The sequence below is a fragment of the Coregonus clupeaformis genome, chromosome 17 (assembly GCF_020615455.1).
Source record: "Coregonus clupeaformis isolate EN_2021a chromosome 17, ASM2061545v1, whole genome shotgun sequence".
In the NCBI taxonomy this organism is placed as follows: domain Eukaryota; kingdom Metazoa; phylum Chordata; class Actinopteri; order Salmoniformes; family Salmonidae; genus Coregonus; species Coregonus clupeaformis.
The window spans coordinates 39337433-39580949 of NC_059208.1; the positions used below are offsets into that span (position 1 = coordinate 39337433).

General features: G+C 43.9%; 5 protein-coding genes and 2 non-coding genes across 8 annotated transcripts; 2 read left to right on the plus strand and 5 right to left on the minus strand.

Moving 5' to 3' along the window:
• Positions 1-31209: 31209 nt before the first annotated feature.
• Positions 31210-139970, plus strand: ext1b (exostosin glycosyltransferase 1b). Its single transcript, XM_041902991.2, has 11 exons — positions 31210-33021; positions 92957-93050; positions 96782-96889; positions 97370-97489; positions 105425-105557; positions 108636-108754; positions 114633-114728; positions 123480-123569; positions 129311-129471; positions 130229-130400; positions 135637-139970. Exons 1-11 carry the CDS (start codon positions 32078-32080, stop codon positions 135820-135822), a joined length of 2223 nt encoding a protein of 740 aa, XP_041758925.1. The 5' UTR covers positions 31210-32077; the 3' UTR covers positions 135823-139970.
• A 2542-nt stretch (positions 139971-142512) lies between these two features.
• Positions 142513-142585, minus strand: trnaf-gaa. The gene has a single exon. It is a non-coding gene; the product is annotated as a tRNA-Phe (tRNA).
• A 67-nt stretch (positions 142586-142652) lies between these two features.
• Positions 142653-142726, minus strand: trnai-aau. Its single transcript has one exon. It is a non-coding gene; the product is annotated as a tRNA-Ile (tRNA).
• Positions 142727-144224: 1498 nt separating this feature from the next.
• med30 (mediator complex subunit 30) lies at positions 144225-176854 on the minus strand. Its single transcript, XM_041902990.2, has 5 exons — positions 176750-176854; positions 167859-168080; positions 166323-166481; positions 162687-162794; positions 144225-144750 (listed from the first exon to the last, which is right to left on the minus strand). Exons 2-5 carry the CDS (start codon positions 168009-168011, stop codon positions 144655-144657), a joined length of 516 nt encoding a protein of 171 aa, XP_041758924.1. The 5' UTR covers positions 168012-168080; positions 176750-176854; the 3' UTR covers positions 144225-144654.
• Positions 176855-180553: 3699 nt separating this feature from the next.
• On the minus strand, positions 180554-201858 carry LOC121585560 (zinc transporter 8-like). The gene is made up of 8 exons (XM_041901881.2): positions 201535-201858; positions 194751-194917; positions 194428-194574; positions 186327-186480; positions 185161-185518; positions 182643-182748; positions 182246-182380; positions 180554-181980 (listed from the first exon to the last, which is right to left on the minus strand). The coding sequence occupies exons 1-8, from the start codon at positions 201606-201608 to the stop codon at positions 181835-181837; spliced, it is 1287 nt and encodes a 428-aa protein (XP_041757815.2). The 5' UTR covers positions 201609-201858; the 3' UTR covers positions 180554-181834.
• Positions 201859-213035: 11177 nt separating this feature from the next.
• Positions 213036-223484, plus strand: LOC121586364 (double-strand-break repair protein rad21 homolog A-like). Of its 2 annotated transcripts, none has more exons than XM_041902987.2 (14): positions 213036-213142; positions 214103-214290; positions 214586-214715; positions 215022-215121; positions 215312-215418; positions 215755-215967; positions 216540-216659; positions 219394-219522; positions 219798-220021; positions 220320-220467; positions 220789-220934; positions 221166-221330; positions 221663-221746; positions 221878-223484. In XM_041902987.2, the coding sequence occupies exons 2-14, from the start codon at positions 214147-214149 to the stop codon at positions 222067-222069; spliced, it is 1902 nt and encodes a 633-aa protein (XP_041758921.1). In that variant the 5' UTR covers positions 213036-213142; positions 214103-214146; the 3' UTR covers positions 222070-223484. The 2 variants fall into 2 exon arrangements, with proteins under 2 accessions (XP_041758921.1, XP_041758922.1); XM_041902988.2 differs by having other exon boundaries at positions 213046-213131.
• Positions 223485-223776: 292 nt separating this feature from the next.
• On the minus strand, positions 223777-226038 carry LOC121586365 (rRNA-processing protein UTP23 homolog). The gene is made up of 3 exons (XM_041902989.2): positions 225517-226038; positions 225239-225410; positions 223777-224435 (listed from the first exon to the last, which is right to left on the minus strand). The coding sequence occupies exons 1-3, from the start codon at positions 225702-225704 to the stop codon at positions 224043-224045; spliced, it is 753 nt and encodes a 250-aa protein (XP_041758923.1). The 5' UTR covers positions 225705-226038; the 3' UTR covers positions 223777-224042.
• Between the last annotated feature and the right edge of the window lie 17479 nt (positions 226039-243517).

Consider the following 243517-nt stretch of genomic DNA (forward strand, 5'->3'; position numbering starts at 1 on the left):
TCCCCAAAAAATAAATGGCCGCCAAGAAACGAAAGTAGGGGAATTCCAGCCCTGGAGAACCGTTGGTTTACCTGAATTGAATTGCAACATTGGGTCTTGTGTTACGAGTGTCCATTGTTTGGATTGGAGCTTGCCTTATGCTGTGTAGTGGGTGGTTGGCCCAGTAGTAGCAAATGGAATAGTATTAATTAAACCTTCAGGACTGTGTAGCCCTCCAGGCCTGGAATAGCCCATCCCTGACATTGGAGAGGTAAGGAATGCTGATACTTTCAGTCACATGGGATGAAGTTGTTCATAGCAAAACACAAGTGGGTATTTCATGCTTCGGTGTAGACCTGGTGTCAGTGTCTCTCTTGGCCAGTGGGGGCTGCCTGCCCTGCCTGCTTTCAGTTGGGATGGCTGGCACCTTCTTTTCACATCATCTGGATGTCGATATCCGAACTGGGAGGAGTAGTCTACAGTGTTAACTCAAGGCAGTGTTTTGTTGAATCCAGTATTGTTGAGAGCAGTATTGAATTCAGTGTTTGGATAAAGAAAAACCCTCCTGGAAGACGGTGCAGCCCAACTATAACTTGTCTGTAACTGTGTTATAGGAAAGGAGGTATGATGACTTTCTATACTGTAGCCCACCATATGACTTTCAGGGTGTTTCGAAACTGGGTCGTGTTCATTAGGGCACACCGTAACCAAACGTTTTGCAATGGAAAACAAGACAGATTGTTTCTTATTGGACAAGTCCAGGTAGTCCCTCCCTGTTTCAGTCCATTTTCTCCCATTTGGTGCCTAATGAACATGACCCTGCCAGCTCTGCCTAGGTGCCCCAAGGACTTGCCTGAACTGGCTCTTTACACAATCCCCTGATTTATTTTTTTGATTTACACAGTCAGACATTACATTCACAGGTGTGTACAGTGGGGGAAAAAAGTATTTAGTCAGCCACCAATTGTGCAAGTTCTCCCACTTAAAAAGATGAGAGAGGCCTGTAATTTTCATCATAGGTACACGTCAACTATGACAGACAAAATGAGAAAAAAAATTCCAGAAAATCACATTGTAGGATTTTTAATGAATTTATTTGCAAATTATGGTGGAAAATAAGTATTTGGTCAATAACAAAAGTTTCTCAATACTTTGTTATATACCCTTTGTTGGCAATGACACAGGTCAAACGTTTTCTGTAAGTCTTCACAAGGTTTTCACACACTGTTGCTGGTATTTTGGCCCATTCCTCCATGCAGATCTCCTCTAGAGCAGTGATATTTTGGGGCTGTCGCTGGGCAACACGGACTTTCAACTCCCCTCCAAAGATTTTCTATGGGGTTGAGATCTGGAGACTGGCTAGGCCACTCCAGGACCTTGAAATGCTTCTTACGAAGCCACTCCTTCGTTGCCCGGGCGGTGTGTTTGGGATCATTGTCATGCTGAAAGACCCAGCCACGTTTCATCTTCAATGCCCTTGCTGATGGAAGGAGGTTTTCACTCAAAATCTCACGATACATGGCCCCATTCATTCTTTCCTTTACACGGATCAGTCGTCCTGGTCCCTTTGCAGAAAAAACAGCCCCAAAGCATGATGTTTCCACCCCCATGCTTCACAGTAGGTATGGTGTTCTTTGGATGCAACTCAGCATTCTTTGTCCTCCAAACACAACGAGTTGAGTTTTTACCAAAAAGTTATATTTTGGTTTCATCTGACCATATGACATTCTCCCAATCCTCTTCTGGATCATCCAAATGCACTCTAGCAAACTTCAGACGGGCCTGGACATGTACTGGCTTAAGCAGGGGGGACACGTCTGGCACTGCAGGATTTGAGTCCCTGGCGGCGTAGTGTGTTACTGATGGTAGGCTTTGTTACTTTGGTCCCAGCTCTCTGCAGGTCATTCACTAGGTCCCCCGTGTGGTTCTGGGATTTTTGCTCACCGTTCTTGTGATCATTTTGACCCCACGGGGTGAGATTTTGCGTGGAGCCCCAGATCGAGGGAGATTATCAGTGGTCTTGTATGTCTTCCATTTCCTAATAATTGCTCCCACAGTTGATTTCTTCAAACCAAGCTGCTTACCTATTGCAGATTCAGTCTTCCCAGCCTGGTGCAGGTCTACAATTTTGTTTCTGGTGTCCTTTGACAGCTCTTTGGTCTTGGCCATAGTGGAGTTTGGAGTGTGACTGTTTGAGGTTGTGGACAGGTGTCTTTTATACTGATAACAAGTTCAAACAGGTGCCATTAATACAGGTAACAAGTGGAGGACAGAGGAGCCTCTTAAAGAAGAAGTTACAGGTCTGTGAGAGCCAGAAATCTTGCTTGTTTGTAGGTGACCAAATACTTATTTTCCACCATAATTTGCAAATAAATTCATTAAAAATCCTACAATGTGACTTTCTGGAGAGAAAAAAATCTCAATTTGTCTGTCATAGTTGATGTATACCTATGATGAAAATTACAGGCCTCTCTCATCTTTTTAAGTGGGAGAACTTGCACAATTGGTGGCTGACTAAATACTTTTTTTTCCCACTGTATATACATACATATGCCTATATTACACGCATGTATGCAAGCGCACACAAACACACATAGGACACACACATTAACATGCTTAAACTAATACAAATGTTAAAGGGATAATTTGGGATTATGTTTCCGAGTCCAGTATAAAGGAAGTTAGAGGTAGTTTCGCGAGCCTCTGCTAACTAGTTTAGGGCAAAGATTACAACTATCCCTTTACAGTTTTTCTCAATCGCGTACAAGCAGTATCTGTGTTGGAACATCTATAGCAGAAAACCGCAATGATCAAATGCTCAAATACATTTACAGAACTTCTGGTCATTTTCTTGCCTTAGTACCTGACTTGCATATCTAGACCACCTTTTGCAAAACTTTAAATATAAATGTCATCAGTGAATACAAAATGTACTGTTAAGTGTTCTGTTTACATAATATAACACAATTACGGCCCTGCTACACTATAGCCATCACCAGTCAGCTGTTTAGGAGATGCTTCCTTTGAAATCGATGAAAGCCGCTTCACTGCCCATGTTGCGCTCTCGTTGCGTCACGTCCAACGGCAGCGTCCAAGCTCACGAATCACCCAGGTTAAATTGTTGATGGCTGATGCGCGCGTTCATTCTATCTTTTGAATTGAAATAACGAGAAATTAAGTTGATTTTGGTTGCATATGGCTTTGACTATACACCACTGGTTATTTTACTAAGATGTATTAAGTTAAGAAGCTACTACTACTACCTAGGTACATTGACTAGCTAGGTTCACAATGTAAACAAACGCAACTTGTGTAATTAGAGAATAGAGGATCATTTAGAACAACCACTAGCAACAATTTAATGAGTACTTCTGAAAGACTTGACCAAAGCTATTGTACTTACGCATAATTGATGAATATGGTAGAGTAGGGGGAAATAGAATAAAGAAGCTCTTCCCCTCTGCTCCTCTCCGCTTTCAAAACAACGCGCTCTTGACACGACGCTGATGATGGCATAGCAACGCAAAGCTTATAGTGGAGCAGAAGTGTTATTGTTTTTATCAGAAGATGTGTACAATTGTGTTCACTGTTTCCGGCAATCCGTATACTGCACACAATTCTAAAGCACCCCATCAGTGTAATACCATGTAGCACTAAAATATATGGAAAGATCTAATTGTTATGATTTTTTTGATTTTTTTTACAATATTGCGGACATTCAGAGGCTCAGAGAATGAAGTCATCATCTTCGACATTGTGACCTTCCATGATAGAGCTTTGCTTTGGTGTGGAATGAGGCCTATACATTCATATCAGTTGTGTTCCTCCATTGTATTCACCTTTATTAATTTATTATTACCTTATTTCTATTGTGTATAGTTTATCTGTGAACCAATGGAAACTCTCCAAAACAATGAACAAACCAGCCTTTGTATTGAATACATGGAATTGGATATTGATGATACCGATGAATGGATCCTGCACACAATGTGCTTATTTTTACTTTTTTATCAGGAATATTTGATTTAATGTGTATGAAATTGTTTGGTGAAATATGCATAAAAGGACAGTCATTTCCCATAACTCTGCACCTTTGGATAGTTGAACTTCCAATTTTGATCATCATGATTTTGTGACTGTAAAGAAAATGTATTGATCTACTGGGATTTGTAAAAGCCAGACTAACTTTCTGTTTTGTCTGCTTGGACTCAAAAGATAAGTATGGTTGCATTAAACTTTCTGCAGGCAGTAGTGTTTTTCTATTATCAATTTTGACGGTAGGCTATAATATAGTTTTGATGAATGTATTTATGTTTTGAGAAGGCAACTACATTTTGAAAATGCATTTACTGTTTTGCAAAAGTCCACAGAGTTCTGTGTCTTGTGAACTCTGTTTTGAAAATCGACAACTATGTTCCAAAAAATGCTTGTACGTGAATGAGAAACTAATGTATGATTTTTGGCCAGTATGACAGCATGTTTTTTTTTACTTTCTGGTGTTTTTTGTATCAAACAGGCATGCAGACCAAGTCTTCAGCCCCCATATGTCCCCCCCACACACACATATAGGGTGCCTAATCATGGATATCAATGAAATATTATGAATATCTTAATAAATCAATTAACCGATCAGGTTTGTTGTCTTATTATTTTTTATAACTGTTAGTGTTTAAATATACTTGCTCATTGAGTAATGTTTACTGTAGTGTACATTATTGAGCATACCCCACTGCATGTTCTTACATATACCACATTTTCTTTACACACTGTATTGTGATATGTGTAGCCTAATACAGCAGGCAGGGACTGAATACCTTTCCTCAGTGCTGAATACAGAGTGAATACACAGATCCTGAAGATAGATGCTGTATCAGTGGTACTGTGGTTATACAATACTATAGCATGTAAACAATCTCTCCTGGTTATCACGCTCCAGCCTCTTTACTCCCTCTGGGTCCTCAAGGAATGTAAATCACAGTTGGAAATGACTGAGAACAGCTCTGCTCCACGCGCACACACACACGCCGGTGGTGAAAGCAGCGCCGTGGAGCAGCACGCCGGTGTCAATGCTAAAACCCACTTACCCTGGGCCATGCAGCGGAAAGGAAAGGGGGAGGGGTGAGAGATGACAGTAAATCACTAGGGCCCACAAGACATGCAGGAGACACTCTGCACTTTAGGCTGTTTAGATGAAATCTGCCCTGTTTTCTGTCTCTCACTATCTGTCTCTTTTCCTGTCTCCCTCTCCTCTCAATTCTTCCCTTTGACTCTCTTGAACCCTGTTCTCTCGTTACTGTACCTCTTTTCCCCTCCAACCTATCTCCTCTCTCTCTGCATCCCCTCTTTCCGGCGTGTTGAACACACACAGGCTATGAATTAAACATGTTGGACACTACGCTGCTCAGCCCCTTTGGTGTGTCAAACTGAACATTAGAACACAGGGGTGCTCTGGCCACAGTGGAGAGCGAAAGTGAATATATATATATATCTCGAGAGAAAGTGTGTTGTGTGTATCTGTGTCCGTGTGTGTTGGAGGAAGTCAGCAGTGTTCTTCCCCATGTTTTCACTCTCTGTGAGACACTATCTGATTCATCAGGGAGGGCAGCATCTGTTTCTGTTGTAGTTTTATTGTTAGAGGGAACCGTAATCACTAGCAGCTCACTTCTTTAATAGCATATGGTTTCCACAGAGTGGAAATGTTCTCTCTTGCTCTCTTATCTGTCGTCTCTTTGTTTTTAACTGTTTTATTCATGATGTCGCAAGTAAGTGTTTTTGCTTTCTCTTTCTTGTTGTACTCACTCAATTCTCCCCTCTCCCTGTTATTTTTTTAGTATTGAAATGTGGGGGCTTTCTCTCATTTTCCTACTATCTCTCTTTCCCCTCTCTTTCTCTCTCGCTCTATCTCTCTCCATATCAGTTCAATTCAAAAGGCTTTATTGGCATGGGAAACATGTTTACATTGCCAAAGCAAGTGGAATAGATAAACAAAAGTTAAATAAACAAAAATGAACAGTAAACATGACACTCACAAAATCTATCTTGCTCTTTCCCTCCTCCCTCTCTCCAGTATAAGGCTTTGGGTGTAAATGAGTTTAACAATATCTATCCTGTCCATGGTTGCTAGTCTCAGTCCCATCATCACTCCAGGTGGTGTGTCAGATGACCCACTTCAGCAGCCAAGGGTTAAGCCTCTTCCCACGGTCAGTTATTACAGCAGGATCTAGATCAAATTTGCACCCATCCACTCATGCGCACACACCCTTCACCTGGTTGAGCTCACTCTAAACCACTTCTCATGTGTTTATCTCCTCCGCTCAGGGCCTGTGTGAGCACTTCAGAGGAACCACAACATTGCGCCTAATTAATCATTACTGACTGTGTCGGGCCTCTCTCTCTCTTCTCGCTCTCCCTTTATCACTCTGACTCGCTTCCCTGTGCCTTGGGAATTACAAGTAACTTTTCTGATTGGAAGCCCTTGACTGACTTGATGAATTCCGCACTGATGGATTCCAACAGAGCGTGGCCCTTTTTCAATGTCTGCGGCAGCGGGAAAGGTTTTTCTGGTCGGCTTCCCGTTGCAGCGGGAAAGGTTTTTCTGGTCGGCTTCCGGTTGCAGCGGGCGTTCTGAAAGCTGAACGGTTGACGGGTGTAACCGTAAAGGCCAGCGAATTTACCATGGTCTCTCGCAGCTGCGTCCTGCCACCTCTCGACATCAAGGGAAAAGTCGGGGTTATTACCGCTGCGTTTGTGTGTCAGGGAGAGTCAATTATGTCACTGAAGGGAGGGAGAAAAAAAGAGAGAGCAGCACCGTAAAGCTTTCTTTCTTCCCAGAGGCTGTGTTTGTGTGTTCATGTGATCCCGAGAGCGGGTGAATGTTTGTGCCCCGCGCCACTGTGTTAATGTGTTGGAGCTCCACAGTTATACAGAAACAATAATGCCCCCTACCAACAACACCTCTCTCCTCCCCCCACCTTCAATAGCTAGTGGAACAGGCCAAAGCCGGCACAGTGGGGAACTGGAACCTGGGGGCATCCAGCCTGCAGGCGCCACTGAGGACGAAGAGGTGCTATGAGCATGCTTAGCCCTAATGATATCCGCCGGCGCTTTCTGTCCCCCCCATCCCTCGGTGAAGAGTCCTGGACCCCGGAGTCTCTCTCACTGCCTCCTAATGAGGAACAGAGCTCGGCACGACCGAACTGGCTCTGTGTGGCACAAAATGGCTTCTAACTTTGGGTCGAGTTCAGGGAACTAGGGGACTGGCGGCAATACTTACTCCATGATGATGTGTAAAGGCAGGGGGTTGTGAGATGATGTAACGTGTAGCCTTTGGTGGGAAATCCTCAATCCTCTCATTTCATTTCCCTGGGAAAGTACAGGACCCTGAGGGGGCAAAACATTGCGCTTTGATGACCCCTTTCATCCACTATGTATGAGTCAATACTAATTTAAACTGCATTTGAGTCCCATTTTCCACCTGGATGAGTGTTTATTTGATGTCGGTGTTTTTCCACATTAATAATTTACCTTCGGTGTCCTCTTCCAGTGATAAAATTCCCCCAATATTTAATTGGTCCAGGAAAATCATGTTAATTATTTGTTCTTCCAGGTCCAAGCCCAATAGAGGACACCAACAAAACTTCCCACTAAGCAACTGGGGAATATGAAACCATAATCGTCTTGTTGCACAACATGTTGAGTTTTGGTAATTTTGTACAATTGGGCAAGCTTGCTTTTCCTTTTATTTTATTTTTTAAACTCCAAATACAACCTTATACATACGAACAACAACTTACAGACACACAAACAATGATGACATCTCATTTGCCCAGACCCGCATGCTCACACCCCCATCCCTAGTGCCTGCATTGTTTGCCACTTGGCCTTAAATTGTACCAATTTGTTTATCTCGGTTGCCCATGCTATTTCAATATTTGAATAATAAATCATTCGATTTTTCCATTGTGTTAATGATGGCGGATTCATTGATTTCCAAGTTTTTAGTATGAGTTTTTTCAAGATGAGTGATCAAATCAAATCAAGCTTTATTTTAAAGTACATTTCAGACATGGAATAATTTAGCTGTTTGAAAACCAATTTTTCCAGAATTTTGCTTAAGAATGGAAGGTTGGAGATTGGCCAAAAATTGCTAAGAGCTAAAGAATCTAGATTACTTTTCTTCAGAAGGGGTTTCACCATAGCAGTTTTTAGTGCAGTGGGGAAAGTGCCTGTGAACAGGGAGTGATTTACAATAGCTTGCCCTTCTTCAGATATGCAATAAAAAACTGTTTTGAAGAAGGTGGTGGGGATAGGATCGAGAAGGCAGGTAGAAGAAGGCTTAAGTTGTGATATCACTGTGACGATCCCGGCTGTCTGAGTCGGGTCCTGTCTGGTGACTAGTGCTCCTGCTCGTATTCTCCAGTTTCCCGAGGGTTCGGGAACGCTCCGGGGAGCGCTCTGGTTTTCCGCACCTGCATCCCATCAGCAATCTGCACACCTGGTCCTGATCATCACCCTTCTTAGGCTCTGGCCCAACATCCAGTTCCTGCCGGATCGTTAGCCATGAACAGTATGTTTGTCAGCGTATCAGCCTTTGAGTTCTAGCGTTAGTTTTGTTGTTTTGCACCTTGTTGATTTGCTGTGTACTCACCTCCATTTTGTTCTGTCTGCAGTCTCTCACCCGGAACCTTCACCCCACCTCTGCCTGATGGTCGGCGGCTGCCGAGCCAGTACCGGACCAACCACTGCACCCTCAACAACCCATCCACGCCACCCGCTCTGTTCCCTGGATTATTCAGCTTCACTCGGACTCTATAAATAAACACTCACCTTTGTCTCACGTACCGTGTCCTGGTCTGCTTCTGGGTTCTGGCTTAGTTAACCGTGACAGAACGATCCGGCCAGTAATGAACCCAGCGGACCTGGACTCTGTTCGCCATGCTATTACCCAGCAGGAGAAGATGTTGGGCTATCATAGCACGGTACTACAGGAGATCGCGTTGTCCGTTCGGAACCTTTCTACCGGTCTGACGGAGGTCCAGAACCAACGCAAGTGGCCGGTGGAGGATCCACTACCGGTTTCACCCATCTCGCCTGCCGCTTCTGAAGCTGTGTCCATCCGTGAGCCCAAGGTTCCGACGCCGGATAAGTATGAGGGAGAGCTGGGGAAGATGCCGTTCCTTCCTTATGCAGTGTGGACTAGTGTTCGATCTACAGCCCTACTCTTATGCCACAGACAACGCTAGGATAGCCTTTGTGATTGAGTTGCTGCGTGGTCGAGCGCTGGAGTGGGCTTCAGCCGTTTGGGAACGACAGGATCCCTGCATGGCTTCATACCAGGGGTTCACGGCCGAGATGAGGAAGCTCTTCGACCATTCCGTCCGAGGGAGGGACGCAGCTAGGCGCCTGTTTTCGCTTCGCCAAGGAACTCGCAGCGTGGCCGACTTCGTGATCGAGTTCAAGACGTTGGCTGTGGAGAGTGGGTGGAACGAGGAGTCTCTGCAAGCGGCCTTTTACCAGGGTCTGTCGGAGCAGCTCAAGGATGAGTTGATCTCCTATCCGGAGCCTAGTGACCTGGACAGCTTGGTAGCTTTGTCTATTCGGGTGGATAATCGAGTCCGAGAGCGAAGGAGGGAGAAGCAAGGGGGTCCGTCCAATCGATCAGCTTCTCAGTTCCCAGTCGGGTCGGGTGGTGGACCAGAACACGTCGATCATTCTCCACCACAATGGATTAGTGGAGAGGTCCTCTCTCCGATGCTGAACCCATGCAAGTGGGGGCGGCACGGGTTAACCAAGGAGGAGCGTCAACATAGACGTCAGACCAACTGCTGCCTCTACTGTGGTAGCTCGGGACATTACATCTCCACCTGTTCCCGGCGGTCGTCAAACTGCCCGGCTCGCTAAAGTTGGGAGGACTTTTAGCGAGCCAGTTTCGATCCTCTCAATACCTCTGTCAGACCCCCGTTTCCCGGCTACCCTTATGAACAGGAATCAGAGCTTAGCGATTAACGCTTTTGATCGATTCAGGTGCCGATGGAAGTTTTCTAGATGCCGAGTTGGTGGAACAGCTGGGGCTTTCCAAGGAGCAATTGCCGGAAGCCATTGAAGCTACCACTCTGAACGGCAGTAGTCTGGCACGTATCACGATGAGGACTGAACCGGTTAAGATGCGGTTGTCGGGGAATCATTCTGAGATGATTTCATTCTTCATTCTGCCGTCTTCCCATGTTCCTCTGGTCCTTGGATACCCCTGGCTGAAGGAACACAATCCCACGTTCGATTGGGTGACGGGCAAGGTAACGAGTTGGAGCCTTGATTGTCATGCTAACTGTCTCAAGACTGCCTGCCCCCATTCGGTTCCCAGTCAGGTGATTGAGGCTAAACCCCCAGATTTGTCCCTGGTTCCCGAGACATATCACGATTTGGGGGAAGTTTTCAGTAAGCAGAAGGCTCTGTCACTCCCTCCCCACCGACCATATGATTGTGCCATCAACCTGGTCCCTGGAGCTGTCTACCCCAAAGGGAAGGTTATACAGTATCTCCCGACCTGAACGTGAGGCGTTGGAGACCTACATCAAGGAGTCCCTAGCTGCTGGTCTCGTTCGTCCCTCGTCATCACCCCTGGGGGCAGGATTCTTCTTTGTGGGTAAGAAGGATGGCTCTCTTCGACCGTGTATTGATTATCGGGGGTTGAATGACATCACGGTCAAGAACAAGTATCCCCTGCCCTTGATGAGTTCTGCCTTCGACTCCTTACAGGGTGCTACGGTGTTCACCAAGCTAGACCTACGCAATGCGTATCACCTGGTCCGGATCAGAGAGGGGGACGAGTGGTTGACGGGTTTCAATACACCGATGGGTCGCCGAGTATCAGGTGATGCCGTTTGGACTGACCAATGCTCCAGCGGTATTCCAGAGTATGGTGAACGACGTCCTGAGAGATATGATCGGTCTCTTTGTGTTTGTTTACCTGGATGACATTCTGATCTTCTCGAAGGAACCTTCCGACCACGCTCCAGCATGTCCGGCAGGTTCTGCAGCGATTGTTGGAGAATCGCCTGTTTGTGAAGGCCGAGAAGTGCGAGTTTCACGCCCACACGACATCCTTTCTCGGGTACATCATCTCCAGGGGAGAGATTAGGATGGACCAGGAGAAGGTTAGAGCGGTTCTGGAATGGGCCCAGCCCGGTACGAGATTGCAGCTCCAGAGATTTTTGGGGTTTGCGAATTTCTACCGCAGATTCATCCGGGATTACAGCCGTGTGGCCGCTCCGTTAACTGCCTTGACTTCCAGCATCAGGACCTTCAAGTGGAATCCGGAGGCGGATCGAGCGTTTCTGGATTTGAAGAGGCGATTCACCAACGCACCGATTCTCTCTCAACCGGACACGGCCCCGTCAGTTCGTGCGTTGAAGTGGACGCGTCTGATGTGGGAGTTGGCGCCATCCTGTCGCAGCGATGCTCCACGGACAGTAAACTCCATCCCTGCGCCTACTACTCTCGTCGCCTTTCGCCGGCGGAGAGGAATTACGATGTGGGTAACCGGGAGCTTCTCGCGGTGAAACTTGCCTTGGAGGAGTGGCGCCACTGGTTGGAGGGGGCGGAGCAACCGCTTTATGGTCTGGACGGACCACAAGAATCTTGCTTACGTGCAATCGGCTAAACGTCTCAACTCCCGTCCAGGCCAGGTGGGCGTTGTTTTTCGGACGATTCAAGTTTGCCCTGACGTTCCGACCTGGATCTAAGAACGGCAAGGCGGACGCCTTGTCCCGGATGTTCTCCAAGACGGAGGAGAGTGGGTCCAAGACCGAGACAATCCTCCCCGGAACTGCGTCGTGGGAGCAGTTATGTGGAAGATTGAGGAGGAGGTGCTGGCGGCCCTTCGGACTCAGCCCGGTCCCGGTAACGGTCCACCCGGGTCGGTTGTTTGTGCCTGAGTCGGGTTCGTCCTGCTGTCCTCAAATGGTCCCACGCCAGCAAGATGGCTTGTCACCCTGGCGTGGCTCGGACTATGGCGTTTCTTCGCAGACGTTTTTGGTGGCCTGCCATGGCCGAGGATACTCGGGGTTTTGTTGCTGCCTGTCCAGTGTGTGCGCAGAATAAGAGTACCAATCGGCCCAGCTCTGGACTACTTCACCCCCTTCCTATTCCCGGCGACCATGGTCGCATCTGGCCCTGGACTTCGTCACGGGGTTGCCCGCTTCTGAGGGGAACACGGTCGTTCTGACTATCGTGGACAGATTCAGCAAGTTCGCCCACTTTGTGCCAATTGCCAAGCTTCCCTCTGCCTCGGAGACGTCCGAGATCCTGGTTAGGGAGGTTTTCAGGGTCCACGGTTTGCCCAGTGATATCGTTTCCGACCGTGGCCCTCAGTTTACCTCTGCTGTCTGGAAGTCCTTCTGTTTGGCCATTGGAGCTACGGTCAGTCTCACATCCGGTTTTCACCCCCAATCCAATGGTCAGGCGGAGAGAGCCAACCAGAAGATGGAATCAACGCTACGCTGTCTGGTCTCTTCCAACCCCACCTCCTGGGCCTCTCAGTTGCCTTGGGTTGAGTATGCCCACAATACTCTTCCTACATCTGCCACTGGGATGTCTCCCTTCCAGTGCCTGTATGGCTATCAACCTCCCCTGTTTCCTTCTCAGGAGAAGGGAGCTCTCAGTGCCTTCTGTGCAGGCCCATATTCGGCGTTGCCACCGGACCTGGCATCGGGCCAGAAAGGCACTCCTTAGAGTTTCGGACCGGTATCAGCTCCAGGCGAATCGTCGCCGGATTCCCGCTCCCACCTATACCATCGGAGATAGGGTTTGGTTGGCCACACGGGATCTTCCGTTACGGACTGAGTCTAGGAAGTTGTTGCCGAGTTCATTGGTCCGTTTGTGGTGGAGAAGGTGATCAATCCAGTGGCAGTTCGACTCAAACTACCGAGGACGCTCAGAGTCCATCCCACCTTTCATGTCTCCTGCCTCAAGCCTGTCTTCCTCAGTCCTCTGTTGCCTCCTCCGCCTCCTCCTCCTCCTCCTCGGATGATCGGAGGTGGTCCTGCCTACACGGTGCGTCGCATCATGGATTCCAGACGGCGGGGCCGGGGTTTCCAGTATCTCGTGGACTGGGAGGGGTATGGCCCTGAAGAGAGGAGTTGGATTCCGCGGCGACAGGTCCTAGACGCAGACCTCATCAGTGACTTCTACCGCCTCCATCCTGGCGCTCCGGGAAGTCCGCCCGGTGGCGTCTGGTCGGAGGGGGGTACTGTGACGATCCCGGCTGTCTGAGTCGGGTCCTGTCTGGTGACTAGTGCTCCTGCTCGTATTCTCCAGTTTCCCGAGGGTTCGGGAACGCTCCGGGGAGCGCTCTGGTTTTCCGCACCTGCATCCCATCAGCAATCTGCACACCTGGTCCTGATCATCACCCTTCTTAGGCTCTGGCCCAACATCCAGTTCCTGCCGGATCGTTAGCCATGAACAGTATGTTTGTCAGCGTATCAGCCTTTGAGTTCTAGCGTTAGTTTTGTTGTTTTGCACCTTGTTGATTTGCTGTGTACTCACCTCCGTTTTGTTCTGTCTGCAGTCTCTCACCCCGGAACCTTCACCCCACCTCTGCCTGATGGTCGGCGGCTGCCGAGCCAGTACCGGACCAACCACTGCACCCTCAACAACCCATCCACGCCACCCGCTCTGTTCCCTGGATTATTCAGCTTCACTCGGACTCTATAAATAAACACTCACCTTTGTCTCACGTACCGTGTCCTGGTCTGCTTCTGGGTTCTGGCTTAGTTAACCGTGACAATCACTTTCCTGAGCATGTCTGTGTCAACCAAGGAAAATAAATCCATAGTGCCTTTGAGTGGTAGGCTAGGGCACATATCATCAAACTTCTCATCAGGTCTTGCTTGACTGATACCCAGCCTAATGTTGGTTATCTTATCTCTTAAATATGCCGCAAACTCATCACATTTAGATGTGGAGGAAAGTTCACATAGGTTTGCGGGGGTAGGATTTATCAATGGTTCTGATTAATAGTGATCAAGTTAGAAAAATGAGCCCGTCTGGCATTTCTAATTGCCTTGTTATGTTTGCCAAGTTGCTCTCTCAGAATATCATAATGGATTTGCAACTTCGACTTTCTCCACTTCCGCTCTGCCTTTCTGCAATTTCTCTTTAATTGATTAGTTTCCTCACTCATCCAAAGGGCTCTCCGTTTGGATGTGGCCTTTTTCAACTTTACTGGAACTATAGTATCAATGGTTGCCCTTAATTTACAATTAGTTATCAACTAAATCATCACAAGAGGAAGGCAGAATAGTTGGAGTATTTTTCATACACTCAATAAAATCTGGAGCGACGTAAGAGATAAGATAGCATTTCTTAATAATGCGTTCAGTATTAACCTGTGCTATGGGCAACAAGGTAGTAAAAAATACACAGTGGTGATCAGATAAAGCAACATCAACAATAGAAGATATGACAATAGAAAGCCTCTTGGTAATAACCAGGTCCAGAGTATGGCCGCGGTTATGGGTGGGCCCAGTAACATGTTGGATAAACTCCATAGAACTCAAAAGATGAATACATTCAATGGCCTTGGAGTCAATCTCTTTTTCAACATGAATATTAAATTAGCCCAACACAATGATTTTATCATAGTTCTCAAGGACAATAGACAGTAGTTCAGATAAATCAGGAAAGAAAGTGGGACAGTGCTTTGGTGGCCTATACAGGGTTATGGCCAACACTGGTGGCTGACATTTAAACAGTATAGCATGATGCTCAAAATACCCAAAGTCGCCAAACAAAATGTCATTAGTAAAAATAGAGGCTGTCCCTTTTTCCATTTTCTGATAGAGTATGAAAAGCTGTAGTCCGGGGGGAGGCTTCAATAAGAGCGGCACTACACTCTGATGACAGCCATGTTTCCGTGAGAAACATGCAATCAACTTCGCACTCTGTAATGAGGTCATTCACGAGAAAGGTTTTACTTGTGATTGCTCTAACATTTAAAAGCGCCATATTCAATATTAACGGTACAACCACGTTTTCCGACAGTCTCAAATCTATCAGAATGGTAGGTGATGACAGTTTGTATAAATTCGCTAGACGCAGAGTTAAAGGAACATAAATTAGGTTACTCACAATAACCATAGTGCCATTCCTACAGGAGTTGATATGAGAAGAGAATCATCCAGCCCATTGGGTATCTCACTACACCCCCATATGCGATGTCTTGAAATATGCAGACAGATGGATTAAAGGTAAATTTACATTGTAATACTTCTGACAGCCAACTTTCTAGCTCCATCCATAACTTAGGGACTTTATAGCATTCCCAGAAAGCATGGATTATTGAGTCATTATTAGCTTTACACTTAAGACATGACTGCCAATGTGCTGTAGAATTTATGAATTTTGTCTCTTGCATAATAGATTCTATACATTAGTTTATACTGGATTAAGTGTACATTTTCATTAATTGTAATGTCGTTAGTTATGCCCCAACATTCCCTGCATCTTGTGACAACATCAGTTCTTTTTAAATCTTGGTTCCAATAGTTAAACATTTTTCTAAGAGATTGTCAGTTGGATATGCTCTCTGCAAGGTTTTGTATATCTTCCCTATCATCTAAACATCATTTTCTGACTCAAATAAGGTTCCCTCAAGGTTACTCTGATGTCAGAAAGATTTCAAATCGAAATTTCATGATATGTAACTTTTAAATTGCATGTATTTGAAAATATCTACATTGGTCAGTCCAAAATTACTTTTAAATTCTGTCACGGAAATAAATGTATTTCCTGTTACCAAGTCATTTACAGTTTCTATGCCTTTAATTTTCCAAACCTGCTTTTCCATTAACTGCTGTGCAACCTTTCCAGTGTACCAATGATCAAAACATTGTGCAGTCTGGTTTTTCCCCTGTACTAAAAGTCATATTAGTGGTCTGATGTGATGATGTCATTTACAGGAAGTGGTGTGAATCATCGTTTTCTCTTGTATTGTAGTTTACTTTAAAGGGTGTGGAGTGTAGGTGTGTCCTACCACAGGGATCAGGTGAGTTACTTTTGTTTCTGTCTCTCTCTCTCTCTGTGTGTGTGTGTGTGTGTGTGTAAATGGCACACACCACTTTCTCACAGCCTCTGAACAATGGAGAGGGCACAGTTCACTGTCTACTCTCTCTACACCTCAGAAAACTCAGAGGATGTGCTATATCCCAGACATCTCAACAATGACTTGTTTGTCAATGTTTGTTATGTCATTGATCTGTTGTTGCACTCTTGGGATGGATAGTTTGTGACTATTGTGTATCTCTATCAAATCAGCCAAATGTCCTAGTTCTTAAATTGTCTATGCATTTAAATTGTCACGAATTAAGGATTACTTAACTTCCCCCCCCCGGCGCAATTAATCGTGACCCCTCCCCGGCTTAAGACATTACATTGAATAAGAGGTTTGATTTATTGATCAAACTAGACCCGAGGGATAAGGATTATGTCGCAGCCGTGTGATGTTGTTGACACTCCTGTTGCCAGTGACAGCTCCTCTGCTCCAATATGTGAGGACTTGGGAGCGTGCCCATCGACTGTGTATCTGTGTGGAGGGAGGAGAGGGGAGGGTGGAGGTTAGTTGGGGTTGGGGTACTCAGCCTGGAAGGCCAGCTGGCAGCGAGGGCAGCCTCTGGCTCGGCTGGGCCCCGTGGGCATCTGGCTTGGCACAGCCACGCCTTGCGACATCTGGGACCAGGGTGCCAACCAGGACAGCGGCACAGGTCTCCCCCATGCCAACTCAAAGAGTCAGTGGTGAAGCAGTGGGGAAGAGGGGCAGTGAAAGTCGACTAGAGCCAATAGTATGGCGGCATAAGTGTAGTTGGGGGTGAATGAGAACCAATAGGAGAGCAGGAAGGGGGAAGGAAGGGTTAATGAGGGCCAATAGCAGAAGTGCAGAGGTACAGGTACAGTAGAAACTGTGGTTTCCCTCTGTTTGCCTGTTCAACTCCAATGACGACGGCAGAAAGTGTTTCAAAAATAGAATTGACTACGGATACAGCATACCTCTCCACGCCATTAACTCTCTAGATCCCCACCTATTATTGTAACACTTGCAATTCCTCCACACCCCCTCCTTATCAACTGAATGTGTTGCATGCTATTCACTGAACTGTTCACCATGAAAAATGCCACAAGTTAGGGGTGAATCCTAACTTTCACTTAAGTCGAAATTTCACATAGTCATTCATTGATGTCAAAATTCAACTTAAGTCGAGTTAGGATTTGCCCCATACTGCACTGAGATCAATTTCATTATGCACTCTCTTTTATAGACCATTCCCGGATATGAGCAAATCTATGCATGAAAGTGGATATCTTCACTATCACTGAGTTATGTGTCTCATAAAGTGGGTTGAATATCCCACCCAGCTAGCCAAGCTATATGCATTATCACTCTGATGTGCTTTGACAGTTCCAACTGCCTCAATATTAAACCCTTTTGAATATGGAAGGAAACGCTAGGTCAGATAAACATCACAGTCAGCTCCAAGTGTGTGCTCCAAGTGTATGAAGAGAAGACAGACTAGCATATACACTACCGTTTAAAAGTTTGGGGTCATTTAGAAATGTCCTTGTTTTCGAAAGAAAAGCCATTTTTTGGTCCATTAAAATAACATCAAATTGATCAGAAATACAGTGTAGACATTGTTAATGTTGTAAATGGCTATTGTAGCTGGAAATGTCTGATTTTTAATGTAATATCTACATAGGTGTACAGAGGCCCATTATCAGCAACCATCAGTCCTGTGTTCCAATGGCACGTTGTGTTTGCTAATCCAAGTTTATCATTTTAAAAGGATAATTGATCATTAGAAAACCCTTTTGCAATTATGTTAGCACAGCTGAAAACTGTTGTGCTGATTAAAGAAGCAATAAAACTGGCCTTCTTGAGACTAGTTGAGTATCTGGAGCATCAGCAATTGTGGGTTCGATTACAGGCTCAAAATGGCCAGAAGCAAATAACTTTCTTCTGAAACTCGTCAGTCTATTCTTGTTCTGAGAAATGAAGGCTATTCCATGCGAGAAATTGCCAAGAAACTGAAGATCTCGTACAACGATGTGCACTACTCCCTTCACAGAACAGCGCAAACTGGCTCTAACCAGAGTGGGAGGCCCCGGTGCACAACTGAGCAAGAGGACAATACATTAGAGTGTCTAGTTTGAGAAACAGACACCTCACAGGTCCTCAACTGGCAGCTTCATTAAATAGTACCCGCAAAACACCAGTCTCAACGTCAATAGTGAAGAGGCGACTCCGGGATGCTGACCTTCTAGGCAGAGTTGCAAAGAAAAAGTCCAGTGTTCTTTTGCCAATCTTAATCTTTTCTTTTTATTGGCCAGTCTGAGATATGGCTTTTTCTTTGCAACTCTGCCTCGAAGGTCAGCATCCCGGAGTCGCCTCTTCACTGTTGACATTGAGACTGGTGTTTTGTGGGTACTGTTTATTAAAATGGACAAAATAATCGCTTTTCTTTCGAAAACAAGGACATTTCTAAGTGACCCCAAACTTTTGAACAGTAGTGTATATGTCATGGCATTCACTCCCACACACCGACTCACGTAAAATCCCCATTCACACATTCACAGAGATAAAATACACAATCACATGGCTTTAGCGATTGCACTGCCACAGACATACATGCACACATAGGTTGTTAGCTAGCTACCCATGAAGAATTGACATCTATCTTGCATAATATTAGTTTTAGGTCATTTTGCCTGTTAAACTATCTGGTTAGCTACATTATTACGATTCACATATAGCTAGCTGATAGTTCTGAGGTAAAACGGTTGCTTTGTGTATATCTTGTTTGGTCTCTATTGCCATTGTCCTGGCTGGAAGACAGTTCAGTGAATGGGGAGGTGAGGTAATACAGTAGGGGGAGTGCGAGTGCTTCTCAAATGTAATGTTTTATGCATTCTCCACACTCTCATCCTCACAACAACGTACTCAAGAGAACGTTGACCGAGAATGCACTCAAATACACACACAAATACACACACACACAAATACACACACAACACACACACACACTCACATAATAATATTCACACACACACACACGTCCGTCTGTGAATTCATTACACACACACAAACACCTCTGTCTGTGAATTAATTACTGGTCTCTCATAATAAGCCTTTTCAATCCGGTGGACCTGGCGCTTATGATCTGGCCCACAGGAGGGGCCCAGACACTCAAAGCCTCTTTATCTTCCCACTGTGTGCTGATGCATTGAGAAGGGAGCGGGACGCAGCCCCCCCCACCTCCTGTCATAATTGCCCTTGCCTCCCCCCACTAACTATCTGGGATGGCAGCACTTTGTAAGGTCTCATAGTGATTAATTGCCTGAGTAACGTTGCTGGAGCGGTCTATTTCTTGCATGTGGGTCAGGTTGTACTGTGTGTTGACGATGAACCTTGATCTGCCCAAAATTAAAGCAAAAACCTTGGCTAAAACGTTTATAAGTGATTTATATAGGTGGCTGGGGGAAGGGGTGATTCAATAGTCATACCAAGGGTCAAATATTGAATCTACTTTAGACATTCCCCTTGATTTTGGCAGTTTGGGTTTCATTTATTCAGTTTCACTTTGATGTGTTTTTGTTAGTAGTGCTTTGAATATATTCACAGTTTAAAACTAGTTTCCTTTCTGTGCAACAGTATCAACCCCAGGTTGTCTATGCATCTCAAGCCCACATTATCCCTCTGAGCTAAAGCCATTATCTCTTGTTCCCAACACAAGCCTTCAAGTCTCAGTCATAGTTACTCCCCACTGGGCACAGATGTCAATTCAACGTCTATTCCACATTGGTTCAACGTAATTTCATTGAAATGTGTGCCCAGTGGGTCATCACGCAAGTCTAGTTCACTGAACCACCTCCACTACACATGATAAACCCACCTACCCCCCATCCACCCCTAGTGAAATAGTAGAATTTCATGCATAGTCTACTAGCAGATACAGTTACAGCCCAGACTGTCTTGGGACACAGTAACCCTAATTTATCTCAGTTCACCTGTAGGCTCTGTTTTACCTTAAGCAGTTTTACAGTATGCTCTCTCTCTGCAGAGATAAAGAATTTGTTCCACATTTTATACTTATGTATGAGTCCTCTAGGTTTTTAGCTCTAGTGCAGTGAATGGAATGTCTGATAGTGACACTCTCCAAGCTCTACAGGCAATCCCAATCCCAGACGAGAGAGTGAACTGTAAAATACAGTAGACAACCATTAACTAATCTTAAAGACAGATGAGAGGCAGAGAGAGACACACGGAGAGAAAAACAGGGTGCAGCGCCAGAGAAACGGAGCGTGAGAGTGAAACAAACAGAGAGAGCACCTTTCCAAGAGCCGGCCCTGACACAGTCTTGACACTTGAACTATATTTCTCAGAAATGGCCGAACGTTGAACTGTGTCTTCTCAAGCTCCAAACCAGCTGTCGGTGTGTACTCAGTGCGTACTCAGTGCGTACTCAGTGTGTAGCGGCAGCTGTACAAACCTGCCAACCCCTGTCTGAACACACTATGGCCCTATATTATCACAACCTCCAAGGCCCGCTGGTTCTCTCATGTCTCGCCATTCTCTGCCTGGGTAGCCTCCTCTGTTTACACCCAAGCCCAACCTGTCCGGTGCCGGTTGAGGCCTGACTTACAGGAGATAAATCTTTGTCTTCGGTGTACACTCTCCCTCTGCTCTGCTCCCCTCCCACCGTCTTACACAAGGCGAAGCCAAAAGTTCAGGTTTAGAAATTCCCCAATTTCACAGGGTTTAGGGCGGATACAGGAGAGATGATTTATATCTAGGAGAGGTGATTTATGACAAAGACCCCCTCTGGTAGAGGGGTGGAAGAAGCAGTTGGAGGTGGAGATGCTCGTTTCGACACTGCTCATTTTAGGGCCTTTTCATGAGAGCGCAATGGCATGAGAGAGAGAGAGTTCGGGTCTCTCCTGTGGTCTTTTTTTGTGTAAATACTGTGTTACTGTAATGACACACATCTGCAGCTGTGTTACTAATGATAGACAGCCTGACTGGTCTTTGTCAATGAAAGGGTTTTTGTGTGTGCGTGTTCGTGCACGCATGTGTGCTTGGTTATGCATGCACATGTAGTGTACATGTGCATGCATAACCAAGCACACATGCGTGCACGCGCTTGCACACACACGCAAAACATTAGGTTTACAAAACATTAGGAAGACCTGCTCTTTCCATGACATAGACTGACCAGGTGAATCCAGGTGAAAGCTATGATCCCTTATTGATGTCACTTGTTAAATCCACAATCAGTGTAGATGAAGGGGAGGAGACAGGTTAAAGAAGGATTTTTAAGCCTTGAGACAATTGAGACATGGATTGTGTATGTGTGCCATTCAGATGGTGAATGGGCAAGACAAAATATTTAAGTGCCTTTGAACGGGGTATGGTAGTAGGTGCCAGGCGCACTGGTTTGAGAGTGTCAAGAACTGCAACGCTGCTAGGTTTTTCACGCTCAACAGTTTCCCGTGTATATCAAGAATGGTCCACCACCCAAAGGACATCCAGCCAACTTGACCAAACTGTGGGAAGCTTTGTAGTCAACATGGGCCAACATCCCTGTGGAACTCTTTCGACACCTTGTAGAGTCCATGCCCCAACGAATTGAGGCTGTTCTGAGGGCAAAAGTGGGTGCAAATCAATATTAGGAAGCTGTTCCTGTTTTGTACATGCAGTGTATGTGTGTTGTGATGTCACGAGAGGCTACACAGCTTTCAGCGGGATTGCTCAAGTAGTGCAAGGAGACCAGGTTCAACCAAAACAAGGATTTTATTAAAGGTCTTGGGAAACTAACGAAAGTATAACACAATACTGTTCTCTGGTGGCTCTTAAGGGTTAACAGTTCAGGGATGTCTCTTCCACATCCAAAATCATAACTCTCCCTCGCTCAAATAACTTTTCCCCAGTCTTACTGTCTTCCACGTTGCAGCTAGTGGCCAACCCAGCAAAACGTCCTTCCAAATGTCCCACACGTATTTCCACAGGTGCATATATCCAAAGGTGAGTATTTCCCAAAGGTAAGTATCTCCAAATCCTTATATTCCTCATGGAAGTGGACGTGCAGCACTCTTGTCCTCCCGAGAGCCCAGCTTGGAGACTGTGTCTCTTCCCTTCAACAAACCTTCAGCTCATCAGCTCCTCATTTGTTTCAGCTGCGTGGGAAGATTGGCCATAGAGGGGTTGGAGTTCCCGACCATACCAGCAGATGGAGCCATAGCTGTCTGGGTTTGCAGCCATCTCAGGGGATGTAACGTCCCTCCAGGACACAGCCTCTCGTGGACATCACACATCCCCCTCCTCGGGACCGACGTCTCGTCGGGGTAAAGGCAGCGAAGAAGGCATCACGCCGGGAGAGGGCGTCCGCATTGCCGTGGTGCTTGCCAGACTGCTCTCTCTTCAACTCCTCCAACTCTAGGGACCAGGGACTCAGCCTCCTGTTGTCTCTCCTTGAGTTTCTTACTGAACGATCAGCCTTGGTTTTAGCAGAGTTTAGCTTCTGTTGAGCAGCTTTCAGTTCCTTCTCTCTCTCTCTGCCTCCGCATTCTTCATCTTGTTCTCCAACACCTTGTACTTCTCCTCTGCCTTCTTCTGGACCTCCTTACTACTGCGCCGGGTCTCCTCACACTCCTCGATGGTCCTGCGCAGCCTCTCCAGCTCCTCCTGTTGCTTAGGGAAGGAGCTCTGTTGGAGTTTAGCCTGGAGGATATCTAACTCTTCTGTCTTCATGTCTAACTGTTGCTTTACCAAACGATACCTCTCAGCGGTCCCCTTCAGACCAGACAGTTCTTTGTCCAGATTCTGTAGCTCCGTCTCTGTGTCGGTCTGGGCACCTGCCATCCCTATCAGAGCCCGGGCGGGAGTGAGTAACTCGGAGGATTGCACGGGAGCCTTCCCAGGATGAGTCTTGCCTCTCCGTTTCCGAGGTACTCGGGTTATCCTCTCCTGAGACTCTCTCCAGAGTGGGTAAAAGGCTGGGCAGTCTCGTCCAATTAGGACAGGGACGGGGAGGGAATCAACCACCCCGCCGTCGTGTGTATGGTTCCCCCGTGTGCTGGTCATTGTAAGTTCAGTAATGGGGTATTCTCTGGTGTCCCCATGGACACAGGAAACTGGGAGGACTTTCCCCCGGGGTCAGACACGTTGGGCCCACCAAATCCTTACGCACCAGGGTGGCCCGCTACCAGAATCCAGTAAGGCCTCCACATCATGGTGATTCACAGTTACCGGGCAGGTGGGGGGTCGATCTGGGCCGCCATCTACGACTCCCAAGAGCGAGGCAAAACGATGTGTGGGTGCTGAGCTGGAGGACTCCGCGAGTGGGCATAGGTTCATCGGCTGGTTTCCCACACTGCCAGGAGATATGTCCCATCTCCCCACACCGGTAACACTGTCGAGTTCCCCCTCCTGGTGTACTCTTCTTGGACCCGCCTGGTTTCTGGCTCCCCCTGGAGCCGGGATAAGTCCTGACGTGGCTGGGTTCGAGACCTTGGGGTCCTTTGGACGGGTTCTTCCCCTTTGTGGTGGGGCCGCACTCCTGGGGTCTTTTCGGGAAGCATTCAGCATCTCCGCTGTGGCCTGGTACTTTTCCACAGCTTCCACGGTCAGATCCGCCGTGGTCAAGGCCTGTTGACTGATGAACCGTTTTGCCTCATAAGGCAGGGCGCGTAGGTAACGATCCACCACAACGGCCTCCACCACCGCCGCTGCTGTATTCCTCTGCGGATCCAGCCATTTCCTTGCGATTCGGACAAGTTCATGCATCTGCGCCCGAGGAGGTTGGTCTGGTTGGAAGGTCCAACTGTGAAAGCGCTGGGCCATACCAAACTTTGTGAGTCCATATCTGCTGAGGATCTCAGACTTCAGGGCATCATAGTCAGTAACCTGGTCAGGGCCCAGGTCCCGGACAGCATTCAGCGCTTTCCCCGGTTAGAAAGGGGCTAACAGACCAACCCACTGTTGCTTGGGCCAGGCTTCCCTAGTGGCCGTGGGCCTCAAATGCATGCAGGTATGCCTCAATGTCATCGGTAGCTCCCATCTTAGATATAAAGTCACTTGCCTTTATTGGGCGGGTATTTTGGACCACCCTCTGTCTCTGCAACTGCAATTCCTCTGCCTTCAGAAGGTTGGCTTTCTTTTGCTCCTCCAAGAGAGCCACGTTTGCTTGCATCTGGGCTTGCTGGCCAGCAACAAGGGCTTTCAATATGTCCTCCATTTCAGTCGGCGGGGAGCCTACGGCCAACTTGGGAAAACTGGGTGATCAAACCTTCGGTATCCTCCTCTGACATGCACTATTAACGCTGAGCGTGCCTGTATTCTCCACCATCTGTGATGTCACGAGAGGCTACACAGCTTTCAGCGGGATTGCTCAAGTAGTGCAAGGAGACCAGGTTCAACCAAAACAAGGATTTTATTAAAGGTCTTGGGAAACTAACTAAAGTATAACACAATACTGTTCTCTGGTGGCTCTTAAGGGTTAACAGTTCAGGGATGTCTCTTCCACATCCAAAATCATAACTCTCCCTCGCTCAAATAACTTTTCCCCAGTCTTACTGTCTTCCACGTTGCAGCTAGTGGCCAACCCAGCAAAACGTCCTTCCAAATGTCCCACACGTATTTCCACAGGTGCATATATCCAAAGGTGAGTATTTCCCAAAGGTAAGTATCTCCAAATCCTTATATTCCTCATGGAAGTGGACGTGCAGCACTCTTGTCCTCCCGAGAGCCCAGCTTGGAGACTGTGTCTCTTCCCTTCAACAAACCTTCAGCTCATCAGCTCCTCATTTGTTTCAGCTGCGTGGGAAGATTGGCCATAGAGGGGTTGGAGTTCCCGACCATACCAGCAGATGGAGCCATAGCTGTCTGGGTTTGCAGCCATCTCAGGGGGATGTAACGTCCCTCCAGGACACAGCCTCTCGTGACATCACAGTGTGTATGCATGCTTTCGTGTGAGAGACTTGGGGGTATAAATGTGTTAATGTGCTGATGACGTGTGTACTATGTTTGGGGAGACATATATGTTGTAGGGGTACAATAACAAACAGATTCAATGTGGCCCATTTGGCAGAAGCACTAGAGTCATATAAACCTAATGGTTTCCACATATTTCGTTTGGTGTACATATCACCAGTCATAATGTAAAGAGCAGATACACTGAAGTCCATTGTCTGTCATCCAAGCTCACTCTATCCTGTTGACTTTACTCATTTCCAGAGGCATAGATATTGCTTGAGACTGTGTTTCTATTGATCCTAAAACAAACTGAAACAAACAAGCTGTCTGAAATTACTGAAACTCTTGTGGGAACTTTGTCTGAAATCAGTTATTTGCCATTCTAGTAAATCTTTGATTAAGGGACTTTGCTTTATCATACAGAATAGCAAATGTTGTCCTATAATCTTCATGTTCGCCTCAGGCATTCTGTCCCTGCCTCAGTCACCACACCCACTTCAACATTAAAACAAATAAAGAAACTCCTCATAACTGACAAACGTATTTAAAACAAACCTGATTTTCAAGAATAAATACCCGGCCTACCTCCTCATCCCCACCCACACTCTACTTCCCTTCCTTCTTGGCACCCACGCATAACTGACTTAAATTTTTCGTCCGGACTAAACAAATTAGGAAGCAAATAAGGAGGGAGGAGAGATGGGTGATGAGGCATAACAGAGGGAAGGGGAGGAAAAGGGGAGGAAGGGAGAGGGAGAGCCAACAGATGGCAAGCAGAAAAGGAGAGAGAGATTAGGCCTATAAGTGGTCAAGAAAAAAGTCTCAGAAAACAAGGGCTGAAAATAAAACAGGAATGTGTTGGCCTTTTTTCATCCTAGGTAAAGCCAGGAGTTTTTCCTGACCACATGACCTGACCAGAAAATACACTGGGCCATAATCATATGTCATGATGTTCCAAATGACCAGGCAAACAATGAAGTACATTAATATTTACGGTCTTCATATATCTACACGTCACGACTGTATTGATGGGAGATTTCTGCTTTGGTTCATCAGTCTTCAGTCTACATTCCAATCCATACTTCTAAACAGTGTTTCTTCTAAAGACATCCTCCAGCATTGTTTGCCTGAGCATCCAGGCAATCAAAAGCACATGAATCAGCAGCAACAACAACATGCGAGAGCAGCAAGACACAGAATGTTCTGTGGTAAATACAGGACAGCAAAGAAAGACCGCTTGGAGAATGAGACATCCAAGAGGAACAAGTGAAGTCAATACAATACAAGCTATGTCAGTGGATAGTAAATGTCAGCTCAAGGACTTCAATCAATAGTTAATATACACTGTGGCAAAAGGAATGGTAAACATGGAATATTGACCATACAAGGTAGATAGACGAGTACTTTTGTTGACTAATCTATTATATTTGGGGGAACAGCAGTCAGTGGATTGAGTTTCTAGTGTCATTTTAACACTAGAAGTGTTTTCTACTTCATGGAATATGGAGAGAAATTTGTGTTTTTACCATACAAGGTAGATCGATGATATCATGTTGACCAATTCATTATATTTCTGTCACGATATAAAACGTATCAGTGGTTAGATTGGTTTGTTGCGAATGGTGGAACAAAGTGTTTATTTTTTTAATTTTTTTATTTTTCACTAGAAATGTTTTCTACTTCAACACATCATATAACTGTAAATCCCTACATGGTATAACTCCTGCTGCCCAGTAAAATGCCTGGTAGTAACACTGGATAATAATGCATTAGTGCTCTATATTGCACAGTGTAGTCCCCTGTAGCTCAGTTGGTAGAGCATGGCGCTTGCAACGCCAGGGTTGTGGGTTCGTTTCCCACGGGGGGCCAGTATGAAAAAATGTATGCATTCACTAACTGTAAGTCGCTCTGGATAAGAGTGTCTGCTAAATGACTAAAATGTAAAAAATGCTAAGAGGCTCCCAGTCCTCAGTAGTCCGTCCTACTTTGTGTAGCGATAAGACTAACACAATAGGACGTTCATAATTAACCCACTGCTGTCAAGTCATGTGAATGGTCTGACATGTCCTCACTTGTCATTTTGACCTTTTGTGTATGTCATTTTCTCCTCCACCAAGCCAGCTGCCTGCATCCCTCGTTCCCCTATGAGGGGTGGGTCTTTGATCTATCCCCGCAGTTTCACAAAGTCTCAAAGACTTGGTTCTCTTAGAAAATGGTTATCTTACTCCGTTTCTGAAATTTATTTATTTATATGATTTCTGATTAATTTAATCATTTTACATCAGTGGTGAGAAATTGAGCCATGTCTATTTGACTGTGGGTAATCGAAGGTATCTGCTATATACTGATAGCATCAAAGCACATACTGTAAGTTCTCTCTTTCTCACTGACTCCCTCCATCTCTCTCACTTCTCTTTAACACTATACTTTGTTCTCTCTGAAGCTAAGTCTAAAATTAGAACAAGGAGTAATTAAAATGGGTAAAACAAGGAAAAGGGTGAGAGACAGAGAAAGAAGGACTTTTTCCTCACAATGTTCGGAGCATCTCTCCAGCAAAGAATCATGGTAAGGACTGCATCCAGCCCTCTGCTCCCATCCAAGCAGATTGGAAGAGGGAAATGGAAGATCGGGCAAGAGGGAGTTCAGAGGGGCGAGGAAAGCCACTCGGATCTTTGGCAGTGGAGTTAATGCATTAACATTCACACTGCAATGGGGGGCTTTGCCCCTGCATCTCTTCAAAGAAAAAGAGAGGTAGAGATTGTGTGTATATGGACGGCATATCAAGTGTGTATGTGCTTGTGTGTGTGTGCGTGTCATCGCTTTCACTATGAATAGTGTGCAGACATAATCTGTGTTCTATATGATTTACTTCCAGTATCAGTGGGATTACAAAGGTCCCTTTATTATTCTATACGAGTGTGGTTTGCATGGATAATTGTACATTAAGTGGATTAGCATGCAGTGGGAATCCCTAATGGGAATTAGCTACTTTGCGTTGAATGCATGTAAATCAAATCATCATAGTACCCATCCACTTCTGCAACATCAGCATTTTTTAAATTGTTGAAATCAGTGCTGTTGTTCATGTTAATTAATAGTATAGAGAGTTTTAATGACACTGACACTTGTTATGTTTCGGTTCTGCAGTTACTTGTGTGATAGTCATATTTAATGTGGTAAGTCTACATTAGGTTGTTATTTGACACTCTTCATCATCTAAGGATCTCCAAACTCTTTGAGTTTCTGTTGTTTCTACTTTGCCGAGCAACACTCAACTGAAAATAAGAGATTATTTCTTTAATCATGGAGTTTAAAACAATGACATATGTAAAGTACCTCCTGCAGGCTTTTTGACGAGAAACTCTGCGAGAATTTGTATTTGTTTTCTCCCAGCTTCAATATCATCAAAATCCCAAATCAAAATCCACCTCGGATAAATTGCAGTGGTATACAGATGAGTGGTTCAGGAGTCAGCGGCAGGGATTTTTAATGAGGACAAAAACCTATCACCACATCTAACCTGCTCCGGTTTATTTGCTTCCTTGGCGTCCCAATAGAATTTCCGATGAAAATTCAGAGTTTTGGCTCTAGCTCGCTTTGAGTCCTGCAAACGATGGCTGCCCTCCTCCCACATCCCAGAACATTTAAACCCTCACTTTGCCTAAAGCAATCCCTGCTCCTGCAGTCTAAAGGTCATTTTAAATAAATAAATAAAGGGAGGAAGATCGCAATAGCTTCCCACACACCAAGCTCAGAGTAGCACTTGAAAAGGCTAGGAACCACAACTTAACATTCATTCGCCTGGAGGTATTCTGTGAGAGTGAGAGTAGAAGAACAGAACTTCCAAGACCACACTAACTCCCACTTAGTAGCCATAGCTACATTAGTCACATTGTGACTGTACAATACTACTGTACTGTGTGAGTTAAATACCTCTGGCCTTTTAGTCGTTGTTGTGAGATTTATTTTGTCTTTGGGAAAGTCTACCACAAATGTTTATTGCATTGGGATGTTGAGCTCTCAAGGATTTGAATTCCCAGGATTCTATTAGATTAATTTTATATTTATCCTCCAAACTTTTCACCTCTCAGAGTTTGCAGATATCATCCTTGAGAATTTATAAGAACACGTCTGTGACAAGACAATGGATGTGGAGTGAATATTTGAATAGGTGTAATGTATCCTAAACCTATCACAACAATGTCACAGATAAAAGTTGTGTACAGTAGAACACACTCCCAAGGAGACCATGAACAGGAGATTACATCAATGTAACTCAGTTCCATGTTTTTATGAGCCTCTCCATCTTCCTGTCTGTACAAAGTGACCTCTATTAGGTTTGCAAACCCTTTATTATCACCCCACAACAAATCCTGGCCTGCTGTGTTTTGGTTTCCCATGAGGGTGTCTTGGGGCTTTGCGGTTGGGTTACACGGCCCTGTTGTGTGTGTCTGTTTGACACTCCATGCTCACACACACACTCCATACTAACACACACTCCGTGCTCACACACACTCCGTACTCATACACACTCCGTGCTCACACACACTCCGTGCTCCCACCACACACACACACACATCCTTTAGCTAGGCCTAGCTGCTTCTCCAGCCTCCAGGAGGGCTCAAGCTCATTACATCATCCTAAGGGGAGTTATCTGTGCCCCATCTGCAGCGGCTAGAGGACTCTCAAAGGCTGTTTTGTCTTCCGTCTGCCTAGAACTCCCTAAACCCTGGGATTACCTTCCCAGCCGTGGGTATTTGCTTACCACCGCCCGAATTTACTGTGGCCTTTATCACGGTTGCCTGCCGACACAGGGAGGAAGTGCTGCCTCACACACAGCTTATCTGTATACCAGGGAAACAATATCAATCCTTCAGGTAATCCAGTTATTCTCAACCAACAAGAGGTGCCCTGTTTGGAGTTGGTTCGTCTAGCTCATGTAACACCATGCAGGAAAAGTGGGTCTAATTAGGAATAAATTATAACAGCAATTAATTGGTGATTAAATGAAACTGAATTTCTGCCATTGCCAGCGAACGATTGTCCACGAACAGCACTGTAGGTATCTCCTGTGTCTTAGATATGCACATATCTGAATGAGGGGCACAATTACTTTCAAAAGTGAATGAAGGGGTGCCTGTGGCCCTAAACGTGGCTGGTGTTGGGGGCCTAAAGGAGGCCTTGTCTAAACAGCACACTAATACCCTATTCACACTACTGAGCTGGGTCGAACCAAGCTGAGCTGTACTGAGCTGGCCTGGGTACAGATCCACACTTCCAAGCTAGAAAGGACCATGAGATTAAGAAATATCCAAGCCAGCACAGTATGGTTCAGGTTGGCCCGATAGTGTGACTCAGGCAAATGATAAAATAAAATATCAGAGCCAGCACGGTATGGTTCAGGTCAGACTCGGCACGATAGTGTGACAACGATAATAGTGAGGCTGGCTAACCCCCAGGATTCTGGCCCAGCTCCCAGTCGGTCCCTCTCGGTGGGGAGATCTATAATTACCCCCCACCTCCCTATACTAATTGGTCGATAGAAAACGAGGATGTCCCCTTCACCCAGCCTGAGTGTTGTGCCACAAAATGGCAGCTGTGTGGATTATATGAGGCATGGTGGGACTTCTCGAGCAATTTGGTGCTATTTATCTCTGTCATTAGTCATACAGTGCACTTCACTTTGGTTTGTGTGAAAGACTCAATAACATTTTCAGCTCTCCACCTTTATAGTTTTAAATAAATTATTTTCATATTTGTGAAAATCTTAATTTAATAGATGTAGTAACACACTTATGTATGAACAGCCTATAGGCCTAAACTTTCACTCACTCCTGATGAATCAATTTGTGCTGTGTAAATGTTACCGTAGGGCACTCACCTATGGTTACTGTGATTTGATTTTGTTTGCACGCTAGAGAGCAACTCAGTGTCACCCCTACTATAAAGGAAATAATATCAAACTAGTTATTTCAAGACAGTGGTGACAGTTTATAATCATTACGTGCAATACAATATGTAAAAAATACTTATTACGCATAGATATTCTACATTTTTCGATATTTTACTCGTGCTTTAAATTCTTCGCAGAGAGGGCTCCGGTTGTGGATGGGTGCATTTGAAGCACCGCCTTTTCCGGTCCCAATGATAGACCAATGAGAAAAGCATATATACACTGATGGGACGTTACGTCAGCTGCCATAGTGTCGGGATTGGAATGTTACAGAGTAACAATCGGAACAATTGAGCATTTGGACACTAGGATCAAGGAATCCCGTTTTTGTAACAATTTCAATGTATTTGCGAAGTCACATTGTATCTGTAAATACTGTTTGAGGTCGTTGCGTCAGTTTCTTCGCTTGTATCAGGCCCTATTCTCCGATTAGATTATTTTTGCGTGTATGAGGTCTGTCGGGAGATTAAAACATAAAAGAAATGCAGGGATTCGTGAGGCTACAGTTGCACGGATGATCTGCTCTTGTTCTACGACGGTTTCCTCGGAACCATGGAGTGAAATATCGCCGGAGAAAGCGCGAGGAGCCAGCCGAATTCAACTCCGAGACATTTGGATCTAAACGCCGACCTCACCGAAGGCTTTAAACAACAGCCAGCGTGTTAACGAATCTTAACCGTGGGATACATTTTCGGTGTTGGCCAAGGCAGGAAACCACATGAACCCCTGCCGCTACTCTACAGGGGAAGAGTTGGTAAAAAGCTTCGGGCACCTCTAACCCGGCGCAGTTTTACATTTGAATACAGCCTGGCTGAATGAAGGAGAGGGGGGCAAAGAGAGTATGTTAATGTTTTTACTTGGTCGAGGGAGATTTTTTGTTGCCCAGAGCCACTATATTGTGAAATGGTAAAACTAGATAGAAGAGGGAGAGAACGCATTTAAAATCGCCCACATGCGCTGGATCAATCGCTGGATTGGGGAACGGAATACGAAGAAGGGGGAAGACGCGAATTTTAAATCTTTGCAGGCTGGAAGATGGCGGAGCGGTGTAGTTGGAGGTGGTGAGAGCCTAACTTCGGGCCACTTCAATTTTATTTGTAAAAAACTTGCCCCTATTCGTAGGACACATGCAGGCCAAAAAACGATATTTATTCCTGCTCTCCGCCGGTGCATGTCTAGTTCTACTGTTCTACTTTGGAGGGGTACAACTTCCAGCGTCAGGCAGAAACCGGCATGACCGTAGCCACAATGGATATCGCCCCGAACAGCCGTGGCCACACTTCTCTGACCCTTTACAACAGTTCCTACCCTGGGATCAACTGGACACCGAGGAATACAACATTCACATATCGCCGAGGCAGAAGAGGGACGTTAATACAAGTGTGTACAAAGGCAAAAGATGTCGCATGGATTCGTGCTTTGATTTCTCTGCGTGTAAAAAGAACGATTTCAAAGTGTATGTCTACCCCCAGCAGAAGGGGGAGAAAATCTCAGAAAGTTACCAGAATATTTTATCGACCATTGAGGGATCCAGGTTCTACACCACTGACCCCGGACAAGCTTGTTTATTCGTCCTGAGCTTGGACACCCTGGACCGGGACTCGCTCTCTCCACAGTACGTGCACAACCTCAAAACCAAGGTCCAGAACCTTCATCTCTGGAACAACGGCAGAAACCACCTCATATTTAACTTGTACTCTGGGACATGGCCGGACTACACGGAAGACCTAGGTTTCGACATAGGCCAGGCCATGTTGGCCAAGGCCAGCATCAGTACCGAGAACTTCAGGCCCAACTTTGACGTGTCCATCCCGCTGTTCTCCAAGGAGCACCCTAGGACCGGAGGGGACAGGGGGTACCTAAAGTACAACTCCATTCCACCTTTCAGGAAATACATGCTTGTGTTTAAGGGGAAGCGATACCTTACAGGTATAGGGTCAGACACGAGGAATGCCTTATATCATGTCCATAACCAGGAGGATGTGGTGCTCCTCACCACCTGCAAACACGGCAAGGATTGGCAGAAACATAAGGACGCACGCTGCGACAAGGACAACGCAGAATATGACAAGTAAGTTATGACGTGTTGACAGAATAAAAAGGACTGTACATGAAAGCTGTTAGAAATGTGTTATGTGGGTCATATTACCACTGTGTAAACGAAAAGTGGTCACCTTTGGTCTACTCTACCATTCCAAAACGTGCACTATAGCGCGCATCCCTAAGGGTCTCCGTGGCGCGCGGCCTGGTGCAGTGTTGTTAACTCCTCAGTAAGGAAAGTAGCTATTGGCTGTCCTAAAGGTAGCTAAATGACGTCATCACATAATTTGCATAATTGGCCATGTGCATGTAATTGTGATGGACGCTGTAGGAGAGAGGAATAATGTCGTGGGAGAGACAAAAAGTGAGTAAAAAACACCCTAAATGTTTAGAACTACAAATGAACTTTCTTCTGTCGATTCTTGTTTTTTAAAAATGTTTTACATTTACATCCCGCCCTGAATGTAAGCCAGGGCGGGATCAGCCAGCGGCGGCTTCCCACATGCGCGATTCATTTGCAGTCTGGACGCGGAGGGGTGAACATCTCCTGCTCTGACTGCAGCTGGGAGGGACTGCTGCGTGAGGACTGGGCTGCCTGTGAGTGCTTTGGGACGGGGGTGGGGCCCATGGCAGGACCCGCTGCTCGTTGAGAAGAGTAAGAACGATACGTGCTTTCACGTCAGAGTCTCCAATAACACCAGAAGTAGTCGCTAGATTTGTCGCTAGTCGCTTTTTTGAAAATGTGTTGCTAGAGGGGTCTGAATACTCGCTAAATATAGCAAATGGCACCCTATTTCCTATATAGTGCACTACTTTGTTTTGAACCGGGCCAAAAGTAATGCACTATATAGGGAATAGGGTGCCATTTGGGACAAACTCTAGCTCTATAGGCTTATTTTGGTCAAAGGGAAGTCTAACTTAAACAGAACTTTTCATTAACTGAAACTCACTGAGACAAGAACGCATTGCCCTATGACACAGACAGCGCCAATTGCAAAAATGCTGCAACAACATCCCCACAAGTAAGTGCTTGTCCATTTGTCATCTATCTCCCCTTGCGATCTGCTCTTCTCCCAGAGAGATGTCTTTGGCTCGTGTCACCTGGAGAAATGTGTCATCCGTTATCTGAATTCCAGGCATCCCTCCCTCGACTGCTCACCTTTCCTTTGCTCAGGTTAGCACTGACATGGCTTGGCCCGGGCCAGTGCGTACTCTATGTACTGCATTCACAGCCAGAGAGTCTCTCACGGTCAGAAACGATGGTGAGAATGCAGGAATGCACACACGTGTTGGAACAGCTGTTTGGGTTAATGAGGGAATGGTGCCAAGGTGAAAATACTGCAGCATACCTGGATGCATTTCACCGCATTTTGGCTTTGGGATGGCAACCGTATCAACTGAGACCCTCTCCTTGGTCCTGTGTGGCTCAGTTGGTAAGAGCGTGGTGCTAGCAACGCCAGGGTTGTGGGTTCGATTCCCCTATGGGGTCACACATACTAAAATGTAGCCTATGCACTCATTATAATTTAAGTCGCTTTGGATAAAAGCGCCTGGTAAATGGCATATATTATATATATTCTCAACTCTGTCCATGGAGCAGTAGCACCATGGAACTGTGTCCACCTGGCGCCTCCCCCCCTTTCCCATCTTGACCTTTCAGCCTCTAAGAGGAATGTGGCAGGAGCAGCGGATATTGGAAGGCCGTTAAACACACAGGCAGTGCCTGGTAGCCCTGGACACTAAAGCTTATACACACACACAATACATTATCTCAGAGTTGCAATCACTTCCATTCGGAATCACTGGTTCCACTTCTATCCATGGGCAAATATCAATAATAGACGCGATTCATTGATACATTATCCAATGAGCTTTATGAGCTGCTGACTGTAGAGTCTGGGACAGTCAGTGGGGGGAAGCAATTCAATTACAAATTACAAGGCATTCAATACTTTGTGGTTCATCACAATCCTATCTGATGCCTATGTGTATATATGCTGTTAGTTACAGCACGGCATGGGCTATATCAGATTACTCTGTCATAAACTATTAAATCTGTCCCAACTTTCCAACACATCTCCGCTCTGTGTGTTTTGGCGATGTCTGTGTATTGCTTGTTTGCTCCTCCTCCATGAGTTACCCAGCAGACTGCTGGATCATGATTCCCCCCATTTAATAGTTAACCGGGTCTGTCGGCCGGTATTGACTTTGTACTTTAGCCACTTCACTAGCAGGCCGCCACGTCTCAAGGTCACTCTAGATTGTAGCTTCTATCAATGTAATTGTCTGCATCTTTTCCAATCCCCCATATACTTTTTTATATATATAAAATATATTTTATTATATGTTTTCCTTTATTATTTTGCCCTAACCCTACCACCCCTCCCCTAATGGGAGTAAACTAATGGACAACATTACTTAGGCTTCTACTTCCACCTTATACATACTATATACATTTTACAGACACAGTATATTTTACATTAGTTATCTTTTTTGTTTGTTTTTAGTCCCATCCTTCAGCTACCCTCAACCCCTCCCATCTATCTCTGAAGACAATCCAGTTTTGATTCCTAATTGCCACATTTTTCCAGTGCTGTGAGGTTTCACAAAAATTCTGAACCTTTCTATTGTCATATAGTGAACAAAAATATAAACACAACATGCAGCAATTTCAAAGATTTTACGAAGTTACAGTTCATATAAGGAAATCAGTCAATTGAAATAAATTCATTAGGCCCTAATCTATGGATTTCACATGACTGGGAATACAGATATGCATCTGTTGGTCACAGATACCTAAAAAAAAAAAAATGGGCCTGACAATGGGCCTCAGGATCTCGTCACGGTATCTCTGTGCATTCAAGTTGCCATCGATAAAATGCAATTGTGTTGTCTGTAGCTTATGCTTGCCCATACCATAACCCTAACACCACCATGGGGCACTCTGTTCACAACGTTGACATCAGCAAACCGCTCGCCCACACGACACCATACACGTGGCCTGTAGTTGTGAGGCCGATTTGGATGTACTTCCAAATTCTCTAAAACGATGTTGAAGGCGGCTTATTATCTGGTAACAGCTCTGGTGGACATTCCTGCAGTCAGCATGCAAATTGCACGCTCCCTCAAAACTTCAGATATCTGTGGGATTGTGTTATGACCAAACTGCACATTTGAGAGTGGCCTTTTATTGTCCCCAGCACAAGGTGCACCTGTGTAATGATCATGCTGTTTAATCAGCTTCTTGATATGCCACACCTGTCAGGTGGATGGATTATCTTGGCAAAGAAGAAATGCTCACTAACAGGGATGTAAACACATTTGTGCTACATTCTATAGACAAAATAAGCTTTTTGGTCTTTGATGTAGGGCCGACAGAGTTCCTTACCTCCTCCCTCTTCCACTTGCCGCCTCCATTTTTGCAGTAATGCTGCAATCAGTTGGTTGTAATTTTGCATAGAGCAGACATTTCCATATATTTTTGTTAACTGCATGTGTGACAACTCCACCAGTCCTAATATATCATTTACAAAGAATATACAGTTTATTTATTTTTAAAAAGTTTTTAAAAAATCAGTTAGTATATTTTGAGTTTAACCATAATATTTGTTGTAATATTTGTTCTGTCTTTTCTGGTGGATTAAACTGAAATTGCAACCAGCTATCTATGACTTGTTTTAAAAATAGCTATATTTTGGAGATGATTTCATTGTATTTTGTATCTGTTCTTTCCAATATGAAGGCCAAGGCTGCAATATCGGGCTGATGGATAGGAGGGATGGTGCCTTTTCATTACTGACAGCATGAATTTTCCCGCTGGACTAAATCCGCTTGAAAGCGAGATGAGTAGAGGAGGAGTTCCACGTTATCAGAATTATATGGAAACACAGAAGTGATTTGGGGCGAAGATGCCATATATTGGTTTCCTCCTTTACGATGTGGAGCTTGGCATTTTGTTGACACAGTGCCACAGATTGACTAGAAACCTGGCAAAGCAAAGACAACATCCCTGTCTTATCATGTTAAAACAGAATTATGAATTCCATTTTCATAAATGTCAATGGCGGTTATTCTCTGGGCAGATAGTGGCATGATATTAGATTGGATGTGACACTAGAGGTTAACACAGACGTGTAATTTGCTGTGTGCTGCAGCCCCGATACTCAGGGGGGTGTCATGCTCCCTGGGTCGCCGTTGTTTGTTTTCTTTTGTCAGATTAATACATCATGAATATTTCATCGTCCTCCTCTCACTGAAATAAAGCGATGGGCCATGATCGCAACCACAATATGCTAATGATCTGAAGGAAATGAGCGGGGAATGCTAGTTTGCCTTAATTAGTGCGGTTTGATTATTTCTGGGAACGATATAGTCTAGCCTACACTGGCAAGGTTCTTTTTATCTTATCTTATCTTATCTTGCTGTGTTTATTATGTACCTTTTTTATCCGTGAAATGATGTTCTAGTTATTCACACCTCATGCAGAGTGCTTGTCTTGTCGGATACTAGTGAGACAGTTGTGACCTTTTGAGACAAGCAGACATGGTGTAGCATTAGTGCCTCTTTCTGATTGTGAGGGCAACATGGCCTTCTCTTCCCTCCTAGCAATCCCAGATGTCGAGGCTATGTGTATTCTATGTCATTGGTCATAACTGTTTCAGTGTGGTACCAGCTCCTGATCATGCTGATAGGTCTGTGTGCGTGTGTATTTTTAGCTATCTCCTGTTGGTGTGTCTGCACATCTCTCTGTGTGTGCGCACGGCGCGAGGATGGGTCATGACCTCTCTGTCTGTGCCTGGCTGAGTGACAAAGGCGAGGCTCTTCTTAGTGACCCACAGTCACCAGAGGGATTGCCATGATGACGTAGCCCCTGGTCTGCGGCAGCTGAGAGACACCAAGCTGGATGAGACTTTACTGGCTCAGTCCCAGTCCAGCCAGCTCCGCTTGGCTAGTGGTGGAGAGGGATTGATCAGTTGGGAGTGTTTCACCCAGAATGAAACTCGATCGCTGCAAGGTGAAAAACAAAAGTATTTTCATCCCCGGACGGTCACGGAATGCTTGAGGCATGAATTAATAAGTAGGAGGGGTACGGTCGGTAAAGCCTCTCGTCGCTGTCTCTCGCTCTCTTAAAGTGATGAGTTAGGCAGGTAAGTTAACAGGCTCAGTTTAGAAGGTACTAAGGAAGCAAGCGAGACAGCTGGTTGGCTCTTTGTGAAGTCAATTGAGTGAGACAGGTAGCTGACTGGTTCCATGTAAAAAATGAGTGAGACAGGCGTGTGATTGGTTGGCCATTAAATTTTTGCTCAGAGGTGGTAAGAAGACATTGAGTCTACATTATGGAAGCAGAATACTTTTTTTAGTTCTGACATCTGTCTCGTTTAGTGGATGAAAGCCTTACGTCTCGGCATTCTCTACTATGTGGCACGGACATGCCGAGGCAGGGATAGAACAGCGCGATTTGCCTATTTACTTTTAATTCTCATTCTTCTGGGGTCATATTTTCCTCAACTCATTCACCACCTCGGGCTGTTAATCTTGGTTTGTGTAGCCTATGTGTCCAACATTCTAAAAGACAGCCCACTTTTTTTGTTTGTATTTCTCTGGGTATCTGTTGACTGTAATTGCATGGAATTAGATTTAGCCTACTTTACGAATCCATCCACAACCGATGAATCCCTGGCTGAGAAGCCTGTGGGTCACTGCTGTAAATGATATTCCATAAGGCACTTCCTGTAATCTAATGTTGTTTATTGTCTCCTGGGGAGCTCCTACTGTTAGGCTGCTCAAAGTAGCCCAGTTGGCACAGGCTTTACGGTCGGTGTGAATATGCTGTGGTTGCATGCTTGTTATCCTGTTCCCACCCCTACTACAGTGCCTTCAGAAAGTATTCAAACCCCTTGACCTTTTTCTAATTTTGTTTTTACAACCTGAATTTAAAATGGATTAAAGAAGCTGATTCATTTGGCTGTCTAGAAGTTAGCTTGCCATATGGGCTGTCATTCACTTCACTACTCTTTAACACTCAAGCTTTCTTTATATGGTAGTAGGGGTTTATAAAGTTATGCTGATATAGCTAGCACCTTGACAAAACTGTCCTGAGGTGGGTCATGGAGGAAGGGGATGGTCATCTCAGGGATTTGTCTCTCTTCCTGAATGACTGCCACAGCTTTTGAAAACCCTGACAGACCAATCTTGGCAGTGGGCAGAAACTATGGCTTACTTCTGACCTGGACACTGTGGCCAAAAACATGTGAAGTGGGGCCTAGCGTAAACTAGCTTCCTGTTCCCTGACTGTCCTCCCTCAGGGCGTTACAGCACCTGGGGGCGGTTTACGGCAGAAAGGGCAGATTTTATGGCCCCAGGAGCAATTTAACTACACCTCAGGCCTGTACTTCAATGGAATGGCAGATTATTTACATCACTGGCTGTCCTCAATGCACTGACCCCATTCACTTTTCACCACCACGAGAGCAAAAACAAACACTTCTCTCCACCGTATTGATATTCAAATAGTAATTTGCAACAGGGCGAAAGGGGGGTTGCTTAAAAAAGCATTGTCAGTCACTGAAGAATGTCTGTGTTTGGGAGAAAATAGGGGCCTGGCCATCAGACAGTGTTTTATTGAAGTGTTGGCAGAGGATCGTATGGCTTGCTCCCCTCGTTCGTGCTTTATGGGTTAGTTGTACTTCCCCTCCGTGGGTGGAAAGGCTCTGCTGCCCTAGGCACTTAGAGGGGCACTTTTGTGTGAAAGTGTGCTCTGGCTCTTTAGGCACCACCTGTGCCTTGACACCACAGCCCCATACAACCTCTCCTCAAGGCTCTGAACTGTGAAAGCCCCCCCCCGATCTCTCCTCTTAGCCAATCATTACCCAAGGCTGCTCTCTAGTCTCTTTTTTTGTTGTTGCTTTTGAACCCTAGATGCTGGCAAAAATGGCTGCTCAGACACTCCAGCGACCCCTAATTTGGTGGATTCCATGACACTTCACGGATCACCGGCCAAACCAACACTGAAGGGGTGGAGGTAGGGGGCGGCATCTGGTCCTAGTGAGGAGACTGTATGCCAAGCATGGAGAATATTGAATTAATTTGGTTATCAGGGCAGTTTTTTAATTTGCAGTTTGTTTTCTGGTGTCTCTCGTCTATTTATTAATGAGTTCCTACAGGGCCTCCTAAACAGATAAGGGAAAGGGGAATATGGTTGGTTGTGGAGAATGTAGGACATGGTGTAGCTGGTGGTACTGTTGGACTCAACAAACGCTCTCACCCCCGGAAATGAAATGAGAATAGATTCAAAAACAGGCATTTTAAAGCTCTGCAAGCTAAATATGCTATACAAATGGAATGGGTGAAAAGCATGATGAAAATGCTATGAAACCTTTGCCTGCAAAGTTAATGAGTCTGGCTTGGCCGTTTACCAGTGAGTGCAAACACAGTATTAAGCTATAGGCCTACATGGGTAAGGAATGAAGACATTTCTTCCATTAGGATTCTTTGTGAAAGTCATTTGAGGTTGCATTTCTGATACGTGAGTCAGAGGTGGCCACAGCCTGAGAGGACAGTTTCCCACAAGCTAAGCTCTGTTTGTGACAAGGGATTTTGTGGTTTGTCATCTGTCATGAGGCAGAAGGCCATGATACTTTTTTGCAGTCGCTGTGCAGTATTTTGAACCTGCATCCTGGTTTGCGGTGTCTAGCCAACCGCATCCTCGGCATCAAAGCAACTTGAAAGCGCTGAGGAGAGCCCTGTGCTGGGAAATTGGAGCTTGTGGGTCTTACTCCCGTTAGCTTCTCGACAGGAGTTGAGGTTGAAATGTTTATTTCCCCAGAAAGTTCTTACACGACAGCACTTTGTTTTCAAAGCGTCTGCTTTCTTGTCTTGCAGCTCGCTTGCTAGACATTACGTTCCCTCTCAAGGTGAGTGCAGGAGGGAGGTCGGTCGGTGAAGCGATGTTGTAGAGCCATTGGAGCAGTGACTCCGGAATGTGACGAGCTGTCTTTTTAATTCGGTTGTAAGGTTTTGAAAAAGCTGCAAGTTTATCTGGGGGTTGCCAGGGCTGGGGATTAGAGAAGCTTTTTAATGCAGCAGCGCACCTTTATGCCATTAGACTGCTAGCAAAACGGTGACTTACCTCCCGCCTTTCACATAGCGTTCATTCCCTGAGTCAGTGTCTCGCTTCTTTGATGCCATTTGAATGAAATCCCAAAGTTTTTCATGCATGTTTGCCACCCCTCCACTTGCTTTCTATGTTCATGGGTGTGTGTTAGTATTTGAAACACAATCACTCATAGGAGATTGTGGAGTGTTTGTATATCTCAATGAGTTTTCACTGACGTTTGTGATGTATCATATGTTGGTTTGGCTCTTGACCTATGGTTGTGTTTAATGTATATTTTTCAAGGTATATTTAATGTCAATGTGTTATTGAGGTGGGAGTTCAAATTCTCCTGCCTCCTTGGAGTAGGTATGTGTGCAGAGAAGGAAGCTTATTTTTTCCAGCAGGCAGGTCTGTAGTTCTTGGGGTATCTGGTGACCAGGCCGTCTCTACATAACATCTATAAACACACACTGAGACGAGAATACAGCTTAGGCTAGCCTAAATGAGCTGTAGTCTGAATATGTGTGCTATTTTTGTACGGTAGTCTGAGACTGTGTGCTGATTGGTGTGTGTTGTAGTCAGAAAGTATGTGCTGTTAGTGTTTGTTTCATTTAGACAGTTGGGTTTGCACTTCCCGTTTGAGTCTGTCCATTGTGTTTGTACTGCAGTTAGAGGGAGAGGGTATGCTGTGTTGACAGCCTAAGCAAGTATGTACTAGGTTTGCACTATAGTCTGGGCAGTATGTGTACAGTACAGTGTGTATCCTCTAGTCTAAGTTGTACCGAATCAGTAGTGCGTTCCAGACTCCTCTTCCCCCTGTGGATGTTCTTTAGTCCTCTGGCACTTTGCTTCCCCGGTGCATCTTGTTTGGATGAGTGCTGGAGCTGCTTTAACTGTGACCACTCATGTGGAACCCCAGAAGCTACACAAATGAATAATTTATCAGCAGGATTTTTATTCATGTGTTTTTACTCTCCGTTTTTGTAGCATGTCTACACATACAGTGCTACTGCTCATCCCTTTTGCAGGTAGCCTCAGGTTTTCGTTTTATTCAGCACCATGAATGCTGTGGGGCCTTGTATTATCTCAGACTTAAGAGACTTCATTAGAATTTCATCTTGGATAAGAAACTAACCTTAAAGCCCTGTTTTGTGGAGAGTATATTTGCTGAGTTTAACGGTCTAAAAATCCAGGAATACATTATTCGATTGCAGTTCAAGTTGAATATGGACTGTGGCTGGATTGCCTCTAAGCCACTGGCATCTTGGGATGCCGATAACCTTTCAAAAGAAGTCACAAAATTTCAGACTACGGAATACATCTAAATAATATGCTTTGTTCTGTATTTCCTATAGCCTACCTATTGGTTGGTGGTGGACTCAAGGATGGTACCTTATGCATTCTTTACACAGGCACGTTGGCTTGATTGCATATAGATAAAGATAACTTTCTTACTTTATTTTCTTAAATGCTTGAAATCCTGCTACATATCCAATAGATGTGCCTTGCCATATTCACTGAATATCGCCCAGGTGAGGCCCTCCTATCCTATGTAAGAGTTGTTGAGGTCGCATTGCCCTTTGTGGGAGCAGGGGTGCGTTCAGCAAGTCGCAATGTTTTGGAACATTTAGATAGAAATCTACTATGTTGAACAAATATGCGTCTCTGACATGTAGAATAAGGAATCACGTCTGCTCTTTTCATGGCATTTCTATCTGCAACGTTTGGCTACTAAACGTGGCCGTGGTGAACTCCTCTTGTTATATAAGGAGGCTAGTTAAGGTCTCTTGAGGAAGCTTATGCTGGTCACTTATTCTGCGATAAAGCCAGTTATAAAGGTCCCTTGTCCTTTCAGCATCAGCAGCGCTACACCTTCCCTCCTAATCCCAGTGTAAGAGGAGGATTAGGATCAGCAGTGCCTCTTGTTAACTAATCACTTCAATGTTGCCCAGCTCTCCTGTCTGGATTAAGGGAGCACTTTCTCTCTCACTGGATTGCCAAATGTCCCTACTGGCGGGGGCAACGTCCAACCTATATATTGTTGGATTATGTTCATTCATAGATGCGATAGTCATGAATGTAGGCCTAGCCGACATGCAGGTGTTGCTCTTGTAGCTGCGGGCCGCCAGTTGCCCATCCCTGTTGTAGAATATAGTTATGACGTGCCGTCTGGATGTGTAGTGGTGGTGAATAGCGTGTGTGTGGAAAAATACGTCTTGAAGTGAATGAGTTCTGCTCTGGGGCAGATTGCCACCGTCACCCTGCTGGTTAATGATTGACAGGGACCTACATTTCCTTATCATAGCTATCCCTGTTCCGCTGTCACTCCAGCGCCTTGTAGAGGCCGACTACACACAGCTCCGACACTTTTATGATGTGACTAGTCCTCATTGCAAATGAATAGGTACTGTATGTCTATTCCTGGATCGTAGTGTTCTAGCATTGTACCGCTTTTGAAATAAGGAGATGGAAATATATTGGGGCTATTGTCTCCCCATTGGCAGGCTGTATTCACTCTCCTCTCAGATAGTGATTCACGCATGCACACAGCAGGAAGCGCTTTGTCTTAATCAGGGTGGCAGGCTCTCATTGCGCTGTGGTAATTCATGCTATTACATACAGCGTTGACACTGTGCAGGTCTTTGATTGTGAAATGCGGTTTCATTCAGCCTTGGGGCCACAGGCTCCCTCAGTGTTGTGTGGTGCTGTGAATGTGAATAAGCCTTTTGACTGTTTGTCTTACCCCCTCTAGGCGTGGTCTGGGATTGGGCTAGGGATCAAATTACATTCAGGTCAATGTCCACTGTACTGTGAAAGACCTTTTGGACAGACCTAGTCCTGGGAGATCGGTTTGTGTGTGCCTGCGTGTGTGTTTCTGTTATAACAGTCTTTTTTAGGACCAAGCTTTGGTAGTGCCTTGACTTGCGGAAGTTGAATCACTCAGGAAGGGAAAGTCTCCTCCCTACAGGTCACATTCCATTGAGTTCACACAGACCGAGCCAGGGAAACTAACTAGTCTCTACCAGTCTCCATGTCTGGCTTTTACGTTTCCAGCAGAGGAACTTAATCATGTGCCTCAGTGTAAGACAGTCAGTGTACACACAGCGACTTGCAGAACTTCATTATGGGAAACGCAAGAGTAGCGGTCAGGTTCACCACCCTCTCCTCTAATGACATTGTCAGCGCAGCACCTGTTCCACAATGATGAGCCTCTTTTTCTTTTCTTCTCCACACGTCCTCAATTTCCAACCTAGACCTACGTTGAGGCGGCTGGGCAAGCCGAGTGCAATTATGTGGTGGAAAAAGAAGACTGGTGGTGCTAGAGAGGGCTGAATGGCCTGGATGAGACTGCCGGGGCCTGAAGGAGAACATTTGTGGCAGTAATTTAGCACATGGGTGCCTCCGCTGCGGGGGTTATTGTAGCCGTCGCAGTCTGCTTAGTCCATGCAGATGCTGCCTGTGTTTTCAGTCTGACTGGCCACAAAATTCGCAACAATAGATGGCCAAATAGACCACATCAGACTACACCTCTGCACCTGACCCTAACAAAGACATACCCAAACAATTACCAAACAGAGCATGGGGAAAGCCTGACCCGAACACAAACAGACCACACGTGTTTCGGACCCAAGTCAAAACACACCACAGCCCAGAGACTGTGCATGTGTTCTCCTCGTAAACTCAGACCGACTACATGAGGACTTAACCAGAACATAAACAGGGACAGTGTCTTAACAGACCACACGGACTGTCTGAACTGCATTCAACTTTTACAACAGAGAATAGGCAGACAGCTGCCCTCGGTTACTGTGGTGAGCGGTGACCCCTGCCCCTGCTTCTGCGGTCTGTCATCTCTTACTGCGGTCTGTCAGCTCTGCTGTCTGTTAGTTCTTACTGCTGTTTGTCTTGACACTCTTCACATCCTGCAAAGAGCAGAATGGAAAGACGCCTGCTTGTGCCAGGAAAATTAGTCATTGTTTCAGGGAAATAACGAAGTGAAAACTTGATTGCTAAGCATTTAAAAGGATGTCCTTATACTGAGGGCAATTTAAAGGGTGTGGAGGAGGATTGTGCCAAAGAGCAAGGGTTGAACAGAAGCTATGCGACAGACATGAAACTGCCTATCACAGCCTGACCCTGTTCAAAAGTCAGAGCAACTCGTATCGATTAGCCACACCATGTCACTGCCATTGTCCTCTGCTTGTCCGGAACCTTTTCTCCTTGGCGAAGTCCACTCAAAAAGCACAGTCTCCAAAGACTTCAGTCAGGTTTCTTCTTAGCTGCCTCCTCTATCCCTTCTGTGTTGTATTGTGTTGAAAAGCTTTCGGCTGGCTGTTGGCGAGAAAATAGTGACTCCAGGGAAGGAAAAAAAGGAGATTGTGTTTTTTCTCCCCCTCAACCTTCCCATATTCACTGCCTGCCATTCCAAGCCCTTCCCCGCCTGTCACTCACTGTGCTGGAAAATTTGACTCTGTCAGGGATCAAAGCCCACCGAAAGAATAGGCAACAGCCAGCTGCATTCTGATGCATGGTTTAATGAGCAACAGTGACCACATTCGACTTCAGTGACAAAATGTTGCTGCTTGATATACATTTTGTTTGTTAGTTAAAAGGTCCAACTATCTTTATTTTGGATCATACTGAACTTGGTAAGTCATGACTCACTAAGTTGACTTGACACACCATGGTGGTTTTGAGTGAACCTAACCTTTTTTAAGGTGTTTGTGTAACTCACTCAAAGGGCTATAACTAGCCATAGAAAAAGGATGCAGCTGGGCTGAACTTACCTTGACCTGCGTTTCCTTTCAGTCAACTGTAAAATAAGAAACTAATGGTCTGTAACAGGTGAGTATCTGATCTGGGAGGGCCAGGGTTGATATCATGGAAGGGATGATACATCATCAGGATTTGTTACAGCTTCACAGTGGGAAAGGGAAGAAGACTCTTGCTTTAAATCAAAAGATGGGGAAGCCACTTGATCCCTACAAGAGGAAGAATACATTAATCACATACAGTTGAAGTCGGAAGTTTACATACACCTTAGCCAAATACATTTAAACTCAGTTTTTCACAATTCCTGACATTTAATCCTAGTAAAAAGTCCCTGTCTTAGGTCAGTTAGGATCACCGCTTTATTTTAAGAATGTGAAATGTCAGAATAATAGTAGAGAGAATGATTTATTTCAGCTTTTATTTATTTCATCACATTCCCAGTGGGTCAGAAGTTTACATACACTCAATTAGTATTTGGTAGCATTGCCTTTAAATTGTTTAACTTGGGTCAAACGTTTCGGGTAGCCTTCCACAAGCTTCCCACAATAAGTTGGGTGAATTTTGGCCCATTCCTCCTGACAGAGCTGATGTAACTGAGTCAGGTTTGTAGGCCTCCTTGCTCACACACGCTTTTTCAGTTCTGTCCACAAATGTTCTATAGGATTGAGGTCAGGGCTTTGTGATGGCCACTCCAATACCTGTACTTTGTTGTCCTTAAGCCATTTTGCCATAACTTTGGAAGTATGCTTGGGGTCATTGTCCATTTGGAAGACCCATTTGCGACCAAGCTTTAACTTCCTGACTGATGTCTTGAGATGTTGCTTTAATATATCCACATAATGTTCCTTCCCCATGATGCCATCTATTTTGTGAAGTGCACCAGTCCCACCTGCAGCAAAGCACCCCCACAGCATGATTCTGCCACCCCCGTGCTTCACGGTTGGGATGGTGTTCTTCGGCTTGCAAGCACCCCCTTTTTCCTCCAAACATAATGATGGTCATTATGGCCAAACAGTTCTGTTTTTGTTTCATCAGACCAGAGGACATTTCTCCAAAAAGTAAGATCTTTGTCCCCATGTGCAGTTGCAAACCGTAGTCTGGCTTTTTTATGGCGGTTTTGGAGCAGTGGCTTCTTCCTTGCCGAGCGGCCTTTCAGGTTATGTCGATATAGGACTCGTTCTACTGTGAATATAGATACTTTTGTACCTGTTTCATCCAGCATCTTCACAAGGTCCTTTGCTGTTGTTCTGGGATTGATTTGCACCAAAGTACGTTCACCTTTAGGAGACCGAACGCGTCTCCTTTCTGAGCAGTATGACGGCTGCGTGGTCCCATGGTGTTTATACTTGCGTACTATTGTTTGTACAGATGAACGTGGTACCTTCAGACGTTTGGAAATTGCTCCCAAGGATGAACCAGACTTGTGGAGGTCTACAATGTCTTTTCTAAGGTCTTGGCTGATTTCTTTTGATTTTCCCATGATGTCAACCAAAGAGGCACTGAGTTTGAAGGTAGGCCTTGAAATACATCCACAGGTACACCTCCAATTGACTCTAATTATGTCAATTAGCCTATCAGAAGCTTCTAAAGCCATGACATCATTTTCTGGAATTTTCCAAGCTGTTTAAAGGCACAGTCAACTTAGTGTATGTAAATGTATGACCCACTGGAATTGTGATACAGTGAATTATAAGTGAAATAATCTGTCTGTAAACGATTGTTGGAAAAACTACTTGTGTCATGCACAAAGTAGATGTCCTAACAGGCTTGCCAAAACTATAGTTTGTTAACAAGAAATTTGTGGAGTGGTTGAAAAACGAGTTTTAATGACTCCAACCTAAGTGTATGTAAACTTCCAACTTCAACTGTAATGACTTTTTACTGAGGTTAAAAACTATGCAGGGAGAGGACTTGGTGTAGTATCAGATGATACCCATGGCTCTGTGCTTAGAGCTACATGTAAAGCCACCTGCTGTGTTTCATTTTCAAATGGCAGCATGTTTGCATCTGACAAGAGAAGGGATCCAGTTTCAGTATCTATTTGTTAAATCGTCAAGTTCAGGTTCAGTTATTGATCGTGATGTAGGAAACTGCCATGGCCTTCTATAATGGAGTGGTTACCCAGCTGCTTTGTTCAGGAGATAAAGGATGCTTACTGTGTTTTAAACACAATTCATTCAAAAATGTTGCGTGTGTGTGTGTCTCCATGACAGGCTGTCCTTTTTACTGAGTATACATTTTTTTATTTAAACGGTTTAGGTTTCCTAGATCCTTAAGCTTGAAGAAAATCAATTTTCTTCTTCTTATTCTTCTCCTCCGCAGTACGGCCTCCAGAAATAGACACGGCAGAAACAGAAAGTCTGTTAGCTAACCGTGTGACTCAGAGAGATAGTCCAAAGAACAAGGCTGACATACCCACCATGGGGCTCTCCCATATCTCCATACACAGACACAGCTTCTTCTTCTCCTCTTTGTCCATCTTACTTAGATGCATAACACTTAGCATGTGACTACATGGGCAATACAAGTGTAATAAGAAATCACTTTCTATCTTTTGCATCAAAAGTAGGATTTTGTACAGTTGGCCCCGCAATGCTGTGCCAGCTATGGTTATCCTGTGCAGAACTGGGCCCTAGTGCTGCAGTATTCCTGGCTGTAGGCTACTGTCCTGTGTGACTGGCATGCCATCTGGTAAGAATGCTATACCAGAGTCTTCATAGCAGGACTTTCCACACTACAGGGAAAGGAAAGCAGTAGCATTCCCTCAGTGCCTCATTAGGCCATGGCAGGGATGAAGAGGACGAAGGAAGAAGAGGGAGGGGGGTTGGGGGGCAGAGCAGGAAGCTCCATAGGTATCGGGAAGGCGGGAATCTCTGGAGACAATCTAGTGATGAGCAGCCGCTTTTTTCATAGCAACTAATTTGGGCAACTGTTAGTCATGGGAAGAGGTAGGCTAAAGGGGATGAACAGACCATTGTTCTCTCTCTTTCTTTCTCCTACACCCACTCTTTTCCTCATTTTATATCACTATTTCTCAATCCCTCCTTCTCTCTCCTCGCGATCAGTGGAGATCTAGATCCATTGTTTTCCCCCCTGTTTGAAGCTATGATCAGATGACTTTTATGGCGCGGTGGGGTATTCCCCGGTGCCTGTCCTTGCCGCTAGATCTCCCTGTGCTTTGCAATCATCAGACTGACACTTCTTTTAAGGGGAGAGGAGATCAAACACATGCCCCAGAACCTGATACGAGCATGAGAAGCTTTACCATCGAGAGAAGCTGGAGGTGCAATGGGGAAGTCTATCTGTGCATTGACACACTTTGTCAGCTCAGGTTGATAAGATCATAAACCAAGCTGTTATAGTATGGGATGCTATATGCTTGTATGATGTGTTTGTGTGAGAATTAGACCGAAATGGTTGAGTCACAGAAATCAGCCTTGCCAATGTTTTTTGGCTGATAATACACATTAAATGCCAGACACGTCACTACGATTCTGAACGCTCCACTGAGATCCTATCAACCTCGCTGCAATTCTTGAAGTCAATCTTCAGTTGGGAGATATGTATTGAATTCAAACCTGGTGACCGCAATAAAGGCTCTCCAGAACAGTCAAACAGCAGTCAAACCCATCCATCTCTGTCAGAGCTTTAGGTTAGAAGCTACATAAAGAGAAGGAAGTGGTAGCTATGTAGGTAGCTGAGAAGGAAAACAAGAGGAGAGATGGGGAAGAGTGGTTCATTGGTAGCGGTCTGAAGGACTGAAAGACTGCCTACAGCCATGCCTCCAGGCCAGAGCAGCATGGAGCCGCCGTATGTCTGCATGTGTCCTGGCTCCTGCCTTAGAAGGCCTCCTATAAGGCATGGCGACAGAATGCCATGCGAGAGTGTGAGTGCTACCCCGTGTGTGAGAGAAAGAGAGAGTGCTACATTTTTGTGTGTGTGTGTGTGTGTGTGTGTGAACCACATTCCCACAGAGCAGAGACTACCTCCCTCCAACCCCTAGAATCCCCAGAGGAAATGACCCTGGCACTGCGGGACATGTGGCAAACATCCTGGCCACCCTACCCTGCCTCTCAGTTTCTGTGGACTGGAAACGGGGCACAGACTTTGAGCCGCACAAAGTGTGTGTGCATAGTCTACATGCATGTTTGTGTGTGTCAGTGTATATTCCCAACACCCAGCGAGGGATTGATACTTTTAAAAAACGTTGATCTCTCTCTGTTCCCGCTTTGAGGGCTCCGTCTCTCCACCCTCCATAAACCCCATGTCCATAGAGATTCTGTCAGATGTTATTTAAAGCGATCTCATCTCCGTGCCCTAGCATTGGTTGTCCCTTTGTGTTGCTATAGATGTTAGATGGTGTCTGCCTATACCGCAGTGACCTAGTGCTGACAGCGCTGGTATGCTCAGATGTGTTCTCATGTCGAGGTGTCTAATGTGATTACTGTTAACCCAGTCACCTGTAGATCCATATAAAAGGGTTTTCCATGAGTCTTCCACCTAGCTCAGTTCTCTCTTTTTACCTGCCTGGTGTCTCTGACTGCCTTGTGTCACTATGACACTCTATGACTCTGCATTGGGTTACTATGACTCTCTCTGACATCACTATGCCCATTGCCCTGCACAATAGAATGAAAGATGTAGTTGTGTAGCACGTGTATAGCTTCAGTCCAGACTGAAATGATGCCATGCCGAGGTTGAAGCAGTTTGTTCTCAGAGCAACAGTACGGTCCAAAGTACTGGGACCACACTGGCATTTTGGGGAATTGCCCTCTGCTGTCATTGGCTTTATATCAGTCACTGAAAATGAGCCCCTTTCTCTCCCCATAAAGTCATTGCGTGAAGCAGTTCACATGCACTTACAGTGCCTTGCAAAAGTATTCATCCCCCTTGGTGTTTTTCCTATTTTGTTGCATTACAACCTGTAATTTAAATTGATTTTTATTTGGATTTCATGAAATGGACAAAATTGGTGAAGTGAAATGAAAAAAATAACTTGTAAAAATAAAATCTCTAAAATAAATAACGGAAAAGTGGTGCGTGCATATGAATTCACCCCCTTTGCTATGAAGCCCCTGAATAAGATCTGGTGCAACCAATTTCCTTCAGAAGTCACATAATTAGTTAGATTGCACACAGGTGGACTTTATTTAAGTGTCACATGATCTGTCACATGATCTATAATATAATAATATAATATGCCATTTAGCAGACGCTTTTATCCAAAGCGACTTACAGTCGTGCGTGCATACATTTTTTGTGTATGGGTGGTCCCGGGGATCGAACCCACTACCTTGGCGTTACAAGCGCCGTGCTCTACCAGCTGAGCTACAGAGGATCTCAGTGTGTGTGTGTGTATGTATGTGTGTATATATATATATATATATATATAACACCTGTTCTGAAAGGCCCCAGAGTCTGCAACACCACTAAGCAAGGGGCACCACCAAGCAAGCGGCACCATGAAGACCATGGAGCTCTCCAAACAGGTCAGGGACAAAGTTGTGGAGAAGTACAGATCAGGGTTGGGTTATAAAAAAAATATCAAACTTTGAACATCCCACGGAGCACCATTAAATCCATTATTTTAAAAATTTAAAGAATATGGCACCACAACAAACCTGCCAAGAGAGGGCCGCCCACCAAAACTCACGGACCAGGCAAGGACGGCATTAATCAAAGAGGCAACAAAGAGACCAAAGATAACCCTGAAGGAGCTGCAATGCTCCACAGCGGAGATTGGAGTATCTGTCCATAGGACCACTTTAAGCCGTACACGCCACAGAGCTGGGCTTTACGGAAGAGTGGCCAGAAAAAAGTCATTGCTTAAAGAAAAAAATAAGCAAACAGGCATGTGGGAGACTCCCCAAATAAATGGAAGAAGGTACTCTGGTCAGATGAGACTAAAATGGAGCTTTTTGGCCATCAAGGAAAATGCGATGTCTAGTGCAAACCCAACACCTCTCATCACCCCGAGAACACCGTCCCCACAGTGAAGCATGGTGGTGGCAGCATCATGCTGTGGGGATGTTTTTCATCGGCAGGGACTGGGAAACTGGTCAGAATACAGGGACATTCTTGAGGGAAACCTGTTTCAGTCTTCCAGAGATTTGAGACTGGGACGGAGGTTCACCTTCCAGCAGGACAATGACCCTAAGCATACTGCTAAAGCAACACTTGAGTGGTTTAAGGGGAAACGTTTAAGTGTCTTGGAATGGCCTAGTCAAAGCCCAGACCTCAATCCAATTGAGAATCTGTGGTATGACTTGCTGTACACCAGCGGAACCCATCCAACTTGAAGGAGCTGGAGCAGTTTTGCCTTGAAGATTGGGCAAAATTCCCAGTGGCTAGATGTGCCAAGCTTATAGAGACATACCCCAAGAGACTTGCAGCTGTAATTGCTGCAAAAGGTGTCTCTACAAAAGTATTGACTTTGGGGGGGTGAATAGTTATGCACGCTCAAGTTTTCTTGTTTGTTTCACCCCCCCCCAAAAAAAAATAATGTGCATCTTCAAAGTGGTAGGCATGTTGTGTAAATCAAATGATACAAACCCCCAAAAAATCAATTTTAATTCCAGGTTGTAAGGCAACAAAATAGGAAAAATGCCAAGGGGGTGAAAACATTCGCAAGCCACTGTAATTCTCCTGTAAAGTCTCCCAGCTCTCTGAACTGGCCACAGTCGGTAACGCTAATGCGGTGACTGTTTTCATGACATTAGCAGACTCGCGAGCGAGATCTGTCATTTTCTCTTTTTTGAGACTTCCTGTTTTGCTTCCATGAACAGAAAATCCAGGGCGATGAGGGAATACACCGTTTTTGTCATTGGATATGGTCTGTTTTTATGTAAGGGGATTGGTTGCAGACGAAATGTTGCTGCTATTCGCTAGGCCCAGCCTCTTCAGTCCCAGGGAACATGTCTGTCGACACATGATCTCTCCATACAGTCTTTCTCCCAGGCTTCCTCTCGCTCTCCCCAATTGAAATGCCAGGGCCTCAGTTTGGAAGAACTACAGTATCACCATCTCACATTCCCTTTTACTGTCTCCACCTCTCTCTTTTAACCCCCACCACTCGTTCCCCTGTCAAACACATCTTTCCCATTTCTTCTCCCGCCCTCCCAATCTCCTCACTCTCTCTTTCGGTCCCTCCTCCTAACCCCCTCACTCTCTCTCTCTGTATATGTTTTCAGACGGGGGGCTGTGTATAAAAGGCCCTTTCTTTCCATTGATTTTGAAACGGTTCATTTGAGCTACATTCCACTGATGTAACCTGTCTTAGATGAGGTAACTTCTATGTATCGCCTCATGAGTCGATCACAGGAAAATGCTCAATAGATACACATCCACACAGTCAAACAATAGAAATACAGAGGTGTCATTAGCTTTTTTTACCCCCTTGGCGTGTTTGTGTGTGCCCATGCTGGAACAGGTCACCTCTTGTGTTGACCTGTTCGATCAGCCCCTTAGCGTGTGTTTATCCGTGGGCACAGTACATGGATATTTGTACATAGACGTGTGCTTGTGTTTGTTTGAGTGTGACTTTGTCCTTGACTCAGACCCACTCTGTGTATGTATATAGATGAGCCCTTGGTCCCCCCCCCCTCTTTCCACCCATCATGTTTGTGTGCTGGCGTGTCGGCCAGTCGTTGGGAGGCGAGGTCACAAGATCAGAGAGAGCAGGTGGTCGCGCCAAGTTTAGCCGAGGTGAACCCAGCCCCCTCCCCCAGTGCAGAGGTCAAAGGGCAGGCCAGGAAAAGGCTGCTGGCGGAGTGCCAGAGACATTCCGGCATTCCTCTGTCTTCTAAATTGGAGCCAAAATGGCGGCCCCTGACGATCAATGCAGCGTTATTTTTACAAGGTGACCACAGGGACAAAACAGGCCTGACTGGGGCACACGGCAGCAGTCTGAAAACGCCACAACTTTAAAAGTGTTGTGTAACATTTTACAAACTATTGTTATCACTGGTTCATTTACTTCACTTTCCTAGTCCTCGTCATCCCTTCTGGCCACACAAGTCCTCTCTTCGTGGCTATATCGTGTCCTATCTCCCTTTTGAAAGCACGAGGAACACTAAAAGATGAACATCTCGTTCCAATAGAAACAAGTTCTCTCATAGTTACGTAAACATAGTAAAGCCCTATTCAAGCACTTGAAGGTAGGGTAAGCTAAGGTATGCGGCTGAGGTTTTTCTGTGTCTGCAGTCTGGAGTGACTGAATGATTTATAAGGCTGATGGTCAGCTGCCTCGGAGCAGGCGTACTTCAGCGTGAGACAATGCGACTCAGTCCTAGACGAATAGCTAGACTCTCAGCTCAGGCAGGACGCCATGCCAGCATTGCCAGGTTAATCCCTGGTTCAAAGGAGACATCATCTGCGCAACCCAACTGACAGAGGGGCCAAAGACATTGACACTAATGTGACTGTTGAATGGATTGAGTAGGATTTTCTGAGGGGAAGAGTTAAGACTCTGAACCTGCAAGGAGGACTATGATTGGTCTAACGGGTTCAAGTACATTTTTTGGGGCAGATGGGGTCACTTTTGTTTGGACGTTGTTATTCCTTTGGTGTGCGGCAGCCGATGCCTATCTGTCTGTTAGTGTGTGGTACTGCAGTAGTGTCTCTCTGTGTGTTGTCCAGGCCGAGCTGCTGATACCTCAGCAGCGCTGTTTTTAAAGGAGGGGTAGTCAGTGTAGCGGGCTAGGAAATGAAGTGCGCAGAACAGCCGTTCCAACGGAGCGTGTAGAATACCTTTTCCATGGTGAGGAGGAAAGGAGAGAGCTGTGATGGAGAAGGGGAGAAGGAGAGAGGGATGGGTGGGATGGGTGGGGGGGGGGCAGAAAGGTCAGACACTTGGGTGTTGCGTGTGTAGTGAGTGAAACCAGACAGACTCTAATTGATCAGCTTTTACACATTGAGGCTGTGCCACACACGGAGTACACACACACACACACACACAGAGTACACACACACTCTCTAGTCTAGCCTATACTCTGGCATCTTGGAAAGTGAAGATGGATGAAGGCAGCATGGCTTAGCAGGGCTAGTAGAGCCAGAGGAAATGGGGTTTGTGCACACACAATTACAGCACCCTACAAACAGTACAGTACAACACACACTGAAAACAATCCCACAAAGCTGTAATATCCTCTGGCAAGTGAAATAGATGTAGCTGTGCACTTGTGTTATGTAGTGATTGGTCCCAACCATTTTTCCTCAGTCCTTGTCACAGGAAGCTTAAGCATTCCATCCTCTGTGTTGTCCATAGGCTACACCAAATGGACAACACACTCTGGTTCCTATTAGATTGGAAATGGACCTGGCTGACACACTGACTGAATCCCTATGAACAGGAAGGGCAAATGCACTGTTCTCATTTTTTAAAGGCGGCGTGTGCTGTTAGGGGGCTGCCTGCCTGGGGAGAGAGGCAGTTATTAATCACAGAGGGGGTTTGTGGGAGGTGAGTGTAGCATTGACAGAACTCCCTCTGCAGAGAGATAGATGCTTCATTAATATCATCCTCAAGGCCCACGAGGTACAGAGGTACACATACACACAGTGAGAGGCCACACGCGCACAGGCATACACGAGCACACACACACTGAGAGATATATTGCATTACATGCATTGCCAGCCATGCATTACAAACATACACATCACAGATATTATGCACATACATACAGACATACAAGTCCGCCCCCATAAACTGCGCCACCATTATTTATTTATCCAGCAGACGGCCATATCCAGGTCATCTTAAACGACTTGGAGTAAAGTCTGTGTCCCAAATGGCACCATTTTACCTATTTAGTGCACTACTTTTGACCAGAGTGCTATGGGCCCTTTAGTAAAAAGTAGTGCACTACATAGGGAAAGGGTGGCCAATGGAAGGGGTGCCATTTGGGACGCAACCATACATTGGCCACCCTCTCTCCCTTCGGTGCCTTGGTGAACTGACAGCCGCACATGGCGGTATGTTTGTCTTCCAGATATCAGAGGTGGCATGTGTAGAGAGGTGTTCAGTGTTACTTTGAGAAGCTTTGATTCTGGGACTCCTACGTTTGAGCTTGAAGTGTTTCTTCTTTCTTTCCCATGACGTTTGTCTGGCTAAGTGGTGTTTGATGTTTTTATAGCCCTCCCTGTGGAACGGTCCAATCTAGCCTACAGGATGCCAGGGAGCACACACTGCAAAGGCCAACGGAAGCGTCTGATTGGGCTGGAGGCAGGAAGTGCAAGTGTGACTTCCTGTCTGGGGCTAGTGTCGCACCCACTGGGACCAGAAAAACACCGCGTTTTGTCAAGCTATGTGCCTTGCACGATAACGATCAGACTCCCCTACCAAGGAGAGAACCATACTGAAACAAGCAAATAAATACATAATTAAGTGTCAGACTTAATTGTAATTCAAAAGGGGCCCAAGGCAATTTGCAATTTAAAACAGATTTCGGATGCCAGCGCAATTCCTGCAGACATTAGCAATGTTTTTTGTAATGTTAATCAGTTGTCCCAACCCTTTTTGTGGCCTAGACGGAGGTTCTGTAAGGACATCCCTAATTCGAACTCAGGGATTTTCTGGGTTGTGTCAGTGTCTTATGCCAGCAGGCATTGCAATGGGCAGTCAACAGGCACCTCTATGCTCCTGTCTCCTAGACCACTTCAACCTACCCATGAAGGGCAGCCTCCACAATATCTAGCCCTCTTCCCGCATGATGACCTCACACTCACACAGTCACATACTGCATACACAGGCCAATATGTCTGCGCTTACTGTTTCAAAGAACACTCTCACTGTTTCCCCGTAAAAGCAATATACTTTGTGTCAAATCGTGCTATCAATTACTGGCAATCTGCGGTTAGCATGCTGAAAATAGCGCTAAAGCAACTAAATGTCCGCTTTCGTTTCATTCCACACGGCTACAGTACTTTATCTGCGGAGAAAGTTTTTGGGTTTCGACACGCCGATTCACCACAATGCAAAACCTAATCGAGAGAGCAGAACATCCACTGCTGCACAGGAGACTGTCAACACACTGAAATTTAGATTGGGAGGCTTTGGTTAAGGGGTGTTAGGGATTCCTCACACCTTTGTCCAGTTATTGTCTTCATCCTCAGTAATAGTTTTCAAAACGATATAGGCTATGACTGTAGTGATTGAGGTGTGTGACAACTATGACTGACTGAAAGTATTTTTTTGCGTGGAAAACCCCTTCTAGGTAGTTTTTTACCTCAAGGAATGCACACATGTGTGTAATACATTTCCTTATGTATCTCTTATGGTATCTTTGCTTCAACCCACGTAGAATTTCCTCTGCAGTTATGACACCTGTGCTCAACCTTTCTTAGACTGAGGTGGGAGGAAGCAACCCAACACACATTCTACCCATTTATGATTTCTGAGAGGAGGACACATGTCAGAGGCTGTTGCTGGTGCCACTGTCGGCATGTAGACTGGCTGGTGTTGTGTTCTGGCGGGTGGATTTCACTTCTAAAATTCACTTAAAATGTCAAAACGCCAGAGGGAGTGGCAGAGACATTCTGGTCGGGTGTCTGTTGCTGTTTGTACGATACTGCCTGTTTCGCATGTCTCCTCCTGTACATTTCAGACGACGCCTGGTCCTGAATATGACTAAAGAAGGGCAACCTTTCTCTACACAACATTACACTCACACTGACATAAACTGTTAATGGACCCTGTAATAAATGGTAACTGACAACCTAGTTAGCATTTCAATGGGTTAAGTTCACTGGCATCCTCAGAACACAATAAAGACCACTGAAGCCTCCAAGGATCAAAATCGTGCACCAAAAACTTTGGCCTTACGAATTGCCCTTTTTACGCCCAATTAAATCAGTAACGATTATTTGAAGATCCTGAATGCTCTCGAATTATCTACCTGCATAGCACATGGTTCAATGGCATTTGAAAAAGCCTTAAAGGAGGGAGACTGGGAGTTGTATCGAGTTTATCGTTCACTGCTCGGCAGTGGCGGCTCCTGAAAAAATTCCCAGGGGGGGCAATTTTTCTGATGATTTAGGTGACCTACACACATTTAAAAAAAGATATGTCCAGCAACAACATGAAGACAGGGGCAGCATATAAGTCAATACTGATATACACATTACTTGCTTCAAAAAGGCCTCATGGTTGAATTGGAAATATGTGCACCTGAGCATAATTCACAACAAGCAAGCAGGAGCTTTTGATAGAGGCTACTGAAAACATTGATGCAAGTTATTGGTAATATGAAATTTTTATAGACTTCCATATTCTGCCCTCTTGTATAGATTTGTGAAAATGAACAGTGATAGACATTTTGCCTGAAAACAGAATTTGAAAATAATTTCTAGAAAAGGTAAACACAGCTATCTGTATGGCTTTGTAAAAATGAACAACCATATTCTGGCCAATTGTATAGATTTGTAAATATGAACAACCATATTCTGGCCAATTGTATAGATTTGTAAAAATGAACATGAACAGATTTTATTTATTTTTTTACTTTTTTTTAAATGAAAAATAACTATTTTAAACAACATCAACTGTGAACTGATTTGGGCGTGTGTGTGTTAAAGAGACAGACAGGGAGGGACAAAGAGAGAGAGAGGCTACATTACTTGTACTGAAACTGTTCTCTTCTCTCTTTCAATGCAGCAAAGCGGTCAATGACTTTCTCATTGAAATCAGGCATGCTGAGGACTAGTTTACTAGTTACTTTTTTGATGCGAGAAGTAGCTTGCTGCATGATCAAATTCAGCTGATGCGCATAGCAATGCACGTAATGGGCATTCTTGAAATGCTCACGCACCTTTTGCTGCACACCAGCCTTCTCTCCCCTCATCACACTGGCTCCATCGTAAGCTTGCGCAATGAGTTTGACTTTCTGCGTCGTCGGCAAAAAGACCGTTCAGTCTCTCCAAAAGCACACTGGCGAGTGAGACTGAGGTTGATTCCGAGATGGGAAGGAACTCAAAAAAGCGCTCCTGCACTTTGTGGTTGCTATTTATGTACCTCAGCACAAGCACCAGCTGTGTCTGTGTAGAAACGTCCGTGGTCTCGTCAGCTTGGATAGCTACGAAGTTCGCCGACTTCACCTCCTCCACAATATGTTCCCTCATGACCGCTAGCATACACTCCAGTAGCTCGTTTTGAATGGTCTTTGATGTGCCCTTGAAAACTTTAGCATTTTTAAGATGGTCATCAAACATCTCATCTAATTGTGCCACAAAGTTGACAAGTCCAAGAAAAATACCAGGGTTGGTGGAGCCCTCAGTTTCATCTTTGCCTCGCAAAGCTAGCCATCTTGACAGTAGTACGTGAATTGATTGAAGCTGCTATCCGCTCTTTTCTTAGTTATGTTCATGGTTACTTATGTTACGTATGACGAAAGCGCGTAAGTGCAAGCCCTCCCGGAACCCATAGAGATTGTATTGAAAGCTCTGATATTTGAAAAAAAAAAAAGATTTTACATGAGTCTATGAGAGACTTCTGGGGCGATTTTCAACCTGGCTGAAATCGCCCCAAAAGGGGCGGGGCCATTTGAAGCACGACTTTAGCCTGATTGGACATTTAGTGGCAGATCAGACGTCTAGATTAGAACACTGATAACTACTGTTGCCGTGATATAATTGATTAGAAAAAAAATCCCTTCCTTTTCCCGTTTGGCAGTGCATCGCCCTAATGAACACACCGCCCCTGCTGCTCGGCACAGCTGCTCCCAGCAGCACAGAGATTTATGGGTAGCCTTATCCAGCAAACCGCTCTTCATAGAGAGCATCGCTCTGGAAATATTCTGCGCTCTGCGATTTTTCCGTGTGTGTGTTGAACTGGATGCTGGGACCAAGGGCTTGGAGTCTTTTTGACTTAGTCCTGTCCCTTTCGCCACACAGCCTCGCTCCGCAGTCTTTGATGGTCAACTGAGACTGTGCCCTAAACCTCAGCCAGTCAGTCCTTCTTTCTTCTTCTCTGACAGAGAGCGGCTCACGGCCTGGTTTCTGGGCTTTCTCCTCTCTGAGAAAATGTCAGACGAGCGTTAGACGTGTGGCTGCCCGCTCACCCACACACACACTTGCACAATAAACCACGCACGTACACACTTCCTCGAAGGAAGACACCAGTGCAGCTAGCCAGAGCACAGTTTCTGCATATTACATACGATCTGATCAGTTGTAGCCTGTATTTTTCTCTCTAGGTTTCTTCCTGTTCTCACACAACAGGGACTTTCCCTTGTCGCAGTCGGCTTGCCTTGAAGAGGGTTTCAGACATTGGGCTTTTGTTAAGTGCCCTTAACTTGTCAAGTGCCCTTAACTTGTCAGGCTTAGGTTTTTTTTTCTTTTAGTGCTCTATGGCAATGTCATATTGCCCCAAGTCATTGAACACAATTGTGTTGCTGGATAAGTAGACTACCATAGAATATCCTACTTCCTTCACATTGTGACGGTGTCCTTTAGACTCAACCTTCTAATCAAACCATATGATGTACACTGTGCACAAATGCAGCTCTCTCGCTCTGCCGTCTGGTACCCCTGTGTTTGACCTTTGGCAGGAGGCAGTTTGATGTACGCCCCCTGGGGGGCGGGATGAGTGGAGTGGCACTGTAAAAAAAAAAAAAAAGCGGGTCGGGGGTACAGAGGGGTCAGCTCTGTCAAGACTGGGCTGTCATGACAAGGCCCACCTGCTGATTTGGTTGGCCTAATTGGGGTCTTTCCCAGCATCCCTCAGGTGGCGTCTGCATGCTGCTCAGACTGTGGAGCGGAAGGAGGAAGGCTGGTTGTGATGTATGGAATGCCACAGCATCTAGCTAGCACAGAGAAGGAGAGAATGTGAATGTTATGCCCCAAAGAGTGTAGTGGATTTGTTACTGAGCTGCTTACTGTGCTTAACGTAGACCTATAAAGGCTGAACAAGAGATGGGATCTAAGCCCAGCTCTTGGAAAGGTTATTCACTGTTGAACTCAACACTAATCAAGCTTTCTCTCTCTGTTTTTTTTCTCCCCCATGCTCCTACCTCCCTGTCTGGTCCACTCAACTCAGGTAAGAAAATGTCTTAATTTCTTAATCATTTGTGTCATTATGTTTCAATGGATGACGTCTGAAAATATTAGCTATGCGGGGCAAATGGGGTTGTGCTATGCTAGGAGAAGATGGTTGTTCTAGATGTGTTTGTGTGTGGTTTGTGTGAGGGGCTTTGGTGGGTGGGGGGCGTGAGAACCGTCCATCTGTGGGGCAGCGAGCATGCCCAGACTGTCAATGGCGCCCCAGCGGACATGTAAACAAGCAGGCTTGGCAGGGCCGCTGTCACAGGCCCGCCGTCACGCTTCTCAAGACACCCTTTCAGCTGCCAAAATAAAAAGCCACTTTCATCCTCTCCACCAAAGAGCGAGGGATGATCTCAGATGGAAGAGAGAAAAAATAGTTAATCTTTTTCTGTGCTAGAGCAGCCTGACCAACAGGCTTTTGCGTAAATGGTCTCTGTAGATGACCGTTGACTAGCAGTACTGAGTTTTCAGGGTCATTTTGAGCTCATGGAGTTAATAATTCAAGGCAGTATTAAAGCATTCCATTGTTTTTCCTTTTCGGGCAGGTTTAAATTGATTGCTTTTGAAAGCTTTTAAGTTGTGCTGGGTAAAGTGATGCTCCTTAGATTTACTGGGGAAATCCCAGACCGAATGTGGCGTGGGATTGCAGCAGGAAAATGTGCGTGTCTGTGTGTTCCTGTAGGCAGATGTAGGCATGTGTGTAGAGAAAATGTGTGGGCAGCGGTATTTCTCCGTTTTCCTGTGGAGGGACTGTCTGGGCCGTGTTATTACAGATTAATGATCTGCACCCAGGGGAAATGAGAGGGGTTGAATTAACATACAAATCTATTTGAAAGCATACAAAATAATAGTAATTGTTGTACATAACACAAATGCATTACTTACCCCACTTGTTTGAAATAACTGATGGCGGTAAAATGGAGTAATGTTCACGTTTACATACTAACTAATCAGAAGGGCATTTTAAATTTCACATCCCAGTGGCGCTGAACACATTTCTGAGGTGAAAAATGGAAATACAGCTGGTTGGAGAGCAACATGTCTCTCCCCTCCCTCTCTCATTTTCTCTGTTTATTTCCACCTCCTGTTGTTTTTGTCTGCTCTTCATGGAAAGTTAAACTGTTTACAGACAAACATGCTTTGAAGGTCTCCTCTGTTTTCACTTCCCGGCCATGGGAATTGTTAGGTCGCTGTGCCCCTGAAAGAGACATCGCACCCTGACCTGGACATAGAGGGGAGTTGCAGATGGGTTATTAACAAAAGCAAATTATCATTGCTATTTTTCTTACACTCATCTCCCCCATGTTCTCTCACACTCCTTCTCCCGCTCCCCCTCTCTTTTTATGCGTCTGTCTGCACATTTTCTCTCACACTGTCGTATTCTCAACCCTCCCCTCTTTCCCTCCTTTCCTATTCTTAATGCATTCTTCCACAGTGTGGAAGCAGGCTGGTTGGCAGGTCTGACGTGCTGTTATATGGGGGTGATGGTTGAATGCAACGCTGTGTGGACACTGGCGGCTTTGTGCTTTTGATTAGGCCTTACGTCTTAGTCGATCGTTGCCCGAGAGTGTTTGACGATGGTGACACACACACACACACACACACACACACACACACACACACACACACACACACACACACAGCCTAATATGCATGTTAAGGACCCAGAACCATGCGTGTTCTCTGTAAACGACACAAAATGGATGTGTGTGAGGGTCAGGAAAGTCAAAACGAGTGGGCCGATTGATTCAGCCGCCCCCCACAGAAATGCAGCAGTGATTTGCCCTGGCAGGTCCGCGTTGAAGCCCGAAGCTTGGCTGCCTGCGCCTCGCGCACTCCGGCTCCAGCCAAAAAGTCCAAAGTAAATATCTCTCCCAGGCTGCTCTCTCTCACTGGCACACAGGCTCACACATGTTCTTTTTCTCTACCCACACATTCACAATGCCTCTCTCCCACACACACGCGCACACACACAGGCTCACAGACACACACACACACACACACACACACACACCCACACAGGCTCACAGACACACACACACACTCAGGCTCACAGACACACACACACACACACACACACACAGGCTCACAGACACACAAACAGACTCACAGATACATCCCTCTTCCCACCTGATTGCTTTCCCATTTTTCTTCGGAATGATTTATGGTTAAGGGTGTGTTAGAGACAGGCTATTACCATGAGCTCGTTGAACTCATCAGTCAGCCAAAGTGGCGAATGTGTAGCGTCGTTCAGAGGCCTGGCTAAGAGCTACACGCTCCCTGCTTTTACTTGTGTTAAGTTCACCCTCAGCAGTAGTCTACAATTATTCCACAGGTTGTGTTTGCCCCTATTAGCTGGGATATACCTGTCTTGTAGATCTAGGTTAGTGTGTATTAGTGTCAAGCTATGGCTGTTTTGCTAGGGAGTGCCGTGAGGTGTTTTTTTCTTTTGTTAAGACTAGAAGGGGGGGATGTGAGAAAGTATGAGTTTCATTTGCTAACACTTTTGTTGAGCACTCGTCGGTCTGTCCCACTACACAGTACTAGGCCACGCTGTCTCGGCGTCAGCCAAATAATCCTCATTGGAAGTGCCTAGGCCCAGTTTGAAAAGTATGGAGATGAGAGGGGCTTCATTGTTACTTGCGCCGTCAACTCTCAAAGGATTGAGGACAGTATTCAAGTAGTAGCAAGATGACATAATGGCTTATACATTTAATGTAGCCTATTTCACATACAATTGTGTTCCTTACTGAGGTTTTATGTAGGGTTGTTGCGGTGACCGTATTACCGCCACACCAGCGGTGATGAAGGCAGTCAAATTCCACGTGACCGCTTAGTCATGGTAATTACGCTTCTCCCAGCTCTGATGCTGCTTATGGTCATTAGTAGCCTCCCAAACTTGCTAACTGCCTGGTACTCAGCACTCTATTATCACTCTGACATCAATGCAAATGTAATCGAAAATATAATCAAACACTTCATGAGAGCCCATGAGCTCATGTTGTGCAACATTTCAATAGGCTATGTAATTGCGCGAGAAAACAGAGTGATGGCCTCTTAAAAAGAGGAGGATCCCATCAGCTTTTTATAAGCTAGGCTTACTATATTTATTTCTCAACTTTCCTAATATTAAGCACATTGCTTTTCTTTACAACAGGAGTATAGCTTACCTGGCTGGCATGAAAATGAACCGCGGGAAAAGCGTCCTCCATTCGCTATTTAAGTGCATAGATGACATGGATTTTTCCCCTGCCCCTGTTTCGAGACCGGTGCATGATAATGGTCCATTCTAAATCAAAACAAATTTCACACATATTATTTAGTATTGTTAGATTAATTTGTATTTTAAGAATAATGACTAAAGGATTTCACCCCAAATACAGTATAAATGTGTCAACTGTGTTAGAATTATCAACCCACTAACAGAGGGGGGGCGGGACTAAACTTTCCAGGGTGAAGGAGAAAGGTGGAAACTGTTTAAGAAAGCCTCCTAAAGGTGGGCGGAGCAAAGTGCCTTTGTGTGTCGAGGTATAAAACAGGAGTGTATGGGTTTTGGCGCCAGAGCTCTCCATGAATAAAAATACAGATCATTCTTGCTGGTTGTGGACCTTGAATCATTTATGATTTAAAACCAGAGCCTTACAACCTCTGGTAATGATTCAAGCTTAGGTGGAATTAGAGAGATACATTTTCTTAACAGTATATGTGAAGACAAGATTAAATCAAGAATAGTCTGATGGGTGACAATATTAGCCTATCACTTGTGAAATATATATTACCACTTGTGAATGATGCCCAGCGTAAGGCAAGAAACAAAGCCTTTTTTCGACTTTTTCGAATCAGTCACACACCTCATGTAGCCTAGCCCATAGGCCTATATGTTTTGATAAGGTTTGTATCACAACTAAAGTGGCCAAATAACTTCTTAAAATTAAGCACATTAATCCGCTTTACAAGGGGTGTAGAGCCTAACTGGCATACATAAGCAGCGCGTGAGTTTCAAGTTTGGAGAAGATAATTTTCACCATAAAGATGCACCTTAATAATAAAAGCATTACATGCATAATCTCATTTGTGATAATGGTGTTTTCTCGCTAATGGAACATTCGTGCTTATAGCCTACTGCTGTGTGTGCATTGCTGTGCTTATTATGTGAAGAAATAGCCTAATAGTTTATCAACATTTTAAGCTAAACATTCTGATCTGTTGCGTCAGCCACATTGCATAAAAAACCAGTCCCCAATGTGTCCGTCTTCACTTGTAGCCTGTGAGAAAGACCCGATCACGTGATGGAGAGCCATGTGAGTGAGAGGTGCTTCGGAACAGGCAGCACTCAGGGAGAAGGGCACAACGCAGCACTCCGGGCCAAGGGCACAACGGCCACTGGCCGCAAAAATATTAGATTTTTCTTAGGGTGCATTACGGCCACACAAAGGGGATGCCGCCGGGAAATTCAAGGCATTAGCCAAGTGCTTGTCAAATTGTGAATGAGAGAAAGACGAAGTGTGTACAGCCTGCACAAAAAACAAAGTAGAGCTCATGCCTTTCAAGCAACCTTTTTCAAATAATCATTAGAGTTCCATCATGCAGCCTTACAATGTATTAAAAATCTAAACATATAGCCCAACATTTGTAGAACAACTAAAGTTACATTAATAACTCTAAATTAAGCATATAGGACTACCTATTTCTTTGTTAACCGCTCAACACAGAATAGCCGCATGTGCGCACTCCCTCAAATCGTTTGGAGAAAATATCCTTTCTATTTTATTCAGCTTTGTTCAATTTTATTCTTCATACTATAAAATATTATAAAGTAATGCCACGGAATTCTAAGCTAATCTTGTCTGCTAAATGAACTAGTGTAGCCCACAGCCATTTGGCATAGCCAGATCATGACCTAACATAAGGACAACTCAGAGTATGCTATTCTGTTCTTCTGAAATAACTAATGGACATGCATAAAATAGTCCAAATTGGTGAAGTGGAAAAAGGTCAAAAACATTTATAACGGAAAGGGTGCTTGCGTATGTATTCACCCCCTTTGCTATGAAGCCCCTAAATAAGATCTGGTGCAACCAATTACCTTCAGAAGTCACATAATTAGTTACATTGCACACAGGTGGCCTTTATTTAAGTGTCACATGATCTGTCACATGATCTCAGTATATATACACCTGTTCTGAAAGGCCCCAGAGTCTGCAACACCACTAAGCAAGGGGCAGCATAAAGACCAAGGAGCTCTCCAAACATGTCAGGGACAAAGTTGTGGAGAAGTACAGATCAGGGTTGGGTTATAAAAAAAAATCAAACTTTGAACATCCCACGGAGCACCATTTAAATCCATTATTAAAAAATGGAAAGAATATGGCACCACAACAAACCTACCAAGAGAGGGCCGCCCACCAAAACTCACGGACCAGGCAAGGATGGCATTAATCAGAGAGGCAACAAAGAGACCAAAGATAACCCTGAAGGAGCTGCAAATCTCCACAGCGGAGATTGGAGTATCTGTCCTTAGGACCACTTTAAGCCGTACACTCGACAGAGCTGGGCTTTACGGAAGAGTGGCCAGAAAAAAAGCCATTGCTTAAAGAAAAGAATAAGCAAGCACGTTTGGTGTTCGCCAAAAGGTATGTGGGAGACTCCCCAAACAAATGGAAGAAGGTACTCTGGTGAGATGAGACTAAAATTGAGCTTTTTGGCCATCAAGGAAAACTCTGTCTGGCGCAAACCCAACACCTCTCATCACCCCAAGAACACCATCCCCACAGTGAAGCATGGTGGTGGCAGCATCATGCTGTGGGGATGTTTTTCATCGGCAGGGACTGGGAAACTGGTCAGAATTGAAGGAATGATGGATGGCGCTAAATACAGGGAAATTCTTGAGGGAAACCTGTTTCAGTTTTCCAGAGATTTGAGACTGGGACGGAGGTTCACCTTCCAGCAGGACAATGGCCCTATAAGCATACTGCTAAAGCAACACTCAAGTGGTTTAAGGGGAAAGATTGAAATGTCTTGGAATGGCCTAGTCAAAGCCCAGACCTCAATCCAATTGAGAATCTGTGGTATGACTTAAAGATTGCTGTACATCAGCGGAACCCATCCAACTTGAAGGAGCTGGAGCAGTTTTGCCTTGAAGAATGGGCAAAAATCCCAGTGGCTAGATGTGCCAAGCTTATAGAGATATACCCCAAGAGACTTGCAGCTGTAATTGCTGCAAAAGGTGGCTCTACAAAATATTGACTTTGGGGGGTGAATAGTTATGCACGCTCAAGTTCTGTTTTTTTTGTCTTATTTCTTGTTTGTTTCACCCAAAAAAATATTTTGCATCTTCAAAGTGGTAGGCATGTTGTGTAAATCAAATGATACAAACCCCCCAAAAATCCATTTTAATTCCAGGTTGTAAGGCAACAAAATAGGAAAAATGCCAAGGGGGTGAATACTTTCGCAAGCAACTGTATATTACATGGATTTATTAGACTTGTTTTTAAATGTAGATGTTCCAAAGGTCTGCATCAGTGGCTTGTAGGCTATGTGTGGAAGCCAGGAGATGCTAGATGTGTTTATGTTAATTAACTGTAAATTACCGTGAGAACGACAGTTATTTGCTTGAAAATCACCAGCTGACAACATTTTGTGACCGCCACAGCCCTAGTTTTATGTAACTTTTTTTTTTTCTGTTCCAAGCTGCATCGTTTTGCTGTATTGTCCACAGTGCAGGACAAGCTACAGGCTTGAATTAGTGCTTTACATGCTGATGATAACCCAGCATCCATTTCAACTCCGCCTCTACAACCAACAAGCCAGAATGTCACTTATCATCTTGAGAAAGAAAATGGACTCAAGGGGACCGTGTCTGCCCTTCACTCTCCAAGCAGAGGTTCACACAAATGTGTGCATTGACGCAGCATTAGCCAGCTGAAGAGGAGTCATCATGTATGTCCTGAGTACATATTAGACCCTTGCAGAGGCTCTCCCCTTTTCAGCCATGCGTGATGGAGTGCTCTTCTGATAGGGGTGTGCGCCCACCGATAAGTAACCTCTCAAGGGACTCATGAATAAAAAGCCAGTGCTTATTCTCTCTCCATAGGGTGTAGCTCTGACTGCGGTGCTCTGGTGTCTCGTATAAAGTAACCAAATCACAGCTAGCGATATATACCGCTGCTTTTTAGTAACCGTAGCAGAGCGCCTTTCTGTCAGGTAGCCACCTTAACAACAACACAGTTGTTTCATGTCTAGGAACCTGAGCATCACTCACCATTACCACCAGCAGCTAGCATTCCTCATTGATAATCAAATCACAGTTGGAGGTTTTCTCTCTCTCTTCAATAATCAATGCGTAGATCGGCTTAGGCCTATTAAGGAATCAAATCGCATCACTCCGTGTGCCCGTATCACCCTTTTCAAAAGTCAATTCAAAATGTGGCAAAAATGTCTATTGGACAATCATCTTAAAGGTCCCCAGACCCAGTATATATCCCCTATGGCACTTGTGTGTGTGCACGCCAGTCTGTGTGTCTATCTTTGGTGTCTAGTTTGTTTATTTCCTCTCTCGCCTCAGTCTCCTTGACTGCCGCCTCCCTGCTGCCCCTCCTCTACAAAAGCCTTCCCGTTCTCCATAGGAGGCTCTGGGTCAAGGGAAGCCTCTCAGACCGGCTTTATTTGGAGCTGTGCCAGCGGTGTGTGGCGAGAGAGAGAGAAAGGACTTTGCTTTAGAATGAGGCCTCTGTAGACTGCCTGTCAAACAGCGAGCCGCTGGGCTGATGGATATCTGAGACGGTACTATAGGGGGGCCCAGGAGCCAAGAGCGTGCACGGCTTCTTCTCTTGCCTCGCCGTCTCGCAAGATGGCAGCCCGACAACGCTGCTTTATGAGCTGTCCATCTTCCCAGGGTTACAGCGGTGGAGAGGTGTGCTGGGCCCGTCAGAGTCTGGTGCTTTGAAGGGAGAGATTTGATATGGCTGTTTGAATTAAGGGTCTTGCAGGGTGTTATCGAGCCATCTTGGAATTTGAATCTGGCGTATTATTTGAACAGCGAGCATTGCTTGCGAATGCCCTGTCAGGTTTGTTCAACCTCATTATTTGCATACAGAACATTCTTGGAATTTATGAGCTTTCCTGATGATTTTGGCTATTACCATCACAGTTAAGCAATTTGTACTTTTCGACAGGCATTACCATGAATGCAGACGAGGGTTATACATGGCTGGCTAACTATGAGTACCCATCACTGGGGTTTGTGGTGGCTAGGGTTAAGCTAGAGTGATGAGCCAATTAAGTTTAGCTTGAGTGGCTGATTATCGAAACTTCAAATGAAAAGGGTAATTTTGCTCGTGAGTGTAGCATTACTCACTTTAAACATCCTTTTAAAGATGAGCTCACATTGTTTACTATTTTGTAGAACTTCGGATTAGACATCTGCCAAGTATTTTTTAAGACCTAAAAGTCATTGTTATTGTCAACACACTGGGAGTCATGAACCAGACAGCTCACCAGGATGTTGAAAGTACGTCTGGAAAAACTGACTGGGATCATTGTTTAAGTCCAGACCACAATTTCTTGCAATGCTCACAGAGGCGAAGAATCAGACATGAACACACACAGAGACACAAAACTAAAGTCTGTGGCCTACATGCACACATGCACACAATAGCACACACTAGCTAAACTCCGTGACCTGCTCACCTGATTTGAACCTTTAGTTCAGCTCGGCCTATTTGCCTACAGGCCGCTCTAAAGTCATTCACTCACAACCTCATCACAACATACGATCCACTCACCTATGCAAATCATATGCTCACAGTCAAGCTCAATTATCGTTGTTAGAGGAATGGAATAAAATGGCTTCTAAACATATTAAAATCATCATATTAGCATTGACCTAGTTCTCATCCAGACCTGTAGCCACAATCCACATACTAGGAAAAACTGTTGAATCATTTAAATAATTTCTCCTCAGACCTCATATTCCCCCACAATGCATGGTTACTGGTGTGCGAAATAATACTTATCTGGGGAAAAAACCTGCATTCCTGTAATGGACAGCAGCCAGATGGTGCTTTGACAGTCAGGCCCGGTCTTGGTCGTTCTGCAGCCCTAGGCAAGACAAAATAATTTTTTGCCCTTCTCAAAACTAGAATTGTGTAGCCTACAGTGTCGACCCGCAATGCAATTTTCTGGATGCCCATCCATGTCATACCTTTGGAAATCAGGCAGTTGCATTGGCTTTATTAGCCTAGTCCTGATTCTTGACCAAGGCTTAAGACCAATCATTTTGGCTATTTAAGATCTACATAGCAGCTACCCAAGTTTATCAGGAGTTATTTTGAGCTTATTTGCAATGAGAGTCAAACAGCAGGAAATGCAGAAGTATTTTCTTCTTCGAAATGATCAGCTCGTCGAATGTATGAATTAGGCCTACAATTGAAATCACTGATTCATGACAATTTAGCCCACGGAGTGAAACTGTTTTATATATTAAAATATTCAACTCGAAGCACATTTCTATTTGATAGGGCGGCATTTAGGCTATATGATCGCAGACACGTGCATGATGAAGAAGAAAAAAAGTGTTTGTCTCATAACATGGTCATACATATGATCTCTAGGGTATAGAAAAAACACATAGGCTACTACTCTTTCTACTATAGACTACATTATTTATGTTAGATGACTGGAGCGCTGCATCTCTCCACAGCACCCTGGAGAGGCGCACTTGGCATGGACAAGACTTTGCACCCCTGACTTTGGGAAAGTGGGCACTGCTTATCATGACGGCGGCATCAGAGCTCACCTAAATAACCCATATGCCACTGGATGAGAGAAGAAATGTAAAATGCCGCCATCGTCAATCCGTCACCCTAATCCTGCCTAATGGGCGGGCCGGCCCTGTTCACAGTGCAGTGCAGCACAGCTAATAGCCGTTGATGGATAGGATATCAGTTGAAACATCCCTCGCCCGGAGCTGAGCGAGATCCACATCCGTTTTGCGTTTTCAAAGGTGAATCAGTACTCCTCATTTGCCAGGTTGAGTTTGACCTCATCGGAATGTGAATGCCGCACAAAAAACGGAGCCCCACTAGAAACGAGCATTAATAATGATCTTATACTGCTTAGTGCCTACTCAAGAGGGAAGCAGAAAATACCTAAAGCGGCATAAAGTGGAAGAGAAAGTAGGCCTAGCAGCTACCCCAAGAGCTTTCTCAGCCTTTAATTAGGCCTGTATTTTCCTGTACGCCTTTGCTTTCTCCTGAGTCTACTTCCTGTGGCGTTATTATTTTTTGTGCCTTTTGGTGCTAGTGATAGGAGGGTGTGATTATTATCTGATCGGGGCTCCGAGTGGAGAATCCATCTTCTTTTTCTTCCCTTCCAAGTCTCACCATGAAACTTTCCTCGGGAGTTAAATTTCCAACGCAAAATATTAATAAAGAGACTAATGAGATGTCTCTGCCGCCTCAGGAAGACAGACCCCAAACCCGGGAACATTAGCGCTTATACTAACATTTGGTTCTGCCTTTTCTGTGCAGTTTTTCACACAACTCCAATGTCAGCTCAGCTGCTCTGTGGAAAGAAAGAAATACCTTTTATTTCCCCAGATGTTGCATTGGAAATTCGATTGCTTCGGTTTTACTGACTGGCTGTTTTTTTCCATTTACTTTTAAATCTCCCTTTTTCATTTTAATGCTTAATGTTTAGTGGTGGTTTGTCTCTACTATGCTGGCTTTTTATCCGGGCACATACAGTGCATTCGGAAAATATTCAGACCCCACATTTTACATTACAGCCTTATTCTAAAATAGATTAAATAAATAAAAATCACCATCAATCTACACACAATACCCCATAATGACAAAGCGAAAATTTGTGCAAATGTATAAAAAAAAAAAAAACAGATACCTTATTTACATAAGTATTCTGACCCTTTGCTATGAGACTCAAAATTGAGCTCAGGTGCATCATGTTTCCATTGATCATCCCTGAGATGTTTCTACAAGTTGATTGGAGTCCACCTGTGGTAAATTCAATTGATTGGACATGATTTATGAAAAATGTATGCACTCACTAACTGTAAGTCGCTCTGGATAAGAGCGTCTGCTAAATGACTAAAATGTAAATTTATAAAAGCACACACCTGTCTATATAAGGTCCCACAGTTGACAGTGCATGTCAGAGCAAAAACCAAGCTATGAGGTCGAAGGAATTGTCCGTAGAGCTCCGAGACAGGATTGTGTCGAGGCACAGATCTGGGGTAGGACCCCAAACAATGTCTGCAGCATTGAAGTTCCCCAAGAACACCGTGGCCTCCATCATTCTTAAATGGAAGAAGTTTGGAACCACCAAGACTCTTCCTAGAGCTGGCCGCCCGGCCAAACTGAGAAATCAGGGGAGAAGGGCTTTGGTCAGGGAGGTGACCAAAAACCCAATGGTCACTGACAGAACTCCAGAGTTCCTCTGTGGAGATGGGAGAACCTTCCAGAAGGACAACCATCTCTGCAGCACTCCACCAAGCAGGCCTTTATGGTAGTGTGGCCAGATGGAAGCCACTCCTCAGTAAAAGACACATGACAGCCCGCTTGGAGTTTGCCAAAAGGCACCTAAAGGACTCTCAGACCATGAGAAACAAGATTATCTGGTCTGATGAAACCAAGATTGAACTCTTTAGCCTGAATGCCAAGCATCATGTCTGGAGGAAACCTGTCACCATCCCTACAGTGAAGCATGGTGGTGGCAGCATCATGCTGTGGGGATGTTTTTCAGCGGCAGGGACTGGGAGACTAGTCAGGATCAAGGGAAAGATGAACGGAGCAAAGTACAGCGACATCCTTGATGAAAACCTGCTCCAGAGTGCTCAGGACCTCAGACTGGGGTGAAGGTTCACCTTCCAACAGGACAACGACCCTAAGCACACAGCCAAGACAACGCAGGAGTGGCTTCGGGAAAAGTCTCTGAATGTCCTTGAGTGGCCCAGCCAGAGCCTGGACTTGAACCCAATCGAACATCTCTGGAGAGACCTGCAAATAGCTGTGCAGCGATGCTCCCCATCCAACCTGACAAAGCTTGAGAGGATCTGCAGAGAAGAATGGGAGAACCTCCCCAAATACAGGTGTGACAAACTTGTAGCGTCATACCCAAGAAGACTCGAGGCTGTAATCGCTGCCAAAGGTGCTTTGTCATGGGGTATTGTGTGTAGATTGATGAGGGGGGAAAAAACAATTTAATCAATTTGAGAAAAAGGCTGTAATGTAACAAAATGCTGAAGAAGTCAAGGGGTCTGAATACTTTCCGATGCACTGTAGCAGGCAATGTGCATAGGCTCTCTTTAGAGAACCTGCAATCATCATGATGTGTAATCGGTAGCCTGTGGTATGTCCAATAGTGATACTCACAGGTACCTCAAAGCTTCTCATGTTTAGATATTTATTTTTATGGCTCAGTGTGTCTTGCTAATCATGGCTGCTGGTTATTCTCAATTTTGGAGTAGCAACATTAAAGAGCACCATATGTGAAATATGTAGCTCTGGCTTACGTGCTGGAAATCTCCAAGATCGAGGTACCTTTTCAAAGCTATGGCTTGCAATGCCCCAGATGTGCTATCTTCTATGAAGAAGTTCTGAGGGAGTGGGATGCAGGAGTGTATCTGTCTTTGTTCACTCCTCTGCACCATGTGCATGTATTGTAGTATGCCAATGTTATGCGTGTGTGTGGGGAACACTTCTTTGGCTCAACCTTAGCCCGTCGATCGAGGCCCTTTTATGTTTGATTGCGAAGCCTGAAGAGAAGAAAGCTTGTGTGGTCTGACAGTTGAAACCTCTGGCTCGCATGTGAGAGACGGCTGTCCAGAGGGCTTTGAGCTCGGAGAGCAGGAGGGGGCTTGCAGATCCTGTGAGCTCTAATTAAATGCGTTTAACCCAAGGTCATTCATAGCAGAGAGAGCGAAAGGGATATAGATAGAAAGAGGGAGAAGAAGCCTTCTCTGCGCTGTAAATGTTTTATTGAGTTCCTTTGAACTTCTTCAGCTGAAGGGGAGTGTGTTAGCATTGCACCAAGGGGCTCCCGGTACTTGAACTGCCTTTTTCGGTAGAAACTCTAGTTAAAATGGAGGGTGCAAGGTCTCGCAGTGTTGTTACTAATACCTGTTAACTTGCCGCTTTCGTTGCCTATCATTACTGTTTTAGCTCAAACTGTTACGATTCTACGGAAACCTGAAAATGCTTAGTGGAAGACTAATTCTAGGAATTATTTCCTTGGCATTCACCCTTCCACCAAAGGTTCAGCTGTCATGGTATCATGTCATCATGACTTGCTGTTCTCTCAGCCATCTGTCCACCTGTGTCAGTTCCATGTCAGTCATTCTCAACGGATTCTCCTCGGACATCAGTGGCTGTGTTTGTTGTGTTGACTTTTTGACTTCAAAGCCAAGGCAGTGAAGGCAGAAAGAGATGGGCCAGATAACCAATGGAATCAACCGAAGGTGGCCGGGCCCCAGTTCATTTCCTTAGCCTAAGTGCCCTACACCGCATCTGGGCACGCTGCGCTATTGTAATGATTAGCATTACCATTAGCCGTTAATGCAATAGTAATTGCAGTCACTGTTGGAGCCGAAGCAGTTAGCCAGGCATATTATCAGAGGCAACGGTTTACTTGCTCTGTTGTTTCTCCATCGTGTTTGAGAGTGGCTTTCGTGGCTTGTGTTAACTTTGTAGATGAAAATTACTGAGCTCTTAGTCGGAGACGGTTAAAGCCTTGGTGAGATTATTATGACTTTCAGAGGTAGATTGTCTTGATTGTCAGAGTGGCTGGCTAACAATGGCAGCTCCTCAAACACCTCATTGGGGGGAATTACATTGTGTATCTGTGTGTGTACCCCACAAAGAGAAATTCATATGTAAAGGCGTCCTTGTTTGTCAAACACATTCTTTGAGCAATTTGAGTGTATGCATGTGCTGCTTGCAAACAGAGATTGTCGCAGTGTAATTGACACTATTAATGCTTCGTTCTCTCCTCCCTCCCTTACTCATCACTCTTTTTTCCCTCTCTTTTCCCGAAAACTCACCTTCATCTCCCTTTGAAATGAAGAGGTTGACGTTTTTAGTGACTGAAGTCATGGCTCTCTGGCAACAATATCCCTCTGTTGTAGATTCTGCTCGATTGCACACTGCGGAAAAAGTCTCTCCAGCATTCTGAATGGGGATAAGGATAGGTGGAACGTCACGCAGCCCTGAAGGAGAATTTAGTACGTACAGTTACTGGGTTTAGGAGCCGTGGTTCCCAAGAGATTCCTTAGCAACACTGCAATGGGAATAGACCCGGCTTCAGTAATTTAAACTACAATACGGTCATTTAGCTGGTGCCTTTATTCAACGCGACTTGCGGTTCAGTCACACACATTCAGTAGTTGTGACCCGTGCAGGAATCAAAGCCACAACTCTGGTGTCGTTGGCATCATGCTCCAAACAACTGTGAGATCAGAACCCCACCTCAGGAGTGTGGATTAATGCTCAATAGATCCCAATCTATTAGTGTGCAGGAATTCCACCTAGCCGATCAGAGTGCAAGGTGGAGTTATTACCAATTTGCTTAGGCCTACCTTTCCGATCCTCTCAGATCTACACAAGAACAAAGGGGCTAGAAGTCAGGGGTCAATTTGGGATGGGGCCGTCTGTATCACACTCCCTCTATCTGTAAGTGAGACAAAGTAAGCCGTTGTTCTCCATCAGAAACAGGTTGCTAGGAGACTACTTAGCCCTCTGCATTATTGACTTATGATTCCCCATCTTTTCTTCTCTTCTATCTTCAGCCTTAACGGGTTCATCGCTGGAAGTCAAGGCTAGCATTAAGAGCGTCTGCTAAATGACTAAAATGTAAACACATTCCTTCTCTACCCACGACCAATTATTGTGCCGATCCTTATTGGGATTTAATTATTTTAAACTACTGTCGGTTCAGTCTGAAATGTGCCCTCTTAATTGTAACTCGGGTATGAACTGAAGCGTGACGAAGTTTTGAGAATGGTCACAGCTACCTTAACTTTTATCTTGTACTTAGTAGGTTTGTCTGACACAAGGTCGGACATACAGTTCTTCGGCTTCTTTAGTCTAGACTCCTGTAAAGAAGTCAAAGGGCTTCTGGCAGACTTTCCGAGCAATTACATCTTTGGTCATTTCTTTGTGGTTTCTATGTGGAAGGTGTTTCTTGTATCTGCCATCTCTCTGTTGTCTTCCCGTGTGTGACCATCTCCCTCTCCTGGCACTGTCTGTAAGTGAACAACCCCTCTCCTCTCTGGGTCCCAGCCACCCTTAGGACACAGCTGCAGCTCGGGCGCCTCTCTCCCTGACCTCGCCGCCGAGAGCTCAGGAACAGCTGTTCCCTGTACAACTCTCGTCCTCTCAGAAGGCTCCACTCACCTCGGGCTTAAAGGGGGGATTACACACACACACACACACACAAGAGACACCCCACAGCCACAAAGCGAAGCCCAACAACAACCCCCTTCAAAGACTACCACCACCCCCTGCCCTTTGTTTGTTGGGGTGGGGACCAGAGTTCCCTTTGACCCCACTGACCCGACCCTAGGTTCCACCCAGGCTTTAGCCCTAAGATGGGTCATATGAGGCCGGACGGCTAACCAGGCTAAGATGTGTCATATGACTAAGATGTATTGGTTGTAGCCAAAGGCCACCTTCTCTAGTGGCATTAGTTACTCCAAAAGACAATAAACAATGTACAGAGACAATGACCCCCTTCCTCTTAGGGTCAAATACTAAGACCTAGCTTGAGGTCTGTGTGAATAACTCAAATTTTCCTATAAATCTCCTCTCTCTGACATCAATGCATGATAAAGTCAGGCCTATGCGAAAGTAAGGGCTACGTGTGCACATTTTCACATCAGGATTACCCATATTTTACAATGGGTAAAATAGTATGTTGATTATGTAGATGTACGATGCAGACCTTTGGAACATCTACATTTTAAAAAGTCGAATAAAAAATAAACAAAAAAGTGGTGCGTGGCTTGCGAAAGTATTCACCCCCTTGGCATTATATACAGTGGCTTGCGAAAGTATTCACCCCCTTGGCATTTTTCCTATTTTGTCACCTTACAACCTGGAATTAAAATTGATTTTTGGGGGGTTTGTGTCATTTGATTTACACAACATGCCTACCACTTTGAAGATGCAACATATTTTTTGTTGTGAAACAAACAAGAAATAAGACAAAAAAACAGAACTTGAGCGTGCATAACTATTCACCCCCCCAAAGTCAATACTTTGTAGAGTCACCTTTTGCAGCAATTACAGCTGCAAGTCTATTGGGGTATGTCTCTATAAGCTTGGCACTAGAAAACTGCTCCAGCTCTTTCAAGTTGGATGGGTTCCGCTGGTGTACAGCAATCTTTGTCATACCACAGATTCTCAATTGGATTGAGGTCTGGGCTTTGACTAGGCCGTTCCAAGACGTTTAAATGTTTCCTCTTAAACCACTCGAGTGTTGCTTTAGCAGTATGCTTAGGGTCATTGTCCTGCTGAAAGGTGAACCTCTGTCCCAGTCTCAAATCTCTGGAAGATTGAAACAGGTTTCCCTCAAGAATTTCCCTGTATTTAGCGCCATCCATCATTCCTTCAATTCTGACCAGTTTCCCAGTCCCTGCCGATGGAAAAACATCCCCACAGCATGATGCTCCACCACCATGCGTCACTATGGGGATGGTGTTCTCGTGGTGATGAGATGTTGGGTTTGCGCCAGACATAGCGTTTTCCTTGATGGCCAAAAAGCTTCTTCCATATGTTTGGGGAGTCTCCCACATGCCTTTTGGCGAACACCAAACGTGTTTGCTTATTTTTTTCTTTAAGCAATGGCTTTTTTCTGGGCACTCTTCCGTAAAGCCCAGCTCTGTCGAGTGTACGGCTTAGTGGTCCTATGGACAGATACTCCAATCTCCGCTGTGGAGCTTTGCAGCTCCTTCAGGGTTATTTTTGGTCTCTTTGTTGCCTCTCTGATTAATGCCGTCCTTGCCTGGTCCGTGAGTTTTGGTGGGCGGCCCTCTCTTGGCAGGTTTGTTGTGGTGCCATATTATTTCCATTTTTTAATAATGGATTTAATGGTGCTCCGTGGGATGTTCAAAGTTGCTGATATTTTTTTATAACCCAACCCTGATCTGTACTTCTCCACACCTTTGTCCTTGACTTGTTTGGAGACCTCCTTGGTCTTCATGGTGCCGCTTGCTTGTTGGTACCCCTTGCTTAGTGGGGCCTTTCAGAACAGGTGTGTGTGTATATATGTATATATATACTGAGATCATGTGACACTTAGATTGCACACTGGTGGACTTTATTTAACTATTTATGTGACTTCTGAAGGTAATTGGTTGCACCATATCTTATTTAGGGGCTTCATAGCAAAGGGGGTGAATACATATGCACGCACCACTTTTTTTTGTATATTTTTTTCATTTCACTTGACCAATTTGGACTATTTTGTGTATGTCCATTACATGAAATCCAAATCCATTTAAATTACAGGTTGTAATGCAACAAAATAGGAAAAACGCCAAGGGGGATGAATACTTTTGCAAGGCACTGTACTCTAAGAAAACCAATGGTCCAAACCTCATGTCTCTATCATCATAGTCTGTTCAAATGTTATTGGAGTTTTTATCCTTGTAAGTTGGCCAAAATTAGGGTGAATAATTCAATGGAGGCCAGAGAAAAAAAATCATTAAAATAGCATTGCGTTAGCTAGGCTGGATGCAGTGCGAGAACTGTGGCTAATTGACAGGCTCACCGTTGAACTCGTCATCTTTCTTCTCGAATCCGGAGGACATAAAACAATTTAGAGTTAAGATGGATATCGATTTTGAGACATGACATGTAGGATTTTTCTATTTTAGTGTACGCTTTCATATTAATGCAAAATTCCTGTTCTCACAAAAACAAGTTTATCTCTGTGAAATGTCAACGGAGCACTGAGCGTACCCAAGCTTTTTATTTTCAAAGCCTTTTACATTTAATTCAGCTTGTGTCATGTTAAATGTAGCTTTTTGCGACCCGCGGAAAGAACTTTGCAGACGACCACCACAACAACATGTAAAATCATCAGAAGTCGCTGCGAGAAAGCGGCACAGCTCTGTCAACAGAGTTCGGTGCTTATTGTCTTTCGTTATGATTTAAAAAAATATATAAAGTTAATGGTATGTTAGAGACCCCGCTGAACGATTCAGAACATGAAGAATCATATTTGTATTTTATGTACACTGCTCAAAAAAATAAAGGGAACACTTAAACAACACATCCTAGATCTGAATGAATGAAATAATCTTATTAAATACTTTTTTCTTTACATAGTTGAATGTGCTGACATCAAAATCACACAAAAATTATCAATGGAAAACAAATTTATCAACCCATGGAGGTCTGGATTTGGAGTCACCCTCAAAATTAAAGTGGAAAACCACACCACAGGCTGATCCAACTTTGATGTAATGTCCTTAAAACAAGTCAAAATGAGGCTCAGTAGTGTGTGTGGCCTCCATGTGCCTGTATGACCTCCCTACAACGCCTGGGCATGCTCCTGATGAGGTGGCGGATGGTCTCCTGAGGGATCTCCTCCCAGACCTGGACTAAAGCATCCGCCAACTCCTGGACAGTCTGTGGTGCAACGTGGCGTTGGTGGATGGAGCGAGACATGATGTCCCAGATGTGCTCAATTGGATTCAGGTCTGGGGAATGGGCGGGCCAGTCCATAGCATCAATGCCTTCCTCTTGCAGGAACTGCTGACACACTCCAGCCACATGAGGTCTAGCATTGTCTTGCATTAGGAGGAACCCAGGGCCAACCGCACCAGCATATGGTCTCACAAGGGGTCTGAGGATCTCATCTCGGTACCTAATGGCAGTCAGGCTACCTCTGGCGAGCACATGGAGGGCTGTGCGGCCCCCCAAAGAAATGCCACCCCACACCATGACTGACCCACCGCCCAACTGGTCATGCTGGAGGATGTTGCAGGCAGCAGAACGTTCTCCACAGCGTCTCCAGACTCTGTCACGTCTGTCACGTGCTCAGTGTGAACCTGCTTTCATCTGTGAAGAGCACAGGGCGCCAGTGGCGAATTTGCCAATCTTGGTGTTCTCTGGCAAATGCCAAACGTCCTGCATGGTGTTGGGCTGTAAGCACAACCCCCACCTGTGGACGTCGGGCCCTCATACCACCCTCACGGAGTCTGTTTCTGACCGTTTGAGCAGACACGTGCACATTTGTGGCCTGCTGGAGGTCATTTTGCAGGGCTCTAGCAGTGCTCCTCCTGCTCCTCCTTGCACAAAGGCGGAGGTAGCGGTCCTGCTGCTGGGTTGTTGCCCTCCTACGGCCTCCTCCACGTCTCCTGATGTTCTGGCCTGTCTCCTGGTAGCGCCTCCATGCTCTGGATACTACGCTGACAGACACAGCAAACCTTCTTGCCACAGCTCGCATTGATGTGCCATCCTGGATGAGCTGCACTACCTGAGCCACTTGTGTGGGTTGTAGACTCCGTCTCATGCTACCACTAGAGTGAAAGCACCGCCAGCATTCAAAAGTGACCAAAACATCAGCCAGGAAGCATAGGAACTGAGAAGTGGTCTGTGGTCACCACCTGCAGAACCACTTCTTTATTGGGGGTGTCTTGCTAATTGCCTATAATTTCCACCTGTTGTCTATTCCATTTGCACAACAGCATGTGAAATGTATTGTCAATCAGTGTTGCTTCCTAAGTGGACAGTTTGATTTTTTTGAGCGGTGTATTTTAGTATTTTTTAAAATATTTTATATGCATTTTATAACATAAGTAAGTGACATTTCATCACCAACTGTCTTTTCACCAACCCTGGGCAGAGTGGGAGGACATCCTACCCTTTATAAAAACAGTGGGAGCATTTTGTATAGAGTTAGATTTTTCTGAATAATTCTTAATTGAACCATAATTGCATTATTGTCGTACTGACATCTTTTCTCCCCCTCTCGTTCTCTGATTCATGCTGCTCCTGTGTCTTGGTACTTTGTAAGCCTCTCAAGTGTACACACACACACACACACACAGAGCACTCCACTCTCATTCACCCTCACTGTAGCTGTTCCATCAAAAGCTCTGTCTGTCTGCCCAGGCATTATCCATGTGCAGCTCTCCTCTGTCATATGATGTGAGGGTTTGCTGCTTCGACTCACGGTGAGCTTGATTGCTAAGGTTGGTGTGTGTGTGAGTGAGAAATGATTTGTGTTGGTTTGTGTGTGTGTTGAAGAGGGAGCAGATTGTCTAAATACTGTACTATGACTGTGTATGCTAGGGAACCATATTGTGATGTGACAGACCTAATAATCCTACTCCCTGAAACCTTTAGCGATCAGCCACCCACCACGTCCCCACTCGAACCAGGATATCTTTATTAATTCACCCATTTATCTTTTTATTTGTGAGTGTGTTTTTTATTGTACTTTATCTCATGCTGTGCTGCGACTTGGGGCCCATATGGCCCTGAGTTTATTGTGGTTTTAGCCTTGAGGGAATAAATTAGAATATGTTTGCAAGTTGTTATTTCAGTTCATTAGGTTTCCAGTCACTTTTTGGAGGAGTGGAGGGCCTGAAGGGCTGAGCTGGGCCTGGGAGGCAGATGGGACCAGGGCCATATGCATTGGGATTTTACTTAGCTACCCATGTTCTGCATGATGTGTGCATGTTGCACACGTTCAGTCAATTCATTTCTCGGCGGCTCAAGTTTTTCCCATATTGGTATGGTTGTTGTTGTGCTGCAGATAAAAGGCCATTGCTCAATGGAAAGTATGGCCACCTCTGCTCTGTGCTATCTATTCCAGCAGCTCTGATGACAAATGTATGAGTTTATAAGGAGGCTGCAGCAAAGCATGTGCTGACATGTCTAAATCCGAGACAGTCTCTCACACACACGTATTATCACACACAGACGGCACACACACACACACACATACACGCACACACACTGCGTCATCGTGAGGGCCATCTGGAAATGAAGTGCACTGCAGTATGAGACACAGCTGGTCTCCAGTGTGTGTGTGTGTGTGTGTGTAGAAGGTATGGACCTCTGATCTGACCCAAGGCACGGAACAGGGAGCCAATCCCACGGACTCTGGAGTGTGTGTGTGTCACTGTTAATGTGAACTGTCTTGGTGCTGTGCTACTGTATTGTGCGTGGCTGTGTGTGTACACAAATATGTCTGGGGGAGTTGAGGGTCCCTCTAAAAGTCCTTATCCTCTGTAGGGAGAGTTACAGTAGGCTTCAGGGACTCCGAATTCTGTGTAGACCCTAAATGTAACAACAACAAAAAAGACTCCATCTGCTTGCTGTGGAAAACAGCGAGAAAGAAATCGTAGAGGACAAATTGAAAAGATTGCATTGGATAAAGCCATCACAGTGAATTAGTATCTCGGCAGATGGGACCCTTGTTATCTGCGTATTTATAAAATATTCAGGCTTACACATGTAACATGGGAATGGTAGGCTAGGAGATAGTGCTGGGGGGTGCTATGAGGTATGACTGGGAAACTGATGAATTTGGCTGTCTAGAATTTAGCATGCCATACGGGCTGTCACACTCACTTCACTACACTTAAACACTCAATCTTTCTTCATGGTAGTTGGGGTTTGCTGATATAGCTAGCACCTTGACAAGACTGTTCTGAGGTAACTGTTTTGGTTTTGAGTCCTTGTTTAGAGTTACTCAGCCTATCCAGTCAAAACAAGCTAATGCTATGCTATCACCTTTTGCTCCTCTTTGACCCTTGAATACTGAGAATAACCCAAACTTTATTACCTTTTCAAAATGGCAACCCAGTATCTCTTTATGCAATCAGAATAACTCAAAACGTGTACTACACCTATTGTCAAGATTTAGGTGCTGTATGAACAATACATTAAGAGTGAACTGCCTTGTCTCAGTTAAAGACGTTTTAGCCTATTTAGAAAGGGAGACCTCTCTGAAAGTCAGTTGGTTTGTAAGTGGAGTGTTGGTCTAATACTGGATTCTGGACAGTAAGTGAGGGTAATCGGATTCCTGCATGTGTAGCCGGACCTCATGGCCGTCATGGGATCCTGCACACAGCCTGTGTGTTTGTTTGGGGAAGCGGACCTCAGGGTTACGTTATGCTAGGATGCTAATTGGAACTAGCATAAGCTAGCCAATGAGGCCTAATTAGGGTAATGAATTAGTTGTGGGGGAGAGCGTGGTGAGCGAGGGGGAGAGAAGACCGGACACACACACACACACACCACAGGGGCAGGGCATCCAGCCGCGTGGATGATGGGTGGGGAGTACATGGGGTGAGGGTTACGGGACCACGTATGCACACACTCACACACACATAAACACTAGTCAGTCACACCTCACTGCCTCTCAGTCCCTCATATTTACAGCCACATGCATGTGCGCACAGATAATCGTTCTCATGCAAACACACACTAACATATGTCCCTGATTTACAGCATACACAAGTACACTGCCTGTGTTAATCAGTCACATACTGTACCATGCAGAACATCTGACTCACTCACAGGCATACACTCACACACTAGGTCTGTGGCAGTCATGTAATTTTGTCAGCAGGTTATTGTCATGCAAAAGACTGCCGGTCTCACGGTAATTGGCCATTAATTAACAAACATGTTTAACATCTCAATGCATACAAGCCGCTGATGTGCGCCTTTGGAACATCACAATAAATCCATTATTTATTTTAGGCAGGTCTAAAGAAACATGATATGAAAAATGTATTTCAGAAGAACAGAATATGAGTTGGCTTACTGTATGTTATCTGGCCATGCGCCATGCCATAGGCTGTAGGCTTGTTCATTTAGCAGACAAGACATGCTTAAGTCCCCATGTCATTATTGTTATTATGATTTTATAGTAAGGAGAATATAATAACTTAGCTGAATAAAATAGAAAGGATATTTTTCCCATTCTGGAGCGAGTGCGCATAAGAAGTTGCTATGCTGAGCTTAAAAGTGATCATTTGAAACAGGTCCTATATGCTAGATTTAGAGTTATTTGGCAACTTTAGTTGTGAATGATACAAACCTTAGAATGACTTAGAAATCAAAACATATATGGACTGCATGATGCGACTACAGGCTATTGATGATTTGAGAAAGTCACAAAAAAAAAAGCTTGCTCTCTGTTCCTTGCCTCAGGCTGCACACCCTGTTCTCTCATCAAGTGATCATATTTTCACCCATCAGACTATTCTCAATTTAATCTAGTCTTTAGTAATATGTAATTTAGAATGGCCCATTATCAGATGGGCAGGGGGGAAAAATACATTTCATCAGTATCAGTATGCACTGGAATAGCGAATGGAGGCTGCTTTCCCGCGGGTTATTGTTCAATGATATGCTGGGTAGGCTACTGCGGTTATTTCACGCCAGGCATCAACCACTGTTTGAGGAGAATGCAGCCTCTCGCTGCGCAACAGGTCCTATTCCGCCCAAACTCTGTATGTCATGGGCTCTCCAACCCTGCTCCTGCAGCTACCCAGTGCTTAATTTGGGAAACCAAGTGAAATCTGTTCAGGAACATTGATAGTAACATGTTTTCACAACAAAACATATTTCATTAAACTGTTGACCGCCCCTCTCTGCGCGCTCGAGAAAGGAATGAAGGAGAGAGAGGAGGAGATGGAAACACGGTGGAGAGAGATTCTATAGCTAAAGGTAATGTGTCAGCCTAATTACTTAGGAAAATATAAAAAATGCCCTATTACTAGGCTATTCAAAATCAAATAAAAAAAATGCACTATAATTGTAAGCTAACTCTGTAAGCCGCCCTGCACAATCAATGAACCAACAGCATCGCCTAGGCCTAAACGTTCTCTCCCAGACTCATGGATAAAAAGTTTGGAGCGAAGCATAAGTTAACCAGTCCATCCAGTATGCATAATAATACAGTCCACACTCAAAGGCAGTTAGTAGTTAGTATAATTTGTTTCATTTTGGAGTAAGGCTAGACCAATTATGTACCAAATACATGTTTTTTATTCTACCGTGCATAATATGCTGTAGGCTATGTATTGTATAACAGCACAATTATTTGAATTCCGTTTTTTTTTCGGGCTTCGGCTTTTATATAGGCCTATGCGTATGCATAAACTCAAATCATGTGTGTTTTGAATTAATCACCACCTTAGAAAGCATTGTCCATTTCATTGTGTTATGCTTTGAAACAACATCCACAACAACCATATTTTCCACTCAGTTTCAACCTGTTGTTGAACTTCTTTCTTTTAAAAGCATGATACAGTTTTGATGATGTGTTTGATGTGATTTTTGATCGCATTTGCATTGATGTCAGAGTGGTTAGAGGGACAATAGAGCCCTGAGTACCAGGCCATTAGCGAGTTGGGTACTACCAACGCATGTCCAGACTACATAAAAGGAGATTTACATGACTCAACGGTCACGTGGAATTTTACTGCGATCATGACTGCCGCTGTGGCGGTAATAGGGTCACCGCAACAGCCCTACTCACACCATATGCTCAGTCTTAATCAGTCCTACACCTATAGGTCTCTATACTAATTAGCGTTCTCTCACAAACACGCACGCACACACGCTTTGACTGCATCACTCATCTAACTTTATTAATTCACTATCACGCCCTCACGCTCCCTCTCTCGCATGCAGGCGCACGCACACGCACACACACACACACACCTCACATGGCCTCCAGTCATGCAGTTCTGACCGAGCATACAGCTAGCTCCCAGGCCTGACACACTATCACAGTGGCCCTAATCCTCCATGGTGCGGTATTACTTCCACCCCCTCTCATTGTTACTGTTAATCCACACAGCTTGTCCTCACCGTCTTTACATCTTCAGACTGGCTAAAGCACATCTTAGCCCTCTTCAGGTAATAACACACACACAGGGTACTTACACACACACACAGTGCGCGCACACACACTGGGAGAGAGACGAGAGATCTCTTGGGCTAATGTGACAACCTCATAAAAGTCCTAACTTTGATCACTTTCTCTGTGTTTTTGGAGAACATCGAGGTTGTTTGCGGTTTTGTGTTTTCATCACTTTAGAACGAGCGGGCCTGGAGGGAGGGTTTGCTCTAGGTAGCGTCTGTCGAATACCCATACTGCATCAGGCCTGACGGCAGTGCACTGCTGGCGCCTTGCCCAGGCAAGCCCTCCCTCCTCCCTTTGAGAAACCTGGCTAAAGGGGGACCAAGGAAAGACCTTCGTTTCTGAAAGAGTTTCTTTAAAAAAATTGAATGTTTTGATGATTTTTTTTGTGTGCATCTGGATGAAGTTCAGAACGCATGTAATTAAGTCACTCTCCTAAGTGGAGGCACTAAACAGGGGTTGCCATGGCGACTATATTGAACATTGTTGCCGGTGGGTCTGGTTGAGAGGGTCACCTAATTGCATCAGACCTGTGAAACACACACACACAGTTTATTTCATTAGGGCTTATTTTCAGTCCATCTCATCTGAATCATATTTCCTCAGCATTATGCTATGTTGACTTCATTTACCAATGTTTTCACCCAAAGCACGACATTCTTTACAATAGCCTACCCCTTTCTCTTTTTTCTCCCTCTCCCGGACTTTCTCTTTATTTATCTATCCCTCACACACAAACACTTTCACACACACTAAAACAACACACACACACACACCGCCTGTGGGCTCCTCGGTTCGCTCTGCAGTTGGTTTCCTCCTCAGCAGCTCAAGGTCAGCAGGATGACAGAGCTCTGCTGTTGTTAGAGGGAAATGAAAATGGAGAGGAGGAGAGAAAAAAAAACGATGGATGGAGGAAGGAGAGTGATCTCTACTGTATCCCTCAGCCGGGGACCAGTGACCCTGCTAAGTGCCCCAGCTAGCCGACTGAAGGGGCAAGCAGTGAACAAGTCAGGGGTCAGGGCCCCTCCTCTCTGGCTCTGACTGAGACATAATAGAAGAGATGGAGGGTAGAACCCTGTATATCCTAGAACTTATTATTTTACCCTGTTCTTGTATTGAAGTCAGAATGGGTCCATGTATACAGATGACACATATATATTATCTATCAAGATGGTACAAGGGTGACAATTTATATATCCAGGCTCTGTCGCAGCCGGCCGCGACTGGGAGACTCATGGGCGGCGCACAATTGGCCCAGCGTCGTCCAGGGAAGGGGAGGGAATGGCTGGCAGGGATGTAGCTCAGTTGATAGAGCATGGCGTTTGCAACGCCAGGGTTGTGGGTTCGATTCCCACGGGGGGCCAGTATAAAAAAATATATATGTATTCACTAACTGTAAGTCGCTCTGGATAAGAGCGTCTGCTAAATGACGTAAATGTAAATTGATAGAGATGAAGCATTTGCTTGTACAGGTCTGTAATCATCTTGTTGAATCGACACCATTATCACCATACATGGACCCATAAGTCATAGTTCATAAGCTGACACTAACTGTCATGACTGTTTAAATTTAATTTTTTTACATTTTAGTCATTTAGCAGACGCTCTTATCCAGAGCGACTTACAGGAGCAATTAGGGTTAAGTGCCTTGCTCAAGGGCACATGGACAGATTTTTCACCTAGTCGGCTGTCTGCTGCAGGTCTATCTAGCTGTGTCTAGTAATTGTATTTTACTAGGATCCCCATTAGCTACAGCCAAATCTGCAGCTACTCTTCCTGGGGTCCACACAAAACATAAAACATGACATAATACATAACATTAAGGCTGTCGACTCTGGCGCCGACGAAGATGGCGGCCTCGCGACTAGCTCTTAAGAAACGCAGTATTTTGTTTTTTTATGTATTATTTTTTACATTATTAGCTCAGAAAGTGTTTTGCATCATTACATACAGCCAGGAAAAACTATTGGATATTACAGCGGCGGTAACTCACCAGCATTACGACCAGGAGTACGACTTTCCAGAAGCAGATCCTTTGTTTGCTCTCCCCAGGGCAACTAAACTGATTCCAGCGGCTGACCCAAAACATCGCCGGCGGAGGAGAGGCACTCGGAGCTGCCTGCTGGTCCGACTTAGGAGGCGCGCACACCACCTATTTATTTTTATTTTTAGGGGGTAGATCAGCTTTAATATTGTAGATTGTAAATTCCATCAATGTAATTGTCTGCATCACTTCCAATCCCCCAAATGTTTTTACTTTTTTTCTCTCGTGTGTATTATATATATATATATATATATATATATATATATATATATATATATATATATATATATATATATATATACACACATGATTTTGTACGTTTGCCCACTGACAAAGAAATGATCAGTCTATAATTTTAATGGTAGGTTTATTTGAACAGTGAGAGACAGAATAACAACAAAAAAAAAGATTGTAGACCTACACAAGGCTGGAATGGGCTACAAGACCATCGCCAAGCAGCTTGGTGAGAAGGTGACAACAGTTGGTGCGATTATTCGCAAATGGAAGAAACACAAAATAACTGTCAATCTCCCTCGGCCTGGGACTCCATGCAAGATCTTACCTCGTGGAGTTGCAATGATCATGAGAACGGAGAGGAATCAGCCCAGAACTGCACGGGAGGATCTTGTCAATGATCTCAAGGCAGCGGGACCATAGTCACCAAGAAAACAATTGGTAACACACTACACCGTGAAGGACTGAAATACTGCAGTGCCTGCAAGGTCCCCCTGCTCAAGAAAGCACATACAGTGGGGGGGAAAAGTATTTAGTCAGCCACCAATTGTGCAAGTTCTCCCACTTAAAAAGATGAGAGGCCTGTAATTTTCATCATAGGTACACGTCAACTATGACAGACAAATTGAGAGAAAAAAATCCAGAAAATCACATTGTAGGATTTTTAATGAATTTATTTGCAAATTATGGTGGAAAATAAGTATTTGGTCACCTACAAACAAGCAAGATTTCTGGCTCTCACAGACCTGTAACTTCTTCTTTAAGAGGCTCCTCTGTCCTCCACTCGTTACCTGTATTAATGGCACCTGTTTGAACTTATCAGTATAAAAGACACCTGTCCACAACCTCAAACAGTCACACTCCAAACTCCACTATGGCCAAGACCAAAGAGCTGTTAAAGGACACCAGAAACAAAATTGTAGACCTGCACCAGGCTGGGAAAACTGAATCTGCAATAGGTAAGCAGCTTGGTTTGAAGAAATCAACTGTGGGAGCAATTATTAGGAAATGGAAGACATACAAGACCACTGATAATCTCCCTCGATCTGGGGCTCCACGCAAGATCTCACCCCGTGGGGTCAAAATGATCACAAGAACGGTGAGCAAAAATCCCAGAACCACACGGGGGGACCTAGTGAATGACCTGCAGAGAGCTGGGACCAAAGAACAAAGCCTACCATCAGTAACACACTACGCCGCCAGGGACTCAAATCCTGCAGTGCCAGACGTGTCCCCCTGCTTAAGCCAGTACATGTCCAGGCCCGTCTGAAGTTTGCTAGAGTACATTTGGATGATCCAGAAGAGGATTGGGAGAATGTCATATGGTCAGATGAAACCAAAATATAACTTTTTGATAAAAACTCAACTCGTCGTGTTTGGAGGACAAAGAATGCTGAGTTGCATCCAAAGAACACCATACCTACTGTGAAGCATGGGGGGTGGAAACATCATGCTTTGGGGCTGTTTTTCTGCAAAGGGACCAGGACGACTGATCCGTGTAAAGGAAAGAATGAATGGGGCCATGTATCGTGAGATTTTGAGTGAAAACCTCCTTCCATCAGCAAGGGCATTGAAGATGAAACGTGGCTGGGTCTTTCAGCATGACAATGATCCCAAACACACCGCCCGGCAACGAAGGAGTGGCTTCGTAAGAAGCATTTCAAGGTCCTGGAGTGGCCTAGCCAGTCTCCAGATCTCAACCCCATAGAAAATCTTTGGAGGGAGTTGAAAGTCCGTGTTGCCCAGCGACAGCCCCAAAACATCACTGCTCTAGAGGAGATCTGCATGGAGGAATGGGCCAAAATACCAGCAACAGTGTGTGAAAACCTTGTGAAGACTTACAGAAAACGTTTGACCTGTGTCATTGCCAACAAAGGGTATATAACAAAGTATTGAGAAACTTTTGTTATTGACCAAATACTTATTTTCCACCATAATTTGCAAATAAATTCATAAAAAATCCTACAATGTGATTTTCTGGATTTTTTTCTCCTCATTTTGTCTGTCATAGTTGACGTGTACCTATGATTAAATTTACAGGCCTCTCTCATCTTTTTAAGTGGGAGAACTTGCACAATTGGTGGCTGACTAAATACTTTTTTCCCCCACTGTATGTGAACGGATGATCTCCGCATATGTGGTTCCCATCGTGAAGCATGGCAGTGTGATGGTGTGGGGGTGCTTTGCTGGTGACACTGTCTGTGATTTATTTAGAATTCAAGGCACACTTAACCAGCATGGCTACCACAGCATTCTGCAGCGATACGCCATCCCATCTGGTTTGGGCTTAGTGGGACTATTGTTTGTTTTTCAACAGGACAATGACCCAACACACCTCCAGGCTGTGAAAGGGCTATTTGATCAAGAAGGAGAGTGATGGAGTGCTGCATCAGATTACCTGGCCTCCACAATCACCCGACCTCAACCCATTTGAGTTGGTTTGGGATGAGTTGGACCGCAAAGTGAAGGAAAAGCAGCCAACAAGTGCTCAGCATATGTGGGAACTCCTTCAAGACTGTTGGAAAAGCATTCCAGGTGAAGCTGGTTGAGAGAATGCCAAGAGTGTGCAAAGCTGTCATCAAGGCAAAGGGTGGCTACTTTGAAGAATCTAAAATATATTTGATTTGTTTAACACTTTTTTGTTTACTTCATAATTGTTTGTGTTATTTAATAGTTTTGATGTCTTCACTATTATTCTACAATGTAGAAAATAGTTAAAATAAGGTAAACCCTTGCATCGCCCGGTGCCGTAGTTATGCCATATATGCTGATATCGTGGCGAGAGTAAATAGCTGCATGTAACTCAGCAGCTAAGAAGAACATGAAATCGCTAGACTGCCTGTTTGTGTCGTGCTTATGTTCGCAATACTGACAAAGTTTGTACGAACATGTCGATAATGTATTTTGTGTAAAACATGTCAATAGCTGCATGTAACCTACTCCTCCTGAAAAAAGAACATGCTTACTGAGGCATGGAATGTGTGCGCTTATGCTTAAAAGCTTTGTAAAAAAAGTTTGTAGGCTACACTAGTGACCAGACAAAGCCGATCAAGGAGGGGGGAGCGGCAGAGGAGCCGCTCCTAAAGTATAGTGGGCGTGGCCTTTGTACTTATTCATAAAATGAATAAAGTCCCCTTGATATGGAGATTCCTCCGGTTCTCATAAACTTGTTTTGCGTTTCCATTTTCATTCCCCGCACCACACTCACTCCCAGCAGCACCCGTCACGCACAAAACAAAGAATACACTTTCATACACGTCAATAAAACTTTGCTCTACTGACTACAATCAGTAAGCTGACCAGACTATCATATGGAGCAGTACGTCCTTACTCTACTGAGGCATTGCTTTCTCTGAGAAGTCCCTGATGCCAAGGGCACACCTTATCTTTAACTTTAACCCAAACACCAGATGTGCTCGGGAGGGAGATGCTACAGCTATATAGGTCAGTCTGTCTCATTGATATTCTATGGCATTAAGGCAGGGAAGGACATGAGGGAGGCAGCGCTGCACAGGGAGACAGCTGGTGCAGAAAAGTGTGTGTGCCCCGTCTGTCTCCATCGGCAGGTGATAGAATGTCAATGTTTGGGTGTGCAGCTGTTGTCTTCTACACCGCTCCTGCAAACCTGGCCACCGAGGTGTGTGTGATGTATGTTTAAGTGCTAACTGTATATTATATACGTGGCTTTCAGAACTGACTAGTGCGGTGCGCTGGCCATTTATTAGTTATTGCCGTGTGCGAAGAGTGAATGTGTGTGAACCTGTTTTGTGCTTTGAATCCTAGCAGTAGACGTGTCCTGGCTGTTGCCCTCTGAATCTCAATTGAGCCTATGTGCAGTGTTAGTACGCAAAAACACACACACACTTCCGTTACTGTCAGTAAACAGCATCATCCCTCTGCATACACCATGGGGTGAGAGCGAGGGAGTAAGGAGGGTAAGAGGGCGAGAGTGAATGAGGGAGAGAAAAGGGAGGAAGTGAATAGAGAGGAGAGTTGAAAAGCACTTTGACAACTAAAGATGTAAAAAGAGCTTTATAAATGTGATTTAGAGAGAATTGGACAGAAAGGCAATGGAAGGCTCGATTGCATTTCCTTGATCCCATGAGTCCTCTCTCTCAGCCTCCTTCTCAAAACCAATTGGAAGAGAAGGTCAGAGTGGAGGGGAGAAAAGAGGAAATGCAGTTGAGATTCTCCCAATGACAGGAGAGGAGGAGCGAGAGAAAGATGGGCAGGAAGTCTTTCTCCTGGGCCTAGTAGAGGTTAATGCCCTAGTAAGCGGCTGTCTGTGTGAAATGGAAAACATCTTCATGTTCTCCTCTCATCCCATCTGTGTACCTACTCTCTGCCACCCTGAGTGTGACTTCACCTGAGTGAAGCGCACACAAACACAAACACCCCCCCGATTTAAGCAGACAGACGCGCACCCACCACAGCAGGAGCTTGCCTCTTGGTAGCAGGTGTCACTCACAGCTCATTACCCCTGGCAGGGTTGATCATTCTGTTTGGATAGCAATATGGCACACCTCACTGGAGAGATGGAGGGAAGGAGAGAGTAGTGGGATGGAAGGAGCACGCAGGAGAGGGAGATGAGGAATTGCGCTGCAGTAAGAACCTTGAAAAATGTGTGGAGAAATTGTGATTTCTGTCCGTACCTGTATATGAATTATGTTACAGGATGGAGTTGAGGGACTTACTGTATACTGGGGTGTGTGATCTGTTATGTGAGTGTGTTCAGTAAGGTGAGCATAGCTAGTACTGTGTATACGTGTGGTCCTGAGGGTGTATGACTATAGGAGAGAAACCTGATAGCCTCTTCTGTGTGTGTGTGTGACATGTACTGACCGTGTTTGTGTGTGTGTGTGTGTTTCTCCACAGATATGACTACAGAGAGATGCTGCACAACTCTACTTTCTGCCTGGTGCCTCGGGGCAGACGCCTGGGATCCTTTCGCTTCCTGGAGGCACTGCAAGTGAGTGGGCCCGTACACGCACACACGCACAGAGATTGACTCCTTACGATTGCTGGAGGCACTGCAGTTGAGTGGGTTTCGACACACAAACACACACACCTATATATCCCAACACCTGTGCTGTAGGGCTGGGAATTGCCAGGGACCTTACAATACGATATTACGATACTGAGGGGCTGATACGATATGTATTGCGACTCTCACGATTCTATATGTATTGTGACTTTATTGCGATTTGATGCTCCAAACATGTTGCTCAAAATATGTCTGCTGCAGAGACAAGAAAGAGCATAAGAAAATTAGTTTTGATCGGTCATGGAAATAAAAGTGCTGAAAACATTTTGGCTCACTATTTAAAAAGAAGATGGAGAACAAGCTATAGGATGAAAAATACCTGAATTTTTGGTGCAGGTACAGCCGGCTAGCGCTAGCTAACGCTACCTTACAAATCGATAATTGGAGGCAAAGTATCTACAGTGAGGGAAAAAAGTATTTGATCCCCTGCTGATTTTGTACGTTTGCCCACTGACAAAGAAATTATCAGTCTATCATTTTAATGGTATGTTTATTTGAACAGTGAGAGACAGAATAAAAAAAAAAAAAAGCATGTCAAAAATGATATAAATTGATTTGCATTTTAATGAGGGAAATAAGTATTTGACCCCTCTGCAAAACATGACTTAGTACTTGGTGGCCAAACCCTTGTTGGCAATCACAGAGGTCAGACGTTTCTTGTAGTTGGCCACCAGGTTTGCACACATCTCAGGAGGGATTTTGTCCCACTCCTCTTTGCAGATCTTCTCCAAGTCATTAAGGTTTCGAGGCTGATGTTTGGCAACTAGAACCTTCAGCTCCCTCCACAGATTTTCTATGGGATTAAGGTCTGGAGACTGGCTAGGCCACTCCAGGACCTTAATGTGCTTCTTCTTGAGCCACTCCTTTGTTGCCTTGGCCGTGTGTTTTGGGTCATTGTCATGCTGGAATGCCCATCCATGACCCATTTTCAATGCCCTGGCTGGGGGAAGGAGGTTCTCACCCAAGATTTGACGGTACATGGCCCCGTCCATCGTCCCTTTGATGCGGTGAAGTTGTCCTGTCCCCTTAGCAGCAAAACACCCCCAAAGCATAATGGGGATGGTGATCTTGGGGTCATAGGCAGCAATCCTCCTCCTCCAAACACGGCGAGTTGAGTTGATGCCAAAGAGCTCCATTTTGGTCTCATCTGACCACAACACTTTCACCCAGTTCTCCTCTGAATCATTCAGATGTTCATTGGCAAACTTCAGACGGGCATGTATATGTGCTTTCTTGAGCAGGGGGACCTTACGGGCGCTGCAGGATTTCAGTCCTTCACGGTGTAGTGTGTTACCAATTGTTTTCCTGGTGACTATGGTCCCAGCTGCCTTGAGGTCATTGACAAGATCCTCCCGTGTAGTTCTGGACTGATTCCTCACCGTTCTCAGGATCATTGCAACTCCACGGGGTGAGATCTTGCATAGAGCCCCAGGCCGAGTGAGATTGACAGTCCTTTTGTGTTTCTTCCATTTGCGACTGTTGTCACCTTCTCACCAAGCTGCTTGGCGATTGTCTTGTAGCCCATTCCAGCCTTGTGTAGGTCTACAATTTTGTCCCTGACATCCTTGGAGAGCTCTTTGGTCTTGGCCATGGTGGAGAGTTTGGAATCTGATTGATTGATTGCTTCTGTGGACAGGTGTCTTTTATACAGGTAACAAGCTGAGATTAGGAGCACTCCCTTTAAGAGTGTGCTCCTAATCTCAGCTCGTTACCTGTATAAAAGACACCTGGGAGCCAGAAATCTTTCTGATTGAGAGGGGGTCAAATACTTATTTCCCTCATTAAAATGCAAATCAATTCATAACATTTTTGACATACGTTTTTCTGGATGTTTTTGTTGTTATTCTGTCTCTCACTGTTCAAATAAACCTACCATTAAAATTATAGACTGATCATTTCTTTGTCAGTGGGCAAACGTACAAAATCAGCAGGGGATCAAATACTTTTTTCCCTCACTGTATATAGTCCAAAATAACATTGCGATATGTAACGATCACATTTTTTTCACCCATCACTACTGTGCTGTGCTATGCATGATCTTTACTACCACACTGTCATTCTCACACAGTGAAACCACTTACATTGCAACTTCACTATTTTTTACACTGCAAGTGCATTTCTACTCCCTCCGTCCTACCCACCCCTTTCATCTCCTCCAAGTATCACAGAACCCTTACACTCTCTTATATACACACTTCATTACCACACTTGTAAGTGCATACTTACTCCCACTCCATATGCACTTGCCATTACCACTCAACCGCTGCATACTTGTGCCCTTCAATCCCAACCTACAGCGTATCCACTTGTCAGATTCCATCCAACCGCTGCACACTTCGTAACCTAAACCTCACACCTGTCACACTTTATTGCACACTTCTGCACTGAGTGTGCGCCTACCACTCTATCTACTTCCACAGTCTGAAGTGCTCCGTCATCACCTCTAATATTAGTGCACACTTCTCCACAGAAAGTATACACTTGTATCTCTTTCTCCTCTCTCCTACACTTTCACTCTGACTCACACCACTCAGTCCATCTCTCCTAGCCTCTCCACTCATCTAGAGAAAGGAGAGAGTGTGTGTGTGTGTGTGTGTGTGTGTGTGCGTCTACCTTGGTGAGTGTGTGTGCGAGTCAAAGGTTAGTGTGAATGCATGAGCCTCCACTTGTATTTGAGTGTATGTTTGTAGGAGAGAGGCAGTGTGAGAGCAGGGCCCGGGGGCCGGTGCTGTTTTAGCTGACACCTTTATGACCCCTGATTGACAGGGCTGTCATTACGTCAAACTCTCATCCCACTGCACCAGCTGTTATTCTCTCCTCTTCCCTCCATGCCTCTACCTCTCCATTAGTCTCCTCTACTTCGCCACTGCCAAAGACCAGCCTCAGCTTGGTTACCTCTCTTCTTCTCTCTATTTTTTTCTTCCTCAAACCTTCTTTGTCACTTTCTCTCTTTTTGCTGTCTCGTTCTCGCTGTGTGCTGTTTTATTCAATCTATTTCCAAGTCTGTTTCAATTTTTTACTTTCTCTGTTCCACCCCTCTCCGTGTCCCTTCTCTCTCTCGCTCTCTCTCGCTCTCTCTCGCTCTCTCTCGCTCTCTCTCGCTCTCTCTCTCTCTCTCGCTCTCTCTCGCTCTCTCTCTCTCTCTCTCTCTCGCTCTCTCTCGCTCTCTCTCGCTCTCTCTCTCTCTCTCTCTCTCTCTCTCTCTCTCTCTCTCGCTCTCTCTCGCTCTCTCTCGCTCTCTCTCGCTCTCTCTCGCTCTCTCTCGCTCTCTCTCTCTCTCTCGCTCTCTCTCGCTCTCTCTCGCTCTCTCTCGCTCTCTCTCGCTCTCTCTCTCTCTCTCGCTCTCTCTCGCTCTCTCTCTCTCTCTCGCTCTTCTCTGCTCTCTCGCTCTCTCTCTCGCTCTCTCTCTCTCTGCTCTCTCTCGCTCTCTCTCGCTCTCTCTCGCTCTCTCTCGCTCTCTCTCGCTCTCTCGCTCTCTCTGCTCTCTCTCGCTCTCTCTCGCTCTCTCTCGCTCTCTCTCGCTCTCTCGCTCTCGCTCTCTCTCGCTCTCTCTCGCTCTCTCTCGCTCTCTCTCGCTCTCTCTCGCTCTCTCTCGCTCTCTCTGTCTCTCTCTCTGTCTCCCTCTCTCCCTCTGTGTTGTGTATCTCTGTCTTTAGGCAGCCTGTGTGCCTGTGATGCTGAGTAACGGCTGGGAGCTGCCCTTCTCTGAGATCATCAACTGGAACACGGCGGCCGTCATCGGGGACGAGAGGCTGCTGCTGCAGGTACGACGCACACCCCTCACCAACCCCTTAACCTCCTTCTCCATCCTTCAACCCTTTTAAAGGGATACTGCAAGATTTTACTTACCAAGAGTCAGATTAACTTGTGGATACCATTTATGTCTCTGCGTGCAATATCAAGGAAGTTGGAGGTAACAAGCCAATGATAACTAGCGTTAACGCAATGAATCTCAATGATTGGCCGGAGAGTCCACTCACTGGGTCTCTCAGCCCAGGATCATATTCATTAGAGGCTAGGCACACCTTAGCAAAACATTTTGCAACAGAAAATTAGAACGGGCGTTTCTTAAGTTTAGTTAGTCGCTCCCTGTTTCCCTCTATCCCTCCCTTCCTCTATCCCTCCCTCTCTCTGACCGACCATGGCGTGTTGTCCCCTCCTTCATCCCTACACCTCCCTCTCCCTGCCCCCCTCCTCTCTCCATCCCCTCTATTTAACAGTGTCCTCTTCCTGTCCTCCTCTAGATCCCATCCACGGTGCGCTCCATCCATCAGGATAACATCCTAGCTCTGAGGCAGCAGACCCAGTTCCTGTGGGAGGCCTACTTCTCCTCCATGGAGAAGATTGTGCTGACTACTCTGGAGGTGAGAGAGAGACACACACACACACACACACACACACACACACACACGGACCCACACATACATGCACGCATTGACACATGCACACAGAAAAACACACATACACCACAAAATACTGAAACACACACACACATACATACAGTGCATTCGGAAAGTATTCAGACCCCTTGACTTTTTCCACATTTTGTTACATTACAGCCTTATTCTAAAATTGATTAAATCATTTTTTTCCTCATCAATCTACACACAATACCCCATAATGACAAAGCAAAAACTGGTTTTTATAAATTTTAGCAAATTTATAAATAAGAAAAACCTGAAATATCACATTTACATAAGTATTCAGACACTTTACTCAGTACTTTGTTGAAGCACCTTTGGCAGCGATTGCAGCCTCGTCTTGTTGGGTATGACGCTACAAGCTTGGCACACCTGTATTTGGGGAATTTCTCCCATTCTTCTCTGCAGATCCTCTCAAGCTTTATCAGGTTGGATGGGAAACGTCGCTGCACAGCTATTTTCAGGTCTCTCCAGAGATGTTCGATTGGGTTAAAGTCCAGGCTCTGGCTAGGCCACTCAAGGACATTCAGAGACTTTTACCGAAGCCACTCCTGCGTTGTCTTGGCTGTGTGCTTAGGGTCGTTGTCCTGTTGGAAGGGGAACCTTCACCCCAGTCTGAGGTCCTGATCGCTCTGGAGCAGGTTTTCATCAAGGATCTCTCTGTACTTTGCTCCGTTCATCTTTCCCTCGATCCTGACTAGTCTCCCAGTCCTTGCCGCTGAAAAACATCCCCACAGCATGATGCTGCCACCACCATGCTTCACCGTAGGGATGGTGCCAGGTTTCCTCCAGACGTGACGCTTTGCATTCAGGCCAAAGAGTTCAATCTTGGTTTCATCAGAGCAGAGAATCTTGTTTCTCATGGTCAGAGTCCTTTAGGTGCCTTTTGGCAAACTCCAAGCGGGCTGTCATGTGCCTTTTACTGAGGAGTGGCTTCCGTCTGGCCACTCTACCATAAAGGCCTGATTGGTGGAGTGCTGTAGAGATGGTTGTCCTTCTGGAAGGTTCTCCCATCTCTACAGAGGAACTCTGGAGCTCTGTCAGAGTGACCATCGGGTTCTTGATCACCTCCCTGACCAAGGCCGTTCTCCCCAGATTGCTGAGTTTGGCTGGGCGACCAGCTCTAGGAATAGTCTTGGTGGTTCCAAACTTCTTCCATTTAAGAATGATGGAGGCCACTGTGTTCTTGGGGACCTTCAATGCTGCAGAATTATTTTGGTACCCTTCCCCGACAACCTGTCTCAGAGCTCTACGGACAATTCCTTCGACCTCATGGCTTGGTTTTTGCTCTGACATGCACTGTCAACTGTGGGACCTTATATCGACAGGCGTGTGCCTTTCCAAATCATGTCCAATCAATTGAATTTAGCACAGATGGACTCCAATCAAGTTGTAGAAACATCTCAAGGATGATCAAAGGAAACAGGATGCATCTGAGCTAAATTTGTAGTCTCATAGCAAAGGGTCTGAATACTTATGTAAATGTGATATTTCTATTTTTAATACATTTGCTAAAATGTCTAAACCTGTTTTTGCTTTGCATTATGGGGTATTGTGTGTAGATTGATGAAGGAAAAAAACTATTTAATCCATTTTAGAATAAGGCTGTAATGTAGAAAAAGTCAAGGGGTCTGAATACTTTCCTGAATGCACTGTACACATACACACACAAAACACACATACCCACACACTTTCTTTCTCATTTTCTCTCTGTCTCCTCAGCTATCAATCTCCATATGTCTTCCAGAGTTCCAATGTCGCGCTAGCCTCACTGCAATCTCTGTTTATTCCCAAGTGTCTGACCTTACATCCTCACACTCCAACCCCTCACACCTCACACTACGGTTGCAAATGCATCACCCTATGAAGACAAGACGTTGAAAATACGTATTTTCAACATCTTTTCAACGTCTTTCGCTCATAGGGCACAGTCTACGCCAGGGATCGGCAACAGGCAGCCCACGTGCCAAAACCACCCCACGAGTGATTTTTTTGTGATTTTTACATAGGTTGTTTTTGGGTTGTCACCAGGAATTCAGCAAAAAATTAGTTTAATTTAGGAAATCTGTTCCAAGTATTCCCATGAATTAAAAAAAGATGTGATTTGTGTCTCAATGTAATCAAGGTATGAAATTATAGTTATTTTCAAATACAATCTCTTTTTGGGGTTAGTTGAGTTCAATTTGCAGTGTACAAATTATTATAATTATGTTCCGTTCCCCTGACAATTCGCTCAGACAAATTTGGCACGCAGCTGAATCTAGTTGCCTATCCCTGGTCTACGCAATAGCATGGTACCAATCTCAAATGTATCTCTATTTTCTACACAGCCTTTTAATTTTTTTATTTCACCTTTATTTAACCAGGTAAGCCAGTTGAGAACAAGTTCTCATTTACAACTGCGACCTGGCCAAGATAAAGCAAAGCAGTGCGATAAAAACAACAACACAGAGTTACATATGGGGTAAAACAAAACATAAAGTCAAAAATACAACAGAAAATATATATACAGTGTGTGCAAATGTAGCAAGTTATGGAGGTAAGGCAATATATAGGCCATAGTGCAAAATAATTACAATTTAGTATTAACATTGGAATGATAGATGTGTAAGAGATGTGCAAATAGAGATACTGGGGTGCAAATGAGCAGAATAAATAACAATATGGGGATGAGGTAGTTGGGTGGGCTAATTTCAGATGGGGTGTGTACAGGTGCAGTGAACGGTAAGGTGCTCTGACAACTGATGCTTAAAGTTAGTGAGGGAGATAAGAGTCTCCAGCTTCAGAGATTTTTGCAGTTCGTTCCAGTCATTGGCAGCAGAGAACTGGAAGGAATGGCGGCCAAAGGAGGTGTTGGCTTTGGGGATGACCAGTGAGATATACCTGCTGGAGCGCATACTATGGGTGGGTGTTGCTATGGTGACCAATGAGCTAAGATAAGGCGGGGATTTGCCTAGCAGTGATTTATAGATGACCTGGAGCCAGTGGGTTTGGCGACGAATATGTAGTGAGGACCAGCCAACAAGAGCGTACAGGTCACAGTGGTGGGTAGTATATGGGGCTTTGGTGACAAAACGGATGGCACTGTGATAGACTACATCCAATTTGCTGAGTAGAGTGTTGGAGGCTATTTTGTAAATGACATCGCCGAAGTCAAGGATCGGTAGGATAGTCAGTTTTACGAGGGCATGTTTGGCAGCATGAGTGAAGGAGGCTTTGTTGCGAAATAGGAAGCCGATTCTAGATTTAACTTTGGATTGGAGATTCTTAATGTGAGTCTGGAAGGAGAGTTTACAGTCTTACCAGACACCTAGGTATTTGTAGTTGTCCACATACTCTAGGTCAGACCCGCCGAGGGTAGTGATTCTAGTCGGGAGGGCGGGTGCCAGCAGCGTTCGATTGAAGAGCATGCATTTAGTTTTACTAGTGTTTAAGAGCAGTTGGAGGCTACGGAAGGAGTGTTGTATAGCATTGAAGCTCGTTTGGAGGTTTGTAAACAGTGTCCAATGAAGGGCCAGATGTATACAAAATGGTGTCGTCTGCGTAGAGGTGGATCTGAAAGTCACCAGCAGCAAGAGCGACATCATTGATATACACAGAGAAAAGAGTCGGCCCGAGAATTGAACCCTGTGGCACCCCCATAGAGACTGCCATAGGTCCAGACAACAGGCCCTCCGATTTGACACATTGAACTCTATCTGAGAAGTAGTTGGTGAACCAGGCGATGCAGTCATTTGAGAAACCAAGGCTATTTAGTCTGCCAATAAGAATACGGTGGTTGACAGAGTCGAAAGCCTTGGCCAGGTCGATGAAGACGGCTGCACAGTACTGTCTATTATCGATCGCGGTTATAATATCGTTTAGGACCTTGAGCGTGGCTGAGGTGCACCCATGGCCAGCTCGGAAACCGGATTGCATAGCGGAGAAGGTACGGTGGGATTCGAAATGGTCGGTGATCTGTTTGTTAACTTGGCTTTCAAAAACTTTCGAAAGGCAGGGCAGGATGGATATAGGTCTGTAACAGTTTGGATCTAGAGTGTCACCCCCTTTGAAGAGGGGGATGACCGCGGCAGCTTTCCAATCTCTGAGGATCTCAGACGTTACGAAAGAGAGGTTGAACAGGCTAGTAATAGGGGTTGCGACAATTTCGGCAGCTAATTTTAGAAAGAAAGGGTCCAGATTGTCTAGCCCAGATGATTTGTAGTGGTCCAGATTTTGCAGCTCTTTCAGAACATCAGCTGTCTGAATTTGTGTGAAGGAGAAGCGGGGGGGGCATGGGCAAGTTGCAGCGGAGGGTGCAGAGCTGGTGGCCGGGGTAATGGTAGCCAGGTGGAAAGCATGGCCAGCCGTAGCAGAATGCTTGTTGAAATTCTCAATTATTGTAGATTTATCGGTGGGCCTTGGCGTAAAACTAGCCCCACAATCTCATCCAATCTCACAATCTCCAATCTGAGTATTCATACTAGCTTCACCAACTTGGTGGACATCTTTTGTCTGTTGTGCCAATTACCTTTATCTCTACTAGTCTCAACCTGGGATCGCTGCTATCTCACACACACATCTCCATACGTCTCAGTGTTTGGGCCCCGGCTCGGCAGGTGGCACCCAGGCTTAACCCCACTGACATGTTGTCACTGTGCAAAGGTGGGGCGGGGGCATTGTAACACTGCACAGCCCGGGTGACTTAGCCGTGTTGTTGTTTATGTGGTGAATGTGTTCAAGGGAGAGACGAGGACTAAACGAGTAAACCAGGGATAAAGAAGTAAGAGATATTTGGTGGGGGTGGTGTAGAGGGGGGAACGGAGGGTGACATACACTATATATACAAAAGTATGTGGACAGCCCTTCAAATTAGTCGAGTCGGCTATTTCAGCCACACCTGTTGCCGACAGGTGTATAAAATCGAGCACACAGCCATGCAATCTCCAGAGAAAAACATTGGCAGTAGAATGGCCTTACTGAAGAGCTCAATGACTTTCAACGTGGCAATGTCATAGGATGCCACAAGACAGTTCGTCAAATTTCTGGCCTGCTAGAGCTGCCCCGGTCAACTGTAAGTGCTGTTATTGTGAAGTGGAAACGTCTAGAAGCAACAACGGCTCAGCCGCGAAGTGGTAGGCCACACAAGCTTACAGAATGGGACCGCTGAGTACTGAAGTGCTTAGCGTGTAAAAATCGTCTGTCCTCGGTTGCAACACTCACTACCGAGTTCCAAACTGCCTCTGGAAGCAATGTCAGTACAATAACTGTTCGTCAGGAGCTTCATGAAATGGGTTTCCATGGTCGAGCAGCCACACAAGCATAAGATCACCATGCGCAATGCCAAGCGTCGGCCGGAGTGGTGTAAAGCTTGCCGCCATTGGACTCTGGAGCAGTGGAAACACGTTCTCTGGAGTGATGAATCACACTTCACCATGGACAAATCTGGGTTTGGTCAGATGCCAAGAGAACGCTACCTGCCCCAATGCATAGTGCCAACTGTAAAGTTTGGTGGAGGAGGAATAATGGTCTGGGGCTGTTTTTCATGGTTCGGGCTAGGCCCCTTAGTTCCAGTGAAGGGAAATCTTAAAGCTACAGCATAGAGCCCTGACCTCAACCCCATCGATCACCTTTGTAATGAATTGGAATGCCGACTGTGAGCCAGGCCTAATCGCCCAACATCAGTGCCCGACCTCACTAATGCTCTTGTGGCTGAATGGAAGTCCCCCCAGCAATGTTCCAACATCTAGTGGAAAGTCTTCCCAGAAGAGTGCAGGCTGTTATAGCAGAAAAGGGGAGACCAACTCCATATTAAAGCCCATGATTTTGGAATGAGATGTTCGACGAGCAGGTGTCCACATACTTCTGGTCATGTAGTGTATGTTAATGCCGCTGCCTTGGCAGCTCCCGAGATAACGAGCGGCATGGGTTATTCATTCGGCTGTGTCACGCTCGGTCGGCTGCAGATCTAGGCCGATACACACACAATCTCTCGACTTTTTAATCTCCACACACTCCCTGCGTTTTCCTCTCCCGACTTCACACACTCCAGCATCTGTGTGGTGGGCGGCTGAGTTGGCGAGCGAGTAAACAAGCAAGAGAACAATCCCAACCAATCACGTTGTGTTTCCTGTCAGAAAGTTGAGAAGTTTAGACCAATCACAAAGCCAATGGAGCCTTCCCTGTTCCCGCTGCTTTCCGGCACACCTATTAAACAGAATTACAGTGTGTTTCCGAAACGTTTTTATCTATTATCCTCTTAATTGGCTGATTGTAGCTGTTGGGAGGCTAGATTGAGTCGTCCATCATGCTCGGCCAGGACACTCAAGGGGAAGGATTTCAGCCATGCAAGAAAAATAGCCCTTCATAAGGTCTTAAGGCCCCAGTTTTAAGGTGGTGAGTGCTTTTTATTGTGAGGCTAAAGGATTCCCATTTAATCTGTTGGGCTGAGGCAAGTGGTTATTGACTGCCCTGAGGGGCCGTAGCAGTGGAAAACTGCCTCTCGTTTCTTATCCCCACCTCCTCAGATGAGTTTTTATATTGCTTTGTCAATATTATTACAGTATTATACAAAGCCATGATCGCATGGAACTCCCTTCCATCTCCAGTTACTCAAGCAACAGCGAAATACCTTTAAAAAACAGATGAAACAACATCTCATGGAACGGTGGGGACTGAGGGGATGCACAAACACACACTCTTAACACAGCATTTTTTAGTTTAATTGTTTGTATAATTTTTTTTTTGTATCTTTATCTTTTAAATCTGTGACTGTCCTTGTCTATCAGTGTATAAGTGTTTTGTCATGTTTTGTGTTTTTTGTGCACCCCAGGAAAAGTAGCTGCTGCTTCTGCTAAAGCTAATGGGGATCCAAATAAACAAATATAGACCCCTCCAGTGGTATTATTAGCTCCCGTCTCGAGCCGCCTACCGCCCACTGTCGCTTTCCATCCACAACCACCCGAGACTTTTCACATTGTTACCAAGCCAACGGCCAAGTCACCCCGCCACCTATTCTGCCACCGTAGGATTCAATAGAGAGCCATAAAACACGGCTGCAAACCTGTGAATGTTTTACGGAAGCAATTTAGCACTTGCTCAAGGGCACAGTGGTAATATCGCGTTTGTCGCACCTCGATACCACAACAGCAGCCAATTGTATCCCCCCTTAGAGAAAGCAACAGGGGAAAATGGCCAGTCTGGTATTGGTGTTTGGATGTGTGAGTGACTGGTCTATTTGTAGGGGAATGAATGAGTGGACTCCTCATTGGAGTGACTGGTGTTTCACTGTATGTACAACTGAACTGGTTTGTTCTGTCGTGTGTGAAGTATATTTTGGGCACAGCTTCTATTTGAATGACTGACTGGTGTCCATACTGGTACTGAGTTACAGATTTATTTGGATGTCTTGTATGTAAGCGGCTCCTGTTAGATGTCTCACTGTATTACTGGGGCTTAATCAAGTGGCTGAAACATTTTCGAGCAATGCGGATAGAAATAAAGTGTACTAAACCGGGTCAGTCTACTATAGGGCTCTCCAACCCTCTTCCTGGAGAGCTACCCTCCTTTAGGTTTTCAATCCAACCCCAGTTGTAACTAACCTGATTCAGTTTATCAACCAGCTAATTATTAGAATGAGGTGCGCTAGATTAGGGTTGGAGCGAACACCTACAAGACGGTCGCTCTCCAGGAAGAGGGTTGGGGAGCTCTGGTCTATTACATTATACAGCTATCTCCAACATTCAGAATGTTTCACTCTACTGGACACACACCTAATAATAATAATATAATGATATAACCCTAGTGTCTATCTGTTTTGAGTGACTGGTGTTTAGTGTCTATATGAATGTTCTGTTGGAAGGACTGGTTTAACTTCCGCCCATCCCATCTTGCCATCAGATCATCCAGGACCGGGTGCTGCAGCAGGAGTCCAGGAGCACCTTGATGTGGAACAGCCACCCCGGGGGGCTCTTCGCCCTGCCACAGTACTCTGCCCACCTGGGAGACTTCCCCTTCTACTACGCCACCCTAGGTGAGTACCCCTCCTCTCAATCAACCAATCAATCAAATGTATTTATATGGCCTTTTCACACCAGCTGTTGTCACAAAGTGCTTTTACAGTTACCCGTTCTAGATCCCAAAGAGCAAGCCCAAGCAGAAACACATTGGCTAGGAAAAACTCCACTCCTCTATCGCATTAATTGCATGGTAGCACCAGTCGTTCAGTATCTGTTTAACAGCAGTCCTTTATTGAATGTCTTGAGCTATAGATATACTAGGGATGCACATGGGAAGTTACCTTGCCACACCAGAATATCTAATCTCATTGCATTGTGTGTTTGGTCGAGTAGTAGGTACACGCTATCTGTTATGGGTAGAGTCCTTGTGTCTTCTTAAACATTGCCCCTAGCCTATGATATACTGCTAGCCCCCCTCCATATGTCCTTTTAAATGAGAAGCGTCTGTTTCTGGCACCTTGAATTCCATCTGTGACAGAGTCTTAAAGGACTACGCAGCCAAGACACTGTCCCACTAGATCAATTGACTCGTTACAGTGGCTAGAACAACATGTTACTCGAACGACCCTTGATTGATGCTCGCATTAGGCCCGCTGACACGCCAAATAGTCAGTCAGTCGTTCGTTTCACTCAGTGAACACGCCATATACTGCTGCACCGGTTCACCAACACAGACTGCGCCTCTGTAACAATCTGTGACCTCAAAGGCCTTTATGCGTCCCAAATGGCTGCCTGTTCCCTATGTAGTGTACTACTTCTGACCCAGAGCTTTATAGGCCCAACTCAAAAGTAGTGCACTATAAAGGGGATAGGGTGCTATTTGGGACTCTGCCCTTTTCCTCTATGTAACTCTATCGTCATCTCGGCGATGAAGTCAGCTAGTCAGCTCCCTCAATACACAACCCTTTTGATTGAGCACCTCGGTGCGAGGTGCAAATAGTGAAACAATCGCGCGGTGACAAGCATGGATTACCCCTCGGTGAGTTTTATTTGTTTGTCACGGAGTCGACAATTAAGCATGTGGAGGTTTTAAAGAGACAAGGTGGAGTGTTGGAGGACTAAATGAGACTGATGATACATGAGAATCTATCTCGTAATGACACTCTGAATCCAATCTGTTATTATGAGGAGCCAATGCCTCTAACCCTTAGTTTGTTTACAGTAGTTCATAAAAATGATTGGTGTTGTGGATATGAATTGAGATCAATAATTTAATAAGAAATCTCCTTTCATCTCGTAAACAATGAGGTCCTAATCAGCTGTTTATGTAAGCATGGTCTACAAGTACAGTGCCTTCGGAAAGTACTCGTTACGTTACAGCCTTATTCTAAAATGGATGAAATTGTTCCTCCCCCTCATCAATCTACACACAATACCCCATAATGGCAAAGCAAAAACTGGTTTTTAGACATTTTTGCAAATTTATATGAAGTAAAATAAAACTGAAATATGACATTTACATAAGTATTCAGACCCTTCACTAAGTACTTTGTTGATGCCCCTTTGGCAGCGATTACAGCCATTCAGAGACTTGTCCCGAAGCCACTCTTGCGTTGTCTTGGCTGTGTGCTTAGGGTCGTTGTCCTGTTGGAAGGTGAATCTTCGCCCCAGTCTGAGGTCCTGAGTGCTCTCGAGCAGGTTTTCATCAAGGATCTCTCTGTACTTTGCTCCGTTCATCTTTCCCTCGATCCTGACTAGTCTCCCAGTCCCTGCCGCTCAAAACATCCCGACAGCAGGATGCTGCCACCACCATGCTTCATCGTAGGGATGGTGCCAGGTTTCCTCCAGACGTGACGCTTGGCATTCAGGCCAAAGAGTTCAATCTTGGTTTCATCAGACCAGAGAATCTTGTTTATCATGGTCTGAGAGTACTTTAGGTGCCTTTTGGCAAACTCCAAGCAGGCTGTCATGTGCCTTTTACTGAGGAGTGGCTTCCGTCTGGCCACTCTACCATAAAGGCCTGATTTGGTGGAGTGCTGCAGAGATGGTTGTCCTTCTGGAAGGTTCTCCCATCTCCACAGAGGAACTCTGGAGCTCTGTCAGAGTGATCATCGGGTTCTTGATCACCTCCCTGACCAAGGCCCTTCTCCCCCGATTGCTCAGTTTGGCTGGGTGGCCAGCCCTAGGAAGAGTCTTGGTGGTTCCAAACTTCTTCCATTTAAGAATCATGGAGGCCACTGTATTCTTGGGGACCTTCAATGCTGCAGAAATGTTTTGGTAACCTTCCCCAGATCTGTGCCTCAACATAATCCTGTCTCGGAGCTCTCCGGACAATTCCTTCGACCTCATGGCTTGGTTTTTGCTCTGACATGCACTGTCAACTGTGGGACCTTATATCGACAGGTGTGTGCCTTTCCAAATCATGTCCAATCAATTGAATTTGCACAGGTGGACACCAATCAAGTTGTAGAAACATCTCAAGGATGATCAATGGAAACAGGATGCACCTGAGCTCAATTTCGAGTTTCATAGCAAAGGGTCGGAGTACTTATGTAAGTGAGGTATCTGTTTTTTATTTGTAATACATTAAAAAAATAAATTAATCTGTTTTCGCTTTGTCATTATTATTGTGTGTAGATTGATGAGGATACATTTTTTTTTTTTTTTTTTTTTTTTTTTTAAAGAATAAGGCCGTAACAAAAAAAATTTGGAAAAAGGGAAGGGGTCTGAATACTTTCCGAATGCACTGTAAATACTAAAGCATAACCACCAATAACTACAATGTGAAAACATACAGAGAATGAACCATTTAGGTCTAGTTTGGAATGATTTCTCATATAAATGTTTTGTCTTTTTTTTGTCTTTTTTTTTATGCCTGCGGTAATTGAGGAAACTGAGGATAATGACTTTGAACAAACTGATGGATTTGGCGATATCAAAAGAAATGTGCCTAGAGGCTAAACTTCTGAGAATCACCAACATTTTTGTCTCTTTGTTCAGTTATACAGTATAAGACAGAGTGACGTCAATATCCTACTTTCTGTTTTCTGTGTTCCAGCCATCCAACTTTAACAAATATCATATGTTTGTCTGTATTGTAGGTATCAAACCTTACCAGTAATATTGTACATTTGATCTGTGTTACGTTCCAGGTACAAAACCGTACCCCAAGTTCACAGCAGTCATCCATGCAGTCACCCCTCTGGTCTCCCAATCCCAGCCCATTCTCAAGCTGCTGGTGGCTGTTGCCAAATCACAGTACTGTGCACAGGTAAGAAGCCACAAACGTGTGTGCACATTCCTGTCCGTGTCCCTTCAATTGTTGTAACACTCCCAAAACCCAATATTACTTCAACTGTGAGGGATTTCATAGCATCATTGCCGAGCCAGTTTTTAAAAGGACATTTCTCAAGCACCGGTAGAGAACCAACGTCTTTCTCTACCACCTCGGAGTTAACTCCTGTGGATTGAATTGGGCATCTGTCTCTATGACACCAACTCCATCTCTCTCACTGTGTGCGCGTGCATGTGCCTGTGCGTGCGTGTCCGTCTGAAAGCCCCGTGGCTCAGCTGGATACAATAAGTATTGATCCCTTCATTGGTTTTAACCAGGGCTGGGTGAATTAAACCAAGTCATCCCCCCCGATAGCTGTGTATACTATAGTGTGTTATACACACTCCACCCTAATGCTTCTTAAATGTTTCCCAACGTGTAGGGAGGTGTGCAACCCTCCCTTCTATATAGAAGTGCTTTGTATTCTAGATTGCAGGCTCCCTATGCAAAGCTGAGAGCCAGGTACATATGAAAAGTATCAACATTTTATATCTCACTCTCAGCCCACAAAGACTTCCATGTTGAGGGGGCCGGGAAGTGGAGAAGAGCGGGATATAAATAAATGAATGGGAGGGAGAGAATGAAAGAGAAAATGGGGAGAGAGAGAGGGTGGGGACAGAGAATTTGGAGCAAGAACGCTTTTGAGACGGCGCTGGCAGAGACATGCATGCAGAGATTGTGGACTTCCTGCTGTGAGTGCGTGTGTTCCACAGTTTTACAGAGGAACTGTGTGTGTCGCTCACATCACTGGCACACATATATGGGCCCCGTGTAGCTCAGTTGGTAGAGCATGGCGCTTGCAACGCCAGGGTTGTGGGTTCGATTCCCACGGGGGGCCAGTATGAACAAAAAAACGAATAACTGTAAGTCGCTCTGGATAAGAGCGTCTGCTAAATTACTAAAATGTAAAAACATATACACACACTCATACTGAAACACATACACAACACACTAAACTTATGATACCAACATTTTAGAATACCGTAGTACCGTTTCATATGATACTACCAACATTTCGGACCTACCGAGCTAAAGAAGCCACTGGCGCCTGTTATAAAATGGTTATAAAGTCAGTTGTTTATAAGTTCAGTAAAAAAAATTAAGCAACATCAGCTAGTCTCTTGTATACACTGGTCCAATAATGTCCACTTCACTTTCATGTGCATATCAGCCGCATCCCCTACTGTTACGGTGACCGTAATAACGCCACACCGGCGGTCACAAATCATATGACGGCAGTCAAATTCCACGTGACCGTTTAGTAAAGGTAATTAGGCTTCTCCAAGCTCTGATGCTACTGATGGTCATTAGTAGCCTACCAAACTTGCTAACTGCCTAGGTACTCAGCTCTCTATTGTCCCTCTAATCACGCTGACATCAATGCAAATGTAATCAAACATCTAATCAAACACTTCATGAGAGCCTATGAGCTCATGTTGCGCAACATTTCTAAACGCTATGCAATTGGGTGAGAAATCAGTTTTGATGGCCTCTTAAAAAGAGGAGGATCCCATCAGCTTTCTATAGGCTAGGCCTACTATATTTATTTCTCAACTTTCCTAATATTAAGCACATTGCTTTTCTTTACAACAGGAGTATAGCCTACCTGGCTGGTATGAAAATGAACCACGGGAAAAGCATCCTCCATTCGCTATTTAAGTGCATAGATTGCATGTTTTTTTTCGAGACAGGTGCATGATAATGGTCCATTCTAAATCAAAACAAATTTCACACACATATTATTTAGTACACGTATGTGGACACCCTTTCAAATGAATGGATTCGGCTATTTCAGCCACACCCGTTGGTGACAGGTGTATAAAATCAAGCACAGAGCCATGCAATCTCCATAGAAAACATTGGCAGTAGAATGGCCTTACTAAAGAGCTCAGTGACTTTCAACGTGGTACTGTCATAGGATGCCACCTTTCCAACAAGTAAGTTTGTCAAATTTCTGCCCTGCTAGAGCTGCCCCGGTAAACTGTAAGTGCTGTTATTGTGAAGTGGAAACGTCTAGGAGCAACAATGACTCAGCCATGAAGTGGTAGGCCACACAAGCTCACAGAACGGGACCGCTGAGTGCTGAAGCGCATAGCGCATAAAAATTGTCTGTCCTCGGTTGCAACACTCACTACAGAGTTCCAAACTGCTTCTGGAAGCAACGTCAGCACAAGAACTGTTCGTCGGGAACTTCATGAAATGGGTTTCCATGGCCGAGCAGCCACACACAAGCCTAAGATTACCATGCGCAATGCCAATAGTCGGCTGGAGTGGTGTAAAGCTCGCCGCCATTGGACTCTGGAGCAGTGGAAACGCATTCTCTGGATTGATGAATCACACTTCACCATCTGGCAGTCCGACGTACGAATCTGGGTTTTTGCGGATGCCAGGAGAACGCTACCTGCCCCAATGCATAGTGCCAACTGTAAAGTTTGGTGGAGGAGGAATAATGGTATCGGGGCTGTTTTTCATGGTTCGGGCTAGGCCCCTTAGTTCCAGTGAAAGGAAATCTTAATGCTATAGCACAGAGCTCTGACCTCAACCCCATCAAACACCTTTGGGATTAATTGGAAAGCTACTGCGAGGCCTAGTCGCCCAACAGCAGTGCCCGACCTCACTAATGCTCTTGTAGCTGAATGGAAGCAAGTCCTCGCAGCAATGTTCCAACATCTAGCCTTCCAAGAAGAGTGGAGGCTGTTATAGCAGCAAAGGGGGGAGCAACTCTATATTAATACCCATGATTTTGCAATGAGGTGTTCGACGAGCAGGTGTCCACATACTTTTGGTAATGTAGTATATATGTAAAGACAAGATTAAATCAAGAATAGTCTGATGGGTGACAATATTAACCTATCACTTGTGAATGATATATTATCACTTGTGATTGATGCCCAGTTTGTGTGCAGTAAGGCAAGAAACAGCACATGCCTTTTTATTTGGCGACTTTTTCAAATCATAGTCGCACACCCATGTAGCCTAGCACATAGGCCTGTATGTTTTGATAAGGTTTGTATCACAATTAAAGTGGCCAAATAACTTCTTAAAATTAAGCACATTTAATCCGCTTTGCAACGGGTATAAAGCCTAACTGGCATACATACGCAGCGCGTGTGTTTCCAGTTTGGGAAAGATAAATTTCACCATAAAAATGCACCTTTATAATAAAAGCATTACATGCATAATCACATTTGCGGTCACTTTTGAGAATGGTTTTTTCCCGCTAATTGATTGCATTTTGCATTGCTGCACTTATAATGTGAAGAAATAGCCTAATAGTTTATCAACATTTTAAGTTAAATGCTCTGATCTGTTACATCAGCCTCATTGCTTTTAAAAGTTTTTTTGATGCTAGTGGTTGTATTAAGTTGGGATATATCGCATTGCACAACTGTCCCAGACTATATTTGGAATATTTATTTCTCGCACAGAATAGAATAGGTCAATATTTGTACTATGGGGAATCGTAGATTGACATAGGCTAGTGCTTTTGTTGTTCGTTAGGCCTACTCATCTTGTTAGCTGTCAAACAGTAGATTTGGACAGTTCTTCCAACATCTTCAATATGCGGCTCGGAATTCGATAAGGATACGTGCAGTTGTGTCCCCGATGTGTCGGTCTTCACTTGTAGCCTGTGAGAAGGACCCGAGATTCTGTAAGAAGGACCCGATCACGTGACGGCATTGGCTAATAAGAATTGAGATATCTGAGAGAGCCATGTGAGTGAGAGGTGCTTCGGAGCACGCAGCCGGGAGAAGGGAATTATAATTATTATATTCAGCCCAAGAGCATGTGCGCACTCCCATAATCGTTTGGTAGAAAATATCCTTTCTATTTTATTCAGCTTTGTTCAATTGTATTCTTCATACTATAATATACAAATAATTCCACAATTCTAAGCAAGTCTTGTCTGCTAAATGAACTAGTGTAGCCCACAGCCATATGACATAGCCAGATCAGGGCCTAACATAAGGACAACTCAGAGTATGCTATTCTGTTCTTTTGAAATAAACTACATTTTTCCTCATATCATGTTTCTTTAGACCTGTCTAAAATAAATAATGGTTTTATTGTGCTAGTGTAGGCTATATAACATGGATTTATTAGACTTTTTTAAATGTAGATGTTCCAAACGTCTGCATCAGTAGTTTGTAGGCTAAGCGTGGAAGCCAGGAGATGCTAAATGTGTTTATGTTAATTATGGTCAATTACCGTGAGACCGGCAGTTATTTGCTTGACAATCACTGTCTGACAAAATGTCATGACTGCCACAGCCCTATCCCCTACCAGCCCTCACTCACCTGCTTCTCTCCATCCGCTCTTCCTGCACATCTATTCCTCCATCAGTTTTAAAAATATAATTTAGCCTTGATGGCGAGCGGGGATGGAGACCCTGCTCAGTCTTCTGTTACATTTGTACATTTGATACATTGGAGCAGTGCGCAGAGTGAGCAACATTAATACATTGTATATAATTTCATCCCTGATATAACCAAGAGCACAGGCCAGTCTGAGTATAGGCTTTGCAAGTTCGCTGTCATGCAGCAGTGCCAGAAAAACAGCTTTGCTACAGGCATGCTTGCAGCTTTATAGCAAAGAAAACGTTTTTATATAATTTCACAAACCATGTAGCGGGCCATTTTAAACCTAATCCCGGCCCCCTAATTATTGGTTTGATAACAAACAACGTTGTTCAGTCATGTTACCTAGCTAGTAAACAACCTGGTAACTATGCAAATTTGATTGGCACAGGAAGAAAGGATAAGAGTCTGCTACTCATGAGATGCTTCAAAGGTAGGATTCATATAGGCCTAACTATATCAAAAATCTTTCTGTTTCTGGTGCTCCTTACATTCTGTTTGGTGCTTAACCTTTTTAAAGTTGGGAGCAGTGTGTGTTTGGGAGAGAGGTGTGTATATGTTTATGAGAGAGAGGCAGACACAGAGAGAGTGTGTGAGGGAGGGAGAGTGTCTGTGTGTTAACTGAAGAGTAGAAGGTTTCATGCAGTGTTTTCCCCTTACTGCCACAATGACATTCAGATCATTATGCATGTATATTCCTTCCTCCCAGTCCTCCAGCCAAATCACAGGTTGCCTTTGCAAATATGAGCAAATTAGCCCTTCTATGCAGTATTCTATTATACAGTGAACAGTGTGAAGTTTAAATTCAATATGTGTTGTGTTGAGTAAAAGTGTGAATATCAGAGACAGGTTTTTTTTGTAGCACATAACGTTTAGAAAACGGGAACAAGCGTCAGGCGGATGGGGCGAACAGGACGCTAGTCCACAGAAGTTTTCCCCTGTGGTATCGCAATACTACTCGGTATTGTGATACTTGGCCTGGTATTGTTAGTAAAATGTTGGTATCGTGACAACACTAATGTGGACGGGTGTCAAAGTGAAGTGTATCGTTAAGGTTAACTCAAGGTATAATTACATGTTAGGGAAGGCAGTCACAGGGGCACACAGTTCCCATGTAGCCCCCATGTAACCCCCATGTAACATGATCTGAGGCGCTATTGTTGAAAAGATGAAAAGGAATCCTACTTAAGACGTTTTGGCTCTCAATTCAATGTAACGGTGGGGTGTTTGGATGGATTTAAATGTCAGATGTTATGTTTTTAATTGGATAATGAAATGTTGAATGTAGTGTGATGTGGTTAATAAATTAAAATGAAGTGTAATTTTAGAAAGTAATATCTGTGATTCTCATGTGATCTTTCTCCCTCCACCTTTAACTCCCCCACCCCTTCTATCTTCTCAATCGCTGTTTCTGTCACCATCTCTCTTTCTCTTTCTTTCTCTTCCCCCCGTCTCAGATCATTGTGCTGTGGAACTGTGACAAGCCTCTCCCTGCTAAGCACCGCTGGCCTGCCACCTCCGTGCCCGTCATTGTCATCGAGGGAGAAAACAAGGTGAGCCTGCCTCGCACGCATGTCCTTTCAAGAGCTGGGCCGCCATTTTGGTTTCTCTACGCTCTCAAATAAAATGCCTTCATTTTGGCTTCACTGCGCCCTCAAGCCTTGTTCAGTGCCATCATTTTGGCGTATCTATGCTTTGATCATTTGACAACTTGACCACAGAGTTTCTGAACCCAGAAGCCCAACATCGCAATACTTCCGGGAACGCTTCGCGAAGCAGAGTCGACAAACCAGAGCGGGGTTTGGGAAATCATTGAGAGAAGTGAAAAATTCTTCCTTAGTTTATTTTCTCGTTTTCTAAAGGCACAACCTAGATTCAAGCCAATGTCTTAAGTAGCTGAACATGTTATTACTCCAACCTCGTGAAATTGACAAACTGACACGTTTTCATTTTTGTCAGAAACAACTTTATATTTTGATTTGACGGCCTGTAAATGTGCAGTTCGGCGCGACAACCCTTAGACCCAATGATGTGTTTCTACGCATGAGCTTAGCTAGCTAACGTCGCCATGACATCGCCTTCAAGTGTGATCAGGGATTTCTATTGGAGAAGCAGTTTCTAGGCATCTTCAGACTGTACTGTCTTTGACTTAACCTTATGACTTTGGTGCTGCATAACGCTGTCATATGCATGACATAGCAGATGTCATAAGCTGACAGCTTACTTTGCAATTCCATGCCACAGACCATTGTTTAGGTGAAGTAAGTTGTCAAGGAAATAACCTCTAACAGTCTTTTATGACATTATCTTGACAACGCTTTGTAGTCTGTCAGTGTTCCGTAGGGGGTTCGACTAAAGCGTCTTGGCCTCTATGCCCTCATCGTGAGAGGTCAAAGTTGACACAGGAAGTGTGATCTGAGTCAGTAGTTTGAGAGGCTGAAGTTGAGAGCCAGTAGCACTGCCTCACTCACTCTAACACCACAACAACTTTTGTTGAGCTGTCAATCAACCCAAGTGGTTTCTTTCACTCGTCAGTCACAACGGAGTGGGTAGGGTTTTGGTTTCTCTCCACGTCCCTGAGTGGTTTTTTTACGCTGTCAATAACAGAGGGAGCGTTGTTTTGGGCTGTGGGTCGGCGACAACGGCTGGATTTGAGTACCAGCCGGGTCTGTGGTTTGTTGTGCTTGCGGCTGGCTCGTTGTTTACTGCGGCGGACCCAGCCAAACAGGGCGAGGCTCTCTGAGCCACCAGCTTGGAGGTTGGTAGTGGGGGCACAGAAGGAGAGGAGAGCTATTCCTGGTCTCACTGGGCTGGCATGGTGGCCATGCAGGCACTGCTTTACGACTCTAAAGCTTAACACTAGAACCGCTAAATCAGTCATTTTGACTGCATGATTTTAATTGTTTTATTACTCAGCCAATTTTTTATGTCATGCCCCCCTCCGTCCTTGACTTTTCCTAAATAAGTCTATATAACACTGTCGTTGTTAGAATCTTTTTATATATATATATAATATATTTTTTTTTTTGGGGGGGTAGATCAGCTTTAATATTTCAGATAGATTTTAACTTCCATCAATGTAATTGTCTGCATCACTTTCAATCCCCCATGTTTTTTTTCTCACAAATATATATATATAGACATACATACATACATACATACATACATACATATATACAGTTGAAGTCGGACGTTTACGTACACCTTAGTCAAATACATTTAAACTCTGTTTTTCACAATTCCTGACATTTAATCCTAGTAAAATGTCCCTGTCTTAGGTCAGTTAGGATCACCACTTTATTTTAAGAATGTGAAATGTAAGAATAATAGTAGAGAGATTTATTTTAGCTTTTATTTCTTTCATCACATTCCCAGTGGGTCAGAAGTTTACATACACTCAATTAGTATTTGGTAGCATTGCCTTTAAATTGTTTAACTTGGGTCAAACGTGTCGGGTAGCCTTCCACAAGCTTCCCACAATAAAGTTGGGTGAATGTTGGCCCATTCCTCCTGACAGAGCTTGTGTAACTGAGTCAGGTTTGTAGGCCTCCTTGCTCGCACACGCTTTTTCAGTTCTGCCCACACATTTTCTATAGGATTGAGGTCAGGGCTTTGTGATGGCCACTCCAATACCTTGACTTTGTTGTCCTTAAGCCATTTTGCCACAACTTTGGAAGTATGCTTGGGGTCATTGTCCATTTGGAAGACCCATTTGCGACCAAGCTTTAACTTCCTGACTGATGTCTTGAGATGTTGCTTCAATATATCCACATAATTTTCCTTCCTCATGATGCCATCTATTTTGTGAAGTGCACTAGTCCCTCCTGCAGCAAAGCATCCCCACAGCATGATGCTGCCACCCCTGTGCGTCACGGTTGGGATGGTGTTCTTCGGCTTGCAAGCGTTCCCCTTTTTCCTCCAAACATAACGATTGTCATTATGGCCAAACAGTTCTGTTTTTGTTTCATCAGACCAGAGGACATTTCTCCAAAAAGTAAGATCTTTGTCCCCATGTGCAGTTGCAAACCGTAGTCTGGCTTTTTTATGGCGGTTTTGGAGCAGTGGCTTCTTCCTTGCTGAGCGGCCTTTCAGGTTATGTTGATATAGGACTCGTTTTACTGTGGATTTAGATACTTTTGTACCTGTTTCCTCCAGCATCTTCACAAGGTCCTTTGCTGTTGTTCTGGGACTGAGTTGCACTTTTTGCACCAAAGTACGTTCATCTCTTGGAGACAGAACACGTCTCCTTCCTGAGCGGTATGACGGCTGCGTAGTCCCATGGTGTTTATACTTGCATACTATTGTTTGTACAGATGAATGTGGTACCTTCAGGCGTTTTGGAAATTGCTCCCAAGGATGAACCAGACTTGTGGAGGGCTAAAATTATTTTTCTGAGGTCTTGACTGATTTCTTTTGATTTTCCCATGATGTCAAGCAAAGAGGCACTGAGTTTGAAGGTAGGCCTTGAAATACATCCACAGGTACACCTCCAATTGACTCAAATGATGTCAATTAGCTTATCAGAAGTTTCTAAAGCCATGACATAATTTTCTGGAATTTTCCAAGCTGTTTAAAGGCACAGTCAACTTAGTGTATGTAAATTTATGACCCACTGGAATTGTGATACAGTGAATTATAAGTGGAATAATCTGTCTGTAAACAATTTTGTCATGCACAAAGTAGATGTCCTAACCGACTTGCCAAAACTATAGTTTGTTAACAAGAAATTTGTGGAGTGGTTGAAAAACTAGTTTTAATGACTCCAACCTAAGTGTATGTAAACTTCCGACTTCAACTGTATATATATATATATATACAGTGGGGGGAAAAAAGTATTTAGTCAGCCACCAATTGTGCAAGTTCTCCTACTTAAAAAGATGAGAGAGGCCTGTAATTTTCATCATAGGTACACGTCAACTATGACAGACAAATTGAGAAAAAAAGATCCAGAAAATCACATTGTAGGATTTTTAATGAATTTATTAGCAAATTATGGTGGAAAATAAGTATTTGGTCACCTACAAACAAGCAAGATTTCTGGCTCTCACAGACCTGTAACTTCTTCTTTAAGAGGCTCCTCTGTCCTCCTCTCGTTACCTGTATTAATGGCACCTGTTTGAACTTGTTATCAGTATAAAAGACACCTGTCCACAACCTCAAACAGTCACACTCCAAACTCCAGTATGGCCAAGACCAAAGAGCTGTCAAAGGACACCAGAAACAAAATTGTAGACCTGCACCAGGCTGGGAAGACTGAATCTGCAATAGGTAAGCAGCTTGGTTTGAAGAAATCAACTATGGGAGCAATTATTTGGAACTGGAATGGTCCTCTGTAGCTCAGCTGGTAGAGCACGGCGCTTGTAACGCCAAGGTAGTGGGTTCGATCCCCGGGACCACCCATACACAAAAAAAATGTATGCACGCATGACTGTAAGTCGCTTTGGATAAAAGCGTCTGCTAAATGGCATATTAATTAATATTAATACAAGACCACTGATAATCTCCCTCGATCTGGGGCTCCATGCAAGATCTTACCCCGTGGGGTCAAAATGATCACAAGAACGGTGAGCAAAAATCCCAGAACCACACGGGGGGACCTAGTGAATGACCTGCAGAGAGCTGGGACCAAAGTAACAAAGCCTACCATCAGTAACACACTACGCCGCCAGGGACTCAAATCCTGCAGTGCCAGACGTGTCCCCCTGCTTAAGCCAGTACATGTCCAGGCCCGTCTGAAGTTTGCTAGAGTGCATTTGGATGATCCAGAAGAGGATTGGGAGAATGTCATATGGTCAGATGAAACCAAAATATAACTTTTTGGTAAAAACTAAACTCGCCGTGTTTGGAGGACAATGCTGAGTTGCATCCAAAGAACACCATACCTACTGTGAAGCATGGGGGTGGAAACATCATGCTTTGGGGCTGTTTTTCTGCAAAGGGACCAGGACGACTGATCCGTGTAAAGAAAAGAATGAATAGGGCCATGTATCGTGAGATTTTGAGTGAAAACCTCCCATCAGCAAGGGCATTGAAGATTAAACGTGGCTGGGTCTTTCAGCATGACAATGATCCCAAACACACCGCCCTGGCAACGAAGGAGTGGCTTCGTAAGAAGCATTTCAAGGTCCTGGAGTGGCCTAGCCAGTCTCCAGATCTCAACCCCATAGAAAATCTTTGGAGGGAGTTGAAAGTCCGTGTTGCCCAGCGACAGCCCCAAAACATCACTGCTCTAGAGGAGATCTGCATGGAGGAATGGGCCAAAATACCAGCAACAGTGTGTGAAAACCTTGTGAAGACTTACAGAAAACATTTGACCTGTGTCATTGCCAACAAAGGGTATATAACAAAGTATTGAGAAACTTTTGTTATTGACCAAATACTTATTTTCCACCATAATTTGCAAATAAATTCATTAAAAATCCTACAATGTGATTTTCTGGAAAAAAAATCTAATTTTGTCTGTCATAGTTGACGTGTACCTATGATGAAAATTACAGGCCTCATCTTTTTAAGTGGGAGAACTTGCACAATTGGTGGCTGACTAAATACTTTTTTCCCCCACTGTATATAGATATAGATACACACATACATATACATACATCCATACACACACACACACACACATCCTTTTTAAAATTATATTTCCCTTCATTACTTTCCAACCCCACCACCCCTTCCCCAATTGGGGTAAACTAGTGAACAACAATGCTTGGCCTCTACTTCCAGCCCATACATACTATATACATTTTATGGACACAGTCAAATTCTACAATAATTATATTTTGTTTGTTTTTACTCCTGAACTTCCTCTGATCATTTTCATGATGTCCATCTGGTTTGCTTCTATATGCCATATTTGTCTAACTGTGCTCTTTCACAAAAGCTCTCAACCTATAACCTATATACATATTATGAACACAGTATGCTTTACATTAGTTATCTTGTTGTTATTAGTCCCATCCTTCAGCTCCATTCAACACCTCCCATCTATCTCTTAACACCATCCATATTGGATTTCTATTTGCCATATAATTTTCAACTGTAATGTTTTACAAAAGTTCTGAACCTTTCTATTCTCATTGTTTCAACAGATCGTAAATTGAATATAAATATTTTTGCTAAAAGTATTATTATATTATTGATCGATTGACTATGACTTTTTAGATCACCCAGTAGTGCTATCTGCAGGGTTAGCTTCAGGTAAATATTGCAATCCTTTAGCCATTCCTGGACCTGTGTCCAAAAACAAGCTACAAATGGACAGTGCCAAAACAAATGATCTAATGATTCTGTCTCTTCGCAGCAAAATCTGCAGAACTGGGAATATTGTATCCCCCATATAAATAACGTTCTATTGGTAGCAAGAATTTTATATAATTTAAATTGAAAAATTCTAAGTTTTGAATCCGGCGTCGTTTTGCGTATCAATTCATAAACACTATGCCAACTATTTTGCAAACACTTCCCAACTATTTTGCAATTGTTGTTAGAATCTTAATATCACAAACAGAACTGGAGTTATAACCAGTTTTAGGAGGGAATTTTTGGAATGGTTTTCCCAGTTGCCCCTCCTTCTCCCAACAGTAGGGCCTAATCCGTTTCTTCTCCCGACAGTGGAAAGTGCAGTGCCCAGCTGATAATCACCCGGATAATTGCCTCGAAACAGAACCTAAACTATATCGAAACTAATTTCACACATATAACAACAGCTGAAATAAATTAAGTAAAGTATGATGGGGAGAATGGGTGAGTTGATGAGCGAGGGGAAGCGAAAGAGGCATAATTATGTAATCACCAATTGTGAATGAAGAACAGGGCGGGCCATTCTATTGTATTGATCCATTCTAATTATAATCTTAAAATGGTATGTACCCTATATCAGTCCACCGAATCAAAGCAGTCTTAACAGTCTACTCTGGCCTACTTGGAGTAGGCTACACAGCGAGAGTGTGCATAATTGTATATGCTGAATGGATTTCAATATCTGGGAAAAGATCCACATCCGGCAGCAGGTGAGTGAGTGTCGGAAAATGTGGTTTTGAGGCTTGTGGAACCTTACGTTGGCAAAGGGAGAAATGTCACCATGGACAATTTCTTCACTTCATTGGCGAACAAGTTGTGTCAGTGTGTCAAGCAAGTGAAAGTTACGACGATTTGTGTCAACTGTTGGGACAAGGGGTAACAGCTAAATGAAATCCAACTGATGCCATTGCGTGAAGACACACACCATGTAGCACAAGCTGACAATAATTGACTATTTTTGATTTATTTTGTGCTGATTGTCACTATCAAGGCCACTTGGCGCTTATAATGATGTTTAGGCTACTGAGCTGTTACCGTGTTCCAACACTTATGCTTTCTGTTTTATAGTTGTAACAAAGGCATTCCACCCAAAACTTTGATTTGAACACTTTTTTTGTGTTTTTAGTGGGTTTTAGTTTTTACATAGCTTACAGTAACAAACTATTTAAAATGCTGTTGTTATTTTAAATAAATAAAACAATCGTATTCTGCTATCCAAGGTCTTCATAAACAACCAAATTATTATGAAATGTATTAATTACACTGTTAGAATGTTGCAGTCAGAATGACTGCTCATTAGCTTGAAGCGGGAGTCCCTCAAGACCCAGCGGTTCTAGTGTTAAGCACCCGCGAGCCACCCAACAGTGTTATTGTGGTGTACACAACACATTTTGTTGGCTCTCAGTGTCTCTTTCTCTTCTTTCTTTACCCTCTCTCGCTATACGGCACTGTTTTTCTCTCTCTGCCTTTCCTATTTCCCCTCTTTCTCTCTTTCTCTCTTCCTCTCTCTCTCTCTGAGGAATGCTGGAAGATGATTCCTCCTCTAAGAGCTCACATTCCTAGTGCGTACAAGCCCCCCCCCCACACACACACACACACACACGCACCAGTGGAGGCTCCTCAGAGGAGGAAGGGGAGGTCCATCCTCCTCAGTGAATTTAATAAAAAATAGAAATTGTAAAACATTAAAAAAGTTATCCTTTTTAGATAAAACTATACTAAATATAATCACGTCACCAAATCATTGATTAAAACACACTATGTTGCAAAGACAGTAGCCTCTGACACACACACACTATACTTTATATAAGCAGCAGCTTTTCGAAAGAACATGGATTCTTGGAATGACCCGACCTTCAGAGCGGAGTGTGTCTCCAGAGAAAAGGTTACAAGGAAGTGGGCGGCTGTTATATGGAACGTTTGAAAGGAGGGGGGGGGGGGTGAAGTGTCTGTGTGTACCGTGCATGTGTGTGGTTCTGTGGCTAAATGTGAGTGCGTGAGGCTGTGTGTACGTGTGGGAGGTGTTTGATTTCTAGTGAATATACATGATACATACACTTAAGTGTGTGTTTATCCACCCTTGGCTTTCAGCTCAGTCAGTAAATGTATGCATGTACTGTATACATATCCACATATCATTAAGACAGCATTTGACCTACCTAGTGTGGCCCTCCACCCACCCACCGACCCTAGCTACCCGTACTATACTAAGTATACATATATTTGTTACAATATTTAAAGCTGTCATACAGTATATTATAGAAATTGAAAATGCAGGTTTGTCACAATCAGGAAAGGGAAAATTGCCATGTGTAAGATGACTACTTGTGCTAGTGTGTTTGTAGGGTTTCACAATATTCAAGCAAATATTCTCAATCCAATCTATTCTATAGGTGAGGTTTCCACCATAATATTACCATATTCATAACTGGTCACGAAAGGAGAGTAGAAGACTAAAGGAACCAATTCATTCATGTCTATTGGGACAAATCTATCCAGTGCTTTATGTATTGCCATCCCACCCTTGTGCTGTGCTGTTGTAATATATTCTGAACAAAAATATAAATGCAACATGTAAAGTATTGGTGTTTCATGAGCTGAAGTAAAATTTCTCAGAAGCGTATGTCTCTCAAATTCTGTGCACAAATTGGTTTACATCCCTGTTAGTGAGCATTTCTCCTTTACCAAGATAATCCATCCACCTGACAGGTGTGGCATATCAAGAAGCTGATTAAACAGCATGATCATTACACAGGTGCACCTTGTGCTGGGGACAATAAAAGGCCACTCTAAAATGTGCAGTTTTGTCACACAACACAATGCCACAGATGTCTAAAGTTTTTTGTTCAGTATATAATAATATATGCCATTTAGCGACATTTTACGTACGGGTGGTCCCGGGAATTGAACCCTCTATCTTGGCGTTGCAACTGCCTTGCGCAACCAACTGAGCTACAGAGGACAGTGTGCTGACCCTGTGTGCTCTCTGTCTCCCTATTCAGGTGATGAGCAGTCGCTTCCTGCCCTACGAGACCATTGTCACCGATGCCGTGCTCAGCCTGGATGAGGACACTGTGCTCTCAACCACAGAGGTTAGTGTTCCTCCACACATCACTATGGATACTGCCTACTACTATGTCGGAATGGGGACTACTTTCTCTCTAGAGCTCTGGTGCTCTCCCCTGCTTTTCTAACGTCCCCTCACTCCACCTCATGCTGTTTGTTGTTGTTGTGGCCACTCTCTCTCCCCATGTAGCTCCCCAGTCTTTCCCCCTTCCCCCCTTCTTCTCTCTCATTTTCTCCTTCTCTCTCCTTACATTTTACATTTTAGTCATTTAGCAGACGCTCTTATCCAGAGCGACTTACAGTTAGTGAGTGCATATATTTTCATACTCTCCTTCTGTCTCTGTATCATTCCCCTATCTCTCTTACAATCTCTCAACCCTCTTTCTCTTTCTCTCTCTCTTGCTACCCTCCCTCCCTCCCGCCCTGTCAGTGTAGTGGCACACCAGGCTGCTGTAGCCTCAGCTCTGCTGATGTGGGATAATGATGATGTCACTGTTGGCATGACTCCAGGGCCCTCAGTGCTTTGTGTGGTGCTGTGTCAGCACAGGGACCAGTGGTGTAGTGCTACTTTTTTAGGTGCGGGAGCGCATATTCTTTTTAATGACGTCATAATTTCCTCAATCAAAGTTTGTACCGACAGATGTAGCCAATTGAATAATTTATCATTATAGAATATGCATAAAATGCATAATCCAATTGCAATGTCTGCCTATGGCCACACATATTGTCTAAAGAACATTTTCTATTTTTAAAACCCTCAAACACCAAGTTAGGCATTTCAAAATAGGCCATCACTGTTAGTTGTGAATGATAATTCTTCACGTTTTACCAGTGAAACGTTCAAACTGCATCTCCATGCCAATCATTTGATTGATCTCAATCCGTTTCATTGGAATATGCATTTATATCTTCTTGAATTACTGTTTCGTGAGCGAATTAGAGCAGATGATGTTAACAAACTATTAGCCTGCCTTGTAGGCTACAGTGCCTTCAGAAAGTATTCACACCTCTTGACGTTTTCCACATTTTGTTTTTACAAAGTGAGATTAAAATGGATTAAATTGTATTTTTTTTAATCAACGATCTACACAAAATACTTTTTTTTAATGGAACATAAAACCCTAATATGTTTTGATTTAGATAAGTATTCAACCCCTTGAGTCAATACATGTTAGAATCACCTTTGGCAGCGATTACAGCTGTGAGTCTTGCTGGGTAAGTCTCTAAGAGCTTTGCAAATCTGGATTGTAGAATATTTGCCCATTCTTTTTTAAATTCTTCAAGCTCTGTCAAGTTGGTTGTTGATCATTGCTAGAGAGCCATTTTTTCAAGACTCGCCATAGATTTTCAAGCTGATTTATGTCAAAACTGTAATTAGGCTACTCAGGAACATTCAGTGTCGTCTTGGTAAGTAACGCCAGTGTATATTTGGCCTTGCGTTTTAGGTTATTGTCCTGCTGAAAGGTGAATTTGTTTCCCAGTGTCTGTTGGAAAGCAGACTGAACCAGGTTTTCCTCTAGGATTTTGCCTGTGCTTAGCTCTATTCCGTTTATTTCTATCCTAAAAAACTGCCTAGTCCTTGCCGATGACAAGCATAACCATAACATGATGCAGCCACTACCATGCTTGAAAATATGAAGAGTGGTACTCGGTGGTGTTGGATTTGCCCCAAACATAATGCTTTGTAGTCAGGACAAAAAGTTCATTTCTTTGCTACATTTTACTTTCACAATTACTTTTGTGCCTTATTGAACATTTTGGAATGTTTTTATTCTGTACAGGCTTCCTCCTTTTCACTCTGTCATTTAGGTTAGTGTTGTGGAGTAACTACAATGTCTCCTATCACAGCCATTTAACTCTGTAACTGGTTTTAAAATCACCATTCGCCTCATGATGAAATCCTAAAGCGGTTTCCTTCCTCCTGTATCTTTGTAGTGACTGGGTGTAGTGCTACACCATCCAAAGTGTAATTAATAATTTCATCATGCTCAAAAGGATATTCAATGTCTGCTTTTTTTAAAATTTTACTAATCTACCATTAGGTGCCGTTCTTTGCGAGGCATTGGGAAAACCTCTCTGGTTGTTGAATCTGTGCTTGAAATTCATTGCTTGACTGGGGGACCTTACAGATAATTGTATGTGTGGGGTACAGAGATGGGGTAGTCATAAAAAAAATGTTGAACACCATTATTGCACACCGAGTTAGTCCATGCAACTTATTATTTGACTTGTTAAGCAAATGTTTACTCCTGAACTTATTTAGGCTTGCCATAACAAAGGGGTTGAATACTTATTGACTGAAGACATTTCAGATTTTCATGTTTTATTAATTAATTCTAAGAACATTATTCCACTTTGACATTATGGGGTATTGTGTGTAGATCATTGACACAATCAAAATTGAATCAATTTTAAATTCAGGCTGTGTAACAACAAAATGTGGAAAAAGTCAAGGGTTTTGAATATTTTCTGAAGGCAGTATATTTTGTTTTCAATCAAACCATATGAGATTTGCCAGCGATAATTTTTTTGGGACTATTCAGCTTCAGCTAATCCTAAAATCTCCTTAGAAATTAGGTGTTTTTGGTGTAACGTTATAGTCCTACTATGCTATGGTATTATATTTGGTTCTGTTATGTAAAATGCAAATTAATCATTGATCTTGCGAGACATTGATTTAGCTTTGATCTAACTTTACTAAACAAGCACCATTGTGAGAAGTGATAATCTTCTATTTGTTACAATAATAATAAGTGATGAGTAGCACTATTACAGTGAGGGAAAAAAGTATTTGATCCCCTGCTGATTTTGTACGTTTGCCCACTGACAAAGAAATGGTCAGTCTATAATTTTAATGGTAGGTTTATTTGAACAGTGAGAGACAGAATAACAACAAAAAAATCCAGAAAAACGCATGGCAAAAATGTTATAAATTGATTTGCATTTTAATGAGGGAAATAAGTATTTGACCCCCTCTCAATCAGAAAGATTTCTGGTTCCCAGGTGTCTTTTATACAGGTAACGAGCTAAAATTAGGAGCACACTCTTAAAGGGAGTGCTCCTAATCTCAGCTTGTTACCTGTATAAAAACACACCTGTCCACAGAAGCAATCAATCAGATTCCAAACTCTCCACCATGGCCAAGACCAAAGAGCTCTCCAAGGATGTCAGGGACTAGATTGTAGACCTACACAAGGCTGGAATGGGTTACAAGACCATCGCCAAGCAGCTTGGTGAGAAGGTGACAACAGTTGGTGCGATTATTCGCAAATGGAAGAAACACAAAATAACTGTCAATCTCCCTCAGCCTGGGGCTCCATGCAAGATCTCACCTCGTGATCATGATCATGAGAACGGTGAGGAATCAGCCCAGAATTACACGGGAGGATCTTGTCAATGATCTCAAGGCAGCTGGGACCATAGTCACCAAGAAAACAATTGGTAACACACTACGCCGTGAAGAACTGAAATCCTGCAGCGCCCGCAAGGTCCCCCTGCTCAAGAAAGCACATATACAGGGCTGTCTGAAGTTTGCCAATGAACATCTGAATGATTCAGTGGAGAACTGGGTGAAAGTGTTGTGGTCAGATGAGACCAAAATCGAGGTCTTTGGCATCAACTCAACTCGCCGTGTTTGGAGGAGGAATGCTGCCTATGACCCCAAGAACACCATCCCCACCGTCAAACATGGAGGTGGAAACATTATGCTTTGGGGGTGTTTTTCTGCTTAGGGGACAGGACAACTTCACCGCATCAAAGGGACGATGGACAGGGCCATGTACCGTCAAATCTTGGGTGAGAACCTCCTTCCCTCAGCCAGGGCATTGAAAATGGGTCGTGGATGTGTATTCCAGCATGACAATGACCCAAAACACACGGCCAAGGCAACAAAGGAGTGGCTCAAGAAGAAGCACATTAAGGTCCTGGAGTGGCCTAGCCAGTCTCCAGACCTTAATCCCATAGAAAATCTGTGGAGGGAGCTGAAGGTTCGAGTTGCCAAACGTAACCCTTGAAATCTTAATGACTTGGAGAAGATCTGCAAAGAGGAATGGAACAAAATCCCTCCTGAGATGTGTGCAAACCTGGTGGCTAACTACAAGAAATGTCTGACCTCTGTGATTGCCAACAAGGGTATTGCCACCAAGTACCAAGTCATGTTTTGCAGAGGGGTCAAATACTTATTTCCCTCATTAAAATGCTAATCAATTTATAACATTTTTGACATGCGTTTTCTGGATTTTTTTGTTGTTATTCTGTCTCTCACTGTTCGAATAAACGTACCATTAAAATGATAGACAGATCATGTCTTTGTCAGTGGGCAAACGTACAAAATCAGCAGGGGATGAAATACTTTTTTCCCTCACTGTAGGTGTAGGCAACAGATTTTGATGATATGTCATTTTAAGCGATTGGAGTGACCTTCGTGGTGCTGAAAGGACAGTGCCAGGATTGCGCAATGATATTTCAGCTCATGAAACATGGGACTAGCACTTTACATGTTGCGTTTATATTTTTGTTTAGTGTAATTTATTACATTTTCCAGAAATAGCTCGGTTTATTCTCAAATTGAAAAAAGTGAGGGAGCGCCACTCCTCCGTGCTCCAGGCAGCACTACACGCCTGACAGGGACCGAGCCTGGCTGGCTGGCCCTGTGAGAGTACAGAAATGGGGAGAAAGAGAGTGAAAGTATAGTGCGCTCCAAACCTACCTCTCTCACTGCCTCGCTGTGTGTCACTGTTGTCCCACATACAACTTTCTCTTCCTCCCTCTCTTAAATAGTACTTAGCGATCCCTCTTTCTCATTTTGCCCTCTTTATCTCTAGCAATTTATCTTACTCTTTCTCCATCCCTCCCACTCCTTACACTTTTCTCATGTTCACGCTTTCTCTCCATTTCTTGCTCTCCCCATCTCTCTTTCTCTACGTCTCTCTCTGTCTAATTGGCATCTTTAATCACGCCGTGATCCCCTGCATATTGAGGAAACCACCATTGTGGCTGTTTAAGAAGTGTTTAATTTCTGCTTCCTGGGGTGGCTTTTCTCTTCATTCCTCGAGCTGAGTCAGGCACACAGTTTGGCATAACACCATGAGAACACAGATGTTGCCGAGATGAAGTTTTGAGTGGGAGCCCATAAATGCTGTTTTTGTGGCGACCCTGTGGCTGTTATTACACACTCTTAATTCAGTCTCTGGTGGAGGCACTGACTGTGTCCCAAATGGCACCCTATTCCCTACATAGTGCACTACTTTTGACCACTTTTGACTACTTTTTCCCCTATGAGCCCTGGTCAAAAGTAGTGTGCTATATTGGGAGTAAGGTGTCATTTGGCACGCAGGCTCTGTTTGTCTGACTGCTGCCGGAACCAGCCTGACCCCGTCTGTTTTCTCTAATTATTTGTTTAAATGCTTTGATCAACCAGCGAGATGTCAGCCGACTGCAGAGGGCTTTTGAAAACACGTTTGTATAATACGTTTGTGTGATGAGGCATTCGAGAGAGGGCGCGTGTGTGTATCTGTCTATGCCTCTACGCATGGAGAGTGTGCATTCATTGAGTGTATAAATGTGTGTTAAAGGGATACTTCGGGATTTTTGCAATGAGGCCCTTTATCTACTTCCCCAGAGTCGGATGAACTCGTGGATACCATTTGTATGTCTCTGCTTGCAGTTTGAAGGAAGTTGCTAACTAGCGCTAGTGCAATTGCTAACTAGCATTAGCGCAATTACTGGAAGTCCATGGTATCTACTAGCGCTTTGTCTTCCTCCTCAGGTGGACTTTGCCTTCACGGTGTGGCAGAGCTTCCCAGAGAGGTTGGTGGGCTACCCGGCCCGGAGCCACTTCTGGGACAGCAACAAGGAGCGCTGGGGCTACACTTCCAAGTGGACCAACGACTACTCCATGGTGCTGACCGGAGCTGCCATCTACCACAGGTACAGTAGGCTACAGTACAAGCTCCAGGGTGAAGTTTCCCCTAGGTACAGATCTAGGATCAGCTTCCCCTCCCCCCAAAATGTAAAACTGACCCAAGATCAGTGTATAGGTGCAACTTCACCATATTCAACAGTACAACACTACCAGCAGTGCTTGACTTGGACTGAAATAGGTGCCGGTACTTATTTTGGGTGCCGGTACTGTTTATATTTAGGTGCAGGGGCTTCACAATACTTTTGAGCTAATATTCTGTAACAGGTTTAGGAACTCAAGCAGTAGAGAATTTGAGTTGCCAGTACTCTGTTCCGGTGAGCTCCTGCCCAAGTCAAGCACTGACTACCAGTGGAGGCTGGTAGATTAAGAAATCGGAGGACGGGCTCATTGTAATGGCTGGAATGGAAAGGTATCAAACACAATTGAAAGTGACATCAACCTCCACTGAACACTACTGTAGGAAGTAGCCTGAGGCCACATACAGTACATCAGTCATGTTGAGTGGTGCATCGTGGATCCTGTCCCAACCCTCATTACATTGTCTTTTTCATACAGTTGTTCAACAAAGACTCAATTCAGCACTGTCTATAAAACTGATATTGAACTGCTTGATTAGTTTTGATTAACTCAATCGATCCAAACTCTAATCTCGAATGCTTCCCAGAGCTTTCCAAACACCTCCAAATCACCCTCTCAACTCTTCTTCTTCTCCCTCTCCAGATATTACCACTTTCTGTTCACTAACTTATTCTTCCTCCTCAGATATTACCACTTCCTGTACACCAACTTCCTGCCTGCCAGCCTGAAGGGCATGGTGGACCAGTTGGCTAACTGTGAGGACATCCTCATGAACTTCCTGGTGTCAGCAGTCACCAAGCTGCCGCCCATCAAGGTCACCCAGAAGAAGCAGTACAAAGAGACCATGATGGGACAGGTATGTATTATAACACATTATAAACTGGGTAGTTTGGATGCTGATTGGCTGAAACAGCATTTCAACCATGTGTATATCTGACAATATACCACGAGTATGACGCAAAAATACTAGTTTACTGTTTTATTTATGTTTATAACCAGTTTATAATAGCAATACGGCACCTCAGGGGTTTGTGGTATATGGCCAATATACCACGGCTAAGGGCTGCATCTGGGCACTCTGCTTCTCGTTGTGTGTAAGAACAGCCCTTAGCCGTGGTATATTTAAGCAAGAAGGCCCGAGGGGGTGTGGTATATGTTCTTGGGCACAACGCAACGCACAGTGCTTGGATACAGCCCTTAGCCGTGGTATATTGGCCATATACCACACCCCTCGTGTGTTATTGCTTAATTATAAACTGGGTGGTTCGAGCCCTTAATGCTGATTGGCAGACAGCCGTGGTACAGTGGCTTGCGAAAGTATTCACCCCCCTTGGCATTTTCCCTATTTTGTTGCCTTACAACCTGGAATTAAAATGGATGTTTGGGGGGGGTTTGTATCTTTTTATTTACACAACATGCCTACCACTTTGAAGTTGCAATTTTTTTTAAATTGTGAATCAAACAAGAAATAAGACCAAAAAAAAAAGAACTTGAGCGTGCATAACTATTCACCCCCCCAAAGTCAATACTTTGTAGAGCCACCTTTTGCAGAAATTACTGCTGCAAGTCTCTTGGGGTATGTTTCTATAAGCTTGGCACATCTAGCCACTGGGATTTTTGCACATTCTTCAAGGCGAAACTGCTCCAGCTCCTCACAAGTTGGATGGGTTCCGCTGGTGTACAGCAATCTTTAAGTCATACCACAGATTCCCAATTGGATTGAGGTCTGGGCTTTGACTAGGCCATTCCAAGACATTTAAATGTTTCCCCTTAAACCACTCAAGTGTTGCTTTAGCAGTATGCTTAGGGTCATTGTCCTGCTGGAAGGTGAACCTCCGTCCCAGTCTCAAATCTCTGGAAGACTGAAACAGGTTTCCCTCAAGAATTTCCCTGTACTTAGTGCCATCCATCATTCCTTAAATTCTGACCAGTTTCCCAGTCCCTGCCGATGAAAAACATGGTGGTGTTCTCGGGGTGATGAGAGGTTGTTGGGTTTGCGCCAGACATAGCGTTTTCCTTGATGGCCAAAAAGCTCAATTTTAGTCTCATCTGACCAGAATACCTTCTTCCATATGTTTAGGGAGTCTCCCACATGCCTTTTGGCGAACACCAAATGTGTTTGCTTATATTTTTCTTTAAGCAATGGCTTTTTTCTGGCCACTCTTCAGTAAAGTCCAGCTCTGTGGAGTGTATGACTTAAAGTGGTCCTATGGACAGGTACTCCAATCTCCGCTGTGGAACTTTGCAGCTCCTTCAGGGTTATCTTTGGTCTGTTGCCTCTCTGATTAATGCCCTCCTTGCCTGGTCTGTGAGTTATGGTGGGCGGCCCTCTCTTGGCAGGTTTGTTGTGGTGCCATATTCTTTCCATTTTTTTATAATGGATTTAATGGTGCTCCGTGGGATGTTCAAAGTTTCTGATATTTTTTTATAACCCAACCTTGATCTGTACTTCTCCACAACTTTGTCCCTGACCTGTTTGGAGAGCTCCTTGGTCTTCATGGTGCCGTTTGATTGGTGGTGCCCCTTGCTTAGTGGTGTTGCAGACTTTGGGGCCTTTCAGAACAGGTGTATATATTCTGAGATCATGTGACAGATCATGTGACACTTAGATTGCACACAGGTGGACTTTATTTAACTAATTATGTGACTTCTGAAGGTGATTGGTTGCACCAGATCTTTTTAGGGGCTTCATAGCAAACGGGGTGAATACATATGCACGCACCACTTTTCCGTTATTTATTTTTTTGAATTTTTTGAAACAAGTTTTTATTTTATTTTTACTTCACCAATTTGGACTATTTTGTGTATGTCCGTTACATGAATTCCAAATAAAAATCAATTTAAATTACAGGTTGTAATGCAGCAAAATAGGAAAACTGCCAAGGGGGATGAATACTTTTGCAAGGCACTGTATGTCAGACCATATACCACGAGTATGAGACAACATTTATTTTTACTGCTCTAATTACGTTGGTAACCAGTTTATAATAGCAATAAGGCACCTCATGGGTTTGTTGTATATGGCCAATATACCACGGCTAAGGGCTGTATCCAGGCACTCCACGTTGTGTCGTGCTAAGAACAGCCCTTAGCTGTGGTATATTGGCCATATACCACACCCCCTCAGGCCTTATTGCTTATTTATACCATGGCGTTGTTGAATACTCGTTTCTGATTGGCTTGAAAGGCATTTTAGAGCGTGCATTATTTAAGTGATAATGCCCTTGAAGCCGGTGTTTGGAGGATATATTGGCACGTGTCACTTTTATACAACAGGTTACCAACATATTCAAATAATGATTTACATATTTTCATTAATAAACGTTATTTTGATGAATTTATTCATACTATTTCATCCTTCCACAAGATATAGTCCCGACACACATCTAGGGTGGCAACGTTCTTATCCCTTGCTTGCTAGCCAGCCAACTACGGCTAACTTAGTCACTTCAAAAAGTGCAGCCAGAATGACAGCAAAGTAGCAGCATTTGCATTTGTTTAAGCTGTTTTCTAGCGACATTTATTTGGATACATCCTTAACAATGAGCTAATGAGGCACGATTTCTTTGTATATATCCATAGAAATTATGCCAGTTCATTCATGATTTCGACTGGCTGAGAAACGCTACCTGTCTGTCTCGTCCCGACTCCCGACACGTTCATTACTATGGGACAGCTGGAGAACGAATTTGAATATTGAAACAATGTTGCAAATGTCAGAGAGATAGACCGCAAGGTTTATACAAATCTACGCTATTGAAAACTAAATGTTGGTCTAAAAGAAATGTGAGATAATATCTAGATGATTTTTATAGTGGAGATCAAGTTTATAAATTGCTTGGCTGGGCTGATAAGACCGTGAGATGGAACAGAGTAAATAGGCATTTTAACGTCATAGATTTAGCCGGTGGTAACTTGTAGAATAGACACCGGCTACAATGCGGTTTTAACCAGTCAGCATTCAGGATTAGACCCACCTCTTGTGTAATGCCCTATAATTCACGGCAGGGGTGCAACTTTGGATTTAGAAGTGGGGGGGGGACATAATAAATATAAATTAAAAGGTGGGTGGGGGGGGGATCTGCTTTAATATTGCAGATATATTATTATATATTATAGATTGTGGCTTCCATCAATGTAATTGTCTGCATCATTTCCAATCCCCCATATGTTTTGGGTAAATATATATTTTTCTTTATTATTTCCCCTAACCATCCCTCCCCTAATTGGAGTAAACTAATGGATAACAACACTTAGGCTTCTACTTCCAGCTTATACATACTATATAAACTACCGGTCAAAAGTTTTAGAACACCTACTCTTTCAAGGGATTTTCTTTATTTTTACTATTTTCTACATTGTAGAATAATAGTGAAGACATAACTATGAAAAAACACATATGGAATCATGTAGGAACCAAAAAAAGTGTTAAACAAATAAATATATTTTAAATTTGAGATTCTTCAAATAGCCACCCTTTGCCTTGATGACAGCTTTGCACACTCTTGGCATTCTCTCAACCAGCTTCATGAGGTAGTCACCTGGAATGCATTTCAATTAACAGGTGTGCCTTCTTAAAAGTTAATGTGTGGAATTTTTTCCCTTCTTAATGCGTTTGAGCCAATCAGTTGTGTTATGACAAGGTAGGGGGGCTACACAGAAGATAGCCCTATTTGGTAAAAGACCAAGTCCATATTATGGCAAGAACAGCTCAAATAAGTAAAGAGAAACGACAGTCCATCATTACTTTAAGACATGAAGGTCAGTCAATACAGAATATTTCAAGAACTTTGAAGTTTTTTAAAGTGCAGTCGCAAAAACCATCAAGCGCATTGATGAAACTGGCTCTTATGAGGACCGCCACAGGAATGGAAGACCCAGAGTTACCTCTGATGCAAAGGATAAGTTCATTAGAGTTACCAGCCTCAGAAATTGCAGCCCAAATAAATGCTTTGCAGAGTTCAAGTCAGACACATCTCAACATCAACTGTTCAGAGGGGACTGTTTGAATCAGGCCTTCATGGTCGAATTGCTGCAAAGAAACCACTACTAAAGGACACCAATAAGAAGACGACACTTGCTTGGACCAAGAAACACGAGCAATGGACATTAGACCGGTGGAAATCTGTCCTTCAGTCTGGGGTCCAAATTGGAGATTTTTGGTTCCAACCGCCGTGTCTTTGTGAGACGCGGTGTGGGTGAACGGATGATCTCCACATGTGTATTACCCACCGTAAAGCATGGAAGAGGAGGTATTATGGTGTGGGGGTGCTTTTCTGGTGACACTGCCTGTGATTTATTTAGAATTCAAGGCACACTTAACGAGCATGGCTACCACAGCATTCTGCAGTGATACGCCATCCCATCTGGTTTGGGCTTAGTGGGACTATCATTTGTTTTTCAACAGGACAATGACCCAACACACCTCCAGGCTGTGTATGTGCTATTTTACCAAGAAGGAGAGTGATGGAGTGCTGCATCAGATGACCTGGCCTCCACAATGCCCCGACCTCAACCAAATTGAGATGGTTTGGGATGAGTCGGACCGCAGAGTAAAGGAAAAGCAGCCAACAAGTGCTCAGCATATGTGGGAACTCCTTCAAGACTGTTGGAAAAGCATTCCAGGTGAAGCTGGTTGAGAGTGTGCAAAGCTGTCATCAAGGCAAAGGGTGGCTATTTGAAGATTTGTTTAACACTCTTTTGGTTACTACATGATTCCATATGTGTTTTTCATAGTTTTGATGTCTTTACTATTATTCTCAATGTTAAAAATAGTAAAAATAAAGAAAAACCCTTGATTGAGTAGGTGTGTCCAAACTTTTGACTGGTAGTGTATATATAAATAGTGACATTTATGGCGATATGACTTTTTATCCATATCACCCAGCTCTAGTACCACCCCAAAAACTTGTTTTGTGCTGATTTATCATTAATGCAAAGAAATGGGTCAATTTATCACAATATGGAGTTTTGGTCATATCGCCCAGCTCTGGTCCCCACCCACCATTTGAGATGATATGATTTAGTGTCATGACATGCTGCTATGATGTAACAATCACTTATCTTTGTCTTTCTCTCCTCCCGCCGTGCAGTCGTCGCGGGCGTCGCGCTGGGCCGACCCGGACCACTTTGCCCAGCGGCAGACGTGCATGAACAAGTTCGCCAGCTGGTTTGGCGGCATGCCCATGGTCCACTCCCAAATGAGGCTGGACCCGGTGCTGTTCAAGGACCAGGTCTCCATCCTGCGCAAAAAATACAGGGACATCGAGAGGCTCTGACAGGACGTGCGCCCCCTGCCGGAGAGGCCAGGGGAGGCAGTAGCGGCAGTAACAGACAGACTCGGTAGAGAGCAGCCATAGCCGAAGGAGGACCACGACAGTGGCAGTAGGACAGTCAGCCACCTGGAGCCTGATCCAAGGGGGCGCTACAGCTCTGTCTTCCACTCAGCACATTGCCAATGACCACAGGACTTGACAAGTGAAATTGCGCTGTCTGGAGAACTATGCGCATACACACAAAGGATATACAGATCTATAGTATGTTCACATTAACACAAAACTACTGACGATGAGACTCTTGGATATAATATTTTTTTTGTATGAATGCCACAAAGGAGCGAATGACGACAGACTTTCCTGTGACTCATGTTCAGGATGGTAGAGGAAGGGAGTTGTCCAACATGACAAACCAACCACAGATCAGATCTGCACCGGACTGGTAACCTAGACTCAATGCAACCTCTCCTAACCCCACCTTGACCTCCCTATGTCTGCATCAGGACCCCTAACACACTCACCACCAGCCCCTGCTCTGGACCCTGGGAAACCCTGTTACTCTATTGCTTCTTATTTTTCGATCCATACTTCCCTCCCATGTGTTCACTGGGGTTTGAAGCGTTGAGGTCTTATCTTCCTAAGAATTGTCCCGTGATTAAATTAAATTCAGCATTTGGTAGTCAAGGTCGAGAAAGTAGAGTCAAAGCTTTCCCCCCTTTTATTTTTGTTATTCTTTTACTGGAAGGACGGTTTAAAAGCACCATTTTCAAATGGTGCCATTCATATTGCCATGAGGCAACCACAAAACCAACAGAAACATCAACTCTATGCTCATTCCTTGAATTTCTGATAGTTAGATTTCTATTTCTGTCATTGTCTCTGATTTATCACAATGATAAGCCTTTTTTCTTTCTCAACTCTCAAAAGCAGTGTTACTTTTCTTCTCATCTTTTTATTTTCTCCTCAAAAGTTCAGCTCCAGTGTGTGTACAGAGGCTGAAAGTAAGCTCATCCAACCATAAGCCCAAACAGAGTACTTTCCCTCTGTCGGAATGAGCAAAATGAACATTTCTGGATGAAATGGAGCAGAACACTGCCTTCTAAACCAAACCCTTTTCACCCATTTATTTCCCCTTTATTGCTTAGGAGCACTACCATGGCAGAAGGAGTGCATGCTAAATTTAGAACCTAAACAGTTCTTTAGTTGCCTGCGTCATTTCCACAGGAGTGTTAAGAGATTTCGGAAATGTAAATGTGAAACGCGACTGTTGCATTAGTGCTGCCTTTTTAAATTGCTTATTGCACATATTTTCCATAAATCGATATCGAAAGCAGTAGAAGATGCTATATAGTTGAAATGGCCTCTGTAATATTTGTTATTCTTCCTAGATTCACCACATTATAATGATGTTGGTGAAATACAAGCCTCAAAGCTATTCGATAGACAGCCATCTCCTACACCATACGTCAGGAGACATGTTTTGTGTTCAATTAGAGAAAGCCATTTCATTTGAAGTGTTGGTTTCCCTGGGGAGCAGCCATTGATGAAACCTTCTGTCTCTATATTTCCCATCATGTCGGACTCTGCTCTGAATGCAGTGACCCACAACCTTGACCCTTTGGCTCTAGGCTTACAGTGAAAGGACAACCAGCTCCCCCTCACCTAGCCTTGTCATTGTAATGTTCTTCAGTACCCTCTTTGTCCATCATTTCTGTTGCGCCAAGTCTTCCTGTGATGCTGTTGTACTCACAATACTAACTCATCCCAGCTCAACTACATTTGTCCTGACAATTAGTTTTTGCCAGTCAGTTGTAACAGGTGTATTGTGGTCGAATAGAAAAACCTGGATACTTTATTTTATTGATCAATTTCAAGGAAATGGCTTCAAGAATTGTGGAAGCTCATGGCTGTATAGTGATATCCTATTGTGAAGTGGCTTTTGCCTTTGTACCACACCAGAGCCCTGCCAGTCCACTCGGACAGGTACTTGAATGTCTAAAGACTTGAAGGAGTGTAGTGTGCTTTAGTGGCCTTTAATTGTGAAGGTGACTGAACTTAAAGGGCCAGTTTCCCGGACACGGATTGAACCTAGTCCTGGACAAAAACATTTTCTCAGTGATGTTCCATTGAAAGTTAATTTTAGTTCAGGACTATGCTGTATCTGACTCTGGGAAACCGGCCATAGTGTGTCAGCTGTGAGCCAAAGCTCAACTATCCATTTTCTTCTCCCCCCCCCTTCGTTGAATCTGCGTCATTTCTTATTGAGGTCGTTATAGACTCCTTCACATTCATTTTGTTTTCATATCAGGATACAATCAATGATGGTCGGTGTCCACTAGGTTTATACATGGCCAATGAGTTGATATTGTCATCAGTGGGCCTGAGCTATCCACTCTTGCCATTCTCACTATGTCATCATATATGATATTATCATCATCAACATGTAATACTACAGTACAGTTAGATTTAGTACAGTTTCAAAGCTGGTATATTGTCAGCATATAGTTTTTCACTACATTTTTGCATATGTTTGTATTTTCTTTCTGGAAATGTACTCTGGGAGAGTTTGGAATGAACTTGTATGATTTGATATTGGCCAAGAGAGATTTACGTTATATTTGATGCTGACTTACAGCAAGCAAGCCTTTGATCTCTTGGCACTAGACATGCATCTCAATGATTATGAAAAGCGTTTGAATTTCAGTAAACCATCTTTGTTTGAATTAATGTCAAGCCTTCTATCTATGATTGTCTGTACTTGTTGTTAGATCATCTCAAAAGAGAAAGTCCCCAGCCTTGCACATTGACTTCACGGGCGAAACCAGAGACATTTCAGAAGATCTTGACTGTCATTTCTGTACATAAACATGTATATTTATTTTCATATGTGAGCAAAACCAGACAGTGTATAGTATGAAATGACAGGGGAAAATAACAGGATTTCGTGGCTGAGGGAACAGTTGATGAGCAAAAAGATTCTGATTTTGTAAGTTGTACATTTTATTTTTCTCACATTGTTGTCAATATATATTTTTTCATTTCCACTGAATAAAAACATCCCTATTGCTTTTAAAATCTTCTAGAGCAATGGCAACCATTATAGAAATACATTTTCTGAGTTTCCATGTAATTTAATTTGGAATCACCATGGAGACAAGATGAAACCAATAATCAAGAATTAGATTTGCTGTGAGCATTTAGATTCTATGTGAACTGTATTGCAAAAGCAACCAGACTATTTGGAAACCGATATACAGCTGGGTCTCTTGTAACAGATCGAGGGTTTTCTTTTGTTGCTGTAATATGTGTCTTCTCAGATTCACCGTAATATGTCACTGTCCACGTCTGCATACTCATTGATGCTTCTGGGGAAACTGGCAATTCTCTGACCATATCTGGAACAAATATAGTCAACTCAAAACGGTAATGTTGAATGAAATAGACATATGACCTTGTAATACAACTCTAGATGTCTCAGTTAAACATATCCTTCCATAATACCATAGGATACCAGACATTCTATGGTTTAGCAATGCATGGCCTCTATCAGTGTGGTTGGTTGGATGTGCAGGATGGTTTTGTCCTTGATTGTGCCTTTTTTTTATAAAATGCTTTGTGAGCTCATGATAACACACAGACTGCCATTTTGACCATCAGTCAGTCAGAAGAGGAGCACCATATAGGGGTCTCGTTAATCTCGACATACACTGGAGTTTCATCACCGCTTTGTTTCATCCATGACACCTCTGTTCTCTCTGTTGGTAGTCGCCACAGTTTAGTATCCAACAACGCGCCTGCATGACCACTTTTTCTATGGAATTATTTATCAGTACTTAACTGTATCACAAACAGACAAGCTATTTTTAATGACTTAATTTCCAGCTGTCATGCCTTCCTCCCTCCTACCTTGTAATTAACAAATTACTTTTATAGAGGTAATAAATGAAAGAAATGCACATTTTGTAAGAATGATTTATATATAAAAAAAAAAAAAAAAAAAAAAGATCATAGATGCGTGAGTGTGTCTTCATTGCTTTGATGCGACGTGTAGCCTACTGTTTAACATAAGCATAGTAATGTCGAGGCACATTTTTTGTTTTTAATGGTGCAGAAACAAGGAGGCCCATGATTACAATAAACATACAAATCAATATACTGTACTTTCATTGAACTGAATGAGAATGTATTCCTTGTGTACCATACAATGATAGTCCTTTACAATTGTCCTCAAACATAACCAGGTCAGAATTATACCATTGAAGAGGAATTATGATCCACTATCCAGCGATTGATTTTTACTCTGTGGCAGGAGCATCTTTGCTTGCCTCGCTATGGGTGCATCCCAAATGGCACCATATTCCCTACATAATGCACTGCTTTTGACCGGAGACCCATAGGCTCTGGTCAAAAGTAGTGCACTATATCAGGAACAGGGTGCCATTTGGGATGCATGCTATGTCCTCTACCATCTCCCTGAGGACAATAACCTCATAACACAACTTGTATACGACCCCAACCATCTTCTAAATTATTTATCGGATTCGTATCTGAAGCTGATATTGATATTAATATCTGAGCCCTGATAGCCCGCGGCATGCCCAGTCTCCTCCTTTCCGCCAAGGGCCAGCCCAAGCCTTATGGGCAAAAAACAACAACCTTGCTGGTAAAAGTTTTTAGTGCTGCCCTCTTGGCGACGGAGAGAAAAATGTGCAAGCTTTTTTAATTTCCTGCAATTCTACACATTTTGCCATGACTTATGCCATTTTCATATGACATCTGAGTGAGAGTGACTAACAAAATCAATGGGGGCCTCTTGGAGGTCAGGGCCCCTGGGCACGTCCCCTACTTACCTGGTTGGTAATTCGGTCTTTAAGTTTAGATAGCTGGCTAGACTAACTTGCCTAGCAATCTAAAAAAAATGTGACAGGTTTATTGAGTGACTGTAAGAAGACTACCTGGGCTACTACCCCACATTCCTGACTAGTAGTTTTTTTTAATGCATTTTCCAGTTTGTTATTCCCTGTGACCATGTATAACATTCTTATTAAAGTACTATTGTAATTGCTTAAAGCCCCTGTCTGTCATATTGTTGCACTACCACACACATACTTGATGTAACAAGCCCCTCCACCTACGGTCCATGCTATCCGGGATCCACAGGGGGTCTGCCTTAAGATGGCCATCGTGGTAAAGACTACAAGGCCCAGAACCCCGTGCTCTACAGGTAATGAGAGCTTGTCATTACTGCATTGTTTGTAATGAAAAGCCTTTATTTTGCCTGAAACCTGCCTTCTGAGCTTTTGAATTGTGTTCTCCTTGCCTATTCATGGTTCATTTTTGTGTGGTCAACCTTTGGCTATGCCCAAGCTTATATGTGGCTCTTCTAGGAATCAAAGCCACATCCCTGATGTAGCAGGCACCGTGCACTAGCACACTGGACTATCCATTACTTTGGCTCATCAACTCTCCTTGATTTATACATTTTATATTTTTGATTTGGCATTTTTACGATATTAACTGGAACAACAATATTTTGGGAATGGGTCGGCGTGAATCTCAATTATATTTCCTTGAATATCTGAGGTTCCTGCCCTTGGATCTTCTCTTCTAATGCATTTTGAGGAGGAGGCAAGGAGTTGGGAATCAGGGAGCAACAATTTAGATTCACCCATCGAATAGAAATCCCAATCAAAGACTTTAGCAAATATTCTCCAACCCCACTAACAAGAGTTGAAAGATGGTTTGGGTGTTGAGGGTGAGAATTATTTGCTAGGGAAAGGCAACAATACCTTTTTTGAGAAAGGGCATTGATCGGCAAGATTCGAACCTGTGACCTTCTGGTCCCTATCCTCTGGTATTTTCACATATTTAAAGCTGTTCAGTCAGAAACTTAAGTCAATAGATTAGAAATGTAATTAGTTAAGAACGATAGGTAAGGTTGGAAAACAAAAGTCGCAATCAGGATTTGAACTGGCGACCTAGCAGGTCGCAACCTGCATGTAACGCCCTCCAACCTACCACCCGTAAGGCCTTTTTTTACATGACTCAACTGTAAACGCCACCCAGACGTGTCAATCTAAGCTCTGCCCACTGAGCTTTCATCCAACCAATCACATTCGTTTTGCCCTTGAGGCGGAGCTTCCCTCAGAACATCATTGAGGCCATTGTGGTGATACTGATGATTTGTTTACATAGTAGGTTAGGAGAACTAACAAAGCAGGTAAGGATAATTAACGTAGAAGTTTTGGAGAATGAGGGGCTAGATTCAATCCATATTGCAGAAATATCGAGGAAGCTCCGCATTATATATTTCTGCAATATGGATTGAATCTAGCCAGCCCCTCATTCTCCAAAACTTCTACGTTAATTATCCTTACCTGCGTTATAGCTCAATAAAAATGTAAAGGCAATGTTCCCGCGTTTGCGGAGACTGCATTCACGGTAAACGCGGCACGTCGACTCAATCAGAAATTACCCTTACATTTTAACGCAGATCTTCCGCTATACGGATTGAATACAACCTGAAGTTAAGACGACATACTTTTTTGTATCGCTGATGTCACAATGTCAGCCTAAAAAGAAGGACATTTCCTACTTTCTGAGGACAATCACATGAGCTAGCACCCAGCAAGATTGAGGCCCACAAACAAAGCATATTCTACATGCAGTGCAAGCACTAAGATCAAACTCATATGCCGAAACCCGGGATTGAACCAGGGACCTTTAGATCTTCAGTCTAACGCTCTCCCAACTGAGCTATTTCGGCAGGTCCCTGGAACTATGTCTTTGGCACCCATGTGGATACACGCAAGTGGCTGTCAAAAGGAGCCTCATGGCCAGTACGGGGATCGAACCCGCGACCTTGGCGTTATTAGCACCACGCTCTAGCCAACTGAGCTAACCGGCCGCTTGGCTACTTAGGAAAAGGGTTAGGCTTAGCTAAAATACTAGTAGTCAACTGTTGTCCCCGATGAGACAACTAGCTGGATCTGTAGGCCTATTCCATCTAGCCACAACCATAGAAACCATCAGCTATGTAAAAAACAATCTGTCCCGAAAAATCATCAGTATCATTACATTTACATTTTAGTCATTTAGCAGACGCTCTTATCCAGAGCGACTAACAGGAGCAATTAGGGTTAAGCGCCTTGCTTAAGGGCACATTGACAGATTTTTCACCTAGTCGGCTCGGGGATTAGAACCAGCGACCTTTCAGTTACTGGCACAACACTCTTACCCACTAAGCTACCTGCCGCCCCATATCATAACACCGTGATTCAATCCAAGGGTCGGGGGCCCCTAGCAGCAACGGGGCCCTAATCGACTGCTTATGTCTCTTATTGGCTGGGCCGGCACTGTTTCTGTCTGTAATTAAAAAAAGCTTTTAAAGCCTGGGGACAATCCAAAAAGACCACATTGTGACTTCCCTACTTGATCCGGCTGTGAGCAGTGAGCCCCACAGATATAAAAATAGTACAGAAAGAAACCGTGTTAGCCTAAATCACAGCAGGATTTATAGTGCCATAGAATTACTAAAGTTAATGAGACATTGTGATGATCATAAAGTCTAGAAGATACTGCATTGACACTTCTACATCAAGCAGCCAACCACACATGAAAAGCAGAAGCAATACAATACACAAAACTCCCTCTTCGTTTCCCCACACTGTACCATTTTCATGGTGCAAAAGAGAACAGATCTGTGTGGGGAAATATACCGCAAACCTCAATCTGGCAGTGATTTAATTTGAAACTTTCTTTCAACAATGTGCCCTATTATGATTTGTTTTATGGTATTTTTGCACAGATCTGTGCTCTTCTGCACCACGAAAATGTTGCCCTGTTTATCCTTTTAGCTAAAATGGTTTAGGAATGTATAAAAACATATTGAAGGAAATCGAACTTCAAAACCCCTCTAAATGGGTAAATGTATTATTTGTCAAATATCTTAGGATATACAATAACCATATTGTAGGCGACAACTACACTCATCGGCCAGTTTATTAGGTACACCACCCTGTTCACAAAAATGGATCGCTCCTACAGACAGTAAGTCACGTGGCCGTGGCTTGCTATATAAAGCAGGCACACAGGCATCGAGGCATTCAGTTAAAATGGGCAAAACCTTAGCAACTTTGAGCGTGGTATGATCGGCTGTGCCAGGAGCGCTGGATCCAGTATCTCAGAAACGGACACAGTGTCTAGGGATTAGTGCGAATGGTGTGACAAACCAAAAACATCCAGTCAGCGGCAGTCCTGTGGGCGAAAACAGCTTGTTGATGAGAGAGGTCGAAGGATAATGGCAAGAATCGTGCAAGCTGACAGGCGGGCCACAAACAGACAAATAACAGCATAGTACAACAGTGGTGTGCAGAACGGCATTCAGTTTACTTGAGTGGCCTGCGCAGTCCCCAGACCTCAACCCAATAGAGCATCCTTGGGATGAGATGGAACGGGCTGTTCACAGCATGAATGTACCGCCATTCAATCTGCAGCAACCTTGTAGAATACACTGAAGAATTCAGGCTGTTCTGGAGGCAAAGGGGGGTCCGACCCGTTACTAAATAAATTGGCCGGTCAGTGTATATCAGCATTTCCCCATCGCACGACTTCTCTCCATTCTTCTTTGCTTTCTTCCTCCCTCTTCTTCTCTCCCAGCTCTTCTTGTGGGACTGAGGGTGGGATATTGTGAAAGCCCGCATTTCTAAAGTACAGCCTCAGAGGGAGCCTGTCAGATATCCAGTTAACAACCATGTCTTCCAGTCTGTGTGTGTGTGTGTGTGTGTGTGTGTGCGCGCGCGCCCGCCTGCGCCTGTGTGTCGCCGTGTTTGCTGTTCAACTCCTAACAGCCAGCATGGAGTTTATCTCCCAGATGAGGTTTCTGAGCTGGTCCATTATCTGCTTCAGCTGTTGGTTCTTCTGTTTGAGCTTCTGTAATAAAGCACATGAAATTACATTGTCAGAGCCCATCAAACAAGCTGTAGCCATACAAGTATTTAAACAGTGGTGGTTGGTTGATAAGATGCCTCTGAAAAGCTTTGGAAGGGGCATTAGGTTCAAGAGCCTCAACTGAAAGAACATACGGTAGTTTCTCACGGGAGGATTTTCCTTTTGTTTTTGAACAAGGAGAGCTGATTGGCTGACTTTATCAATCCCTGCAGTAGTTTAATCTCTAAACACACACATCTGGCCAAAGTCAGTCACTCACAGCCAGTTTGCCTGCAGATTACCTTTGAATACACAAATCCAATCTCAAAGTCAACAGCTGCGGTTTACTCAAGTGCCTTATTGCTGACGTTTATGCACAAACTAATAATGGCAGAGCCTAAGCTACTCCAAAAGCACACCTGCCAACAGTGTCCTTATAGGGCTTAAGTCAGGCCCAGGCTTAGCATCAGCGTTGGAGAAGTCTAGCTAGCTATGCATCAGGATAGTGGTCTGACTAGCTATCAGAAGATAGCATGCAGAGAGAGAGAGACAGACACTCAGGAGCTACTGTATCTGCAGTGCAGTGAAAATATATTAAGATTAAATCCATTTCGCTCTCTCACTAATGCTCCTTTAGCTGTGACTAATTACCAGACATTTTTGCGAGCGCAGATAACACCTTCAGCAATCGATTTCACACAGCCCCTCTTAATGTAAACTATTTAGCTGATTGTCCTTGAAGATATTCCGGATTGGAACATTTGGTTCCAAAACAAACTGTTCCAGTGTGTGTCTAGGGGGTTCTTCTCTCTCTTTTGCCACCAGGCTTTCACTTTGAGTCACTGGGAGGGAGGAGTGTGTACTGTACTACATGGGATGCACCTCATCAACCCCACCAGCGACTCTTTAAATAAAGACGTCCTTTATCTTCTATGAGTTGAGAGATCTATCAGCAAATCTTTGGAATTTCAGTTCAGGCATGAGACTTGAGCACACAGCAGGCTGTAAGCCTCTGATATACTGTTGAGTCATACATAAGCACTGTTGCACACAATGCAATGTCACAAACATGCAGTGATCCCTCTATATACTGTATATATATGGATTTTTGTGAGATATTAAATACCAACAAACAAATCAGAAATCCGTTTTTAAAAAAAATATATGAATTAACTGGTATTCCAACCTTGAAATCAAATCGTATTGGTCACATATACATTTTTAGCAGAAGTTATTGCGGATGTAACGAAATGCTTGTGGCGTAACATTTAAATACAGTTGGGAGAGAAACGGAAGAGAAGACAGTGGAATATGTTTTTAACACTCATATTTCAGAGCTGTAGGTCTATGAATGATCCCACTGCTGATGGAAGGTGCTGGATGGCTCTGACAGTTCTGACTGGTCGGCCAAATCTGAGAGAGAACAGCTTCGCCTTCCGCTCCTCTGACAGCTTAGCCTGCCTGCCGCTGCAGGGTCCGACTCCCTCCCTTACTCACTCACTCTTTCTCTTCAGGGATCCTGGGGATGCACTCTCTCATTTCCTAGCCTGCCACTCAACATCGTTTTCGTCCACGTTCGTTTCTTTTGACACGGTCTGACATTGTGTAGGGCGTAGCAGGGAGGCTGGTCAACAATTCATGAAAGTAAACACAGAATTGTGTTTTGAGCTGCCGTCTGTAGAGGCCTCCTGCAGACAATAGGCAGGTTTGTCTGAAAAAATGGCTACTTGAGCATAGACAAAGCTTAATACAGTACACTACAGTGGACTGACAGACGTGTGTATGTGCATGCAGGTTACTGTTACAGTTGTTTCCTCTATCCCATGACAGTATGGGGGGAGATGAGATGGGGGATGAAGCGTGAGGTGAACATGACAAGATACCAGATACCAGAGGATTTTAACTCCACTGATAAATTATTAAACTGTATTAGTGATTTATATACTTGGATGGCTCACTACGTCCTCCAGCTAAATCAAGACAAGAAGGTACTTATTGTTGGAGCCAAAGCAGAGAGAAAATCTGGCTGCACATTTTAATTCACGGACAATAAAGATAAAACACCAGGTAAAAAACCTATGTGTTATTTTAGATTCTGAACTAAATTTCATATCACAAATTAGGAATGTGACCAAAATAGCTTTTTATCACCTGAGGAACATTACCAAGGTACGGTCGTTTCTTTCTCAGGCTGATACAGAGACTCATCCATGCTTTTATTACTACCATAATGCTGTCCTGTCTGGTCTACCCAAGAAAGCCATTGGTCAACAGCAAAACATACAGAATGCTGCAGCACGGCTACTGACCAAGACCAAACGGAGAGCACACATTACACCGGATTTAAGGTCTCTACAATGGCTGCCTCTGAGTTTTAGAATTCATTTTAAGATTATTCTATTGGTTTTTAAATCAATTCCCGATTGTGCACCCCAATACATGTCAGACATGCTTTAAAGTTAAGATATGTACCCAGTAGGTCCCTCAGGTCCTCTGGCACTGGCCTTTTAACTATCCCAAAGCCTAGGACCAAGAGGCATGGAGGCAGCCTTTCGTTATTATGCCCCCAGCCTCTTGAATAGCCTGCCAGAAAACCTGAGGGGGGCCGAAACTGTGGACATATTTAAAATAGATTTTAAAACACATTTTTAGCTTTGCTTTTCCTTAGGTGCTTTTTAGTCATTCAGTTGTCATTCTTTTGTTTTTTATCTTAGGTTTGTTGCGTAGTAAATATTTCAGCTTTTCTTTTAATTGTTTTTTTATTATTTTTTCCTGTGAAGAACATTGCGTTGCATTCCATGTCTGAAATGTGCTGTATAAATAAAGCTTGATTTTATTTTATACGGCCAGCCAACCGCTGAGGAGATCCTTCCTCTCTCTCTCTCTCTCAGGTGCTTTCATGGCACACCTGGGCAGAGGACAGAGGGGCAGTTTTGCCCGGGCAGATGTTTGAGTGCTCCAGGGCATCGGCAATCCTCATGTCAGCATATCTCCTTTCCTATGTACATTCTCTTTGTCCATCTTCTAAAAGACAGCACTATAGTTCCGGGCCACTGAGTGATAGAAGAGAAGCAATTCAATGTGATACCCATTACTCATTATTACCCCAGAACTTTTATCTTGACAGTTTCAGTCATCTTCGCCTTTCTTAGTCTGACTTTAAAGGGTTCCTATCAGGTCAAATCAGTGTGTTAAAATAGCAAAGATTTGACAAAGTGGTTATGCATATCTGAGGGGCGGTTAGATTTACAGGAGGAGACTTTGAACAGAATGACTTAGTCATTAGTCGCGCCTTTAAAGGAGAACAATTGGAAGTGAGAGAACTTTGATATCTGAGTGGTGATGGTTTATCATATAGAACACCTGAGTGTGGACTGAGTTAACGTTGAGGCTGAAGCGTTGGGGCTGCACTCTCTTTCTCGCTCTCACACTTTTTCTCCCTCTCTCTCTCTTCATCTGATTCTCTTCAACCCTCATCTCAAAGTGAGATAAAAGGAGCCATCCTCAATAATGGGGCGAGAGACGGAATTTTTGATCAAAACGTCTTATTATAAAAATTCTGGTTCATTCAAATCTTCCAAATATTTCTCTCTTGGCTGAGTGACAACGTGCTAAGAGCAAACCCCAAAGGCTTTACCACTCCTATCACATTTTGGAGGCAACATCTCAGCCACTGTAATTTCTATTATTTTCAAACTGTCTGGTATAGTCCCGAAAGTACAAACAGCAGACAGTCTATTATCTTACATAATTTACATTTCTGTGTTAATTGATTATTTTGCGTTTTGCCCCATTAGACATTCAGGGTTTTGATTAATTAGACCAAACAAAACTAATCTTGTTATGATATTACCATATCAATAGATGATGAAACGTAAAAAAGGATGAAAAGGGAGAATCTCAACAATTAAAAAACACGGCCGCCACCCTTTCAGAACACGGTTGCTTTTTTATTGAGCGGATTTCTACGTTAACTGGCGAACGGCTTAACCATGATTTAAAGTTGCCAGCCGAAGTCGAGAATAGCGAGTCGTGCTAAAAATGTGCCTTCACTCAGGATTCCGTTCAACTTATCCACCCTGTCGCTGGCGACTCAAATCGTTGCTTTCACTCCGGTGGATCTGGCTGGGAATTACAAGTGTAAGTGAGTGAGGCGAGGGGATTAGGCAGATGGGGAGGAGGAGAGGAGAGAACAGGAGAAGAGAGAGAACTCGTCTTGCTGCGATAGCACCCTTCTCCATAATCTAACGGTGCCACCTCGCTGTCATTGGCAGCTGAGGAGGAGTCGGTTCTGAACTTGTAGTCTTCGTGAGAAGAGAATGGTCCGTCCATGAAGATGAAGATTTGGAGAGTGTCACGACTGAGTGGGCCTTGTCCATCGTCCAAAAGACATTCAAACACTCTCACTTCCCCAAATACACAATCTTGAGTGCATTTGGAAAGTATTCAGACCCCTTGACCTTTCCACATTTTGTTACCTTACAGCCTTATTCTAAAATGGATTAAATCGTCGTCCCCCCCCTCATCAATCTACACACAATAACACATAATGACAAAGCAAAAAGAGGTTTTTAGATTTATTATTATTTTTATTACAAACCGGATATATTCCATTTACATAAGTATTCAGACCCTTTACTCAGAACTTTGTTGAAGCACCTTTGGCAGCGATTACAGCCTGGAGTCTTCTTGGGTAAGACACTTCAAGCTTGGGACACCTGTATTTGGGGCGTTTCTCCCATTCTTCTCTGCAGATCCTCTCAAGCTCTGTCAGGTTGGATGGGGAGTGTCGCTGTACAGCTATTTTCAGGTCTCTCCAGAGATGTTAGATCAGGTTCAAGTCTGGGCTCTGGCTGGGCCACTCAAGGACATTCAGAGACTTGTCCCGAAGCCACTCCTGCGTTGTCTTGGCTGTGTGCTTAGGGTCGTTGTCCTGTTGGAAGGTGAACCTTCGCCGCAGTCTGAGGTCCTGATCGCTCTGGAGCAGGTTTTCATCAAGGATCTCTCTGTACTTTGCTCCGTTCATCTTTCCCTTGATCCTGACTAGTCTTCCAGTCCCTGCCCTACGGTAAAGCATGCTGCCACCACCATGCTTTACCGTAGGGATGTTGCCAGGTTTCCTCCAGACTTGACGCTTGGCATTCAGGCCAAATAGTTCAATCTTGGTTTCAGACCAGAGAATCTTGTTTCTCATGGTCTGAGTTCTTTAGGTGCCTTTTGGCAAACTCCAAGCGGGCTGTCATGTGCCTTTTACTGAGGAGTGGCTTCCGTCTGGCCACTCTACCATAAAGGCCTGATTGGTGGAGTGCTGCAGAGATGGTTGTCCTTCTGGAAGGTTCTCCTATCTCCACAGAGGAACTCTAGAGCTCTGTCAGAGTGACCATCTGGTTCTTGGTCACCTCCCTGACCAAGGCCCTTCTCCCCCGATTGCTCAGTTTGGAAGGGCGGCCAGCTCTAGGAAGAGTCTTGGTGGTTCCAAACTTCTTCCATTTAAGATTGATGGAGGCCACTGTGTTCTTGGGAACCTTCAATGCTGCAGACATTTTTTGTACCCTTCCCCAGATCTGTGCCGACACAATCCTGTCTCGGAGCTCTATGGACAATTCCTTCAAGCTCATGGCTTGGTTTTTGCTCTGACATCCACTGTCAACTGTGGGACCTTATATAGACAGGTTTGTGCCTTTCCAAATCATGTCCAATCAATTGAATTTAGCACAGGTGGAGTCCAATCAAGTTGTAGAAACATCAAGGATGATCAATAGAAACAGGATGCACCTGAGGTCAATTTAGAGTCTCACAGCAAAGGGTCTGAATACTTATGTAAATAAGGTTTCTGTTTTTTATTTTTAATACATTTGCAAAAATGTATGAGGAACATTTTGTATTTAATCCATTTTAGAATAAGGCTGTAATGTAACAAAATGTGAAAACGGGAAGGGGTCTGAATACTTTCCGAATGCATTGCATTTGGTGTTCTGTTATGGTGGGGGTGCCATCGCCAAGAGAGGGGTTGGTCAAGAAAAGGCACTCTCTCAATGGCATGCATCATGTAGCATATCTGTATATGTTACATGCAGAGTGCAGACTATCTAGTGCCACCATAGTGGCTGGTCAATTTTTTGTAGAAGTCTATTGTTCGGGTTGGGCACTGGGCATGTTCCCTCCTCAGTAAGCACAGTGCAAACTGAACTGAAGTGGTAAGCCAGCACACACTTCGACCTGCTTGAGGAGCCTTCTGATGCTAAGTGGTTTATGCAGTTGACAGCGGCCTTTGGGGAGCTCGGTGAAGCAGCCTTAATTTGTCTGACATTGCTTTAATAGCCTTAATTGACTTAATAAACTTTGTCTTTTTTAAGGGAGAGTTTAACTGCCCAACTAGTTGGCATGGGCCTCCCAGGAGGACAAAGGCCCAAGGTTTGGTGAGGGAGATAAAGCCTTCCACCACTCACTGGCAGAAATACAATAGACATGTTGTCATCCTCTGAATACACCCCGCCTTTCAACATGTCCTCAGCACTGAGCTGGAAAGCTTGCAGTGCAGCCAACTGTTTCAGAACAGTTCCCATTGATTCTGCTGCGTTAGAAGTAGCAGTGCTGCTGGTGCTTTCTTTACATCTTTACCCTGCCCGGCCCTCTTCAGCACTTGACTTGCTGCCAGGTAGCGGTATTGATTGGGCTCTGCTTTGTGATTTTGTTCACAGTGATTATATATGAGGGGCACAGAGGCTAAGCTGCCATTTCACACCCTCTCTTTAAAACCAATGGTTGGGCCAAACACTGAGTATACCAAACATTAAGAACTCTTTCCATGACATAGCTTTCACCTGGATTCACCTGATCAGTCTATGATCCCTTATTGATGTCACTTGTTAAATCCACTTCAATAAGTGTAGATGAAGGTGATGAGACAGGTTAAAGACTGTAGCTCAGTTGGTAGAGCATGGCGCTTGCAACGCCAGGGTTGTGGGTTTGTTTCCCACGGGGGGCCAGTATGAAAATGTATGCACTCACTAACTGTAAGTCGCTCTGGATAAGAGTGTCTGCTAAATGACTAAAAAGTAAAGAAGGGTTTTTAAGCCTTGAGACAATTGAGACATGGATTGTGTATGTGTGCCATTCAGAGAGTGAATGGGCAAGACAAAATATTTAAGTATCTTTGAACGGGGTACAGTAGTATGTGCCAGGCAGACCGGTTTGTGTCAAGAACTACAGAGCTGCTGGGTTTTTCACGCTCAACAGTTTCCCGTGTGTATCAAGAATGGTCCACCACCCAAAGGACATCCAGCAACCTTGACACAACTGTGGGAAGCATTGGAGTCAACATGGACCAGAATCCCTGTGGAAGCTTTAGACACCTTGTGTCCATGCCCTGAAAAATGCAGGCTGTTCTGAGGGCAAAAAGGGGGTGGTGACTCAATATTAGGAAGGTGTTCCTAATGTTTGGTATATTCAGTGTATAACCGTTTTTGTGCTGGATAACATGTGCACCACATAACAACAGTGAGTAGGCCTATTTCGTCTGACCTAAGCACTTGGACTATGGATGCGTTCTTTGGCAAACACTTAACATCAGCTTTAACACCAGGGGATCCACTCTCGCATGTAAGTTGCTTTACAGTCAAGGAGGAACACGTTTTCAGTAAAGTAAATGTGTAATCCCTGAGTTGAAAAGTTCATCCCATCTTGAATGCAGCGTTTAGGATTTAAAGCTAGAGTGTGCTGATGAGTGTAGAGTGTTCGCTTTGCGCTGGGGGCGTGGTGACATGGGAATTGATAAGCAAGAATTAAATTAGAAGCACAAGAAGAAACCTGTCCTGTTGCGATTGGGGGCTGTGAGAAGATTAGCTTGTATATAGGGTTCAGAGGGCGCAATTGTTTGGAGAATTGTGCTAGGAAACTAGGCACAACCCCAAAGTTGAGGGTTCACAAACAGTTCCTTCAAATAAAAGCATCTGCACAGTGACCAGGCAGTTTAGAAAGTATACTGAACAAAAATATAAAATGCAACATTCAACGATTTTACTAAGTTACAGTTTATATAAGGATTCAATTGAAAAAAATGCATTAGGCACTAATCTATGGATTTCACATGACTGGGAATGGATGCAGCCATGGGTGGGCATAGGACCACCCACTGGGGAGCCAGGCCCAGCCAATCAGAATTCGTTTTTCCCCACAAAAGGGCTTTATTACAGACAGAAATACTCCTCAGTTTCATCAGCTGTCCGGGTGGCTGGCCTCAGACGATCCTGCAGGTGAAGAAGCCGGATGTGGAGGTCCTGGGCTGCCGTAGTTACACATGGTTGCGGTTGTGAGGCCGGTTGGACGTACTGCCAAATTCTCTAAAATGAAGTTTGAGGCGGCTTATGGTAGAGAAATTAACATTCAATTCTCTGCCAACAGTGCTGGTGGACAGTCCTGCGGTCAGCATGCCAATTGTACGCTCCCTCAAAACTTGAGACATCTGAGGCATTGTGTTGTGTGACAAAACTTGTGCGCAAAATCTGAGTGAAATAAGCTTTTAGTGCATATGGAACATTTCTGGGATCTTTTATTTTAGCTCATGAAACCAACAATTTACATGTTGGGTTTATATTTTTGTTTAGTATAGATAAGAGGGACAGTTGAGACACGAGGGAGCAGACGAGGGAAGGGAAGACTTGTGATGATGCAGATGCCTTCAAATCAAATCAAAGTTTATTCAGAACCTATGAGAAGAAGGATTATCATTCAGTCTCATGGGAGTTTGATAACCCCAATAACAACTGAATAGTTCTCCCTAGAATCTCTTCAGATGATATTGGGAGAAGAAAGAGAGAGTTCATAGGTTTCAGAACTCAGTGGGGACACAATATGCTTAAAGGGAATGCATTTGCCCATCTGGAGTAACTCTCTTACGGCAGAGTCGGAGTTGCAAAATAAGATATATCTGCACAGAGTTCTCTTTCAAAGTTTCACTTTTTTATAGGTGTGCTAACGTTACGGACCATCAATATTTGTCTGAGCCTGGTGCCATATAGTAAAATAGTGTGAATGAATAGGACAGTGTGTCAGACACTGGGTTTGGCTTGCAAAGACAAGTGAGATGTTGTCCATACTGGAAAGGTATCTTGAAGGGTGAGCAGATAGTGGAGTGTTAACTTGGAGAGAGTGGGTGGGAGGGTGGTGGGGTAGCTTGGAAAGAGAAAGTGTAAGGTTTTTTGGAGGGGCAGCTTGGAGAGTGAGGGTGTGAGGATGGTTAGCTTGGAGAGAGAGTGTATAGGGTGTAATAGTGGAGGGGTAGTTTAGAGAGAAAGGGTGTAGTAGAGAAGTTTAGCTTGGAGAGCTCAGGTGTAGTGTGAGGTATAGGGGGTATTAGACTGGCATTTGCTCGGTAATGCCTCCCTCTCTATCTCAGGGCCAATGAGCCGGGCTCTTTCATCTCTGCCTGAGCTGTCAGGGGCTTACAGCATATGGGTCCAGCCCAGATTTCATACGCAACCGTGGAGAGAAAGAGGCAGGCAGATATCTGGGAAGATGAAAAACTGTATAATTCAACTTTAAAGTCTCAACCGATTGGAGATGTTATTTTTGCTCCTCTTACGCAAGGGGAGCAAGAACAAGGTTTGGTGTTTGGGGAGAGTAGCAAAGTGTCACTTGTTTTGTCAGCGCAGCAGATTCCAGTCGTCGGCCTGATTTACTCTTCAAACCTATAGGGCTGTGGCGGTCATGACATTTTGTCAGCCGGTGATTGTCAAGCAAATAACTGCCGGTCTCATGGTAACTCACCGTTAATTAACATAAACACATTTAGCATGTTCTGGCTTCCACGCATAGCATAGCCTACATGCCACTAATTTATTTTATTTGATTTAACCTTCATTTAACCAGGTAAGCCAGTTGAGAACAAGTTCTCATTTACAACTGCGACCTGGCCAAGATAAAACAAAGCAGTGCGATAAAAACAACAACAACAAAGAGTTACATATGGAATAAACAAAACAAAACGTACAGTCAATAACTCAATAGAAAATCTATATACAGTGTGTGCAAATGTAGTAAGTTATGGAGGTAAGGCAATAAATAGGCCATAGTGCAAAATAATTACATTTTAGTATTAACACTGGAATGATAGATGTGCAGAAGATGATGTGCAAATAGAGATACTGGTGTGCAAATGAGCAAAATAAATAACAATGTAAATAACAATATGGGGATGAGGTAGTTGGGTGGGCTAATTACAGATGGGCTGTGTACAGGTGTAGTGATCGGTAAGCTGCTCTGACAACTGATGCTTAAAGTTAGTGAGGGAGATAAGTGTCTCCAGCTTCAGAGATTTTTGCAGTTCGTTCCAGTCATTTGCAGCAGAGAACTGGAAGGAATAGCGGCCAAATGCGGTGTTGGCTTTGGGGATGACCAGTGAGATATACCTGCTGGAACGCATACTATGGGTGGGTGTTGCTATGGTGACCAATGATCTAAGATAAGGTGGGGATTTGCCTAGATGTGATTTATAGATGACCAATGCAGACCTTTGGAACATCTACATTTAAAAAAGTCTAATAAATACATTTAATATAGCCTACACCATCAAAATAAATCCATTATTTATTTTAGACAGGTCTAAAGAAACATGATATGAAGAAAATGTGGTCTATTTTAGAAGAACAGAATAGCATACTCTGAGTTGTCCTTATGTTAGGCCCTGATCGGACTATGCAATATGGCTGTGGGCTACACTAGTTCATTTAGCAGACAAGATTTGCTTAGAAATCCGTGGCATTATTTTAAAAGGTATGAGCTCTGCATTGTGTTTTTGCGCAGGCTGCACACACTTCAGTCTCTCATTCACAATTTGACAAGCACTTGATAATGACTAGAATTTCCCACAATGCCCCCTAAAACAATCCATGCCTTTTGCGGCCAGTGGCCGTTGTGCCCATGGGCTGAATATAATAATTATAATTCCCTTCTCCCGGCTGCGTGCTCCGAAGCACCTCTCACTCCCATGGCTCTCTCAGATATCTCAATTCTTATTAGCCAATGCCTGTCGCGTGATCGGGTCCTTCTTACAGCATCTCGGGTCCTTCTCACAGGCTACAAGTGAAGACAGACACATCGGGGACGCAAATGCGCGCATCCTTATTGAATTCGGAGGCGCATATTGAAGATGTCCACATTAACTTTTCATCAGCCAAATAGATGAGTAGGCCTAACGAACAGTAAAAGCACTAGCCTATGTCAATCTACTATCCCCCATAGTAAAAAAACTGACTTGGTCATCTGTGCGAGAAATACATACTCCAAACATAGTCTGGGACAGTTGTGGGATGCAATAGATCCCAAATTAATGCAACCACTAGCATCAAAAAACCTTTTAAAAGCAATGAGGCTGATGCAACAGATCAGAATGTTGAGCTTAAAATGTTGATAAACTATTAGGCTATTTCTTCACATAATACAATGAGGGAAAAAAGTATTTGATCCGCTGCTGATTTTGTACGTTTGCCCACTGACAAAAAAATGATCAGTCTATAATTTGAATGGTAGGTTTATTTGAACAGTGAGAGACAGAATAACAACATAAAAATCCAGAAAAACGCATGTCAATAATGTTATAAATTGATTTGCATTTTAATTAGGGAAATACGTATTTGACCCCCTCTCAATCAGAAAGATTTCTGGCTCCCAGGTGTCTTTTATACAGGTAACGAGCTGAGATTAGGAGCACACTCTTAAAGGGAGTGCTCCTAATCTCAGCTTGTTACCTGTATAAAAGACACCTGTCCACAGAAGCAATCAATCAGATTCCAAACTCTCCACCATGGCCAAGACCAAAGAGCTCTCCAAGGATGTCAGGGACAAGATTGTAGACCTACAATGGAATGGGCTACAAGACCATCGCCAAGCAGCTTGGTGAGAAGGTGACAACAGTTGGTGCGATTATTCGCAAATGGAAGAAACACAAAAGAACTGTCAATCTCCCTCGGCCTGGGGCTCCATGCAAGATCTCACCTCGTGGAGTTGCAATGATCATGAGAACGGTGAGGAATCAGCCCAGAACTACACAGGAGGATCTTGTCAATGATCTCAAGGCAGCTGGGACCATAGTCACCAAGAAAACAATTGGTAACACACTACGCCGTGAAGGACTGAAATCCTGCAGCGCCCGCAAGGTCCCCCTGCTCAAGAAAGCACATATACAGGCCCGTCAGTGGAGAACTGGGTGAAAGTGTTGTGGTCAGATGAGACCAAAATCGAGCTCTTTGGCATCAATTCAACTCACCGTGTTTGGAGGAGGAGAAATGCTGCCTATGACCCCAAGAACACCATCCCCACCGTCAAACATGGAGGTGGAAACATTATGCTTTGGGGGTGTTTTTCTGATAAGGGGACAGGACAACTTCACCGCATCAAAGGGACGATGGACGGGGCCATGTACCGTCAAATCTTGGGTGAGAACCTCCTTCCCTCAGCCAGGGCATTGAAAATGGGTCGTGGATGGGTATTCCAGCATGACAATGACCCAAAACACACGGCCAAGGCAACAAAGGAGTGGCTCAAGAAGAAGCACATTAAGGTCCTGGCGTGGCCTAGCCAGTCTCCAGACCTTAATCCCATAGAAAATCTGTGGAGGGAACTGAAGGTTCGAGTTGCCAAACATCAGCCTCGAAACCTTAATGACTTGGAGAAGATCTGCAAAGAGGAGTGGGACAAAATCCCTCCTGAGATGTGTGCAAACCTGGTGGCCAACTACAAGAAACGTCTGACCTCTGTGATTGCCAACAAGGGTTTTGCCACCAAGTACTAAGTCATGTTTTGCAGAGGGGTCAAATACTTATTTCCCTCATTAAAATGCAAATCAATTTATAACATTTTTGACATTTTGTTGTTATTCCGTCTCACTGTTCAAATAAACCTACCATTATATTATAGACTGATCATGTCTTTGTCAGTGGGAAAACGTACAAAATCAGTAGGGGATCAAAAACTTTTTTCCCTCACTGTAAGTGCAGCAATGCACTCACGGCAGTAGGCTATAAGCGCGAATGTTCCAAAATGCAATTAGCGGGAAAACGCCATTCTCAAAAGTGATGCATGTAATGCTTTATTATAAAAGGTGCATTTTTATGGTGGAAATTATCTTATCCAAACTTGAAGCTCACGCGCGACCTATGTATGCTAGTTAGGCTCTACACCGGTTGTAAAGCGGATTAATGTGCTTAATTTTAAGAAGTTATTTGGCCACTTTAGTTGTGATACAAACCTTATCAAAACATATAGGCCTATGGGCTAGGCTACATGGGTGAGCGACTATGATTTTAAAAAGTCGCCAAATAAAAAGGCATGTGCTGTTTCTTGCCTTACTGCACACAAGCTGGGCATCAATCACAAGTGATAATATATCGCTTACAAGTGATATATTGTCACCAATCAGACTATTCTTGATTTAATCTTGTCTTTACATAAGTAATATACAGTGGATTCGGAAAGTATTCAGACCCCTTGACTTTTTCCACATTTTGTTACGTTACATCCTTATTCTAAAATGGATTAAATTGTTTTTTCCCCCTCATCAATCTACACACAATACCCCATAATGACAAAGACCAGGTTTTTAGAAATTTTAGCAAATGTATTAAAAATAAAACATGGAAATATTACATTTACATAAGTATTCAGACCCTTTACTCAGTACTTTGTTGAAGCACCTTTGGCAGCGATTACAGCCACGAGTCTTCTTGTGTATGACACTACAAGCTTGGCACACCTGTATTTGGGGAGTTTCTCCCATTCTTCACTGCAGATCCTCTCAAGCTCTGTCAGGTTGGATGGGGAGTGTCGCTGCACAGCTATTTTCAGGTCTCTCCAGAGATGTTAGATCAGGTTCAAGTCCGGGCTCTAGCTGGGCCACTCAAGGACATTCAGAGACTTTTCCCGATACCACTCCTGCGTTGTCTTGGCTGTGTGCTTAGGGTCGTTATCCTGTTGGAAAGTGACTTCGCCTCAGTCTGAGGTCCTGAGCGCTCTGGAGCAGGTTTTCATCAAGAATCTCTCTGTACTTTGCTCCGTTCATCTTTCCCTCGATCCTGACTAGTCTCTCAGTCCCTGCCACTGCAAAACATCCCCACAGCATGATGCTGCCACCACCATGCTTCACCGTAGGGATGGTGCCAGGTTTCCTCCAGACATGACACTTGGCATTCAGGCCAAAGAGTTCAATCTTGGTTTCATCAGACCAGAGAATCTTGTTTCTCATGGTCTGAGAGTCCTTTGGCAAACTCCAAGCGGGCTGTCATGTGCCTTTTACTGAGGAGTGGCTTCCGTCTGACCACTCTACCATAAAGGCCTGATTGGTGGAGTGCTGCAGAGATGGTTGTCCTTCTGGAAGGTTCTCCCAATATTTTCCGTATGCACTGTATGTGTGAAATTTGTTTTAATTTAGAATGGACCATTATCATGCACCTGTCTCGAAACAGGGGCATGGGGGGGGGGGGAAATACATGTAATCTATGCATGTAATAGCGAATGGAGGACGTTTGTTGTGCTTAATATTAGGAAAGTTGAGAAATAAATATAGTAGGCCTAGCCTATGGAAAGCTGATGGGATCCTCCTCTTTTTAATAGAGGCCATCAAAACTCTGTTTTCTCACACAATTGCATAGCCTATAGAAATGTTGCGCAACAGGAGCTCATGGGCTCTCATGAAGTGTTTGATTAGATTTTCAATAACATTTGCATTGATGTGATTAGAGGGACAATAGAGTGCTGAGTACCAGGCCATCAGGGACTGGCAGTTAGCAAGTTTGGCAGGCTACTAATGACCATCAGCAGCATCAGAGCTTGGAGCGGCAGGTAGCTTAGTGGGTAAGAGCGTTGTGCCAGTAACCGAAAGGTCGCTGGTTCTAATCCCCGAGCCAACTAGGTGAAAAATCTGTCGATGTGCCCTTGAGCAAGGCACTTAACCCTAATTGCTCCTGTAAGTCGCTCTGGATAAGAGCGTCTGCTAAATGACAAAAAAAAAAAAAAAAAAAAAAGAAGCCTAGTTACCTTGACTAAATGGTCACGTGGAATTTGACTGCGGTCATGACTCGACACCTCCAGTGTGGTGGTAATACAGTCACCGTAACAGCCCTATGCACCAACAGATCTAAAGTTCACAGCATCCATTTCTAAACAGGTGGGAAACACCGTGTTCTGGCTGTTGAACCTATCAACCTGGTGGCATCACCATGGTCACAATAGAGATACTGTTGTACACCTAGTCCTTCCTCTTTCAAGCCAGTAAGACTTTCAGCCTGCCTTGCTGTAGTTAAAGAATCCAAACATATTTTGAGAATTAAAAAAACTCTAGTCTAATTGGTTACATATTCCTTAAACGGTTTAACAAAATAGAAAATAATCGGAGAATTAACTCGAAAAACATTATAATTCCAAAAATAGCCCCCTGATCTTCCAACAACATGAGTTGCGCTGCGTTTCCCCTCTGACCTCCTGCTCACCAATTACAAAGCTTCTGGCCGACACACTGGTCTAATGGGCTACATATGAGCCTGATAATAACATGGAGGTTTGTGCGCCTCCTGTGAACAGCCTGCTAATGCTGTAGTGTGTAAGCAGGGAGAAAGAGAGAGCGAGTGAGCGAGCGAGCGAGAGAGAGAGAGAGAGAGAGAGAGAGAGAGAGAGAGAGAGAGAGAGAGAGAGAGAGAGATCCATGAAGCCATCTGTATCCCTCTCTCCGAGTGAGTCTCATTATCATCCAGGTCTCTGTTTGTTTATCATCAGGCCTCCACACACCCCGGCCTGCTCTTCAGATAACGCTGCTAACCCGCCAATGTCACTGGAATTCATTATCCATGACTGCTCCGCCATTGGAGAGGCACTGCCTCCCCCCACTCTTCCCCTATTTGAAATTACAAACATCCTTTGCGTTTAATTTCTCACTTTCTCATTTGAATAAAGAGGACAGACGCGGTAATTAACAGGATATTAAAAAAGCAAGGGAGTGTGTGCGAGCGAGGGAGGGAATGAGGGGAGGGTGGGGAGCCGAGAGAGGAGAGAGAAAGAGAGGAGCTGTGGAGAATTAATAACAGGCCAGATCTCTCCAAGGCCTCCTTAATGGGCTATGACAGGAATTTATTCTCACTTAGGCTGGTATTAAATCAAACGCTGGCCGAATGGTGATGGCAGGGCTGCAACGGAGAGGCACTGGGGATGGTCCCAGGTCCCCTCCCGTATCACAGTGACACTCCCGAGGGAGCGGGTCATCAGTTAGGACCCGTGGGGGGAAGAAGAGAAGGAAGGATGGAGGAAAGGAAGGAGGGTGAAGGAGGGAAGAAAAAGAGTGATGGGGAGATGACAAGGAAGAAGCATCATATCCCAGATGGAATGATTATCACTCTTGAGAGTCCAGTGAATCATCATCATCTGTTCTGCAGAAAACTCACAGTCAGTCAGGGGTCCTTCTTGGACGTAAAAGGCGACACAGATGGGACGAAAATGCCTATCTGCAAAACATCTTCGGAATTTCAATTCGATTCGGTTGGTCGGTTAGTCATATTCATCGTTTCCTCCCATTAATTGGCGTGTGACCACTAATGCAAGGCATTCATTAAGGCTCTAATTTGTGGTCACTTGGGCGCTTCGGAGTTTGTGTTTCTCGTTGGAGCATAGGAGAGGGAGAGGAAAGGGGAATTGATATGCACAATCAGTCTGAAGCAAAAAGGTCTGCAGCTCAGAGATTGAGCAATCTCAGACCATTAGGTGGTAATAAATTATGGCTAATGCATCTTAAACATTTATGCAAACACCATACAGAGGCTACATGCTCAAATGAACTCACACACACATATTTCACTCATACTTACACCAAAGCACACACCATCGGCCGCATGCACACCATCTCTCTCTCCCTTCCTCCCTCCCTCGACAGATTGCATCACCATCAGTCAACGCACCTCCGACAAACAGCAATTACCCCAATCGACAGATAACGAGAGCAGGCTATCACTCACACACAGGACGGCCCATAAAGCAGCAAGACATTACCATGGAGGAGTCATTTATCTTGGAGCTCCTCCAGTGTACCTCCTTTAACCTAGCATACTCTACTCTTTACCTACCTTTCCTGCTGGGTTAGATCAAAGACAATCAACAGGGCTAGCCTGGTCCTACATCTGTTTGTGCGGTCTTGCCAACTCATATGATCATGCCAAACAATGGCCATACGAACTGTCAAGGCAGCACAAACAGATCTGGGACCAGGCTATAGTTGTTGGCCTTCACATCTGTTTGTTCTATGGGGATATTACTGTATACAGGTGTCAATTATGTGACTTTATTTGAACTTTCCCTTCTTGGGACATATCTATCAATTCAGTTCTACATCAATCTCTTTTCTTTTATCATCTCTTTTCTCAATCTTAGATTGTGTTTGTCACTGATTTACAGTGCAGTATATGTCATTTTTATTTGTCTTCCAGAGGAATTCCATCAGTCTTTGCTCTCTTCTGGAAGCCAGTATCATTCCAACTGTCTACATATCTATCTGTGTTGTAGTTTTCCATCTATCGGTCTTCTCTCTCTTTCCTTCAAGTGTTTCTTCTTTTTCTCTCCTCTCTGGCTTGATATGGAGACCTTCCCTCCAACATATTCCCTTTGTCTACATATCTGTCCATCTGGTCATTGTCTTCTCTCTCAGTATTCTCTCTTTTCCCTCCATCTCTCCTCCTCTGGAATGACTGGAATAATGTCTGTCTCAATATGTATTCACATTAAAATCTCCTCTTTATCCATCCGGTCCAGTTATACATTCATCAAAAAAGAAATCTCTCTGTAGCCTCTCTTTTCTCTCTCCTCCTGGAATCACTATTGGGGTTACCTTTTATATACAGGGCTGTGCTCTCTAAAGCCCAGTGTACTGTACATTTATATCTATAAAACCCCAGTGGGCAGCTCACCTTGTTAACCTCCAGGATTTCCCTCCTCTCCTCTGTTGCCGGATGGGCCTGGCTGGCCAAGCGTTCATCGTGTTTGGAGCTGTCGTCCTCCACATAGGGGATGAGTTGCTGTGGGGGGGGTATAAACAGATACAATGACCACAGGTATTCAATGAGGGGATGGTAAATTGATAGTAGTTTGGTGCTTTGGTTTGCAATAGGAAAATACATATGACTCCCTTGTAAAAGAGATTACCATTTCAATGGGACTCGACTGGTTAAATAAAGATACATAAAAATAGGAGAAAAACATAAATTAAGATGAATTGGCTTATGTCTCTCATCAAACAAATAAATACAAATGTGAAAAATATAGAATCACTAACCCCTTCTCTAAAAGTCTACATACTCTATGTATAGGTGTACGAAATGCTGTAAGGAAACAGTTGTTATCATACCAATACATAGCAGTTCACCATAAACAGAGCTGGGAAACCCTGCATTAAGCAATACAAAACCTAAGAATATATAGTCCACCACATTCTCCATTAAAATAGGTCTATCTATAAATTAAGGATTTCTAGGACATTCCCTCCCCTGTTATACTGAATTAGAAGTTCCATACCACCACCACCACCATTTCAGAATCAGGACTTCTCCACAGTCCATACCCAAGTGCTTAATTCATTTTTAAGCACTCTCTGTGCTTGACATTGTCTGGCTGACACTACAACGACTGCTGTGCTGAAAACCCTCTCAGAATGAGGAGGTCTTTCCCTCCCTCCCCTCTCTCTGCCTGGCTGTTCCTCCTCTACATTAAATCACACTGACATCTGCTGGTCTGCAGGATAATAAGCAGTGCCGTATGGAACACATTGTTCTCTATTGCACTGCATCAAGACCAACACGCTTATCTTAAATGGTACTATTATACTAGTGTTACACTATCGTCTACTGGGTTCCTATTATCATACATGGCTGTGTGAGGTGAGATTGCTTAAACGGTTATGTAGGAACGAGGTAATGATTTGAGAAAAGAAACAACATCAACGGCTAAAGCATCCTTCTCATAACACGACCCATGGTACCAATCAAGATCATAAATAAAGATTAGGTACAGCCAACCAAAAGCCTTAGCAGGTGTGAAAACACAGTGAAGTCCAACACAAATCTGAGGCTGAGTGTATTCTACATTCTGAATAGTCTAGTAGTTGATCGCATTTCATTGCAGTCAATGACCTGAGGTTTAGCAACTGGCAGAGGCCAGTGTAGACAGTGATTAAAGCAGGCTGTGACCAAAGCATTACTGCAGAGCTGGATAGGGCCAGAACAGAAGACGGACAGAGAGAGGCATGGAGAGAATCACATGAGAAAAACAAGAGACAGCTCTGGCAGTTTTCTCTAGTCAGTCAGAGAGACCGATGCCAAACCCTAAGCTGTCTGACTCGTATTGGAGAGAAGACAGAAGACGTGCTGGTTATTATATTAGGCCAACTCTGTGATTGTTAGGGGTGTAGAATCCAAAAAGTATCAGAGAGGAAAAAACTTTTTCTACTTCTATAATTCCATCTATGAGCCAAACGCATATTGAATTTAAAGGTAAGAGCTGTTTTTGGCAGTCGGAAGGGGGAAAATGTACAGGGGTAGAGAGGGCGAGAGAGAAAGCGAGTGTCGCAGCTGACCGGGAGACTCATGGGCGGCGCACAATTGGCCCAGCGTCGTCCAGGGTAGGGGAGGGAATGGCCGGCAGGGATGTAGCTCAGTTGATAGAGCATGGCGTTTGCAACGCCAGGGTTGTGGGTTCGATTCCCACGGGGGGCCAGTATAAAAAATAAATAAAAATAATAATAATATGTAATCACTAACTGTAAGTCGCTCTGGATAAGAGCGTCTGCTAAATGACTAAAATGTAAATGTAAAATGTCGTTGTGTGTGTCTCTGTAACTGTGGGTGTGAGTCATAACCCCTGTCTCTCTCCTCCACACGAGGATGGATGTGGTTTGCCTGTTGACAGAGAAGAATGGGGGTAATGAAGTTCTCCAGGTTGCCTTACTTAGAGAGGGGGAACCAAAAAGGAAGAAGAAAGAAGAAGAAAAAAGAACAACGTGGAGAATAAGTAAATTCAATGACATGGCTGCTCACAATGCAGGAAATGCCAAAGAACGGCGAGGGCTCAGTTGATTGCCTGGCTCGGGGAAAAAACAGAAAACCGCTGATGTGGGCAGCCTTCGCCAGTTGTTCATTACCAGGCCTGCTGCTAATTAGGAGCGCGATGAGGTCATGCTGGCTGAGTCATTGATTCCACTTCCTGTTTGGGGAAAGCCCGGTCAGCGGCCAGCCAATAGCATGATTGTCAGGACTGCGGCCGGCAGGCTTGTCAGCCACTTGAGTTTCAGGGGATGATAAATGGCGGCGTGCGGCAGGCCAAAATCAACTTCCTCCAGACAACATGGTGCAGTGAAGTATTGGTTGGTCAGCACAGTAAGTGGTTTGCACAGCCTCTGGGGGGATATGTAAACATTTTAAATGAAGTGGTACAACTGTGGAGTGTAATGGACAGTGAGGTTTACATATGACCAGAATTACAAATTAAAGTGTCACTTTTCCCCCTGAGAGAGAAATACAGCAAGCCAGTATGCCATATGGACAATTCCACGGTAACGGAATTACACTGAGACTTTAAAATGTATGTCAAACAAAAAACATTCATTTCAAAGTTTAACAAACTATACAACTCTATGCAAAATGACTACCTTCAACAATTTACACAGTAAATAAAATAAAATAAACATTTACTGAAAAAAGTGTGCAGATGCAAAGTTTGGTAACAGAATTACAGTAAAATCTCCATCAGTTTTATTCTGTTCACAAACTTTGTATCTGCACAGTTCTTCCTGTAAATGTGTTTTTGTAAAATGTTCAGTTGGAATTGTTAAAAAACAAATGTAATGTCCTGTATATCTTTAATGCAAAATGCCTCCGTCACATGTCTGAAAGCCTAATTCAACGTGCGCATGCAATGTCAATTCTTAAACACTGGTTTAAAACCAATTGTCTCCAAACCAATAGGAGAAATGACTGCAACAATAAAACCACCAATAAAAGAGTGGAATCGCCCAGCAAGAGGTTTAAAACAGTAGCCACCCCAGTAGCTCAGTAAAATAAAGAGGTGGGTTTTTAGAGGTGGGTGGGAGTCCATAACAACCACTAAGGAGGCCCTCAGGACAAACACAAAGCGGCCATTGAATTGAATGTGGAGTAGAGCCAAGGGTTGCGTCCCAAATGGAAACATATTCACTGTAGAGTGCACTACTTGCCTGCACAAAAGTAGTGCACTATATAGGGAATAAAGTGTGCCGAGGTAGACCTGATAAGAGTGGGAGAGATAAGAATCCCCCAGGCACCGGGGGTTCCTCTGAACTTTCTTCACAGCCACGGTGGATCCCCTCACTACAGTCAGACATTTTGTATGAGGAAACTGTAATCCAGTCTCTCTGGCAAGAACCGAAATGTCCATAAATCTGCATTAGTGGTTTGTGTAGGTTTGTATACTGAGCCAAAATATCGTCAACTGTGGTAAAGTAAATTATGTCCAGTTCAAACTGGTTATATATTGATTATGATACACAGAGTGGTCCTGGGACTGTGGCCACTCACCTCTGGGGGTACAGAGTCCAGACCGGTGCAGTTTTCGTTGCATTTGTCGTAGACGAGGCGCAGCTTGCGGAAGAGTACAGAGAGCATACGCAGGTGCTCCTGCAGTTTGCCCAGTCTGTCCTGGTGGGTGTTGGGGTGGTACGTCACTCCATTTGGCAGCTGGGAGAGATGACATAGGAAAGAAGTGTGTTACATACTCTTTTAGTAATGTAATAACATTGTAATAATAGCTACGGGGTCATTACAGGACCTCCTATTTACTCCTTGACTAGTACCTCCTTGACCAGCTACTCTTTGACTACTAGTAACCAGCGTGTGATTACTCAAATGTTTATGGTGGTAACTGAAGTGTAGAAAGTTTGTAAAATAATGACTGAATTATTGGAATGTAGACAAAAAAACTGTTTTAAATTGATTAAATTTTAATGTGCTGTTACATGGCATTCCACTGAGAGGAGAAGTTTACATGATATGTGTATGACTTAAAAAGCTCCAGACTGTTTCACCTGAGCTTTATGCCAACTAGCTTTAGCTTTAGGCACTTTTAACTGATAGTAAACATCCTGTACAGCCTGAAACTATTCCCTGCATGAGGGTAGGTAGGGTGTATACCTGTATACATGCCTACCACTCTGTAAACAGAGTGATCTTTTTTTCCACACAGAGTCTGTGATCTGTGAAACAAGTGGTGGTAATGCATTCTTCTTTTGTCTTTCTCTGTTGTTGTTTTAATGAGCTGCAGAAGGATCTTCTCTGAGACACAGACAGACAGAGAGAGACAATGTCCCAAATGGCACCCTATTCCCTATATAGTGCACTACTTTGACCAGAGTCCTAGTATGGGCCCTGGTTAAAAGTAGTGAACTACATAGGGAATAGGGTGCCATTTGGGATGTCCCCAAACTGTCCTGAACCCATCTTCAGGGCACAGTCTGATCTTTCCAATGTGTCAACAGAAGGTTGAGAAGAGGTATAAACAGATGGTGACTGTCTAATGATCAAATAAAGGCCTTTTCACACCCATTTATATAATCCTCAATGTTTAAAAACAAGTGTGAGAAAGGATTGTACCATGGGACATGCCTTCCTAGGGCAAGAATAAAAGCGGTCTTAGTTGGCTCATCTTTCTGCTCTTAGGCCCATATCCATCCATTCTCACCACAAAACAGAGGGACAATGCATGTCATATTGTGTTACTGTTATTTGATATGAATGTGAGGAAAGAGAGGGACATTTATTTGGTTTAACACTCCAACCAGTGCCTCACAATTTGTATCTCTTGGATGACAATCAATCAATGTTGTGCTGTCAGTTTATGTAATGCTGTCGGTCTGGAGTCAAATAAGGCTGAATCATGTGTGTGCGCGCATGTGACTGTGTGCGTGTGTAAAAGGGAAGAGGAGCACATGCAAACAATGCTTTGCGTGTACTAAAGGTGGTTGACAGACGAGCACCATCCATAATGAAAGGCAAGCCAAGAACTTTGTTCAGCCTTTACACCCGCCCCAACACAAAAAAGTCACAAGAAACACTTACCTGCATGTTCCTCAACAGCTGGAAGATCTCCATGGTGCGTAAGACGATATCCTGCACCGTCTCCTGGCCGATGCGACAGAGCGACGCCGTGTTGACATCACGAGCAGCCTGAGCCTGCTGCCCGGCGAACGCCACTATGGGAGGGGTGGTCATGGAGACAGCAGAGGACCTGAAGGTGCAGCGAGGGGTCAGCCTATTCTACAATGGCACACCTTGGCATGCCTGGTTGTATGATATTGGAAGGATGGAAAAGGGAAGGGTTGGGGATAGAGGAGAGAAAGCAGGGGAGACAGGGAAAGAGAAACAGACTGGTTAATTTCTTGATGTTACATTCACAATATGTGTTGATGCCTGTATTGGCCAGCAGCATACCACCCTGCATCCCACAGCTGGCTTGCCTCTGAAGCTAAGCAGAGTTGGTCCTGGTCGGTCCCTAGGATGGGAGACCAGATGCAGCTGGAAGTGGTGTTAGAGGACCAGTAGGAGGCACTCTTTCCTCTGGTCTAAATATCCCAGGGCAGTGATTGGGGACATTGCCCTGTGTAGGGTGCTGTCTTTCGGATGGGAAGTTAAACAGGTGTCCTGACTCTCTGTGGTCACTAAAGTTCCCATGGCAATTATAAAAATAGCAAAGGGCCAGTAGTCTCCACTATCAGAGTAGGGATCAGGCTCCTCCTCACCCCATGCAGACTTGGGTAGGGGTGGAAGAGGCCCATCACATTTAAAATGTTTTAGTAGTGACCATAGGTCCATGGCTCTAGTGAACTGTAAATCATGATTATTAGATGAATTATAACTATCAAGGTGCAGTCACTGTAGAAGGAAGGTGCAACTGAAGTTGAATTAACTTACATCTAAAAATATTATGTAAATGGTATGTCATAGAAGGGTCCAGACACCTTTTTAGTGATTTCACTTGCTAGGGCCTGTCATGCCAAATAGTGTCCCCGGGCCAAATAGAGTCCCCCTCTGCGTCACAATGGGATTCGATGAGTTCTAGCTTCTGTTGCTAGGGCTGTTGCTAGAACTTGCAAAATTCAGACCGGATTACGTAATGAACTAAAGCGTCTGTTGCTATGCTGGTTGCTTGGCTCTATTTTACCTCATAGCAGTCGCGAAGGAAGGAGGATGCGGGCAGTTCACGCAAAATTATGACCTCAGAATTGCTCTCCAAGGACAGTGTTTTTGACAGTGGCAACCTGCTGACTACCTGCTGCTTCAGAGGACCGAAAAAAAATGTAAAGAGAACACTCTTTCTTTACCATATATTTGTCTTTATATAAGTAAATATTGTTAAATAGGAATACATTATTTAAGCTGTTTTTAGTTTGACGTTGGTAGCTCCTGTACACCTCAGCTAGCTAGCTAGCCAGACAGTTTTATTTAGCTAACGTTAGCTAGCTAGCTACTGTAACTTCTATTGTAGCTTTCTGTTTGTATGTAGCTTGCACTTCAATGGCATCCCTCGAGGAGATTTTATTTTATCTTTCCAACCAGGCGAAGTACTATGAAGACACCACTGATCTCGAACAAGAGGCGCAACATTCAGAGAAATTCACAATTCAGGGTAATGTTAAGCAGTTACCTTCTATTAGATAACTGGATGGATTTAGCTATGTACAACCATTTTTCAACAACCATTTTCCATCTAGCTAGTTGCTAGCTATACATATAGTTCAGTGGAGGCTGCTGAGGGGAGGACGGCTCATAATAATGTCTGGAATGGAGTCAATGAATGACATATCAGAGAGCACACAATGTTTCAATTTGTCACTTTTTGCTTCCATCCTTAAAATTTCAAAGACGGCGGTTCATGAGAACAAGATCAAGCAGCAGACATTGGGGACAACTAAGCTACAGAACGGCAGAGGGCGAAAACGACTCTCACCTGACCGGAATGACCGCCAACTCATTCGAATGTCACTCAACAACCGTAGGATGACATCAAGTGACCTACAAAAAGAATGGCAAACGGCAGCTGGGGTGAAGTGCATGGCGAGGACGGTTCGAAATAGGCTCCTAGGGGCAGGGCTGAAGTCGTGCAAAGCTAGAAAAAAGCCCTTCATCAATGAGAAGCAAAGAAGAGCCAGGCTGAGGTTTGCAAAAGACCATAAGGATTGGACCGTAGAGGACTGGAGTAAGGTCATCTTCTCTGATGAGTCCAATGTTCAGCTTTGCCCAACACCTGGTCGTCTAATCGTTAGACGGAGACCTGGAGAGGCCTACAAGCCACAGTGTCTCGCACCCACTGTGAAATTTGGTGGAGGATCTGTGATTATCTGGGGGTGCTTCAGCAAGGCTGGAATCGGGCAGATTTGTCTTTGTGAAGGATGCATGAATCAAGCCACGTACAAGGTTGTCCTGGAAGAAAACTTGCTTCCTTTTGCTCTGACATTGTTCCCAAACTCTGAGGATTGTTTTTTCCAGCAGGACAATGTGCCATGCCACACAGCCAGGTCAATTAAGGTGTGGATGGAGGACCACCAGATCAAGACCCTGTCATGGCCAGCCCAATCTCCAGACCTGAACCCCATTGAAAACTTCTGGAATGTGATCAAGAGGAAGATGGATGGTCACAAGCCATCAAACAAAGCCGAGCTGCTTGAATTTTTGCGCCAGGAGTGGCATAAAGTCCCCCAACATCAATGTGAAAGACTGGTGGAGAGCATGCCAAGACGCATGAAAGCTGTGATTGAAAATCAGGGTTATTCAACCAAATATTGATTTCAGAACTCTTCCTAAGTTAAAACATTAGTATTGTGTTGTTTAAAAAAGAACATGAACTTATTTTCTTTGCATTATTCGAGGTCTGACAACCCTGCATATTTTTTGTTATTTTGACCAGTTGTCATTTTCTGCAAATAAATGCTCTAAATGACAATATTTTTATTTGGAATTTGGGAGGAATGTCAGTAGTTTATAGAATAAAACAAAAAATTGTATTTTTACCCAAACACACACCTATAAATAGTAAAGTCAGATAAACTGATAATTCTAGAGTGGTCTCTTACTTTTTTCCAGAGCTGTATATAATATATATATATATATATATATATACACACATACACTGCTCAAAAAAATAAAGGGAACACTTAAACGACACATCCTAGATCTGAATGAATGAAATAATCTTATTAAATACTTTTTTCTTTACATAGTTGAATGTGCTGACAACAAAATCACACACAAATTATCAATGGAAATCAAATGTATCAACCCATGGAGGTCTGGATTTGGAGTTACCCTCAAAATTAAAGTGGAAAACCACACTACAGGCTGATCCAACGTTGATGTAATGTCCTTAAAACAAGTCAAAATGAGGCTCAGTAGTGTGTGTGGCCTCCATGTGCCTGTATGACCTCCCTACAACGCCTGGGCATTCTCCTGATGAGGTGGCGGATGGTCTCCTGAGGGATCTCCTCCCAGACCTGGACTAAAGCATCCGCCAACTCCTGGACAGTCTGTGGTGCAACGTGGCGTTAGTGGATGGAGCGAGACATGATGTCCCAGATGTGCTCAATTGGATTCAGGTCTGGGAAACGGGCGGGCCAGTCCATAGCATCAATGCCTTCCTCTTGCAGGAACTGCTGACACACTCCAGCCACATGAGGTCTAGCATTGTCTTGCATTAGGAGGAACCCAGGGCCAACCGCACCAGCATATGGTCTCACAAGGGGTCTGAGGATCTCATCTCGGTACCTAATGGCAGTCAGGCTACCTCTGGCGAGCACATGGAGGGCTGTGCGGCCCCCCAAAGAAATGCCACCCCACACCATGACTGACCCACCACCAAACCGGTCATGCTGGAGGATGTTGCAGGCAGCAGAACGTTCTCCACGGCGTCTCCAGACTCTGTCACGTCTGTCACATGTGCTCAGTGTGAACTTGCTTTCATCTGTGAAGAGCACAGGGCGCCAGTGGCGAATTTGCCAATCTTGGTGTTCTCTGGCAAATGCCAAACGTCCTGCACAGTGTTGGGCTGTAAGCACAACCCCCACCTGTGGACGTCGGACCCTCATACCACCCTCATGGAGTCTGTTTCTGACCGTTTGAGCAGACACATGCACATTTGTGGCCTGCTGGAGGTCATTTTGCAGGGCTCTGGCAGTCTCCTCCTGCTCCTCCTTGCACAAAGGCGGAGGTAGCGGTCCTGCTGCTGGGTTGTTGCCCTCCTACGGCCTCCTCCACGTCTCCTGATGTACTGGCCTGTCTCCCTGGTAGCGCCTCCATGCTCTGGACACTACGCTGACAGACACAGCAAACCTTCTTGCCACAGCTCGCATTGATGTGCCATCCTGGATGAGCTGCACTACCTGAGCCACTTGTGTGGGTTGTAGACTCCATCTCATGCTACCACTAGAGTGAAAGCACCGCCAGCATTCAAAAGTGACCAAAACATCAGCCAGGAAGCATAGGAACTGAGAAGTGGTCTGTGGTCACCACCTGCAGAACCACTTCTTTATTGGGGGTGTCTTGCTAATTGCCTATAATTTCCACCTGTTGTCTATTCCATTTGCACAACAGCATGTGAAATGTATTGTCAATCAGTGTTGCTTCCTAAGTGGACAGTTTGATTTCACAGAAGTGTGATTGACTTGGAGTTACATTGTGTTGTTTCAGTGTTCCCTTTATTTTTTTGAGCAGTGTATATATTCAACCACAAGGGTGTACTAATGAGCTATGCGAGATAGATTTTTTAAAATCATAATAGAGGACTACTGAAATTATATTATTTTGGTGTAGTAGATAAGGGAAGGGCAGGTTAAAATAAAAACATAAACAGACATACCAGTGTATGAATCAAACGGATTTGCATATGAATGGAGTGGAAATTAGCTGACTTTGTGATCTGTAAGGTAAGTAAGTAACTTTAATGTGTCAAGCAGATTACACGTTTTCTTTGCCATTTCTGAAACATAGCAACATTTAAGACATGGATTTCATGTTGTAATGTTAATAAGGTACCCAAAAGTGGTTCATATTAATGTTTTCATTTAATTAGCTAAACAAAATGTGTTTAAACAGCGAAACTGTTGCGGAAATCATCCTTAATCGCCATTTTTTATTTTTATTTCACCTTTATTTGTGGTCCTCTGTAGCTCAGCTGGTAGAGCACGGCGCTTGTAATGCCAAGGTAGTGGGTTCGATACCCGGGACCACCCATACACAAACATGTATGCACGCATGACTGTAAGTCGCTTTGGATAAAAGCGTCTGCTAAATGGCATATTATTATTATTATTTATTTAACCAGGTAAGCCAGTTGAGAACAAGTTCTCATTTACAACTGCGACCTGGCCAAGATAAAGCAAAGCAGTGCCATTAAAAACAACACAGAGTTACATATGTGGTAAAACAAAACATAAAGTCAAAAAATACAACAGAAAATATATATACAGTGTGTGCAAATGTAGCAAGTTATGGAGGTAAGGCAATAAATAGGCTATAGTGCAAAATAATTACAATTAGTATTAACACTGGAATGATAGATGTGCAAGAGATTATGTGCAAATAGAAATACTGGGGTGCAAATGAGCAAAATAAATAACAATATAGGGATGAGGTAGTTGGGTGGGCTAATTTCAGATGGGCTGTGTACAGGTGCAGTGATCGGTAAGGTGCTCTGACAACTGATGCTTAAAGTTAGTGAGGGAGATAAGAGTCTCCAGCTTCAGAGATTTTTGCAATTCGTTCCAGTCATTGGCAGCAGAGAACTGGAAGGAATGGCGGCCAAAGGAGGTGTTGGCTTTGGGGATGACCAGTGAGATATACCTGCTGGAGCGCATACTACGGTAGGTGGGTGTTGCTATGGTGACCAATGAGCTAAGATAAGGCGGGGATTTGCCTAGCAGTGATTTATAGATGACCTGGAGCCAGTGGGTTTGACGACGAACATGTAATGAGGACCAGCCAACAAGAGCGTACAGGTCACAGTTGTGGGTAGTGTATGGGGCTTTGGAGACAAAACGGATGGCACTGTGATAGACTACATCCAATTTGCTGAGTAGAGTGTTGGAGGCTATTTTGTAAATGACATCGCCAAAGTCAAGGATCGGTAGGATAGTCAGTTTTACGAGGGCATGTTTGGCAGCATGAGTGAAGGAGGCTTTGTTGCGAAATAGGAAGCCGATTCTGGATTTAACTTTGGATTGGAGATTCTTAATGTGAGTCTTGAAGGAGAGTTCAGTCTAACCAGACACCTAGGTATTTGTAGTTGTCCACATACTCTAGGTCAGACCCGTCAAGAGTAGTGATTCTAGTCGGGTGGGCGGGTGCCAGCAGTGTTCGATTGAAGAGCATGCATTTAGTTTTACTAGTGTTTAAGAGCAGTTGGAGGCTACTGAAGGAGTGTTGTATGGCATTGAAGCTCGTTTGGAGGTTTGTTAACACAGTGTCCAATGAAGGGCTAGATGTATACAAAATGGTGTCGTCTGCGTAGAGGTGGATCTGAGAGTCACCAGCAGCAAGAGCGACATCATTGATATACACGGAGAAAAGAGTCGGCCCAATAATTGAACCCTGTGGCACCCCCATAGAGACTGCCATAGGTCCAGACAACAGGCCCTCCGATTTGACACATTGAACTCTATCTGAGAAGTAGTTGGTGAACCAGGCGAGGCAGTCATTTGAGAAACCAAGGCTATTTAGTCTGCCAATAAGAATGCGGTGGTTGACAGAGTCGAAAGCCTTGGCCAGGTCGATGAAGCCACGGCTGCACAGTACTGTCTATTATCGATCGCGGTTATAATATCGTTTAGGACCTTGAGCGTGGCTGAAGTGCACCCATGACCAGCTCGGAAACCGGATTGCATAGCGGAGAAGGTACGGTGGGATTCGAAATGGTCGGTGATCTGTTTGTTAACTTGTCTTTCAAATACTTTCGAAAGGCAGGGCAGGATGGATATAGGTCTGTAACAGTTTGGATCTAGAGTGTCACCCCCTTTGAAGAGGGGATGACCGCGGCAGCTTTCCAATCTCTAGGGATCTCAGACGTTACGAAAAAGAGGTTGAACAGGCTAGTAATAGGGGTTGCGACAATTTCGGCGGCTAGTTTTAGAAAGAAAGGGTCCAAATTGTCTAGCCCAGCTGATTTGTAGGGGTCCAGATTGTGCAGCTCTTTCAGAACATCAGTTGTCTGAATTTGTGTGAAGGAGAAGCGGGGGGGCATGGGCAAGTTGCAGCGGAGGGTGCAGAGCTGGTGGCCGGGGTAGTGGTAGCCAGGTGGAACGCATGGCCAGCCGTAGCAAAATGCTTGTTGAAATTCTCGATTATTGTAGATTTATCGGTGGTGATAGTGTTTCCTAGCCTCAGTGCAGTGGGCAGCTGGGAGGAAGTGCTCTTATTCTCCATGGACTTTACAGTGTCCCAAAACTTTTTGGAGTTAGTGCTACAGGATGCAAATTTCTTGTTTGAAAAAGTTAGCCTTTGCTTTCCTAACTGCTTGTGTATATTGGTTCCTAACTTCCCTGAAAAGTTGCATATCGCGGGGGCTATTTGATGCTAATGCAGTACGCCACTGGATGTTTTTGTGCTGGTCAAGGGCAGTCAAGTCTGAGGAGAACCAGGGGCTACATCTGTTCTTAGTTCTGTATTTTTTGAATGGGGCATGTTTATTTAAGATTGAGAGGAAATTACTTTTAAAGAACAACCAGGCATCCTCTACTGACGGAATGAGATCTATATCCATCCAGGATACCTGGGCCAGGTCAATTAGGAAGGCCTGCTCGCTAAAGTGTTTTAGGGAGCGTTTGACAGTGATGAGGGGTGGTCGTTTGACCGCGGACCCGTTACGGACGCAGGCAATAAGGCAGTGATCGCTGAGATCCTGGTTGAAGACAGCGGAGGTGTATTTAGAGGGTAAGTTAGTCAGGATGATATCTGAGAGTACCCGTCCGGTAGACCGAGAGGTAGATAGCCGGGATATGGGCCTGGCTCTAGGCTAGCTCGAGGCTAACTGGTGCTTGCATCGGGGGCAGTGGTGATTAGCCAAACAGCAACATCCATTCGGTTGCGGCTAGCTAGTTGGGATCCGGTGATCATTTAGGCTGTAACGATCTCCAAAATTCTAATCATTAGGTCATCACACTGTTGATATAGCAACGGACACTAATTGTTTATCGAATCCCATTGTGCCGCAGAGGGGGACACTATTTGGCCGGGGGACATTATTTGGCATGACAGGCCCCCATACTACACAACGAGGATGAGGAAGTGATTTGCTGTTTGGGGTACATTTCTCAAAAGCAAGTTAAATCACTAAAAAGGTGTCTGGACCCTTCCTTTTATAACATGTCCTTTACATCACAAAGAGAGATTTGGTTGTAAAAAATTTAACTTCACCTTTAAACCCTGTTTCAGGCCTTATTTATACCCTGTCAATAGCGTGACGTCATAAAAAAATACATCATATGCCAAAATGAATAATGATGATGCAATAATGCCTGAGACACTGCATACCTTTTTAAATGGCGTCATAGGCCAAATTTAATGACGCGATAATGCATAGGTAACAAACCAGCATAACACGATCACATGTACTAGAACAGCCTAGTGAATGAACTGTATAGTACATTGCTGGAACGCATGAACACTTACATTACTATAACCTACCAGTACAGTAATAGCCACATGTGAGCTTTATGCATTATATCTGCAACGTTGCACCCCAACTGACTAAGCCACAGTTAACGTAATAACGGGTTATTTAGCTAGATGACTAGCTAACGTTGCTTGCTACAGTAGGTTAGCTAGCTAGCTGTTAGCAAACGAGACGATAGTTTTCTTTCAAACTGTTTTAGTACGCATTTGTCCTCTTGCTATACAAAACAAAAAGTTAACTTTGTCGCTATTCATATTGTCTAAATGACTAAACACGCAAGACGTAAACTTACCTGTGTTGCCAACTAATATTAATTTATCTTATTTGTTGACGTGTGTCAAGTCCTTTTTCTCCAGAAGCTCTGAACTATCAAACATCGCGAGACCTTACATCGAATATTATCTCAACCGTAAAGCATGAAGTATGAGCGTTTAATTAAAGCTAGACTCCTTAGTTGTTAGCTAGCTACATCACTTATACGTCGATTCTTGAAGAATTAATACAATTTAACACCTCATGAGCTAAGTTTATCTGTCGTACCCCATCAGAAACCATAATATAAGCCTGTTTTACTCCCAATGTTTGTAACCAAAGTAAATGTAACAAACACTGTATAGCCTCAAAACATTAAATAAACTAAAATGTTGATTTCATGGATGGCCAGTCCTAGCATGTATAGAGCTCTTGCTTTAAATTTGAGAGTGGTTACATTTCTCCAGGCCCATCCCTCAGCTTTCTTGTTATTGTTTCATTTAAGGATTCCAGCTTTAAAAATGTGGATTATTGTTGCTGCCATTGATTGCACAGAAATATATTAATGACTATGAATACAACACCAACTCTAAGACAAAAATACATTATCGTTATCTTACAGCATATATGTACATCAAATATATGCGTTACTGGTCCCCACTCATGATGTTACGGTAGAGCCGAGCTCCACTGCAAGTTTTTTTCCACCTGTGTGAAAGCGACACCTGGTGGTCATTCTGCGATCAAAAGTACCCAGTACAATTTATCTATGGACCCTTTGGTCTATTTTTACTTTTTGGTACAGTGGCTTACTGTATTTGTATAAGATTTATCTGGATCATACCTAATGTGTCATGTGTCATCATAATCTCCCTCTACATTAATGATAGACTGGACAAAAACTATAATGCTCTGCAAAGAGAGGACCACCTTTTGATAGGTTTCCTATCCTTTTAACATTCATTAGTGGGCACAGACTGCTTTGTGAGCTATCTTTATTTAAATTAAAGTAGATACTTACTCATCGTGTGTGCCCTGCCGTGCTAAATTGCTGCTCTGAGTGACAAGGGGAATAAGAGAGGGTTTTATTGAAAAAAAAGAAAGGCTTCTTCTGCCTTCAGGCTTGAGTGAAGCTGAAGCTAGAATAGAATGCCTATGACTCTATTTCCATTATTCATTCAAATTTGGTGTTATACAGCTACGGGATTTTTGGATTTAAATGTAAATTTATCTAGTCTGGGAGGCTGAGTTGGGTAATAGTAAACCTTGAGACAGGTTTTTTTTCCTTCTCTCCAAAGCCCTCTGTGTAAGCTGCTGACACAGAAACGCCATGTCAGTTCACTTTACATTTTAGTCATTTAGCAGACGCTCTTATCCAGAGCAACTTACTTTTTTTTTTTCATACTGGTCCCCCGTGGGAAACAAACCCACAACCCTGGCGTTGCAAACGCCATGCTCTACCAATTGAGCTACACGGGACTGCCCACAACTTCTTAATTGCGAAAAAGAGTGCTATTTAGTTCACCACGATGAATGATTTCATATGCTGCTCTTCCAGTACGCATATGCAAGACCAATTGAGGCATTCCATTTTGGAAATTAGGTTTTCCATGATCATCAGGCTCGTCTCAGCTTGTTAAATTATAACCTAGGAAATTAGGATCTGTTTCCCACATATGAATACTGAATAACTGAGGCCTGCTGTGACTGGGACTCTATTTTGAGGCATTTGCACAAGATATGTAGACATCATTCTGGTTCTGTTGTGTCTGTAGTGTTTATGGCTTCTATGACAGAATTATGAATGTCCAAAGTCCATAAAGATTAAGGCAAATTATAGTATTCATTAAGTAAAGATACTGTATCGGCTTCTTGATATATGTCCAATGACCATACCTTAATACCCTCAAGCACAGATAGAGATCAAGAACATAGTTGAAAGATGATGTCGTCTCAAATACTGTCTTAATTACCATTAATTATACAAGCATTGAATAAATAGGCTACTGTATTTAAGATGAGAGACTTGCTCTGACACACATATTCTAACCACTTAGAAGCTTCTTAAATTTAAGATGTCTGACATTGATGACCTTGGTGTGATGCCAGGGTATACAGTACAGTATTGGGCAGTTTCACCTTCACCAAACCAACATAGAGCCTCAACAATGGACTGATTGAAGGCCCTGAGTGTTGGAAGGGAAAACTCCCAGTGAGGGTAGAGGAAACGTGAACTGTATAATGACTGCTGAGGGATATCACACTAGGTTGGATTATCTACCGTACTCAGCCGTTGCGTGCTTTAATTAACAACACTGATTTTTTTCCTCCAGGGTTGGGTTCAGGAGAGGAAGAGTGCACAATAGCCAGCTCCAAGGGTACCATACATATAAAGTCCATTCAGCATCTCACAGTTAACCACTTCAACCAGGACAGTGTCTCACGTTGAAGAGGATTAAAGGAGAGAAAGGACCAAGTTACAGACAGGGAGAGAGATACGGACAGTGTGTCTTTTTAATATAGGAGTAGGGCTAAACCTCATGGTTCTGTGCCCCTCTGCCTCGTGTGCATTCCTGTGCGAATTACAGCCCTACAGTGACTGCCAGGGCAGCAGCCGTGGGATAAAGGGCTTAGCTTTCTGTGTGTGTGTATGTGTGTGTGAGTGAGCGTGTGTGTTTATGAGAGCAATGTAGAGCAGACTAGAGCAGGGTGCAAAGAGGATGGGGTGCACAGGAGCTGGGATGCTGCCTGGGATCAGCTGGATTCAGGGAAACACAATCCATCAATCAGATGTTAAACACACATACACACACACACACACTGCACTAATCTGCCGAGTCATGCTCACACAGCCCACAGAGTGGAGTGCAAAGACATAGGTTAAATGTTTATCCACTCACACATTCTAGAGAGCTTGTGATAGCCAAGCTGAAATGGTATGCTACAACAAAACAAGTTAGCTGTGAAATCATAATTACAAAAAATAACTAATAGCCTTAAAGAACAACAACTAAGAACTGAAAAACAAAATGGACACTTCATGACTTTCCCTTCCTTAATTTACAAGTTTCAAATACCCCCCTTATAACTGGCAGTACACTGACACTGAGCCTTCCCCCTGGGTACATTTGATCAATTCACGTTGCCAGGGTCCGATTTTCGACAGTCCATGACCATGGGGGCTCGACAGTCCATGACCATGGGGGCACAAGGTTGTCTAATTGAAGTGTCCCTTAAGGAAGGGTGAGGCCAAACCAGAGAGGTGTAAATGCTACTACATCAGTCACACTAAGGGACCCTTGAGACCCAAGATGGCAGATCTACTGCATTGACAGCCCACAGCTGCACCAGACTGGCTGAAGGTCAATGATGGAATAGGGAAACTGTTATTAAAAGGGATCAACGTGTGCAAAGAGACAATAGATCCACTGTGTGGCTGTTGCTGAGCAAACCTTATCCTTGTGAGGAGCTATGGCAGAAGGCAAAAGGGCAAACATGATTGTTGACAACAGTGATTTTATTCACATCAGTATTTAAAAAATATAAGGACTGTTTCGTTCTCTTAATTATAGTATAAGCATCTAACTGTCACGCCCTGGCTCTGGGGACTCTTTAATGTTGAGCCAGGGTGTTAGTTTCTAGGTTTAGTTTTCTAGGTTTCTGTTGTAGATCGTTGTTTTCTATGTTGGCCAGGGTGGTTCCCAATCAGAGGCAGCTGATTCTCATTGTCTCTGATTGGGAACCATACTTAGGCAGCCTGTTTGGCACAGTTAATTGTGGGATCTTGTTCCGGAAGGTTTGTGTATTTAACCTAGGACTTCACGTATCGTTTTGGTTCGTTGTGTGTACACTAATAAAAGTATGTACGCCTATCACGCTGCGCCTTGGTCCGCTTATTATGACGATCGTGACACTAACACTGTGCGGTTTCATCTAATTTTCTTTCAACAATACACAGTGACCAGCATTTCGATATAGACACCTAAACCATTAAGCAGTCAAATTACATTTTAAAATGTGTACTTACAATAAGATACAAATATATATATTATATAAATATAATATATGGTGCGTGCAACACTTTTCGAGCCTGTAATCGGGTAAGGCACTCCATCCCAGATCTCTTCAATCTTTACTTCTTTGGGAATGTTGGCACAGAGGCACATTCTTGTGAGTGTAGAATGACCACCTCTGATTTCAGAGATAAATAAACTAACCACACAACAAAGGGGTAAACTACAAAGTAGGATCAATGAGTTAGCCAGCTATCTTCGATAAACAACCCAAAATAACATTGATTTTCTGGTTCATTAAGAAACTTAGATATGTGTTTTTGGTTGTTGAGTCAATTAGACCAGGTATGTGGGGGAACTCAATCAGGGTCTCAACTTACCGTGTGAGAGTTAGAATAGTATAATACGCAATTTAGAAATTTGGTTGGGCAAATTCTCTTGTTTATGTCAGTCACTGACAGTCACTCAATGTCAGCAAAAAAATTGTAGATTGGTAAATTAGTCTAGCCAGTTATCTAAACTTCTAGTAATCATGGGTGAATTACTGACCGGGGGGGCCCCATTGATTTTGTTAGTTTGATTTTGCAAACATTTCTCTCCACCCTATGTGTAGAATTGCAGGAAATCCACTGTAAAACTGCTAATCTTTTTATCCGCCCATGACAGAATGAGTAGAAGAATTGCATGAAATTTGTTAAAAACTAAAAGTTATTTCAGAATATTTAGGCAAGTTAGCTGGCTAACCCATTGATCCTGCTTTGTAGTATACCCCTCTGGTCCAATATCCATGATATATCAGCCAACCGCAGTGCTTGAAGTGGGCTGAAATAGGTGCCGGTACTGTAACACATGGACAATAAAGTTGTATTCTATTCTATTTTGGGTGCTGTTTATATTAAGGTGCAGGAACTCCACAATATTTTAAGCCAATATTCTCTAAGAGGTGCAGAAACTCAAGCAGTAGAAAATGTGAGGTGATATAACTCAGTTCCAGTATGTTCCTGGCCAAGTCAAGCACTGGCCAAAAGACTGTGTGCAGGCTACAACTAAATACTGGTTTGGTAGCTTATTCATCTGGGCTCCTGGCCTCTCCCATGGGCGTAAACAGATGTCTACATTTTGGGCTCTTCACACAGGCTACACCCAGGCTTCTGGTCGGCCTGTTGTTCCAGCTGTATGGTGACTGAATGGAAGTTGTAGTTGGAGAAGCAGGTTTGGGTCAACTCCCTTAGGACTGGCTGGGCATCCACTAAGTCATCTGTGGAGGGAAAGACAAATGCAAGTATGATGACACTGACCAAATCACAATTGTGCAAGTCACTATGGTCTGATCAAGTCAAGTCACATGCAGTGCACACAGATAGTGGAAACGGCAGTGGTATTTCCACAGAAAGTGTCGTACTCTGATGTATGACAAACCAAATAAATGGTCATGGATACAATAAAGCCATCATCATCATCATTATATATGGGAGTTGTAACATAACAGTAGATTACTGACAGCCTGGTCCAGCTACACTCACCTATAGCCACGTGTGCTGACAGCACAGTCTGGTTCATAGTCAGGGCCCAGATATGGAGGCTATGGACAGACTTTACCCCCTTCACTGCCAGCAGCCGATTCCTCACCTCACCGTGCTTCACTCCAGCTGGGGTACCTGGGAAGAGATAGGGAGGGAGGGAAAGAGAGAGAGCGAGAGAGATATGGATTTCATTACACGCACACACAAACACAGAGGAGGGACTGGGAACAAAAGTTGGGCAACTTAGGTCCCTTTTAGACATGTTACAATCATAAACTCTTGCGCAAAAACATATCCTCATGGCTGTCGTCAATATAAGTCATTCCTAGTCTACAGTGAAACGGCCAGTTTGACATAATCCCGAAACAGGGATATTAGAGGGAATTCCCTGTTTTACCTTCCATGAGGACTATCAGGATGTCTCTCATTATGGTGATGGTGGTTCCCAGGACAAATATTGAAAACAGGAACGTACAGATAGGGTCAGCTATCTTATACTCGGGCTGTGGGAAACAGAGAAAGAGAGAGTAAGGACCATAATCATTACATTATCTTTCCCCCCAATATATTTAACTTTAGTCAAAAGACATACTTGAGGAAATCTATGACGTCCCTATCTCACATTAGAAACACGTAAAAGTTTGTGCTTGTACAGCATCATAAAAGGGATAATGTTATTGAGAATTGCCTCATAGCAATATCAGTAAAACAAATACACCATGCTCTAGTATTGGAGTTACCTTTGAGAACAATTTATAATAAATCGTAGCTAACTAGAAATAGTAGTAGTATATCCATCTTCCATCAATTACTGCTTGATTCTTTCAATGATTTAAATATCATTGTGTTTTGCTGAGAGTTTTCAATAGTATTTATGCAAATTCAAAAGGACTCTCAACTTAATCTATGAAATTAGACTAATGACCTAATATTGTCAGGGCACTATTTGGGCCACTACTGTGTTTCATTCTAATGCAATGAGTATTCAGCTATCTAAATGACCAGATCAAAATGACCTTACGAAAGCCAGGAAGAGTGTGTCAACACTAACATCCGCCTCATCCTTATCTAACATGCCCATTTTGCCTCGGCCCTAATCTCCTCACCCCATCGCCCTCTCCACCCCAGTTGACCACTATCTCCCCCATCACCCCAGTTGACCACTATCTCCCACAAAGTGGAGGCTACACAGAGGAAGAACGGTAGGGCCATCCTCCTACGTGAATTTCATAAAAATAAATAAACATACTAAATATATTCACGTTTTGCAATGAAGGTCTACAGTAGCCTCAACAGCACTCTGTAGGGTAGCGCCATGGTGTAGCCAGAGGACAGCTAGTTTCCGTCCTCTTCTGGGTACACTGATTTCAATACAAAACCTAGGATGCTCATGAATCTCACCGCCTTCCATAGACCTACACAGTCACTCTGACAACTTCCGGAAGACATCCTCCAACCTATCAGAGCTCTTGCAGCCTGAACTGACATGTTGTCCACCCAATCAAAGGATCAGAGAAATAATATTGTACTGAAAAGATAAGTTACAGATAGCTAGCACTACATGAAAGGTTTTGAGCAACAGTTATGAACAAATGTATTTATTTAAAAATGAAGGAGAAGCAAGAGAGAGAGAGAGAGCGAGAGAGAGAGATATTTCGTAGTTTTTTCACTTTCATTTAGCTAGCGAATGCAGTTAGCTAGTTTAGCCTACTCAAACACCCGGCTCAAACAGAGAGGGATGCTATGTTAGCTAGCTGGCTATCCAACACTGGAACTCTTCCAAGTCAAGGTAAGCTTTTGCTTTTATTAATTTATTGCCACCGTGGCCCACCGGTGCAACTGCTAAACTGCTTGCTGACTGTACTAGCTAGCATGATTGTAGCGGGTTTGCTAACGTGTTAGTTCTAGTAGCTATGTTGACTATGATGTTAGCTAATATGTTGACAACGAAGTAAGCTGTGTGTAGCGGTTAAGGGTTATGATATGAAGGTTTGGCTTGGATTAATTTTTTAGCCTGGTCACAGACAGCTGATGTGCTGTCCACTGAAGAGAAAAGGTGAGAGGAGGAGAGCACATAGATGCGAGAAGGAATTATACAACGAGCAAAATGATCATGCTGTTTGCATGTGGCTGCTATGAAAGTGAACTGTGTTTGCGTGTGATCAGGGGTGTACTCATTCCACCGATTCTGTTGAAAAACTTTTCTTAAAATGGAAGCAAATGGAACGGGGATAAAACATACCTGAATTTGTCCAATAGAAACTCTCGTTTGCAACTGTTGGTCTAATGATTACACCCTAGATCAGCTAGATGCAGGCAAGAGTGTGCAAGACGGTATTGAATGTGTCACTGTCGGTCACCTTGATTACTTTAATTTGTCTCTCAACCTTTGCACCTACGTTGTAAACTTTCATTCATAGGCTAGGTTGTAGCAACCTCATGAGGGGTATAGGGAAAATTAGAGTATCATGTAGTAGCCTAAACCTATCGATGTTACATTGAGCTGGGTGAATGGAATATAAATGACAGTCATCCAATATGCTGTAATAGAAATAAGGCCATGCTCATTTAAAAAAATATTGTCCTCCCTCATCTTAAACGTTACCGAACACCACTGCTCCAACATGACCCCAGTTAACCACTACCGCCCGCTACCTCCCACATCACCCCAGTTGACCACTACCTCCCACATGACCCCAGTTGACCACTACCTCCCGCTACCTCCCATATCACCCCAGTTGACCGCTATCTCCACCATCACCCCAGTTGACCACTATCTCCCCCAACACCCCAGTTGACCACTACCTACCACATGACCCCAGTTGACCACTACCTCCCATATGACCACTATCGCCCACATCACCCCAGATGACCACTATCGCCCACATCACCCTAGTTGACGTCTGACCACTGACCTTGAAGAAGATGATGATGGCGCTGACCAGCACGCTGATGCTCTGGAGCAGGTCTCCCACAACGTGCACGAAGGCGGCGCGCACGCTGGCATTGGCCTGAGGTCGCGACCCCGCCAACTCGTGCAGCTGAACTTCCACCCCACCGTGCTCCTCCACGTTGCCGTTTCCATGGGAATGGTTTTCCTGGTTACCGTTACCGTGCGAGTGGTTACTTTTGTGGCTGTGCCCGTGCCCATCGCCCACCGCGTGGCTGTGACCGTGGTTGCCCTTGTCGTTGTTGCCGTGGCTGTGGCCGTGCCCGCTACTGAGGCCCCCGTGGCTGTGCCCATGCCCAGACTGGTGCAGGGTGAAAGCCATACTGCCCACAGGACATTCAGAAATAATTAACATATTAAAAGTCTTGTTATTCGCCATTATAAATGTTCATATATGCTTACAACAAGTTATAAAGCATTATACCTGTATGCATTACCGCAACATTGATGCTTCATGCTGTGGAAGATATCTGTAGGCTGTTTACATTACAATATTTGTATATCCTTGTTACTGTCACATCTACTTGCTACTGTTGGGTAACACTTTATTTGGATAGTCCATCTGTAGATACTCTACAGACTATCTTGACTATCAGTAACATTTCAACTAACTACTGTATCTACTAACCCTAACCGTAGCTCTAACCCTAACCTTAACCCTTATCCTAACACTTACCCTAGCCCAAACCTTAACCCTTACCCTAACCATTATTCTAAACCTAACCCTAACAGTAACCTTAGCAAGCAGTTGCTTATTAACTGATAGATTGTTGATAGTATGAAAATACGGACTATCCAAATAAAGTGTGACCTACTGTGGTTTGATTTTCACTTGTGAGTCACTAATATCTAGTCCTAAGTGGGAACCGTTAACGACCCGGAAATACTACTTACAAGGACTAAAACCCACGGCAATCCACTTCAGTTTCTCAGCTTGTCTGTCATCAGTAGTCGTCAATTGTAAACACTACATTAGTCATGGTAACAGCAGACCATTCATCCAAAGATGAATTAGAAGTCAATTCATGAATGGAATTTAATTGAATTCAACATTTCCACAATACTTTCTCTACGAACATTTCAGTTCAGGAATGGTGAAAGATGGGCTGCATTTGGGATCGGTGGACTCACATGATGTTTGCCACCACAGCGCAGCCTGAGGTAATGAGCATGATGGTCCCCTCAATCTCGTAATTATCGCTTATGAGGCGCTGCACGGCCAGGTAGACCAGCACACCTGTCACCAGCCAGATGGTCACCACCGAGAGGAGAGCGCCCAGGATCTCTAGAGGATAGATGGAGAGGACACATAGGAGAGGAGAAAAAGAGAACACATAATGTTTTAATCAGGGAAAATGCAGAGACGATAATGATAGAAATGTCATGGACAGATATGTTACAGTAAAGAGCTGCAGGTATAGCCATTTCATATTGCCAGCAGTGCCCGGCACAACCATGTGGTGCCAGACGTACCACATAGTGAGAACCAAGAGGAAAGGTCTCCAATAAGAGACACAGGTAGCCTAGTTTTACAAAACTCCAGTTGAAAAGTGACCATTGTACTATGCACAAATATTCACCTGAAAGGGTGATATTTTTATTCATCTGATGTACAGTACCAGTCAAAAGTTTGGACACACCTACTCATTCAAGGGTTTTTCTTTATTTTTACTATTTTCTACATTGTAGAATAATAGTGAAGACATCAAAACTATTAAATAACACATTTGGAATTATGTAGTAACCAAAAAAGTGTTAAACAAATGTTATATTTTAGATTCTTCAAAGTAGCCACCCTTTGCCTTGATGACAGAACAGTCTTGAAGGGGTTCCCACACACTTGTTGGCTGCTTTTCCTTCACACTGCGGTCCAACTCATCCCAAACCATCTTAATTGGGTTGAGGTCAGGTGATTGTGGAGGCCAGGTCATCTGATGCAGCCCTCCATCACTCTCCTTCTTGGTCAAATAGCCCTTACACACCTGGAGGTGTGTTGGGTCATTGTCCTGTTGAAAAACAAAATGATAGTCCCACTAAGCGCAAACCAGATGGGATGGCGTATCTCTGCAGAATACTGTGGTAGCCATGCTGGTTAAGTGTGCCTTGAATTCTAAATAAATCACAAACAGTGTCACCAGCAAAGCACCCCCACACCATCACACCTCCTCCTCCATGTGTCACGATGGGAACCACACATGCGGAAATCATCCGTTCACCTACTCCGCATCCCACAAAGACACGGCGGTTGGAACCAAGAATCTCCAATTTGGACTCATCAGACCAAAGGACAGATTTCCACTGATCTAATGTCCATTGCTCGTGTTTCTTGTCCCAAGCAAGTCTCTTCTTTCTATTGGTGTCCTTTAGTAGTGGTTTCTTTGCAGCAATTCAACCATGAAGGCCTGATTCACGCAGTCTCCTCTGAACAGTTGATGTTGAGATGTGTCTGTTACTTGAACTCTGTGAAGCATTTATTTGGGCTGCAATTTCTGAGGCTGGTAACTCTAATGAACTTATCCTCTTTAGCAGAGGTAACTCTGGGTCTTCCTTTCCTGTGGCGGTCCTCATGAGAGCCAGTTTCATCATAGCGCTTGATGGTTTTTGCGACTGCACTTTAAGAAACTTGCAAAGTTCTTACAATTTTGCGGATTGACTGACCTTCATGTTTTAAAGTTGTCATGAGCCCTCTCACTCCACCGGGTTACCACCTTAATGTGTTTCCACTATCTTCCACTCTGCTCATCTCTCTCTCTCTACTCAGCCTAACGAGCTCCACCTGTCCCTGCTCTGCTCGGCTCTAATTACTCTGCCAGCTGCGCTGCATTACCCACTAACCTCTCCCAGTATTTTAAGTCCCGTCTTTCAGCTCTCCTTTGTCAGATCGTCTGCAAAGCTCACACCCGGAACCTGTGTGCTCGCGCTTCTGGCTCACCCTTGTTTTGTGACCCCGGACCTGCCTGATTCTTGGATACTCTTCTGCCCCAGGAAAACCAGACCTGCTTTCTGCCATTACGACTCCTGACTACTCTTCGACCCCGGACTTCTGGACCACCAACCACCGGCGTCATCGGGACGCATCGCTGCCACTGGGGGAGGGGCACAGACCCAGCACATTGGACGGGATAACCCCTGGAGCCTTCACTCACTCCCTACTTCCCCTTGTCCCTTAAGTTTTAATAAACTTTCTGGTGTGACGCAATTGTGGTCCTCTTGTCGTCTGTCTGAACCGTGACAGTACGATCTGACCCTCATGGACTCAGCGCACACTTCCCCCCGACATGGAAACCGAAGAACCTGAGCAACCCACCGCCATGCTACGCCTGGAACACACTGAGAGAGAGCTAGGCCGCATGAGCGGCGACATCACCTCTCTGCTTCAGGTCGGCCACCAACAGCATCAGCAGTTCCAGCAGCACCAGCAGCAGTCCCAGCAGCAGCAACAACAACTCGCCAGGATCATCCAACTCCTCACCAACCTTACCCCAGCCAGTCTGCCCACCAGCCCTGCCTCCGAGTTACCTGCCCCGGTCATTTCAGCCGCTGCCCCGGAACCCAAGATTGGAAACCCCGAGCGGTTCAACGGCGATTCTACCCAGGTCCGGCCATTCCTGACTAGCTGCCGACTTCAGTTCTCCTTGCAGCCAAGGACCTTCGCCACGGAGGGGGCTAGGGTCGGGTATGCCATCACTCACCTGGACGGGCCGAGCTCGACTCTGGGGAACAGCAGAGTTCGAACGTCAAACCCCCGCATGTGCAACCTTCGACCTGTTTGCTGAGGAGATGCTGAAGGTGTTTGACCTGGATTCACCAACCGCAGAGGCGTCTCGTGAACTGTTCAGGATTCGACAAGGCAGACGTACAGTCGCAGACCATTCCATCGACTTCCGAACCCTGGCAAGACGAAGTTCTTGGAACACACCATCGTTGGTGGACGCGTTCTTCCATAGCTTGGCTGACTATATCAAGGGACGAGTTGGTCTCCCATGAACTGCCTTCCACTCTTGATGAAGCCATCGCACTGACTGTCCGGATCGACAGAAGGATACAGACCCGTCGTCGTGAGAGGGGGCGCCAAGGTCCACCTACTACCGGCATTCGGAGAGATCCGACTGGGCTCCTGTCAGCTACTGCCACTCACCCAAGTCAGCTTGATCAGTCTGAGCCTATGGAGATTGGGCGAGCCTCTCTCACTCCTGCAGAGCGCCAGCGCCGCTTCACCTCAAACCTCTGCCTCTATTGTGGAGGTGATGGACATCGTGTGGTAACCTGCCCTTTTAAAGGCCGAAGCTCACCGGGCATAGGGGGAGTCCGGTTGAGCTCAATGACCATCCAGTCCTCCGACCGCAAACCCTTGCTGCAAGTTCACCTCCGCCTCTCTGACTCTACTCACACCCTGGCTGCTCTGGTGGATTCTGGCGCCGAAGCCAACATAATGGACATCAAGCTGGCACGCCAACTGGGACTGGAGAACCTCCGTTTGACACCTCCTATTCCTGCCCGGGCACTGGACGGACACTTACTCGGATCGGTCACTCATGTCACGGCCCCGGTCTTGATGGGTCTGTCCGGAAACCATCAAGAAACTATCCAGTTTCACCTGCTCCCCCTCTCCAGGCCAACCCCTCATCCTGGGTTACCCATGGCTCCGCCCGGCACAACCCTCAGCTCGACTGGGTGACCGGGGGTGATCAGGGGAGTGGGGAGAGGACTGCCACCGAACCTGCCTGCTTGCTGCCGCACTACCCCCTCGGCCAGTACCTACTAACTCCGCCCCTGACCTCTCCCATGTCCCAGAATGCTACCATGGTCTCAGAGAAGTGTTTAACAAAGCAAGAGCCACATCTCTGCCCCCTCACCGACCGTACGACTGTGCCATCGACCTCCTCCCTGGAACAGCCCCTCCAAGGGGCCGTCTTTTTCGTTGTCTGCTCCTGAAAGAAGGTCCATGGAGGACTACATCAATGACTCTCTGTCCACAGGATTGATCCGTTCATCTTCATCTCCGGCTGGTGCTGGCTTCTTCTTTGTGGGGAAGAGGGACGGATCTCTTCGCCCCTGCATCGACTACAGGGGACTCAACGACATCACAGTGAAAAACCGTTACCCTCTCCCTCTGCTCAACTCTGCTTTTGAGTTGCTCCAGGGAGCCACTGTTTTTACCAAGTTGGATCTCAGAAACGCTTACCACCTAGTGCGGATCCGGGAGGGAGATGAATGGAAGACCGCATTCAATACACCAACAGGCCACTACGAGTATCTGGTTATGCCTTTTGGCCTCACCAATGCTCCTGCTGTGTTCCAGGCTCTAGTGAATGATGTACTGCGGGACATGTTAAACAAGTTTGTCTTCGTTTACCTGGATGACATCTTAATCTACTCCAGAAACCTGTCTGAACACACCCGCCATGTCCAGCAAGTCCTTCATCGTCTTCTGGAGAATTCCCTCTACGCCAAGGCAGAGAAATGTGAGTTTCACGTCAAGACAGTGGCCTTCCTGGGGTACATAGTGGCAGAGGGAAGTATCCAAATGGATCCTGCCAAAGTATCAGCAGTCACGTCATGGCCAGTTCCGGAGAACAGAAAGAAGCTGCAACAGTTTCTGGGGTTTGCTAACTTCTATAGAAAGTTTATCCGGAACTACAGTACCGTTGCTGCCCCTCTCACGGCTCTAACCAGCACCAAGCAACCCTTCACCTGGACCCCAGCAGCCGACAAGGCCTTCAGTACCCTCAGGTAAGGTTCACCTCCGCTCCCATCCTCCAGATGCCTGACGTGGACCGGCAATTCATTGTGGAGGTGGACGCCTCGGATGTGGGAGTTGGTGCTGTGATTTCTCAGTGGGCTGCGGAGGATAGGAAGCTCCATCCCTGTGCCTTTTTCTCACGTCGGTTGTCCCCCTCTGAGTGCAATTACGACATAGGGAACCGAGAGCTGCTGGCTGTGAAGCTTGCCTTGGAGGAGTGGCGTCACTGGCTGGAGGGGTCCACCATTCCATTTCTCGTTTGGACCGATCATAAGAACTTGGAGTACATCCGCACGGCCAAACGGTTGAACTCCAGGCAGTCCCGCTGGGCCCTGTTCTTCACCAGGTTTAATTTCACTCTGTCATACCGGCCTGGATCACGCAACACCAAGCCAGACGCCCTCTCCCGTCAATTCCAGAAGGATGACAACCCCTCCAAGGATCCTGTGTCGATTCTGCCAAGTCCCTGCATCGTAGCAGCTCTGACCTGGGCTGTTGAGGAACAGGTGCTGGAAGCTCTCCGTAACCAGCCCGGTCCCAGCACTTGCCCAGCTGACCGCCTTTTTGTCCCCGAAAACCTAAGGTCCCAGGTCGTTCAGTGGGGACATGACTCCCGCCTAGCTTGTCACCCTGGCTCCACCCGCACTTACAACCTGCTCGCCCAGAGGTTCTGGTGGCCCGCTCTGAGAAAGGATGTACGGGAATTCGTCCAAGCCTGCCCCATCTGCAACCAACACAAGTCGTCCTGCCAGCCCCCAGCCGGATTGCTGCAGCCCCTGCCTGTGCCCAGACGTCCCTGGTCTCACATCGCCCTTGACTTTGTCACGGGGCTGCCCCCTTCAAGGGGCAAGACCGTCATTCTCACCATAGTTGACCGATTCAGCAAGATGGCACACTTCATTCCCCTCCCCAAGCTCCCAACCGCCAAGGAGACCGCCCAGGTGGTCCTGGAACACGTCTTCCGGATCCACGGACTGCCAAAGGATGTAGTTTCTGACCGTGGTCCACAATTCTCCTCCGCTTTTTGGAAGGAGTTCTGTCACCTGCTGGGAGCCACAGTCAGTCTGACTTCCGGATTCCATCCCCAATCCAATGGGCAGTCAGAGCGGGCAAATCAGGAGCTCGAGAAGGCACTGCGATGCATGACTTCACGCAACCCCCACTCCTGGTCGCAGCAATTGACATGGGTGGAGTACGCACACAATTCTCTGACCTGCTCTGCCATCGGTATGTCCCCTTTCCAATGTGTTTATGGATACCAGCCTCCTCTATTTGCCAGTCAGGAAGGGGAGGTTACTTGCCCATCTGCACTTGCGTTTGCCCGTCGATGTCGCCGCACCTGGTCACAGGCCCGAGCCACACTTCTCAGATCCGTTGCCAGCTACACTACCGGGGCCAACCGTCGGAGAATCCCTGCTCCCACCTACCATGTTGGTCAAAGGGGTGTGGTTGTCGTCAAGGAACCTGCCACTCAGGGTGGAGTCGCAGAAGTTGGCACCTCGGTTCATTGGCCCATTCCCTATCATAAGAGTGATTAGCCCAACTGCTGTCCGGCTCCAACTGCCTAATTCCATGAGGGTGCACCCCACTTTCCATGTGTCTAAGATTAAGCCCATTCATGAGAGTCCGCTGGTCCCTGCTGCGCCTTGTCCTCCTCCTCCACGGCTCGTCGATGGTGGTCTGGTTTACACCGTCCGCCGCCTGCTTCGGTCCAGACGGAGGGGTAGGGGTCTCCAGTACCTCATTGACTGGGAGGGCTATGGACCTGAGGAAAGGACCTGGGTGCCAGCTAGTCGGATTGTGGATAGGACTCTCATCACCGCCTTCCACCAACGGCATCCTGATCAACCTGCAATCCGTAGGGGCCGCCCCAGAGGGATCCCTAACCGTCCTGCCCGCTCGGCTTCCTGTCCTGTGCCTGATCCTGTCTCGGGACCTGTCCCATCTCCCGACCACGGCCCTCCGGCTTCCTCCGAGGATGAGGGCGTTCGCTCGGACCGTTCGGAGGAGTTCTAGCCCTCCTCCGGCTCCCCTCCTCCCGCCCGGCGTGGTGTTGCTCTTGGGACTTCTGGGGCCGTCCCTTGGGGGGTTCTGTCATGAGCCCTCTCACTCCACCGGGTTACCACCTTAATGTGTTTCCACTATCTTCCACTCTGCTCATCTCTCTCTCTCTACTCAGCCTAACGAGCTCCACCTGTCCCTGCTCTGCTCGGCTCTAATTACTCTGCCAGCTGCGCTGCATTACCCACTAACCTCTCCCAGTATTTTAAGTCCCGTCTTTCAGCTCTCCTTTGTCAGATCGTCTGCAAAGCTCACACCCGGAACCTGTGTGCTCGCGCTTCTGGCTCACCCTTGTTTTGTGACCCCGGACCTGCCTGATTCTTGGATACTCTTCTGCCCCAGGAAAACCAGACCTGCTTTCTGCCATTACGACTCCTGACTACTCTTCGACCCCGGACTTCTGGACCACCAACCACCGGCGTCATCGGACGCATCGCTGCCACTGGGGGAGGGGCACAGACCCAGCACATTGGACGGGATAACCCCTGGAGCCTTCACTCACTCCCTACTTCCCTTGTCCCTTAAGTTTTAATAAACTTTCTGGTGTGACGCAATTGTGGTCCTCTTGTCGTCTGTCTGAACCGTGACAAAAGTAATGATGGACTGTCGTTTCTCTTTGCTTATTTGAGCTGTTCTTGCCATAATATGGACTTGGTCTTTTTCCATATAGGGCTATCTTCTGTATACCACCCCTACCTTGTCACAACACAACTGATTGGCTCAAACGCATTAAGAAGGAAATAAATTTCACAAATTAACTTTTAACAAGGCACACCTGTTAATTGAAATGCATTCCAGGTGACTACCTCATGAAGCTGGTTGAGAGAATGCCAAGAGTATGCAAAGCTGCCATCAAGGCAAAGGGTGGCTATTTGAAGAATCTCAAATATAAAATATATTTTGATTTGTTTAACACTATTTCGGTTATACATGATTCCATATGTGTTATTTCATACTTCTGATGTCTTCACTATTATTCTACAATGTAGAAAATAGTAAAAATAAAGAAAAACCCTGGAATGAGTAGGTGTGTCCAAACTTTGACTGGTACTGTATGAGATTTTTTAAAGTATGAATTGTCAGGCTCCTATTGTAAAGCCCATGATACACAATCACAATGCTAAAACAACCATTAGGTATGCTATTCTATAGACATATTAAATTACTCCACTTCTACTTATTTGTTCCAGAAAGGATGTGAGAGTATAAAGCACACGCATTAAGTATACTATTGACGGCTTATAGCAGCTTTCAACACTCGCTGGCTCATGATATTGGGATACATCAAGTATTGATTATTGATGAAGATGGTAGTGATGATGAGGATGAGCATATTATGATGATGATGATGATCATGAGGAAGGTGATGATGATGTTGAGGAATAATGACAATAATGATTACAATAATGATGATGATGATGATCTCACCTGCACGATGCCAGCCGTAGCTGAGTGTGCGTGTGGCGGGTCTGGACGAGAGCCACAGAGACACCAGGCTGATGATGAAGCTGGCGATGTCTACCAGCAGGTGGGCGGCGTCGGTCATCACCGCCAGACTCCCCGCAAAGTAACCACCTACAGACAGATAAAGAGAGAGAGAGGAGTGAGAGAAAGAGAGAGAGAGGAGTGAGTGAGTGAGTGACTAACAACTAACTAACTAACTGACTGCCAACTGACTGACAAACACATAGACTTACTGACTAACTAACTGACAGGCTAACCAATAGTTATGTATCTATTTGACCCCTCACCCAGGATCTCTCCGATCATGAAGACCAGGCAAACAGCTGAGACCACGTAGAGCCTCTTCCTGGCCAACTGCTTCTCCCGCTCCCTGTCCTCCGTAGCCTGGCTGTTGTCATGGCAATGCTTGATGTTGCTGTCCTTCTCCATCTGCATTATCTCATCTGTGGACACACTGTAGGGGAGGGCGGGGGGACAGGGAGAGAAGACAACAGACATGGATTATCCAAAAAGGAGGAGGAGAGGGGGTTGAAAAGGAGACTGAGAGGGAAGACAAGAGAGATGGACATCATGAAGTTCGTCCAAGAAGGAGGAGGAGGGGGGACAGAAAGCAGAGAGTAGACTGAGGCAGAGCCTGTAAGAATGTCTCTCTCTCTCTCTCTCTCTCTCTCTCTCTCTCTCTCTCTCTCTCTCTCTCTCTCTCTCTCTCTCTCTCTCTCTCTCTCTCTCTCTCTCTCTCTCTCTCTCTCTCTCTCTCTCTCTCTCTCTCTCTCTCTCTCTCTCTCTCTCTCTCTCTCTCTCTCTCTCTCTCTCTCTCTCTCTCTTCTCTCTCTCTCTCTCTCTCTCTCTCTCTCTCTCGTTGTGCCCAAAAAGACCAGACAAGCGAGAGGGATGTCATGAAAATCATCCAAGAATTAGGAGGAGGAGGAGGGATAATGGAAAGAAGAGAGAAAAACTGAGGCTGAGCAGAGTTTGTAAGAAAGGATGGCCCTCTCGAGTTGTGCCCACCTTAGGTGTGTATGTGGCTGAGAGAAAATGTTGCTGTTTTAAAGCTAATTTCCTGAAATTCTACACATGATGCCATGGGGCAGAGAGAAAAAAATGCCAGTGCACATTGTACAGTCATGGTCAAAAGTTTTGAGAATGACACAAATATTAATTTTTGCTTCAGCTTTTATGATGGCAATTTGCATATACTCCAGAATGTTATGAAGAGTGATCAGATGAATTGCAATTCATTGCAAAGTCCCTCTTTGCCATGAAAATGAACTCAATCCCCAAAAAACATTTCCACTGCATTTCAGCCCTGCCACAAAAGGACCAGCTGACATCATGTCAGTGATTCTCTCGTTAACACAGGTGAGAGTGTTGATGAGGACAAGGCTGGAGATCACTCTGTCATACTGATTGAGTTAGAATAACAGACTGGAAGCTTTAAAAGGAGGGTGGTGCTTGAAATCATTGTTCTTCCTCTGTTAACCATGGTTACCTGCAAGGAAACACGTGCCGTCATCATTGCTTTGCACAAAAAGAGCTTCACAGGCAAGGATATTGCTGCTAGTAAGATTGCACGTAAATCAACCATTTATCGGATCATCGAGAACTTGAAGGAGAGAGGTTCAATTGTTGTGAAGAAGGCTTCAGGGCGCCCAAGAAAGTCCAGCAAGCGCCAGGACCGTCTCCTAAAGCTGATTCAGCTGCGGGATCGGGGCACCACCAGTGCAGAGCTTGCTCAGGAATGGCAGCAGGCAGGTATGCGTGCATCTGCATGCACAGTGAGGCGAAGACTTTTGGAGGATGGCCTTGTGTCAAGAAGGGCAGCGAGGAAGCCACTTCTCTCCAGGAAAAACATCAGGGACAGACTGATATTCTGCAAAAGGTACAGGGATTGGACTGCTGAGGACTGGGGTAAAGTCATTTTCTCTGATGAATCCCCTTTCCGATCGTTTGGGGCATCCGGAAAAAAGCTTGTCCGGAGAAGACAAGGTGAGCGCTACCATCAGTCCTGTGTCATGCCAACAGTAAAGCATCCTGATACCATTCATGTGTGGGGTTGCTTCTCAGCCAAGGGAGTGGGCTCACTCACAATTTTGCCTAAGAACACAGCCATGAATAAAGAATGGTACCAACACATCCTCCGAGAGCAACTTCTCCCAACCATCCAGTTTGGTGATGAACAATGCCTTTTCCAGCATGATGCCATAAGGCAAAAGTGATAACTAAGTGGCTCGGGGAACAAAACATCGACATTTTGGGTCCATGGCCAGGAAACTCCACAGACCTTAATCCCATTGAGAATTTGTGGTCAATCCTCAAGAGGCGGGTGGACAAACAAAAACCCACAAATTCTGACAAACTCCAAGCATTGATTATGCAAGAATGGGCTGCCATCAGTCAGGACGTGGCCCAGAAGTTAATTGACAGCATGCCAGGGCGGATTGCAGAGGTTTTGAAAAAGAAGGTTCAACACTGCAAATATTGACTCTTTGCATGAACTTAATGTAATTGTCAATAAAAGCCTTTGACACTTATGGAATGCTTGTAATTATACTTCAGTATACCATAGTAACATCTGACAAAAATATCTAAAAACACTGAAGCAGCAAACTTTGTGAAGACCAATACTTGTGTCATTCTCAAAACCTTTGACCACGACTGTACATTAACAGTGTAGGTTTAGGTGTTTTTTTCTCAAAATGTAAATTCTACATCTGTGATGTTAATTACATTGTATGTTTTAGTAATATGTTTCTGTCTGTAGCATTTTTAAGTGAGTGAGCATCAATAAAACTGTAACAATGTTGTATGTTGTGGTTACAAGTCATAGCATTCCCAGTGCTACTGTGTCTGCCATAAAGTAAACTGTTGACCCCATCTTGTCAACAGTGTGTTCTTTCCAACACCCCAGGGAGAATACTACCCAAATACAGTCACCAGCATATACAGTCCACCTACATTTCAGAGCCTGGTTGTCCCCTGTAGCTCAGTTGGTAGAGCATGGCGCTTGCAACGCCAGGGTTGTGGGTTCGTTTCCCACGGGGGGCCAGTATGAAAATGTATGCACTCACTAACTGTAAGTCGCTCTAGATAAGAGCGTCTGCTAAATGATGTAAATGTACATGAAAGGAAACTCCTCAAGAAAACCAGGTTGGTAGGGGGCCTTATTCGCTCCAATGTTGATAATTTACATTATTTGGGTTATATCCATAGCTATGGGCCTTATGAGAGTCATACATTGGTACATTGGGGTCATGCACTGAACCAGTTTAACCTGTTAGGCTAACTGACTAACTGATGTGTCTCTGTTTGTTCAACCTTGTAGCTCCAGGGCTACCCTTCCTTTAAATCCCCAACCAGGGACCAGATAATGGATGTGATGGGAAAGCAGTGTTGAGGAGTAGTGAGCTACATGTAGTTCAACAAGTAATTTAAATACTTTTGTAGGTTGGTGGTAATTAATTACTTTTTTGCCATGTAGCTAACTGCTGGAACTACACACTAAAATATGGTTGAAGTAGGCAATTTCCTTTCCTTTTTGGCAACAGACCTGCCTAATTCTCTCTTGAAACATAGTTTGTGTTTAATAGGCCAAATTACACATTCTGTTAACATCTGACTCCAGAGAAATCTGTTCTTACAATTTGTAGTCTATGACATTTCAGATTTCGATATGATAATTTATCACAAAGTAGTTTGGATGTAGTGAACTACTTTTTCAAAATAATGTTAGTTAAAGTGCAATCAGCAGTAGAAACAATAACAAAGCAGTCTCCCCGCCCCTGTTTCGGTAAAAAGCTGAGGGATGGGGCTGGAGAAATGTAACCACTCTCAAATTCATAGAGAGATCTATGAATGCAGGGACTGACCATCAATGATATCAAAATTATAGTTTTAACCATGTTTTGAGGCTATATAGTGTTTGCTTAAATTTACTTTATTTACTAACATTGGAGTAAAACAAGCTTATATGTTGGGTTCTGATGGGGTATGACAGTTAAACTGAGCTCATTAGGTATTTATAAGTTATATTCTTCAAGAATCAATGGGTACATATCATTAATTTATAAGTCCAAAAATGGATGTAGCAACTGCTGATTGCCCCTTTAAGTAAACTATATTTTTCTTAAGGGTAGCTTAACTTCTGCCAGTGTTAAGTAATTGGTTAACTATATTTTCAGAGTAGCTTCCCCAACACTGCGGGAGAGCGTTAACACCAGTGGCGGTTTTACACGGAGGCCGGGGGAGGCCCGTGCCTCCCTGGAAATGTCCCTGGCCACCCCTGTGGCCCCCCCGTGCTGACCAAATAAAAAATTATGAATTTATAACTATTTTACACGCGAGCGCCAAAAGCGGAACTAATGCAACGCTCTACACGGCAACGTTCTACACGGGTAAATTAGAGTGGCGCACCCGAAGGTCGAAGGTAAGCAAAACGATTTAATATCATAAGTGACTTGTTGTTCTTGCACATAGCCTACATGTTCCTTTTGTTCCTCACACATAAATCAAATCAAGTTTTTAAATGTCTGGTCTCGATTTGTTTAGAAATGTAATCATATCTAAGCAAACTCATCGAAGCAGAAGCAAATATCCAAATGTTAGTAGGCTATCCTTGCTAGGTCTACACAATGTTGTGATGTTAACCACGTAACTTCATCCGTCTTGGCTGTTGCATCGCGATAACAAATACATTTTTAGTAAAGTAATCAACAGGTTATCTGCCAGTGTTAAGTAGGGAGGGATGGTTAGGTAACAAAACGTTTTTTCTTCTTCTAATAGTTATCATGAAACGAGGAAGGGACATAAAGTCATTTTTTGCCCCAGCAAACAAAAAAGTTAGATAGAGTTTATGATTTTATTCTTTTGAATTATCTCTGCCAAACATCTATGTACTACAAATCTTCAAGCTCCACAGATGTTTTATGGCATCCACTAAACCTCTTTAGATATTTGTAAATTATACAGTGTGATACCTTTCAACGAAAGTTTATTTTATTTTTACCAACTATGATTTTTCCTTTTGAAAACAAGCAAAGCAAGAAAAAAAAGAAACAAAATCACTCCAATCATTGCACACTTGTGTCGTTCAGACTTTGCAGGTCCAGCTTTGACATGATGATCTAACTAACACTAATATTGTAACTAATATTGTAACTGAAATATGTATGATCCTATGATGAGCGATTGCTTACTTCCCTTTCACTCTTAAAAAATTACTGAAAAAAAATGTGTATAAAAAGGTATATGTAGTATATGTTTGTTTAGTGAGCATTCATGCTGTCATTTTTTCCTAATGTGAACTATGGTGGAAATGTGCTGTCCTAAATGGACTTGCCCATATATGTTGTAAAGCCTTTTTTGTACACCTGCTCATCAACTGACAGTGAAGTACACAAAGACACAGACACACACACACACACACACACAGACACCTGTAATATTCTTGTTTTCATGTTGTTGCTGATATCCATCAGTGTTGTTCATATTGCTACATTGTGTTGACATGATTGTTGCTTTTAAACGAATGTTAACTTAATGTTTATTGTCTGCATCCTATTGGACTACTGGATGTTAATGTGTAACACGTTTCCCTGTTTATGTGCTTTAGCAATACTGTATGTCAATATGGTCATGCTAGTAAAGCCTCTTTGAATTGAATTTCTTTTCTGATTTGGTTTATTTTACCTAAATGGATACAGGGTAGTGTGTTTTGTTTATAAATCACTCAGAAAGTTTTCTTTCTTAAAACAAAATGTGGAATCAACTGTCCACAGTAGTGGGGGCTTCCATAAATAGGAAATGGCACATTGTTGTACCCTTTGTTGTATCCTGGAGTTTTGTTCACATTGAATATGAACCCTGTATTTGTACCCTGTACTTTTTATTTTATTTTTATTTTTTTATTTTTTCATTTTTATGGCACTATCTCTCTTGCATCTGCACTCTTGTACAAAATACGTGTTATAATAAATGTCATATGATTTTAAAGTAAAATAAAGTTTATAATCTTTGAATATCATGTGTTGCCAGTTTTTTTATGTGTGCCCCCCTGATTAAACACTGGCCCCTCCTTGGCCCCCCTAGTAAAATGTGTCTAGAACCGCCACTGGTTAACACCACATTTGGTGTGGATGCTATGAAACAAGGAAAGATACCGCGCACTTTAGCATAACAATTTGGTCTAAGTTAAGTTTAACATCGGAGGCAAAAGGACCGTGAACTGACAGTACGTTTGGGGTGCCAAACATGTGAGTTGTCTCAGCTGAGCTCCTATCATCCTTATTACCGGGCAATAGCAAACCCAGAATTAGAACCCGTGCGCAAAATTGTTTTTTACACATGACTGAAGTGGGGGTATTAGGTTATTTAAGACTCTCAAAAAAAAGTTAGTTTTATTCTATAAATGAAAAATACCAATTAAAATAACATGTCAACGAAACTCACCAAGGGCGCTCAACACCCTCCTCGTACACCAATGACATCTTCCAAAGTATATTTTACAACGTCACAAGTTTCAGAAGTGGTCTCGAACCTCCAAGTTTGCGCAACACTACAGCCAGCCCAGAACCAGACCCGTGTGTACAATATTGTAGGCTATAACCCACCCAGCCTAGCAGGAGCCCAGGCTGAGCTTGAGTACAGAGAACGCCTAATAAGGTGAACACAAGGCTGTCTGCTGTATATAAAACAATATAAAACAAACTATCACATTAAACACACTAAAATAAATGTGACTGTGTAGGAAATGTGAGAACTAGGCCTAATCATTCATTAGCATAATCAAAAAATCATATCGTCCTAATCATGTGCATATGTGTCAAGTGAAAAAACACAACAACTCATCAAGTTGCTGTGGAAATGGAGAAACAAATTCAAATAAATAACCCCTACTTATATGTCTATCAAATTATATTTAGGCTACAGTTTACATTTCCATTTTCGTCATTTAGCAGACGTTCTTATCCAGTCATATTTCGATGTCATTTTGTTTTCAGATATCATAAATGTAAATGACATCATTGAAAACTACAGACTGACACTTTCAGGCAATACATTAACGGGCTACTTTACCTTCCCATGGTGATGCTATACATGGTGCCTTTCTCGGTGACCAGTTGAGTTTTCTCTGGATCCTTTCTGAACATGATTGAGTGCTTCTGGGATGACAGTAAACAATATAAAACTGGTTACAGTAAACAATATAAAACTGGTTAAACTATTAACTCCCAGCCAATATATTTAGACGGAGAAATAAAAACAGAAGACAAAATAAAAATGCATGAAAAAAATAAAATAATAATAGACTAATGTAAAACATAAAGGCATATTTCTAGTGTTATCATCATCTAAATAGATCTCCTCTCATAAAAGAGGACGACTTCCATGCATCTTCAAATATTGTTTAAGTGACTATGCAAGCAGTGTTAGTATTTGAAGCCTTGTGACCACACACCGTGTGCAAATGTAGCCGTCTGCAGCACCTTTAGGCAAAAGTTTCTAATTCAGGGAGAGGGTAGGAATTTGAATAAGAGATCTTCTGTTTCGAAAGGTAAGATTCCATAAAATAGAGGTAGCGAACATGAAGAAGAATATTGATTATTACCGAATCCTCAGCTTTTGCATGTTGGTCACATAGTCGTGCCGCCAGTTATGAGACTTAATAATCGGATAAACAAACTACAATTTAGAAAGGCTTGATATAGCATATCATCTTCATAAACATGACATAAATGGTTCACAAGCATCTAGCATGTGTATACTGCAGGGATCATCATATACTGAACAAAAATATAAACGCAAATGTAAAGTGTTGGTTTCATGAGCTGAAATAAAAGATCCCAGAAATGTTCCATAGGCACAGAAAACCGCATTTCTCTCATATTTTGTGTACACATTTGTTTACATCCCTGTTAGTGAGCACTTCTCCTTTGCCAAGACATTCCATCCACCTGACAGGTGTGGCTTATCAATAAGCTGATTAAACAGCATGATCATTACACAGCTGCACCTTGTACTGGGGACAATAAAAGGCCACTCTAAAATGTGCAGTTTTGTCACAACACAATGCCACAGATGTCTCAAGTTTTGAGGGACCATGCAATTGCTCCCTCATGCTGACTGCAGGAATGTCCACCAGAGCTGTTGCCAGAGAATGTAATGTTCATTTCTCTACCATAAGCCACCTCCAACGATGTTTTAGAGAATTTGGCAGTACGTCCAACCGGCCTCACAACCGCAGACCATGTGTAACCACGGCAGCCCAGGACCTCCACATCTGGCTTCTTCACCTGCGGGATCGTCTGAGACCAGCCACGAGGACAGCTGATGAAACTGAGGAGTATTTCTGTCTGTAATAAAGCCCTTTTGGGGGAAAAACTCATTCTGATTGGCTGGGCCTGGCTCCCCAGTGGGTGGGCCTGGCTCTGAAGTGGGTGGGCCTATGCTCTCCCAGGCCCACCCATGGCTGCGACCCTGCCCAGTCATGTGAAATCCATAGATTAGGGCCTCATTTATTTATTTCAATTGACTGATTTCCTTATATGAACTGTAACTCAGTAAAATCGTTGAAATCGTTGAAATTGTTGCATGTTGCGTTTATATTTTTGTTCAGTATAGATTCAGCCACAGGCTGATTGGTTCTTGAGCGGATGGTCAGGGGGCCTGAAAATAATTACAAATAATTGTAGACTGCAAATTGACTGCAAGAAGCCCAAACAGCTATAATATTTGACTAAAACATAATAATTTCAAACCTTGCTTACATTTGTATATGATCACATACACTCAGTGGCCAGTTTATTAGGTCTCTCCAGTCTAGCTGAGATCATTCAATGCCTACTGTCTACCTCACTGACTACTGTCTACCTCGCTGGCTGCAACCTGGTTTCATAGCATTTTGTATACTGTATGTATATCCGAGACACTCCATTTAGTATGATATGTTACGTTTCATATGGTATGTATTAATTTGTGGATGATATATGAATGATATGTTACGAATTACAATTCGTATGATATGTTATGAATTTGCAAAACGTACAATATGTTACGAATTTGCAAAACGTATGATATGTTACAAATTCCAATTTGTTGTGGCCAACGTTAGATAGTTGGCTAACGTTAGCTAGGCTAGGGGTTAAGGGTTAGGGTTAGGGTTAGGGTTAAGGTTAGGAGTTAGTTTAAAGGGTTAAGGTTAGGGGAAGGGTTAGATAAAAGGGTTAAGTTTAGGGGTTAGGGTTAGGGGAAGGGTTAGCTAACATGCTAAGTCATTGCAAAGTAGCTAAAAAGTAGTAAGTAGTTGAAACGTTGCTAATTAGCTAGAATGCTAAAGTTGTCCATGATGAGATTCAAACACGCAACCTTTGGGTTGCTAGATGTTGTGCATTATACACCCACCCATCCAGTATCTCAGAAACAGCTAGCCTCCTGGGCTTTTCACACACGACAGTGGTGCGACAAACAAAAAACATCCAGTCAGTGGCAGTGCTGTGGGCGAAAACAGCTCGTTGATGAGAGAGGTTGAAGGAGAATGGCAAGAATCATGAAAGCTAACAGGCAGGCCACAAAAAGGCAAATAACGGCGCAGTACAACAGTGGTGTGCAGTACGCCATCTTGGAATGCAGAACTCGTCGGTCCTTGTCACGGATGGGCTATTGCAGCAGACGACCACACCGGGTTCCACTCATATCAGCTAAAAATAGTAAGAAGCCCTTCAAATGGGCATGCTATCACCAACACTGGATAATTAAGGAGTGGAAAAACATCACCTGGTCCATCGAATCCCGGCTTTGCGTCATGCTGATGGCAGAGTCAGGATTTGGCGTAAGCAGGATGAGTCCATGGCCCATCCTGCCTGGTGTCAACGGTATAGGCTGGTGGCAGTGGTGTAATGATGTGAGGAATGTTTTCCTGGCACATGTTAGTTCCCTTGATACCAATTGAGCAACGTTTGCACGCCACAGCTTGTAGAATCTATGCTCTGAAGAATTCTGGATGTTCTGGAGGCAAAGGGGGTACGACCCAGTACTAGATGGGTGTACATAATAAACTGGCCACTATAGAGTCTCTCTATTATGCGTGGAAATACTTTGGAACAGATTTCCGAAATTAAAATCACTTGGAGATGATTTGCTGGTGTTTTTAGAGTATTTTATGTCCAACAATAAAAAATGTCCCAGTCAACTTGGGAGGCCAAATGGGGCCGCCAGTTGGGGAATCATGGCACACTGTAAAAATTGTGCATAAAATGTGACACCCTATGTAGGGTGCATTGCCAAATGTGACATGAACCACTGTGTGAATGCCCTAAAAAATCTGTGCTTTATAAAGTGTGAAATAGTGTGTCCTGGTCTCGAGCAGGGCAGGTGTATTTTATGTATAGAACATGTTTTGGATATTGTTGTAATCCAGTCTTATTTTGGGCGAGTCCTCCAAGGATTTCCATTGGGAATTGTTTATGCCTGTTGCCGCCTGTGACAACTTTAATATTTTCCTCTCATTCCTATAATTTACAGTGTTACACATTTTTCATTTTGTCGTTATAATAAGTTTGGTAGCAACATGTGAAAATCGTTGTGGAAATCTGTTGCAGCTCAAGTCGACTACAAAACCCACAATGCAATGCTCTCTCTATGGGCTGGCTGGCAACTTCGGGTAAGGTTAAGGGGGAGGTGTTTGTCTCTTTGTTAACAACTGCTGGTACGCAATCTCTAATTTTAAGGAGATGTTGAGGTTTTGCTCACCTTAGTTAGAATACCTCATGATAAGCTGCAGACCATACTATTTGCCATAAAAGGTTTCATTTATATTTTTCGTAGCTGTCTATTTACAGCACTATGTGTACATTTATGTTACAGGAGTGGGTCGCAGTTCCGGAGCGACCCACTAGGTGTCATCCTCCGACAACCTTAGGCACCTCCTCACTCACAGTCGGGACTAATCATCTTCCTATTGGTGTCACCTGTGTCTATCTGATTCACCTGTGTATTTATGCCCTCACTTCCCTGTGTTCCCTTGCTCAGTTTTCCCTGCTAGTTTCACTATACCAAGCAGTACTAATCAGTGTCTGATCGCGGGACGTATGGACAGGTACGTGAGAAGTGTTCTCCCTATATTTTATATTTGAGATTGTTCAAAGTAGCCACCCTTTGCCTTGATGACAGCTTCGCACACTCTTGGCATTCTCTCCACCAGCTTCACCTGGAATGCTTTTCCAACAGTCTTGAAGGAGCTCCCACATATGCTGAGCACTTGTTGGCTGCTTTTGCTTCACTCTGCGGTACAACTCATCCCAAACCATCTCAATTGGGATGAGGTCAGGTGATTGTGGAGGCCAGGTCATCTGATACAGCACTCCATCACTCTCCTTGGTCAAATAGCCCTTACACAGCCTGGAGGTGTGTTTTGGGTCATTGTCCTGTTGAAAAACTAATGATAGTCCCACTAAGCGCAAACCAGATGGGATGGCATATCGCTGCAGAATGGTGTGGTAGCCATGCTGGTTAAGTGTGCCTTGAATTCTAAATAAATCACTGACAGTGTCACCAGCAAAGCACCCCCACACCATCACACCTCCTCCTCCATGCTTCACGGTGGGAACCACACATGCAGAGATCATCCGTTCACCTACTCTGCGTCTCACAAAGACACGGCGGTTGGAACCAAAAATCTCCAATTTGAACTCATCAGACCAAAGGACAGATTTCCACTGGTCTAATGTCCATTGCTTGTGTTTCTTGGCCCAAGCAAAATATATTTTGATTTGTTTAAAACATTTTTGGTTACTACATGATTCCATATGTGGTATTTCATAGTTTTGATGTATTTTATAGTATTTTAAAGTATGAAGAATACAATTGAACAAAGATGAATAAAATAGAAAGGATATTTTCTCCAAACGATTTGAGGGAGTGCACACATGCGGCTATTCTGTGTTGAGTGTTAACAAAGAAACAGGTACTCCTATATGCTTAATTTAGAGTTATTTATGTAACTTTAGTTGTAATAAAAAACGTTGGGCTTTCACATGAAAGGCACGAGCTCTGCTTTGTTTTATGTGCAGGCTGTACACACTTCATCAGTCTCTCATTTACAATTTGACAACCACTTGATAATGCCTCGAATTTCCCGGCGGCATCCCCTTTGTGTGGCTGTAATGCCCCCTAAAACAATACATGCCTTTTGCGGTTAGTGGCTGTTGTGCCCTTGGGCTGAATAAAATAATTTTGATTCCCTGCATGCTGGATGCTCCGAAGCAGCTCTCACTCACATGGCTCTCTGTCACGTTAACGGGTCTTTCTCACAGGCTACAAGTGAAGACAGACACATCTGGGATGCACCTGCGCACGTTCTATCCAATTCCGAGGCGCATATTGAAGATATTGGAAGCCAACAAGATGAGTATGCCTAACGAACAGCAAAAGCACTAGCCTATGTCAATCTACTATCCCCCATAGCACAAAAGTTGACCTATTCTGTGCGAGGAAATAAATATTCCAAACATAGTCTGGGACAGTTGTGGGATGCGATAGATCCCAAATTAATACAACCACTAGCATCAACAACAACAAAATTACGCAATGAGGCTGACGCAACAGATCAGAACGTTTAGCTTAAAATGTTGATAAACTATTAGGCTATTTCTTCACATAAGCGCAGCAAGGCTATAGGCTATAAGAGTGAATGTTCCATTAGCAGGAAAACAACATTATCAAAAGTGACCGCAAATGCGATTATGCATGTAATGCTTTTATTATAAAGGTGCATTTTTATGGTGAAAATGATCTTCCCCAAACTTGAAACTCACATGCTGCGTATGTACAGTGAGGGGAAAAAAGTATTTGATCCCCTGCTGATTTTGTACGTTTGCCCACTGACAAAGAAATTATCAGTCTATAATTTTAATGGTAGGTTTATTTGAACAGTGAGAGATAGAATAACAACAACAAAATCCAGAAAAACGCATGTCAAAAATGTTATAAATTGATTTGCATTTTAATGAGGGAAATAAGTATTTGACCCCTCTGAAAAACATGACTTAGTGTCGAGTCATCCACATTCATAGACACTCTGGCTTTACTCAAAGCCAGTGGCATGTCATTAGTAAAGATTGAAAAAAAGTAATGGGCCTAGACAGCTGCCCTGGGGAATTCCTGATTCTACCTGGATTATGTTGGAGAGGCTTCCATTAAAGAACACCCTCTGTGTTCTGTTAGACAGGTAACTCTGTATCCATAATATAGCAGGTGAAGTAAAGCCATAACACATACGTTTTTCCAACAGCAGACTATGATCGATAATGTAAAAAGCCGCACTGAAGTCTAACAAAACAGCCCCCACAATCTTTTTATCATCAATTTCTCTCAGCCAATCATCAGTCATTTGTGTAAGTGCTATGCTTGTTGAATGTCCTTCCCTATAAGCGTGCTGAAAGTCTGTTGTCAATTTGTTTCCTGTAAAATAGCATTGTATCTGGTCAAACACAATTTTTCCAATAGTTTACTAAGGGTTGGTAACAGGCTAATTGGTCGGCTATTTGAGCCAGTAAAGGGGGCTTTACTATTCTTAGGTAGCGGAATGACTTTTGCTTCCCTCCAAGCCTGGGGGCACACACATTCTAGTAGGCTTAAATTGAAAATATGGCAAATAGGAGTGGCAATATCGTTTGCTATTGTCCTCAGTAATTTTCCATCCAAGTTGTCAGACCCCGGTGGCTTGCATTGTTGATAGACCATAACAAAAATGTCACCTCTTCCACACTCACTTTACGGAATTCAAAATTACAATGCTTGTCTTTCATAATTTGGTCAGATATACTTGGATGTGTAGTGTCAATTCATTTGGCAAACTATCTTGTTATTCAATAAATTGGGGGAAAGTGATCTTGTGTATCTCAGATAATATTACAGCAAGTGAGCTAGAGAGGATACCATTTAAAGTGGTGCATGACCACTTAACTTACCTGGGACTAAAAATACCTAGAAATCCAAAGCTCAACTTCAAGCTTAACTACACAGTGAGCTGGTTGCAAAGCTAAAACAAAACATAGAGAGCTGGAGAATATTGCCTCTTTCTATGATGGGGCGCATTAATGCCATAAAAATGGTTTCTCTTCCCAGGTTTTTTATCTTTGCCAGAATCTTCCAATTTTTCTTACCTCATCATTTTTTAAAGACTTTGGACTCGACAATCTTGTCATTTGTCTGGGGTTACAAAAAACATCGTATTTGTAAAGCTCACTTGCAAAAGCCCAAGGAAAGTGGCGGCTTAGGCATTAGGCATTATTACCGGGCTGCAAATGACAGGGCATTAATGTACTGGCAACTGGGTTTAACGGATAAATTGGACACTGTTGCCCACCTGTGGCTAAATATGGAAGTCAAGTCTGTAACAAATTCCTCTCTTCCAGCCTTGCTTTTCTCCAAAGCAGAGTGCCCAAACAAACTGACAGGCAACAACTTTGTTTTAAGAAATTCTTTAAGAATTTTAAACCAGATTAACAATGTTTATAAGGTGCCTGATACCTCTGTATACACCCCGATATGCTTTAATCATTATTTTGTTCCATCTCGGTCTGATAAGGTGTTTGTTGAATGAGGGGGAAGGGACTGGCCACAATTTACATATACATACATTTACATTTTAGATTTTCGTCATTTAGCAGACGCTCTTATCCAGAGCGACTTACAAATTGGTGCATTCACCTTATGATAGCCAGTGGGACAACCACTTTACAATATATCCAATTATTATTATTATTATTATTTTTATTTTTTGGGGGGGTGGGATAGGGGGAGGGTAGAAGGATTACTTTTATCCTATCCCAGGTATTCCTTAAAGAGGTGGGGTTTCAAGTGTCTCCGGAAGGTGGTGAGTGACTCCGCTGTCCTGGCGTCGTGAGGGAGCTTGTTCCACCATTGGGGTGCCAGAGCAGCGAACAGTTTTGACTGGGCTGAGCGGGAACTGTGCTTCCGCAGAGGTAGGGGGGCCAGCAGGCCAGAGGTGCCCTCATTTGGGTGTAGGGACTGATCAGAGCCTGAAGGTACGGAGGTGCCGTTCCCCTCACAGCTCCGTAGGCAAGCACCATGGTCTTGTAGCAGATGCGGGCTTCAACTGGAAGCCAGTGGAGTGTGCGGAGGAGCGGGGTGACGTGAGAGAACTTGGGAAGGTTGAACACCAGACGGGCTGCAGCGTTCTGGATGAGTTGTAGGGGTTTAATGGCACAGGCAGGGAGCCCAGCCAACAGCGAGTTGCAGTAATCCAGACGGGGAGATGACAAGTGCCTGGATTAGGACCTGTGCCGCTTCCTGTGTAAGGTAGGGTCGTACTCTGCGAATGTTGTAGAGCATGAACCTACAGGATCGGGTCACCGCTTTGATGTTAGCGGAGAACGACAGGGTGTTGTCCAGGGTCACGCCAAGGTTCTTTGCACTCTGGGAGGAGGACACAACTGAGTTGTCAACCGTGATGGCGAGATCATGGAGCGGGCAGTCCTTCCCCGGGAGGAAGAGCAGCTCCGTCTTGCCGAGGTTCAGCTTGAGGTGGTGATCCGTCATCCACACTGATATGTCTGCCAGACATGCAGAGATGCGATTCGACACCTGGTTATCAGAAGGGGGAAAGGAGAAGATTAATTGTGTGTCGTCTGCGTAGCAATGATAGGAGAGACCATGTGAGGATATGACAGATCCAAGTGACTTGGTGTATAGAGAGAATAGGAGAGGGCCTAGAACTGAGCCCTGGGGGACACCAGTGGTGAGAGCACGTGGTGCGGAGACAGATTCTCGCCACGCCACCTGGTAGGAGCGACCTGTGAGGTAGGACGCAATCCAAGAGTGAGCCGCGCCGGAGATGCCCAACTCGGAGAGGGTGGAGAGGAGGATCTGATGGTTCACAGTATCAAAGGCAGCAGATAGGTCTAGAAGGATGAGAGCAGAGGAGAGAGAGTTAGCTTTAGCAGTGCGGAGAGCCTCCGTGACACAGAGAAGAGCAGTCTCAGTTGAATAACCAGTCTTGAAACCTGACTGGTTTGGATCAAGAAGGTCATTCTGAGAGAGATAACAAGAGAGTTGGCTAAAGACGGCACGCTCAAGAGTTTTGGAGAGAAAAGAAAGATAAGCAATTAGCATCATTCATCCAATTAAATAATAAATTAAATCTCTCCCATTCACTTTTTTTCAGTTATTTACAAGTCAGACACTATATCAAAGGGAAAATTCAAAATGTTGACACCCTCCCTGTACAACATTCATTTTATGAACCCCCCCCCCCCCCAAACTCAAAACACCTCATCTCACAGTCTGACTCCTCTACTGGCCTCTACTGGTCATCTCAAGGAGACCTGGGGTAAAGAGTTAAATATTAACATCTCAGATGATGTATGGGGAGAAGCCCTGTCTAGAATTCATTCCTGTTCCATCAATGCCAGATTTCAATTGATACAATACAAGTCATGCATAGACTTCATAACTCCAAAACCAAATTACATAGAATTTACCCCCAGGTCTCCTCACTGTGTGGGTTCAGCCTCAGAGGGTTCATTAACTCATATTTTTTGGCTCTGCCCCCTACTTAATACTTTTTGGAGGAACATCTTTAATTGGAACTCAAAGGTATATGAGAGGGCCATTGAACCTGATGCAGAACTTGCTCTTTTTGGCTGCTCAGAGTCTGTTCTAAGATCATCCTATGAGGAACATGTTTGGAATGGTGGCTGAAAAAAATGTAAAATCTCACAGAATGGAAGTCACCCACCCCCCTTTGCTTCAGTAGATGGCTAGCAGAAATTATTAACACCATTAACTTGGAAAATATTCATTTTTTCAGGACTAACTCCTCCAGCAGATTTCTCAACATTTGGGTTCCGTTTCTGGACCGTCTGGACAGAGACTAACTGTGAACACTGAGTAGGAACGCTTATTGTTGTTGTGACTGTCATTGTTGCTCTATTCTTGTCCCATGTCTTGCTTAAGCAATACTTCATTTCATATGTCTGGCAGCTGTGTTTTTTTGTTAGTTTTTTGTGTGCTTTTGTTTTGTACTAAATTGCAAAAGAAAATCCTTTAAAATAAAATTTACAAAAAAAAAAATGTTATGTTGTGTAGTAAGCTGTTAGTAGCCCATGTGCCTCACCCTAATAATTTGGTCCATTTTCCCCTCATAATTTAGCCTACTGTTCTGACTTGGTGGTGCACATGTAGCTAATAGTCTGTTTTAGAGAAATTGAATCATCAAATATTGTAAGAGCTTTCATTGTCTGCTTATATGCCCCCTTGTTGTACAGGGAGAATACTGTAAGAACGGCCCATGTTCTGAATTCTGTCGCTGTACATTTCAAAAGTGCTGAACAAATAGTTATATTGACTACGTCCGTCTTAATCGAAATGACAGATTGCCTCTTATCTGCTCATCGTCCCCTTATTCCATAGTTTGTACATCTCAATTGTCAGTAGAAACCACATTTGTTTAAGCAAGCTAGCCAAATCAGCTATGTTTTTTTAAAGGCAGTAAATGAGGCTGAATGAACTGTTTCGCTGCCAGACAAGGCTCGGCTGATGGCCAGGTGTAGCAGTGGTAAGGATTCACTCCATTGTGCTGAAAAGAAAGCTCTGCTGTTGGGACAGCTTTTTGTAGGCCCTAACAGTTTTTGGTCACCGTTGTAGTGCAATTAAATGTATTGTTTAATGTTGTGTTGTGGCTTTTCTTGCATGCATAAAAAAATAACTAATCTTGCACCACCAAGATTTACATGCTAAAATCGGCACTGGCCACATATAGAACAATGAGACAGATATTTCACCGGATGTATAAATGTGAAGCATTTGCTTGACGTTTCCACTCACTAACAAATATGGTAGGGAGAGGAAGCCCAGTGGCCAGCAGTGGGAGAAGATGGATGGAGATGGATTTTGGCCGACATTCTGCAAATTTTCTCATGATGAAACATTTGATCTCAATACAGTTTTCTGTTCCCAAAACTAGAATCTGTTATGAACAGAGTGGACTAAGTTTTGTAGACTTTACCCTTTGCCAAAGTTTTTAAAAATCGCGTCGTGTAGGAGTGCAAAGGCGAATTTAGTTTTTGCACACGCGCGTTTCACAGTCTGCGTTCCCTAACGGAGATATGCAGATGTTTGCTAGAACAGGCAAATATGATCTCGCTAGCTCGTGCTTGGCTCTGCCCACCTCCTTGCTTGTTCTGCCCACTATGACTCATTTGTTCCCATTGGAAAGGACAGGCTGTGTTTTATCTTGTTTTAGTTATAAAAAAATATTCGCTATTGCCTGACCACCCGCTTACTTGGGTCTTCACTAGTAACCACAGCCACAAAGTCATAAACCCCGCCTATTTCAACAATTTTTCTGATTAAAATTTGATTTTAAACCTAACCTTAACCACGATGCTAACCTTATGCCTAACCTTGAATCAAGACCTAAAAGCTCATTTTTGTTTTCATACATTTTTACCAGATATACCATTTTGACTTTGTGGCTGTGGTGGTAACTAGTGGAAACCGCTGACGGTCTTGTAAACATCCTGTGGATTTGAAAATAATATTTGGGCGGGCGGAAGAAACCAAAAAGTCCGCGCCATTTTGTTTGTTTTTAGTGGGAGGAGGAGAAGGGGTGGAAAAAAGTAAACTACGGCCGCCCAAAACAACTACAATTGGTGCGTAATTGGTGAGTTGTTTACATTTCAAATATACTTTCATTTACTGGAATGAAGCTAATGTTCTGTATGTTGGATTCCGTTTTTGTAGACCCGAACCAAAAATCTTATCAGAATACGCGCTCTGTTTTGGAAATTACAGGAGGTTGTTGGTTACGTCGTTGCACACACTGGTTGGTAACATTACATTAGTTATCCTATTCTGTTAACTACCTACCTGTTGTACTGTGGGTATTTAGCTAACTTCACATTGGTTTATTAAACTGGAACGCTATATTGTACCAATATTTATGGAAATAAATTCAGATCACTGTGGCGCGCGCGTCTCCTGCAAAACACCAAAAAGATAGTTGCCTACGGTTAGCTAGTTTGGGCTCGCGCCGAGGCCCGGTTTTTTAAAAAATTTCTTTACAATCCAAACGATTGGGTTCCTAACTAATTTAGCTAGGTAATATAGTTATATGTATACCTTTTGACAACTGAGCTAGTTGTCCATTGTTAATAAATATTCCGATATGTTTAAGTACAGTATGTGGTTCAATTTACGAAAACTAGCTCTGTGTCAACCTCCGCCCCCCTCCACATGGACGGTAGGTACCGAAAGATCAGGACAGCGCCCAGATTGGGCCTCAGTAGCTAACTAGTTAGCTTGACAGATATAGTTGCAAATTCTTCGTTTAAGTAAACAAATCACAAAATTACCCCATTTTAATTTATTTATTTAATTACATAATTTAACTTCTTAGTATTCAATCGTTGTTATTTATTCATTTTATTAGCATTTATCCACAACGCACTTTCTTCATGCAATGCAGCGTGAAAAGTGTTTTTGGTCTGCCAGCGGAGAGGACTGATGACACAGTCAAATGTTACTGTGACAGATTGAGTCCAATCTTTCCTTATTCAATATGACCATCAAAAGTGTATCACTTCTTGTGATTGGAAGTTTTTTCAAACCTTTGTCCCTGCAGGCTGGTGTCCCCCCCTCACCCATTGGTGAGAAGGTGCTGGGACAATGTTTTACGCCCACTTTGTCCTCAGCAAACGTGGGCCGCTGGCCAAGATCTGGCTAGCGGCCCACTGGGATAAGAAGCTCACCAAGGCTCATGTGTTTGAATGCAACCTGGAGAGCAGTGTGGAGAGCATCATCTGCCCCAAGGTAAACAAGCTATCATCGATACAGGGCTTCTATTATGTGTTTCAGTCATGTGCTGCACTGTCTAGTCTCCACTAGAGTAATGCTGCAGTAAGGGTACTTTGACAGACTAGTGTTGCGTAAACCAGTAGAAGAGGGTCAATTTTCAACACACTGGCTGTGAGTCAAGACATGACGCATGAGCATACTAGAGTTGTAGATGCTGATTTGAAGTGAATTATCTCGCCATAGGGGGAAGTGTATTTCTGAACACTGTGTTAAAGTAAATTACATTATTTCTTATTCTTTATTTGTCCAGGTGAAAATGGCCCTGCGTACGTCAGGTCATCTACTCCTGGGGGTGGTGAGGATCTACAACAGGAAAGCCAAGTACTTGTTGGCTGACTGTAATGAGGCATTCATCAAGATCAAGATGGCCTTCAGACCAGGTAATGTATTGGCTAGGGGGCTGGACTGGTCCAACATCTTCTTAGTTTTTTTTTTACATTCAAGACTCAGAGATACAGTTTGGCTCAACCTCCATCTCCTTTAAATCTTCATTTTGCCGTTGGTTTTGGCATTTTCATATACTGTTGAATGAACTGAAATTGGGGCTCCTGAAAGGGTCCCAATATGAAACGTGTGAGAGGCACACTGGGCTGTTAGACTGTACTGACATTGTAGGAAGATGTTATGGCTGTGTATTATGTGGGTCTGAGTTGGCCTGACTCTTGCCTCCATCCCTGCCCTCTCAGGTGTGGTGGATCTGCCAGAGGAGAACAGAGAAGCTGCCTACAACGCCATCACCATGCCAGAAGAGTTCCACGACTTCGACCAGCCACTACCAGACCTAGAGTGAGTCCTGCATGTCATCGGAGCCCAACAAGTTTAAATGTGTTTTTTTTATATTTTTCATGTAGCATCGATGAGTGCAGGTCTCCATTTATGTATATGTCCTGTATGCTCTTACGGGTATTGATTTGCTTGTATCAAGTGCATTAGATGTTCCTTCGCTCAGTGTTAGTGATTTATGTTGTCTTTGCAGCGACATCGATGTAACCAAGCAGTTCACATTGAACCAGAGTCGAGTGGAAGAGATCACCATGAGGGAGGAGGTGGGCAACCTGAGCTTGTTGCAGGAGAATGACTTCGGTACATAGCCTGGCCTCCTACTCCAATCCTTTCACCACCTCACTCTTCAAACTAAACCTTTGCTGCATCTCAATCTGTAGTGGCTTCCTTTCTTCATCTCCTTCACCTCATCTGCACTGATCTGGATAGGTGATAGCAAATGCTTGGTAGTGGCTTACCATGTTTTTACCATGGTTTCATATCCAGGCAGATGCTTGAAATGCACCCATACTCCAGCCTATCTCATCCCATTCCAAGCTCCTCCCTTCCTAGTACGACAAACCCTGCCACACATTATTGTTGTATATACACTTGCGAAAACGCATTCTAACATACTCAATGTTCTCTCCCCTTCAGCTGACTTTGGGATGGACGACCGGGAGATGATGCGGGAGGAGAGTGCCTTCGAGGTGGACATCATCCACGTGGCGTCAGCCTCTAACCTGCTCCTAGACCCAGAGACCTCGGGGGCCCCTGTCCCAGACAAGTCCAACCACCTGGAATACGACGACCAGTACAAAGATGACTTCGGAGAGGACCCCATGGCTGACAGCGAGGGAGGCATGCTGGGTAAGAAGGAAGGATAATCTGGGTTGGGATACGTCCAAATTCTGTTAAAAGCTTTTCTTTCCTTGTCTCCTTGGGTGCGTCCCAATAATATCTCCTTCCTCCTGAAGTGTGCACAGGTGTGGGAGGAACGAAATATATTTGGGAGACAGCCCTTACCTTCTCCATGACTAATGTGGCCAATTAATTGTTTACATTAATGAATGTATCTGGTCTAAAAACCCTGTTTGCTAAGGTAGCCCTGGGGCTCGATACATTCTGTAGAACTGAAGAGTTGCGCAATAGAAATGTAAAGGCAATGTTCCCTTGTTTGTGGAGACTGCATTCGCAGTAAACACTGCATGTGTCAGCTCAATTGGGAATTACCTGTTAGCTAAGGTACCCTGTAGCTCACTTGGTAGAGCATGGCGCTTGCAACGCCAGGGTTGTGGGTTCGTTTCCCACGAGGGGCCAGTATGAAAAAATGTATGCACTCACTAACTGTAAGTCGCTCTGGATAAGAGCATCTGCTAAATGACTAAAATGTAAATGTTTTAACTCCTGCTGAGCATTTCCACTCTCCTGTCTGTCTCTAGTTGACAAGCTCCTCAGTAACGAGGATGGGGGTGGCATTTTCGACGACCCTCCTGCCATCACCGAGAGTGTGCTGAGACTGCAGGACCACGATGACGAAGACGACTTTGATGCCCTCTCACGTGAGTTGCAACACTTGCCATGTGCTATTTCCAAAAGTGATTTTAAAGCTGCAATATGTAACGTTTTGGGCGACCCAACCAAATTCACATAGAAATGTGTGTGATATATCTGTCATTCTCATTGAAAGCAAGTCTAAGAAGCTGTGGATATTTTCTATGTGCGCTATTTCTATGCTTCCCGTACTTGCGTTTCGTTTTTACATTTACATTTTAGTCATTTAGCAGACGCTCTTATCCAGAGCGACTTACGTTTTTGTGTCTTTTACGTTAGTGTTTTTTTACACCAGCTGAAAACACAATATTTTTGAGTCAAGATAACTTTCTGTGTCAAAATGCAAGCCAAGGTCTACTGTTCAGACTTGTTTTTACATGACTTAAAAAACGTAAGCCTATGCAACATTAACCTATTAAAAACAGTGCAGTAGTAATGAGGTTTGTGCAGCAGGCTATGGGCCCAAAACATTATCACCACATTGGCTTTGCTTGACTTGGCCTGCCAATGCATTGTTGTTCTTTTCAGAACATATTTATTTATTTATTTATTTATTTACAATTCAACATTTGAGGTAGGCTATATGATCACACCGGTAATAGATCAGTTGTTGTGTTACTTGTGAGGCACAGCTGAGTGAGCATACATTTTTAATAATTCGCTTTTTTATTTTACTGGGCTGATGGAGCCTGCATCAGATGGTCAGTCTCAATGGAGGGAGAGGGCAGCAGATTGAGGGTCTGCCTTTCAGCGTCCCTCCGCTTTCCCTTTCCTCCGCTGACACTGACCAAAAAGGGACACAGTCTTCCAGCTGATGGCGAAACTCGAGTAGCACTGCATTATTTCTGCCTCATGCACAAATTAAAGGGTTTTTCTTTATTTTTACTATTTTTTCAATTGTAGAATAATAGTGAAGAGATCAAAACTATGAAATAACACATATGGAATCTTGCAGTAAACAAAAAAGTGTTAAACAAATCAAAATATATTTTATATTTGAGATTCTTCAAATAGCCACCCTTTGCCTTGATGACAGCTTTGCACACTCTTGGCATTCTCTCAACCAGCTTCATGAGGTAGTCAACTGGAATGCATTTCAATTAACAGGTGTGCCTTTTTAAAAGTTCATTTGTGGAATTTCTTTCCTTAATGCGTTTGAGCCAATCAGTTGTGATGTGACAAGGTAGGGGGGTATACAAAAGATAGCCCTATTTGGTAAAACACCAAGTCCATATAATGGCAAGAACAGCTCAAATAAGCAAAGAGAAACGACAGTCCATCACTACTTTAAGACATGAAGGTCAGTCAATACGGAACATTTCAAGAACTTTGAAAGTTACTTCAAGTGCAGTTGCAAAAACCATCAAGCGCTATGATGAAACTGGCTCTCATGAGGACCGCCACAGGAATGGAAGACCCAGAGTTACCTCTGCTGCAGAGGATAAGTTCATTATAGTTATCAGCATTCAGAAATTGCAGCCCAAATAAATGCTTCACAGAATTCAAGTCACAGACACATCTCAACATCAACTGTTCAGAGGGGACTGTGTGAATCAGGCCTTCATGGTCGAATTGCTGCAAAGAAACCACTACTAAAGGACACCAATAATAAGAAGAGACCTGCTTGGACCAAGAAACACAGGCAATAGACATTAGACCGGTGGAAATTTGTCCTTTGGTCTGGAGTCCAAATTGGAGATTCTTGGTTCCAACCGCTGTGTCTTTGTGAGACGCGGTGTAGGTGAACAGATGATCTCCGCATGTGTAGTTCCCACCATAAAGCATGGAAGAGGAGGTGTTATGTTGTGGGGGTGCTTTGCTGGTGACACTGTCTGTGATTTATTTAGAATTCACACTTAACCAGCTTGACTACCACAGCATTCTGCAGCGATACGCCATCCCATCTGGTTTGCGCTTAGTGGGACTATCATTTGTTTTTCAACAGGACAATGACCCAACACACCTCCAGGCTGTGTAAGGGCTATTTTACCAAGAAGGAGAGTGATTGAGTGCTGCATCAGATGACCTGGCCTCCACAATCCCCGACCTCAATCCAATTGAGATGGTTTGGGATGAGTCAGACAGCAGAGTGAAGGAAAAGTAGCCAACAAGTGCTCAGCATATGTGCGAACTCCTTCAAGACTGTTGGAAAAGCATTCCAGGTGAAGCTGGTTGAGAGAATGCCAAGAGTGTGCAAAGCTGTCATCAAGGCAAAGGGTGTCTATTTTGAAGAATCTCATATAAAATATATTTTGATTTGTTTAACACTTTTTTGTTTACTACATGATTCCATATTTGTTATTTCATAGTTTTGATGTCTTCACTATTCTACAATGTAGAAAATAGTAAAAATAAAGAAAAACCCTTGAATGAGTAGGTGTGTCCAAACTTTTGACTGGTACTATATAAAAAAAATACCCAAGCCACTAATAATAACAACACAAGCCTATCAATACACTTTCCTATGCATTCATTGCAGCTGCAGTGCTGGTTGTAGCATTAGTGGAAGTAGTGTTGAATAGAAAGTGTTGACAGTGCTGAGTAAAACTTAAACATGAACTCACTCATCAAAACAGTCTCCTCCCTATATCTACACTGATTTAACAGGTACATCAATAAGGGATCATAGCTTTCACCTGGTCAATCTGTCATGGAAAGAGCAGGCGTTTCTTATGTTTTGTACACTCAGTGTATGTCTTTATGGTGGTGTGTGTGTGTGTGTGTGTGTGTGTGTGTGTGTAGCGGGAGGTCCAGACAGCCCAGACTCAGACCCAGCGGAGCCCCTGCCCACCATGCAGGACCAGACGGAGCAGACCACGCTGGTACACAACGAAGAGGAGGCCTTCGCTCTGGAGCCCATCGACATCACAGGTCAGCCCACAACCTCTCAACAAATGTTTATATTCATGTTATGATATTATAATAAACCCGTATTGTTATGTCTGTCACTACATCTGATAGGCCTATGTCATAACATATTCAATTAGTAGCACCACTGCTCTTCTTGGAGTTTAGCAGCACTCAAGAAATCTTCTTCAACACTTTGAGTTGCTTGTCTTTCAAGGCATCCCTTCCACTCTGGATCCCACTTCTGCCACCAAATGTCACTATTCACTTACAAGTTATTTTCTCTTTACACCTCACAGTGAAGGAAACCAAAGCCAAGAGGAAGAGGAAGCTAATTGTGGACAACCTGAAGGAGCTGGACAGCAAGACCATCCGTGCCCAGCTCAGCGACTACTCTGACATCGTCACCACGCTGGACCTTGCGCCGCCCACAAAGAAGCTGATGATGTGGAAAGAGACGGGAGGTGTGGAGAAGCTCTTCTCCCTGCCAGCACAGCCCCTCTGGAACGGCAGGCTTCTCAAGGTAACCCAGCAACTGGTCTGGTAGTTAGACAAACAAGGGCTGTTTACTGTGTTATTGTTCTCAATCCAGCACCTGGCAATGGCTTTCTGTGTTCCCCCCAGATGTGTGCATGTTAGTTCCTGAACCTCTTTCATTAGAGCTTTTCTATATACGTTTCTATTCTCAACAGTTAGTTTGTGAGGACAATGTAGCCACTACTTTAGGGGTTTTGTGCATGTTGTTGCTACCTAGCCTCTTTCTTTTTTCAACACTGACTCTGTCCTCTCTCCTCTCTCTCTCTGTCCCATTCTTTCTGTAGATGTTCACCCGCACCCTGACCCCCCTGGTGCCAGACGAAATGAGGAAGAGGAGGAAGGGAGGTGAGGCAGACAGCCTGGATGAGTTCCTAAAGGACCTGGAGAACCCTGAGGTGCCCAGAGAGGAGGCCATGCAGAGGGACATCATCGGTGAGATACTCCACTAAGTTAACTCACTACTGAATGGCAACAGTGCAATCCTTTACAGTAGATGCCATTTATAGGCTAGAGGGCCAACTCTTAGCATGGATATAATATAAAGACACAGGCTACTATTCAAAGTAGACGCATGGATACATTCAAAGTAGTACACTTCAAATTTCTTCAACACCAGTGGAGCAGACAGACTCCCAATCTGACATAAGCACCTCATCCGATGCTGAACCATAACAGTCATGTACTTGTACTCAATACCTTTGATTGGTGCTACGTTTTTAATGTTCTTTCTGTGTGACATTGTCCATTCTCCAGACCAGACAATCCTGGAGGAGCCCAGTGTACTGCAGGCATCAGCCATGGAGGGCAGCAGGACCACCCTGGACGAGTCAGTCATGCCCCCACCCTCATCCACGCACGGCCAGAAACGCAAGGCCCAGGACACAGAGCCAGCCTTGCCCGTGAGTGCCTCTTTCCTCCTCTCGTCGCTCAAGCCCTGTTTAACCATGGCTAGGGAAACTTTCAAAGGCAGTTTGTCTAGCATACAAGGCTTTTTGGTGTTTGATATTGTATGCACTGAGAGATCTCATTAGTGCTTTTTGATAGAAGTTAGACCTGCTTTTACCTTTTTGCCCATATTCAACCCCCTACTCAATCACTCACTCAAACATTCTTCCTCTCTCTCCATCCAGATGGGTACTCTGGAACAGGCCGCCAACCATTCAGGTGTGTCCCAGCAGTTGGACATGACGTTGGCGCTGCCCCCCGAGGACAGCACCAACCTCAGCCAGTTCCCTGAGCTCGACCTGATAGAGGAGAAGAAGGACAAGAAGGACGGCGAGGACGACTCAGACGAGGTGAGATAGATACGAAGATGTTCCAGAGGTCACCGCCAACCCTGGTCCTGGAGAGCTACAGGGTGTGCAAGCTTGTGTTCCAAGCAAGCACTAAACAGCTGATGGGACTGTGTGTTAGTGTAGGGCTGGAGGAATAGCCTGGAGACAATGTGGCTTTCTTGGACCATGGCTTGTGACCACTGATCTAGTCTGTCTTATGTTCCTTTGGAAGCTAAATATGTAGGCCTAGGAGTTTGCAGAAGCATGTCTCTTCCTGTCTTGTGTTGCTTGTACATTGGCTAATGTGTAGTATGCATGTATATAGAGTTAATGTTATGTGTGTTCAATGGCAGGATGAGGAGGGTCAGGCTGGAGACCAGGACCGAGAGGAGAAGAGATGGAACAAGAGAACCCAGCAGATGCTCCACGGCCTGCAGGTATGTCATAGGAGAGCTTTTACGAGAGAACTCAACTAGACGTTGTGACCCACCAAGTGAACAATCCCTACATTTCTAACCAGAACCGGGTCTTAACTGTGACCTAACAGTTCTCTCCCTCCCTTCAACAGAGGGTGATGGCCAAGACGGGGGCCCAGCAAATTAGCCTGCTGGATCTGTGCAGGAACAACAACAAGAAGCAGGCCGCCGCCAAGTTCTACAGTTTCCTGGTTCTGAAAAAGCAGCAGGCGGTGGAGCTCAACCAGACAGAGCCCTACAGCGACATCATCGCCACCCCTGGAGCCCGCTTTCACCTCATCTAGAGACTCAACACTGGCTGATATATTATTTTTTTTTATGTGTTTTTGTTTTCTCTGTCCTTGTGCCTTTTTTTTTTATATATATATATATACCTATGTGCTTTTGTCTTTCTTGAGATAAAAATGTTTTTTTGTTTTTTTAAAGGTCAAGTGGCGATTGGTGGGGGGTGAAATCTCTGAATGTCATGATTGGCGGGAATATCGTATTCCGTCTTTTGGGCTTTTGTTATCCAATGAAAGCGCTTTGTGTTTAGCTAGAATGTGAGTGATAATCCAATCATGTTGCGTTCCAAGGTTCTATTTCCCTCCCATTAAAAAATAGTTATCATGTTTTCTACCCTTTAGCCAAAAGGAGCATGTAGTATTGAGCAAGTTTCTGAAACACTCAACTGAATAGTATACACCAACAATCTTATCTTGAAGACCAACAGTATCTTAGTAGCTTCAAGCGTTCCAATGGGTTAGTTCTTAATTCTGCATTTACAAGTGCTTAAGTCCCTGATTGTACTTAATTTTTTCATAGCTGCAGGTATTTAGAATAGGTCTCCATTGTTGTGGGGATTTGAGGATCATGTAGGTTTAAAAAAAAAAAAAAAAAAAATAGAAACTGTACCCTCATTGCCTTCTCCATTTTTTTTATTCCAAGTAATTGCTCCTGATATTGCATTTTTATGGTATTACTTGAATCATTCCCTTTAAGTCACATACTATGACAATGAAAATACTCGTATCAACTATCTATTGCAGATCTTAATGTTTTGTTCAGAATGAGACTTAGTTAAGCCTGCATTTTTCGCATCAGATATTTTAAACTATAGTTTTCAACAAAATCTCTACATTTCAAGTCACCTGTGTGTGTCTGGAAATTTCATTTCATTAATCAACTCTGATGCAGCTGAATGTTAAGTAATCTCTGGCATATAGAGAAACTTTAATTTGGTATTTATTAATAATCTAAAACAGACAGTTTTGATGCAATGATAACTACTGGGAAACATCACATGGCAAGTCTTAATTTAATTATGTTAATATGTGCGTAGGTGTTTGTACTAAACTCATTGCGATAGTCATTCTTCGATAGCTTGAATACGATATTGCTCATCTTATGGTTCATCGCTGCAGAGCACAATTTATAATAATTCTGACCATCCTTTACAATGACAACGAATGCATTGTTTTGATATCCACAAACTTCTGAAATTGTATATCATGTAATGGTTCAGTGCATCCCTTCTTTTGAACTATGTGCCGGTAAACTTGCATTCTCCTTTCTGTATAAAACCCAAAACGACACATCTTGTAGATACTGTTGCTGAAGTGTATTCTTACACATCAATAATTGTATTATGATGCCATGCCTGTAGTCCTGAGCCCAAGCAACTTGTTACTTTTCTAATAAAATGAATACTGTTTCAACAGTTCATGTCAATGACAATCCTTTTCATAGCTGGTTCATTGAGCCAGCGAATTGGGTATAATGGCTATGGACTTACTATAATAATGACTTAGAAGATCAATACCTTCTGACGTTCAACTCATAATGGTGTTCAAAAACAAGATTGTGAACTGTTTAAGGATACGTTTTTAGAAGCATGCTGATGTCATGATTCATTGTGTTCTTCAAAAGATGTTCTCCAGACTTTTTGTCATTTAGCAGACGCTCTTATCCAGAGCGACTTACAGTTAGTGGGTGCATACATTTTCATACTGGCCCCCCGTGGGAAACTAACCCACAACCCTGGCGTTGCAAGCGCCATGCTCTACCAACTGAGCTACAGGGGACCTGTATTTGGAACTTGAATTGGGATGCCTTTAAACTGGCAAATGCAGAGCAAATTGGTTTAATAAAGATCTAAACGGTCATTATCTATTAAAAAAAATATGTACAGTCTTTCTTATATTCAGTTGTTCAACCTTTGGGAATGGTGGAAAAAAACATTTATATCCTGCCCTCAAAACAAAGTCTCTTCCCACCACTAGGGGTTTAGGGTCGGTTTGAGGGATGGACCCTCCCCTCCCCCTGGCTTGCTGCGTTTCCTTCGCCGGCTCCGTTTCTTCTTCTCGCCCTCAGTCTTAAGCAGCTGTGTCTGTTTTTTCTTCTTCTTCTTCAGGCAGCTGAGCGGGTTAGGGTTGGAGATTTTCATCTTACGCTTCTTGCCCCGGCGCTCTCCATCCTGCCCAATCCCCTGCACCTCCTTCAGGCTGTTAATGCTCTGCTGCTGAGCTGGGGTGACCATCTCTCCCAGAGCCACAGCCTGCACATGGTTCACCGAGCACGGGCTGGGTTTGTCCAACACTATGGTGTTGAGGATGATATACAGGAGAGGCACGCCTGGGATCTTCTTCAGGCCTGATGTCACCTCTTGGTCCTGAAATGTAAACATCAGACAGGAAGAGGTGAATCAGTGCATCTGGTATAGACTGAATGCATGCAGCTAGATAGGCGGCACTATTGGTTGTTGATGCTGACGAGACAAGTGTCTAGCACAAGGATCATCAACTAGATTCAGCGGCGGGCCAATTTTTTCTTGAGCAGAACATAATTACAAATAATTTATAGACTGCAAATTGACCGCAAGAAGCCCAAACATAGAATATTTGACTAAAACAATTTCAAACCTTGCTTACATTTGTATATAATCATGAGTATCTCCTATGCGTTGGAACAGATTTTCAAAATTAAAATAACTTCGAACTGATTTCCTGGTGTCGTTTATGTCCAACAATACATTCTAAATGTTTTTGCCAAATAAAACTGCCAGCCATTTGGGGAACCCTGGACTAGCACATAGGCATGTGCCTCTGCTCAAGAGTTGCTGACGCATCCCTGATCTTACAACGCCTGGATAGGTATTTTATGTAGCAGCTCACCACATCATGGCCGTGTTCCCCTGCTCAGACGTTGTATGCATCAACCAATGTTTGCGTGCCACGTCATCGACTGTGCCATCGGGCACCAGATTGCTATAATTTATGTGGTTAGCTGATACTTATCCAGGCATTGTAAGATCTGGCATGCGTCTGCAACATCTGAGCAGAGGAACACAACCCCCATGTTATAGCAATCTGGTGCCCAAAGGCACAGTCAATTGACGTGGCACGAAACGTCTCTAAGCAGGGAAACCCGACCATTGATTGACCCAACTAAGTAAAGATACGCTATAACACGTACCTGTGTGGCAACAATGTAGTGGTGAGGATTGGTCCCTTCCATCATGGACAGCAGACACTCTGACGCAGAGACGGGGTTCTTGAAATGCTTGCAGTTCCTAACCTGATACCGTTGCAGGATGAGTTTGGCACCATAGAGGTCCTTCAGTGATTCAAGTTCCTTCAGCGCACAACTGTAGGACATAAAAACACACATTTACACTGAATAGTAAAAAAATCAGTCGTTGGGTAAAACTCATGACAGTGTGACATTGACTACAACAGCAAACCCCCACTCACTTTGTAGTACAAAGTTGCACCTCCCCCATGAGGTATTTCGGCATCTGCTCTTTGATTTGAATCTTATTCTTCAGAGCCGCCTGGCAAAACGTCCCGTCGATCAGAATTTGAAAGGGCTCCCTAAAACTGAAGTTGTGTTTGTAGAAATTGATGGTTTTTTTGGCTTGCTTTTGTCGTCTGATCTTCATTGTGACTAACGTAGCTTGCTAGCGAGCTAGCCCAATAATGTACTAAAAGGAGCTTGTCCGATAGGATTACTTGCTGAAAAATCCAACACAAATCACTCAAATTGACGCAGTTGCATATCGGAGAGCATTATCTATATTCTGTAAATGTGCGTCAGTATCGGTTTACTAGTACACACTATTCACGGATTCATAACAAATCACATATATGAGCAAATTTACAAATCAAGGAGCATGAAAAATATAAACACACGTTTGTTCCGTTGAGTAACAGCTGAAAATGTCCGTCTGGAAACAGAACGTCAGAAGCAAGACTTCTGTTGCTGTCTCAAGCCAGTTCCGTTATGTGCTGTGATACCATGTTCACGAACTAGTCGGAACTAGGAAATTCTGACATTTCCGATTTGCTAACTGGTGTAGTTATACACGTGCCGCGTTCAACCATTTAGCAAGATGGACATTTCCAAGTTTCCTAGTTCCGACTACCACATGAACGCGGCATCTAGTACTGATGATTAAATATGCCTATTTGAAGTAAAAAATATTATTTTGTGAAACGTAACTTTTTTAAATCTAATGTTGTGAAGAATAACATATTTTACACAATGAATACAGTATTACCTCACTGTGCTGCATGGGGTGTGAAATGTCCCTTCATCCAACTATGTAAATAACATAAATAAATAAATACTGTATGAAAATACTTCTGCCATTTGTAATCATGTCTAACCATTCAACCCTTTGTGTCAGCAAGTTATTATGTGCAAAGGTGGATGGCACATAAACAAACATTACAATAATTCACTGTGGTAGTTCAGTGAAATTTCTTCTTCCAGTGTTCTCTGCAGTGCGCATCCCATAAGGAGTGAAAAAATTAAAGTTAAAAATCAATACGAAATAGTAAATAAGGTTATCCAAACAATAATTGTATCCCTAGAGCAGTAAAATAATATACATACACTACCAGTCAAAAGTTTGGACACACCTACTCATGAAAGGGTTTTTCTTTATTTTTGCTATTTTTTACATTGTAGAATAATAGTGAAGACATCAAAACTATGAAATAACACATATGGACTCATGTACTAACCCAAAAAGTATTAAACAAATCAACATATATTTTATATTTGAGATTCTTCAAATAGCCACCCTTTGCCTTGATGACAGCTTTGCACACTCTTGGCATTCTCTCAACCAGCTTCATGAGGAATGCTTTTCCAACAGTCTTGAAGGAGTTCCCACATATGCTGAGCAATTGCTGGCTGCTTTTCCTTCACTCTGCAGTCCAACTCATCCCAAACCATCTCAGTTGGGTTGAGGTCGAGGGATTGTGGAGGCCAGGTCATCTGATGCAGCACTCCATCACTCTCCTTGGTCAAATAGCCCTTACACAGCCTAGAGGTGTGTTTTGGGTCATTGTCCTGTCGAAAAACAAATGATAGTCCCACTAAATGTAAAATGTAAATGTAAGCGCAAACAAGATGGGATGGCGTATCGCAGCAGAATGCTGTGGTAGCCATGCTGGTTAAGTGTGCCTTGAATTCAAAATAAATCACAGACCGTGTCACCAGCAAAGCACCCCCACACCATCACACCTCCTCCTCCATGCTTCACGGTGGGAAGCACACATGCGGAGGTCATCCGTTCACCTACTCTGCGTCTCACAAAGACATGGCGGTTGGAACCAAAAATCTCAAATTTGGACTCATCAGACCAAAGGACATATTTCCACCGGTCTAATGTCTATTGCTCGTGTTGGCCCAAGCAAGTCTCTTCTTCTTATTGGTGTCCTTTAGTAGTGGTTTCTTTGCAGCAATTCGACCATAAAGGCCTGATTCACGCAGTCTCCTCTGAACAGTTGATTTTGAGATGTGTCTGTTACTTGATACTCTGTGAAGCATTTATTTGGGCTGCAATCTGAGGTGCAGTTAACTCTAATGAACTTATCCTCTGCAGCAGAGGTAACTCTGGTTTTTCCTTTCCTGTGGCGGTCCTCATGAGACCCAGTTTCATCATAGCGCTTGATGGTTTTTGCAACTGCACATGAAGAAACTTTCAAAGGTCTTGAAATTTTCCAGATTGACTGACCTTCATGTCTTAAAGTAATGATAGACTGTAGTTTATCTTTGCTTATTTGAGCTGTTCTTGCCATAATATGGACTTGGTCTTTTACCAAATAGGGCTATCGTCTGTATACCACCCCTACCTTGACACAACACAACTGATTGGCTCAAACGCATTAAGAAGGAAAGAAATTCCACAAATTAACTTTTAACAAGGCACACCTGTTAATTGAAATGCATTCCAGGTGACTACCTCATGAAGCTGGTTGAGAGAATGCCAAGAGTGTGCAAAGCTGTCATCAAGGCAAAGGGTGGCTACTTTGAAGAATCTCAAACATAAAATATATATATTTGTTTAACACTTTTTTTGGTTACTACATGATTCCATGTGTTATTTAATAGTTTTGATGTCTTCACTATTATTCTACAATGTAGAAAATAGTAAAAATTAAGAACAACCCTTGAATGAGTAGGTGTGTCCAAACTTTTGACTGGTACTGTATGTTGACTGCATGACCTTTACAACAACCAAGTCAACTGAACATTTCTAAAGTTGCACCTTGAAGGAGACAACCTTCTTCAGTTTATTTTTGGAAGCAAAAGGCACTACATGCTCATAAATGGTTGATGTAACCACCTATCATTGGTTATTACTGTTTCATGCAGTTTTATTGAAGAAGACAACAGTGCCTTAGCCAGCATGTAACAACTTCCATATCTTGCGCATAGAACAATGGCATCCGGTCTATACCCTAACAGTTTAGCACCATACCAGCAGGTGGCATCCAAGCCTTACACATAACATCTCCTTTCCTTTAAACGTTTAAGTTTTAAACCACAACAGATAACAAATAGATCCAACATCCTTGCCTACAATGCTCAACTGAAAATATATTGTTATTGTCTTTTTTTTACACAATGAAATAAAACGTGATACTTCAACAATAGTAAAACTGTGTCAACGCCCCAAAGTCCCTCGTCCATAGTTTATCGGCTTTAGGTCAGCGAAACCTGTCACTTATAGATTGAGTCTTTTGGGTGGTGTCGTGGAAATTCAACACCAGGGACACATGAAGTCAATATTAAATTAATCATTCTTTATTATCAGCAAGCTGGAGAGGTTCCAACAAATGTAATGCACCATAGTACAGTGCCTTGCGAAAGTATTCACCCCCCTTGGCATTTTTCCTATTTTGTTGCTTTACAACCTGGAATTAAAATAGATTTTTGGGCGGTTTGTATAATTTGATTTATACAACGTGCCACTTTGAAGATGCAAAATATTTTTTGGGGTGAAACAAACAGGAAATAAGAGAAAAAAACAGAAAACTTGAGCGTGCATAACTATTCACCCCCCCCAAAAAAAGCTCAATTTTAGTCTCATCTGACCAAAGTAACTTCTTCCATATGTTTGGAGAGTCTCCCACATGGCTTTTGGCGAACACCAAATGTGTTTGCTTATTTTGTTCTTTAAGCAATGGCTTTTTTCTGGCCACTCTTCCGTAAAGCCCAGCTCTGTGGAGTGTACGGCTTAAAGTGGTCCTTTGGACAGATACTCCAATCTCCGCTGTGGAGCTTTGCAGCTCCTTCAGGGTTATCTTTGGTCTCTTTGTTGCCTCTCTGGTTAATGCCCTCCTTGCCTGGTCCGTGAGTTTTGGTGGGCAGCCCTCTCTTGGCAAGATTGTTGTGGTGCCATATTATTTCAATTTCTTAATAATGGATTTAATGGTGCTCCGTGGGATGTTCAAAGTTTCTGATATTTTTTTATAACCCAACCCTGATCTGTACTTCTCCACAGCTTTGTCCCTGACCTGTTTGGAGAGCTCCTAGGTCTTCATGGTGCCGCTTGCTTGGTGGTGCCCCTTGCTTTGTGGTGTTGCAGACTCTGGGGCCTTTCAGAACAGGTGTATATATACTGAGATCATGTGACAGATCATGTGACACTTATATTGCACACATGTGGACTTTATTTAACTAATTATGTGACTTCTGAAGGTAATTGGTTGCACCAGATCTTATTTAGGGGCTTCATAGCAAAGGGGGTGAATACATATGCACGCACCACTTTTCTATTATTTATTTTTTAGAATTTCTTGAAATAAGTTATTTTTTTCATTTCACTTCACCAATTTGGACTATTTTGTGTATGTCCATTACATGAAATCCAAATAAAAATCCATTTAGATTACAGGTTGTAATGCAAAAAATAGGAAAAATGCCAAGGGGGATGAATACCTTTGCAATGTTCTGTACATGCCGGTCGGGAGCTCTGCCGGGGCAGTCCTGTTAGTTCTCTTATATACTGCCTACACACACAAGTTACATTATTCATTTTTCATCATTAATTCACCATTAACGTTTGGTTCATGCATGGGACCGACCAATACCTCACGAGGCTTCTTCTCTCCAAGCTGAGACCTTGAACCTGCGATACCACTTTCGGTCCTCAAAGCAATGTTCTGGGCGTACTGCCACATTTCTTATACTGATAGTGAGGATTCCTCCCAGGCACGATCAATCAGTCACTTGCTTGAACCCAGTCAAATTTGTTATTAGAAAAGCACAAAAATAACATTTACCTTCACATTCCCTCCTCTTATCACTCTGCGATAATTATCGTTACATTTTAATGTAAGCATTAGATTATAACTTATATCAAAAGGAGGTTCTATATTTCTATTAAAGTAAGTGAAATCAACAAATAAAACCAGACACTTCATCCTTTTAAACCCTTCACTCTGGGTTGTACAATCTAAAATACACACAAGGGATCTGTAGACTCAGATTGTTTCCATAGCACTTACCTATAAAACCATTGCAGTAAAATGTTTTAACTTAAGACCACTTCATACAGTTACACATTTTTATGGATTCCGGCAATGACATTTCAGCTGGAGCTTTTGTCGCGAGTGGCATGTTAATGACAGATCGGTATTTCAATGCATTTTTTGTCTAAATTACTATACATTTTGCAGTGTGCAGGCCTCCACAATCAACCTGATACCCCAAATAAACAATTTGTCTAAATCAATTACGGGTACGTACGGTTGACTGCCCCCCCCTTCCCGATGCTCATTCTTCTGGCGTTTGTTCATTTTCTTCTTGAGATAGTGTTTCATTTCGTCCTCCCAATGGCACATGTTCAAAGTGGTTGGCCCATGAGTATGTCCCAATTTCAATATCTGGGGAATAATCTGATTTTCCCAAGCAGACAAATCTCTCACCTGAGCCGCCACCACCATCCTTTACGCTCCATTATGTCTTGTCCATTTTCTGACCAGTATACCAGCAGCATGAGAGAAGTTTGGACGGGATCTCTCTCCATGCTCACTCCACGTGGACTCATGTCGCATTCCTGAGAGAAAAGCCATGAGAGAAAAGGCAGTTGATAGCTTCAACTGAATGCTGTGCACAGGTTGCTGGCTCGAACTCAGGTCTCAGGTAGAAGTGGCGAAGGACGATTATTATCCCTTCCATGCATCTAGATACCCTCTGTGGTCACCTTCGCCATAACCTCGAGAGAGGACAGACCAGAACAACAGTTTAGTTTACGGCATTTCTGATTCAGGAAATCCAGACAAACTATTTACTGTATGACAAATGTATTACTACTACCAATATTCTTAATACACATTTCTAAGACAAATGTCAAAGAGAACAACAAGACACTTTTGAAACCAAATTGGCTTATTCTCCCCTATCACATTGGCGAACCCACCGCAGAGTTACAGGGTCAGGAAATTGATGGCTAATCCTTAGGGAGAAATCCAGACCATCCAGCAGACTCAATCTGGTGAGATTTGTATTGAAGCAAGACAAAAACAAAACAAACAAAACAACAACACAAAAACAAAACAAACTAAACAACAACAGCAATACACTTCTTCATATAAAACACCTTATCCTTTACCCAATCAAGCTCTCTGTCTGTAAGGTTACCTGCTTTGGTCCACATGGCATAGTCTCAGCACTGTCTGGTAACAATCCACAAACCCAACAATCTGATACATTCTGTAGTACAGAGACATTACTAGCTATTTGTAAGAAAGTGTTTGACCCAGGGAAAACTTCAACCCATTTGGAGTAACTGTCAACCATTACCAACATATATGTTTTCCTTTTACAGGCAGGCATGTGAACAAAAATCAATTTGCATATTTACCAAAAGGCCCCAGGGGACAGGTAATTCCCCCTTCGGACACATGAATCAAGATGTGAGTCATGCGTCCAAAAAACAACAACAACACTGCCGGTTAAATAAAAAATAAACAAATCAGAATAACAAATAAAATTAGAATTACAACCCTTGATAACTCCATCTTAAAAGAATGGTATCCCATAAGGTAATTCAAGGAATAGTAAAACAGACTAGAGAAAGGTGTCCCTCATTCAGGGGCAGCGCACTCTCTCGGTCCTTCTCGTGGTCGGAATCACACATAGGACTATTGATCAATTATTAACTTCTTCCTAATTATCAGTGTTTATATATTACATTCAAATCTCACTCAATGTCTCTAGCCTTTCTAGTGAGTGTGATCAGGCCTCACCAGAAAGTCAGAACAGAGGTCAGAGGTCATTCAACCCCATTAAGTGAGTGTTTCTTTCCCTTTTCATTCCCTGTACTTCAGACTCATTATCTAAAGACATTTCAAACACATTTCAAACATTTCGTGTACCAGATTTACATTGGGTTTTTCAGTACATTTCTTATCAGGAGTATTTACATGTGTGTAACCAAAACTCTGACAATAGATTTTTCCGAAAATTTCATTTGTGTGCCCTTTTAGGTGCATTCTTTCTAACCCGTGAAGAACCCACTAAAACCAAATAAAAACACCCCACACAATAAATCAAACACGGTATTAACACCACTAACAAATATTCATAACAGGTGGGTTATGTGTGGGTGCTGGCGTGTGTGGTAAAACGTAGGGTAAAAACAAACACAATGGCCAGGCCTTACTTAATTTGGAGCTCATTTAACAGCCGGATTCGGGTACATTTATACTAACTGTTCTCCCAAGGCACCTGCCTCAGAAAGCATTTCAAAGGGAGAGATACAGAATTATTGGTAAACACATCAGAAAACTTGGTAGTGGACATTCCATAAGTCCTGGAAGAAAGATAATAAACATGTACTTAGTTTGCACTATGCTACATCTTAATCAGTCCTAAAAATTCTTAATCTTTCTTCGAGTTTACTGCATCTTGGGCAGGAAGTCTTGATAAAACCATACGTATACAGAATCATACTTCAGACACATCAGATGATACAGTGTCCCGTTAAGCAGAATAGGCACCTTCTAAAGTAAACAATCCCAGAGCCCTTTTCTTGTAATCTTATCATTTTTACCTGTTGCATTGACATATGTTACGTATTGACTGTCCTTGTGACATCAACTAGTCAAAATATGAAACCTGTTGTTTAACAAATCTGCTAGGTCCTTCGAAAAGTTGGTGCTGGGTTATCAGCTCAATATTCGGAACTAAAAACATTTACTTGGATCTACTTCAATTTTGGACACAGTTCCACGTAATGGAAACAGATTATTGTTTTAGATGAAATTACCTTCTTACTTAAATCACTGGTATATTCATACTATCTAATTGAGAAATAATAATTGGAAATGGTCAAAAACTTATCTTATTCAATTATTCATACCTCTGCCCCAAATTTTCCCACTGTGTCCCTTACAGCCTGTTTGAGTTCAGTGAGTACTGGTTGCCTATCTATTGGTCCACAGGAAGCTTTGTCTTTAACCCAAACACCAGATGGCAGCCTCTAATATAATCAGTTCCAAGGCTCAATCCCTCTGTTCATCATGTGACCTTGTTTTGAAAAATGTACTTCTTCAAATTACTAAGATATTGCATTATTAGAGTGCTATCTGAAATCCACTAATATTACCATTCACTTTGTTACTTTCACTAGTCTCCATATACAGTTGAAGTCAGAAGTTTACATACACTTGAAGTCATTAAAACTCTGTGCCTTTAAACAGCTTGGAAAATTCCAGAAAATGATGTCATGGCTTTAGAAGCTTCTGATAGGCTAATTGATATAATTTGAGTCAATTGGAGGTGTACCTGTGGATGTATTTCAAGGCCTACCTTCAAACTCAGTGCCTCTTTGCTTGACATCTAGGGAAAATCAAAAGAAATCAGCCAAGACCTCATAAACAAAATTGTAGACCTCCACAAGTCTGGTTCATCCTTGGGAGCAATTTCCAAACGCCTGAAGGTACCACGTTCATCTGTACAAACAATAGTACGCAAGTATAAACACCATGGGACTACGCAGCCGTCATACCGCTCAGGAAGGAGACGCATTCTGTCTCCTGGAGATGAACGTACTTTGGTGCGAAAAGTGCAAATCAATCCCAGAACAACAGCAAAGGACCTTCTGAAGATGCTGGAGGAAACAGGTACAAAAGTATCTATATCCACAGTAAAACGAGTCCTATATCGACATAATCGACATAACAAAACTGCCATAAAAAAGCCAGACTACGGTTTGAAACTGCACATTGGGACAAAGATAGTACTTTTTGGAGAAATCTCCTCTGGTCTGATGAAACAAAAATAGAACTGTTTGGCCATAATGACCATCGTTATGTTTGGAGGAAAAAGGGGGCAAATGGGTCTTCCAAATGGGTCGCAAATGGGTCTTCCAAATGGACAATGACACCAAGCATACTTCCAAAGTTGTGGAAAAATGGCTTAAGGACGACAATGTCAAGGTATTGGAGTGGTCATCACAAAGCCCTGACCTCAATCCTATAGAAATTTGTGGGCAGAACTGAAAAAGCGTGTGCGAGCAAGGAGGCCTACAAACCTGACTCAGTTACAACATCTCTGTCAGGAGGAATGGGCCAAAATTCACCCAACTTATTGTGGGAAGCTTGTGGAAGGCTACCCGAAATGTTTGACCCAAGTTAAACAATTTAAAGGGAATGCTACCAAATACTAATTGAGTGTATGTAAACTTCTGACCCACTGGGAATGTGATGAAAGAAATAAACGCTTAAATAAATCATTCTCTCTACTATTATTCTGACATTTCACATTCTTAAAATAAAGTGGTGATCCTAACTGACCTAAGACAGGGAATTTAAATGTCAGGAATTGTGAAAAACTGAGTTTAAATGTATTTGGCTAAGGTGTATGTAAACTTCCGACTTCAACTGTATGTTTCCTTCAACTAGGACACTTCCATCTTCCCAATAGGAAGACCCTCTCAATCACTACTGCTAATACACATGGATCACTCTCAAACAATGTTCTGCTTTTACCCCTATTGTAAGGTTTAAAAACAAAACAAACATGATAACTTTCTCCTTATTGGAAGGCATTGTTTTCATTTTAGTCTACCCTAACAATGTTACTCTATATATTTATTACCAATTTCTGTTTGATATTCACTTTCTGCTTCACACTTATTAAATGTCTATTATTTTAAGATTAACATGTAATGCACCGAATGTATAAAATACATCGGCCAATTCAGAAGGGAAGAGATAAACTTTCTGGGATCAACACTGTAGATGGAGTGCTCTGTCCATAATGGCACCTGAGACAGGATAGACTGGGCCTTAAGTTTAGTTAACAAGTCTCTACATGTTCAACATTCATTGGTTCTATTTAACAGGGCATGGGTTTTGTTTCTAAATGTATTACCGGGGTGGAGGAAATCTCATAAGTGTTTATAGTTTTATTGGTTAGGGGTAAGTCAAGTCCCGTACCTTTACCAAAAGTGGATATGCACCAATCTTTGTCTGAGACTTTATTTCCCAGACCCAATGCTTTAACCTTATCTTTATCAAATTATCCATAAAGGGTCCACTCTGAACATTTCTCAGAATACTTTTTACACCACTTACGTACGTCTACTTGTGGGTCTGCAAGTTGTATATTATAATACTTTTTTCCATTGTTACTTTATCAAATCTCTAGTAACCCATTATACCTCCTTTACATTAGTGTTCTATTCATACAGGGGTTTAAATATTTACACTAGTGTTCTATTTATACAGCATATTCGGGAATAGTACTCTCGCCTTTCATATCTTCACATACAGAATCCCTATATAACGTTATAAATCTTAGGTATTCACATCCACACCACCAGCAACGATAACAGCGCAGCCAGCCCGAGAGGTACACATATGTTCTCGAGGAAATGTCAGTAGTCCCAGACCACAGTAGTCCCAGACCACAGTAGTCCCAGACCACATAGACAATTCCCAGAAATCCTATAGACAGCTATCGGTGGGGTTCCTCTGAACAGCCCTTACCCATCTCAGCTGTTAACCTCTCAAACTTTTCAATGGCTTCTCCTGTCAGTGCTCACTACCTGTAGATCGACGGGCGGTGGTGGACAGAACCCCTAGATAACGTTATAGATCAAAAAACTCAGCTCACACAGAACTGATTGGGGTATTCATTCAGACACCACCTCTTTCACACCCGAGCGAGTCCCCTGACAGCTCTCATTCACTCAGTACTTAATAGTAATAATATTTCTTATTATCTCAATTTAAATCCTTTGTTGAACTCAGCTTACCAGTCATTATCCAAATGTCAATCTCTTAACACTAATAATGTCTCTTATTATCCAAATTTAAATCAGCTTAATATCCAAATTTAAATCCTTTTACTATCCAAATTTCAATCAGCTTAACACGTCCTTTCCGCACTCACACAACTCTCACATCCACATTCACTTAGTACTATTCCCAAACACACTCAGTAATCTCCCTTATTACTCCATGTGCATCTTCAATGTTTCTCTTGTCGTTACTTCCTATGCACCATATGTATGTTTCTATACATATAGAATAACACCACATGCTCAATGACACCTTGTTCTATTAGTAGTGGCTGCAGACCACGTAGAAACTTCAAATAAATGCCTACAGACTGCTGTCAGCGGGGCTTTTCCATGGTACCGTTCAGGAGCGCAACTTTCACTGGGGACGAGGGGAACATATCCCCACCACATTCGGAAATTGCATTTTTGTCCCCCCCAGTTTTATCATTGGAATGTGATACAAAAATCGCAACGGTGTGCTTTAGGACCATGCGGACAGCTCCAAGCATCGGGTAGGCTGTTTGGAGTGTTTATCCGACTGGATTTAAACAAACAAAACAAAACAGAAATATGTCCCCCCACTTCTAAAACCAAAGTTGCGCCCCTGGTACCGTTACTTGCCCTCACTCTAGTCTTCTCTATAAGACTAGCTCTATCCTTCTTCTGTCATACGTACAGTGCCTTGCAAAAGTATTCATCCCCCTTGGCGTTTTTCCTATTTTGTTGCATTACAACCTGTAATTTAAATGGATTTTTATTTGGATTTTATGTAATGGACATACACAAAATAGTCCAAATTGGTGAAGTGAAATGAAAAAAATAACTTTTTTCAAAAAATTCTAAAAAAATAAATACTGGAAAAGTGGTGCGTGCATATGTATTCACCCCCTTTGCTATGAAGCCCCTAAATAAGATCTGGTGCAACCAATTACCTTCATAAGTCACATAATTAGTTAAATAAAGTCCACCTGTGTGCAATCTAAGTGTCACATGATCTGTTACATGATCTCAGTATATATACACCTGTTCTGAAAGGCCCCAGAGTCTGCAACACCACTAAGCAAGGGGCGCCACCAAGCAAGCGGCACCATGAAGACCAAGGAGCTCTCCAAACAGGTCAGGGACAAAGTTGTGGAGAAGTACAGATCAGGGTTGGGTTCTAAAAAAATATCTGAAACTTTGAACATCCCACGGAGCACCATTAAATCCATTATTAAGAAATGGAAAGAATATGGCACCACAACAAACCTACCAAGAGAGGGCCGCCCACCAAAACTCACAGACCAGGCAAGGAGGGCATTAATCAGAGAGGCAACAAAGAGACCAAAGATAACCCTGAAGGAGCTGCAAAGCTCCACCGAGGAGATTGGAGTATCTGTCCATAGGACCACTTTAAGCCGTACACTCCACAGAGCTGGGCTTTACAGAAGAGTGGCCAGAAAAAAGCCATTGCTTAAAGAAAAGAATAAGCAAACACGTTTGGTGTTCGCCAAAAGGCATGTGGGAGACTCCCCAAACATATGGAAGAAGGTACTCTGGTCAGATGAGACTAAAATTAAGCTCTTTGGCCATCAAGGAAAACGCTATGTCTGGCGCAAACCCAACACCTCTCATCACCCCGAGAACACCATCCCCACAGTGAAGCATGGTGGTGGCAGCATCATGCTGTGGGGATGTTTGTCATCGGCAGGGACTGGGAAACTGGTCAGAATTGAAGGAATGATGGATGGCGCTAAATCCAGGGAAATTCTTGAGGGAAACCTGTTTCAGTCTTCCAGAGATTTGAGACTGGGACGGAGGTTCACCTTCCAGCAGGACAATGACCCTAAGCATACTGCTAAAGCAACACTTGAGTGGTTTAAAGGGAAACATTTAAATGTCTTGGAATGGCCTAGTCAAAGCCCAGACCTCAATCCAATTGGGAATCTGGGGTATGACTTAAAGATTGCTGTACACCAGCGGAACCCATCCAACTTGAAGGAGCTGGAGCAGTTTTGCCTTGAAGTATGGGCAAAAATCCCAGTGGCTAGATGTGCCAAGCTTATAGAGACATACCCCAAGAGACTTGCAGCTGTAATTGCTGCAAACGGTGGCTCTACAAAGTATTGACTTTTGTGGGGGGTGAATAGTTATGCACGCTCAAGTTTTCTGTTTTTTTCTCTTATTTCTTGTTTGCATCTTCAAAGTGGTAGGCATGTTGTGTAAATCAAATGATACAAACCCCCAAAAAATCAATTTTAATTCCAGGTTGTAAGGCAACAAAATAGGAAAAATGCCAAGGGGGATGAATATTTTCGCAAGCCACTGTATCTTCAACGGTTCCTCTATAGTAGCCATAGCCTCTACTTTATCTATACTCGCTACAGTATCTATAGTCTCGTGTATCTATAGTTTCTCAGTGTCTATAGTCTCAGTAGTCTATGTAGTCATAGATGCTACAGTGGGGGAAAAAAGTATTTAGTCAGCCACCAATTGTGCAAGTTCTCCCACTTAAAAAGATGCGAGAGGCCTGTAATTTTCATCATAGGTACACGTCAACTATGACAGACAAAATGAGAAAAAAAAATCCAGAAAATCACATTGTAGGATTTTTTATGAATTTATTTGCAAATTATGGTGGAAAATAAGTATTTGGTCAATAACAAAAGTTTCTCAATACTTTGTTATATACCCTTTGTTGGCAATGACACAGGTCAAACGTTTTCTGTAAGTCTTCACAAGGTTTTCACACACTGTTGCTGGTATTTTGGCCCATTCCTCCATGCAGATCTCCTCTAGAGCAGTGATGTTTTGGGGCTGTCGCTGGGCAACACGTACTTTCAACTCCCTCCAAAGATTTTCTATGGGGTTGAGATCTGGAGACTGGCTAGGCCACTCCAGGACCTTGAAATGCTTCTTTACGAAGCCACTCCTTCGTTGCCCGGGTGGTGTGTTTGGGATCATTGTCATGCTGAAAGACCCAGCCACGTTTCATCTTCAATGCCCTTGCTGATGGAAGGAGGTTTTCACTCAAAATCTCACGATACATGGCCCCATTCATTCTTTCCTTTACACGGATCAGTCGTCCTGGTCCCTTTGCAGAAAAACAGCCCCAAAGCATGATGTTTCCACCCCCATGCTTCACAGTAGGTATGGTGTTCTTTGGATGCAACTCAGCATTCTTTGTCCTCCAAACACGACGAGTTGAGTTTTTACCAAAAAGTTATATTTTGGTTTTATCTGACCATATGACATTCTCCCAATCCTCTTCTGGATCATCCAAATGCACTCTAGCAAACTTCAGACGGGCCTGGACATGTACTGGCTTAAGCAGGGGGACACGTCTGGCACTGCAGGATTTGAGTCCCTGGCGGCGTAGTGTGTTACTGATGGTAGGCTTTGTTACTTTGGTCCCAGCTCTCTGCAGGTCATTCACTAGGTCCCCCCGTGTGGTTCTGGGATTTTTGCTCACCGTTCTTGTGATCATTTTGACCCCACGGGGTGAGATCTTGCGTGGAGCCCCAGATCGAGGGAGATTATCAGTGGTCTTGTATGTCTTCCATTTCCTAATAATTGCTCCCACAGTTGATTTCTTCAAACCAAGCTGCTTACCTATTGCAGATTCAGTCTTCCCAGCCTGGTGCAGGTCTACAATTTTGTTTCTGGTGTCCTTTGACAGCTCTTTGGTGTTGGCCATAGTGGAGTTTGGAGTGTGACTGTTTGAGGTTGTGGACAGGTGTCTTTTATACTGATAACAAGTTCAAACAGGTGCCATTAATACAGGTAACGAGTGGAGGACAGAGGAGCCTCTTAAAGAAGAAGTTACAGGTCTGTGAGAGCCAGAAATCTTGCTTGTTTGTAGATGACCAAATACTTATTTTCCACCATAATTTACAAATAAATTCATTAAAAATCCTACAATGTGATTTTCTGGATTTTTTTCTCTCAATTTGTCTGTCATAGTTGACGTGTACCTATGATGAAAATTACAGGCCTCTCTCATCTTTTTAAGTGGGAGAACTTGCACAATTGGTGGCTGACTAAATACTTTTTTACCCCACTGTATAGTCTCTATACTCTATAGTCTTGCCGCATACATATAGAATAACACCTCGTGCTCAATAACACCTCGTGCTATTACTTGACTTGACCTTTTTATGTTTAGTTTTATATTTTATATTTTATTTTTAACCTGAAGTCAATATTAAATGAATCATTCTTTATTATCAGCAAGCTGGAGAGGTTCCAACAAACGTAATGCACCATAGTACACGTCGGTTGGGAGCTCCACCGGGGCAGTCCCGTTAGTTCTCTTATATACTGCTTACACAGACAAGTTATATTTGCATGATTTACATTATTCATCATTAATTCATCATTAACGTTTGGTTCATGCATGTGACCGACCAATACCTCACGAGGCTTCTTCTCTCCAAGCTGAGACCATGAAACTGAGATACCACTTTCGGTTCTCAAAGCAATGTTCTGGGCGTACAGCCAAATTGCTTATACTGATAGTGAGGATTCCTCCCAGGCACGATCAATCAGTCACTTGCATGAACCCAGTCGAATTGGTTATTAGAAAAGCACAAACATAAAATGTTCCTTCATAGTGGTCATGACAGAACGCCGCTACACAGATGCACAGCGGGTCTTTCAGTGTCTATTTGTGGTGCAGGTGAGCAATGTGCTCTTGGCACATATGCCTGTGTGTTATGTGGCTCACCCATATGCCCCTCCCCACAGACCTTCAGCTTCTCAGCCTCATTTCCAGACGTTCCAGTTCCCACTGTCCTGTCTGGGTCTGGCTGACCACGCTCAGATTTCTCATGCTGTGGCGTTGAATGAGTTTCATCCCTGTGCCTCTGTAAGGCCTGTTCTGCCACTTGAAGGTCCACTCTGTTGCATCTGTAGAGTGTGCCGTCGATGTTCACAAGAAATGACCGGGGAGTGACCCTCTTCAGACAGGAACTGAGCCGCTACCGCCCTGTGTGGTCACCTGGTAATGGTCTCATTCTGATCTCCAACGTTCAAGTCAGGGAGGTCTCTGGTGACCACATCATAGTGTGATTTGGCAATCCTCCTTTTCTGTCAGAGTTTCTCAGTGACACCCAAGTTGTAGTTTTTCAGCTGCATTAACGTACCTTGGAGACACTTAGGGGCACAGAGGAGATGCTTCTTGAAGATTGCAATCAATGGCTTATGATCTGTCTCAGATGTTATTAACTCTCTGCCATACAGATAATTATGAAATCTTTGGCAAGCAAATACAATACTCAAACATTCCTTTTCTATTCGAGCGTAGTTTTGCTCCGTTGGCGTCAATGCTCGCAAAGCAAACGCCACAGGCTGTCCCTGTTGCATTAGGCAGCACCCTAATCCATTCTTGCTTGCGTCACTCTGCACAGTGACCCGTTTCGAGACTTCGTAGTGCCTCAGAACAGGCGTGACAGACACCAGGCACTTTATTTCCTGTACAGCTTGGTCATGTTTAGGCAGCCAGTGCCACACACTGTTCTTGTCCAGGAATCGGCGAAGTGGCTCACACAACTCAGACAGCTTGGGCAGAACTTGGCCAGGTATGTCACAAATCCAAGAAAACGCTGTACTGCCTTGGCATCAGTGGGCGTCGGCATGTCTAGTACAGCCCTGGTCTTCTCTGGGTCTATTCTCAGTCCCTCTGAGTATAGTATGTGTCCATGAAACTGAATTGCTTTCAGCTTGAACTGCAGCTTTTGCACACTGAGCCTGAGTCTCACCTCCCTGCACTGCTCCACGAGTGCATGCAGATTGTTGTCATGGTCATGCTCCGCCTCTTCATCGGAGTCCCCGCATCTGACAACAAGAATATCATCTGCAATCGGCTCGATGCCTCTGAGGTCCCGCAGCAGTTCATGTTGCTTACGTTGATAAATCTCAGGGGCCACGGACACCCCAAAGAGAAGTTTCAGCCATCTCATCCTCCCCCAAGGTGTCCAGAACATCGTCAACCTGCTGCTGTCTTCATCAAGTTTACACTGGAGAAAGGCATATTTGGCATCCACCAGTGTAAATATGCGTGCCTTACGCAGTTTGTACGACACATCCTCTAATGTTGGCATAAGGTAGTGAGACCTTTTCAGCGGATTAAGGGGTTTTGGGTCCATACATAATCTGATATTTTCTGGCTTGGCAACTACGACCATGTTGCTTATCCAGGGCGTGGGCTAAGTCACTGGGGTGATATGTCCATCATGTTCATATTTCTCCAGTTGGGCTTTCACTTGTGCCTTCAAGGCTAAAGGCACATTCTGTGGTGCACATTGTACGGGGTGCAACTTGGGTCCAGTACGAAGTGTACATCTCCTGGCACAGACTCCACTGGATCATTGAAAACGTCATAATATGCGCTCAGCAGCTGTTCTTTGGTTAAAGGTCCTTTGAGGCACTGCTCCACTTTGTTTAGCTCCGCTGGTATTGTGACAGTCATGAGTCCTAAGCGCTCACATGTAGAACCAGAGAGTAATGGATTTTGGTCCGTCTCAACATCTTCAAAGACTAGTTTGTGCTAAACCCCCTTAATGACACAGTCTGTGTGATATCACTCCATTGACCTCATTAACTCTCCCGAGTACAGCTTCAGTTGTGTGTTGCTTGCCTGTAATGGGGTTTTTGGTGATATTCTCTCTTTCACGCTCTTGCTCATTACATTGCAAGTTGCCCCTGTGTCGAGCTGGCATTCTCATCTTTTATTATTCAGTCTTAGCTGCACCAACGATTTCTCTCCCTGAGAGTGAGCTGCACTGGTCACTGGTCGTGTGGGCAAGCAGTTTGCTGATGTCAACGTTGTGAACATAGTGTATTTTATAGATGACAATTTGAATGCACAGAGATACCGTGATGAGATCCTGAGGCCAATTGTCGTGACATTCATCTGCTGCCATCACCTCATGTTTCAGCATGATAATGCACAGCCCCATGTCGCAAGGATTGGTACACAATTCCTGGAAGCTGAAAATGTCCCAGTTCTTCCATGGCCTGCATACTCACCAGACATGTTACCCATTGAACATGTTTGGGATGCTCTGGATTAAAGTGTACGGCGGTGTGTTCCAGTTCCTGCCAATATCCAGCAACTTCGCACAGCCATTGAAGAGGAGTGGGACAACATTACACAGGCCACAATCAACAGCCTGATCAATTAT

What these genes read in the sequence shown, in the direction of transcription:
- LOC121586365 (XM_041902989.2), bottom strand. Translation starts at nt 225,704, where the DNA reads ATGAAGATCAGACGACAAAAGCAAGCCAAAAAAACCATCAATTTCTAC. An exon ending in GTGCAACTTTGTACTACAAA is followed by an intron (nt 225,411 to 225,516) that starts GTGAGTGGGGGT and finishes TATGTCCTACAG; the next exon opens with TTGTGCGCTGAAGGAACTTG. An exon ending in ACTACATTGTTGCCACACAG is followed by an intron (nt 224,436 to 225,238) that starts GTACGTGTTATA and finishes TTTACATTTCAG; the next exon opens with GACCAAGAGGTGACATCAGG.
- LOC121586364 (XM_041902987.2), top strand. Translation starts at nt 214,147, where the DNA reads ATGTTTTACGCCCACTTTGTCCTCAGCAAACGTGGGCCGCTGGCCAAG. An exon ending in AGAGCATCATCTGCCCCAAG is followed by an intron (nt 214,291 to 214,585) that starts GTAAACAAGCTA and finishes TTATTTGTCCAG; the next exon opens with GTGAAAATGGCCCTGCGTAC. An exon ending in AGATGCTCCACGGCCTGCAG is followed by an intron (nt 221,747 to 221,877) that starts GTATGTCATAGG and finishes TCCCTTCAACAG; the next exon opens with AGGGTGATGGCCAAGACGGG.
- LOC121585560 (XM_041901881.2), bottom strand. Translation starts at nt 201,608, where the DNA reads ATGTTCAGAAAGGATCCAGAGAAAACTCAACTGGTCACCGAGAAAGGC. An exon ending in CTACGGCTGGCATCGTGCAG is followed by an intron (nt 186,481 to 194,427) that starts GTGAGATCATCA and finishes TCTATCCTCTAG; the next exon opens with AGATCCTGGGCGCTCTCCTC. An exon ending in CCATCATCATCTTCTTCAAG is followed by an intron (nt 182,749 to 185,160) that starts GTCAGTGGTCAG and finishes TGTTTCCCACAG; the next exon opens with CCCGAGTATAAGATAGCTGA.
- med30 (XM_041902990.2), bottom strand. Translation starts at nt 168,011, where the DNA reads ATGACCACCCCTCCCATAGTGGCGTTCGCCGGGCAGCAGGCTCAGGCT. An exon ending in AGCTGTTGAGGAACATGCAG is followed by an intron (nt 166,482 to 167,858) that starts GTAAGTGTTTCT and finishes CATCTCTCCCAG; the next exon opens with CTGCCAAATGGAGTGACGTA. An exon ending in AAATCCTGGAGGTTAACAAG is followed by an intron (nt 144,751 to 162,686) that starts GTGAGCTGCCCA and finishes GCTTTATTACAG; the next exon opens with AAGCTCAAACAGAAGAACCA.
- ext1b (XM_041902991.2), top strand. Translation starts at nt 32,078, where the DNA reads ATGCAGGCCAAAAAACGATATTTATTCCTGCTCTCCGCCGGTGCATGT. An exon ending in GACAACGCAGAATATGACAA is followed by an intron (nt 33,022 to 92,956) that starts GTAAGTTATGAC and finishes GTTTCTCCACAG; the next exon opens with ATATGACTACAGAGAGATGC. An exon ending in ACGAGAGGCTGCTGCTGCAG is followed by an intron (nt 96,890 to 97,369) that starts GTACGACGCACA and finishes GTCCTCCTCTAG; the next exon opens with ATCCCATCCACGGTGCGCTC.